The sequence below is a fragment of the Mustelus asterias genome, chromosome 13, assembly GCF_964213995.1.
Source record: "Mustelus asterias chromosome 13, sMusAst1.hap1.1, whole genome shotgun sequence".
Taxonomy (NCBI): domain Eukaryota; kingdom Metazoa; phylum Chordata; class Chondrichthyes; order Carcharhiniformes; family Triakidae; genus Mustelus; species Mustelus asterias.
In genome coordinates, this window is record NC_135813.1 from 94,522,479 (window position 1) to 94,753,515 (window position 231,037).

The 231,037-nt window shown below is 42.2% G+C and overlaps 5 protein-coding genes, 2 long non-coding RNA genes and 1 other non-coding gene across 25 annotated transcripts; 5 read left to right on the plus strand and 3 right to left on the minus strand.

Annotated features, from left to right (window-relative positions):
• Positions 1-11,734: 11,734 nt before the first annotated feature.
• tchp (trichoplein, keratin filament binding) lies at positions 11,735-39,625 on the plus strand. Of its 2 annotated transcripts, none has more exons than XM_078227289.1 (13): positions 11,735-12,070; positions 14,279-14,478; positions 15,530-15,740; positions 22,256-22,312; positions 24,328-24,396; positions 25,976-26,149; positions 28,229-28,341; positions 29,778-29,844; positions 31,234-31,406; positions 32,718-32,799; positions 36,166-36,351; positions 36,935-37,078; positions 37,219-39,625. In XM_078227289.1, exons 2-13 carry the CDS (start codon positions 14,288-14,290, stop codon positions 37,249-37,251), a joined length of 1,500 nt encoding a protein of 499 aa, XP_078083415.1. In that variant the 5' UTR covers positions 11,735-12,070; positions 14,279-14,287; the 3' UTR covers positions 37,252-39,625. The 2 variants fall into 2 exon arrangements, with proteins under 2 accessions (XP_078083415.1, XP_078083414.1); XM_078227288.1 differs by lacking the exon at positions 11,735-12,070 and adding an exon at positions 13,235-13,352.
• Positions 39,626-40,797: 1,172 nt separating this feature from the next.
• On the plus strand, positions 40,798-42,329 carry LOC144502894 (uncharacterized). Its single transcript, XR_013499397.1, has 2 exons — positions 40,798-41,410; positions 41,564-42,329. It is a non-coding gene; the product is annotated as an uncharacterized LOC144502894 (long non-coding RNA).
• A 16,047-nt stretch (positions 42,330-58,376) lies between these two features.
• Positions 58,377-130,847, minus strand: git2a (G protein-coupled receptor kinase interacting ArfGAP 2a). Of its 16 annotated transcripts, none has more exons than XM_078227296.1 (21): positions 130,575-130,837; positions 120,449-120,582; positions 118,389-118,498; positions 115,862-115,967; positions 111,530-111,616; positions 110,521-110,651; positions 104,882-104,976; positions 102,876-102,921; positions 96,980-97,031; positions 94,651-94,723; positions 91,597-91,694; positions 90,937-91,048; positions 87,208-87,347; positions 85,988-86,137; positions 79,776-80,024; positions 76,207-76,296; positions 72,683-72,765; positions 70,974-71,162; positions 68,051-68,211; positions 63,746-63,809; positions 58,380-61,217 (listed from the first exon to the last, which is right to left on the minus strand). In XM_078227296.1, the coding sequence occupies exons 1-20, from the start codon at positions 130,624-130,626 to the stop codon at positions 63,772-63,774; spliced, it is 2,196 nt and encodes a 731-aa protein (XP_078083422.1). In that variant the 5' UTR covers positions 130,627-130,837; the 3' UTR covers positions 58,380-61,217; positions 63,746-63,771. The 16 variants fall into 16 exon arrangements, with proteins under 16 accessions (XP_078083421.1, XP_078083431.1, XP_078083424.1 ...); XM_078227291.1 differs by having other exon boundaries at positions 58,381-61,217; positions 68,080-68,208; XM_078227297.1 differs by having other exon boundaries at positions 58,381-61,217; positions 68,051-68,208.
• Positions 128,834-129,435, plus strand: LOC144503168 (small ribosomal subunit protein uS5-like). The gene is given in 2 exon segments (XM_078227676.1): positions 128,834-129,249; positions 129,251-129,435. Coding segments are annotated over 2 exon segments (552 nt in total). The 3' UTR covers positions 129,387-129,435.
• ankrd13a (ankyrin repeat domain 13A) lies at positions 130,574-169,225 on the plus strand. 2 transcript variants are annotated; one of them, XM_078227307.1, is made up of 15 exons: positions 130,574-130,684; positions 138,411-138,546; positions 141,295-141,419; positions 142,996-143,041; positions 145,340-145,483; positions 146,646-146,835; positions 153,393-153,459; positions 154,521-154,602; positions 156,307-156,368; positions 158,455-158,585; positions 161,895-162,052; positions 162,966-163,079; positions 163,844-164,007; positions 166,031-166,098; positions 167,850-169,225. In XM_078227307.1, exons 2-15 carry the CDS (start codon positions 138,492-138,494, stop codon positions 168,037-168,039), a joined length of 1,596 nt encoding a protein of 531 aa, XP_078083433.1. In that variant the 5' UTR covers positions 130,574-130,684; positions 138,411-138,491; the 3' UTR covers positions 168,040-169,225. The 2 variants fall into 2 exon arrangements, with proteins under 2 accessions (XP_078083433.1, XP_078083432.1); XM_078227306.1 differs by lacking the exon at positions 130,574-130,684 and adding an exon at positions 131,028-131,604.
• A 5,600-nt stretch (positions 169,226-174,825) lies between these two features.
• LOC144502899 (uncharacterized) lies at positions 174,826-182,103 on the minus strand. Its single transcript, XR_013499398.1, has 2 exons — positions 181,942-182,103; positions 174,826-179,926 (listed from the first exon to the last, which is right to left on the minus strand). It is a non-coding gene; the product is annotated as an uncharacterized LOC144502899 (long non-coding RNA).
• Positions 182,104-182,457: 354 nt separating this feature from the next.
• LOC144503189 (U2 spliceosomal RNA) lies at positions 182,458-182,650 on the plus strand. The gene has a single exon (XR_013499425.1). It is a non-coding gene; the product is annotated as a U2 spliceosomal RNA (small nuclear RNA).
• A 5,763-nt stretch (positions 182,651-188,413) lies between these two features.
• slc6a4b (solute carrier family 6 member 4b) lies at positions 188,414-228,386 on the minus strand. The gene is made up of 13 exons (XM_078226112.1): positions 228,176-228,386; positions 222,132-222,266; positions 219,162-219,381; positions 217,093-217,231; positions 215,746-215,880; positions 209,619-209,722; positions 207,920-208,047; positions 206,926-207,038; positions 203,247-203,378; positions 198,318-198,417; positions 195,860-195,960; positions 190,239-190,406; positions 188,414-188,494 (listed from the first exon to the last, which is right to left on the minus strand). The coding sequence occupies exons 1-13, from the start codon at positions 228,384-228,386 to the stop codon at positions 188,414-188,416; spliced, it is 1,767 nt and encodes a 588-aa protein (XP_078082238.1).
• Positions 228,387-231,037: the final 2,651 nt, after the last annotated feature.

The window sequence follows — 231,037 nt, forward strand, 5'->3', positions numbered from 1 at the left end:
AACGATTGGTCTAGTTGGACCAAGGAGCGGCACAGGCTTGGAGGGCCGAAGGGCCTGTTTCCTGTGCTGTACTGTTCTTTGTTCTTTGTTCTAATCTGCACATCTTCGGACTATGGGAGGAAACCGGAGCATCTGGAGGAAACCCAAGGGTTCGGGCCATGGCCAGAACCTGTCTACAATGGATACGTTTGCTTGTCTCAGCAGCAAACTCTCTCAAGCTGTCTACATTGAAGAGGGGAAACATGCAAGGATTGCCAAAGCAAGTGTAGCATTCCACAGATTTCCAATATCAGTCTGGGAATGATGAAGAATAAGTCTGCCTACCAAATTGAAAATCTATAGAATATTCATCTTGCCCACTCTGCTGTGGGTATGTGAGACTTGGACAATCTCAGTATCAGCATCATGCCACGAAGCTCAACCACTCAGATCTAAGCTGGCTGGACAAAATACCAAAGCCCAAGGTGGTCACCCGAGCTGGCATACCAGACATCCATACCATTTTGAGATAGTCACAGCTGAGTTAGAACATAGAACATTACAGCGCAGTACAGGCCCTTCGGCCCTCGATGTTGCGCCGACCAGTGAAGCCCATCTAACCGACACTATTCCAATATCATCCATATGTTTATCCAATGACCATTTAAATGCCCTTAATGTTGGTGAGTCCACTACTGCTGCAGGCAGGGCATTCCACACCCTTACCACTCTCTGAGTGAAGAGCCTACCTCTGACATCTGTCCTATATCTATCACCCCTCAATTTAAAGATATGTCCCCTCGTGCTAGCTATCACCATCTGAGGAAAAAGGCTCTCACTATCCACCCTATTTAATCCGCTGATCATCTTGTATGCCTCTATTAAGTCACCTCTTAACCTCTTCTCTCTAACAAAAACAACCTCAAGTCCCTCAGCCTTTCCTCATAAGACCTTCCCACCATACCAGGCAACATCCTAGTAAATCTCCTCTGCACCCTTTCCAATGCATCCACATCCTTCCTATAATGCGGTGACCAGAACTGTATGCAATATTCCAAGTGCGGCCGCACCAGACCTTTGTACAGCTGTAACATGACCTCCTGGCTCCGAAACTCAATCCCTCAACCAATAAAAGCTAACACTCCGTGCGCCTTCTTGACAACCCTATCAACCTGGGTGCCAACTTTCAGGGATCTATGCACATGGACACCGAGATCTCTCTGTTCATCCACACTACCAAGTATCTTACCATTAGCCCAGTACTCTGTTAGGCTGGTTACGCAACTAGAATGCCTGACACTCACTTACCAAAGTGAGTTGTCTCTGGAGAGCTCGAGTCTGGGGTGCACTCACATGGCAGTCAAAGGAAGAACTACTAGGACACTTTGAAGGCTTCATTTAGAAGTTTTGATTTTGACTGAGTCCTCAGAAAAGCTGGCCTAGCATTGCTGCACCTGGTGCAACCAATTAAAATATGGTGCCACATCCTTTGAAAGCAAGAGCACATCAGAGGGAGAGAAAAAAAACACAAGGAGAGGAAATCCCAAACCAGCAACTCGTTTAAAACTCAATTACCTGCACTATCCTGTCCTGTTTCCAACAGAACCTTCAATTTGCAACCTTCTGACTTAGAAGTGATAATGATTTTTGAGGAGATAGCTAGCATGATGGCTATGAGAGTTTTGATGGGGCTTATTGGGCCTTGAGCATCCCTAATTTTAATTACTCCACCAGCAGCAGCTCTGCCTTTTATCATAGAATCATAGAAACCCTTCAGTGCAGAAAGAGGCCATCTGGCCCATCGAGTCTGCACCGACCACAATCCCACCCAGGCCCTACTCCCACATCCCTACACATCTACCCACCAATCCCTCTAACCTACGCATCCCAGGACTCTAAGGGCAATTTTAGCATAGCCAATCAACCTAACACACACATCTTTGGACTGTGGGAGGAAACCGGAGCACCCGGAGGAAACCCACACAGACACGAGGAGAATGTGCAAACTCCACACAGACAGTGACCCAAGCCGGGAATCGAACCCAGGTCCCTGGAGCTGTGAAGCAGCAGTGCTAACCACAGTGCTTCCGTGCCGCCCTTTAGCTAGCAAGATTCTTAGCCCTGGGATTCACTCCCTAAACCTCTCCACCTTTCTACCTCACTTTCCTTCTCTAAGATGCTCCTTAAAGTCTACCTTTAGACCAGATTGCTCTGTAGGGAGCCAGCATGGTCTCTAAAGGCTGAATGATCTCCTTCTGTGCCATGACTCTATGACTACATTGGAGCCTCAGAAAAGATATATGGCCACGGTGGAGCAATGGCATAGATTCGCCAGAATGGTACCAGAGTTTAAAGATTAAATTACAAGGACAGGTCACATAACCTTGGCTGGTATACGTGACAACTTAGCAGTGTTACACAACCCAAGTTTAACAGAACAATTAAATATTAAAGGACACAAATACACTATAATTGAAATCAGGACAAGCAATTATGTTTACTTATCCAGAGAGTCCGTCATTTGCTCAGGAGAGTGAATATAAGTATGATTTATCAAAGGTCTTCTTTACATACTGTATCCTGTAATTAGCACATATTATTTACTCCTGTTAAATATTTATGTCATTTGAATAATTTAAATAGGGCAAACACTGAAAATAAGTATGTACTGAAAAGTGCACTTTGTTTGTGGGTTTTACTAGTCTGAAAAAAATCTCCTGAAATTTATAAAAGCTCTGGCAAACATTGTGGAATATTACATTCAATTTCATGACTGATTATTATTTAACAAATAGAATAAAAGGGAACTCCACAAGATAAATGTCAAATAGAAAACATAAAATAGCCTAAAGGCTACAAAACACAAAACAACAAAGAAATACAACAGCAGACTGGAACATTTTCAGTGCAGTTTAAATAGAAGTTTTAATTCAGGTAGATTAATATTAGAAGTGCCATTCAGGATGTGCATAAGCCATACTTGTAGCCATCTTTATTTGTATTAAAGTGACACTCATCAAAATCATTCATTTTTTTGATCAAAACATATTATTGCTACTCCTAGCGACACTTGGCAAGTCTGCAGTTTATCTTTTCATGTATTTTAGCCAATTTGTCTTTTCTATGTAAAATCAAGTTGCTGGATTTTACATAGTATAAAAACAAAAAATGCTGGAAATACTCAGGTCAGCATCTGTGGAGGGCAAAAGAGAGTTAATGTTGCAGGTTTGTGACCTATCAGAGAGGAACATTGAACATGCAATATATTAAAGATTTTTGCCCAATTTTCCTTTCTGCTGCTGCTTGTAGCCACTCCTACCAGGAGTTCTGCTGCCATGATTTTCCACGCTCGCCTGCCTTGTGCCATTTTCACACGTCCACTGTAGTGCCTCTGCAACCATTCAGCAATGTCCATCATCCAACTCTGCCTGGATCTGCTGCTTTCTACTTTGCCCTTGAGAAGAGATTGCTGTAGTTTATCAGCTCTGATTTTCTGGATAGACTGATGTTTTCTGGATAGACTTTCCAGAGTTCCTGTCACTCTTGTTAATTCAAATACCTCATCATTTGTCTTATGATCTGTATTTGGAATTTTTAGCATATGTCTTAGCATCCCTTTTTCCAAGATCTCTATTTTCTTCCATAGATCTTTGAATATTGTCCAGGTTTCTACAGAATAGTGGAAAGTGGATCAAATATAGCATCCTATGAGTTTTTTCCTTGTTTCAAACTTGAATTTTCTTATTAATACATCGTTCATTTTCACAAAGTTACTTCTGGCTAGCTTTATCCTTCTAACTCTTGTGTCACATCTGCCATCTTCAGTTATCATTTGTCTTAAATATACAAATGTTGCAGTGTATTACGAACAGTTTCCAGACAAGGCCCTCCAACTTGTTGGATGAGACACCTCCAAATTGTTATGCTCCCAGGTGAGGAAGGATGAACTGACTCCCCTTATTTATTTAACCCCTTGGTCGATCATTACAAGGTTACTTAAAAAGGATACTTTTCACTGTAGATACCATTTCTCAGTCCAAATGTATTTATGTTTTAAAAGGAGCCAACTTAACCAGGCTTCCTTGAGTAAAAGGAAGAATGTGATTATTCATTACTAAAACATGAGAAGAAAATAATAAAATGCAACATATAAATTAGAAATGAGAAGTGAGTCCAACAATAACAGTTAAAATTGACTTGTCTTTGAGGAGTAGATGTTGAAACGTTATGGCTGTTAAGCTGGGTGATTCCAGTGGCACTAACTTTGGCAGTTGTGCCAAAGTTTAGAGATTCTTGGTTCTGCAGATCAGCTGAAAGGAGTCGTCCTGTTTCCTTTTCAGCTGTGGCTTTGCTGACTTGCGTCTTGCTTTCATCAATCAGGAAGAGAGACTTTGGTCGGAATTTTCCGGCACACCCGCCCCAATTCCAGGGGCAGGGGAGGCTCGAAGAACGGTTTTCTCCACTGGCCTTGGGTGGGATCGTACGAACCCCGGGCGGATGTGCCAGTAAAATTCCGTCCTTTATTTTACCTGCAAGCACAGGGATACCTGGTAGATATTCTTCAGCTCTGATCTTCGCAGCACACACACTAGCACAGTAGAAATAGAACACCAGATAAGCACACAGAGACCAGGGTTGCAGTTGGCTTTTAACTCCTTTTCTTGTGTATTCCCAGAAGGGAAAAACACAAACATATCTTTCACCCAGAAACTGCTTTATTTCAACTCAGAGCACATCCACAGTCTGGAATATGACTAACATGAGATGGTTTCTGCTGAGATAGTAATCAACATCCATTATCTCTACTGGAGCTCACAGTTCAGTTTTTGCATTGCATCTTCTCATTTTGCATTGCATCTCTTCCCTTGAAATCGTCTGAAAAAGGCGTGACAATTATCGTAGTGTGACAGATCGGGGCAGGAAATATAAACAAAAATATGCAACACAAAGCAAATTCAGAGTTGTAGACAATTGTAAAAAAATAATCAAAGCTAAATGTTCTTTATCTGAATGTACAAAGCATTTGCAACAAGATAGATGAGTTGATAACACAGATTGCAACATATAGAGTCATATATGAGTATGATGTATTAGCTATTACAGCAACATGGGTGCAGGGTGACTAGACTGGGTGCTCAACATTCCAGGGTATACAATATTCCAAAGAACTGGCAACAGGGGAAAGGAGGTGGGGTAGAATTGTTAATCAAGGAAGATTTCAGAGCAGTGCTGAATGATGATATAAATGATGTGGAGATGCCGGCGTTGGACTGGGGTAATTGTAAATTGAGTCTGTGTCTTTATAAGCTCTGTTTGTGAACAGAATTCCCACTCACCTGAAGAAGGGGCTTAGAGCTCCGAAAGTTTGTGTGGCTTTTGCTACCAAATAAACCTGTTGGACTTTAACCTGGTGTTGTTAAACTTCTTACTGATGATATAAAGGCAGTGGATAGTGATGTAGAATCGGTTTGGGTTGAAATCATCAATAGCAGGGGAAGGAAGACAAGAGTTGGAGTAGTCTACAGACCCCCTAAGTCAGAGCATAAGTGAGGAAATACCAACGGCATGTTTGCAGGGAACTGCAATTATCATGGGAGATCTTAATCTGCATATTGATTGGACAAAACAAACCAGCAAGGGTAGTGTAGAAGAAAAAATTGCGGAGTGCATCAGGGATTGCTTTTTAGAGCAGTACATTGTGGAACCTATCCGGAAATGGGTTTTGTGTAATAAAGAAGCATTAGTAAGGAATCTTGTGGTTAAATATTCCCAAGGGGATAGTGATCACAATAATAATAGAATTCTAGACACAGTTTGAGGGTGAATACTATAGGCATTTTAGAGCAATATGTTGTGGAACCTATCCAGAAATGGGCTACTTTAGATTTGGTCTTATGTAATAAAGAAGCATTAGTAAGGGATCCTGTGGTTAAATATCCGCTAGAGGATAGTGACCACAGTATAATAGAATTCCAGATAGAGTTTGAGGGTGAATACTATAGGTTCATAACCAATGTCTTCAACTTAAATAAGAGCAATTATAATAAGAGGGAGGAGTTGTCTAAGGTGAACTGGGCAAACAAGCTAAGATACAGTAGATGAGCAGTGGCAAATGTTCAAACAGCTGGCCCAAAATGCTCAGCAGAAATTTATCCCAATCAAAAAAAAGGGATTCCATGAGAAAGAGGCAAAGTCCATGGTTAACATAGGAGGTCAAAGATAATGTTAAGTTGAAAAGCAGGATAGACATACTGGTAGATTGGAGGATTGGGAAGTTTTTAGGATCCAGCAGCAAAAGATTAAAAGCTCATAAGAAGGGATTAAATGAATTTTGAGAGAAAACTTGCATGTAGCATAAAAACGAACTGGAAGAGTTTCTATGGATATATAAATAGGAAACGGGTGGCTAAGGCAAATGTGGGACCTCTACTGAACGAGGCGGGTGAATTGATAACAGCAAACAAAGAAATGGTGGATGTGCTAAATAATTTTTTGCACTAATCTTCACAGTGGAAGACATTGCAAATATCCCTAAGATATCAGATGGGCTGATTTCAAATAACATGGTAGAACTTACAAAAATCCCAATCACAAGGGATAATCAGAGAAACTCAAGGGTCTAAAAGTGGACAAGTCGCCAGGACCTGATGAACTGCATGCTAGCATTTAATGGAAGTGGCTGCAGAGATAGTGAACCCATTGGTTGAAATTTTTCATGACTTGCTAGATTCCGGGAGGATATCAGAAGATTGGAAAACAGCCAATGTGACACTCTTATTCAAAATGGGAGAAAGGCAGAAGGCAGGGAACTGTAGGCCAGACAGTTTAACATCTATTATTGGCAAGATGCCGGAGTCAATAATCAAAGAGGAAATAGCTAATCACTTAGGAAAGCTAAGTATAATAGAACCTAGTCAACATGGTTTTATGAAAGATCAATAATATTTGATAAATTTGCTCAAACTCTTTGGGGATGTAACAGGGAGAACAGATAGAGGGGAACCTGTAGATGTAGTACATTTAGATTTCCAAAAAGGCATTTGACAAGGTGCTGCATAAGAGGCAGGTGCATAAAGTAAAAGTCCATGGAAGTGGAGGAAGTGTGTTAGCATGGATTGAAAACTGGCTGTCACATAGAAAACAGAGTTGGAATAAATGGGTCCTTTTCAGAGTGGAAAATATAACTAGTGAAGTACCACAGGGTTTTGTTCTTGGCCTGCAATTGTTCACTATTTATGTTAATGACCTGGAGAAGGAACATAATGTAAGGTTTCCAAATTTGCTGATGATACGAAGATGGGTGGAAGGGCATGTTGTGATAAGGATATTGTGATTCTGCAACAGGATATAGATAGATCGGGTGACTGGGTGAAAACCTGGCAAACGGAGTTTAATGTGAGGAAGTGTGAGGTCATGCACTTTGGTAGGAGGAATCAAAAGAAAGGTGAGTGAAGTACAGAGGGATCTAGGTGTCCCAGTGGATGAGTCGCAAAAAACTAGCTCGCAGATCCAACAAGTAGTTAAGAAGGTAAATGACGTTTTGGTCTTCATTGCAAAGGGGTTGGAGTTTAAAAATAGGGAAGCTTTGTTGCAATTGTGCAGGGTATTGGTGAAGCCTCACCTGGAATACTGCGTACAGTTTTGGTCCTCTTACCGAAAAAAGAATATGGTAACATTGGAGGCAGTCCAAAGGGGATTCATCAGGCTAATTCTTGGGATGAGAGAATTATCCTATCAAGAGAGACTAAATAATATTTCTTGGCGTTTAAAGGCGTGAGGGGTGACCTTATTCAAACATATAGGATCCTGAGGGGGCTTGACTGGGTAGATGGTGAGATGCTTTCACTAGTGGAAGAGTCTCAAACAAGGGAACATATCTTCAAGGTAAAGGGCCGGTCATTTAAAACTGAGACGCATAGAAACTTCTTCTTGCAGAGGTTGGTGAATCTCTGGAACTCTCTACCCTAAAGGATGGTGGAGGCTGGATTATTAAAAATATTTAAAGTGGAGGTGGATGAATATTTGATAGATCAAGGAATAGAGGGGCTATGGGGAATTGGCACAGAAAAGGAGTTGAGGCCGACATAGATCAGCTATGATCATATTGAATGGTGGGGCAGGCTTGAAGGACGTGGTGGCCTACTCTTGCTTCTATTTCTTGTGTTCTTGTGTATTTTGTTCTCTCTGGACAAGTTGATCAAGTATAATCCATACAGGAACTTCAGCAAGTATTTACTTTACAGTATCAGAAAGATTTTGCTTGTGTGGGGGGCCCTTTTAAAAAAAACACGTCTTACAATATGTCTGTAAGTAATTTGGGGCTATTTTGGGGCTTCAATTTTCACCTCATTCTTCTAATGCATTCCTTCGAACTACCATTGCTTCTGAATTTTATTTGATCTACTATATTTTGAAGGGTTTCTATTGACACTGCAAGTATAGCACTGTATTGACAGCCTGTTTGTTATATTCTTGCCTCCATTTTTTAACATAAGAACATAAGAACATCAGAAATAGGAGCAGGAGTAGGCCATCTAGCCCCTTGAGCCTGCCCCGCCATTCAATAAGATCATGGCTGATCTGAAGTGGATCAGTTCCACTTACCCGCCTGATCACTATAACCCCTAATTCCCTTACCGATCAGGAATCCATCTATCTGTGATTTAAACATATTCAACGAGGTAGCCTCCACCACTTCAGTGGGCAGAGAATTCCAGAGATTCACCACCCTCTGAGAGAAGAAGTTCCTCCTCAACTCTGTCCTAAACTGACCCCCCTTTATTTTGAGGCTGTGCCCTCTAGTTCTAGTTTCCTTTCTAAGTGGAAAGAATCTCTCCACCTCTATCCTATCCAGCCCCTTCATTATCTTATAGGTCTCTGTAAGATCACCCCTCAGCCTTCTAAATTCCAACGAGTACAAACCCAATCTGCTCAGTCTCTCCTCATAATCAACACTCCTCATCTCTGGTATCAACCTGGTGAACCTTCTCTGCACTCCCTCCAAGGCCAATATATCCTTCCGCAAATAAGGGGACCAATACTGCACACACCTGGAAGTACATCTGAATATTTGTTCTGTTGTGGAGATGCCGGCGTTGGACTGGGGTAAACACAGTAAGAAGTTTAACAACACCAGGTTAAAGTCCAACAGGTTTATTTGGTAGCAAAAGCCACACCACATTTGTTCTGTGTACAGATTGAATAATTTTGGTGACTGTAACAGTCTCATGGTACTCCTCTCTTCACTTGAAACATATCTGATTTTCCCTCTTGTGGCCTGATGTTCCTAACTTAGCCCCAATATAGGTTCTGGGCAAATCTCACATTTTTGAGCTCTGATGAAAGATCATCCAAACTTGAAACATTGGCTCTATTCTCTCTCTACAGATGCGGTCAGACATGCTGAGATTTTCCAGCATTTTCTGTTTTTGTTTCAGATTCCAGCAACCACAGTATTGTGCTTTTATCACATTTTTCTCATTTATTTTTCTATTGCTAAATATATACTAAATATATGGGGGCAGCATGGTGGCACAGTGGTTAGCACTGCTGCCTCACAGCTCCAAGGACTTGGGATCAATTCCCGGCTTGGGTCACTGTCTGTGTGGAGTTTGCACATTCTCCCCGTGTTTGCGTGGGTTTCCTCCGGGTGCTTGAAGTTTCCACCCACAGTAAAAAAATCTGCAAGTTAGGTTGATTGGCCATACAAAAATGCCCCTTAGTGTCATGGAATATATAGTGGGGTAAATGTGTGGGGTTGTGGGGATAGGGTCTATGGTGGGATTATTGTCGGTGCAGACTCGATGGGACAAATGGCTTCCATTTGATTTATTATTGTCACATGTATTAGCATAAAGTGAAAAGTATTGTTTCTTGCGCACTCTGCAGACAAAGCATACCATTCATAGAGAAGGCAATGAGAGAGTGCAGAATGTAGTGTTACAGTCTTAGCTAGGATGTACAAAAAGATCAACTTAATGCAAGGTAGGTCCATTCAATAGTCTGATAGCAGCAGAGAAGAAGCTGTTCTTGAGTCAGTTGGTACGTGACCTCAGACTTTTGTATCTTTTTCCCGATGGAAGAAGATGGAAGAGAGAATGTCCGGGGTCCTTAATTATGCTGGTTGCCTTGCTGACGCAGTGGGAGGTGTAGACAGAGTCAATGGATGGAAGGCTGGATTGCGTGATGGATTGGGCTACATTCACGACCTTTTGTAGTTTCTTCCGGTCTTGGGCAGAGCAGGAGCCATACCAAACTGTGGTACAACCAGAAAGAATGCTTTCTATGGTGCATCTGTAAAAGTTGGTGAGAGTCGTAGCTGACATGCTAAATTTCGTTAGTCTTCTGAGAAAATAGAGGTGTTGGTGGGCTTTCTTAACTATAGTGTCGGCATGGGGGGGACCAGGACATGTTGTTGGTGATCTGGACACCTAAAAACTCGAAGCTCTCGACCCTTTCTGCTTCGTCCCCGTTGATGGAGACAGGGGCATGTTCTCCACTATGCTGCACTGCACTGCTCTTCTGCACTGTAGGGTTTCTATGATTCTATGATATAGTCATAGAGATGTACAGCATGGAAACAGGCCCTTCGGCCTGCTGACCAGCTTTCCTAAACTGAACCAATCCCATTTGCTTGCGTTTGCACTGCTGCCTCACAGCACCGGGGTCCCGGGTTCAATTCCTGGCTTGGGTTCACTGTCTGTGCAGACTCTGCACGTTCTCCCCGTGTCTGCGTGGGTTTCCTCCGGGTGCTCCGGTTTCATCCCACATTCTGAAAGACGTGCTGGTTAGGGTGCATTGTCCATGCTAAATTCTCCCTCAGTGTACCCGAACAGGCGTCGGAGTGTGGCGACTAGAGGAGTTTCACAGTAACTTCATTGCAGTGTTAATGTAAGCCTACTTGTGACAATAATAAATAAACGTAAAAACTTAAAAAACTGGTTAAAGGGACCCTAATAAATAAACTAAATTAAACTTTGCCTGGTGTTAGAAGGGGAGAGTTTGGGAGTTCTGAGCTGATGTTTCGAAAGCGCGTTTCTGGCGGGGGAGGTTGCGGTTTGAATCAATGAGAGCGGAAGCGGTTTTGTTAGTCTTCTGAGAAAATAGAGGTGTTGGTGGGCTTTCTTAACAATAGTGTCGGCATGGGGGGGACCAGGACATGTTGTTGGTGATCTGGACACCTAAAAACTCGAAGCTCTCGACCCTTTCTGCTTTGTCCCCGTTGATGGAGACAGGGGCATGTTCTCCACTATGCTGCACTGCACTGCTCTTCTGCACTGTAGGGTTTCTATGATATAGTCATAGATATGTACAGCATGGAAACAGGCCCTTCGGCCTGTTGACCAGGTTTCCTAAACTGAACCAATCCCATTTGCTTGCGTTTGCACTGCTGCCTCACAGCGCCAGGGACCCGGGTTCAATTCCTGGCTTGGGTTCACTGTCTGTGCAGAGTTTGCACGTTCTCCCCGTGTCTGCGTGGGTTTCCTCCGGGTACTCCGTTTTCCTCCCACATTCTGAAAGATGTGCTGGTTAGGTGCATTGTCCATGCTAAATTCTCCCTCAGTGTTACCCGAACAGGCGTCGGAGTGTGGCGACTCGGGGAGTTTCACAGTAACTTCATTGCAGTGTTAATGTCAGCCTACTTGTGACACTAATAAATAAACGTAAAAACTTAAAAAACTGGTTAAAGGGACACTAATAAATAAATAAATTAAACTTTGCCTGGTGTGAGAGGGGGAGAGTTTGGGAGTTCTGAGCTGATGTTTCGAAAGCGCGTTTCTGCGGGGGGAGGTTGCGGTTTGAATCAATGAGGGCGGAAGCGGTGCTGGTTACCAAGAGCGACGGGGACAGCGGGGGATAAACGGCTGGAGCTCCCCGGGAGCGGCGGCGGGCTGAGGGACAGAGGCGGCGGCTGCCCAGTCCATTCAGTCAGAGTGTTGGGCACCGAGTCCAGGCGCCGAGGGAGGGAGCAGTTTAATCCCCGCTGGCCCTCTGGGGAAGCTGACAAATCGAGAGCGGGGCAGCCGAGGCCTTGTCAGGCCGCAGCATCTTTGTACCTGAAATCAAACCTGTTTTAAAGGCAGTCGGAAAGGTAATAAGTGGGAAAGCAATGGGAGGGATACCAGTGAGGGCTGGTGTCTGTAACTCTCACATTGTGATGGGCTCCTGTGGCCTAACCGTCACTTGCAGTCTTACTGGATTATCTTGCTGCAAATTCATCACCTCAACTTGCTCCCCCTCAGTGACTTGTCAGAATCAGTATCATATTTAAATCAAAATGCTTTCCCCAGAGATGGGAAGGAGTTTTTAAATTATTGCCACAAGTAGGCTCATATTAACACCGCAATAAAATTGCTGTGAAAATCCCCTAGTCGCCACACTCCAGCACCTGTTCGGGTACACTGAGGGAGAATTTAGCATGGCCAATGTACCCAACCAGCGTGTCTTTCAGACTGTGGGAGGAAACCGGAGCACCCGGAGGAAACCCATGCAGACATGTGGAGAACGTGCAGACTCCACACACACAGTGACTCAAGCCAGGAATCAAACCCTGGTCCTTGGCGCTGGGAGGCAGCACTGCTTGCCACTATGCCATTGATCATTGATTGGACATTGATCAACATTGGATTCAACAACTTTAGACTGTGACCTTTCTCCTCCATCTTAACCCCCCTTTTTAAATATCCCATAACAGTTTAGTCTCAGTGCAAGAACCGCCCCTCCCGGCTCCCTTGCTCCACCCTTTCATCTATCTATTGTCCTGAAGTTTTCTACGCTTCTGTTGCAATCTCTTCCAGCTACAATAGTATAGGGCGGCACGGTAGCACAGTGGTTAGCACTGCTGCTTTACAGCTCCAGGGACCTGGGCTCGATTCCTGGCTTGGGTCACTGTCTGTGTGTCTGTCGTGTCTGTGTGGGTTTCCTCCAGGTGCTCCGGTTTCCTCCCACAGTCCAAAGATGTGCGGGTTAGGTTGATTGGCCATGCTAAAATTGCCCTTAGTGTTCTGGGATGTGTAGGTTAGAGGGATTAGTGGGTAAATATGTAGGGATATGGGGGTAGGGCCTGGGTGGGATTGTGGTCAGTGCAGACTCAATGGGCTGAATGGCCTCTTTCTGTGCTGTAGGGTTTCTAAGATTTCTAAGTATCTAACAGATTTTCCCTCTCAGTTTTGATAAAGAGCTGAATGGACTTAAAACTTTAACTCTGTTCTCTCTCCTCACGGATGCTGACAAACCTGCTGAGTTTTTCCAGCATTCTGTTTCTTTAGGAAGGATGGAGTCATTCAATTTTGTTTCTACCATTCACACAGCTGAATCCTTGTGTCATGCACAGACAATAAGCAATGGCTAACCATCTCAGCAATGCCCTTCTGGTATGAGCGACCAAAGGCCGTAAATAAATGGAATAGTTAAAAAAAAAAGAATTGAAGCAGAGTTTAGCCGCGTATCTAATTTTTGTGAAGATAGCAGACATTGAGATGGACAACTGATTTTGATTTGATTTATTATTGTCACGTGTATTAGTATACAGTAAAAAGTATTGTTTCTTGTGTGCTATACAGACAATGCATACTGTACATAGAGAAGGAAAGGAGAGGGTGCAGAATGTAGTGTTAAGAGTTAAAATAGAGTTTTAAAAGTATGGAATGAGAATTAAAGATAGAATTAGAGGATATGCTGGGCACAGCTTGCAAGAAGTCGCAATGAGATAGTCATCTGGGGCTGTGACCTCTGGAGGGTGCCTGACTGGAGGGGTATAGGAAGAGTTGCAGTGAAACGGGAAACTCAGTTGGCCAAGAAGGAGGCCCAGAAAAGACTTTAAACCCTTCCACCTTCGTGGGCCACTGTCATCAACTTCAGCAAATGCAGTAGCCCGTGCCATTGCGAGAGTGGGTTCCTCAGTCACACCAGGCAACATTTTACAGAGTTGACCACCAGGGTTCAAACGATTGTCTCCCCAGACAAATTGCTGCCAAAGAAAATTACCCAACAAATTGAAATAAGTAGATAACATGAGATGACAAAAATTTGAGATGTCAGATTGGATCTGGGCTCAGATATGATGATTTAAGTTGTATCGCTCACTTGCAATCACTATCACTTCTCAGCCATGAAGCTAGTATTTGAGCAAGTTAATAGAGGGTGCTTGTATACGTGAATTCCAAAGGTTAGTGCTTGTCAGACATGTTAAGGGAGAAAATGAGAGAAAACATAATCATGGTTCTCTTTTGAACATTCAGAATTCCAGAACAGTTATTTCTAATGTGCTGTGACTGCTAGCTTTGATTTGATTCCCTAGGTCCCGGAGATGGCCTTACCTACAATCCCATCCAGATGGAGTAGCCGGAATCGAGTGCTGGAACAGCACATTGTTCGTCAGCGGGATCAGGAGGAGCGCCTTCGCAGGCAGTGGGAGCTGCACCATCAATACTTCAAAAAACACGATGTCCGGAGCAGTAAACAGGCCCAGTGGAGTTCAAGACAGTCCTACCAGCAAAGGTAGAAAACAAAAGCCAGCGTTTTTATCAGGAGACCCCTTGCTAGTGAGAACATGGAGTTGGGCATCTCTTTGAGTGAAGGGTGGCAAAGATAGTAGCTAGTTTGCCTGTCTTCTGTATTTTCTCTCCTTTTCAGGAGGAGCCGGGATATGATTGCAGAGATCTAGATGACCTCTATTGTTCATATTTATGGTGAGAAGATGAATGGGCTATTTTAATTTAACAATGTCACAGCCAAGCTTGATTATTTCTTTACCCAATGTTCTTAAGTTTCCTTGAAGCAATAATGAGCAAGAATCCAGGATGATTAAGTGTCACCAGCAGGAACCAGGGTGACTCCTTTTCTCTCACTATAGTCCAGGGTTCTGGCATACTTGTAGAATCACTATTTCTGCTCAAGCAAGATCTGTAAAATCAGTGTGGAGCAAGGATCCAATCTCTTACTTCTCTAACTGTATGCCTTTGTGTCAGACTATTTAGTGTATTTATACCCAGAGCCAGGTGAATAGTTATTTTCTATATTTTATTGCAATCATAGAATAGAATCATAGTATCACACAATGCAGAAGGAGGTCATTCGGCCCATCGAGTCTGCACCGACCACAATCCCACCCAGGCCCTATCACCATAACCCATACATTTACTCTCGCTAGTCTGTCTGACAGTAAAGGGCAATTTAGCATGGCCAATCCACCTAACCCGCACATACTTTGGACTGTGGGAGGAAACCGGAGCACCCAGAGGAAACCCACGCAGACATGGGGAGAACGTGCAAACTACACACAGACAGTGACCCGAGGCCAGAATTGAACCCGGGCCCATGGTGCTGTGAGGGAAGGGGTATGGGAGGGGAGGCATAGTTGGTTCAAATTCTCTTTGGAACCTAAGGTTAAATCCAGCCATTACTGTTAAGTCTTCCAAACTGAGCATGTGCCAGTTGAGAATGGGTATTAAGTGGAAGGCTACCAGAGCTATTGGACCAGAACTTTGTGAAGTGAATCATTTGTTTCTAGCTGTGAGAAGAGGATATTTAGGCACTTTTTCTTTGGCAGCATGGCAGCGTATCACCAGAATCAGCAGCAGCAGGAAAAGTTGTGTAACCTGGAGCAACGACGGAAAAAGTTGCAGCGCTTACTGCAAGAGGAACAAGATCTCCTTGAAGAAGAACTGCGTGAACTGAAGGTAGATGCAGGTTCTTTCATCCAGGATGCAAAGGTGAAGACTGAGGAACTGAAATCTGCCCGCGAGGAGCGCAGGAGAAAGGTAGGAAAGTGTTTGGCTTGGAGCTTCCAAGTAGTCCAGAAGATAAGTCGCCAACTGGTGTGGAGTTGGGCCATATAGACCAGGAAGATCTCTGGTCTGTGTCGAGTTAGCTGATTGCAGTCAGGCAAGGGTTGGGGCACCATAGTTATAATTGGTATAAGTGGGTGGTTGTAAGGAAATCAGCCAGATTGCCATTACTGATCCAGTGGGATCAGCAGGAAAGTGGTGTGTCTGTGCATCAGGCTTGGTTGTTATACTTCCGTGATAGAATACCCTGATGACATTCACTGGTGTACAATTCAAGGGTTGCAAGTGGCGGAACTTTGCTGCTTGGATATCTGGGAATGAGTTACACATTGTAATCGAATCAGCAGGATATAGATAGGCTGGAAAATTGGGCGGAGAGGTGGCAGATGGAATTTAATCCGGATAAATGCGAAGTGATGCATTTTGGAAGAAATAATGTAGGGAGGAGTTATACAATAAATGGCAGAGTCATCAGGAGTATAGAAACACAGAGGGACCTAGGTGTGCAAGTCCACAAATCCTTGAAGGTGGCAACACAGGTGGAGAAGGTGGTGAAGAAGGCATATGGTATGCTTGCCTTTATAGGACGGGGTATAGAGTATAAAAGCTGGAGTCTGATGATGCAGCTGTATAGAACGCTGGTTAGGCCACATTTGGAGTACTGCGTCCAGTTCTGGTCGCCGCACTACCAGAAGGACGTGGAGGCATTGGAGAGAGTGCAGAGAAGGTTTACCAGGATGTTGCCTGGTATGGAGGGTCTTAGCTATGAGGAGAGATTGGGTTGACTGGGGTTGTTCTCCTTGGAAAGACGGAGAATGAGGGGAGATCTAATAGAGGTATACAAGATTATGAAGGGTATAGATAGGGTGAACAGTGGGAAGCTTTTTCCCAGGTCGGAGGTGACGATCACGAGGGGTCACGGGCTCAAGCTGAGAGGGGCGAAGTATAACTCAGACATCAGAGGGACGTTTTTTACACAGAGGGTGGTGGGGGCCTGGAATGCGCTGCCAAGTAGGGTGGTGGAGGCAGGCACGCTGACATCGTTTAAGACTTACCTGGATAGTCACATGAGCAGCCTGGGAAAGGAGGGATACAAACGATTGGTCTAGTTGGACCAAGGAGCGGCACAGGCTTGGAGGGCCGAAGGGCCTGTTTCCTGTGCTGTACTGTTCTTTGTTCTTGTTCAATGCATTCATAAAGAATAATGGATATCTGGGAGTAAGTTACAGCATGTAATCTAATCTGTGCGTTTAAGCACTTTATATATGGAATAATGGATGCCAAGGAGAGTGTTACTGGTTGAAATCTGATAGAAGAGTGTAACCTGTGATACTCTTAGAGCCCCTTCAACAACAACATTTTACATTTATATGGCACCTTTAATGTGGTTAAAACACACCAGAGAGGTTGATAGGAGTGCTATTAGACAAAATTTGACACATTGTAATATGTCATGTGCACGCTTCAACTACAGGAAAGCCCTCAGACTTGAAACAAAATGAAGAGATTTTGGTATTTGTGGGAGGATTCAGTAGCGGGTTGGATTATTGTGCTGATTTTTCTTTTCTATCATTTTCTTTCTTTCTCTTATGAAGATGGTGGGTGGAATTTTACGATCTCACCGTGCCCGTTTTGCAGCGGGAAAATGTTGTAAAATTGGGCCCAATGTGACCAGCAGGAATGGCACCCTCTTTTTTGATTTAAACACCCTAGTCATAGGGTGATTTGACACCCTAGTCATAGCTAGGGTGTAAAGAAAGATCAACTTAATGCGAGGTAAGTCCATTCAAAAGTCTGACAGCAGCAGGGAAGAAGCTGTTCTTGAGTCGGTTGGTATGTGACCTCAGACTTTTGTATCTTTTTCCTGACGGAAGAAGGTGGAAGAGAGAATGTCCGGGGTGAGTGTGGTCCTTAATTATGCTGGCTACTTTGCTGAGGCAGCGGGAAGTGTAGACAGAGACAATGGATGGGAGGCTGGTTTGCGTGAGGGATTGGGCTACATTCACGACCTTTTGTAGTTCCTTGCGGTCTTGGACAGAGCAGGAGCCATACCAAGCTGTGATATAACCAGAAAGAATGCTTCCTATGGTGCATCTGTAAAAGTTGGTGAGAGTCGTTGCTGACATGCTATATTTCCTTAGTCTTCTGAGAAAGTAGAGGCGTTGGTGGGGCTTTCTTAACTATAGTGTCAGCATGGGGGGGACCAGGACAGGTTGTTGGTGATCTGGACACCTAAAAACTTGATACTCTCAACCCTTTCTACTTCATCCCCGTTGATGTAGACAGGAGCATGTTCTCCTTTACGCTTCCTGAAGTCGATGACAATCTCCTTCGTTTTATTGACAGTGAGGGAGAGATTATTGTTGCCGCACCAGTTCACCAGATTCTCTATCTCATTCCTGTACTCTGTCTCGTCATTTTTGCACCCATTCCCATTTTACCAAAAAGAAAATCGGCACGATCGGGAGCCCACCCAGAACGGGCAAAACGTCAATTTGCATTTTTTGCATTCACCACAGTGTCATTAGCAAGCACAATTCTTTAACCTCTCCATCTGTCTCTTGCCTTCCCCAAATTCTGCCCACCCCTCTTCAGATAACTTTTGCAATGCAACCCATTGATCTTGCTGTTCTTTGGTTGCTGCTGGAGCTGAGGAGGAGGAGCAGGAGGATGAATTGCGAGCAGAGGAGGCCTAGGTCTTATCACTCGCTGGAGTAGAGGCAGACAGCCACCAGAGGCAGAACATGGCCGCCATTTGCCCTGAGGGGTTGGGGAGGGAGGTTGCAGGAGAAGGAGGGAACGGAGACCCTGCCAGTTCTGCAAACGAGTGTCCTTCGAGCAACTGTCGGACACCACGTGCCGCCAATGGCTCTGGCTCCGAAAGGAGACAGTGCGTCACCAGTGCCATTTGTTGCAGGACCTGGAACCTTAGAGCATGGTGGTGCACCCACTCCTGGTAGCTGTGAAGGTGATGGCCGCCTTAAACCTTTATGCCATCAGGTCCTTCCAGACTGCCAATGGAGACCATTGTGACATTTCCCAACCATCTGTCCACAAGTGTGGCCCGGGCTGGCCAGTATATTAATTTGACCAGGCCCAGCAGGAAGCCCGGACTACAGGATTCGCAACCATCGTGGGAATGCCAAATGTGCAGGGGGTTAAAGACTCAACCCATGTCGCCCTCAAGACCCTGGTGAAGAATCCTGCCAGTCCTGGAGAATCATCTCTGGTGGTCGAGCCCTCTGCAAAGGCTCTCTGAGTCAGGGGACACCTGTCAATGGCAGCAGCAAGTGCCCTCTGAGACTGGGCCCTTAGCCATGACCGCCTGTGACTGGGCAATGTTCTCAAAGGCTGCTGCCATTGCCTGCTGTGTCTCAGCACTGTCTCGCTGGGTCTCCTGCAAGCTCTCGAGCCTCTCAGTCACATAATTTCGGGAAGCCTGTTGAGGCCCTCAGCTGTGACCTGCTGTGACTCAGCTGTGGCCCTCTGGGACTCCGTGGCCTGCTGTGACTCGGCCATCGCTTGGTGAGGATCCCCTGCCCCAGGCTTTTCACTGCGTACCCTTGCAGTGGACCCGGAACCACACAGGACAGGCAATAGCTGGTCCGCCTGAAGGCTTTGGGACTCCTCCCAACAGCCTCCAGTTAGTCCAGTGTTGCTGTCAGCCCCTCCTGCATTCCCTGGCTCTGTTGCTGCATCACCAGCAGTTGAGGGAGAAATGACCCAGCATGTAGCCTGGGGCCAGCTGAGTCCTCGCCTCCAGCAGGTCCCTGCGTGCCAGAGGACTTGGATGTTCCCTCCTCCATCCGATGTACATTAGCAGATGTGTCGTGCACAGCAGAGAGCGACCATCAGATGCCTCGCCACTAACTTGACCTCCCGATGTGAGAGTCTCTGTCATGGTGAGTTGCGAGGTGGAAGCTGACGCAAAACTGGTACCGGTATCGGAGCTCCCTTCATCCGTTTCCTCCGAGGAGTCTTCCAAGCTGTCAGGGGCAGGATGGGTGGGAGCGGCAGTGCCAGATGGCCCAGGCACGTGGGGTCACTTCCTGCAACACAGGACACAAGGTTAAGCACAAGGGCGGGAGAGGAATCTGGGCTGCATGCAACTTACTTGAGATTTCTCCAACAAGTGGAGAGTTGGTAGGTGCTCACTTCTGTGCTCCAGCCCAACTATGCTGTCGCCTAATGGTCCGCATCCCCTCCTCTCCCGCAAGCTCCAGTGCCCCCGCTCCTCAAAGGAGGTGAGGACCCGGATCTCAGGCTCACCGCCCCCCCTGTCTTCGCCCTCTCCCAATGATTATGGGTATTCTTCTCCTGTGGGGACAGAAGGAGCCACGTCAAATCTAATGGCACAAGTCCTGCAGGGTTTCAGGGGGTGGCCCTCGGGGGCCAAGGGTTGTGATACTCTTGGGTGGGAGAAGGGAGGTGCTTGGAGGTCAGGGGCTGAAAGCATGCAGGGTGCTGGGGGTGGGGATCTGGGGGTCATTTAGGGGGAAGATGCTAGATGAGGTAAAACACTCCCCCTTGCTGTCCGGATAAAGTGATTCAGTTTCTTGTGGCACTGCTTCCTCGTTGCCCTGGCCAGTACCCTGGCACTAACGCATGCTATCACTGCCTCCCAGGCTGCGTTTCCATCCCTTCATCTGGGACGGCATCCTGCTGGGAGAAAGAGGGTGTCCCACCTTTCCTCCGCTGCCTCCAGCAACCTGGCAAGATCAGCATCAGAAAATCGGGGGAGGGCATCTTCCTGAACTGCCTGCCTGCCTGTCTGTCCATCCTTGGGGTTCTTATGGAGCTCTCCCTTGTGAGGGCAGATCAGCTGCAGACAGTCTGAGCTGCAGGCTGTCTGGCAAATTAGGCCCCGCCCACTGCCTCAAGCAGCTAGAAATGGTCTAGCCCATATTTTCAAAGATTGAGTGCATAAAATTGGACGTGAAAACTTGCCCGATCAGCAACCCTCCCATTTTCACACTTAGACACTTAGAAAATATCTCGCAAAATCCCGCCCAATGGGTGCAATTCTCCGGCTGTTTACACCAGCGGGATTCTCCCATTTCACTACAATGAACAGAAATGTGGCTGAGCACCAAATTCCCTGTTCTCTCTGGCATTGGTGGCAGGGCATGAACGGCCGGAGAATTCCGGGCCAATGACTCATGCAGAGGGGCCATGACAGTGAGAGGCAAAACTTCATATTGATCAAGAATAAAATGAAATGCCTGGTGTGGGAAAACACATTGTGAGGTTACAAACACACTTGATTTCTCTATCTATGCTATCTTTGTCTCTCTTTGCCAGTCCACTTCTCCATCAATCTATGTCCTTATCTCTCAGAATCTCTGCCTGTTGGTCCATCTCTCTCTGTCAGTCTATATCTCCATATCTCTCTGTTTCTGTTGGTGTCTCTCTCTGGCTCTTTCTTTCTCTCTCTCTCTCTCGTTCTCTTGCTTTCTCCCTTTGCAGCAGTGCAAATAAAGCAGTGTGTGGAATCACCTGTTCCCTCAGCATCATCAACATTGTTTTAGTTCAGTACTTTGGGAGCCGAAACATGGAACGTATGGTTTCTGGATAAGAAAAACAATTTTTATTACTCACTTTATAATGTTTTAGATAGATATTTATATCTAGGGTATTTTCCAGTTAACTTGTGGTTAGATATCCTAATGTCAATTAATAATCCAGAAAATTCTGAAATCCAGAAAAGACTTGATCCCAAGCAGTCCGTACTGGAGAGTTTATAGTGTACAGTGAAAATAGACATTCTGTTTTAATCAAATGCAATTTCAAATAGTGTCAGTAGGCTATTATCCACAAAGAGATCCTGTCAAAGACAAGCCAAAATCTGTCCTCGCCCGAGGTCCACATTAATTGCACTTTCCAGCAAAAATCCTACATGGCAATCTGGATAACAATCTTAGTTGACTTTTCTCCTTCCAAGTCCTGGGACACTGTGATAAATTGAAATGCTTTTATTGGCACCTGCTGAGGTCAGCTAACCTCCATATTAATTAGGTGATAGATTTACCTATGGAGCCATAAGGGGAACTTTAATATATATATCCTCCATGTTTATCGTGCAGCCTCTAACTAATCTGGCTGCTGAATATGGGCTAATGTTAATTGCTATAATTGTGGTACTTCTGAGACAGTAAGTGGAGCTTTTCACATAGACTCGTACCTTGATTTTCTTAGTGAAGTGTAAGAAAAAGAGTATAAGAAATAAGAGCAGTAGTAGACCATTTGGCCCTTTGAGCCTGCTCCGCCACTCAGTGAGATCATTGCTAAGCTTCTGTCTCAACTGCACCTCCCCCAATATCCCCATAGGAGAATCCCCTCATTCCAGGAATCAGGCCAGTGAATCTTCAATGCCTTTAATCTAGGCTTTCTTTCCCGGCAGTTTAGTTTTGCAGCTGTATTTGACCATGGAAAATTATATTGAGACGCGATGCATTTTGCACTAAACATCTCTGTGCCTCTGTCCTCAGGTGGCTGAACAGCTGTTGCATGAACACTGGAAGAAGAACAATAAAGAACTGCAACAAGTGAGTTGAGGCTGTCTCGCAGAGGAGGAGAAGCTGGCTTGTTTTGGTTCAGTTGTGAATTAATGTCTATACCTGGTGGTCTTGGTGGATAGCAGCTTCAACCTGATTAGAGTCCTTTGTGGACTCGAGGAAGGGCAATCGGCATTTTTTTCAATGCAACAAAGATCCCAGTACAGATATATCTGAAACATCCAAATAGTTCAAAGTGGCACTGCATGTAACAAAAGGACTCCAGCTCCTTGTGCAAGATCCAAGACCAAGCAGTAAGGTGCACCTTTGGCAGAAAAGGAAGCGGTTGTAAGGGGAAGGGCATCAGAACCTTCATTCAAATCTAGCGTGGAACCTAGTGTGGGCTGATGTAGACTATCTTCTGTGAAAGCTAATAAGCAACTGTGTAAAAGGAATTTTGAAAGAGCTCCATCCAACCCTTGCAGACATTGGTTTTATTTAAGAGCTTTCCCCCAGGTCTTCCCTGAAGTCACTCATGTCAGTGGCACAGTGGTTAGTACTGCTGCCTCACAGCGCCAGGGACCTGGGTTCAATTCCCAGCTTAGGTCACTGTCTGTGTGGAGTTTGCACATTCTCCCCATGTCTGCGTGGGTTTCCTCCGGGTGCTCCAGTTTCCCCCCACAATCCAAAGATGTGCAGACTAGGTGCATTGGCCATGTTAAATTCTCCCTCAGTCTACCCGAACAGATGCCGGAGTGTGGCGACTAGGGGATTTTCACAGTAACTTCATTGCAGTGTGAATGTAAGCCCACTTGTGACTAATAAATAAACTTTTAACTTTTCATGTCGCTTGCACTGGCCATGTTTCACCTAACTTACTATTCTTCACCTTTGAGCCAAGATAATGAGTCTTGGTAGGTTTATCAACTCTGGGATAGTGTAGCATAGTGAACCACTGATCTTTTCTTTATCTCATGTGTGTCTCTCCCCACCCCCTCCCCCCGTATATTTTCCAGCAAGGATTAATGGTTAGTGATCAGAGTGAGGGCTTCAGTCGCTATCTTTTGAAGCTGAAAGAATTGGTCAAAAACATTCTACACATCATTTTTAACAATCTTAGCTCAGCTTCACTGTCCTGTCTCTTCAGTCAGTCTCTTGCTCGTCACGATGAACTTCTTTTGTGTTTAAAATTAGGTCCCTGTGTTGCTTATAATGAAGGACAGCACTGAGAGCATGATACCGGACTTTCAGAGAGCAATACAGCTGACTTTTCTAACTCCGTGTGGAGTTTGTAATGGGAGAGTCAGTCGAGCTTTTGCAGTGAAGTTATGTCACTTGTAGCAGCCTGGGATAGCCGGACCTTTACATTTTTCAATGTTTGAAGAATGTTACTGAAGTGAGAATTCACTTGAACCTGAGAAAGCCCAGTATTTGTGCTGAGGTGCTCTGAAAACGACCTTGGAAAAACTGTCTGTACGTTTAGCACAACAGCAATGGGAACCATAGTTAGTGACCCAGGTTAGTTTGATACAGGAGCCTGTTGCACAAATAGCACTTTTTGGAGCCCTCTTTAAAATGGTAATCCCGTAGGAACATAAGAACAGCTCGGTGAGAAAGGACCAAGATCATCTTGGTTAGAGGTTTAGATAGGGTGGATAGTGATAGCCTTTTTCCTCTGATGGAGAAATCCAGCACGAGGGGGCATGGCTTTAAATTGAGGGGGGGTAGTTATAGAACCGATGTCAGGGGTAGGTTCTTTACCCAGAGGGTGGTGAGGGATTGGAATGCCCTGCCAGCATCAGTAGTAAATGCGCCTAGTTTGGGGGCGTTTAAGAGATCCGTAGATAGGTTCATGGACGAAAAGAAATTGGTTTAGGTTGGAGGGTCACAGTTTTTTTTTTTAACTGGTCGGTGCAACATCGTGGGCCGAAGGGCCTGTTCTGCGCTGTAATGTTCTATGTTCTATGTTCTATGTTTGTCTTCTATCATCCTGGTAGTCACATGATACAATAATATTGGAGCTGTTGACTATCAATCTATTTTTTGGCTATTTATTTTGGATACAGATCCAGTCAGAATTGCACAAGACGCACGTGACAGACAGCTGGTCTTCACAGGTCACAGAGAAGCGGCAGGTAAGGAAACAACATTTTGAACTTTCAGATCATCAAACCTCCTACAGTGATGTAGACACACAATTTTGGTTGTGGATCTGGTTATAAATTTAAGACCTTGCCGTAGATATTTTCTCAGGTACAGTGGTGCTAGTCACTCCCTTAAGTAGCCTAAGTGTCTTATGTTTGGGGGTGTACATGTATTATCCAATATCTACAATTTAATAATATAACCCAGTAACAATAGTATTCTTTCGTAATCTGCACTGGATATTTGTATCTTCTAGATTTCTGGAATCTTTCCAAATGCAGATGAAGCAAACGCTTGGTGAGATAAGGCTAGATGTGAATGGTTAAGCTGCTTTATGTCACAGCATGTGAGCACACAGCCCGCAATAGTTACAACTGTTTACTTGTCTCTATGTAACCTATCTTTGGGTAAAAATCCAAAATAATAAAAATGCTTCTCTTCCCTACGTTAGCAAGTAGGTTTGGTTGACTTAAACCAAATAGCAGCCTCTTGCATTTAAACTAAAGTCATAGAGGTTTACAGTATGGAAACAGGCCCTTCGGTCCAACTTATCCATGCCGCCCTTTTTCTTTTAAACCCTTAAGCTAGTCCCAATTGCTTGCATTTGGCCCATATCTTTCTATACTCATCTTACCCATGTAACTGTCTAAACGCTTTTTAAAAGACAAAATTGTACCCGCCTCTACTACTGCCTCTGGCAGCTTGTTCCAGACACTCGCCACCCCCTGTGTGAAAAAATTGCCCATCTGGACACTTTTGTATCTCTCTCCTCTCACCTTAAACCTATGCCCTCTAGTTTTAGACTCCCCTACCTTTGGGGAAAGATATTGACTTTCTAGTTGATCTATGCCCCTCATTATTTTATAGACCTCGATAAGATCACCCCTCAGCCTTCTATGCTCCAGAGTAAAAAGTCCCAGTCTATCCAGCCTCTCCTTATAACTCAAACCATCAAGTCCCAGTAGCATCCTAGTAAACTATTCCCAGCCTTTGTTGGGCCTGACTGCCTTTCAACTTTCTCCCTCAAAAAAAAATTAGTGTGGATCTTTATTCCCTTCCTTACTGTCCGGGCTTGGTTTCTGAATGCGTTTCCCAACCAAAGGTTGGCCAGTAAAGCTGAAAATCAAAGCCACTCCCTCTCTTTGGGACCAGCTTCATGTTGAGCTTTTGTACAAAGAGACATTCCAACCCCATACAGCATTTGCTGGAAGCTCCCGAGATGAGATCACAGTCTTATAGTTCTTGCTTGTCCTGGAGAACAATACGAATGTCAAGTTTCAATATATTCTCCAAATGCCTGCAGATTATGACCTTATTAAACCTGCGCAAATTCATTTTGTTTTCAAAGCCAAAGCGGGGAGATTCTCCCCACAACCCACCCTTACCTTGCAACAATGTAATCTTATTCACACCTCATCCATGGTGCCAGTAGAGGTTACTAAAAGCTTGGTCAAAGAGGTGGGTTTTAAGGACAGCCTTGAGGGAGGTGCTTCTCACTGAATTTTGCAAGGGCGGTGAGAAAACATGAATGGCAAACTTATTTGTCTCTCCCTTGCTTTGCAAATTTAGAAAGAAGAGGCAGACATGGAGGAGAAGAAAAGATTAGAAAATGAATATGAAGTTGCAAGAAAACAGGCCATGAAACGAATCAGGCAGGAAGAGGAGCGGAGAAGACAGGAAGACATCAAGCAGGCTGAAATTCTGCGACAGCAAATGGAGGAACTGCGTTTACGTGAGGTTGAGGTAAGAACCGATTTGTTGAGACCTGAATAAATAGGTTTAGTTTAAAAGGGAGGAATTGTGTAAGAGATCCATCTCTAGGATTTCTGCAAAGCGCAGATCCAATCAAATAGCGCATTGTGACTTTAACACTCAGGTGTATAAATTGAGGTGGATGCATGACAATGGATTGAGCACCATTTTGCCGTGCAATGGCTACAGGAACAATGTTGACCGTCTCTCCTAATTTGCTTTATTGCCGGAGAATCGTGCGAGAGGGACCAAAGGTGCTGGGGAGATTCTGCCCACAACCCACCCTTCTGGGTGCTGTCCATCAATTTAAAAATTGTGTTTTTGATTCCAAAATCTAAATTGTTTGTAAATTGAGAGCAACACCGGTCACATCACTGACATCCTGATCTTTCTGTCTTGCAGCCAACAGCTGTCTGTTCTGTTAGTTGTCCCCAGCTCTGCATGCTCCAACCATTTCCATGTTATGTGGTGCTTTATCATAGGCCTTTTGGAAGTCTAGGTAGATTACATCTACTGCATTGTCCTTGCCTATTATCTCTGTTAGCTCTTCAAAGAATTCAATGCCGTTGGCCAAGCAAAACGTTCCGTTTTAAAATTGATGTTGATCATTCATTACTTTCATAGAATCATCGAATCCCTACAGTGCAGAAGGAGGCCATTCGGCCCATCGAGTCTGCACTGACCACAATTCCAGCCAGACCCTATTCCCGTAACCCCACACATTTACCCTGCTAACCCCCCTGACACTAGGATCAATTTAGCATGGCCAATCCACTTAACCCGCACATCTTTGGACTGAGAGAGGAAACCGGAGCACCCAGTTTTTTTATTTTTGGTTTCTGGTTGTTTTTTCTGTTTCTCCTTTATTAAAGATTCCATTATTTCTTCTACAGCAATATTAAGCTGACTGGTCTATAGTTCCTGGACACGTTCGGTGTCTCTTCTTAAATATAGATCCTGAAGCTTGATGATTTCTGAGAAAGTTTACACTGGGGCCTAATTTTCATGATGGCAGACACTTGGCACATCTCTGCCGACTCTGACAGGCCTGGTAGCATTTCACACTCTGACTGTTGATTGGCAGCAGGCGGAATTTCCATCCTCATTCGGGAAGGAGATCCCACCTTGAAGAACTGTCAGCCGATCAGATTGGCCGACAACTCTCCAGCCCGTCCAGGCAAAGCACTACGGTGGCTGGAAGAGGTACTGCAATGCCATTCCTGAGATTAAGTGGCAAGGAAGTGGCTGGGGTCCCGGGAAGGGGAGGATAGGGGATGCGGAGGGTTTCGAGGGGGTGGTTTCGGTGTAGGAAAACGGGGCGGGGGGGGAAAGTCAGGAGGTCTCAGGACTGTGAGGTGAGAGCACCCCCAGTCAGAAGGGGCCTCTTCCATTGGAGTTTGGAGTTGCCGCCTCCTCCCCCCTCCTCTCCAACCCTTCACCTTCTCTCCTGAGATTGAGGATGAAAACTTTTCTCTATTTCCACCCTTCATCATTGGGCACCTGTCAGCCTGAGAAATGAGGCTATGTGGGAAAAAGTCCTTTAGTGGCCATAGTGGCATAATTAGGGACAAGAGAGGGCTTTCCATCCAAGGCCCTGCCTGCTTCAGCGTAAAATTGAATCCTTTCAGAGGCAGGCGGAATCCCAAGGGAATCCTGTCTATGCGATTTCACATTCTTTCCCCCCACCCCGAGTCTCAAAACCTGCCAGGGGAGTGTAAAATTCAGCACCTTTGAGAGAGATGAGGAGATTAATCAAAAGTAACATTTAATTTTGTTATCTCTTTTTGCCTGACCCGTCTTTGAGATGTTTTGCGTTTAGCAGAATTCCTGCTGCATTTTGGTAGCCCGTGGTAACGTCCTTGGCTGGAGGGTATAAGTTCCAGTCCTTTTGCAGGTGAACACGTCCTAACGTTAAGAGATGAATGGAGGTTTTGTGATTCACGCAATAATTCAAACCTTTGTATGATGAGAAGGTTGTTCCAAGAATTATTTTACTATCAGCAAAGAGCATTAGCATTGCTAGTGGGTGTTTGTGAAGATCTGACTGAATCCAAGTCTGCCGTCCTTCAGGCCAAGAATCTCAAAGCGGAACAGGAGAAATTGTTGAAGCAGCAATGGGAGCTGGAGGAGCTGGAAGAGGCAAGGAAGCAGTTGGAGCTGCGACGAAAGAAATCTGAGCTGGGGTGCGTACAGAAGCAGGATTGCAATCCATTAGTTGGCTTGTTATTTATCACAGATTTGTTTGGAGATTTCTCAGTATTTCTAAAAGGTGTGTTCCATTTTACGCTCTCCACCGCCACCCCCTTGGATGTGGGGCAGACCATTTGCTCCTAGACTTTTGAAGTGGCTATCAAGAGGTTACAACCATATTTGGGGTGGGCTGATGCTTTTTATTTACACATCATGACTTCCTTATGGTGAAAAAGTGGGGAGTTCCAGTGCAGCCTTGTACTGGAGTAACAGCATTCCGTGTGACTGCCCTACCCACGCTTAGTCCCAGTAATCTTTTATTCCATTCTGCCTCTCCATTCATATTAACCTGATAATGTCAATCCTTCTTCTATTTTTTTTTGAAATTTTTCTAAATGCACCATGTTTAAACAATATTCACTCTCTTTCTTCAGCCCACTTAAAAGTTTCTTCAGTATTGTTCTGCACAATTGTGTTTTCATTTTCTGCATTACCTAAATGGATGGGGTTCTTAATAAGTAACATAATCAATATCCCATAAAACAGATACAACAGTTATTGTGTAAAAACAACCCTGTCATTGGACGGTTGTAGTTTCATGGTAACTATGTGGCTTCATGTGTTTGAGTAAATTGTTGAAATTGTCATTGTGATTTACAAGGCGAAAGTGCACTTTAACACTTTAAAAGAAAGATCTGGTTTGTGCGGCTTTCTTTGACCATTTGTCAAACATTTTCTTGCTCATTTTAGGTGTCTGCTCCTCCCTCTCTCCATACCTCTGAGCTACTGGATTCAATTATGATTCTTTTGTATACACCACTCTGAAGCAGCCTTCGTGAATCTGCTCAAATTGTCATTTCCAATGTTTCCTCAGGTTAGAATTTGTAATGAGTAGTGAAAGGTACAGAAAAATCCAAGGAGGATTGTTGCTATCTTAGAGTTGGAAGAGACTTGCTTTCTACTAAGTTTATTTATTTATTAGTGTCACAAGCAAGCTTACATTAACACTGCAATGAAGTTACTGTGAAAGTCCCCTAGTCGCCACACTCCGGCATCTGTTCGGGTACACCGAGGGAGAATTTAGCATGGCCAATTCACCTATCCTGCACATTTTTGGACTGTGGGAGGAAACCCACGCAGACATGGAGAATGTGGAAACTCCACAGAGGCAGTGACCCAAGCCGGGAATCGAACCCAGGTCTCTGGCACTGTGAGGCAGCAGTGCTAACCCTTGTGCCACCGTGCCACCCCGGCATGATGGGCCACAATGCCGCCCCAGCTTGTCACGATGGGCTCTGGCATTGGCTTTTTCAACTGATAAGTTTACTGATTCTTTTTTTTTCCTTCAATAAATGAAATCTCAAACATTGGCATTTTTCCTTTAATAAAAATTACTTCACGTGCTGATGTCCTCTCTTCCTCTTTGCAGCCGGATACTGAATCGTCAGTACAAGACACAGATGAGAAGACGTGCACAGCAGGTTCAGGAAGAGTTGGTAAGGGTTCCTGATCATCCAAAAGTTCAAATGTTTCATTAATGGTCTTACACCAATAGGTGAGGGTAGGCTCAAGCTTGGGTGTAATGTGCACCTTTGTTAAATAACTTGAGACTCCTTGCTCAAAAGGAGAAGACAGGAGAAGAAAAAATGTTTTTGTAAGTTAGGGGAATTTCAATGAAAAGACCAGGTAAAGCACTCTAAAGAACAATCAACACTTGGTGGATTCAGCACTTTAAGGAGTTAAAGACTCTGAGTGATGTAAAACAGTGTGGTAAGAAGTTAAATACAAATGAATTGCTAAGGAGCAGCTTATCCTATCAATCCTCCAACAGTGCCTCAGTACAATCTAAGTGGGAGTAATTAGTGAAATGAGTGATTTGCTTTATCTTGTTTCTGTACTTTCAAAGTGTCATAGAATCAGAATAGCTACAGTGCAGCAGTCGGCCACTTGGCCCACCGAGCCTGCACCGATAACAATCCCACTCAGGTTCCATCCCCGCAACCCCAGCATCGGCCCCGCCAATCCCCCTGACTCTAAGGGACTTTTTTACCATGGCCAATCCCCCTAACATGCACATCTTTGGACTGTGGGAGGAAACCGGAGCACCCGGAGGAAACACATGCAGATACGCGGAGAATGTACCAACTCCACACACACACCCAAGGTCAGAACTGAACCTGCGTCTCTGGCGCTGTGAGGCAGCAGTGCTAACCACTGCACCACCGTGCTGCCCAAAGTATGATCCATTATCTTTCAATGTCCTTCATTGAGTAGGGCAGGGAGGTGAATGCATTGCTTGTCATTGTAACTAACCATTTAACGTGGCGGAGGGCAGTTAGAGTGACTATTTCTCCCAGTGGCAGAGTACGTTTATTAATATCACTGATGGCACAGAGGACATGGAGATCCTCAGCACAGGAATTTGTGAGTGTAGACCTGCCACCCGCCATTTCCTGTTGTAACATGTTGGAGCTCAAATGCACCATGCCAGTCTTCAAGCAGGGTTGCTCATACACCCTACTAATTCACCTGGAAACAGTTTCAAATCAACTAGAATGTTGTTGGCTGATCAAGAGGCAATTGTCATCTATCATGAGTTGACGGACATCGAAATCAAAAAGGCCAGGCAGCAGGTGAACAACCTTCAGGTTCCTGCAGTCTGGACCAGCGGTGAGAACACTGCTTTTGGAAAGTGGTGCAAAATGCTGCATATTTTAGTTCTGATTGCTGGACTACAGGTGGTGCGTATCATTGTACTGATGAGTGATTCTGTCGTCAATGACTTATTTAAGCATTCTTTATGGAAGAACCCTGTCCACCCTTTATTGGATTTTTGTAGAGTTTAAATTGCTCAGTTCTCTGTTTTGTATCTTTTCAATTTGCAGGAGATGGATCGCCAATTTCTTGCATCCCTGATTGAAACCGAAGAGGCGGACCAACACTTGCAGTCAGCAAGGCGTGAACGGGCCAGAGCAGATGCAGCCTGGATGAAGAAAGTCATTGAGGAGCAGCTGCAGTTGGAGAGAGAGCGGGAGGCTGAACTGGACACTATATTTAGGTCTGACATCGATCATTTGTGCTGATAATGCGCCATTTATTTGGTTGGCAAACAATTGTACTGTAAGGAAAGCGATAAAGAGATGATTCTTCCCTCCTTATCACAGGAGCATGAAATCATTTAATCTTGTATATGTAGATAAACATTCTTTCTGTTGAATACTTCCAACAGATTATTATTATAGAATCCCTACAGTGTAGAAGGAGGCCATTCGGCCCATCAAGTCTGCACCGACAACAATCCCACCCAGGCCCCATCCCCATAATCCCACATATTTACCCCCGCTAATCCCTCTAACCTACTCATCCCGGAATGCACCTAACCTGCACATCTTTGGACTGTGGGAGGAAACCAAAGCACCCGGAAGAAACCCACACAGACACGGGGAGAACGTGCAAACTCCACACACACACTGACCCAAGCCGGGAATCGAACTCAGGTCCCTGGAGCTGTGAGGCAGCAGTGCTACCACTGTGCTGCCCTTGTTAGTGGTTTCTTGTGGACAGTGCTCCAGGCTAAGACTGCCCAGTTGTAGTCTATTATTTCCGAACATAATACTCTTCTGTGCAAAATAGAACTACTTATAATGAAACTTTGAATTATAATTGGTGTCCCAATCAAGTGCACTCTGCTGCTTTCCCCAGTGAGCTATTGAAATATTGAGTTTTTACTTGACCTTGACTTGGACCATTTTTCCCACTTGGTCCACCCCATCACCTTTTAACCCATGGCATAAATTGCTTGGTGGTGAAAGCAAAATGTCTTTCGAGAGTTGGCATAGCAATGAAAGTTATTCAGGAGCAGAGCTCTCATAGTAAACCTGTGATTTTAAGCAAGAATTCCTGTTCTGATGTATTTAATAGACATTGAATAGCTTTATCCTCGAATAATCCTCTAAATCAATATCTACATTTTGTTTAAATTTCATGGAATCAGTATGGCTCTGGTCTCCTACTCAATGGAAGGAGACCCCATCTGAAAGAAGCAAAAACCATGCTTCTATTTCTAGGATGTGACACCTAGTTAAAAGAAAGGAACTTCCTTGGACTACAAATAACGTAATCTGTTTTTCTGCTGGGAGCCTAGAAGCTTTATAAATAGAATGTGACTTGCTGCATTTGAGTCCTGGGAATAAATTGGGGAGGTTATTACTTTAAAAGTGTTGCATCCTTTGAAGAGGCTATTTTCTCCATTTTCAATGCAACACTTTGCAGTGACAGTATGTAAGTGCAGCCAGGACTGTAATAGTGACTGAAATTGTTGGATGCACAAATGGGCTTTCAAGTTTGAAAAAAAATCCTCTGATTCCAGGGAGGAGGCCCAACGTATGTGGCAGAAACGAGAAGAGGAGTGGGAGAGAGAGAGACAAGCAAGAATGCGGTTAATGCAGGAGGTATGGAGGTCACATTCCTTGCTTGATTTTCCTGATTAATTATTTGAAAATGTCAGATTGTTGCCTTTATTTATTTTGTGTCTTAGTGTCGATTCAGGCAGCCTCACAAATGCAGTAATGGTGTTTATGTACATCCACCTCGCATCTGTGAATGCGAATTAAGCATTTTCTTTCCAAGCATTGAACTCCCCAGGATAAGTGGCCAGTGCTAGCTGGTTTAGAATCATAGAATCTTAGAAACCCTACAGTGTAGAAAGAGGCCATTCGGCCCATCGAGTCTACACCGACCACAATGCCACCCAGGCCCTACCCCCATATCCCTACATATTTACCCGCTAATCCCTCTAACCTACCCATCTCAAGACACTAAGGGGCAATTTTAGCACGGCCAATCAACCTAACTAGGTCTAACTAAGTCTCCTAACTAAGTCAACCTAACTAAGTCTCCTAACTCCTAACTAGGTCTAACTAAGTCTCCTAACTAAGTCAACCTAAGTAAGTCTCCTAACTAAGTCAACCTAACTAAGTCTCCTAGTTTTCTAGGAGACTTTCGATTGATGCTACCTTGCAATTGGTGAAACATGATGTGCATCTATAATTCCTCACTCTCTGTTATTATGCTTGGTTATACTGTCAATACAAAGTGGAGTAAATTTACCCTAGGGAACAAGGAAGCAAATAACTTATCCATCCCAGAACCTTGTTTAGGAGTGGCTCTGGCCAGACTTGGAGAAAGTCACCTGCCTTTACTTTCAGCCAGGGAATGATTCAAAACACACAGGCAACCAGAACAAGTGATGAAATGTTGCTTTGAAGTAAAGAACATAAAGTGCCACGAATAATTGACAGAGGGCAGAGGCCAATATATTTAAATACCAGCTCGCAATATTTATCATACAACACAGAAGTCCATTTCATCCCATTTGAATGGAACTTTGTTCCATTCTCTCAGTCTCCCCCAAATTTCCTCTCTCTGATATTTTTCAAAAATTAATCTAATTTCCTTTTGAAAGCTGTTGTGTATTCAGTCCCCTATTGTTTTTGGTGGGGCATTCCTCCTCCTAATCACCCCCTGTGGGAAAAATACTTTTCTGATTCTCTCTGGTGATGGTTTTAAATTTGTGCTGTCTAGTTATCGACCTACTCACTGTTCAATGGAAGTAGGTTTTCCTGATTTATCTTTCCATAACTGTTCAGAATTTTGGACATTTCTATAATGGAGCTCCTCTTGACTTTATTCCAATGAAAAAAGTTCCATTAATATCCCTGCTGTCAAAATGATGCCAGCATTGGTTTTGACAATGTAACAATGAGAATCTTAGCTGACTACTTTGGCTGCCTCAGCTTCAAGCTAGGGAGTTGACAAATCAGTGACTTCTGATTGCTATCTCGTCACCTTTTAGGGAGGCATTGAAGTGGGGACACTGTCTACTCTTATTGTTTGGATTTTGAAGAATGGTCACTTGTTCCAGGTACCTTGGGGTGCTGGGGCCTCCTGGAGCTGTAGGGAAGAATGACAGAATCAAAGTTCACAGACAACTTCTCCGCTTGCCCGACATTTATTCTTAACATATATCAAAGGAATAGCTCGACTGACATTTCTACATCATTTCTATATGGTTTTACTTAAGAATCTTCTGTCAAGTCTATTTAGGGAGAGACAGTGGTGTTGTAATCCAGAGACTCGAACTAATGCTCTGCGGACATGGGTTCAAATCCCACTTTGGCAACTGGTGGAATTCAAATTCAGGTAATAAATCTGGAATGCAAAGCTAGTCTCAGTACTGGTGACCATGACAATTGTCATCGATTGTTGTAAAAACCCATTTCCTTCAGTGAAGAAACTATGTCATCTTACCCAGTCTGGCCTACATGTGACTTCATAGAATCATAGAAAGTTTGTGTCACAGAAGGGGGCCACTTGGCCCATCGTGTCCAAGCTGGCTGATAAAATGAACCACCCAGCCTAATCCCACTTTCCAGCATTTGGCTCATAACCCTGCAGTTTATGTCACTTCAGGTGCACATCTAGGCATCTTTTAAATGAGATGAGATTTTCTGCCTCTACCATCCTTTCAAGTGTGAGTTCTAGACCCATACCATTCTCTGGGTGAAAAATATTTTTCCTCATCTCCCCTTAAAGCTTTTTATCAACCACTTTAAATCCATGCCCCCTGGTCACTGACCTCTCTGTTAAGGTACTGCTGAGGGGTTACAGGGATTGGGCCTGTTTGGGGATTCTTGCCGGTGCAGGCTCGATGGGCCAAATGGCCTCCTTCTGCACTGTGGGTATTCTAAGTAACTAGGTCCTTCCTATCCACTCTGGCCAGGCCTCTCATAATTTTGTACATCTCGATCAAATCTCCCCTCTGCCGCCTCTGTTCCAAGGAGAACAACTCCAGCCTACCCAATCTTTCCTCATCACTGCAATTTTCCAGTCCTGGCAACATCCTCCTAAATCTCCTCTGTACCCTCTCGAGAGCAATTATATCCTTTCTGTAATGAAGTGACCAGAACTGCACAGAGTTGTGGCCTAACTAATGTTTTAATTAGTTCCAGCATAACCTCTCTGTTCTTATATTCTATGCCTTGGCTAATAAAGAAAATATTTCATATGCCTTCTTAACCACCTTATTGACCTGTCCTGATAACTTTGTGGATTTGTGGACATTCACTCCGAGGTCCCTCACTTCCTCCACCCTCTGAGTATTCTCCCATTTGTTGTGTTTTCCTTTGCCTGTTTGACCTCCCCAGATGCATCACCTCGCCTTTCTCTGGGTTGAATTCGGTTTGCCACTTCTTTGCCCACCTTACCAGCCCATTGATATCTTCAGACCCACAGTAATGTGGTTGACGCTTAACTGCCCTCTGAAATGGCTTAGCAAGCCACCCTGTTCAAGGACAATAAGAAATAGTCAACAAATGCTGGCCCTGTACAGTTCCTTATTGGCATATTGTTCCGAGAATTCTTCCAGAGCGCTCCTGATTTTTCATGTTACTTTTTCAGGAGATGGATGGAATGCCTGAATACACAGCGTAGATGGCTGAAAATGATCAGACAAGATTCTCTTCTGCTGATGGTGCGAAATGAGGATAGGACAAAACTGCCCCAGAGTTTGTAGGGGACCAAATAGTATTAAATTGTAAAGTCACTCAGAGAGTTCATAGACTGACTGGTGTGAGAAATGGAAAAAAAATCACACTTGTGCAATTGGGATGCTCTTATCATGTTAGGCTTAAGGTTGGACTGGGTTAAAAGGGACATTACTTGACCTGAAAGCCTAAACTGGAAAGTATCACATGTCCCTCACCTGTTGAGTACAGTTTGCTTTAAGTGGAGTAATTAATGTGGTCATCTCTTGTTAGGTACTTGTAGGGCGACAGCGGCAAATCTTGGATAGGATTGAGGTGAATCGGCGAGCTCAGGAGGAATCTGTTCAGTGTCGTGAGGAGCTGATCCAGGAGCTGGAGGAAGTGAAGGAAACGGCGAAACGAGAGAAGGAGGAAGAGGAGGAGGTGAAAACAGCTCGCAAACTGGAGCTCGCAGCACAGGTTTGTTCCACAGTTCCATTGATAAACAGGCAGTAATCGCCTGACACTGGATGTCCTTTTATTGTTCGTATTTAAGAGGGTCGCTGTACATTGTGTAATGCATTGTCCCTCAGAGACATTGAGAATAGCCGTGTAACCAAAGATTATTCACCTGGTCAATGATGTTAGCTGATTTTAGTCACAGCACCAATTGGTGATAAATTTGCTTCAGTGAGTCTGCAGGAGAAAACCGCATGGTTCCACAAGTAAAATCTAGGTTTACTCCTGTGTTTCTTCACACAATTAATTGATGGAACAATGAGAAGTCGAAGACTTTTCTGCTGCTTTAGAGCAGAAAGAAAAGGAAGAAATCTGAGGCTAAATTTCCACGTCTGCCCACATTACTCTCCTTCCTCACTTTCCAGGCCAGCAGCTTCAGAAAGGAGTCCTGTAGGTCTACTTAAAATCCATTGAGAGCTTGCTACAATCCTCAACATTGCACAATGGCCTTTCATGCTATCAATAAATAATGAACAAATATACTGGACAACATAGGACTGGTAAATGCAGCTACTATTTACTTTTTTTCATTTTTCTGACACAGGTTGAAGAACGGCGGAGGCAGGAGTTGGAAGAGTTGCAACGCCAACAGGAAGAAGAAAATGAGGAAAGGCTTGCAGAGAGAGAACGGGAAGAGATGTTTCGACATGAGGCTAAGCTGATGAGGCAGCGAGGCTATGAGCCAAAGGTAACTATACACATTGAAAATAGATACCTGGAGCATTGCAGTGGCTCAGTTGGAAGTGTTATCTAGTACTAAAGCTCTAAGCTATCCAGTTGTTAAAGTGAAAACATGACTTTTATTGCTCCTGTTTTATATTTTATTAGATGTTCCACCGACCAAGAATAGCCTGGACATAGCTCAGAAGCTGAGAAATGTAAGACTGGTTTGTGAAATGTGAGTCTTGCCTTGGAATGGATTGAGTATCTGGATCAAATCCACATTACTTGACCTCTCAACACAGCCAGACAGAGCCAAGTCTTCACTCCCTTTATGTAATGGATGTTGTAGACAATTTGTACTTAATTGAAGGAGAAACTCAACTTGGAAATTTAGGCTGGAGTTCATCTAAAACTATAGAGCTGTTTAACTGTCTAAGGACCTCATTTGCTTCATAAGTTGCTGGCTTGTCATTAGTACGCAGTAAATATGCATCGTTGTCTGGGAGATTGTCCGGGTGGTACAGTGGCTAGCACTGCTGCCTCACAGCACCAGGGACCCAGGTTCAATTCCAGCTTTGGGTCACTGACTTTGGAGTTTGCACTTTCTCCAAAGATGTGTGGGTTAGGTTGATTGGCCATGCTAAATTGATCCAAGTGTCAGGGGGATTAGGGGGTAAAGGTGTGGGCATACCTGGGTGGTATTGTGGTCGGTACAGACTCAATGGGCCAAATGGCCTGCTGTACTGTAGAGATTCTATGAGATTGTTCTTTCTCTGGTAGGTGTTTGTGGGAAGTTGATGCGCTAAATCCATGCTATGCTGCTATCAATGCCCTGTGGGATCCAGATGTAATTCTCAATTCCTTTCATCCAGGTTCTGAGAGATTCAGATTCATTATAATACTCCCATTTTGCCGTAGGTAAATAATGTTGCTTCCCACATTACAAATTAGAAAGGCATCAGCTGTCAGATCATTTCAAGGACTTGTGAATGATAGTGGCAAAATTAGTTAGTGGACTCTCAACCAGGGAGACTTAAGTCCCCAGTCTTAACTAATATTTGCACCAGGCTTCTACGAAGTACAAGAAAGGGAAGCCTAAAACTGACAGGTTTTGGCCAGGACATCCAGCAGGGAAATGGAAAAAGCAGGAGAAGGGAAGAATGCAAAATTCCCTACTCACATTGTTCAAATGCACTTCATTCAAATTTGACCAAACAGCACTATTAACTGTACAGAACGGTGCGCAGCCCATGCTCTCTGTCTTCCTAACAACAAGAAGCAACATGCAAGGAAAGTAGGGCAGTGGGGAGTTTGGAAACTGACACCATGAGTTCAGACATGTTGGAAAACATTACCAGATATTACAATGTTAAATCCATAACACATTTTGATCTTTTTGTTTGTGTTACTGCATCTTCACCGTTTGTTTGCAAGACTAGCTGAATATAACTCATTGTTTTTTTGCTGTAATGGACCACTTAACCTGGCTATCAAATGGTCAGGTAGATATATAGGACAGAAAGATTTCATTATGGGGTCTTGTGTTTGAAGGTTTTTAATTCTTGTTGAAAGTATATGTGTAAGTATTACATTGGCAGTCTAGAAGCACAACAATGACCAATTTCACCATTCACTCATTCTCCTGATGGCCTTCAGTTTCTTGCTTTCTTCCTAGATTAGGAATTAACATTGCTATATAGCAGCATTTTCTTTTTTGGGCTGGGAAGTCACACTAGCTATTAGTTAATAACGGTTTTGCTTTGGTTTGTGTGACCCAGATCTTTACTCCCTCTGTTCTGACATTTTTAATCTGAAGGGAAGGTGGAAACAGATAGAAACTGAGGAAGGGGCCTGGGGTGGCACAGTGGTTAGCACTGCTGCCTCACAGCACCAGGGATCCGGGTTCGATTCCCAGCTTGGGTCACTATCTGTGTGGAGTTTGCACCTTCTCCCTGTGTCTGCGTGGGTTACCTCCGGGTGTTCCGGTTTCCTCCCACAGTCTGAAAGACGTGCAGGTTAGGTGTATTGACCCAAACAGGCGCCAGAGTGCAGCGACTAGAGGAATTTCACAATAACTTAATTGCAGTGTTAATGTAAGTCTTAATTATGACTAATAAATAAACTTTACTTAGAGACTGTGCAAGATGGAAGATTGACATTGGTGCTGTGGAATAAGAATGAGAATAAAGTTTGGAAACTATATTGGAAGGAAACAGCCTTGATTTAATGTGATTTAATTAAATTCAACAGAGTTTAAATGGGAGATTTCAAAACCAAAGTGGTAAGATTATTGGTGAATGTCTAAATATCAAAGCAAAATATTTTAAAACTTTTTAATTTAACGTTCTGGAGGACAACTAAATTTGGATAACATGTTTAAACATGAGGTTAGTGATAATTATGTTTTTGATGTGAATTTTATAAGTTATTTTTGCTTAGCTTAGGGCTGTAAATCTTTAAAAAGTCACCGTGCACATTTTCAATAAACATGCACAGAAATGACATCTTCACCTCAAATTTAACGCTGTGGTGTTTGAATTCTCAGAGCATTAAACTGGAAATGTTTAATTTTATTCACCCTGACCAGTGTCTATTTTATACATTGATGACCACATTGAAACAACCACTGAGTCCACTCTGATCCCACTGTGAATATTTTTAAAACAATTTCTTGCGTTCGGAAAGTAGTTTCTGTCCACATCAATGGATAAGAAGACAGAAGCGACACACTATTAATCCTTCAAACCAGCATGTGCCCACTCCATCCTACCACATTGTTGAATTATTTGCCAACTAAGATTGGGGAAGTAAAGCATATTACTGGATAAGTCACAGTAGTAAGGGTGGCACAGTGGTTAGCACTGCTGCCTCACAGCGTCAGGGACCCAGGTTTGATTCCCGGCTTGGGTGACTGTGTGGAGTTTGCACGTTCTCCCGTGTCTGCATGGGTTTCATCCTGGTGCTCTGGTTTCCTCCCACAGTCCAAAAGACGTGCTGGTTAGGTGCATTGGCCATGCTAAATTCTCCCTCAGTGTACCCAAACAGGCACTGGAGTGTGGCGACTAGGGGATTTTCGCAGTAACTTCATTGCAGTGTTAAAGTAAGCCTACTTGTGACAATAAATAAATTTTAAAAGTATGTTGCTCACGTCTGACATTAGAATGGGCCAGGGAGGGCAGAAGAGGAACAAAATCATAACAGGCAATTTTAGTTTTGATTTTCAATTTTAACGCTGTACATTTGAACACTAATTTAGATTAAATTTGAAACAAAAACTGAAAATGCTTAATAACTCAGCAAATCTAGCAGCATCTGTGGAGGCAGAAACACAGATACACTTTTGAGTCCACATGACCCATCTACAGAACTGAAAAGGGATAGAAATGTGATGAATTATATACTTGGAGAGGAGGGTGGGGCAGAATGGGCAGAATAACCTGGTGTTGTTAAAACTCTTACTGCAGAATGAAAAGACAGTGATAGGTCAGGGCTAAGGAGAAATTGGCAAAGATGTCATGGACATGAGACGAGATCGTTAATGGTGCCATTAGGAGCTGAAGAGTGTTAATAATGGCAAAGGTAGGACAGCAGAATGTGTGAATAGGAGAACAGCGGTCAGTGCTCAATGGGAGCAAACCCTAACAACAAGGAACAGTGGCCCTGTGGGGGAGGGGTGGGGTTGTGTTGGGACAAGCGGGGGAATTGAACAACAGAAAACAAAAAGGGGGGGGTGGGGAAGTTGAGATGGAGAGGAAAGGTCACAGTCCAGCGCCCACAGTATTTTCATAGAAGTCATAGAAATCCTACAGTGCAGAAGGAGGCCATTCGGCCCATCGAGTCTGCACCGACCACAATCCCACCCAGGCCCTACCCCACATATTTACCCACTAATCTACGCATCCCAGGATTCTAAGGGGCAATTTTTAACCTGGCCAATCAACCTAACCTGCACATCTTTGGATGTGGGAGGAAACCAGAGCACCCGGAGGAAACCCACGCAGACACGAGGAGAATGTGCAAACTCCACACAGACAGTGACCCAAGCTGGGAATCGAACCCGGGACCCTGGAGCTGTGAAGCAGCAGTGCTAACCACTGTGCTACCGTGCCGTGCTTTTATTGGATTAAATTTGGCTGCTTTACAGTTAAAAACAGACTAGATTTAATTTTTTATATTAATCCTTTCAAAGGGGCACAGTGGTTAGCACTGCTATCTCACAGCTCCAGGAACCTGGGTTCGATTCCTGGCTTGGGTCACTGTCTGTGTGGAGTCTGCACGTTCTCCCCGTGTCTGCTTGGATTTCCTCCGGTGCGTTGGCTATGCTAAATTCTCCCTCAGTGTACCCAAATAGTAAGAAGTCTCACAACACCAGGTTAAAGTCCAACAGGTTTATTTGGTAGCAAATTTGCTACCAATAAACCTGTTAGACTTTAACCTGGTGTTGTGAGACTTCTTACTGTGCTTACCCCAGTCCAACGCCGGCATCTCCACATCACCCAAATAGGCCCAGAGTGTGGTGACCAGGGCATTTTCACAGTAACTTAATTGCAGTGTTAATGTAAGCCTACATGTGACACTAATAAATAAACTTTAACAAGGTACGGTCACTTGGGCCACACCATTGGAATCACCTTTGTGTCTTTTCTTGTTTGAGCACACCCTTTGACTGGCAGGATGCAATGTTAAAACAGATTTCAAATCTTTTTGCCCAGCCAGAGTTTAGTTGTATGAAGATAAACTGGGAAGTGAATAAGTTGAAAGAAATCAAGCTAACATCTTTCATAAAATATTGAGCAACTTGGGCTTTGAAGTTGTAGCTCTCTGTAAACAGCAATGGAAGTCTTGAGTGTCATTTGGGTTTATCCAGAAGTATTCCCACTGCTCTGTCGTTCCACCTGGAGTTGATGTGTGTGTGTGTGAAATGTGTCCTTACTTACTTAGCAGCCGTAACTATTCACAGCTGCTGCTTGTGTTATTTTTTCACAGGATGTAGGTGTCACTGGCTAAGCCAGCATTCATCACCCATCCCTAAATGCCCCTGAGAAGGTGTATAACACTCGGGACTGTTTTATAACTATTTACATTTTAGGCGATTTAAACCTTTAAAAGCTCTTCTAGTGTAACCGTTCAACTGATTAATTGCCAATTTACTTGTATAGTTGATGGCTCTGAAACCCAGCCTGAGAAGCCAATGAGTGTCTCTTTACTGGCTTTCAGACTGAATTATTGATGTTTGTAATATAATGTTCAAGTTTATTAAAAGCCTCCCAGCTTTTTGTACTGTGTTTGTGACATTTCATTTTCAAAGCAATGATCATGAAAGAAGAATAACACTATAGAGTCTGAAAGTTTTTATTTATATTTTTAATCCATTATTATATTAATAAAATCTCATGTGCATTAAATGATGGACTTATTATTTTTGTCTCATGTTTCCCTGTCAGTTTTCTTCCACTTGCCCACTCCTTGCCTTCCCCACTTCCAAATCCTGAATGGATTTGACTCCTTTCCAGGCCTCACCTCCACAGTGAAATCATCAGTATTGCACCTATTTACTTCTGCTGATTCTTTGTGAGCCTCGGCAGGCTATTTGACCAGGTGGGGGGTTGGTATTGCTGCTGAACCTGTTTGACATTCACACATGGACTTCCAGCTGAGAGACATCAGGAATTCCACCCCTCCATGATCTTGCCCTTTGCAATCCGGAAGTTGACTGCAACACACCTACCCTGAGATCTACTGGAAACCCAACAGTGCACAAGAACACCCCGGGATGCTTCATGGATGCCCCATCAGACAAAAATGCATGCCAGGTCAAGATATTAGGAGGGGTGAGTAAGAGCTTTGTTAATGATGTCAGTTTTAAGGAGAGTCAAAGAAAATCCGGAAAGGTTATGGGAAGGAATTCTAGAGTGTTCAGTCTAAGTGGGGCAAATTGCATGGCCACTAAAGGATGATGTGGAGATGCTGGCGTTGGACTGGGGTAAGCACAGTGAGAAGTCTCACAGCACCAGGTTAAAGTCCAACAGGTTTATTTGGTAGCATAAGCCACAAGCTTTCGGAGCGCTGCCCCTTCATCAGGTAAGTGGGAGTTCTGTTCACAAACAGGGCATATAAAGAGACAAACTCAATTTACAAAATAATGGTTGGAATGCGAGTCTTTACAGGTAATCAAGCCTTAAAGGTACAGACAATGTGAGTGGAGAGAGGGTTAAGCACAGGTTAAAGAGATGTGTATTGTCTCCAGCCAGGTTAGTTAGTGAGATTTTGCAAGCCCAGGCAAGTCGTGGGGGTTTCAGATAGTGTGACACGAACCCAAGATCTTGGTTGAGGCCGTCCTCATGACTGGAGACAATACACATCTCTTTAACCTGTGCTTAACCCTCTCTCCACTCACATTGTCTGTACCTTTAAGACTTGATTATCTGTAAAGACTCGCATTCCAACCATTATTTTGTAAATTGAGTTTGTGTCTTTATATGCCTTGTTTGTGAACAGAACTCCCACTCACCTGATGAAGGGGCAGCGCTCCGGAAGCTTGTGGCTTGTGCTACCAAATAAACCTGTTGGACTTTAACCTGGTGTTGTGAGACTTCTTACTGCACTAAAGGATGCACAGGAAACCAGGATTGGAGGAATGCAGAATTCTGAGGCATTTGTAGAGCTCAAGAGGATTACAATTATTAAAAAAATAGGAATATAGGACTTGGGAACAGGAGTAGGTCAATCAGCCCTTCAAGCCTGCTATGCCATTCAATAAGATCATGATTGACCTGATAGCGATCTCCGCTCCAAAATTAGGGTCCTAAACCCAAACAATGGAAATTGCAAAGGTATGAGGGTGATAGATCAGCTGTGATAGATTGGATAGCTTCATTGACAGGAATGATGGTGGATTGGCAATGGCTAATATTTAAGGAACAAATATAATAATTCCAACAGTTATACATTCCTTTCTGGCGCAAAAACACAACAGGCAACGTGACCCAACCATCAATAACAAAATAAATTTAGAACCAAAAAGGAATTATAGAAAGTTGCTAGAAAAAGGAGCAAGCTTAAGGATTGGGAGCTGTTTAGAATTCAACAAGAGATTGATTAAGAGGAGAAAAATAGAGTATGAGTAAACTTGCAAGGAACATAAAAGCAGACTGTAAAGTATGTAAAAAGAAAAAGATTAGTGAAGACAAATGTACAGTCTGAAATGGGAGAAGGAGGAAATGGCAGAGCAATTAAACAACGACATTCATTCTGTTTTCACAGAGGAAGCCACAAATAACTTCCCAGAAATGTTAGGGAAGCAAGGAGCTAGTAAGGAGGAGGAATTGGAGGAAATTAATATTAATAAAATAGTGTTGGAGAAATTAATGGAACTGATAACTGATAAATTCCCAGGGCCTGATAATCTACAACCCAGGGTACATAAAGAAGTGGTTATGGAAATAGTGGATCTACTGGTGGCACCTTCCAAAATTCTGTAAATTCCAGAACAGTCGCAGCAGATTGAAGGCAAATGTAACCCCACTATTTAAAAAAGGAGGGAGGGAGCACTTAGGAAATTACAGACCGGTTAGCCTAACGTCAGTAGTTGGAAAAATGCTAGTCTCTCTTATAAAGATGTGATAACAGGACACTTAGGAAATAACAATGCGATCAGACAAGGTCAACATGGATTTATGAAGGGGAAATCATGTTTGACAAACCTACTGGAATTTTTTGAGCATATAACTAGTAGAATAGATAAGGGAGGACCAGTGAATGGGGTGTTTTTGTGATTTTCAGAGAGCTTTTAATAAAGTCACATTAAGAGGTTAGTGTGCAAAATTAAAGTACATGGGATTGAGAATTGGTCAGTCGACAAGAGTAGGAATAAACAGGTCTTTTTTGAGGTGGAAGGCGGTGACTAGTGGGGTACCACAGGGATCAGTGCTTGGTCCCCAGTTATTCACAATACATTTCAATGATTTGAATGAGGGAATCAAATGTAATATTTACAAATTTGCTGATGACATGAAGCTAAGTGGAATTGAGTGGTGAGGAGGAAATAAGGAGGCTTCAAGGCAATCTAGACAAGTTGAATGGGCAAGTACATGATAGATGCAGTATAACATGGATAAGTGTGATGTTATCCACTTCAGTAGAAAAAGTGGAATGGCAGAGTATTATTTAAATTGTGATGGATTGGGAAATGTTGGTGTACAAAGGGACCCTGGTGTTGTTGCGATCAATTATTGAAAGCAAGCAATTAGTAAGGCAAATTGTATGTGGGCCTTCATTGCAAGAGAATTTGAGTACAGGAGCAAGGATTTCTTACTGCATCTGTGCAGGGCCTTGATGAGATCACACCTTGAGTATTGTGTGCAGTTTTGGTCTCCTTACCTAAGAAAATATGTAATTGCAGAGGGAGTGCATTGAAGGTTCAGCAGACTAATTCTTGTGATGTCAGGATTGTTGTAAGAGAGATTGGATTGACCAGGCCTGTATTCACTGGAGTTTAGAAAAATGAGAGGGGACCTCATTGTAAGGTATAAAATTCTGACAGGGCTGGAAAGTCTGGATGCAGGATGGTGTTTCCCTTGTTTGTGGGGTAGGAGTCTAGAACAAGGAGTTACGGTCTTAGGATACAGAGTAAGCCAATTAGGTCAGAGATTAGGAGAAATTTCTATTCTCAGCGTGGTGAACCTGTGCAGTTCTTTACCTCTGGCCGTGGAGGCTAAATCACTGAACACATTTAAGGGAGAAATATATAGATTTACCATAGCTAGCTAATCCTACACGTCTTCGGACACTAAGGGACAATTCAGCCTAGCTAGTTCATCTAACCTGCACATCTTTGGACACTAAAGGTGTGAAGGAGTATGGGGAGAGAACAAGAGTATGGCGTTGAGCTAGAGGATCAGCCATGATCACATTGAATAGTGAAGCAGATTCAATGGGCTGAATGGCCTACTCCTGCTCTGAGTTTCTATGTTTCAATGTTTCTTGTAAACTCAACTAGATTTAGGAACAACCTGTTCAACCTTTCTTGATTAGATAAACCCCTCATCCCAGGAATGAATCATGTGAGCCTTCCCTGAACTGCTGCTAATGTGATTAAATATTTTTTTCAAATAAGATCAATATGCATTTCTTAGAATCCAGACTCAATGGAGTGCAGAATGAGGCCATTTGGCCCATTGAGTCTGCACCAACCACAATCCCATCCAGACCCTATTCCCGTAACCCCACATATTTACCCTGCTAATCCCCCTGACACTAAGGGTCAATTTATCATGGTCAATCAACTTAACCCACACATTTTTGGATTGTCGGAGGAAACTGGAGCACCCAGAGGAAATCCACGCAGACATGGGGAGAACGTGCAAACTCCACACAGACAGTGACTCGAGGCTGGAATTGAACCGGGTCCCTGGTGCTGAGAGGCAGCAATGCTAACCACTGTGTTGTCCAAAAGAAAAGGCTATTTCCTTGATTATGTAAGGGAGTTTAATAAATACCTCAGCCACTGATTGTGGGCAGGCATAATATTTTCACTCATTTTATCAGTCTGTTTGGCTGCAAAATATATCTCAAAAACTAATGGACATTTAACAACAAAACTTGGTACACAGATAGAATATGGCCCAAGAAAGAACTTTTGTTTTTGGCAAAGGTGCAGATCTGGATATAGATCCTGAAGTTTTTTTTTTAAAGAATGTCAAAATTGGGAGAAAGGGCAAATTGACTTTTTTAAAATGTTGTGGGGTTTTAAAAAATTTAGAACATTGTTGATTGCCTCAGCAACGGTGGTGGAATTGATCACAACCGTCAAAATATGAGCGGAGTTTTCAGAGCGAGTTTTTAGCCTGAAGACTCCTCAGTGAGTTGGAAGCTCTTAGTAAAAAAAATATTTCTTGAGCTTTGTAGTTAGAGATCATCAACCAAACAGGGAAGAGCTCAAGGAAAAGCTCTATAATTGTAATGTTAAGTTAACAGTGTGGTAGACGCATAAACTCCACTGAGAGATTGAATAGGTTGGGACTTTATTCCCTGGAGCGTAGAAGATTGAGGGGAGATTTGATAGAGGTGTATAAGATTTTGATGGGTATAGATAGAGTGAATGCAAGCAGGCTTTTTCCGCTGAGGCTAGGGGAGAAAAAAACCAGAGGGCATGGGTTAAGGGTGAAAGGAGAAAAGTTTAAAAGGAATATTAGGGGGGGCTTCTTCACGCAGAGAGTGGTGGGAGTGTGGAATGAGCTGCCGGATAAAGTGGTAAATGCGGGGTCACTTTTAACATTTAAGAAAAACTTGGACGGGTTCATGGATGAGAGGGGTGTGAAGGGATATGGTCCAAGTGCAGGTCAGTGGGACTAGGCATAAAATGGTTCGGCACAGACAAGAAGGGCCAAAAGGCCTGTTTCTGAGCTGTAATTTTCTATGGTTCTATGGTTCTATGTTCAATTCACTTGTTGAATTATGCTGTCATTCAATTAGTGATTGTACAAGTTCAACATTTTCACAGTACCTACATGCTTTCCACCGTCACTCATGAAGAATTTCAGGGATAAGGTTTACACTTGTATCGTGTATCTACTTCCCCAAGTTTGCTCCACTTCATATACAATAAATTATTTTCAAGTGTAAAACTGTGCAAACAAACCTGCATCGTGCAAATTTGAATGACAATGATCAGTTAGTAATATTTCAATAATTTGGGTTGAAGGAAGAAATGACAAGAACACGAGGAAATATCTTTTTGTTTTTAGATAACGCAGTAGGATTTTTAATATCCAATTGAAGAACCAGAATGGGCAGGTTTATCATATCCAAAGGTGAGATCCTCTGAAAATATAACGTGGAGATGCTGGTGTTGGACGGGGGTGGACAAGAGGAGAGGTCACACGACATCAGGTTATAGTCCAACAGGTTTATCTGAAATCTCAAGCTTTCGGAGCGCTGCTCCTTCACTTCACCTGACGATGGAGCAGCGGTCCGAAAGCTTGTGATTTCAAATAAACCTGTTGGACTATAACCCAGTGTTGTGTAACCTCTGAAAATATGGCACTTCAACAGCAGTGGAGGATTGGCCTAGATTATATGTAGACGTAGGAACATCAGTCTCTTAAGCTTATTCTGCCCTTCAATTTTATCATGGCTGGTCTGCATCTTAGCTCCAGTTACCCATCTTTGTTTCATTTCCCTTGATACCTTTACTCAACAATAATATGTTGATGGGATGTTGGTGTTACTGGCAAGGCCAGCATTTGTTGTCCATTCCTAATTGCCCTTTTTGAGAAGGTGGCAGTGAGCTACTTTCTTAAACCAATGCGGTTCACCCAGCTTTTGACTTTTCTGATGTGGTTTGGTAAACGTGGCTTACTAGGCCATTTCAGAGGGCAGTTAAGAGTCACCCACATTGTGGTGGGTTTGGAGACACAAGTAGGCCAGACCAGGTAAGGACGGTTGATTTCCTTTCCCAAAAGACATTAGTGAACCAGATGGATTTTACAACAATTGATGATGTTTCACAGACAACATTCCTGAGACTGGCTTTCAATTCAGGTTTTCACATTAATTGAATTTATTGAATTATTAATTGAATGTTATTTGAACCAGATGTCATGTTGAGATTTGAGTTTTTCAGTTGAGTGATTGAGTTTTGAAATTTTCCATTGACCTAATGTCTACAGTGAGTTCCATATTTCCAAACCTCTGTGTGGATAAGTGCATTCTGATTTCCCTCCCAAATGACCTAGCTCCAAAGGAAATAGTTAGTATCTAACTTCTGTATTTATATGCTGGGTAAGAAGTCTCACAACACCAGGTTAAAGTCCAACAGGTTTATTTGGTAGCAAATACCATAAGCTTTCGGAGCGCTGCACCTTCGTCAGATGGAGTGGTTATCTGTTCTCAAACAGTGCAAACAGACACAGAAATCAAATTACAGAATACTGATTAGAATGCAAATCTCTACAGCCAGCCAGGTCTTAAATGTACAGACAATGTGGGTGGAGGGAGCATTCAACACAGGTTAAAGAGATGTGTATTGTCTCCAGACAGAACAGCTTGTGAAATTCTGCAAGCCAAGGAGGCAAGCTGTGGGGGTTACTGATAATGTGACATAAATCCAACATCCCGGTTTAGGCCGTCCTCATGTGTGCGGAACTTGGCTATCAGTTTCTGCTCAGCGACTCTGCGCTGTCGTGTGTCGTGAAGGCCGCCTTGGAGAACGCTTACCTGAAGATCCAAGGCTGAATGCCCGTGACTGCTGAAGTGCTCCCCCACAGGAAGATAACAGTCTTGCCTGGTGATTGTCGAGCGGTGTTCATTCATCCGTTGTCGTAGCGTCTGCATGGTTTCCCCAATGTACCATTCCTCAGGACATCCTTTCTTGCAGCGTATCAGGTAGACAACGTTGGCCGAGTTGCAAGAGTAGGTACCGTGTACCTGGTAGATGGTGTTCTCACGTGAGATGATGGCATCCGTGTCGATGATCCGGCACGTCTTGCAGAGGTTGCTGTGGCAGGGTTGTGTGGTGTCGTGGTCACTGTTCTCCTGAAGGCTGGGTAGTTTGCTGCGGACAATGGTCTGTTTGAGGTTGCGTGGTTGTTTGAAGGCAAGAAGTGGGGGTGTGGGGATGGCCTTGGCGAGATGTTCGTCTTCATCAATGACATGTTGAAGGCTCCGGAGGAGATGCCGTAGCTTCTCTGCTCCGGGGAAGTACTGGACGATGAAGGGTACTCTGTCCACCGTGTCCCGTGTTTTTCTTCTGAGGAGGTTGGTGCGGTTTTTCGCTGTGGCGCGTCGGAACTGTTGATCGATGAGTCGAGCGCCATATCCTGTTCTTATGAGGGCATCTTTCAGCGTCTGGAGGTGTCTGTTGCGGTCCTCCTCATCCGAGCAGATGCTGGAGCAGGGCTGATTTAACCTGCGCCTGCACCCCTTTTCCTACCATAAAAAGACATTAGGATCAACTGCAGCAACCCTGGAATCTCAGCCAAGATCAACCAAATCTGTCAAGAACAGAAATCAAATCTAGGAACAAAACAAATTACTGTGGATGCTGGAAATCTGAAATAAAAACAGAAAGTGCTGGAACCACTCAGCAGGTCGGGCAGCATCTGTGAGGAGAGAAAAATACGATCCCTTATTTGCGGGACTAATTGATTCCTGAACTCATTTGTACCCTTCTCTATAAGAATTTTTAACAGAGGTTTGATGTATGGATGCGGATATGCACTCAGGGTCGGACTCACGGAATGATTATTTTAATGCAGTGTATATTTTTTAATACCTACTTACATTAAAGTTTTTATTTAAAGTTTATTTATTTGTCACAAATAAGGCTTACATTAACACTGCGATGAAGTTACTGTGAAATTCCCCTGGTTGCCACGCTCCGGCGCCTGTTCGGGTCACCAGCACATCTAACCAGCTAACCAGCACATCTTTCAGATTGTGGGAGGAAACCGGAGCAAACCCACGAAGACACGGGGAGAACGTGCAAACTCTGCACAGACAGTGATCCAAGTCAGGAATCGAACCCGGGTCTCTAGCGCTGTGAGGCGGCAGTGCTAACCATTGTGCCACCCTGCCGCCCCCTCATCATGATAGGGTTTTTATCTTATATTATTCATTTACATGTAATTGTTTAATGTATGAGTAAAGTGCCCAAAATGAATTTCCATGTGGTCGGTAAAGTGAAATTAAATGTAATAACCAGGTTTGGTGGTGAAACGCTGTCCAGGATGGCAGTTGAGCTCAATTACCAGCTGAGACTGAGCTTCCAATGTTGTGTGTTAGAAGCAGGAGTAGCAGTTTAGGTAGCTTTTACTTCATTATAAATTTACACAAAACTCTGCTTTGAGTATGTGACGTGACCACCTGGTCGTTTCAAATGTTAAAGCTAAGTTCAAAGAATCTCGAATGCAGTGACATATGACTGCACTGACCTTAAGGATTTGTAATGTCCACAACCTGAAACTAGGACAGCAGTGTCCACAATGTACGTTTCATCCCCTTGAAATGTGCTCCTATTACCAACGCTGGAGATACAAGTAGATACTCTGCAACAAATACCGCAGCTCCCAGTTGTTTTGCAGTAATTTGGTATATAATGGAAACATGCTGGGAAAGAGGGTACTCAGTTCATGAAACCTGATCATTTGTGCATGAGCTATGTGCTGCTTGTAAGTGGCAAGGCCCAAGATTGACTTAGAATCATAGAATCCTACAGTGCAGAAGGAGGCCATTCGGCCCATCAAATTTGCACAGACCACAATTCCACCAGGCCCTATCCCCATAACCCTGTGCATTTACCTAGCTAGTCCCCCGATACTGAGGGGCAATTTAGCATAGCCAATCCTGACCTTGCCTTCTGAATCTGAGAACACAAATTATTAATATTTTTGATATATATATTTATCAGAACTTGCTTTATACAGCTCTAGTACCTCAAATCCAACAACCTCAGGGCTGAGGTGGTGCTGGATTTTGGATCAGGCGGTTTAGGCTGTGGGTAGTTTAGGCTAAGCTGGGTCAGCTGGTGTCAAGGATCACTTGGAGTGTGGCATAGAGTGGTGCACAAAGCAGCGAAGCGGATAACGATCTGGAGCCACACTGCACCAATGCAGAGCTTAATCACATTGTCCAGGTAAGTGAGTTTTTAAAAATTTTACCCAATTAAGATTGATGCATGGGACATAATAAAAGTGTCCAGTTTTTGGATAACTCCGGTTTTTGGATAGCCAGATGAGACACTCTACCTGTATAGAGGATCAGAAAACACAAGTCATTTTCAGCAGCTTATTTTTCAGATGCTTTGAACAGAACAGTTCGTTATTTCTCCGCACATATTTCCACAGAGGCTTGGTGGCAGGGTGACAATAAATCTTGATGGGCATTTGACATTTCAAAAGTATAGGAATCTAGGAAAAGCTGGTGGGGTAGCTCTATTAATTAAGGATCCCAGTCCACTGGTGAGGGATGACTTTGGCTCAAAAGTGCAAGATGCAGAATCACTTTGGGTAGAGGTAAGAAATTGGACAGGTATGAGATCACTTGTGTTAGTTATACTGTAGGACAAAGTATACTTGACAAAATAAATGGGGCATGTAAGAAAGATACCACGATAATCATGGGTGACTTTAATTTACAGATAAATTGGGTGAATCAGATTGGCAAAGGTGGCCCAGAAAATAAGTTCCTGAAGTGTATTTCGGACAATATTTCAGAGCAGTGTGTTCTAGAGCCAATCAAGGAGCAGGCTATTCTGGTCTTGGTAATGAGCCATGAGACAGAATTAATTAATAACCTCATGGTAAAGGAGCCTTTAGGTGACAGCACTCAAAGCATGATAGCCCCCCAACTGAACATGAAATTCTAAGACTCGTGTTTTATACCTGAATATAGGTAATTATAAGGGTATGAAAGTAGAGCCAGCTAAAGTGAATTGGAAAATTAGATTAGAAAGTAGAGATGTAGTGACAGACTTTTAAGATAGTTAATAACTCTCAACAAGGATTTATCTCAGCGAGAAAGAAAGACTTTGTGAAAAGGAGGCATCATCCATGGCTGACGAAAATTAAGGATAGTATCCAAGTGGTAGCTCTGTACAAACCTACAACGATTAGTGCTAGGTCAGAAAATTAGTCAGATTTTAAGAACCAGCAAAGAATGACAAAAGAAAGAGGGAGAAAGTATGTAGTGATCATAGTGACAGCAGTGTTAGGAAACATGCACAGTGATCAACTTGCAACAACTCAGTCTATAGAGAATGACAACAGGCTTCTACATGGATGAGACTTACAGGACTCATAACTCATATTAGCCATAGAAGATAATTTCAAAACTATTTTCCTTCCCAAATGTAAACTTAGCCTTGCTTTCTGCTAATGTTGTGCAAATATAGTTGGGTGAGAGTGACAGGATAATTTATGCCCAATGATCAAACAGATTTTTTTTCCTTTATTCTTTCACGGGATGTGGGTATCACTGGTAAGGTCAGCTTTTGTTGCCCATCCCTAGTTGCCCAAGGGGTTTGTGATGAGCTGCCCTCTTGAACCGCTGTTGTCCATGTGGTGTATGCACACCCACAGTGCTGTTGGAGTTCCAGGATTTTGATCCAGCAACAGTGAAGGAACGGCAGGCGATTTCGTTCCAAGTCAGGATGGGGTGTGGCAGTGTTCCCATCTACTCTTGTCCTTCGATGTGGCAGAGGTCATAGGAGAGGGCAGAGGAGCCTTGATGAGTTACTGCATTGCATCTTGACAGACTGCTGCCACTGTATGCTAGTGATAGAGGGAATGAATGTTTAATGTGGGGGCAAGGGATCAAATTTGAGATGATGAGTAAATCAAAGGGTAGAGAAAAGGCAAGAGAGAAATTAATATGAGAAAAGATAAGCAGATAATGACAGGAAGGTACAGAGTACAAATCTAAGAGTAAATCAGCAGGTAAGGCTAGCAGTTATAAAAATAATAAAAGGACAAAACTAAAGGCTCTGTATCTGAATGCATGTAACATTTGAAACAAGACAGATGAACTGAGTGTGCAAATAGAAATAAGTATGTACGATCTGACACTATTAGACACATGGCTGCAGGATGATAGATTGGAATCTGAATATTGAAGGGAACATGTCATTTAGGAAGCTCTATTAATTAATGATGGTATTAGCACAATAGAGGGGAAATGACCTAAATTCAGGAAATCAGGTTTCCAGGTAGAAACAGTTGGGTGGAGATTAGAAATTATAAAGGCAGTAAGTCACTTGTGAGAATGGTGTACAGGTCCCCCAACAGCAGCTACATGGTATAACTACAGAACATAAAGGAAGAAATACTGGGAGATTGTCAGAAAGGTACGGTGATAATAATGGGGGATTTTAATCTACATATAGGAGGGAAATATCAGATGGACAGATAGCCAAGATGAGCAGTTCATAGAATGTTTTCAGAATAGTTTCTTAGAACAGCATTTTCTGACACTAGCAAGAGAGCACGCTATACTCAACCTGGTGTTATGCAACAACTTAGGATTAATTAATGACCTCAGTGAAGGCACTCCAGACTAGCAGCAATCATAATATAATTGAATGTTACATTCCGTTTGTGGGAGAGAAGAGCCTAATATAAGTATTTTAAACTTAAATAAGAGCAATAATGAGGGCATGAAAGCAGAGCTAGCTAAAGTGAACTGGCAAATTAGGTTAAGGGATAGGTCAATAGAGATGCAGTGGCATATCTCAGAGGGAATATCTCAGAGCACACAGAACAGAGCAGTCCAATGAGAAAGAAAAATTCCAGGAGGAGGAAGCATCATGTGTGGTTCACTAAAAAAAGTTCTTGGGGGGCAGGTCAGAAGACTGGATAGACTATGAAAAACAGCAAAGAATGTTTAAATAATTGAGGGGGGAAAATTTACGGTACAAGAGAAAGCTAGCCAGAAATATAAAGACAGTAAAGAGTTTCGAGAGATATTTAAAAAAAGTTAAAGTGAGCATTGGTCTTGTAGAAAATGAGTCTAGAGGATTAATAATGTAAAAGATGGAGATGAATTTAACAGGTATTTTGCATTATTCTACATTATAGAGGATACAAGTAACAAAATAGCTGCAACTCAGGAATTGGAAGGGAGGGACGAACTCAAGAAAATAAGTCACCAGGGAAGTGGTACTGAGCAAAATGTTGGATCTGCAGGCTGACAAGTTCCAGGGCCCTGATGGAATTCATCCTAGGGTCTTAAAACAAGTGGCTTGTGAGATAGTTGATGCATTGGTTTTTAATTTTTCAAAATTCCCTAGGTTCAGGGATGGTTCCTTCAAATTGGAAAATAACGAATGTGACTCCTTTATTCAGAAAGGGAGGGAGACAGGAAGCAGGAAACTACAGGCAGTTAGCTTAACATCTGTCATAAGAAAAATGTTAGAAACTATTAAAGGTGTTATAGCAGGACATTTAGAGATAAATTCAAGGTAATAAGGCAAAGTCAACATGGTTTTGTGAAAGGGAAATCATGTTTAACCAATTTATGGGAGTTCTTTAAAGTAACACATGCTGTAGATAAAGGGGAAATCCGTGTGTGTATTGTACTTAGATTTCCAGAAGGCATTTAATAAGATGCCACATCAAAGGTTATTGCGGAAAAAATATCATGGTGTACAGGGGAACATATTGACATGAATAGACGATTCGCTAGCTAACAGGAGGCAGTAGGCATAAATGGGTCATTTTCTGATGGCAAGATGCGTCGTGTGGTGGTGTGCCACAGGGATCAGCGCTGTGGCCTTAGCTTTTCACAATTTATATAAATGACTTAGATGAAGGGGCCAGAAGTTTGGTTGCTGCATTTGCTGATGACACAAAGATGGATAGGAAAGTGAGTTAATAAGAGGACATAATAAGGCTATAAAGTAGATAGGTTGTGATTGGGCAAAATTCTGGCAAATGAAGTATAATGTGGGAAAATGTGAAATTGTCCATTTTGGCAGGAAGAATAAAAAAGTCTCTCAAAGGCAAGAGATTGCAGAGCTTGGAGATGCAGAGGGATGTCCTAGTGCATGAATTGTAAAAGGCTAGTATGCAGGTTCAGCAAGTAATTAGCAAAGTTATCAGTTATTGAGACAGGAAATCGGTTATTGCAAGAGAAATCAAATACAAAAGTAGGGATGTTATGCTTCAGTTATACAGAACATTGGTGAGAGTACATCTGGAGTATTACTTACAATATTAGTCTATTTAAGGATGGATTTATTTAAACTGGAAGCAGTTCAGAGAAAAGGTTGACTGGACTAATACCTGGAATGGGCAGGCTGTCTCATGAGGAAGGGTTGGACAGGCTAGACTTGTATCCACTGGAATTTAGAAGAGTAAGAGGCAACCTGATTAAAACACACAAGATCCTGAGGGGTCTTGACCGGGTGGATATGGAAAGGATGTTTCCACTTCTGGGAGAATCTAGAACTGTTTTAAAACAAGTGGTCGGCCATTTAAGACAGAGATGAGGAGAAATATTTTTGTGGGTGGAGTCACATTGGAATTCTCTTCTCCAAAAGGCAGTGTGTAGGTGGAGAAATAACTACTGCAACAATGATTTAACAACAATAGCAGCAATATTGACTTTAAAATGGCTATTCTGGCTGAGAGCCAAGCATGCTGGGATGTTTGGTCAACTTATAATTAAACCCAGATGCAGGTCATAGAGTTCCGAGTCAGGGATCTTGGTCTGAGAACTGATCTGAAGCCTCTTATGTTGACCAAATATGGAAAGTTGTTTACTTTTGAGTAGACACGATGGCATCGATGGTATTGCCTACATGTGAAGGATGTGCCATTTGAACTAAGCACAATGGCGGAGTTTACAAGTAATTTCATTGACTGTTCGAGCCGTGATTGGTTTATGGTTACACAATTGGCTGGATGACAGAGAAATTTCTGGAAGCATTTGAAGGAATTTGTAGATAAAAGATATGTGCAGTCCTTTGTTTGCCAATGATAACGCTATAGAGATTCACCATTGTAAGCGTGCCCTGAAGGATTCTTCAGAGAAAGAACCACAATTCTACATTGGGAATATTCTTGGCCAAGGTTTTTCTTAAACTTAGTATCTATTTTCAGTTAAATATTTAAAGTTAGTGTTCAGTTAAGAGTTAAAGTTCAGTAGAAGAGTTGCAACTGTTTAAGTTTGATTTGGTACCTAAAGTGTTAAGGGAGATTGTTGAATGAATTAAAGAGTAGGCGGCTGTTCGTTTGTCTGTCTCATTAAACTGGACTGTTTGGAAGGTGTTTAAATTAATAGCTGAGTAATAAGTGGAAGCTGAGTCTTAGAATATTTTTCAGACAGAGGGGCTGAAAGGTTATCAGGGCAGGGGGGAAAGTGGAGTTGAGGTTACAATCAACTCAGCTGTAAGCTTATTGAATGGTGGAGCAAGTTTGAGGGGCTCAGTGGCCTACTCCTGCTGCCAGTTCGTATGGATAGATTGCCAATCAAGAGGGCTGCTTTGTTTTGGATGGTATCAAGCACCTTGAGTATTGTTGGAGTTGTATTCATTCAGGTAAGTGCAGTGTATTCCAACACATCCTGCCTTGTAGATTGCAGACAAGCTTTGGGACATCAGGAAGTGAGTTACGTTCACTACAGAATTCCTGGTTACTTACATTCACTCCAGGACAAGCAATAACGTCCTAACTTTTAAATGCTCACTCTTGTTTTTAACTCTTCCATTGCCTCCCCAAGATATGTGCTCATTTAATTTTGGCCCCTTGATCATCCCTTATTTCATTTGTTTCACTGATAGTCCCGCCTTCAGCTGCCTAGGCCTTAAGCTCTGGAAATCCCTCCCTGCAGCTCACCACCTGTGTCCTCCTTGAAGCCACTCAGTGAAATTTATATTTTTGACCAAGCTTTTGGTCATCTGACCAAGAAGTCTGGTGTCATACTTTGTTTTTTGTTCAGCACTTTGGGGCATTTTATTATATTAAAGAAGCAAAGTTATGTTATACTATCCAATGTAAGATATTTAAATACACACACATTAATATTAACAAAGAAAAGTAGAGCACAGGAACAGGCCCTTCGGCCCTCCAAGTCTGTGCCGATCGTGATGCCCTAACTAAACTAAAAAAAAGCCTTCTGCCCCGACTCAGTCCGTATCCCTCTATTTCTTCCCTATTCATGTACCTATCCAGATGCCTCTTAAATGTTGCTAATGTGGCTGCTTCTGCCATCTCCTCTGGCAGCACGTTCCAGGCACCCACCACTCTCTGCGTGAAAAACTTCCTCCACACATCTCCCTTAAACTTTCCCCTCTCACCTTAAAACTGTGCCCCCTTGTAATTGACACTTCCACTTTTGGAAAAAGCCTCAGACAATCCACCCTGTCTATGCCTCTCAATTTTGTAGATCTCTATCAAGTCTCCCCTCAGCCTCCGTCTTTCCAGTGAAAACAATCCTAGTTTATTCAACCTCTCCTCATCGCCAACAGCCTCGAGACCATCCTGGTGAACCTTCTTTGCACTCTCTCCGAAGCTTCCACATCCTTCTGGAATGTGGTGACCAGAACTGCACGCAATTCTCCAAATGCGGCCTAACCAAGGTTTTATATAGCTGCAACCTGATTTCCCAACTCTTGTACTCAATGCCCCAGCTGATGAAGGCAAGCATGCCATAACCTTCTTAATCACCTTGGCAACCCGTGTTCCCACTTGTGGACCTGCACACCTGATCCATCTGTATGTTAATGTTTCTACGGGTTCTGTCTTGATCCAGTTACAATAATCTAGTAATTGCAATAAATGAAAGTCTAAAGAATGAATGGAGTATAGAAAGAAAATAATCCAGAGGATACTGTACGTACATCATGTAATGTATTTAATAAATCAGAGTAAACACATCATTACAAACTGTACACAATTCCATGCTTAATTGGTTTCCATATAGCCATTAGCTGCTGAAAGTGACAAATATTATACAGGAAGAGCCATATGACAGGTACAGTGCAAAGATATGTAGGGGATTCACTCATTCTGGGGAGAGAAAAGTGAAAAAAATCTTAGTACACCCCCCTGCCCCCAAGGTTGCTAGTCCTTGGTACAGAGAAAGTAGACTAACACTGGAAAATTTGTCAAGTCCAACCCCAGAACTACATTGGCGCCTAGATTTCATGCTGTAGTTTGGTAGTGCCAATCCCAGTGTAGTCATTTATTAGGAACATTTAATTATCAATTAACAGTACCACAAAGCCCACCCTCGCCTGAAAATAATCTTTCCCCTTCATTTTTCATGTTCCAAATAAGAAGATCCTGAGTACAACCTGCATGAATATACGAATGTGCTTGCCTCAATCACAAATCAAATATCTACCCATCTTACTGACTTTTCCATTCTCCCACTTTGAACCTAACTAAAAGTTCATAAACTGACTGCCGTTACTACGCTCAGGACAAACATGTGCAATTGTGATTAACCCCTTTCTTCATTAAATGTTCTCATTACCTTCTCCCACCACAGTTTCTCCTTTACACACATGACTATAATGACTTGGGAAGTCTCCCATGCTGATCCCTGCCCCTCCCATCTCACAACTGCTAGCAATGACACTGAGTTGCTGGCAGGAAGTGCACTTCTGGACTGGTCCTGCCAGTTCAAATCCACACCATATTTTGCATTACATTAGTCTAGGTGCAGATTCAATCATCAATACAAAATCAACTGGGATGCCCAGTTTAACCGTTTCAAAATCACTTGCATAAAAATTTGGCAACTTCCCCATTCCTCTATCTGCTAATTCACTTACCATCAAGGAGAATTGGAAGCCACAGCTACACCGGTCTAAACGAGGTTGTGCTAGTCTCGTCTGTTTTGGGTTCTGCATCTAAAGGTTGAAATCCCCATGCCAGAAGGGTTTTAAACACTGCAGCTGATTGAGATGCACAGTTTTACAGCAATGGGAATTTAATGCAAAAAGTGTTATAAATTTCACTACAATTTACTGACCATTTCACAAATTTAGTCAACATTAAAGGTTTACCAACTAAAAGTAAACCATCATCCTTAGAATGAACTGACCAAAAATATTGTACAATGACAGGCAAAGGATGGACGATAAATAGCCTCTGCATTCATAATATGAACATGAAAATGCAAAATATCTTCCACAGAAAAAGCCTAATTAATCTAAAGGGTTGGTTATACATTGCATAAATACAATGCTGTCAGTCATGTCGGTCAAAAGCTATAATATTATGAGGTACAAATTGCACAAAGCAATGATGAGTATGGCTTTTAGTTAAATTATGCTTTGACCAATCTGATTTATACAGCCCCTGGGTTAAAATTTGTGCATGTTGCTGAACGAAGGAGCATGGTTAAAACTATTCACGTACGTGAGAATTCATTAGCAATTATTTATGATAGTGTAATGCTCCATTGAAACAGTAAACAAAAACTAAAAACAGTTATATTGTGAATCGTGATCAACAGAACTTCGATAATATCCTGCTGACAAAGTAGAAAACGTGATTTTAAAAAATTAGATTTAGCCCACTTACTAAAGCTAAATAAATATGGACCTGCTCTCTGTAAATATTTCATAACTTATTGAATAGCCTGCTTCTGTGCAGTACCATTCAGCCCATCGCATTTGTGCTGGCTCTTCGAAGGAGCTACCCAGTTAGTCCCACTCCCTTGCTCTTTCCCTATAGTCCTGCATTTTATTTCCACTTCAGGTAATACTCACTTCAAGTGCAGAGCAATAAGCTACAGTCTTTTGGTTTCAGCTAAAATCTCTGGTCACTTTCATAATCCCAGGAAGTTTGACCATTAAAACCTTTCAACATCAGCCTGGTGCCTGATCTTTATCCCCTTCCTTATACAATCTAAAGACTTTCTAAACCCAAGTTCGACATCACCTATCAAAAACATACTGACTTCCCTTGCCCTCTACCATACCCATTGCAACTTTCATTTGTTTCCCTCACTATGGGTCCTGTACCATTACCAAGCTTGCTCAATAATTCAAACCTTATTTATAGCTTTGGTGCATACAAATATCCTTTCTAGCCCCCCCCCCCAAATCCAATGCAGCAACTTTAAACAATGTTTCCCTGACTTTGCATAATTTAGAAAATACTGTTGAACTTTAGTTTCTACATATTTCTGCTGTTACCGATACATTTCAGTTATACGCACAATTCTAACCAACTGTTATCTGCCTGCTTTAACTCCCAGAAAGCAATATTTTGCCAGCAGGTATTCAGGTCAAATAATGAAAATAGCACCCAGAAAAAATAGCATAACTGCTGCAAACATATAGGGCAGAAGGAAGGTATTTTAATACCCAAAATTGTAAATAATATTAAAAAAGCATGCAAACATAATACTGACAGAAAGCCCAGACCAATTCTGGTACATATCCAGAACAGTTTACTTTTATATAAAAAAATCTGTAAATAAAAAAGGGGAAGAAAAACTAATCAGTTGTTGTTTTCTTTTGTTGTTATGGTAACGAGTTGTTTGGCTGCCTTGGCAATATCATATGCACACTGGATCACTTGCTGTGTTACCAGTTGGATGTCAGATGTGGGACCAGGTTCTGCCGGCAGTGCTTTCTTGCATTCTGACTGGAGTCTGTACGCGCTCGAAGTTAATAGCCTCAGTGAGACCCGAACCATCTCTGAACGAGGTTTCTACACAGTGACAGAAACAGTCTTGATTTGTTACTCTCCACACAACTTAACAACCCATGTAATCAACAGAAAAATATGCACTGTTTTCAAAGTCCCGATAATGTGACAAAAAATTAGAAAATCTAACAATACTGGGGTGGCACAGTGGTTAGCACTGCTGTCTCACAGCACCAGGGACCCGGCTTTGATTCCCAGCTTGGGTCACTGTCTGCGTGCGTTTCTTCCGGATGCTCCGCTTTCCTTTCACAGTCCAAAGATGTGCGGGTTAGGTGGATTGGCCATACTAAATTGTCCCGTAGTGTCATGGGGACGAGCTAGGGTAAATGCATGGGGTTATGGGGATAGGGCCTGGGTGGGATTGTGGTCGGTGCAAACACTATGGGCCAAATGGCCTCCTTCTGCACAGTAGGATTCTATGAGATATGTAGTAACTTTACTTTGATCAGTTGGGTTTCTGGTATGCACAGAATTAATGACCATATATAAAATTCCCACACCGAGCTATGGAGGGGTACACACAGGTAGCTGTGGTAGCGTGGTCCCTTTAAGGGAGGAGACCCTGAAGGCTACATGATCAGACCAGACTCCAATGGAGAGACAGTGCAGGAAGATGAGCCAATTGGGTGCAATGGCACGTGTCCTGGTCTGGAGACACCTCAGTTGGAGCCAGGGAGGAGCAGAGAATAGAGATGTGTTGCAGTTCTGTCAGACCCTTGTTTGTGTGTGTGTGTATATATAAATATCATTGGTAATAACTTGAAACCACAACTAGTTGCCTTTGAAGTTATTGCAGCAGTGATCATGTTAATGTTTCAGTTGATAACCTTTCTTTAGAATGGGGAAAAAAGTTAGAACAGTGGTTTGGGCGGGGGGGGGGGTGGGGGGGAGAAGAGTTGGACTTCATTCACATTAATGTACTGCATTTGGTGTTCATGATATAGACCACTCCACAGCAGAAAAACCAAACGCAGATAATTTAATCACTTTGCAGAACAGCTCCATTCAATCTGCAAGCGTGCTTCCAGTCATTTGCCATGATAATTCACAGCTTCATTCTCACTCTGACCTCTGCGCTCAGCCTTCAGTCCTAATGAAGCTGAATGCAAGTTCGATGAACAGCACCATATCTTGCAATTAAGCATTTCACAGACTTCTGAGCTCAACACTTGTTCAACAATTTCAGATTATAACTACTGCTGCCAACTCTTCAGACGGTAATTGCTGGCAATGATCCTACTTGTGTAGGATTTTCAGCTTCTCCAGACCCATCTTTCATTTATTTTCTTGTCTTATTACCGCTCTCTGGCTTGCACCATTATCACTTTCTTCATTTAATCTGCTCTGCCATCTACTCTATCACACACATTCCCTCTTCACCTTTCCTTGCCTCTGCACTTACTCAAAACTCTTTCATCCAAACTGGAAAAGGTTAGAGATGCAAGGTCATCAACCTTTCAAACCCACAACCACTTTCATCCAGAAGACCAAGGTTAGCAGACACATGGGAACGCCACCTGAAGGTTCCCCTCCAAGTCACACACTATCCTGACATGGAAATATATCAACGTCCCTTCACTGTTGCTGGGTCAAATTCCTGGAATTCCCTCCCTAATAGCACTGTACTTACACCTCAGGTACTGCAACTGCTGAAGAAGGCAGCGCAACTCCTCCTTCTCAAAGGCACCTAGGGATGGGCAATAAATGCTGGCCTAGCCAGCGATGCCCACATCCCAATAATGAATAGAAACTGAAATGCTAATTCTGTTTCTTCCTCTATATCTGCTACCTGACCTACCGAATATTTCCAGCATTCTTTTTATTTCAGATTTCTAGCATCTGCATATTTTCCTTTGATGTGAAGTTTGCACTGTCCTCTAAAGAAGACATCCCACTAATCTAAATACGAAGGGCAAGTTGGCAACATCAGTTCTGGAGTTTAGTCAGCTATACTAGAGCCACACAGCCAGTAAATTTCTTACTGCTTTACTGCCAGGACCACCTTATCAATCAAGGCACTGACTTGCAGGATTTACTTGGTGCCAAGTAGGGACAGTATCAACTCATTTGTAGATTTACCACTATGTTGGATTAGTAGTCTTGCCTGCAGGTCAATCACTAAATGTACTCTGGACTATTTGCAGAACTTCCTGGCTTGGTATCAGATCAGTGAGGCCACCAGAAGGTTGCCTTTGTTCAGTATTTCCATTGCCAGGTGTGACATTATGGAACCACTTATAAACAATAATTTGAGCTCTCACCAGGAGACAGTAGATAAAGTACGTACAGATTGTCCTAGAACATCCTAAAGCGATGGAATGAATGACCTTTCAGATCTCTTAACTTTCCACAGCCTTCACTAGACTCATGCTACCTTTCATCCTTTCCAATTCTCTTTTCCAACCTGAACTAGCAGCTTCTAGCTTGTCATTTGACCAATCATTTAACTTTACCTGAAGATTTTACTTATTGGAATTAACATCATTTTGTTTAGGGAAACTAAAATATATATATTTTTAAAAATGACTCACCTTTGGAAAAAGAGCTGCCATCTCAGCTACAGCAACATGTATCCTTTCCGAGCAGGGCATAAAGCTAATGGGTGAAATAGCAAAACAGCAGAGGACATAGGGGAAAAGGGAAAAAAAAGAAAAACCATTAATCACTCAATTAATATACTGCTGGGTGACTGGAATTAAAGCAATATTCAAGCAAGTCTACACTAATAGTATGGCCATTTAACAAATTAATCCAGGGATTGAGATGGGACATGCAATGCCAATGATTCTCTATGGCAGGGTGTCCAATCTGGCCCTCAAGTGCTGACAATCGGGCCCACAAAGCCCACCTAACACAGGTTTACTTGTGCTTAAATTTCTTAATAATTGGTTTGTATTGACTGAATTTTGTACTTTTGGTCTGGAAATAGCTGTTCTTAATGCCATTGCCTCACTGGTGGATAAACCTTAGGACAAGAACATTGTTGGTATCTCTTTTAGGTACCAACCAAATAAACAAACTCAAATTAACTTAGGGACATAGCTTAAATTAAGGGAACGTTAATTTAAACCTGTGGCTAAGACTCCATGATACATCAAAGACACAAAGTTTGGGCTTGATGCTGTTTCTAAATAGGATGAACATCCACATATTTTTAAACAATGGTATGGGATTCTCCAAAAGCTTGGTGACTTCCACTGTGTGGTCAGTTTGGTACTAATATACAAGACTTGGGTAGAGTTGGTTGATCTCAGTCAGGACAATAACAGAGGCTTTACAATAACTGAGGCATTACAACTAATCTCAGTGTTCCTTGGTGAGGGTTCTAGATTCGGTCCACTCACTGCTGCTGGATAGTTTGTATGCGGGTGAGGATTAGGCATGGTTGCGATGCCCTTCACTTGCCAATGTTTGTATCCCAAACTCACATTAAGAATAGCTAGTTACTCAAGCTACCAGGTCCCATCGAACCACATTCCAAAATAAAAATGCTTGATTACACCTCCTATCCTTCTCCCAGCTAAGACCCCTTATGGAATCAACTTTCTTATGGTTAACTTACACCTATGCAATGTTAAAATTTAACTTAGTTAAAAATCTCTCGAAAAAATGTTAAAAGTGCAAAATATGCATACTATCCCAGTGACAGGGCATAAAAATGCCTAAATCAGGATTAATGTGCGTGTGTGACATTAGTGTACCTTTAAGAGATTTTTTTTCCTAATCTTATTTTCTGCATTTGCAAGCAGGCCTTTTTGGCTTCAGTAGTTTTTTCATTATGTTGCTGGCTGGAGATGTCCTTTTACTGCTGCTTAAACGGGGAATTGTTTATTTTTACTGGGATATTTATGACTCTGCATTGTTAGGAGAAAAACTGGTTGGCAGATCAGGTGATAGGAGTGTTTTTCATTTTCAGTTTGCAGCTGTAGGTTTGGGTTAGTTTTAGAAGGGACAGCAAGCTGAAAAGAAGTCTCTCTCTCCCTGGTTTTGTAAATTCTGCGGGTTAGCTGAAAGCCTTCCTGGAGTAGAAAATCTGCCGTTGGTGGCTTGACCAGAGTCTACCTGGGGTTCTGGGAAACTGTTCTGACTTCAAACTGTTCTGGGTGTGTCAATAGGACTACTAGAATTTACAAGACTGAGAGTTTTCAATTCTCCAACAAAGGACTCAATTCCAGTATGGAATTCCAGTATGGAACAATTATATTGTTATAAAGGAGGCCTGGTTCAAAGAAGGGCAGGACTCGGCACTAAATATTCCTAGGTACAAGGTATTTACGAGAGACAGGAAAGGAAAAAAAAGTGGGCGGAGTGGCAATATTGATGAAAGATGGTATTACAGTACTGGAGGGAGAGAATTTTTAAAAATTCATTTACGAGATGCGGGCATCGCTGTTTTTCAGCTTGCTGTTGCCTATTTCAAGTTGCCCTCAAGAAGATGGTGGTGAGCTGCCTTCTTGAACTGGTGCAGTCCCCAAGGTATAGGTATACATGCAGAGCTGGCAGAAAAAACTATGACTGAACATTGGGCCACCTTCAAAATGTTAACATTGCAGGCAATGTCAAGGTATATTCCCTTGAACAGGAAAGGTAGGACAAATAAACCTAGGGCAACCTGGATTACAAGAGTGGTAGAGGTGAAGATGAAAAGGGAGAAGTGTGCGTGTGACAGATACCAGGTAGAAAATACAATGTAGAATCAGGCTGAATATAGAAAGGCCAGAGGGGAAATGAAAAACTGATAAGAAAAGCAAGACGGGAGCATGAAAAGAGACTGGCAGCTAAGAAGCCAAGGTCTGCTGTAAGCATACAAATAATAATAGGGTGATAAAAGAGGCTGATTAGGGATAAAAAAAGGAGTCATGCACCTGGAGGCTGGAGAAATAGCAGAGATATTAAACAAGTACTTTGCATCTGTCTTTATATAAGAGGATGCTATGCAGGCCAGGGAGAGAGGGGAGCTAACTGTTACACTTGTCTAAAACAACTGGTGCGGGGGAATACATAATCAGTAGCAAAGAAAATAAATGAAAAACCTATATTTCAACTTTACAAACGCTATACGTAATGCAAGTGTACTTGGTGAACAGACAGAGGACTAATAAAGTTTGTTTAACAAGAGGGTGTCAAAGGAAATGAAATGTACTGATTCTGACCTGCTGTGAACTGTTTTGTATTGATTTCTGAGATCATTACCCTGTTCACCCAAGCCCAATCTGTAGCCTCAACTCATGCGAGAGAGAGAGAGAACAGAGTGGGCAGCAGAAGACTTCCACACATGTACTATTCAGCAACAGGAATTTGACTCGGTAAAGGCCACATTGAGGTCAATCAGTTCTCACTCCATGCGTCAGGCTGTTAGATTCTATTTGGCATTTCTCTCAAGAGACAAAACTAATCACAATGATAGTTAGCAGGCTAAACAGTTGGCTGGCTTTTAAATTAAAAAAATGTTACTAGCACAGGATATATGTAAGCAGTGCATTAAATGGCCAATCCAAAAGCGTTCATGTTCTAAGTAGTGCTAGTAATTATTCGGCATGCCAATATTTGGAAAATGTTAGGAGGGACATTTATGATTGGCAAGAGTTACACGAACTGTAAAATTTATTGAAGTAGATCGAACTGTTGAAATATGTATTATTTTACATGGAGATTTTATTCCTTCCCCCACCCAAAACAAAACATGAAATCAAGTTGTGGGGTTCTATCAGCCCTGCAACACTTCACCCATATAGCTATTCTTCATGTGCAAGCATGGATAAATATAGGAAGCTATTTGACATAGGAGCACTGATCCTTTTCTTCTCTGACATCCACAAGTATCCAGCAGGAATACTGAAATTTGGGTTGACATTGCCTCCTTTCCCTAACTCAGTGGGCAAAAGATGAGTTGAGGCACTCCTCACATTGTAATGATTGAGATGAGATAACACAACACAACCTGGGATCTTCCAATTCTGCATGGTTCAATGCCACACTAGACAATCTATTTACCCGCTAAGGGAGATGCACACTTTCAAATTAAAACAAGTGGCAGGTCTAGTTTCTTGGAAGTCACAAGACTATAGTATGGTTTTCAGAGGCTACTCCCATAACAAAATAATCTGTGTCCATTTTGGTATCTCCTTTTTGATTTTGGAGAGTTGGCCACATGTGTCTCTGGTGTACAGGCAATACCAACTCATTGAAGGCACACTCCATGACAACATGTGATCAATGTTGGAAATAAATCCAAAGGTATTCAGGTAAAATAACACCTCTTCTGAAGAGGGTGTGGCTCCAAAATCTGTCACTTCACACAATAGTCCATTTTAACTTCAACAGTGGACATCAGTGCTCAAGGATATCACAGCTAAATCCTAATCTGTCCTCATCTGATATTCAAATATTGACACTTTCTAGCAGAAGCCACGAGATGCAATTAAAGGTCAAAATCATGGCTGATTTTGTTTTTTGCTTGCTCAGAGCCCTGGTAGCCAATTTAAGAGAGTCAATTTAACAAGTCAGCACAGACCTAGCTCTGGAATTTTCTTGTTGCATGGCTTGTTACATACTATGTTTTGCACTTATAAACTGAACCAGTGGAAAGCTAAAGCCAAAGAGGCTACCTTTTCATCCATTGTAATGCACATGACAATTACCATTTTAGTGTATAGTCATCTCAATATGCAAATGCAATACGAATCAATTATTTTGTCGTTTCTGGCCATTGTTAAGTTTGTGTGCATCATTTCTGTAGTGGCCACTGTATTTAATTTTCTTTCCACTAGGCTCATTACTTCTGTTAACAAACCGCAATGACAATCATGCAGGGAAGAAGAGAAAAGATGGAGTGCCTGGGAGGCAGAGACAGAGGTCAGAGTACCAGGTGGCAGGGTCAGGCTGCTGCTGCAGGGTCAGAGGCTGAAGGGAAGTTTTGTCGGCCCGCAGAACCAACGTACTGAAACAGCCGAGGCTGTGCCTGAATTTGCGCAGGCTCTCCCGTTCAATCTGTCTGCTGGAACGGAGGGAAAAATAAGGATCGGAAGCAGATAGGGAAGAGAAAGGGAGAGAAAAAGAAAGAAGTGATTGCACAAATGAAATCAAACTACAAGTGGAATGAAATTAAAATGAAAGACTTCAAATGGAAACAGTGTGGACTATAGCCAGTAGCAGAGTGCACACAACTCTGACAATTCCAATATATCCACATATATACTGCAAACTTAGTAGTAGATTCAGACCCACTTCCTTTTTACTTTTTCATTTTGTTGACATGTTTCTTAAACAGCATCAACAACAGATGAGAATGGTGAATGTAGGCTTCCGAAATAAATTAAAAAGACAGTGTGATGGATCAAAACACCTGTGCCTGCATGTGAATATATTAACTTGATCGATGACAAGAAAGTCTGTAAACTTTATGGGACAGAACAAAATCTACAGAGAAAGGGCAGACATCAAATACAGAGGGGCTACACTCTTTTTGTGCCAAAAATACCAATCATTTGTTCCAGTACCAATATTAATTTAGTTTCCTAAGGCTTTAGGATCAGCAAGTCCTCCCAAGTCAGTACTCTCTGGTATAACGAAGACTTGATATTTTATGATGGCATAAATAGCCTGCAAGGTGTGGAAATAAGCCACAGAGACCAGGACAATCCTGGTTTGAACCCTGGTGACATTGATCTTAGCTAGGGTGTGCTGTGGGAATACTTGTAGTTAATCTCCGCATTCCTGGAACAGAAAGAGAAAAAAAAAAATGCCAAATGGCTCAGCAGGATTATCTGGTGACCAGATGAACGAATGTTCATAAGGTCCCAGGTTCAACCCTTAGGGAAAGGAAATCCTCCTTTCTGATATGTCTCTAGTGATCTCTGCTGGAGTATGTGGGCCCATGGATAGCATCTGGCTTAGCTTTAGTGGCCAAGTTTCCCACCTTCGTGATTGATATATGAATAATGGTAAGTTGGGTGTGGCAATAGAAGAGGTCTGTGGAAGCACAACTCGGCATGGAGGCATCACTTTCAGGAAAGAAGCGAGAAGTAAACCCGTCTATGCTATATTTGCAAATGCAGATGCCGGCATCAGGCTCAGTTGTGGTGGCTTTCCACAAACAAATTGGTGTCTGGATTCATGTAAAGATTTTGCTAAAAATAATACTGAAAGACCCAAGTGAACATTTATGGCCTAAAGCCCAGGACACCACAAAGTTTGAAAAGAAAAACAATCCACAAAATAATGTTCATTTGGGCTAATCACTGGAGTACTGGTGTGCTCATTAACACTAATCAGCACCTCTAGCAAAGGAGGAGGAAGAAAATTAGGAAAAAACACAAAGGAAATAAATTCATAAAACACACATTGTGCACTGAACTGGATGATTAAAAGGAGATATGATGATGACGACGACAATACCACCTTAATAATATATAAGTTGCAAAAACAGCTTAATACCCCTTTGTACGGTTTAGAAAGCTGTCAAATCACAAACCACATAACAGTGGGATCACACAGCTGAAACTTAGATGCATTCACACATACATTTTTCACATTGATATATATAGAAGGCATATGGGAGATGCTTAGACTACAGCCACATCCTAAAGGGATAGGCAACATTAACTTGTGCCATTATATAAACACAATGATTTGGTTATAGACTTGTCATATTCGCAGGAAAAAAAAAAATCAAAGAACAGGATGGCACAGAGGAACAGATAAGTCTTTCACTCTGGGATCCAGATTCAAGGGGCGGCACGGTAGCACAGTAGGGGCGGCACGGTAGCACAGTGGTTAGCACTGCTGCTTCACAGCTCCAGGGACCTGGGTTCGATTCCCGGCTTGGGTCACTGTCTGTGTGGAGTTTGCACATTCTCCTCGTGTCTGCGTGGGTTTCCTCCGGGTGCTCCGGTTTCCTCCCACAGTCCAAAGATGTGCGGGTCAGGTTGATTGGCCATGCTAAAATTGCCCTTAGTGTCCTGAGATGGGTAGGTTAGAGGGATTAGGGGGTAAATATGTAGGGATATGGGAGTAGGGCCTGGGTGGGATTGTGGTCGGTGCAGACTCGATGGGCCGAAGGGCCTCTTTCTGTACTGTAGAGTTTCTATGATTTCTATGATTTCAAATCCAGTCCAGATTGATGAGATGAAAATCGCCTTTCTGTTGCTGTTGGCCATCACTGTCATCATCAACTCCTCCCACTCCACCTTCCCAAAAAACATGCACTTGACTCCTCTCGGCTTGTTGCCCCGGCTCCAACCTCTCTTTCCTCTCTAATGTCCTTGAATGCATTGTTGCTTCTGAAATCATTGCTCATCTTTTCTGCAGCTCCATTTGAATCTCTGCAATTAAATTTCCACTTGGTGTAGGACCCGAATGGACCCAAGTAAATTCAGATACCATCCTCTTTGACTCTGGTGCATTTTCCCTCCTTGACCTCTTAGCAGCCTTTGATATAGTTGACTACAGACATCATCCTCCAACATTTCTACAGTCCAGCACAGTGGACCTTCCCTCATTTGATTCCACAATTGGCAAGAGCTTACCTATTTGATTGCAGTCACAGTACCTCGAGTAAGGCTCTTCCCACTCTCGTACCATTACATCCAGTGTTCCTAAGTGCATCGTTGACTCCTCTCTGCTTTTTCATCAACATCATCTGTAGATATGGCATCGGCATCCACATGTACACTTGTGATATCCAGCTCTACATCTGGTTAATCTTGCATGCTACTTGTGCATTCAAAATCCATACTAAGACAAAATAAATCAGTTTACCTGTCATGCTTGTTTTCCTGTGCAGCTCGCAGCAGCTCCTGAATATTTTTGGTGATTTGTTCTGTTTTCCGAATTACATCCTCTGTGCTTGGGAGTGTGGAATCTGGTTCTGCATCTGGATTATCCAACTCCAGCATAGGGTTCTCTTCATGCCGTCCTACGCTTTTTAGCTTACCCTTTCGGCAAGAGCTTACATTAGGCAAGAAGAAACAAAACAAGTAATTTATTTTAATTGAGACTAACACTCTCCTTTAACAGGTAGGAACTCAAATATACCGATATTTCAACGTACAAATTATTTACAATACCCTCGACTTCACTAACTGCAGAATTGTTGGGCGAGAAGAGAACATTTCTTTGTTTCAAAAGAATAGTATTCCATTTATATTATGAATAGTATGATCCTGGTCTGATAGTGTCAAATATGTTAATGTTACAACTTTCCTTACTGGGCCTAAACTTCTCTTAGATGTCCACACTAGCCTCCCATATTAAATCGCTACCCTTGCCAGCAACGCTGCCTTGTCTCAACCAGAGGTTGCAAAAACACACATTCTGAGAGGGTGTTTCCTGTTCTAGAGACATATAGATTTGGTCATTTATATTCCAGGCTACCTCTGAAGATAATAGCTGCGCCGTATAGGGAGCGACAGCTTTTTGAAATGCATATCCAGGCTGAAGGTCATTGTTAGGTACTAACAATCTTTATCATCTTTTAAAAATGGACTTTACTTCTGTCTTCTATCAGCTGCATGAGCAACTTTCCCTTGGTATCTTTCCATAAAATTATTTTAAAAACATTCTAGCAGTGAAAGATCAAATCCATCCAGAGTAATGTTTAACCACCATAATTAAAAAAATAGCCTGTTTAAAAATATTGATTAGTCATTGCTGAGAGTAAATATATCCAGATGTGTATTCTCTCTGCATAAAAGTGAAGGATGGATTTTATACTTTGTTCTTTCCCAATCTGGAAGGCATGGTGACCCCTCGGATTTCAATCAATACCACTCTAATTTTTAAGAGGCATACACGAATAGTAATCATGGGATATTAGAGATTCTCTCCCATTTTCCAGTGGGATATAGCCGAGTCTCCAACTGTTGTGATCACAACCTAGAATTAACTGATAAATGCATGCAAACTGATGGCCCTTGGCACTGATACAACATACCACACTACAGTCACAAGGGTTAAAAATACACAAATGGAAAAAGAGCGAAACCTAGACAACACAAGATTAAAAACATGTATCCACTTCTAACAATTAGTAGCTTAAGTCACTACCTTTTTTCCCATTTTAACATTGTGTCACCTTTTGGATGATACATTCTGCATGTATTCAAATTCTGCATGTATTCAAATTTTAAAAATTATTAAATGGACACCAAGCCAAAAGACCTTGTGGCAAATGCTATTAGTGGTTCAATGGAATTTCCCACTAGACTAAAAGGAGAAATTTCATATCATTGCAGCGAGATTCATATGGGAACTATATAAATGCATGCATTACCCCCGCCTCAATCACATCCAAAGAAGTTATCCTTTAATTCAATTACCATTGCCAATAAACTAAAAATGTTATTCAGAGGTGAATTGCAAAGCAGTGACAGATGGGGTTTGGATATTATTTCTAAGCTATTTTGAACCCTACATAGGTAATCATGCGGACCTTCTCAATGCTTTATTGTGCTATACTTAATCCATACCCAGCCTCATCTGGCTCCAAGTCATTTGCTGCATTATCGTAGTCACTGTCCGGCATGCTGTTCTGTTTCTCAAGCTTTGATGCCTAAAGAAGTTAAAACAAATCCCAAGATACAAAAAGCATAGTAACTCCTCAAGTGTTCACACAGATTGACAACTATCAGGTGACGTACAATCTTGATTCAGACAGAAACTAAAAACAAAAAGAGCAAAATGCTTGAAGTCAGTAACAGAAAATGCAGTGGAGGGTTAATAACTAAGCAATATTAAAGCAATGCATTTATTCTTTAAAATAAGACTGATCTCCATTTCCCATTCCCAAATTTGAAACAAAATTATTTGCAAGTCTTCTGAATCAAGTTTTGCCGTGGCTGCAATTCAAACATATTTTAATGGGGGGATGTGGGGGGAAGAGAGAGAGGGAAGAAAAGAGAGGGGGGGGGGAAGAGAAAGAAGGAAAGCGGTGCAGTAAAAGGGAGTGTTTACTTCCTTCTGCCTACCATGATTTTGCTTATACTCCAAGGGTCTATTGTGTACACCATGTCAAGAAAATGTTTTATAAGCATTAGTATATTTCTCAACAGAAAAAAATCCTGATAAAGGTTATATATTACAGTTACAGAGCATAAACGATCCCAGTAAGAGCAGATTCTTATGAACCTGAGCCAATGAAGGTCAAAAATGCAGCCTTACATCAACTTGCATGTGTATATTAATTTTAACATAGTAAGACATCCCAAGGGGCTTTCAGAAGAGTGTTAACAAAACAAAATTTGACACTTAGCCCCATTAAGAGATATTAGGGCAGATGTTGATTTTAAGGAGCTTCTTAAAGGAAGAAAGGGAGGTAGAGAGGTATAGGGAGGGAACTCCAGAGGTTAGGGCCTTCATGCCTTTGAAGGCACAGCTGCCAATGGTAAAACAATTAAAATTTGGGGTGCTCAAGAGCCCAAACTAGAGGAGCATAGAAATCACATAGAACTGTAGGAGGTTCTAAAGATAAGGGGAGGGGAGTGGGTGGGTGAGGTTAAAAAAAATGTCCAGCTTGGACATTACATCATCCTGGTGAGAAGGTCAATTTTAAGAACCATGTCATGCCTCATATTTTAACCCTCATTTTATATTTGCATAATTAGTCAAGATTAAGACCCATTTAATTATGACAGATGTAATTTTAATCAGCTGTTTTATAAATATGAGTAATCTTCTCATTCTAGTTGAATTCAAATAACCTTTAAGCAAATTTTTTGAAGATATAGTTAAACTAAGATATTTATGTAGCTGACTGCCAGTTGCTTAGTGTATTCATGTTTCTCTTCACCTTGCATATTGCAAAATATTATTTGAAACTCAGTTAAGAAATTCCACAATATTAGCAATTCTTAAATAACACACTGTGCCAGAGCATGACAGAAAAACATTCAACATGAATCAGCTTTCCATTCAAGTAATTAATTCTTAAAAAATGGACAATCTGACTTTGGAAGAAGAAAGTTTATTTTAGTTTCAAAACCAGTAGACTTAAGAATGAATACATGCTACAATGTGAGATTAATCAGACCATGCTCAAGGCAGGATGCTAATGACACTGTGGCTGGTACCATCTTTACAGGAATAAGACGCCCAAGAACGATTGTCTAGATGGATTAAATTTTTTTAAAAATAGCTCATCCAGGCATCTGCTTGGAGATTATAGTAGATCCCAGTAGCCAATGGTAAATCAATTGCTACAAGACTTTTTCCATATTGGAATGAAGGATGGCACAAGCCCAGCACTGTAAGTGGTTACCCCCCTGGTTTAAGATGCCACAATCACCACTATTAGGCTACTGGGCTATGAAATCTTTGGTAGATAAATAATTGGCACTATTTTAAGGGCTCCTTCTGTTCAACCAGCAGCCAGTCACAGTTCATTCAAAGCATTACTAAAGTCCAAAAACTCCTTAGTTATGGAAGCATAATTAGAAAATGGAGCAAGCTTTGACGTCAACTGCGATCTTCTTCTGAAAGCTTTCACCTCATGGTACAGCAACCAAGTTGCATGAAGATCCCAATTCGCTTTTATGCATACACTACGTGGCATTGCAATAGAAAATGGAACTTTTTGTTCTAATTTTAACCAGTGAAAAAGCACATCAGATTTCCAAGTTAGTTTACGGGGTAGAAAAGGAATGTTGAACACTGAAAATCTGTACCCTGTATTAATTTAAGACAATATGTTTTAATTGTTAATTTCAGAATGTCACACATATGCCACCAAGAACATATCCTTTATTTTTTATAAACACACATTATCCTTCCAAACTCAGCCATCAATAGTTGAATTAGAATATTTTATATAAATGACTCAATGTTATTTTCCCCTTGGATTGCTCGTTGCAAGAGTAAACCATGACAGCTGAGCTCCTCTGATGGCTGTGTGTGTTAATCCAGTGCGTAGAGAGGCATATAAATTCAGATCATGCCCATTCTAACCCTGAACTATGATTTAGCTGATCTCAGCCAGCATGGAGTTTGGGTGCTATAAATGTCCTCAGTGTCTGGATTTGGTACCAGCTAAGGTTCTTGCTTCTGATCAATATCCAGCGATCCATGTTTGAAGTGTGGACTTTGGGTAATGACAGGATTGTTTTGGCTGCGATGCTTGCCAATGTTCAACTTCAAGGCTTACACATGTAAAATGGCCATATGAGATACTAAAAAGCGACCAGTGCTCATGGAATCATACGTCATCAAGGAATCAGTGCCTGCAGGAGCGAGGAGGGGAGAAAATTGGGAAGAAAAAATTATAGCCACTATAATTATACTGAAAGTTCCTTATTCAAGTTTCTCACATCCCTTCTTGAATGTGTTGGTGTATGGCTCCATGGGCACAAGTAGCGCTTCAGTACCTTGCCCAAGTGGCCATTCTTCACATATGAGCTCAGGCAGAGTGCTTGCAGGTGATTTGCCTGCATCACAGCTGAGCTTAAATCCAGTCATCACCCAACACGCTTGCCCCCATAAAAGTATATATTGCTAGTTAATAAACAGGATCTTAGGCCCTTTAGATCCATTTCCTACCCCAGTTGGAGGCCAGTTGTACCCTTGCTTAAATTAATTGAACAAGGAACCAGAGATTGAACCTATGACATGCCTGCTCTATATGCTCAATACAACACAGTGCAGTGAATTCACCCACTAATCATCAGGGTAGCATGATGGTATCTCTTGAATGGAGATCTAATACCTGTGCTGTAGCAAAGGGTCAAGCTTTGATGGCTGAAAGGCTGGTTAAGCTAGGTGTGCATTGCAACCTGTGGTTTGGGAGCAAGCAGGGTTAATAAAATGAAAAATAAAAACTGAAAGGCAGAGGAGAGTAATCAGGAATATGCAGTGGGTGAAGGAAACTCCAGTGAAAGTGACTATTCATGCAGACTTGAAAGAAAGGAAATAGGTTAAAAAATGGTGGGAAAGAGGCAGCAACAGGCACTGGAGATGGTCACCGCCTCCTCCTATGCACAGACCAATTGAGAAGGTACTTAACCCTTTGGGTGTTCTCATCCCGGGACCAGGAAAGCGTGGAAGGGAAGGAAGGTAAAGATGAAGAGGAGGTCACAAAGGCACTCCTCCCAATCTGAAAGGGGAAAGAAGAAACACTCGGGCAAAAATTAAACATAAGAAAAACACAACAAAAGAGCGACTCCACGAACTGTAAACCAATAGGTATGCCAAGTTTATATACGCGGTCTTTAACTGATTACGTTTTCACTGGGTGTTTGAAAAACTAAGTTGCAAACAGTTTTCAAAACACAGTGAACAAAACTCATCTCAACTGAATATGCTGGCTTACTTGGCATGGTTACCTTCAGAATATTGCAGAGAAGATATGAACAATTGCCAATTGAAACATTAAATACTGTATAAATATTAGTAGTTTGCCTCATCCATCCAAAGCTCTGCCCATCAAATGTACTCAAGTGAAGTATATTCCTCTGAATTAACTCAAAGCTCTTAAAATGCATGAAGCCCCACTTACTGGAATCTATTCATTTCTTCCCTGTTTTGTTTGGTGAGAAACAGGGTTAAAACACACTGCCCATGTGTAATCTTCTATTTGGCATCGCTATGTTTGGCTTTATTATATAATTGATGGGGAAAGTCATGCTGTAACCAAAGGCAGGAATTGATGCAAAATGCTTGTTCCTGACCAGTGATTCAAAAAGAAACGAAGACCAATGAAACAATTAGAAAATGTAGGATTTTTTATACAAACATCCTCTTTATAAAGATTAGCTACATACAATGTGAAGGTAGTAGACAAACTATTTTGGACTGCACTTAACTTGTACCTTTTGGAATTACAAAAACATAACAACTGGTTTACCTAAAGTGAGGTGAATAAAAACAAATGCTTGTTCACCTATTTTTATTTGTTTTTTAAAAACAGCAACTCAAAAAAGAAGTCACAGGAGCACTAACTATAACAAATCCAAGGAGAGCATACTTCCGTTATTGTGATAATACTTCTGATCTCAAAAAAGAGAACTATGACAAACTAATAAAGCAAGGAAATTCAAATTATGATGCGTTACAAAGTTAGATTAACATAAATTTGATGGGCAGATGATGAAAAAAACTAATGCTACTTTACAAAGGACAATTCTTTCAACATGTTCATTTTCAAGAATCATAGGACAATTTAGGTTTTATGACTTTCACTTGGCATACCTACAAACAAAACAATTCAACAAGTTGACATTTAAAAGCAACAAGACTTCACACAAACACAATTCTGCATGCTACTTTTAAAATTAAGTTAATGACCAAGAATGACACATTTTGGCAATTTATATAAATGCTTATTTAATAAATCCACTGGGATTTTTGAGAGATACAGAATATCAGGAGGATGTATTTTGTCAATGACCCATTTACCCCCAGTTCAGTCTAGTTCAATCGTAACATTAGGACCTCTGCTGTTTGGAACAAATTGCTCGTGTGGTCACCAAATTTTATCCTGGGTTACCAACGAAAAACCAACGGAGCAATTAAACGTAAAGCATAAATAGTGTGTATTTTTAAGGAAACAAAAATAATTTTATCCCAGCTACGTGCGAAAAAGAAAAATTGCAGGGGTTGGATTAAATAACAGGATTGCAACTGATCAGGCAGCTCTTTCAAAGAGCTGGTAGATAGGAAGGGCCAATGGCCTCCTTCTGTGCTGGAGGTTTTATGATTCTGCACTGAATTCCACCAAGTAAAAATTGCAATATTGCTAAATGCCAGGTTATTCTGTATTTAAACTCAAATAATTTTGTAGTTTATTGAAATTTAGTGCAACCCATATCATTCTTATATAAAACTTGTGGAAAAGAAATTTTCAAAGGTATAGGCTGAATATTCCAATCTCAGGATCAACCCAGATGGCATACAAATTGAACAAATTAGACATAGTCCAAATTTTAGTACAATTTTACATTTAGGTTACAAAAGAGAAATTGTTACCCTAACACAGATGTTCTCCCACATCAAAGGAATAGTGTAATTCAATATTCCCCAATGCAATGCCTGGATAGAAGCTATTTTCTCAATGCATTTTTATAAAGCTAACTGCAGCTTTAAAGTATGAATAGTGGAATGCTTTTATAAAACCTAATATTTAAAGATTCAAAAACAACAAATGCACTGTACAAAGAGTCAAAAGTACCACCAACTATACTGCTTTCCCAATTTGCACAATAATGCAATGAGTTTAACAGGTCCCAGAGGGGAGTTAACCTGCAACATTAGCAAAATGAACAGGAGTATCAATAAAAGTAACACCTACAGACTCTTAAACCTTTAAATATTATATTTTTCATAGTGGTTCAACTACCTGCTACAACTGCAAAATATATTTTTAGTATTTTTTATATATTTAGTAGTATTAAATGAGATTTTGCACTGATGGTTTATGTAAATTGGAAAAACTAAACAGTTCCAAAGATAAAATGTCATCAGGTTATTTAACAGGGTAATTAAAGTGTTTATTTTAGGAGGGTTTTTATTCTCAAAGATTTTAAATTGTTAAAAGCAAAGCTGTATAAATTTGATTTTATTTCCTTCACCAGCTTTCTCCCTTTCAATCCCTTCCCTTCTGAAGGCAAAGGTTCTAAACCCTTGCTCAAATGATCACAGTCCATGTACCAAGAATTCATAGAGGATCACTGCAGCCAAGCCCAATTCAGTTCTCATCTACCAAGCAGTGTACAATTCTGTCTCAACTTTAGTTAGGAGTAGCAAACCTCTCCAGCTGAGGTATACAGCTGAACTTCACCTGTCCAACTGAGATCAGATAATCTGACACAGACTCGGCACAGAATCTGAAATACGGCTGGTCTTATTGGTTCAATATTACTCTCATGGTACACAAACTGAACCATCAGGGAGAAGCTGAAACTTATATCTGCCAGATTAACCTGCTTGTTTCAAGAACGTAATTAATAGGATCTTCATGACTTTAACTCAATTCTTGCACAAAAGCAAAATATTGTAGATACTGGAAATATGAAATAAAAACAGAAAATGCTGGAAGCATTCAGCAGATCAGGCAGCGCTTGTGGAGAGAGACAGAGTTAACATTTCAGGGCATTGACCCTTCACCAGAATGATTCTAATGAAAGGACATCGACCCGCTATGTTAGCTTGGTTTCTCTCCATTGATGCTGCCTGACCTGTACAATACTTGCATGCCATCTAGTGCCACAAGCTGGCATTTTCTTTCACTATTAACATTTGGTCAAATAAAGTTTAGGTGAAGGTCTATTTGGATCTATTCCTTTCCAATTGAAATATGATGTTAGCACAACAGTCCTGGAAAAAACAACACTGAAAGGATCAAGGTTTAAAGGCAAAAAGGGGAACATGCAATGGGGTCAGTTATATTCAATTCGGCAATTTTCAATAATTAAATTTTTTTTTCGCTTTGCAACAATAAGGAATAAAACAAGAAATTGACAAAAAACCACAAGACAGCATTTTGCAAGCCAGAAAAGAAATTCAGAACTTGGGACAAAGAAGAGGAGAAAAAAAAAAGCACAACTTGCTTACCAGAGCTGACGGCGATTTACTTACGTGTTCAGGGAAGGGCTGGAGTCCTGCAATACTGTCCTCTGGGTATGTGACGTCCCCAATTGGGAGATAGGGTTTCTGACCAGAGCCTGTCTCATACATGGACATAGGCCGGCTGCCACGTGCAGACGGGCGCCGTTTTAAGGACGAAGGATTGGAGGGACCTGGGTATTCTGAACTGGAGGGAACTTGATAGATATTCGTAGTGACCTGCCGCCTGAGGGTGGTGTTTTCACTCTGCAGCGTTTGAAGCTGAAAGAAATTTTTTTTTAGCCAATAATCTTTTCTTGTATCAAGCAATGCTGGACAAGTTTCGGCGATTACTGCAATGTGGATCGTGCACGTCATAAATGAAATGTTGCTCTAACAAATAAAGCCAGAGAGACAGATAGAGGAAATAAACAAATGAACATTTCAGTAGGAGGAGCTGAAGCATGGACTAAATTGCACATGAACACCACAAGTTCCACCTGGAGGTTGAATGCTTCCATGGCTCTATCCCATGGATAGACCAGTTTCTCTGGTGCTATGAATGCTGCGTAAAGAACTTCCTGTTCTATGTTTTTAATATACAGTACATAAGACAGATTTGAAAACAAAGACATCTGCAAAAGGTCAGCTGGTGCCAGTCCCTAATTTATAGGTTTTCATTGTGCTAATTTTTGAGGTACTCTATCTTCAGTCTCTCGTAAATAAAAATGTATTTAAATAACACAAGAGCCCTTTGGTTACACGGAATAAATATGTATAATACGAAGCTGTAAGAGTTCTTTAACATTTATTACAACAGATAACAATAATATTTTTCAAGTAATCTTAATGACATTAACACCAATTTCTCCTGCTCCTTTGATCTTTGGCAGTCTTTCTGCTCCACATCTCTGGGGCTCGATTTATATCTCGCAAGGCCACAAGATTCTGTCCGAGTAGGTTTTCAATGCTGTCTCTCCCTATTCATCTAAATCTCAACCTCATATATTCTATTCTGCACTGACCCCTGCTCACCCCATCATTGTTGACCTCTATTAGCTCCTTGTCCACAAAAATCTTGTCGTCTTCAAAAACCTTGACTTGCGGCCTGCTTCAGCCTATACTCCTTGCCATAGGTCTTGGTCCTCTGACTCCCCCCTCCCTTCTTCCCAACATCAAGTCCACAGGTGCATTGGAATTTTCATCTTTAAAAGTGCTACATATTTTCCCTGATCTCCAGTAAAAAGGAGAGGAATCACAGTTTCTGCTAACTATGGCTACAAAAAATAGAATTACTTAATAGAACAGTTTTGCCCATGGCATGGTCCCACAGATATTGATTAGATAAATATCAGATATAACTAATCATCATCAGTTATGTATCTTTTGTTGGTGTAGGCTGTGGAATAAATGATGGGCCAGAGCAATGGGAACCAATTTTCTCTTAGAATCATAGAATCCCTACAGTGCAGGGGGCCGTTTGGCCCATCAAGCCTGCACCGACAATAATCCCACCCAGGCCCTATCCCCGTAATCAATTTACCCTGCTAATCCCCCTGACACTAAGGGGCAATTTAGCATAGCCAATTCACCTTACCCCACTCTGGGAGGAAACTGGAGCACCCGGAGGAAACCCATGGAGACACGGGGAGAATGTGCAAACTCCACATAACAGTCACCCGAGGCCGGAATTGAACCCGGGTCCCTGGTGCTGAGAGGCAGCAGTGCTAACCACTGTGTCACCATGCCACCCTCTTCAAAAAATAAAATGGGACCTTTTACATTAAGCTGAGAATAGCTCAGTGTTTCACAGAACAAAACAAAATGACTTAATATCTTTATATTCACCTGTCCCCATATTAACTCTGGTTCAAGTAAAAAATCAAGTGACTCCGATCACTGACTTGCCCATGCTAGCAGAATCAATAGTTTGAATTAAAACATAAAATACTGAAATCAGCAGGTCTGGCAGTTCTGTTGAAAGATCAGAGATTTGAAACAACTCTATTTTTCTATTCATAGATGCTGCCAGACCCGCTGAGTATTTCCTGCATTTCATGTTTTAATTTTAGATTTCTAGCAGCCACGGTAATTTGCTTTTGCAAGAGTTGAAATTACAATTCAAGCTCAGGACTGCTGGAAGGTCCAGGGGAATTGCAGTCTCTCGCTTTGGTTCCCATTGCTCTGGCCCATCATTTATTCCACAGCCTACACCAACAAAAGATACATAACTGATGATGATTAAATTTAAATACTTTCTCCTCCTTACTTTCCTGAAGTAGCATTTCACCCACATTGTCCATCTTCATCAGTGAAGAACTGCAATGAGGGCCAACTATCCTATTGTGGCACTGGGGGCTTTACTGATGAGCTTAATCCTGTATCACACCAAAAATTGAGTCATTGGGAAATAGTAAGCAGGAACGCTGAGTATCAGTTTTGCTCAGCTGGTAACACAGCTTATTCACTTCTTGTAGGTACAAAAGTTGAACACAGTTAAACGTAACACTTCAGTATAATACTGAAGGAATGCTGCAATGGCAGATGGTTCATTAAATCTAGGCCACATCTTCCTTGTCAGGTGATGGATAAGATCCTATAAACACTATTTAAAGGTGCTTTTCCAGTGCCCAGGCCAAGGTTCAACCTTCAACCAACATTTCAAAAGTAGGTAAACTGGCCATACATTACATTTGTTGTTTCTGGGATCTTGTTACACAAATTGGCTGTTGCATTTACCCAGATAATTGGTCATATACTTTGTGAAGTGTTGTGGGATATCTAAGGTGGATAAAATACACTATATAAATGAAAATTCTTTCTTTCACAAGTGATATTCTCTGTGGCCACCCAACTAACTCAGCAGAGACCAATCAAACCTGGAACTTTCCAGTTTTTAAAACAAGTTTTCATTCAAGGGCAACTATTTTAATTGTGATGATATACTTTAATTTATTAATGGTTACACTGAAAAAAAAACAGCTTTTATGTTGGATGGAGATTGTGTTTGGATATGAACTCTTGATCCAATTAAAACTTTTAAAATATCTTATGCCTTAAAAATGTTTAATGGGGGCTGTTCACTCTTATAGGAGACTGCACGTTTTAAAATATTTCACCAGGGTTAAACAATCTGTCAGTTCCAACCCATTAGTTGGTGAATGAGACAGAATAAGGCAGATTAAATTTCAGTTCAGAGAGAATTCTGGCTGCCTTTAATTTTGACTACCAATACAAATGAATATGAAATTACTCTAACCTCTTGTACAAGGGAAAATAAAGTGAAAAAGGAAGTTTAGTGTTGTCTGCAAATGCAATTTTAAAAAAAACACCGTTTTGGAAATGTCATTCTATTCCCTGTAAACTGCTCTGACATTTTCATGAATCACTGAGCTGAATTGCTCAGGTTTCCCCTCCCTCTCCTTCAGAGACTGTAAAAAGCTTCCGTTACATCTCTCAACCACACATGCTGTAATTTCAGATCCTGCTACTGTCTGACAGCTATTGTAAAATGGTTATTGTATTTCCTTCTCCACTGAGCTTCAAGTCCCTGAACAGATTATATCTGCGTCAGATCATGATTAATTTTTAATCATCACTCATTGAATTATCACTATTGTAATTTCACTTTCTGATCAGCCTGCTTGACATTATTAAAACAGCTGCCTTTTCTACATTAAACATGTCACAGAATGCTGCTTGCTTCTTTTGGAGAATTGAAGTGGGATTGTGAGGTGTTGCTAATTTGGGTCTTGAATTTTTAATTTTTTCAGCTACAGCAGTGCTACTTCACTCAAGTTTCACTTGACAACACTTTCCTAACCCATGACCTCTACCAACTAAAGGACAAGGCCAAGGATGGGAACACAATCATCTGCAAGTTGCACAATACCCTGACTGGAACTATATTTGCAGTTTTTCCAATCTCACCAGACACTCCCTTCCCAACAGAATTCTGGGTGCAGCTACACCAAATGGACTGCAGCAGTTCAGGAAGGCAGCTCACCACCACCTTCTCAACGACAGCTAGGAATGGGCAACAAATGCTGGCTTCCTCAATAGTGCTTATATCCCATGAATGAATAAAAAATGCAGTTTGAGGCTTAGAATTCAGGTCTATTCCTTTACTACTCAGTATGCAACAGCACAACCTAGAAATGAAGCAACAGGATAACTGAGTACATTAATTGAATGTTTGTGTCTTTTGCAACTTGCTCCTCTCCAATCTTTTTAAAAGTAGACAGAGAAAAGGAAGCCTCAAGTTGCTTTAAATTACTGCAAATGAATATAAGGAGCAATAGTTATGATTAAACTCACTTAATTCAATGAGCAAAACACTCCTTGCATAACTGTACAAATAATGAGCATACTACACCTCTCCACATTGGTGAGCAATCTTTCTCAGCTTAAACTTATCTACTTCCTTCATTCTAACCTTCAGTGTTGTTAAATGTATGCCGTCACAATTCTTTCTTAAAAAAACGGTCAGTTTTTGCCTATTTATCTTCCTGTGCTCACAAGCCAAAAAGAGGGACAGAGAGATAACTCCCACTGAACCAGGACGAGGGACCTTCCAACGCAAGATAAGACAGACTAACAAATTCCTTATCTTTTCACTTGCATGGAAGCACTTTGTTTGAAAAAGGAACATTTAAATCCCAAAACATTCTGCAAAAAAAAATGCGCAAAAATTTCACAGGGAGCTAATTATATTTTTGATTTCCTAAAAGTTTATTTAGACACAAGTAATGCTTACATTAACATTGCAAATGTGTTTCCTACTATTAGAGTAAAGCCAGGAATGAACCAGATAGAAATTCAAAATTATTTGGAATAATTCAGTCTGAAAGGAAGAAATAAGTATGCCATTTAAGCATCTCTCCCTCTGAGGAAGTGTTAAAACATAGGAAAGATTAAAAATTGACATTTACAAATTAAAAAATAGCTTCCATTCTATATTAATTTAGGGCAAGGTATGTAAATAAAGAACGATTTTAAAGGAGGTAGCTTCCCACAGGGGTCCAGTCACAACCCCAGGCTCAGTATTATGGTCTCTTCTGAACATGAATGTTCAGTACGACAGGGGAAGCCTTACAGCATAGTGATTGTTTAGATAACACCAAATTGTGTAACAGTCAATAACTTAGAAGAGTTTAAAGATTAGCAAAAAAAACAAAATGGATTGCTGCAAGTGGGTGAAATGGGTTGGGGAAGAGGACTCAAGATTGGCAGGTGGTTTTTAATACAGGCAAACATTTCATACTACACACGAATGAAAATAAAGGAAATACAGCACGGTTTGAATTTTAGACAAATGAAAGGAAAACTGCTAAGTAATTGGTGGCCACTCTCAAAGCACAAGCATGATATCAGGAAGCTGCAGTCAAGAAAATCATGGTTCGAGGATGTAATGCACTGCTTAGAGGGGTAGTGCAAGCAGATCGAATAGTAACCATAGGGAACTGCAATTGTACTTGAAAGGGAAAGTAATTGCAGAGCTATAAGGAAAGAGCAGAGTAGCAGGAATAATTGGATAGCTCATTCAAAGAGATGGCATAAGCAGGATGGATTCAATGACATGCTTCTGTGCTGTATAATATTGTCATTCACTATGATACTAGGGCCATAACAATCAAATTGTACAAGACTTTTCTAAGATATAATTTGTTGTAACATATTCAGCTTTGCACCCCACCCAACCCCCTCCAACTCAGAACAGATACTGTGACACTGGAAAAAGTACAGAGATGGAAAACAATGATGATCTTGATGAGAATGCTTTGCACTATGAAGTTAGCCAGCAAAAGCCATTGCAATTGTGTGCTATGGTTGAAATAGTCAATGATTTAAGACTCAAAATAATACCTTGGAACCTTAAATATGGCTAGAACTAACCTAATTGTCACCAAGTCAGCGTCCCCCTCAAGCCATGTATGGTACAGAAAATTATATTATGAAATGAGTGGTGGTGGAGGGGGGAGGAACAAAATGAAATTTGTAAGAGAAATTAGAGATCAGAAATGCATTACAGTACTGTTTTCTTGATCTTTGCTGTTGCATTTAGGTCAAAATCCTCAATCCCACCACCACACTGCTCCATATGAAGGAACAAAAGGAAAATCGAATACATACTTGAGTAATCCACAAAGCTACAAAATGAAAGTCTTTATCCCTCAAAATTTACCACTGACCCCAAGCTACAGAACACACTAAATGAACTCGGTGTCTGAAAAAGTTATTCTTACTTTTTTTTGCATCAAACGTAGCTCATCACTCAAGTTGCTGTTCACTTTCATCAGCTGCTGTATCTTTGCTTCAGAAGCACTGAGTGCGTTTTTCACCTCCATGTATTCCTGTAATGTAATTGGTCCGTCTGACAGATCAGAGTCCATGCTCTACAATAAGAAGTGCATCTGATGAACAAAATTCTATTTCTTTGCAGATACGATTAAAAGAATCACATTTTTTGGAACCTAAAGCTGCAGTGATTCTCCCTTTTTCCTAAAATCATTTTTACTCATATCACTATAACAATCCTTCATTACTGAACTCGACTGGTAGAATGGCTAGGAAGATGCAAAAAGCCACTGGGGCTATGACATTAAACGTTAAAACACAGAATGAACAGATTCAAATGAGAGATAGCATTTGGATTTTTAAGCTTTTAAAGAATAGTTGATTGATGATAGTAGTGAACACATTGAATAGATTTGAATCAAACTGTGACAAGAAAATGTGAGGTTTTACCACAATAACGTGAACCTGCTTGAAATTACTGCCTTATAATCACTCCCATTTAATTTCAAAGACAGTTGATTTCTCCAAGTCACTGTCCACAAACAAAATGGTTGGGTTTATAACAAAGGATGAAACAATATATTTTTTAAAAATCAAATAAAACTTGTTTGTTGACATGTGACACTGAAAATATATCCACGTTGTTCAAGCTTTGAGAGAGCCAAACACCGTGTTGTCAACATGTACAATCTCATTGACTAGCATGGAAAAGCAACACCAAGTGCAGCTTCTTGCTTTTGGAAGATTCTGAAATAGATTTCATGCATATCTGAAATCCCGCCCTTTGCTGCTCACAACAGAGCTGCAGTTGGGTATGATGGATCATACTTAGCAACCAATATCACGAGAGCTACCAAGCAGGGATAGAATCTCAACTTTAGAATGTCCCATGATGACAATTGTTTAAAAAAAAAGTACCCTGGAAAACTTGTTTGATTTGATGAAAAATGGGGAGTATTCTAAATTTAAGACACTCTACTAGCTTTCCTTCCTCTCATAAGTTCAAATATTTGTAAATAATACTGATATGCACAGAATTATACACTTCTTTAGAAATGAACCGAAACTTGATGTGCCTTGTTAATTTTGGACATGATTCATGAGTAGTACAATTAATATCAGGGCACCATCTATCATGAACTACATTAAAATGACAGAGTAGAGGTACCTTTGCTCTGATTGCTTTAGCTGTTGGTTCCTGATCCGTATCTTCATCTGAAGCAACACTGTCATAATCTGGCTGATCGTTATCATGGCTCTCACTGCCATGGCGATCATTAACACTCTTCAGTACAAGTTCCACATTATCTATTTTAATAAGAAAAAATACTGAAAAGTTTTCACAATGATTGGTCCAAGAGTGAAAAAAAATGATCAAGAGCACTTCAATGATTGGAGAGAACTTACTTGTTATACAGTCTTTACGCAACTACAGACAACAGCAACATCTAGCATGAAGATCAGAATGTACCAGAATGCCTGTGATTACATCATGGATTGGATAATGACCAATAATTGCGTCACTCCCTGGTAATGATGACCTTTGCAGTTGTTTTGCCCATGGTTAAATTGAAATGGAACCTCTGACAACCACTACTAATTTCTGACTTAGGAAGAAATATTATGACTTCTCCGCAAATAATGGGGGAAATGAATTGTGATCATTCTTATAATAGTCATGGATGAGCAATTCACCCAAGAAAGCCCATCTTCCAGCATCCAACTGCATCTTGAATGCTCAACACCCTCATCTTTAATTGTGAGAGTCCAAAGATGTGCAGGTTAGGTTGATTGGTCATGTTAAATTAACCCGAGTGTCAGGGGGATTGGCAGGGTAAATATGTGGGGTTACGTAATAGGGCCTGGGTGAGATTGTGGTCGGTACAGACTCAATGGGCTGAATGGCCTCCTTCTGTACTGTAGGGATTCTACGATTACTACCTTGTTCTGGTAAGTTATTAAAAACATTTATCAATTATGTATTTTTTGCTGAAATTATCATTTTTGGTTCTACTAATTAACTGAAATATTTACCCCATCAATACTGTTTAGTCTGATCTGATCCAACCTTAGCCTCGTTCTTCAGACTGTTCAGCTTGAGATTCTCTAATTTTTCCACTCACTTAAGACTTGGGATCATTCTTTAATGCACCTTTTGGACAAGTTGGGCCAAAGGGCCTGTTTCCATGCTGTAAACCTCTATGACCTTTTCCTTTACCTCCTCAATACAATAAGCATTAGCTCCATTAGAGTTAAGAACAAGACAATGGAGCTTGCAGTGATACAGCACACATCTTACACAATGCTAATAAGTATGATAAAATTGACCATACATTGTGAAATTTAATGCAATAAAGCAGTTCAATGAGATTAAATACAGAATAAGGGCCACGTCCTAGCAGCAATCACAGTCAGACAGCTGCATCAACATTTCAGCAAATTCAGGAGCCAGTGTGAAATTCAGCTATCAGACTAAGAAAGACCTGGTTTCAAATCACTTGCTTATTTCTTCCTTAGACCATTGTTTTGTTGAAAGCTGTCCATTGTTTTTTGACATACAGGGGCTGCTCCAGCAGCGCAGCGAGCCAGGAGACATCAGCGGGGGCCATTTTGTGGGATTACTGCTGGGCGTCATGGCCCCTGCGGGTCTCTGAGACTAAGATTTCCAGCATAATCAGCTCCACACCGGAAATTGGCCAGGAGGCGATTACAAAATGAAAAATCGCTATTTGCATTTCATTAGCTGGCCCGGGACTGAATTCTGAACCTTTCCTTATTGTTCTTAATGTAGCATCCTAGAAATGCTGTGCCCCCCCCCCCCCCAGCTTCTTCACTGTATTTAAATCAAGAATTAACACACATCTCTGCATTTCATTCTTTTTCCCTCAAAACTGTGCATCTCCTCACTTCAATTTTTTCTTCTCCTCCGAGTTTTTAAAATTCGAATTTGACAATCAAATCTCTATTTCTTGATTTGCTCTGTCCTCTTAGACTATCAGCTGTGGCTCAACTACCACATTCACACCTTTGAGTCAGATGTGGATTCAAGTCCTATTTCAGAGACTGGAGTATAAAATTGACACAAACACAGGCAGTATTGCGTTGTCTTTTGGATAAGATATTAAAACACAGTCAGCGGCGGAATCTTGTGCTCTCACTGGTGGCGAGCTTGGAGGTGGGAAGGATATGTAATTGTAGGATGGCAACATACCAGAACCCATCATTTTCTCATCTCAATCAGAATTAAATTCTGGGCGGGAAGGCCCATGGTTGACCTTCCTCTCCTGTCACCTCTACAAGGCCCTTACATCAGCTGCTGCTGGCATTAACCTAGCAGCAGGCAGGCTTGCCAACCTGCATTGTACACAACAGGTTGAACTGAGCAGCCACCTTGTCACCTCCGGGAGGGGGTCCTCAATCAAAGACATTCAGTGCCTGATTCAGAGACTCAACATCGACAATTGTGAGGGAAGTGTCTGGGTGCTAAGGGCTACACCACGCCTTTGCTACCGACTTCCTTACACTCCTGCCCCCTCCAATTCCCATCCTGTGAACCACCCCCTTACCATACTTGCCTATGGCTTGGGTCGCTTCACAATTCTGGACTGTTTTTCCTGCAGCAGCCAACACCTGGCCTGTGGCACTGCTGAGCACAAGAGGTGCGAGCCTCTGATTGATGAGTCTTACAGGTTCCAGGGGGAGGCTTGTCGCTAGCCTCATCGCTACCCGACTGTCTTGTGGTTCAGCAGCCATCCCGAAAAGAGGCAACTTTTGCAGCTCTCCAGGTCAAGGCCATTTCAACAATGTTTCAACAAGATTCCACCCTCCGCCTGCACTCTCGGACATGAAAGATCTCAGGGCACTTTTACAAAGAAGGGCAAGCTCTCTCCGGTGTCCTGGCCAATTCAAATCCCTCAACCAGCTACAATAAAAAAGGTTACCTGGCCATTACCACACTACTATTTCTGGGACATTGTGTTGTACAAATTGGCACTGTGTTTTCTGTATTACAACAGTTACTAAACTTAAAAAAAAGATGTGCTTCATTGCTGTAAAGGGCTTTTGGATCTCCTGAGGTTGTAATAGGTGCTAAAAAATGCACAACTTTCTATCTATCCTAATTTTTTCAGATTTAGTGCTGAATTGCACTATTAGTCTTGGAGTTTTATCCAGGATTTTCCAATTAAACAGGTAACGGACAATAAGTCAACTTGAATTGATTTGTGAGGGACACATGATTCTTTCAGAAAATATATATGATGCTCAGAGAGAGTATACGGCATTGCCATGTCAAATATACAGCATAATGCTAGATAAAACAAAGTACAGCATGGTATGGGAATAATTCAAACAGCAAACTGTTGAATAAAGTATAAGAAGCGGCTTAAAAAAAGGTTCAAAATGTCTCATCTGATTTTGTGATAACTATGAAAATGAAATAGGTTAAACTCTAAACAAATAATAGATAAAATAGATAATTGAAGGTGATCACAAAACAAATCTCACTGATACACGTGTTTCAACAGTCTTAAATTGAATAAATTACACCTTCTAAAACTCTTGCTTGTTCTTTTGACAGCACACATTTCACAACTTTTGGGGCATTCTATTCACTTATTTTGTTGTGATGGTTATTACAGAATGGTCAGCCAATACACAGACTGTCATTTGCAATGACCCACAATAGATGAAAGATGAATAATCCAAAAAAAAAAGCTCTGCTAATTTTTCTAACTGTTAAGCAACTGATCTTTAGAAAATGGTATTGCTGGTACAGATTCATAATACATGCATAATGAATGGAAATAGTTGATTACAATTTTGCATTTTAATGCAGACTCCAGTGCAATGCTTTTTAAAAAGTGGATATATCTTAAATTAGTGAAAGCACACATACCTTTGGGGCTAGTGATTGGATTCCCTAGTTGTCTCCGTTTGGCATCACTTAAAATATCAATGACTAGAGTGGCAAACTCATGAGCGTTAAACCGCGCCAGCTTCTGTCTTCCCTGCAATTTAAAAGTACAGGCATGAGTCTGAATGTGTACATCATCTTAGCAGCAATGTTGTAAATGGAGACAGTAATTCTCTGACAATCAAATCTCCAGAAGCGGATTTCCTGAATTTACATCATGAAAAAGTAAATGCTAGCTTCCTCTCGGCAACAAATTAAAAAGCTAGGGCTGAATTTTACCTCCGTAAAACAGGTGAGCTGCTCCCCTGCATAAACAAAACACAGACCATAATGACTCATGTCAGCAATACCACTTCGTCACTGAAAATTTTGAATGGAAAATGTTGGCAATGTACCACAGATCTAGTAATAAATATCTGGAAGTTTATAGTGTGTAGAAATTTGGTAGAACTGACAGAGTTGCTAAATGCTAATCTGTTCCTTCTCTTCCACAAGCTGATTTACTTGCACAGCATTAACACACTTGTAATACTAGTAAGCATACAGATATCAACTGGATTACATGACAATTCATTCGACTAGCTCCTCAATTTTATCAAGTTGACAGTGCTTGCAGCAACAAAGCATTTACTGAAAACTTGCCTGATTCCTAGTTGATGAATACTCTGGGTTCACAGGAAGAAAGGGAATGACTGTTGCCTCAGTTACCAGGGTGCTGTGGTTCTGAGTTGTCAGCCAAACTGTGCATAGAAAAATATATTAACTCAAACATTTTTAATCCAGTACTCTACACAAGCCAAACAGAAACTCAAGGCAACCATTCAAGTCATGATTTGTCATTGTGTCTTGGTGTTTCGAAACCAAATTCAGAAGCTGATCCAAATAGATTCTGTAATTGTAAAGAAGCTGATCTATAAACCCAGGTTTTCCTTTCTCACGCTCCATCACCAATGTAAAAAGACACAAACTGTGTTGGAAATTATTAATTTTCAATCCATCTCTTGTAAGATTTAATATGATCAAGCTCTGATCATGTTACAGAAATTAAAATGACTAATAAAACAGCTTACTTGTGACTTTACATGCTAATGTTGTGTCCATTATACCCAAATGAAGCAGCATGATGGTAATCTAGAACCTTACTTAAATAATATAAATAAAACACAAATTCCCAAATTTGCTTGTAACATCCAAGTCCTGTTGTCACAACTAGTAATGTTTTTGTAAGATTCATAAATAACTGTAACAAGATAAGTATTTAATCCTTTTTCCATCTAACCATCTGTGCCATCTGTCCTTTTTCCATCTAACCATCTGTGCTTAGATGGTTAGATGGAAAAAAACCAGAGGGCGTGGGTTAAGGGTGAAAGGAGAAAAGTATAAAGGGAATATTAGGGGGGGGCTTCTTCACGCAGAGAGTGGTGGGAGTGTGGAATGAGCTGCCGGATAAAGTGGTAAATGCGGGGTCACTTTTAACATTTAAGAAAAACTTGGACGGGTTCATGGATGAGAGGGGTGTGGAGGGATATGGTCCAAGTGCAGGTCAGTGGGACTAGGCATAAAATGGTTCGGCACAGACAAGAAGGGCCAAAAGGCCTGTTTCTGAGCTGTAATTTTCTATGGTTCTTTCAAAATGTTCTATCTATATCTCTTTCCCCCACACTCTCCCAGTCCCCCCAGCTTATGTTGAAAGTGACATTTTCAAGTATATGCAGTGACATTGGCCTGAAGCAGCCTGCAAATTTCAACGTTGCTTTGCTGTTGACCCCCAGCCCTTATCAAGCACCAAGCATCCCATTTTACTGTTTCTAGCTTCTTGCTGGAGAAAAATATGGTGGCACAGCGGTTAGCACTGCAATCTCACAGCTCCAGAGACCCAGGTTCAATTCCGGCCTTGGGTTACCGTGTAGAGTTTGCACATTCTCCGCATGTCTGCGTGGGTTTCCTCCAGGTGCCCCCACAGTCCAAAGATGTGCAGATTTGGTGGACTGGCTATGATAAATTGCTCCCTGGAGTCCCAAGATGTGTAGGTTAGATGGATTAGCCATGGTAAATGTGTGGGGTTACAGGGATAGGACAGGGGGCTTGAGTAAGATACTTTGTCAGAGAGTTGGTGCAAACTTGATGGGCCTAATGGCCTCTTCTGCAATGCTGGGATTTTATCATTCTTTGTAACTACTGTTGCTGACACCAACCTCCAATGATTCTACTACCTTCTTTCTTCATGACCTTACTTCTGGTTCACCATCTCACCTCCTTACTAAATTTGAAACAATGATTTGCTTTTGGCATTATAAACACTTTAAAAATAAATCACTGGTTACCAGCTTAAGTGAACGAGCATGCATACTTTCTATACTACAGTAAAGAATGTGGTAAGGGTGTGGGGGAAAACACAAAATCTTGGCAATAGTTAGAAGGTTGGGGTAAGATGATTAAGCACAAATGGGCAACAGAGCACAAGGATTATGCACAGTATGAATAGACTCCGGATCAGTGCACCTCAGAGCCTCGATCATCTTATAAATTTTAATTTCCCTACTTCAAAATGTAGGGATGAGTGGGATAGGGAGCTGGCCACTGGCGAAACAGGAAGGCCAGAAAGAGAGAAGTGAGTCTGTTTACACTAATTTGTGAGTAATCGAAGCAAAGATATTGGCTGGGATTCTCCCAAAACAAAACGAAGTGTCCAATGGGCAAGAAAATGGGAGAATCTCCTGCCCATTCTTTGGGCGTACTTACCAGCACAAATCTCCAATTCTGTGCAATGCAGAGTGCCTTAGAGTGATTCATGCTGGAAAGTGGGGGGCTCGGCCTCATCCAGCCCAAGAGGCTGGCAGCATAGTGCTAAGCGGGCCATTGCGCATGTGCTGATCTGTCAGTAGGGAGCCCCCCCACTCCTTCTCCCCCTTACCAGCCTCCCGATCGCAGACCTCTTGTTTATTCCTGAACCCCCACCCTGATTGCTGGCCTACCGGCATCTCCCAAATTGTCGGTCTTCTCGACCTCCCAGCCCTGATCTACCCCCTCAGTGGCCAGCCCCTCCCCCCCCGCCCCCCCTCCGTTCTTGCTAGCAGCAGCAGCAGGGCATGAAAGACCAGAGAATTATCTGCAAAATAGCTTAAATCATTCACCTTATTGTGGCTTATTACATAAATTGGTTGTTGCATTTGCTTAGATGGCCAAAAACGCCTCATCTCAAACTAATTCATATCATACAAAGTACTTCAGAAATTTCAAAGAGAAGTGATGTATACCATAAATAAGGCAAATAAAAATGATATTTTAGTTATTCTGAGTTTGAAATCATTAGTTAATAAATGATTAATTTAAAGGGACAAGATCGATCAGTACCCCTTAATCAAACCTAACTTCCTAACCCATCAAGCTCATTTAAAACTGGCAAACCCACCTGCTAGGAACAAAATCTCTGTTTGGAGTAAAGATTAATTAAACACTGAAGGCTCTAATTTGAGAGGCCTATGTTCTAGTACAATTGCTACTGGGCTATTTTCTTCACAACATTGATGTGCTATGAGAAAACAAGCAGGCCTTGTGAGGAAAACCTGCAAATGTTAAAAATGAATGAAGGGCAATTCCAAATAATTATTTTAAGCAGAATTCTCTTTTTGGAACAGGAAGCAAGATTGTTAGAATATCGCGATATTGACTTCCGCTTCACAGCTGAATCCTCACCTGCATCAGTCTCCCTTCGATCTACTTCATCATATACATCCATAGCTAGCTCCTCAAATAAGTGATTACTTAGCTAGAAATAGAAGCAGAAAGAGAATTTTAACCTACTTCAGGACTGAGGTGCAACTACTTAAACCATTCACTGTGCTTTGAGAATGCTTACAATGCTATTTACATGCATTCAACATTAAACTAGAGAGGCTATTTGAAAAAACATGTAAAAGAATTATGAACCAAATGAAATTTAACGCATGTCTTGCACTAAAAGGTCACTCGGGCTTTAACTCCCAAGTCCATTTTTCTCCTTAAGAAATAACAAAAAAGAAATCTATAAGATTAAGATCCTCCTGTTAGGTTCCCAAAAATATCTCCACATCTTTCTCTCCCTTTTGCTTGTTTCTTGAGTACAAAGTAAATGAAGCAAGGTGTGTTTGGGGGCGGCACGGTAGCACAGTGGTTAGCACTGCTGCTTCACAGCTCCAGGGACCTGGGTTCGATTCCCGGCTTGGGTCGCTGTCTGTGTGGAGTTTGCACATTCTCCTAGTGTCTGCGTGGGTTTTCTCCGGGTGCTCCGGTTTCCTCCCACAGTCCAAAGATGTGCGGGTCAGGTTGATTGGCCATGCTAAAATTGCCCTTAGTGTCCTGAGATGTGTAGGTTAGAGGGATTAGTGGGTAAATATGTAGGGATAGGGGGGTGGGGCTTGGGTGGGATTGTGGTCGGTGCAGACTCGATGGGCCGAAGGGCCTCTTTCTGTACTGTAGGGTTTCTATGATTTCTATAACTTCTAGCCTGAAGAGCAATACCAATGGTAGCCTTGCTGCCCTTGTTGCCAGATGTACTAGATGGTCAAATAGCAAAAATGGTTAAGGGCGACTGTGCTTAGATGGTTATGAATTGGATCATCCTTGATCAGGGCTCAAATTTAGTGCTGTGGAGATAGAGAGTCCTCAGACTCCAGCCACAACAGTGTATATTGCTACATCACAAGGTGAAGAAGGCTCAAGGATTTTGTTTTAAATCACAAACCTTGCATTTTAAGTTAGTTAACCTCTTTGTCTTGGCCATGCATATTGAGGGATGATGTGTAATAATGGCTAATTAATAGAAAATTAATTTCACTTATACCGTTTTTTTTGGAAGAGGAGGCAGAGCCCCTCCCAACTGTTGAAATGGTAAACTAACAGATGTGATAATCGTGAAACTATCCCTGCAGTCTTGAATACAATTGGCTGGTTGCCTGGGGAACATTCCAAATTACTCTTTGAGATTGCACTCATCACCCTACATTGGGAAGGTGCTAAAAGGCGAATTGAACAATTCCTACCTACAGTAAAGCCAAACACTTGAACCATAAATATAAGCCAGTTTTTACACTTTAGCAAGAGCTAGATAGTTTTGCGAAAAAACGAGGGAGAGTTGAATGGTGAAGTTATTCTTAAATACACTATTATACATTCCTAACTTGTTTGAAATTGGTCTGGAAGTTGAAATCCCTGCTTTTCATGTATTCACGTTATAGACAAGGTGAAAGAACAATTATACAATGTTCTAATTATAATAATAATTATATTAGGATAATAATAATTATGATCATTGTGGCATCAGCAGCAGGCAAACTAATCAGGCTGGATGGGAAATTAAGCAATAAAATTGCATGTATTACTAAGTTTGCAGTTAGAAGATATTTATATAATTCTTACTGTGCAATGTGTAAAGTGTCACAGACTTCGACTCTGGACTCACATGAAACAATAATTCTTTATTTTGTGGTCTTTGCCCTGTTAAATTTTCCTTTCTCTATCTCCCCCCATACTTTATTATATGAGTTGCTTCCCTCCTCCCATGCTTGAGTAGGTGCAAATAAACTAGCCCTCTGAGTTTACCTCATCTCGAGTTGCTGTCGGGTCATTAATAGAAATTAGATCACACCCAAACTGAGGCGTTGAGAAATACATCACTGTTTATAAAGGGGGAAATCAAAATTTCTTTCATTTTATGGACAGGTAGTGAGAGGAGAAATCAGGGCTGGTTAAATTAAACCCCATCCTGTTTGTACCAAAAGTAATGAAACAGTATACAAAGCTTCTCTAGGATCTATTTGTGCTTTCTGGGAACTTGATCTGCAGAATATTGAGTGCAATATGAGCGGGGATGCCTAATTCTGGATGAATAATGAGCAGAGGAAACCAGGATAATCAAAGCATGCATGTAATAGACATTTTACTATAACCTTTTTAAGTTTAGAATTCAAATTTAGGATCTTTGAATGACAGAATTATATTCTGTCACAGGACAATTAGGCTGCAAGCATCCAAGAAGAAAACTTACCGACTGCAATTTTTTCTTTGCTGCTTTTGCTAGTTCTGACAAATCTAAACTGCTAAAGAGAGAAGAGCACAATAATTAATGAAGTAACACAAACACTAAGAATATTTTATTTTCAACAGCTTTCTGTGATATTGATTTCAAAACTAGTATAGCCAGCAAGTTTCGGCAAATTTTTGGCTAAGTCAGGAAGCCATTTAAATGAACTGGGTATTGCACAAGACAAATCAGGTAGTACCAGATGTTTCTGTATACAAGTTCACAACATGGTCTTGTACTGAGTCACAAAGGCTTGAAACATCCCAGGTTAGATTAATCCTCTAATTAGCTCAATTCAGCTGGAGCAGCTGTTCAGTGCTTCCATTCTTTGAATTATACCCCTGTATGTTTCTGGTATATTTTTGAAAGGTTAGAAAGGTAGTCCTGTGGCATAGGTCCAATCAAATTCAACAATATCACAAAGATGCAATGTGTTCCTTTATTGCTCAGTTAGGGAACCCAACATTGACACAATAATTAATGGTTTTCAATGCTGAGATTCGCTGCCTTGATGGATATGAAGACCCACGATCCCATGAAGTCACACAAGGCAACGTCAGACAGGATTATACATGACACAGGCTGCTGGAAGGAGTACTTGTAACTTTACAACATTCCAATTTAAAGGAAAAAGGAACAAGCATCCAAACATGCATGACAGTAATTTTCAACTATCAGACCTAAAAGTAGCTATTTTGTTATGCATTACTTACAGGTGCCTTTTATCCCAAGAGATGCATTCAAGAAAGAAGTGTATAGATATTTATTGATTAGGCTGAGATTACAAACACTTAAGATGGCTGAAGCATCAACAGCGCGAAATCAAATTTACACATTGATCATCAATTAATTCTGAATAACTCCTCCAGATTTTATACATCCTTTTCAACAAACAAAATGTAATTTGGGCTCACTCAGCTGGTAATTACAACATGTAGCAGGAATTGAGTAATAGCAACTAAGGAATAATGATGAATAATGACTAATCTTTGATCATAATCTTGTGTAAAAACACTGGATCTCAACGAGGGTTGTATGTTGCAATTAGCATCAAAGCCTGATAAGCAAGAGTAGGCCAAAAACAGCGAGGACCCCACTCTCAGCTGTTATCAAAGATAGCTACTGGACAGTGAGCGAAGACAAGCTCAGGATTGTCTGTGGTGCTTTCAGCAGCCAAATTTGTAGAGATGCCGGCATTGGACTGGGGTGGGTACAGTAATAAGTATCACAACACCAGGTTAAAGTCCAACAGGTTTATTTGGAATAACGAGCTTCCGGAACGCTGCTCCTTCATCAGGTGACTCACTTCCTGTCAGCTTGTGGTGGGATGATTTCACAAATTGTCACAAGTGGTGCCATTTAAATGGGAGAGTTTATCCTCCCAAAACAGGAACATGACTGTTTCATCCAGAGGGTGAACAGTACAGCACAGGAAACAGGCCCTTCGGCCCTCCGGTGGTGGGAATCTGGAACTCTGCTGAAAAGGTGATGGAGGCAGGAACCCTCGCAATATTCAAGAAACATTTAGATGAGCACTTGAAACGCCATAGCATACAAGGCTACGGACCAGTGTCGGAAAATGAGATTAGAATAGATAGGTGTTTGATGTCCAAAACAAACACGACAGGCTGAAGAGCCTCTTTCTGGCTGTAAAACTAACTCTAAAACTTCAGAATGTGTCCAAAAAAAAAGGGATAGGTGTCCACAATTATAGATACTTCGTTGAGCCAACTTCTTTTGGTGTCTTTTCTGTAAAATTTCAATGTACATAAACCCCAAAACTCATACAACAGGCACCCTGGAGTATCTCAGCTGGCCTTTACTCAATATAGTATGGATTTTCCTTTTAATTAACCCAAAATAAATCTTTTAGCAAAGGCTCTGAAAATGGAAGTATAGTATTAACCCAGACAATCCAGGATGTCTCAATTTGCATACCTGGGCTGGGCTCGAGTTAGCTAATCTCAGTGAGGACAGCAATTAGCCGTAGCATCTCAAAGCTGAGGAGCAATGGAGCAATCCATAGGTTTATTATTTCTTGATTACTATCTTGTAATTTCTCCATTGGAAAATGCATCTGCATAGGTGTTGGGAGAGAGGTTTTGCTCTGGCATACCCGAAATCAAAGCTCACATATAAAGAATAACTACATTGAGTAGGTGGTGGACAGCTGCCGATGAACATTAATAATTTGAGGATTAAGTAGCAAAATATAGGCAAATGTCATGCTTCATATAGTCAGTTAGTGAAGGAAGAAACTAAGGCCAGCCTTTAGTAGGGATTTTTTATAGAGTGAAACATTACAGATATATAGCTCCAACTCCACTCAGCTATTGTGTCACTAAGTGTCCCTTTACGATTTCTTTTAACAAAAACTTTGGCCACTACAGAGATTGAACCTGTGACCTTGGCGTCATTAGCACCACATGCTACCTATCGGAGGTAACCAGCTGCGATAAGTATCTCTTAATGCCTTCTGCCCGTAAATACTTAACTTCAATTACTACAATTAATTGTAAAGACCTATTGAGAAATATTGTTAGCACAAGGCCGCCTGAGATTTTTGTTCAGGTCGTGATCCTCATACATGCTCAGCTGAGGTCAGCAAAGATGCAGTCAGTCCACTGATCCCAAAGTGCAAATCACTAACAAGCATAATATCAAGTAATACTAGCATCTGGGCTTTAAGATATAGCTACTGTAGTAACAGTGAGTGATTTATTTTATGCTTAAAAGATTATTTTTAACAGCTAATATGTGGTGGGGAAGTATTTCATCATAAATACTACATTCCTCTTTCCAGAAGCTGTGTCAAAAGCACACAAAATATAAAAGATCACTCATGATCACTATCCAACTACACGGACAGGAAGTGAACATTTGTGGATATAAAGTGGGGACAAAACTCCTGAACAAGTTCCTACCAATGTTTATATTTGTGCCCGACAAGTGGCAATTTATTCAGATACCAAGATGTGACTGACTTTCAGCATGGAATCATTGCTCTTGGGAGAGGAAGAAAGAAAATTGGAAGTAAAGAAAATAATGAAACATCTACAACTATTGTATTTGGCTGTTCCTTCCTCAGCTTTGCACTTGAGATGTATGAACTCAATAATCCAACAGGTGGCAGCCAGTGGTGAATAATTTAATTCAGAGAGAGAACAGAACTAACACCGCTTACAGGGGCGAGCACATCAAAATAAAAGCAATACTGTATGTTGGGAAACACCCTGAAGCAAAACTATATTGCATACTTTATGACAATGAAACAAAACCACAAATATTTAAACTCCCACAATATATAGTGCAAGTGTACTACAACCAGTTTTTAAAAATACAAGCATGTATCCCTTCAAAGCATGATCTTTGTGCAAAATCCAAAGTTTTATGCATATCGAAAATACCTTTGCCAGGTATTTACCCAGCAGTAAATTTACACATACTACTTTGTTCTTTTGAAGCATTGAATTCGAGTTCACAGTCCATGAGAGCAATCTTCATTTGGTTAGATTTACCATGCTTCCCCCTCACCTGCAATTTGTCTGTGGCCATTTAGATCTTCCATGGATCGATTTTAGTTTATATTCTTGGCTCATTATCGCCCATTCATTTTTGCCTTGTGTTATTCCCTTGTTGTCATTTAATCATTCCTACCCTCGATCTTATCATAGACCTTTCCTTCTTCACCTGCCTGCACCCCATTCATATCTCCCATATCACTGGCTCTGTATTTGCTTAAAAACAGTTAATCTCCAACATGCTCCAGTTTTGATGAAGGATTATCAAAATGAAAGGTGTGTTTCTCTATCCACAGATGTTATCTGGTCTGCTGCACTTTTTATTTCAAATTTTGAGCATCTGCGGTATTTTGATTCTGAATCAAATCCAAGGATAGTGTTTCAACAAGCAATGTGGATGCAAGAGGCCAGGGAATATTTGGATCGTTGTGCACACAATTCAGTCTCCATCTTGAAGGACGGCATTTAGTCTTTAACTTTATATTGCCATTATAAACTCCAATCACCACATTTATGATGGAAACTGAATTAATTTGTCAAAGAATGCCTTTTGCCAAGAAGTGGTGCTGTGGCACCTCTATTGGGAAAGGTGGAAAAACAAAACCAAAATACTACAGGCACTGGAAATCTCAAACAAAAACAAAGTGTAAAACACTCAGGCCAGGTAGCATCAGCGGAGAGAAAGAAGAGTCAATGTTTCAGGGTGATAACCTTTCATCAGAAGTTAGGAGAGTAGGAAAATAATTTACAAGTACAAGATAGGAGAAAAGTGGGGAGAGATGAGCAATAGCGAAGGGTTATGATTGGGCAAAACTCATTAACAGAAGAGCTGCAGCTCCAGGGACCTGGGTTCGATTCCTGGCTTGGGTCATTGTCTGTGTGGAGTTTGCACATTCTGCTCGTGTCTGCGTGGGTTTCCTCCGGGTGCTCCGGTTTCCTCCCACAGTCCAAAGATGTGCGGGTTAGGTTGATTGGCCATGCTAAAATTGCTCCTTAGAGTCCTGAGATGTGTAGGTTAGAGGGGTTAGTGGGTAAAATATGTAGGGATATGGGGATAGGGCCTGGGTGGGATTGTGGTTGGTGCAGACTCGATGGGCCGAAGGGCCTCTTTCTGCACTGTAGGGTATCTATCTATCTATCTAATACTGCAAGACAGAAGGGTGGGGGGGAGGGGACTAGTAAATAAGGGCTGGTAAATAATCAAAAGGTGGGCCGGAAGAGATGCAAATGGCAATATTAGCGTGTAATTATAGCCTGACAAGGTTAAATACGGATGTAGAAATTTATTATTGGAAAACTTATACGTGGCAGAGATGCCAGATATATAAAATTATATATTCTGATCTTATAACTTTACTACTTGTTACAAGGCTTTATCCTATGCACAACCAGCTGCAACCCTCACACTAATGGTTCCCAATCTTTTCAGTAACATGGCATACTTCAATGAGACAAATAATTCCATGGCACACCCTCTTAGAGGCTAATGAAATCGTGAAATGTTTTTTTCCCCCCCACACAAAGGGGGGGGGGGGGGTGGTAATCTGGAAATCACTTCTCTCAAAAGGCTGGGTGGGGGGGGCGCGGTTTCAAAACTGCGAATAATACATTTTAGTTAGATAAGAGTATCAAGATCAACTGGAGGTCTTGTGATGCAGTGTTAGTGTCCCTACCTCTGGTCCAGAATCTCTGGGTTTAAGTCTCCACTCAGGTGTCTGGAACCTTGTCAAAAGTTAAGCTTTTCCAAGACACCTGATGGTGGAAAGAGCAAGAGTGTTGTCCTGGTCAGCCGTACTGCAGAAGGTTGGGAACCATTGTACATTAGGAAATAAGTTTCAACTTAACCAAATGAAGCACTTTAATGCATATATCTGAATTTTTCAGCATTTCTGCAGCCTCTGTACTGTTTGACGCGAGGTTATTTTGCTTCTCACTTTTCATTTAATATGAAGCCCAGACTGAAGCAGGTATCAAACAGTCATATTTATCTTCAGAGGGTTCAATTTCAGACAACCTAGCATTCCCACAGTAGCCGACGTCACATTTGCACGGTTCCCATAGCACACCGGTTGAAAACCACTGCCTTAAGCTACAGTCACCATCAATTCTGGCGAGCTCACAAGTATTAAAGGTGCATTATGTTTTAGAGGCACCTAAACTATCCTTGCTAACTGAGAACCATCAGCAGTGAATCTAGTTCACGCGCACACACTTAAAATATTTATTCATGGGATGTGCGCAAAAACTCACAAGGCCAACCCATCTGCGATTGCCCTGGAGAAAACAGCCAAGTATCAATTTTTACTGTGCCATAATAAACTAAAATCTTTCTGCCTCACCTATCTGCCATCTGTGGAATTATGAAGTGCTGACCATTCTTGTGATCTGGAATGGAACAAGATAATTGAGCTGTGGTATAGTTTAAACAAAAGCACAAGCAGGCACAATAAATTCAAGCATAAATACAGAATCATGAAAAGCAATAAACAAATAACCCATTCAGTTGCTGTCAATCCCACCACAGGTTTTACACCTAGTCTGGGTTGGGGGACATGTGCGTTGGGTTTGAAACACATGGGCATCATGAACTGGAATTTCAAATGAGGAAGGCAAGTTATCCCATACAGCAAAATATAAGCACTTCAAAAGGAACTTAAAATTGAACCTTGAGAAGTACATTATTGGACAGTGACTAGTTTTAAGAGAAGGCATGCAATCAGTGTTGCACATTACACTATTTCAAGGATCACATGCTTTGAAGATGAATGTCAACTAATCAAGAGCAACAGGCAAGAGTACTGCATGTAATAAATTCTGGCTCTAATTTTGTGGCAGTATAAAAATACAAAATCTATTGGACGTCCTACCAATCTTGCATTGGTTTTTTACAATTAGGTGCATGTTCATTAAGGTCAGAACCAGAATCTGTAAAAACAAAGTAATGGGCACCTCTAGCTAGCAGACATCATTGAACATCGCATACAATGAGCACACAAAGAGGAACTTTAAAGTTACTACACTTGTAAGCACAAGTCAAGCCACTCTCGAAACCACAACTGGAATGGAAATTCCAATCCATTATGCATTTTTGTGCCAAGTTGGTTTAATAACAGTTACACACAACTTGCAGAGGACCCCTTAAGTTGTATATTTATTTAGCTTTATCTATGAAAGAGAGGGGCTGTATTGCACATATCGAACCAGCAAGGACTTCATATTCATATTTATTCCCTCACGTGTCTTTCACCAGAACAATTAAAACAAAAAAAAAACCATCCTTGATATAGGAATGAAGATAACTCATTTTGAACCTCAAAGTTGAGGTTCTCCCGCATGCTTCTAGATCAGCGGTAGTTGCAAGAAAGGAGGAAGAGAAAACAGGGAACTGCAGGTCAGTTAGCCTGACATGAGTCATCAGGAAAGTGTTGGAACTTATTAAGGAAGTCTAATGCACTTAGAAAAAGAATAGTATGATTTGAACAAATCAATATGACTTTGCAAAAGGGATATCCTGTTTGACAAATTTGTTAGAATATTTTGAGGAAGTAACTGGTAGGCTGGATAAAAGAGAACCTGTGCAGGTGTTATATTTGGATTTCCAAAAGAGATTTGATATGGTGCCACAATAAAAGGTTAATACACAAAATAAAGGTGCATGGCATTTGGGATGTTATCTTAGAATGGACAGAGGATTGGTTAACAGACAGGAAACTGAAAGTAGGGATAAATGGGGCATTTTAAAGTTGGCAGATCTACAGGCACTTCTGTGTCTACATCTATTTTGTGCTCAACTGAGGATGTTGACCAAGCAGGAATTAAGTACTGTTCCCCATTTCCTCTAGTCAAAGCCGACAAAGGAATGGTATTACAAAGCAGGTCGATCATAGCTTCAGTATACTAAAGTACAAGACCTGCAACTGCAGTATCCTTTCTCTTCCTGTCTTGAAACATACTATTCTTCAGCTCTTTCTCTTACCCGCCCAACCTCAGTCTTCCTCCTGCACGGTATTGATTCACTGCCACTGCCCTGCAAAGATCTTTCTATACTGGAGTAATACAATAGAAATGAGACATTGTTTAATATAATTGATCCTTTACTGCACTTCTTTCTTCCTTTGGAGAAAATACTTGGCCTCCATTTGGCAGCTGTCCACAGTATGTGATTGAAACAGGAGTTCAGCAAGTGGAATCAAGGTGGAGACTTGCACCTTACATTCCCTGTGCATCAAGCTACATTCCTGAGGGAAGCCTTAAGCAAAATATTGGTCAGAAACACACATCCCAATAAAACATTAGCAAGTAATATTGCCACCTAGATTCTCCAGCGTCCTTATTTCACACCCACCTGGTTTCCTTCCACAGAGAAAGAAGGCTAGTCTATCAGTGAGTTCATATTGGATCTCTACTAAACGGTCTGCAAGCTCATGATGCCCTGCTTGCCTACAAAACAAAGAGAACATTTTTATGTTAAGATGACTAATTCTCCTTTTCATAGCAGTTTGGAGTTTTTGGATCTCCACACATTACAAGACATGGAATGAAATAAAGTAAAAAGTGGTAGGTGTATTATGCATATTTAGCAACCAACTAGTCGGATTATAACAACAAAAAAGTGGCATTTATACACCCTGTTTATAGCTCCCATGCTTGTATATCATGCATTGTGAACAGAACCCACATTATTCAATGATTTAATAGAGGTGTCCAAAAGGGAGGGGTCTTTAGAGTAAATAGGGAGAATCTGTTTCCACTACGAGAAAGATCAGTAACCAGAGGATATTGGCTTAAATTAATTGATAAAATTAACAAAGGGGAAGATGAGACATTTTAAAGCAGCGAGTTATGATCTGGAAAGCACTTGTATATATTTGAAAGGGAAGAAACAGTATTCCCTTTTGCCAGAGGATCAGTCTCCCCTTTATTTAATGTGGTCAAAGAAACCCTCCCTTGAAATAGTCACAAAATACCAAAGCACTTTACAAATTCACCAGACTGGAGAACTTTACTACATTAAGGTTGAAAAACTGGAAAGAATACAACATAATGTAGCATATTTCGATTGCTTTGGTAGATTACTAAAGAACAGCTGATAGTCTTACAACACTTTAAACTTCTGATGACATGAACCATTTGCTTGTCATGGTATACAGTGAAAAAGAAAACTCATGGTAACAACATCCAGATACCCTGAAAGCTCTCTATCTTGCCACCTCTCATCTAAAAACACCTCAAAACCTACTCTTTGATCACCTTACCTGAAGCTTCTACCGCTGCTCAGTGTGTAGTGTCCATTTAGGCATAACACTTCAGGAAGGATGTGAAGGCATTAGAGATTATGCATAATTTCCACGAAAGATGAAGGGCTTCAGTTACAGAATCACAATTGTTACAGCGCAGAGAACCACCATTTAGTCCATTGTGTCTCCACTGACTCTCGGAACAAACTTAATGCCTTTTTTGTGGTCACGGTCAAGACGTGAAGGAAAATATGCATAAAGTTTTTTTTGTGCTTTTCAAAATGGACAATTGCTGAGTTGACAAGATAGAAGCCAGCATGTGACCAGCTGGAGCTAGCAGTTTCAAAGTTAACAAAGGTCAACATCTCAAATGCCTGGAATCTAACACTCCTTGCATTGCATAAACATTCCAGCCACGTCAAGACAATGGCCAAGCAGACGGTTGGTCTGCTCCAGCAACTTTGAACAAAGACAGCCCTTTGCATATCCTAATCTCCAACAATGGTGCTAATGATCTAAGCAGTAAATGCTCTAACACAATGGTTTCTACAAGGGGGCTTCATTTAGTCATGATGTGGAGATGCCGGCGTTGGACTGGGGTAAACACAGTAAGAAGTTTAACAACACCAGATTAAAGTCCAACAGGTTTATTTGGTAGCAAAAGCCACACAAGCTTTCGGAGCTCTAAGCCCCTTCTTCAGGTGAGTGGGAATTCTGTTCACAAACAGAGCTTATAAAGACACAGACTCAATTTACATGAATAATGGTTGGAATGCGAATACTTACAACTAATCAAGTCTTTAAGAAACAAAACAATGTGAATGGAGAGAGCACCAAGACAGGCTAAAAAGATGTGTATTGTCTCCAGACAAGACAGCCAGTGAAACTCTGCAGGTCCACGCAACTGTGGGAGTTACAAATAGTGTGACATGAACCCAATATGATGTAGCATATTTGTACATAATATTTATGAACGGCCTCAACCGGGATATTGGGTTCATGTCACACTATTTGTAACTCCCACAGTTGCGTGGACCTGCAGCGTTTCACTGGCTGTCTTGTCTGGAGACAATACACATCTTTTTAGCCTGTCTTGGTGCTCTCTCCATTCACATTGTTTTGTTTCTTAAAGACTTGATTAGTTGCAAGTATGCGCATTCCAACCATTATTCATGTAAATTGAGTCTGTGTCTTTATAAACTCTGTTTGTGAACAGAATTCCCACTCACCTGAAGAAGGGGCTTAGAGCTCCGAAAGCTTGTGTGGCTTTTGCTACCAAATAAACCTGTTGGACTTTAACCTGGTGTTGTTAAACTTCTTACTTCATTTAGTCAACCAGAGAGCCGAGAGCCACAACACACCACAGGTAGAATGGCTTTCTTCTGTGCTATAACAATTGTGCAAATCTATATTTTTCATTTCTATGACCTGCCTGGTGAATTTACGATGTGGAGATGCCGGCGTTGGACTGGGGTAAGCACAGTAAGAAGTTTCACAACACCAGGTTAAAGTCCATTAACCTGGTGTTGTGAGACTTCTTACTGGTGCATTTACTACATTATAAATGCATGCCATTGATTACTTTGTCTTCACAGGTTCTTCTTCAGCTCATCAGTGAGTATGATTGTCCACCTAAGAAACTCTGTGTTACTGGTCATGGGTTCTGTGGGTCCTTGCCAGATTGATGAGCCCGGTCCTAGAGCCGTATCTTCAACCACACACTTGGTAGTTATTTCTGGGAGGTGGGTTCAGTCCTTGGACTCCAGATTGCTGGTAATCCTTTCTCAGGCTCTTTTTCCAGGCCTCCTCCTGTTGTTGGGTGTCCGAAGAATTGTGTCCCCTCAATCAGGAGGTTTCTCCAATAGGTCTCTTAGGTGTCCCAGGCGTTGGCGTCTTTATTGCATTTCTGGAGGTAAGACTTGAGGGTGTCTTTGAAGTGCTTTTTTTGGCTTCCTCTTGGTAGTGGCACCTTCCTTGAGCTGGGCAAATAAGATTTGCTTTGGCAGCCAGGACTCTGACATCTTAATGAGAACTGCCTTCACTTTGTTTTGGCCAACCCAGTGGAGCTGGTTTCGGATGATCATGGCCTTGATGCTGGTGCTCTTGGCTCCTTCAAGGACACCGATGTGAGTAAGCCTGTCCTCTCAGCTAATAGAGAATCTGTCTCAGATAGTGTTGATGGTACCTGTCCAGGGCATTGAGTTGCCATCTGTAAGTAATCCAAGTTTTTGAGCCATATAAAAGAGTTGGGAGGACGACTGCCTTGTACATGAGGATCTTGGTGTCAGCATGAATGTCGCTGTCAAAGATTCTCATCCTTGGGGCTCACAGATTGGATACAATGTTGGATCTCCGTATCGATAACAGGCTTAGATGAGAAGTGGCTCCCCAAGCAGGGGAAATGTTCCACGTTTAGGAGGGCTTTTCCGTTGATCTTAACAAGGGAGAGCCTGGATCTTGTGCTAAAGGTTGTTAAAGGACTTGAGTCTTCAAGGTTGATGCAGAGACCGATTTGTTGGTATGCTTCGTGAAGGTGTCAAGCATTGCTTGGAGGCTTTCTTCTGAGAGAGCGGAGATGGCGATGTCATCCGCATACTGAAGCTCCACGAGCGATGTCAGTTTTGTTCTTGGATTTCAACCGGCTGAGGTTCAAACGTTTTCTGTCCATCCTGTAGACTACGTCCACTCCATTGGGAAGCTTGTTTTTGACAAGAAGAATAGTGGTGATGAAGATGGAGAAACAGGGTGGTGGTGATGACACATCCTTGCTTAACCTTAAAGGTGGTCTTATCTCCATTGGTGAGACCTGTCGCCAATTTCCTGTTGTGGAGGAGTCAGAGGATGTTGAAGAATTTCTCTGACCAGCCGGCCTTTGACAGGATTCTCCATTGCACTTCCCGACCAACTGAGTAAAAAGCCTTAGTCAGATTGATGAAGGCCATGTTGGGTGGTTGATGTTGCTCCTGGCATTTCTCTTGAAGTTGTCCAGCAGTGAAAATCATGTTTGCTGTTCCATGGTTTGGTCGGAAGCCACAATGGCTTTCCAGAAAGATTACCTCAGAGTGGGAGCAGGCAGCTCGCAAGGAGTTGGGCAATAATCTTCCCGGTGATGGAGAGTAGGGAGATTCCTCTGTAGTTCCCACAATCCTCCGTCTCCTTTCTGGAAGGTGGTGGTGATGACAGCATCCTTAAGATCAGCACAAATGTCTTCTCTGTCCCAGATTTTTCAGGGGTCAGCAACTATACTAACATACCTTAGTTACACTTCAATTAAAATGTTACGTTGCTCCTAAAAATTGGACCACAGTTAAAGTTTGGCTATGCAGTAGAACCTTTCTTAATGACTGCTACAATGTTCATTCTGGTGTAAACCTGTTCCCCGTTCCATGATAGTGTAGACTCATACGCTGGAATTGCAAAATGAAAATTGAAGCAAACATGGAAAGAAAAAATATTTTTCAGTGCTTAAAGATGTCACTTCTGCAGATCATGGACAATCTACATTTCACAAATAGTGTCCTAATCCTTGGATGCAAACTTCTGTTTACATATTCTCTGGTTTTCAGCTGTTTCAATAATATGTGGAAAAGATCACCACATTTTTCAGTTTTATTTTACACTGGATTTTGTTTTCAGTTTTGTGTCAAGAAGCACTCCCATGGGTGAGCTTTGCTCGCTACGCACCAGAGGGTAGTTTTGCCTAACTTGACATTTTGAAAAAATGACTAACAGGCCTAGTGATCCAACAGAGAACTCTCTTCACTTCGTTTTGGTTTACTGGTTTTAATCAAATCCCCTAATAGGATTTCCCTTGGAAGATGGTAGAGTAACATGCTGAAGAACATAAACAGAAGTAGGCTATATCTGCTCAAGTCTGCTCTGCCATTCAGTAAGATCACTGCTGAACTTCTACGTCAATTACATTTTCCCAACTTGGATCCATTACACTTAGCCCCCTCATCTAAGTCATTGATATTGACTGTAAATAAGCACCAATTCAAAGTTACACCCTGATTATCCTGAAAAAGACCCATTTATTTCCACACTGTTTTGCGTCTGTTAACCAATTCTCAATCCAGGTTAATATATCACCTGTCTCATTAGTTCTAACCTTGTGCGAAATCACATGCAGCACCTTATCTAATGCCTTCCAAAAATCCAAAGATACTACGTCTACTGATTCCCCTTTAGCTATCCTGCTACTTACTGGCCTCTTGATCTCAGTTTTCTCTTTCCCTCCTTAGCTGAACTGTGAGGCTACATTTTCTAATCTTTCATTCTAAGGGAGACTGTAACTTAGACCACTGTCATTCTGCAGAATGGCAGTGATAACATAGCTTTGGTACTTATTAAGCTTAAGTATCTTAAGTAGAAAGCAATGATCATGCCTATTTTACTAATCTAGAATTTATTCTTTCATGGGTTTATTAAACTCATTCGAAATATTTGTATTTGAACTGAATGGATTGGCCCCTCTTTTAGACGTTTGGTTTAGAAACATCTAAAATCTGTGACTTTTGTATTAAAATAATACACTGAATGCTGTTTTTTAACCTGTTTAATTTCTTAAAGTTCAAGAAGCCAAGACTGTATTACATCAGTGACAAAATGCTTCATTTACGTGCAATCATGTATTGTAAAGTGTGTTGTTTTGACATTGCAGTAAATAAGCCATTGTTGCATAACATTTATATTTTTCTCAGCAGCAAAAGCATCGTCACTTCTATGGCCTTTTCAGTTATCTAACCTTGCATTGTCACTTGGAGTCTTGCCATTAGCATCAGGGGCACCGGGATCAGCACCATATACTGCCAACAGCTCAGCCTGTAGAATTTGTCCTCCTTTGCTTGCTACATGAAGAGGAGTGTTCCCTTTTTCCTACAATATAAAATAAATTAAAATCATGCATTGAAGCTGCTTCAGTTTTACACTTAAGGATCCAGTTATTTGAAATAAAATATACATCCTCATCGGAAAGGCAAACTTTTACAATACATTTTTATTTTCCTTCGACTATAGGTGACACTAGAAAAGGTACATTTGTGGCACACTCATTATTGATACCAAGAGACATAGGCTTTCTTCTAGTGATTGGCTTTACAATTGGGTGGGTCGTTAGAATATGAAGATGCAACTACACAATGTGGTACTTGAATTACATAGTTCAAAGCAGAGGGAGTAGGAAGCTATTTCCCTTCAGACGTAGCGAAGCAGTTAGGTTTTAAATGGCAATCTGGCAATTTGCAGCCGTTTTCCTGCAAGTTCACAAATCATAATTATTGAATTTCATAATTTTAATAGTAGAATTTAAATTCAGAAACTCTGGGTTATCAGGCCCTCAAAATACATGACAGCTGACAAGAACACAATGGGTTATCTTTTTAAAAGAAAAATATTCTCTGCCATTTCACTTCCCAAGCCAACAGGGAGACCAATGGCCTATTCCAAGGCTTCTAATAAATCTAGCTGCGGAGTGCATGGGAAAGGTCATCGACATTCATTACATCATGACCATTAAAAGCCAAGCACTGGAGAGAAAACACAGTAATTTGTGAAAATTTACATTGAAAAAATAGCTTGAGCTTGTAGAAAAAGTATGAATAAAAAGGATTACTTTAAAACACATTGCAGAGTCATTTGCTTAGATTACATTTCTCAGCAATTTGTTCACTGTGTGATGCACAATCAATATACAGAGAAGTAGAGGCAAAATAAAGACTGCAGTGGTAACTTTGTACTAAAAACAAAAGACTTACAGGGTGGAAGAAATTAGCTTGGGCCCCTAATGATAGCAATCGCAAGCAGGTCTCCAAGTTCCCGGTCCGCACACTTGAGTGCAATTGCTGAAATAACAAAAGATACCTGAACACAAGGCAACATATCTGCGAGCACATGAACCACTTAATCTATAAAAGAGTCATACGTGAAAAGGAAACTTGAAAAGGAAAATGCATGATTTAGCCAACTATTTTTTGGTTACTTCAGTAATTCAATCCTTGGGAGCTAAATGACCAAACCAGTCTGCTTTATAATGAGCTGCCTAGTCAATGCAATTAAAAGATACTTTATACTGAATGACCATTTTGCACCAGACCATCTCAAATTCTCAACTGCACACTTTATTCTAGATTTTTTTAAGCCACTCCAGCTGGCTGCCAAAGTTATGGAACCTCCGCTTTACATGGGAACTTGCCAAGAGATGTGAGCATTTTTTCTGATTCTTTAATACAATCATTCACACAAGTTTGGACATATTGACAGCAATGCTGACAAACAGTTGACAGTTTTCAGGAACGCCCCATGAAACTGCTAATACCTTTTTTAAAAAAATCCTTTTGTACTGTAAGAGAATTGTCAAGAAGCAGAGATCGTTTTGAGCAATCCATTACAAATAACGTTTAGATTTGAGTTTAATTTAGTGTTTGTGTAAGAAAGGTTTAAAACTTGTTAGATTCATGTTAAATAAAGGTGTTTACATATATGGGCATTTTGGTTCAATTTCAAACTGTTTGAGAAAATTTTTGACATGAAAAGCAAACAGCTTAGAGAAGGATAGAGCTGTTGCTTAGCAACCAGGGAGCAGCTTGTAGTTAGGAAGATCTTTTGAGTCCAGTTTTAACCGGATCCAAGGCATTAAGAGCTTAGCAGCAAAACAAGAAACAGCTCTCAGCTCTGCCACAAGCAGAAGCAATACAATGGAGAAATGTGGAGAAAGCAAGTCGCAGAAACTAAAGAACAGATAGTTCTAGAAACCAGGGAATGAAAACAGAGGTCCCAGGAATGTTGAAATCAGAGGGACAAAAGGAATTGGAATTTGAACAAGGTGTTGTTTATTGGAATTCAAGTAAAAGGCCGGAAAATGCTAAGTTAAATAGGACCAGATTTAAAGCGGGGAAAGAGACATCAGAGGTAAATCAAAAGTTTGGTGACATCTTACTACAGCCTGTGAAGCAGTAGTGTTCTGTCAGCATGGCTGAGTACCTGAGAGATTGTGTGGTTGCTTGAATGCATGTCGCAATTGAAGGCAGAAGAACACTGAGAGTTGCTAATCCTGGAAGTGGATCTGCGCTGTAAACAGCTGAGGGAAAGCATTGTCGGGAATAAGATTTTAAGGCATGTCTTTTTAAGAGTGGAATTTGGGAACACTTACATGGAAGCCAAAGTCCAGCGAGGCCAGTTGACTCTCAGTGTACTATTCATCTAGGGGGGATTTGAAGAGAAGTCCACAGAAGTTCGACTGGGTGGCATCTGCCACTTGATTTCAGGGTGGGGCGTGTCTGATCACAGTTGGCCTATTGGTTTACAAGGGCTGTATTTACTGAGAACGTTATAGCATAAGATATATTTTGTAACCTGTGTTGTCATTAAGTGCATACATTTGTGAAGATAAGTGGGAGTGAAGGAGTATTGCATTATAGTTAAATTTTTCATTTTTAATAAACTTTTTTTCTGTCCCGTGGCTCTGCTCATCCTAAAAAAAAGTATAAGTTATGATCTTTTGAGTGGGGTTCCATTCTGGGACATTGCTGTCTAGTAGGAACATCGACTGGGATTGTAACAGAATTAATCTCCAGATCAATTGAGATACAATACTGGTGCACATTTCCTTTCATGACAACAGTTACCCTACTTCAACAGAAATTTGTGTGAAGCACAGAGACATTTTGGTACAAATTAAGCGGCTATTATTATTTATTGTACTGCATTTCATTTTTGAGAATTTGAGCAGTACACAAGGAGCCTCGATACACTCAACAATTTATTGCACAAAATTAAAGCTCAAATATTTACTTTTTCACCCCTTCAAGTCATTAATTAGCTATTGCAACAAAATAAAAATGTTAAAACATACATCCAGCTCTTCCACTGGCTCAGATGGTGAGCCAAACAGAACAAATGGCATAGCTTCAATTCCTTGTCTTTACTGAGTTGGCTCATTTCAACCAAGGCCACAATTAAGAAGGTTTCAAATATCCCCAGTCTGACAAGAAAATGTTTTTAAAAAATAAGTTAAAAAATTAACCAGTGCTTCTATTTGACAACTATCTTGTTAGAAAGTATACGTGTGCACACAGATATAAAGTTAAGACAGGGAGATACTCTGGTGCAATTTCCTTAGCAATTAAAAATCCTGGTGGCATTCAGTATTTAAGTTAATTCATGAAAGTGAATACTTGGTTGAGGTAGCAAGAGTGTGTGGCACTGGTGGAACGGTATCGTCACATGAAATGGTATGCTGAAGAGAAAAGTGGAGCAAATTAGAGGAGCTTTTAAAAAAATCTGTTTGTGGTGAGATGGTGACCTACAGTACTAAAATTACAATAAGCAAAATACTGCAGATGCTGCAACCTGAAATAAAGAATAGCGGATGCTGGAAAAACTCAGCAGGGCTGCCAGCATCTACCAGGAGAAGAGTCAACAGGCTCAAAAGCAAGTTTCCAGGATTGTCACAACTGAACAAAGTGTGTGTCACATGGAGGCAAAATTATTTTATTCTCTCTGACTCACACAGCCCCAACAGAGTTTAAATATGCTCAAACCTGGGGAGCAAGCAATCCAATCTCAAATCTTATCCAATGGAACTGGTAATGGTGATTATATTAGATTTTCCTCTTGTTCTGCTGAGAAGTATCAGTTTGGAGCACTGGCTATTGTTCAAGGAATATGTAGCTGCGAATAGAGTCCTCAGCATATTTACTTTTCCCAATCCCAGTTTGGAGCGGCAGCTGGGGGTGGGGGCGGGTTTATTGTACCATTTTGGCACAAATTTGCCCTTGCAATAAGCAAGTTAACTCCAAAACCATGCTATTCACAAATGAGAAAACATTTCCCATAAGACAGACAGACAAACAAAAACAGGATCTCCAAAAAGATAAAGATGATCTTTTTCTAATGCAGTCTTAGCGGGTGGTGTTGCTTTAGATTACAAAATAATTCACATCTCAATAGGAATTCTAATCTCACGTAACATCTGCCTACTTGCTTGTCAGGGCAGGTACGTGTGTAGGCACATTTGCTGATTTAATATATTCCCAACAGCATCAGATGGTTAAACTTCAAAGCAACACAACCAGCACATTTAAAATTGGTGCATAGAAGCACAACAAATAAAATCCAATTTCCCACTCAGTCTTTGTGTAGCAGCTCCTTCATCTCATCTTATAAAATGCTATCAATCCCAGTTATTCATAATGGAGAAAATCTCAAGGTCAAAACTTTTGTTCAAATTCTCATTAATCTTAGACTTAAAATAATTCCATATGAAATATCAAATTTACTGTCTCACCGCGACCCACATCATTGGGTTGTGGGTTGTTCATATCTTAAATCAATTCCATTGAATGGAACAAGGGTTGGCTCTTTGGATAAGTCTAGGAGCTGAACCACAACTAACTAGCTCCAGTACAAAAAAATACAATCAAGCAATACTGCTGCAAACCCATAAGTAAAAGGGTTCTCTGGGATGTACCGAAGTGCTAGTTCTTCATTAGCACTTCAGGAGATTTTCTGATTATAACAACATTGAACATTTCAATTTTAAACAATCTCTACAAAGCAATTTTAGACTCAGCCAAGGGGGGATTTTGTGCTCCCATTTTTATGAATTGTGACAGGTCCCCCATGACCTGCTCCTGGTGAGCAGAACCTGCTGGAGGTGCACAGCTGAGTGTGGCCCCTGGGGGAGAGGGTTATGTCCAGGCAGTACCCTGGCACTGTTGGAAGAGGGGCTGTTGCTTGGATGGATGTTCCATGTGTGTGCGGGGGTGATGGGTGGTTCTATTTTTATTTGTTTAAAATTGGACCACTCCAATCTTTTAACAACCTAAGTTGCTGGTGGAGCAGGCTTAACCACAGCCTGCCCTGCCAGCGTGATGCTGACTTTTCTTTTGACTCAGAACCTAAAATGAACACACCCTTGGGCAGGCAACTTCCATTCTATTTTTCACTCCCGGTGTGCCTCTCTGCAAAATATAATCAGAAAATTCCACCTATAGATTCTGGAGGAGCTTAAGATTCCTTGGAAGAAAGGTGGAAAAGGTGTGTTCTAATGTTTTCATTGAACCAATGCTTTCTGTTAAGATGCTTACTTTGCTCAGGTCTTTGGCTGCAACACTGTCATCTTCCCGACACGGCAAGCGATGGACGAATGCCAACATCGAATATTTGGCTCTGATAAATTCGGCTTTATTAGGGCTGAATGGTGAAAGAGATAACCAAGTTGTTTGACAAAACAAGCAGGTTTCAAAAACTCTACAGTGCATATACATTCAGAACAAACAAAATAACTTGTAGGGAGGGGAGAGAGTCTTATGAGAAATTGTGCTCATTACAATGAGGGATATCAGCATTGGGAAATGAAATACAGACAATTCAAGTCATAAATACTAGATGTTAAAGTTAGATGTTAAAATAATGCTATTGCTACCATGCCTTAATTGTCATGACTCCGTCCCCATAATATGCCTCAGGTAGAACTTTTGAACAGAACATATGACTGTATCAATGTGATGTTTACCAATTATCCCATACCAGCCATTATCTGGCAATAGAGTCAATATAACATTCATAAGTGTTTTGTTTTTTAAAAAATTCCTTTCTCAGAATTACTGAGTCAATGTACAGAGTGGACAGAGCCCTTAATCCATCTCCCTGCTTGCTCCAAAAACCAATTCAAATTGAATCCAATTCATGGTCCCCACAGAAGAGACATACTAGATCCAAGCGGACAAAAACAGGCATTACACCTGATCTCATGCTTGATCTTAGCCAAAATGCCGAGTGTGCTGAACTGGCGATAGCTTTGTCCTCTGACTACTGCCTTCCTGAAACAGGAGTGAGACAGTACAAACACTCTTGCTGATGAATAGCATAATGGGTGCAGGCAACTTTCTAATACCTCACTCAAATTATCACATTTTGCATGTGTATCTGGTCAATAAATGTGGCCAATCATGATGGGCAACATAAGTGATCCCAACCTCCCCATCTATTTTCGGCTCAATGTAAACATAAGCTTGCTGTGCGAGATACCAAAAGATGAATGGGACCCAAAGTACCACACCTGTAAGAACAAAACTTTCACATTTAAACAAATGGTTTGACTTCAGGTGGAGTGTTGTGTCCAGTACTGGGCATCACATTTTGTGAGGAACATGAAAGCTTTGGGGACAGGTCAGAGGAAATTTATTGGAATGTTTACAGGTATGAGGGATTGCAATACATGGTGAGAATGGAGGAGCAGGGGCTGTTTAATTGGAGCAGGGAGGACAGAGAGGAGAGTTGATGGGGCAGTTTAAAATCATGAAGGGTTTAGGGAGAGTAAGAGAAGAGAAACTGTTTCCCGTGGCTAATTGGATGCTAACCAGAAGGCAAAGATTTAACATGTTAGCAAAAGAACCAGAGTTAACAGGAGGAAAACGTTTTTATGTAATGAATGTTTAATATCTGGAAAGCTTTGCTTGATTGAGGGTCAGAGATAGATTCAATAGTAGCTTTTGAAGTGAAATTGGATAAATACTTAGAGACAAAATTGCATGGACATGGGGAAAGAGGCGAGACACAAATTGGATTACTCTCTGAAATAGTCAAATGGCCTCCTACTATGTGGTATTATTTTATGATTCTATGGAACACATTTTACTGTCTTCACGCAAGGGACATTTAACAATATGTCAACTTACTTTATAAATGTAAGTATTTATTTTATTCATATGAGACTTTTATAGCTAGCAGGCAGAGGAGGCTGGCAAACCACCAAACTGGGCTAGAATTGATGCTAGATCCCACAGCCAAAAGGCTTGCGTCTAACCTGTATTATCAATAAAGGGAAAAATCTGAGAAAATTCAAGTGGAGAAACTAATCAAGAGCTATTAATATGCTGATCCTGGGACCTAGCATACAGGGTTGCTCACTGTAAAATTGTTGCAGGACTAGAGTTCTGCAACCAGAGATTTGGAAATGTAAGTTTTCAGCTATTAACAGCTCTTTCCACTAAATGACTAATGCATCGCTACAGATTTCTTGCAAGTTTAGTTTTTGCAAGCCTGTATTTGGCTCCAGAATCATCCTCCTAATTCACAGGAAAGGCTGGCAATGAGGAAAACATAGACCCAACATATGTATATTTAAGGCAATGAACTGTTTAATCCCTGAAAAATGTTCCTATTCGGACAACAAATAGTTAACTTATTCATTTTATGGCTCAATTTAATTTCCCTGATGTAATGGAAATCATGTTGGTGATGGAGGCAGAACCAGTCTCGACCTTAAGTGATTCTATACCTCAGAAAATAAACAGTTGTAGCTCAGTTTCAATCAGGAGGTATTCTCTGGCAGAGACCGTAAGAATAATGATGGGGCATTGAAATGTTAGACCAGTATCAACGGGAAATAAGACGGATAATTTGGGGTGGTCTAAGTCAAGCTATTATCAGGCATGTGCAAATTGATAAATAGGCGGGAGGCGTCTTTCAATCAGGTTACAGGGCTCGAAGTTAAGACTGCAGAACCACAAGCCAATAAGAGTCCTGACAAAAAAAGTTGTACCTTGTGCCTTATACATGCAAAAATGTGTTGGAAAAGACTTTTAAAATTACCCGCTTCAATGTACTTACTGTACTTTGTCTTGAGGGCTGGCCTTGCGCTTTCCACTCATTGCAGTAGGATCCAGCAACGAATGTTCCCAGATTGAATTGGCACCATTGCTAACAAGAGTTTGCACCATCTGAAATTAAAAACATTTTTAAAAAGGCTGAAATGGAATACATTATTCACATTGTGTTATTAGCATTTTGACAAATGATGCAGCTTCTGCAAGGGTATTTTTTTCTCTTCTGGAGACTCAAAGCTTTACTCAGATTGAAGAAAATAGTGGTAAGTAGGGCCTAAAATATCTCAAGCTGGATTGATGTGTTGGAATATTGACTATCCACAATTATATTTATAGAATAGATTAACCCTTGCAATACACAATCAGGGTACAATAGTACAATGTAGATTACAAGTAATAACCTTAATCAAGAACCACAACAATTGTGTGGAAATAATGTGTCAGATTAAGGTTTCTTAGATTTTTACCAGCCTTGATTGAAATGACACCTGGGGCAAAAATGTTACTACTGGTCATCGTCAGAGTATGAAATGAAATAAAATGGCATCAGTAAGGAATGTTGATTTTTAGCATCCTGTGAAATGTCAAATGATTGGAACACACCAAAGGTTAGGAAAGCAGCATTAAAACATAAGAGATACTGCCACTCTCGAATTAGGATCTATTTATTTTCCATGAAGGTTCTTTCTTTTAAAATCTTCTCTTACTCACTTTCCTGCCTTACTTTTCACTTTGGACTATAAAGATACACACTGTGATTACTCAGAAGCCACATATAAAGTTCACATCATGTTCCCATTAATTTTCATTCCTCTCAAGTTACTGGCTAAGAATTGTCCACCAATGAGGCAACAACATTAAAAAAAAACTGGCTTTTGTACAAAATTCAACAGCTCATAAATGGAAATATAAACACAAATAGAACAGAGTAGTTTGGGCTTGCCAGTCCTTTGAAGCCAGTAGTCCGACCCGACCACTGCATATACCATTTTACTCCTCCTCCGTTCTGGGTGAACAATCTTTTCCCCGATTCCTGCTAGCAGTACTGCTATCAGCCACCAGGAATACACGAGGGATATCCCAAGTAACTCACCTTCCAATTTTCCCATTTTTGTTGGGACATAGCTGTCCCTTCCACAAAAATTATGAGATCAAATATTGAGCAAAACATAATTATGGCCAGCGAGACACACCTTATTATTCAAGTGGTTAGGCTCCTACGTACAGGGAGGCATTTCCCAGAACTAGCTTAGAGACTCTCCCCACGCCCCCCGCAACTGCGGCACTCAAGGTTACAGAGTTGCTAATGGGTGGAGAGCTTCGAGGGTCATGATGCTTAGATGTAACATGAATATATGGGTCAGGCTTCTTTGAGTAACCAGTCTTTTTCAGCGCATCCATTTTATATATTTGCACAGCTTGAAAATGCATATTTCTCAATCTCCAATCTTTCAAGATTTAATTTGCTGCTTCCTTCATGCATCTGGTTCTTTTGAAGCCAATTCGATCTTTTAGCTATCCAACTCCTGAGACACAAAAATTTTTTTTTAAATCCCCTAAGCCAATTTGTGGAATTAGGGCAGCACGGTCGCACAGTGGTTAACACTGCTGCCTCACAGCGCCAGGGAGCCGGGTTCATTCTGGCCTCGGGTGACTGTGTGGAGTTTGCATGTTCTCCCCGTGTCTGCGTGGGTTTCCTCCAGGTGCTCCAGTTTCCTCTCATACTCCAAAGATGTGCTGGTTACGTTGATTGACCGTGCTCAGTTTCCCCATAGCGTCAGGGAGATTTTCAGGGTAAACGTGTGGGGCTATGGGGATAGGGCTTGGGTGGGATTGTTGTCGGTGCAGACTCGATGGGCTGAATGGCCTCTTTCTGCACTGTAGGGATTCTATTCTATGAATTGGTAATTCTGTTCGAGGAGACCTCATCAACTACCAGTCCAATTTGATTTTGTATACAATGATATCAGACATAGTCAGGGACTCATCGAGCTCCCAACTGAACTTTTGCAGCAAACCTGTACTCTTTAAGAGAATGTGATTACACAACAAAATGTTCCTTACCTGTAGCAGGGTGGGAGGCCATGGTGTGTGTGTCAGGTGTCGTACCTGAGATATATGCCGGCCCAGACTGCGGTGTACACTGCAGCAGTCATCACAAATCAGAACACCCCTGTTTATTGATGCCCAGCGAGGATCTGGGATAGAAACAATGTATATATATTATTTAATTGCTACATCAATTTCCAGACACCTTGACAAGCTTCAAAACAGTAAAAAAAAGTCAACCTAAAAATAAGCAATATTTCCATGTAAAACAAAGAAAAACGAACTTGCAGATTTAAAGTCCTGATTCTGATAGAAACCAACAAAAAAAACTAACTGCAACTTTTATCAGAGATTTATTATTACTCATATCAGGAATATCTTGATATTGAGGAAAACATTAAATATTTTGTAAAAATCCAACACTTGGTTATCTTTTTCAGACAGGAAGGTGGTCATATAATTGCTCACATATCTCAATCCCAAAATAGCAGATCATCAAGTTTACTGTTCAATCAGCATATTCTTTCAAGGGATTTCACTACATTGTAAAAGGTGGTTTAAATGGCATCTAGTTTGTATTATACAGATAAGTATCACTGGCAATATGTCTTAATCCAGTCACGACAGGAAACAGTTCCACAGCACAAATGGATCTAGAATTTAGCACTCTTGATTCAGTTAGTACACAGAAAGTAGTATAAGCAACCATCGAAAAATGAATTAAAACAAGCTCTGCTTTTTGGATTTAGCTGATAAAAATATATTTTCTTACAGAATTGATTAAACTTATTAGTGGTGTACTAGGCAAAGGGCTTAAAATGTCCATTTGAGAGTCATAAACTTGCTTTGTTATATACAAGATAAAAATAGTTTGGCAACATTACTTCCCCATCCCAGGCAAAATTTTAATTTGATCCACAGAATCCATGCCAATATTGTGTAATAAGAATTGAGGGGGCAGAGAAATTTACCTAAATGTTTTCCACATTGCATTGATTTTCCTGTTATCTATGACACTTCTGATGTCAATACTATCCCCACAACATGTCATTACAAGAATATTTACAGTATAGCACAAACATTCAATCCCTCCGCCACCAACAAACATGGGCAGCTGTGTGTACCATCTACAAGATGCACTGCAGGAACTCACCAAGGTTCCTGAGGCAGCACTTTCCAAACACATCATCACTACCATCTAGAAGGACAAGGGCAGCAGCTACCTGGGAACACCACTACCTGGACGTTCCCCTCCAAGTCATTCACTATTTTCACTTGAAAATATCACCGTTCCTTCACTGTCACTGGGTCAAAATCCTGGCATTCCCTCCCTAACATCATTGTGAGTGTACTTACACCTCAAGCCTGAAATATGCCAAAAGCAGTATATGTTCAGCAATGTCTTAAAAGTTGGACATAAAATTATTTTTTTACTTTGCAAGCTTACCATTTCCACCCTACCAGGTAAGTCTCGATTTCCTTCTATGTTTATAGACAAACTTGTATTAGGACGAATGGATGGTTGGAGAGCAGGTAATTAAATAACTTGAAGCCCAACCTGTAAAAATCCTCAAATCTATGTTGCTCAAGGGATCAATTGACAAGTTAGCCAGGTACCTACATGAATGCATTTCTGCCAGGAATCCTGGCTGCGAGAGAACTCTACTTAAGCAACAAGAGCCTTGAAGACAATAAGTCATTATGATCATGAAGAAATATCTTAGTCACCTTCTTAAACTTTTCTCGGTAGAACATAGTGATTGATCAGACATGTTGCAAAGGATTACATCATCCTCTAACTTCTGTCAATGACTTCACTGTCTGACAGAAGTCAACAGGAGTTTTTTTGCTATACTTTTGGCACTGCACGAGTTCTGCAGAAACGAAATTCTAATAAAAAATGTCATCTAAAATCTCACCAAAAGCTGCAAGCTAATACATGCCACAAGTCTATAATCTTTTTGAAGTGAATGTGCTGATGTGAACTGTTTGTTTTTATTTCAGTTCAAAGTAGTGCAAGAACACCAGATGATATGTTTCGTGCACATCACAATGCTCAAAAACATTTGTATATATGAGGCCATGCACCAGAGAGTCTATTGTACCAATCAGAAAAACAATAGCGTTTTGCCATTACCTCGCAGGACATGGGAACAGCAACACCTGCAAGATTCCCTCCGATTCACTCATTATCCTGACTTGGAACTATATTACCATTTCTTGTCAGTGATGCACATATCTCATGAAGAAATTAAAAAAGTGCTTTGAAACAGTGGTATAGATACAGCATTAGGATTATTTAGTGTAGTGGTATATGGGTAGGCTGAGGAAATTGCATTTAAACCAATGCCTGCCAAAGTAGCACAGTGCCACTTTTTGTGGGATACTTGTACTGCATGACCTCAAATTACTCTCACCAGTGGCAGACCTGTTACCAACACCCTACTGTTGTGTAGGTCAGAATGCTTTTTCCATACCTAACCAACGTTTTAAACGACACGGTTAGTAATTATTGTTTAGGTTTTTCCACAATTCAGGAGGAAATGGTACAAAATGTTTACATGGCCATAACTATTTGTTGAAATCCAACTGAAACCAGGTTCAAGTCCCACTCCAGAGTCTGAGCACAAAAATTAAGGCAGATACTCCAGTGCAGTACTAAGGGCATGCTGCACTGTCAGAGGTATACTCTTTCGGTTGAGACATTAAACTAAGGCTCTATCTGCCTGCTTAATTGGATGTCAAAGATCCCATGGCACTATTTCAAAGAAGGGCAGGGGAGCTATCCCCAGTGTCTTGGCCACTCATAATCCCCTAATCTAAATCACAAACCGACAGTTATCATAATAAATTTCCACAAACAATAATGAGGGCAAAACGGGTACCACATATCCCATATTACATCAGTGACTACACTGTTCAATTTATGTAAAGCACTTTGAAACAGTTGGTGGTTGTGAAAATCACTATACAAATACAATTCTTTCAAGACTTTCTTCAATGCAAAACTTGGCAACTTGAGGACATCTAGGTTTCCTATACTGTAAAGGCAAATAAAAATATTGACATATCCAGTTTGCCATCTCAACTTGTATAACATTTGCTGGTAGCTAACTCCTAAGACAGCAGATACATTCAACCTTTAGATTGCAGACTTGGGAACAGAAATGGCAGATGGAGTGCAATCTAGACAAATGCAAGGTGATGCATTTTGGAAGATCAAATTCAGGTGCGGATGATATAGTAAATGTCAGAACCCTTAGGAGCATTGACATTGATGGATCTGGGTGTACAGGTTGACAGATCCCTAAAAGTGACAACAGTGGTGGTTAAGGTGGTCAAGGTGGCATTTGGCAACACTTGCCTTCATCGGCCGGGGCATCAAGTATAAAGGTTGGCAAGTTATGTTACAGCTGTATAAAATTTTAGTTCGGCCGCATTTCGAAAATTGCGTGCAGTTCTGGTCACCACACCATCAGAAGGATGTGGATGCTTTGGAGAGGGTGCAAAGAAGGTTTACCAAGATGTTGCCTGGTCTGGAGGGTTTTAGCTATGAGGAGAGGTGGGATAAACTCGGATTGTTTTCACTGGAAAGTCAGAGGTTGAGGGGCGACCTGATAGAGGTCTACAAAATGAGAGTCATGAATAGAATGGATAGTCAGAGGCTTTTTCCCAGGGTGAAAGGGTTGACTACAAGAGGGCACAGGTTCAAGGTGAGAGGTGGTAGGTTTAAGGGGGACGTGCGAGGATAGTTGTTCCACACAGAGGGTGGTGGGCACCTGAATGCACTGCCAGTGGAGGTGATGGAAGCAGGCACGCTAGCAACATTCTTGATAGGCGCATGAACAAGGGATGAACTGAGGGATAGAAACCACATATTGGCACAGGCTTGGTGGACTGAAGGGCCTGTTCCTGTGCTGTACTGTTCTATGTTCTCTCTTTAGCTGAGAAGTAGGCTGAACTCTAGTTCTTGTCCTTTCCTGACAGCAATACTGCAAACCTTTTAGGCTGTCCAAGAGCTGTTTTTTCTCCCAATCATATGACAGCTTACCCACATTCACCACTACCGAAAGCCTTAAAAATAATTTATTTTCAGATCAAAGGCTTCATCACTGAAGACAACCACATTCAAATATTAAACTACTTAAAATACACAGCGACCGGCCATGATGCATTAGAAAAATAGATTACAAGTTCAGAAATGTAAAATTGGTGTAGCCACATGAACAGTTTCTAATTAAACAAAAGTACCTAATTTAAAATACAGCAGTGATGAAGGATTTAAATCAATAACCATCCATTTTTCTCCTTTAGCTTTTTTAAGTTTTATATTTCCAGAATTTATAGAGTCTCTTTTAATCTTGAAATTTGAAATGATTATTATAGAACAACAACTAGTACTTACACAATACTTTTAACATAATGAAATGCCCCAAGGTACTACACAGGAGTATTATAAATATAAAATTTGACATCAAACCTCACAAGTAGATACTAGTTTGGTCAAAGAGGTAGGTTTTAAGGAGTGTCTTAAAGCAGGAAGGAGAGGTTTAGGGAAGGAATGGCCGCATTTGGAGTATTGCGTGCAGTTCTGGTCGCCACATTACCAGAAGGAGGTGGAAGCTTTGGAGAGATGCAAAGGAGGTTCACCAGGATGTTGCCCAGTCTCGAGGGTGTTGACTATGAGAAGAGGTTGAATAAAGTAGGATTGTTTTCACTACAAACATGGAGGCTGAGGAGAGACCTGATAGAGGTCTAATAAAGTACGAGAGGCATTGACAGGGTGGATAGTCAGAGGCTTATCCCAGTTGAAGTTTATTTATTAGTGTCACAAGTAGGTTTACATTAACAATGCAATGAAGTTACTGTGAAATCCCCTAGTCGCTACACTCCGGCACCTGTTCGGGTACACTGAGGGAGAGTTAGCATGCCTAATGCACCTAACCAGCACGTCGTTTAGACTGTGGGAGGAAACCGGAGCACCCGGAAGAAACACACGCAGACACGGAGGAGAACGTGCAGACTCCGCACAGGCAGTGACCCAAGCCGGGAATCGAACCCGGGTCCCTGGCGCTGAGAGGCAGCAGTGCTAACAACTGTGCCACCGTGTCGCCAGGGTGGAAGTGTCAATTACAAGGGGGCACAGTTCAAGGTGAGAGTTTAAGGTAGATGTGTTGAGGGACTTCACGCAGTGTGATGGGTGCCAGGAACGCACTGCCAGAGGGGGCGGTGGAAGCAGGCACGTTGGCAACATTTAAGAGGCATCTGGATGGGTACATGAAAAGGGAGGGATTAGAGAGTTATGGTCTGAGGAAGGGCAGAAGGTTTTTATAGTTTAATTAGGGCATCATGATCGGTACAGGCTAGGAGAGCCGAGGGGGCCTGTTCCTATGCTGTACTTTTCTTTGTTCTTTTAGTTCCAAAGCTTAGGTGCTGAGGCAGCTAGAGGCACAGGCATCAATGATGCAGCAATTCAAATTGGATTTTCTTAAGAGGCTAAAATTTAATGGATGCAAATACTCAAGAAGGTAGTGGGGCTGGGGGAGGTTACAGGGATACAGTAGGGCAAAGCTAAGAGAGAGCCTGAAAACAAGGATGAAAATTTTAAAATTGAATGTTGCTCGACTGGGAACCAGTGAAGGTCAGCAAGCACAGAAATGATGGATGAATATTAATATGATTGAAAACATACAAACAGCAGAGTTTTAGATTAACTCAAGTTTAGGAAGGATAGAATATAGGAGGCTGGCTGGCTGGGAGTTCACTGGGATAGCCAAGTCTTGAGGTAACAAAGGCACACACCAAGGTTTTCAGCAGCAGATGAGCAAAGGCGGGGCAGAATTGTGAGATGGTACGTAGGTGGAAATAGGCAGTCGCAGTGATGGTGCATCATGTGGTCAAAAGCTTAACTTGGGGTCAAATGTGACATTGAGATTATCAGGAAAAGGTGTAATTGGTAGCGAGAGAATGGAGTTTGTAACAGAGGCTGAAGACAATGCCTTCAATCTTTTCTATATTGGAGAAAATTTCATCACTGGATGTCACTCAAGCAGTCTGATAATTTAGCAACAGCAGAAGAGTGGGAATGGAGGAGGAGACACAAAATATAAAAAATTCCTTTAATGTAACTTCATAAATTGATATAACTGCCTCATTACTCAATACTAGAGGGGAATACTATCTGTTACTGTAGCTATAGGCTACTGGCTGACCAGTTATTGAAAAATGCACTCTGCAATTTACAATGTGCAATTTTAAATAAAAGCAAAAATACTGCAGATGCCAGAAATCTGAATTATAAACAGAAAATGTTGGAAAAACTCAGCAGGTTTGACAGCATGTGTTGGGAGAGCAGAGTTAATGTTTTGAGTCTGTACAGGCTCGCAACATTCGTTCTGTTTCTCTCAACACAGATGCTGCCAGACCTGAGTTTTCCCAGTAGTTTTCTGTTTTTATATCTGCAATTTTAAAGACCTGACGAAGATATTAATTAGTAATGAACATTGTCATTGCTTTGGAGGGAAAACACAAGTACATTTTCATCATAATTAAGTTCACAAGTGATTTAACCTACATTAGATTATATTTGTAATTGATATAAGTTTATTTATTCATCACAAGTAGGTTTACATTAACACTGCCATTAAGTTACTGTGAAAATCCCCTAGTTGCCACACTCCGGCACCTGTTTGGGTACATTGAGGGAGAATTTAGCATGACCAATGCACCTAACCAACACTTCTTTTGCACTGTGTGAGGAAACCCTTGCAGACATGGGGAGAACATGCAAACTCCACACAGACAGTGACCCAAACCGGGAATTGAACCCAGGTCCCTGGTGCTGTGAGGTGGCAGTGCTACTGTGCCACCCACTAACTTATTTGTATAATGCACAAAGGCAGTATACATATAAGCAGTTATTTTACATGGGATTCCTGTAAATCAGTAAATCACAATCAGTAAGGATAGGCAACAACACCTCCTCCACGATCATCCTCAACACCAGTGCCCCACAAGGCTACATTCTCAGCTCCCTACTATACTCCTTATACGCCTATGACTGTGTGGCCAAATTCCCCTCCAATTCGATTTTCAAGTTTGCTGACGTGGGTTGGATCTCAAACAATGATGAGTATAGGTCACCTCATTACAGGAAAGATGTTGAAGCCATTGAAAGGGTGCAGAGGAGATTTACAAGGATGTTGCCTGGATTGGGGGGCATGCCTTATGAGGATAGGTTGAGGGAGCTTGGTCTCTTCTCCCTGGAGAGACGAAGGATGAGAGGTGACCTGATAGAGGTTTACAAGATGTTGAGAGGTCTGGATAGGGTAGACTCTCAGAGGCTATTTCCAAGGGCTGAAATGGTTGCTACGAGAGGACACAGGTTTAAGGTGCTGGGGGGTAGGTACAGAGGAGATGTCAGGGGTAAGTTTTTCACTCAGAGGGTGGTGGGTGAGTGGAATCGGCTGACGTCGGTGGTGGTGGAGGCAAACTCGTTGGGGTCTTTTAAGAGACTTCTGGATGAGTACATGGGATTTAATGGGATTGAGGGCTATAGATAGGCCTAGAGGTGGGGATGTGATCGGCGCAACTTGTGGGCCGAAGGGCCTGTTTGTGCTGTGGCTTTCTATGTTCTATAGGAATAAGATAGAGAATCTGATTAACTGGTGCGGCAACAATCATCTCCCCCTCAATGTCAACAAAATGAAGGAGATTGTCATTGAATTCAGGAAGCGTAAAGGAGAACATGCCCCTGTCTACATCAATGGGGGCAAAGTAGAAAGGGTCGAGAGCTTCAAGTTTTTAGGTGTCCAGGTCACCAACAACCTGTCCTGGTCCCCCCATGCCAACACTATAGTTAAGAAAGCCCACAAATGCCTCTACTTTCTCAGAAGACTAAGGAAATTTGGCAAGTCAGCTACGACTCTCACCAACTTTTATAGATGCACCATAGAAAGCATCCTTTCTGGTTGTATCACAGCTTGGTATGGTTCCTGCTCTGCCCAAGACCGCAAGGAACTACAAAAGGTCATGAATGTAGCCCAATCCAGCACGCAAACCAGTCTCCCATCCATTGACTGTGTCTACATTTCCCGATGCCTCGGCAAAGCAGCCAGCACAATGAAGGACCCCACGCACCCCGGACATTCTCTCTTCCACCTTCTTCCATCGGGAAAAAGATACAAAAGTCTGAGGTCACGTACCAACCGACTCAAGAACAGCTTCTTCCATGTTGCTGTCAGACTTTTGAATGGACTTACTTTGCATTAAGTTGATCTTTCTCTAAACCCTAGCTATGACTGTAACACTACATTCTGCACTCTCTCATTTCCTTCTCTACGAACGGTATGCTTTGTCTGTATAGCACGCAAGAAACAATACTTTTCACTATGTTAATACATGCCTGTACAGAAGAAAACTCGTGCCAGTCAACGTACAAGGTTCAAGGCTTTTGTTGCTATTGGTGACTATAATGGACATGTTGGATTGGGTGTCAAATGTTCCAAGGAAGTGGCCACCGCCATTCGCGGAGTCATCATTCTGGCAAAGCTGTCGATCATCCCCGTAAGGAGAGGCTATTGGGGTAACAAAATCGGAAAGCCTCACACCGTACCATGCAAGGTGACTGGCCGTTGCAGTTCAGTCTTGGTGCGTCTAATCCTTGCACCCCGTGGTACTGGTATTGTCTCAGCTCCTGTACCCAAGAAACTGCTTCAGATGGCTAGTATCGATGATTGCTACACCTCAGCCCGAGGTTGCACAGCCACACTGGGCAACTTTGCTAAAGCTACTTTTGATGCCATCTCTAAGACCTATTTATCTGACCCCGGGTCTGTGGAAAGAGACCGTGTTTACCAAGGCCCCATACCAGGAATTCACTGATCATCTGGCCAAGACCCACACCCGCGTGTCTGTCCAAAGATCCCAGTCAGCTGTTGCTCCAGCCACATAAAGCATTTATGCAAAGAATAAAATAAAGATCTGTTGCCCATGAAAAAAAATACATGTGACAATAATACACTTGTAGGAATTGCTCAACTTCTCCAAAATCATCTGATACATAAAGGAAAGTGTGCTAGTCTTACACAGTATACATTGTATTAATGTACAAAGAGCGACGCAATACTGAATCAATACTACGGGGGGACGACAGAATTCACAAGTGGCTGTTCAGAGCGAACAGGATACACTTCTACAAGCAAACAGAAATATGGTGTCCCGGACATTCGATAACGTACAGAACCCAATCTGGCAAGTACTGCTGTCTCAACACCAGGGACCCTGTTCAATTCCTGGTTGGGAAAACTCAGGTCTGTGGGAGGAAATCAGGGCACCCAGAGGAAACCCACACAGTCAAGGGGAGAACGTGCAGACTCTCATAGAGAGTCACTCAAACCAGGAATCGAACCCAGGTCCCTGGTGCTGTGAGGCAGCAGAGCTAACCACTGTGCCACTGTCCCACCCACAGGCTTGGGTCACTGCATGTGTGGAGTCTGCACATTCTCCCCGTGTCTGCATGGGTTTCCTCCGGGTGCTCCAGCTTCCTCCCAGTCCGAAAGACGTGCTGGTTAGGGTGCATTGGCCATGCTAAATTCTCCCTCAGTGTACCCGAACAGGCGCCGGAGTGTGTGGCGACTAGGGGATTTTTCACAGCAACTTCATTGCAGTGTTAATGTAAGCCTACTTATGACACTAATAAATAAACTTTAAACTAGACAACCCACACCTTTGATATGAACAAAAAGCAAATAGTTAACAGCTGAAGCCTGAGTTGGATGGAGGCCACAAGTTTGAGGAAGTGGGTGCTACGAATGGTTGGTTCTTTGTAGTAAAAAATCATGCGTTTTTGTAACACGGTTCCAAAGAGAGAGAGAGAGGAAGAGTGGGACGAGAGGAAATGAAAGAACACAAACCGGTGCTGGATATTTCCTGACTGTATCCTGGACGGGTTGTAGTTTTTATGCATCTTTAGGTTCTCTCACTTCCTCTGTGTGTGTGTATTCGAGGACCGGGGTTTGTCTGCATTTCCTCCCTCACTCTCAGCACACTAAACCTCCGTTGTGTTTTTAAACTTTATTTTAAACAAGGGCCCATTCTCTGTTCCCCCCTCGCCCCCCCCCCCCCCAGTGGCTGGACTTACCGAGGACGCTGCAGTCGGCGCAGATGTCGTTACTCCTCAACCTTTTCGACATGGACAGAGACAGTTGGTCAACTCTACCTTCCAATCTGGATTTTTAATACGCCCCTGAAGTAAAAAAAAAATTTTTTTTTTAAAAAAGGCTGAACTTTAATCGGACTTCAGTTCTGACGGGCCGGCTGCCATCGGCACCAAGTTAGCGCTCGGCGGCAGTTCCTGTCAGACTCGCCTCTGGCTCGAGCGGCTGGCAAACGCCGAATGGCACCCTGGGATCTCGGAGGACCGCCCGGCGCCGCCCCCGCTGCCGCGCATGCGCCGGTGGACGAATCCAACACAGGAGTTGTAAGGAGGGGGGGCACTGAAATATTTAAATACAGTTTCAGGAGGAAAAGCCTTTTCTGTGGCATTTCTGCCCCCCAGAAAGTAATGCAAATTAGTTAAATTTGCAACGGGGTTGAATAAGGTCAGTCAAGACCTCATTTTGTCGGTTGTGGAGAGGGTCGTTATCAGCAGTGTTTACCCACTGGCAGCACATGCGACTTGAGTTTGGACCGAACCACAGTGGCAGCGGGGTGGAGGGGGTGATGCTGGTGGCCAAATGGTTAATGGCTACAGAAAATGAAACAAAGTTTCAGGATCGCTCAGGGAGCATTAATTGTAACTTCTCCGTCTGTAAGAGCGCAGCAGGGCGAAGTGACACTCAGATATTTAAAGAACTGGCAGTGTGTCTCCATCGCCCGCTCCTCTAGGTTGGGCGGGTTGCATTTCCTTTCTGTCTATCTCTTCCTGTGAAGTTTTTTTTTGGGGGAAGTTTTTAAGTTTTGTTTTGGTTTCTCTCCCCTCCCGCCGTCGCTGTTTCACTTCGGAGGGAGGGAGGGGGATTTGGGGGGGGAAACAGGTCGGGGGGTCCAGGGCAGGGTGAAGCTGAAAGGACTTTAGGATGTCTTCATTGGAAGACATCAGGAGCAAATACAAACTTCACCTGCTGGTCTGGCACAATCAGTGCAGAGAAGCTGAGAAAGAGCTCAAACAGGTAGGTCACTGATACTAATGGGTAAGGACTTCCTTCATCCAGTGTAGGATCACAATCGGAAAGGATTTCAACTTCGCAGCAACTGTTGGAAACCACCCCCCCAACAGCTTCCTGTGAGTGTGTTTCCAGATGAAATTATTCTTTGGAGGCTATAACTGTCTTGAAGATCGAATTTTCTGAGCTGAAAATATCCAAGGCTTCACCATCTCGTAAACAAACGGGTCCCCTCTCCGTTCAGTTATGTTACTGCAGTAGGGCGTGTTTAATATGCTCAGAGGGAGACGAGTAGTTAATTTAGAAAGCTGTTGGGCTGGAAGTTTTAGGGCCAACTTTTAAACACACCTTGAGGCAAGATTAGAGGAATTGCTCTTTCCTCAAGTTGAATAGTTGCATGGAAGATTGGGGATTGAATCGTAGAAATATGAGACCAACACGCATTCTCATCTTGATTTAAAATAAAAAATTCCCTATCATAAAATTTCCCTTATAAAAAAACAAGCAAAATACATTGCCTGAGAGAGGAATCTTGTCCCAAAGTTAAATCTTTATCTACTAGCTATTTACATTCCAAAGATGGGTGTGTTAGGTTGATTGACTATGCTAAGTTGATCCATAGTGTCAGGAGGACTAACGGTAAATAGGTGGGGCTACGAGGATAGGGGATGGGTGGGATTGTGGTCGGTGCAGACTCGGTGGGCTGAATGGCCTCCTTCGGCACTCTAGGGTTTCTATGTATTCTTGTCATGTTTATGCAGAATGAGGTGGGAAGACAGGACAGTTCCAAAAACCATAAATTCCCCTCCGCTATTTATTAGGTTTTATTTTGTTTATTATGTTCAAAATCATGATGGGTCTGGACAGATAGGGAGAAACTGTTCCCACTCGTAATAGGATCGAGGATGAGAGGGCACAGATTTAAAGTGATTTGTAAAGTAGCAGATGTGATGTGAGAAAAAACTTTTGCACACAAGGAGTTGTTTGGGTCTAGCATGCACTGCCTGGAAGTGGGGTGGAGTCAGGTTCAATCAAGGCACCAGGAGGGTATTGGATGTTTATGTGAATAGAAACGATGTGCAGGGGTACAGGGAAAAGGCACTAAGCCATAACGCTCACTTGGAGAGCCAGCGCAGACATGATGGGCCAAAGTCCTCGTTCTGTGTCGTAATAATTCTGTGATACTAAGAGGAATGGTACAAAATTATAATTAGTTCTACAATTATATAATGGGAAATCTGTTTATTATTGAAACAGAAGGCAGATTCTGCCAATGTCGTTCATGATTTTAATTAATTATGTGTGTAACTGGTACTTCCATGTATTTCCCTATTTCCCCACCATCAGAAGTTATTTTATTGTGATAAGGTCTGAATCATAACAACACATAAGTTAGCTTTTTCTCTGCCTAAATCAAGAAAAAGATGTAAGTGATATATTGTTCCTTTTAAAAAAAAAAGCCAACACTTGAGGGTAAAATATAAATCCATAGTTCTATCTGCATTTGCATGATTATTTTGTTTCCCATCCAATTTTCTCCATTCGTGCTAATATTTTCTTTTTTGTCCCTTTCGATAATTGGAGGAATGGGAAATCGATCCAAATTTGTGTTAATGAATATTCACAAAACACTGAATTAGAATACATATAGACACTGAGCTGTAGAGAGAGAGAGAGAAGTGGGACAAGTATTGTACCAGGGTCTTTAGGAAAGGTTTGAAAGTAGGAAGGAGGTAGCAAGATCGAGATACTGATTTGGGGAGCTGCAGAGTAGAAGAAGTCTATTTGGTGCTTCAAGAAGCAGTTGTCAAAGTTTCTAAAATATTAGAAGGGCAGAGGGTAAGCACAGAGGTATAAACCTGAAAGGATCATGGAGATTGGAAGAAGCAAGGATGTGGAGAATTTGGATTTTACCCAGGTGTTAGACAAGGAGATGACTGGAGACATATCCATGTGGCACAGTGGTTAGCACTGCTGCCTCACGGGGACCTAGATTTGATTCCCAGCTTGGGTCACTATGCGGAATCTGCACATTCTCCCCGTGTCTACATGGGTTTCCTCCAGGTGCTTTGGTTTCCTCCCACAGTCTGAAAGATTTGCTGGTTAGATGCATGGCCATGCTAAATTCTCCCTCAGTGTATCCAAACAGGCGCTGGAGTGTGGTGACTAGGGTTTTTTTTCACAGTAACTTCATTGCAGTGTTAATGTAAGCCTACTTGTGACACTAATAAGTAAACTTAAACTTTTTTTGATCTCACCCTGCTCACAATCTTTACCAGAAGGTGTTGACTACTTAGCCCCTTGGCATAACTGAAGAATCAAACAGCACAAGGAGAGGCCATTATGTGCTGCATGCTGGTGCTAGTTCCATGAAAGAGCCATCGATGTTCCACCACACTGCTCATTCCCTATATCCCTGTATCTTTTCCTTCAACTTTATATCCAATTCCCTTTTGAAAGCTACCATTAAATCTGCTTCCACATCCTTTCAAGAAATGCACCCTAGATCATAACTTGCTATTTTTAAAAACAAAATCTTCTCATCTCCCCTCTGGTTCATATTAAATAGTTATATTAAATGTGTGCCCTCTGGTTCCTAACCATCCTGGTGGTGGAAACAGTTTCTCTCTATTTGCTCATCAAAACTCCATATCATTTGGGCCATCTCCCTGTAGCACCCCTGCTCTAAGGAGAATAATCAGAACTTTTCCAGTCTCTCCACGTAACTGAAGTCCATCATCCCTGATACTATTCTAAGAACTTTCCTCTGAAATCCTTCCTGAAGTAGAGAGCCCAGAATTACACAGGAAAATCCCTTGCTTTTGTACCCTATGGCTCTCTTCATAAAGCTTTGGGTCTGATGTGCTTTATTTAACAGCCTGATCAACTAATCTTGCTACCCTCAAAGGGTTTCTTTAATGAAACTTTCAAGTCTGTCTGTTCCTGCACCCCATTTAAAATGATACAATTTAATTTATATTGCCTTCATTTTCCCTTCCAAAATATCTAATTTCATAAAAGCAAATTACTGCAGATGCTGGAATCTGAAACCAAAAGAGAAAATGCTGGAAAATCTCAGTAGGTCTGGCAGCATCAAAAGGAGAGAAAAGAGCTGATGTTTCGAGTACAGATGACCGTTTGTCAAAGTTGACAAAGCTTTGACAGATACTGCCAGACCTGCTGAGATTTTCCAGCATTTTGACATATAATTTCATATTTTGCTGCAGTAAATTTCTTCTGCATATGTCTGCCATTTCTCCATTCCTAATATGTCCTTGTGAAAACTGCTACTATCCTTCCTGAGTTTTTTTTGTTATCTGCACTTTTTGAAATTATGTAAGCCCTTCATATCCAAATTCAGGTTGTTAATATATATCTTTAAAAAACGGAGTGGTCTTCAATAATGATCCCTGGGGACACAACTTCAAACTTCCCTCCAGCCTCCTTCCTGTCTCTTGGCCAAAGTTGTATCCACACTGTCACTGCTCCCTTTGATCCATGGAATTCAATTTTGGTGACAAGTGTATTATGTGGTGCTCAAACCCCAATTAAAAGTCAATATTGTGACGTTACTGTGCCTTTAAGAAAAGTATTTTAATCATGTGTCTCTAGCAGTTCTTTTAAGAGGGCCTGGCCTTTTGTGATTGTTGCCATACTGTCTGTGCGGTTATATTTTATGGTTGCTGTAGCAGGATAATTGCAACAATGTTTATTTATAATCTGGGCCTAATGCAATGTCTTGGTCAGGTGGTTCCTTCCCAGAGAAATCTCAGCGTTACTTTCTGTTTGGAGCTGTTAGGACTCCAGACGGCAAGCAGTGTGTTTCTGCCTCTCTCCCTGTTATTGGAAATTTGGCTCTTGTTGCTGACTAGCTAATAGCTAGAGGCAAGGAATGCCTTTGCCTCTCAAAGTGTGAGAGGCAAGTCCCAGGGCCGGAAGGCCTCAGTGTTTTCAACTCAACATACAAAGGAGTAATCCACAGCAGGGTTTGGAAAGCTGCAAAGTCTAACATCACATGAGCATACTTACTTTCTGTGCTAAACCTAAGTATATTTGTATGTGGTCCCGTTGTTTAAGAAGGGTAGCAGGGATAACCCAGGAAATTATAGGCCGGTGAGCTTGATGTCCGTGGTAGGGAAGTTGTTGGAGAGGATTCTTAGAGACAGGATGTATGTGCATTTAGAACGGAACAATCTCATTAGTGACAGACAGCATGGTTTTGTAAGAGGGAGGTCGTGCCTTACAAATTTGGTGGAGTTTTTTGAGGAAGTGACAAAAACGGTTGATGAAGGAAGGGCCGTGGATGTCGTCTATATGGATTTCAGTAAGGCATTTGACAAAGTCCCACATGGCAGGTTGGTTAAGAAGGTTAAGGCTCATGGGATACAAGGAGAAGTGGCTAGATGGGTGGAGAACTGGCTTGGCCATAGGAGACAGAGGGTAGTGGTCGAAGGGTCTTTTTCCGGCTGGAGGTCTGTGACCAGTGGTGTTCCGCAGGGCTCTGTACTGGGACCTCTGCTATTTGTGATATATATAAATGATTTGGAAGAAGGTGTAACTGGTGTAATCAGCAAGTTTGCGGATGACACGAAGATGGCTGGACTTGCGGATAGCGAAGAGCATTGTCGGGCAATACAGCAGGATTGCTGGAAAATTGGGCGGAGAGGTGGCAGATGGAGTTTAATCCGGATAAATGCGAAGTGATGCATTTTGGAAGAAATAATGTAGGGAGGAGTTATACAATAAATGGCAGAGTCATCAGGAGTATAGAAACACAGAGGGACCTAGGTGTGCAAGTCCACAAATCCTTGAAGGTGGCAACACAGGTGGAGAAGGTGGTGAAGAAGGCATATGGTATGCTTGCCTTTATAGGACGGGGTATAGAGTATAAAAGCTGGAGTCTGATGATGCAGCTGTATAGAATGCTGGTTAGGCCACATTTGGAGTACTGCGTCCAGTTCTGGTCGCCGCACTACCAGAAGGATGTGGAGGCATTAGAGAGAGTGCAGAGAAGGTTTACCAGGATGTTGCCTGGTATGGAGGGTCTTAGCTATGAGGAGAGATTGGGTAGACTGGGGTTGTTCTCCTTGGAAAGACGGAGAATGAGGGGAGATCTAATAGAGGTGTACAAGGTATGAAGGGTATAGATAGGGTGAACAGTGGGAAGCTTTTTCCCAGGTCGGAGGTGACGATCACGAGGGGTCACGGGCTCAAGGTGAGAGGGGCGAAGTATAACTCAGATATCAGAGGGACGTTTTTTACACAGAGGGTGGTGGGGGCCTGGAATGCGCTGCCAAGTAGGGTGGTGGAGGCAGGCACGCTGACATCGTTTAAGACTTACCTGGATAGTCACATGAGCAGCCTGGGAATGGAGGGATACAAACGATTGGTCTAGTTGGACCAAGGAGCGGCACAGGCTTGGAGGGCCGAAGGGCCTGTTTCCTGTGCTGTACTGTTCTTTGTAGGGGTTTGTTTGATTGGAACAGTACATTTAGCTGTTAAGTATATACAATATCATTGTTGTTTCTTTTCTTGTTTGTAATTGGTAAAAGTTATTGCTAATTGTCTTATTATATGTTAACTTTATTCTTCAATAGACTTTGTTTGATAGAAGCTCTCTTGTGGGTCATTTGAATCATGCCCAGAGTGAAACATCTTGTGCTTGTCCATGCCAAAGTTCAAAGTACAAAATTTACGATCGAGGCTGACTTCATAAAATACTTGGGAGTTTCTGACCTGGATTATAACAATATACACATCAATCACACTAGCCTTATCTACCTTCTCTATTACATAATATAACTCAATGACATTTGACAGGGACAATTGCCTTTAATAAATCTGTGCTAGCTTTTATTTATTAACCAGTGTTTCTCCATGTGGCAATTGAGTGTGTCTCAGATTATTGTCCTTAAAAGTTTCCCCACCATTATACTTATTGGGTTCATCCCTTCCCCTTTTCAGCAGTGGTGTAATATTTGAAGCCATCCAGCCTTTAGGCACCATTCCCATATCCAAGGAGGATTTTAGCAATATGGCTATTTCCACCCTCAAAAACTTGCGATGTCTCCCATCTGGTAACATTTCTTCTTTGAACAACCTCTTATAAAGTTCTTGTTCCTTTGTCTCTTTATCCTTCAAGTGTCTTTGCCAAAGGGCTCTAAGTTAGACGTGAGCGTAAACTGTGAGTGTGAACACATTATGAGAGAGTGAAGGAACTTGCAACTGATCTTGAGCAAATCCTTAGCGAACCTCAGCACATGCACATATATTTTGAACAGGAGTCACTGAAAAGTGCTCTGAATATGACTTTTTAAATTCACCCAGCTTGAGACCAATAATTTCTTTTGATGCCTCCCATAGGTCAGGTTTCACTGCCTTATCTGATATCTGCTAACTCAAAACAGACCAGGGACTAAACCTGAACCTTTCCTAGTTCGTGGATCCGTGCCACATTTGTACACTGAGCCATTTTCAAAATCTTCATCATATCATGGGACGGCACGGTGGCACAGTGCACTGCTATCTCTCAGCACCAGGGACCTGGGTTTGATTCCCGGCTTGGGTCAGTGTCTGTGTGGAGTCTGCACATTCTCCCCGTGTCTGCGTGGGTTTCCTCTGGGTGCTCCAGTTTCCTCCCACAGTCCAAAAGACATGCAGGTTAGGTGCATTGACCCGAACAGGCACTGGAGTGTGGCAACTAGGGGATTTTCAGAGTAACTTCATTGCGGTGTTAATATAAGCCTGACTTGTGACAATAAATAAATAAACTTAAACTTTAAACATACCTAACTATCATTTTGTCCACACAGCATGATATTGAAGCAGTTGATCCACGGGGCCGGACTCCGTTGCATCTCGCTGTCTCACTGGGACACTTGGAATGTGTCAACATGCTGCTTCGGAACAATGCCTCTGTCGACAAGGAGAATGCCAAGGGATGGACAGGTCAGGAACGCTTAGTAGCAAAGCCAACATAAGGCACAGAACCAAATACAATGTCGGATATGTGGGGACTGGGGAGAGCCTCCTGAGGAGGAAATGGAGGAGGGAAGCACCATTTTCACAAGAAAGAAAAAGAGGCAAGACTGGCAAAGGCTGAGAAAGAGTCAAGGAAATTTTTTAAAAATTCAACTCATTGCTGCCATATGGTGCCCTGCTTTTCCCTCCCTTTTGTATATTTTTTTGCCTCGCAACCTGTGAGAAAGTGCTTAGCATCTGACATAACAGGAAAGGCTGAAACTTGTCATGTGAGGAACTGAGCATTTTACGCCACATCCTAACAGTCTGTGGTTGAGTAGTAGTACTGCAATAAAGCAAACGCCCCGAGAAGTGGAAGGTTTTCTTCTGTCCTTAGCAGGACGTACATTAATTCTAGCACAAGCGCAAAATACCACTGGAAAAGCAAAACAAAACTAACTCTGGCAGCCTAACTAAGCAGACCTGAATTTAGATGTTTCTGAAGACAATTGACTTGCTTCTTTGGGTTCATCAGCAGACCTATTGTTTTTGAATTGATGTCTTTTCGCCCTTCTTTAAGGCAGGAGACGAACTGTTTAGCTCAACATAAAATCCTTACAGTGCCGAGGGAGGCCATTCGGCCCATCTGGTCTGCACTGACCCTCTGACAGATATTTGACCCTGCACCCCCCCATCTCCCAAATCTGCCTAATCTACACATCTTTGGACACTAAGGGGCGATTTAGCATGGCCAATCCACCCAATCTGCGCATTTTGGACTGCGGGAGGAAACCGGAGAAAACCCACGCGGACACGGAGAATGTGCAAAGTCCACACAGACAATCACCCGAGGCTCAAATCGAACCTGGGTCCCTGCCGCTGTGAGGCAGCAGTGCTTGACACTGTGCCGCCCTCTCTCCAGGAGTGCCGATCACAACAGAACAATAGATTTTTTCACTTTATTACCTTTTTACAGAGAAGCTGTAACAAGCTATTTACTAAGAGTTGCATGAGCAGCAGTGCATTGTAAAATATCACTATGACAACTTACTTTTGGGTGGTATCTTCAATGAAAAAAAAATTATTTGGCAGCGAGGGCGAAAATAATTTAGATGAAAGGGTCATCAAATGGATACAGAACCATAGTGGAAGAGTTAGCAGAGGGGGTATGGTGGAAAAGCTGAGTTTTTAAGAGTTGCAAGAGTTCAGGGAGAGATTCGAGGAAGGGCTAAGATGGCACAAGGTTCTCCCAGCAGTAGGGGAACCAAAGGGAGGAGGATTCTCAAAAACTTGACATTGGAAGACCCCAGGGAGTAATTGAGCTGGAGACAGCTGCAGAGTTTGGTAGGCCAAGGACCTGGAGGGATTTGAACATGAGCATTTTAAATTGGTTGCTTTGGGAGACAGGGAGCCAGGGGATATCAGCAAGGATGGGTGAGGGGCATGTGGTTTGACACAGGATATGGTTAGGTGAGTTTAGGATAATTTGGAATTTGGGTGGCGGATGGGAGGCCAGCAAGGTGTACATTGGAGAAATCTAATCTAAAAGTGTCTTGCGGACTGAGGTAGAGATGGAGTGGGATGATATTGTGGAATTAAAATTAACCAATCTTCATGATGGAGAGATGTGGGGTTTGAACTTGGATAGAAGTTGGATAGCAGGTCGGGTGTTCAACTCAAGTGAGTTGTTAGGAGTTGGGTAGCAAGGAAGTGGTATTTAAGGCAGTGGCTGAAAAGTCAGGAAATTACCTAGAATCCATATTGATTGGATTAATTTCCAGTTTTCTTCCCCTTACATTTGTTTCCCTCTTCTGAAGATGCTGGGGTAGATTATTGACTTGACATCCAGACATAAAACTGGCATTGTGGATCAGCCACTCGACTTCTCATTTTGATTCAAAGTGGATGAACCCAGTCCTGTCCAGCAGCAATGAGTGGGGATTGCCCAAGGGGTAGTCCATTTAAGACAGAGATGAGAAGGACTTTTCTCAGAGGGTAGTGAATCTGTGGAATTCTTTACCATCGAGGCTGAGTCATTAAGTATGTTCAAGGCTAAGATAGACAGATTTTTAATCAGTAAGGGAATCATGGGTTATGAGGACAAGGTAGGAAAGTGTTGAGGATTATAATATCAGATCAGTCATGATATCATTGAATGGCGGAGAGACTCAATGGGCCAAATGGCCTACTTCTGCTCCTCTGTCTTATGGTCTTATTAGGGAATCCTAGTTGACTCTATTCCCTGACTCATGCGCCAGGGCCCGATTGTAATGTGCCAACTGCTGCCTCAGCAGCAATAAATATCTTGGTGCCGAGAAGATATGAGGACCAATTGTAAAGGATGCCACATTGGCATAAAACTCTTGAGCTCTCCTCTCGTTGCTTCAGGAAATTCCACCAGCCCTCAAATCCCGCAGATTTCTGTGCTTCTCTACTTGTGAAACCTTGCACATTTTTAATTGCTCCACCAGCCACGTCTATTTTTTCAGCTTTGACAAAGCTTTTAGTCATCTGTCCTAATGCTTCTTTGTGGTTCAGTGTCAAAGTTTGTTTGCCAGTGCTCCTGTGAAGCATCTTGGGATGCTTTACTGCATTAAAGATGTTATTTAAATCCAAATTTTTTTGACACCATGGACGGTAGAAGGTACAAATCTTGTCTCTCCTTTCTTGTGTTAGAGGATCTTGTAAGTACATTCTCAATCACTAATAATTGGTTTAACATTTCATTTTCTTCAGTTCTACAAGAGGCAGTCAGCACCGGAGATCCTGAGCTGTTGGAGAAAGTTCTTCAGTATCGAGATTACAATCGAATAAATTCACAGCTGAATGGAGTTCCAGAACTCCTCAGCAAGATACAAAAGGTAAAGACAGATCTTATTTATGATACTAAAGCTTGAATGAATAAAAGTTTTTAGACATGATAAAGGCCAGCCATTCAACTGAGATTTATCATTTAAATAGTGATTCTGTATTCTGAATTAAATTCGGAATACAAATCGGTTCAAAATTTAACCTCTTGTAGCACCCAACTGCTGAGAAAAATAGCCCTGCACATCCTGGGGACTTTCCTGATCTGTCTGGCTCAACTCCAGTTTATATCACGAGGGATTGCAGAATAAAATAATTGTAACTCTGTATTTAGCAACGGCATTGCTTAGCTTCCATCCATCTTTGTAATATTAAATGTCTGTATTTTGTTTCTTCATTGATCATTCCCAGTTTGGATAAATCGAGTCCCCTGAATTTGGCACAGTAACTCAAAGCACTGAGTACTGGGATTGCCCATATTACCTTTCTATACTCCGCTCAGAGAATGATCTGTCTGTTTAAGAGATATTGCTTTTGAAAGATGGATATCACTCGTCAAGACTTCTTCGACACTATCTCCCAAACTTCCAACCCCAATTGCCTAGAAGGGCAAAGAGAATCAGGTGCACAGCAACACCTCCACCTACAAGCCACACACCATCCTGATTTGGAAATGTATCACTATTCTTTCATCGTCGCTGGAACAGAATCCTGGAACTTTCTACCTAACAGTACTATGGATGTACCTACGCCACATGGACTGCAGTGGTCCATTTGATGGCTCACCACCACCTGCTAAAATGTAACCAGGGATGGGCAATAAATGCTGGCCTTGCGCTCAATGCCTGCGTCCCATGATTGAGTAAATAAGGTTTAAAAAGAGCAGTCATCTTTTTTAGTCAAGTTATTGCCAATCGCATTGTGGAGGGAACTAGGCTAAAATTCAGCCCAGGTTTTTAATGATGAATAAATGCCTTTGCACACAGTTGGCTAAATTTGGCAAATTGACCATGGGTGGATGTGTATAAAAAATGCATTGCTGAGATAACTAAGGTAAAATTATATTATGAAGGTGACTGGTATGGGAAAATGGTAATATTGCACAATATTGTGAAGTGCTTTTTATGAAATCATGCATTGTTGGGTTTGTATGGTGGAAGCTTGACTTATAACCTGCGCTCCCCTCTAACCGAGGAACATTTGATGCCACAATAGATGAATTTAGTCAATTTCCCGGCAGTAATATCCCTCACTTCCTGATTTATTATTTTGTCCCCTTACTAAAAAAATTCTTAATCTACAATGCTTAAAAATAATTAAGAATAGGAAAAAGGGACTGCACTGCTAAATTTACTTTGGCACTCTATTGGTTCAGCCATACGTCTTAGTTGGTTCCTTTAATGATCTCTCAGCAGTTACTACTTAAATAAAAAGATTGTCTTTTAATCTGCTGAATATTATAGTAAATTGTAATTATATTAACTTGTTTGGGTCTCTTAGATGTTGAATTTACCACATGAGGACTCAACCTTTTTTAAATTTTAATACTTTTAAAAATTTTAATACATTCTGTAATCCTTCATACTTGATGTGCCTAACCCCCATCCATTTAAAATATTTTCTTAACAGACTTCTGATTTTTACGTGGAGATGAAATGGGAGTTTACCAGTTGGAGTAAGTGATCTTCGTTTTTAAATGAATTAATTATCTGTCAAAATTGACAGTGAATATATTGCAGAAGGCATTAAATTCTTGCTTTAAGCTTTCAGCTAATGCTTCCCTAATAGCGAGCTACTAAGATGATGAACTACTTGAAGTGACTATCATCCATATGGCCTTTTTTGTATGTGATGATACCTGGACTCGTGCCATGACAGTGACATCGCTCAGATTATGAGGTTAATGTGAACATTGGGAGCATGGGCCCGTCTCCTACCATCAAGTACAAAACATTGTGCGTTTCTAGAAATGATCTGATCTTTTCCTCTCCTGCCACCATGTGCATTTCTTTCAGCCAAGAAAGTGGAGAGACAACCTACTCCTACGCTTCTACCTGTGCCGGGTGCAAGAGGGTGCAATGGAATGAATGTTCGCTTCTGCTTAGGCCTTGTCTCTGATAGGCAATTGATTTATTAAAAAATCATCATGGCAGCATGTGCTAGGTTGTGATGATGATGCAAGAAAGCATAATATCTATAACTATGTTATTAAACCATTCAAATAAAAAGATTGCACAAATATGAACATTCCAGCAATGTTGGACAGATAATGACAACATGTTGCAAAATGCAGGTCCTCTTAATTTACAGAATAAAAATGAAGGTCTATGGCACTCTGCACTTTATCTATATATTATATGTTGTCAGGTTGAATTAAGTGTTCTATCATTTACATACTATTTATGAGTGGTAGGCCTAATTCAGATTGGGTGCTATGATATTTGGAAACCTCCCAATGCTGTGATGCATTGGAACGACAGCCTGCACGTACACAGGACCTTTAATAGTAAAACATCTCACGATGCTGAACATAAGTCAACAATGAAGCCAAAAAAGGGAGAACAGCATCATTGGAAAAGGGAAACCTGAGGAAGGATTGACACTGAGATCATTTGATTGGATGCAGTAAGAATCTATTATTTGTCTGATGAAGCTTGGTTCAGCTGGTATCGCTCCCTCTACTGATCCTACATTAACTCAATGCACCGAGAACTAGGATCGCCCTTATTGCCTTTGGTTTTAGTTTCAATTTCACTTCTCGACTCCCAAGAACATCTGAATTCTTTCTGATTTGAAAGAATCAATGCAAGTACTCCTAAAACAATGGAGAAGTGTGAGGTAATTCACTTTGGTAGGAATAACAGTTGTGTTGAGTATAGGGCTAACGGGAGGACTTTGAATAGTGTGGAGGAGCAGAGGGATCTAGGTGTATGTGTGCATAGATCCCTGAAAGTTGGGAATCAAGTAGATAAGGTTGTTAAGAAGGCATATGGTGTCTTGGCGTTTATTGGTAGGGGGATTGAATTTAGGAGTCGTAGCGTTATGTTGCAACTGTACACAACTCTGGTGCGGCCGCACTTGGAGTACTGTGTGCAGTTCTGGTCCCCACATTACAGGAAGGATGTGGAGGCTTTGGAGAGGGTACAGAGGAGGTTTACCAGGATGTTGCCTGGTATGGAGGGGAGATCCTATGAGGAGAGGCTGAGGGATTTGGGATTGTTTTCGCTGGAAAGGCGGCGGCTAAGAGGGGATCTTATTGAAACATATAAGATGATTAGAGGTTTAGATAGGGTGGATAGTGATAGCCTTTTTCCTCTGATGGAGAAATCCAGCACGAGGGGGCATGGCTTTAAATTGAGGGGGGGTAGTTATAGAACCGATGTCAGGGGTAGGTTCTTTACCCAGAGGATGGTGAGGGATTGGAATGCCCTGCCAGCATCAGTAGTAAATGCGCCTAGTTTGGGGGCGTTTAAGAGATCCGTAGATAGGTTCATGGACGAAAAGAAATTGGTTTAGGTTGGAGGGTCACAGTTTTTTTTTTTTTAACTGGTCGGTGCAACATCGTGGGCCGAAGGGCCTGTTCTGCGCTGTAATGTTCTATGTTCTATGTTCTATGTTCTAATTGTCAGGAGCAAATGGATTTAAATAACAGATAACTCTATTGACTGTCATTGTCAATCGTGCGTATAACAAAAGCAATCATACAACATTGAATTATGGAGATTGCTTGCACTTTCAAGCTTCTAACCTCGAAGATGACTGACCAAGCTTTTCTTACCTTTTAAAGTTCTTGTGTATTGCGACTGTATGTAAAGAGACATTCCCCCCAAAATCAGAAATAATATCTTCACCACAAGCACACACTTCATGGTAGCTAAGATTTCTAAAAGTGCAAGAATAAAAATATTATTTTTTCTTTTTCTCTTTCTTCCTTTTGCCTCTACACATTTCTTCTTTTTCTCAAATTTCCTAGTTCCCCTGGTGTCAAAGATGTGCCCGAGTGATGTGCACCGTGTGTGGAAGAGTGGTGCCAACCTGCGAGTGGATACAACCTTACTGAACTTTGAGAATATGAAGTGGGAAAGGGGCCATCGCAGCTACATTTTTACTGGCAAGGGTGAATATCATAGCTTTGAGGTTAAGTAGCTAACTTTTGTTAGTTTTAAAAACATTACTTTCCCCCTCCATTTGTATTAATCCTGAGACATTGTAAACCAAGAAATTCATTACTCAGAATCCATATCACTGCATAGTGAGCAGGAAAGGCAATTATTCCTATTAAGACCATAGCACCATCACTTTTGATTAACCGTTCACCTCTGAGTCGTACAGGGCAAATGGGTCTCAGGTTCCATCCTTTGTCAGCGCTGATTATAGAATCCTACAGCGCAGAAGGAGGCCATTCGGCCTATCGAGTCTGCACCGAACACAATCCTACTCAGGCCCTATCCCCATAACTCCATGCATTTACCCCACTAATCTCCCTGACACTCCCTGATCTTGGCCAGGGTGGCATTAGTGTGTCATAGTTGGTTTCTATCCTCTGTGTACACAGGCTAGGAATTGGGGAAGGGGGAGAAATCAGGCAGAGCTTCCCCTCTGATTGCTTTACCGTAAACGCCTCCTGGAAAATGTGCACAGATGCACTTTGGACAAGGATGGTATCAAGTTAACCGGTGATGATTCTCATTGCGAAATAATCCACATGTACAAATTGCCTGGATTCACACATGAAGAATGATCATTTTTCATAGAATAGAATCCCTACAGTGCAGAAAGAAGCAATTTGGCTCATTGAGCCCGCACCAACAACAATCTAGGCCAGGCCCTATTCCTGCAACCCCAAGTATTTACTCCGATAATGTCCCTGACAGTAAAGGGGCAATCAACCTAGGCCGCACATCTTTGGACTGTGGAAGGAAACCGGAGCACCCGGAGGAAACCCACGCAGACATGGGGAGAATGTGCAACTCCACAGCTACCCGAGGCCGGAATTGAACCCAGGTCCCTGTTGCTGTGAGACAGCAGTGCTAACCACTGCCACCGTGCCACCCATGCAGACATGGGTGTACTCCCAGTGTGAACTAGCGACGTTAGGTGATGAGGGGAGAGAATCAACATAAGGAAAGTTTTTAAAGTCCAAATAAAATCAGAATGGAACCCAGGAGACTTTGCTAACTTAATGTTTTCCATCTAGTTATATAAATGTTTTTTAAAAATACAATGGTGTTAAGTTTCTCGTTACCATTAAATTTGGGTGATTTTCTTTCTTATGACAGCTGACTCAGCAGAGTTTATAGAGATAGACCATGATAACCAGGTCGTGGACAGAGAACACTTTACACTCTCGCAGGAACAACAAAGCCTCACACTATCCTCCATAAAACCAACAAAGGATCAGATCGCAAATCGTCTTACATCGCCAATTGTTTCGACAGTCCTTGACACAAAGAACATCTCCTTTGAGAGGTAATGTTAACCTTGTTAACCTGTGATGCTAGTCATCACTGAGGTTCGATGTACCGTGTGATGAGAGAATATTAAGTTAAAGTCATTAAGGGCCTGGTTTGGTGAATTGTTTTATTCCAAGACCCATGTCAATTACCAAGGATCGTGTAGTACAGGTGACTTGCCATTGGTGGGCAGCCTTTTCATTCCCATTGAGACTCCATGCAAAATGATGTGAATTGAGCTGAGATCAAGGATTTCAGTCTTATGTGGAATCATCCTGCGGGTCATGTCCTCGCTTGAACAAATATGGGAAAGGGTGAGATAAGTTGAAATGTTAATAGTGGGCCGTAATCTTGGATTTTGGATTTGAGGGGAAAGGAAAAGCTGAGTAAAGCAAGGAGTGGCCATAATTCTAAGTGTTTGGTCTTTATTGAGTGAGAATATGTCAGGAGTAACCAACCATTTGTGTTTGCTGAAATGTGTCATGCTTTATGCCCTTGCTCCTAAAACTCTGTTCTGATGGGAGAAGTACTGGATAATACCAAGGATGATTGGCTGTGACAAAATGAGCCTTCCTTACACTTTGAAATGTCTAACCAATTTAATTTGTGTCTGCTGTAATACTCCTGAGAGTTCAGCCTTTTTGTTTTGCACTAGAAAATTGAATCATCCAGCAATCTGTATCAAGCAGTGTAAATAACAGCAATAATTCTATTTTTTAAGCATATAGTTTGAATTGAGCAATTTCAAAATTAAATTAGAATGAACATTAGGTACCAGTGAATCTTCTCGTGATAAGTTTTGTGATGCACTTTTTCATGACAGGAGAGCAAGATCAACTTTTTGCTTCCCCTCCTCCAGAGTTATAAAACATTCCACCGCCCTATCCCCTGAAACACATCTGATTGTTTTTAAGAGAGGCTTCTTCTGTTGTGTGGTTAAAAACCTGCTGCAGGTTTGTGCTCAGCAAGTGCCCACAATTGAAAATAAGGTGGATCACCACGTATGGTGTACATCTAGGCTCCAGGCTTACTTCGCAGTCCAAAGATGTGAATTGACCACGCTAAATTGCCCCTTAGTGTCCTAAGATGTGAGGGTTAGGGGGAATTAGCGGGGTAAATACTTCACAATGCAAATAAGGTCAATATTCATGGCTGTTCACACTAGGAGTGTGTCATGCCCCAGAATTCGGGCCTGGAACTACAAACTGCTGTTGGGACAGCAGCAGTGGGAAGTTGGATCAGCAACCTGTATGTTGCTTGGCTGTAAACAAATGCAACAGACATGCAGTGGATTTAAAGATATCGGCTATATTTATCATATAATCATATACTCCCCACAGTGCAGAAGGAGGCCATTCGGCCCATCAAGTCTGCACTGACAACAATCCCACCCAGGCCCTATCCTTGTAACCCCACATAATCCCCCCTGACACTAAGGAGCAATCCCACCCAGACCTGTTCCCCATAACCCCAAGTATTTACCCCGCTAATTCCCCCTAACCTATACATCTTGGAACACTAAGGGGCAATTTAGCATGGTCAATCCACCTAACCTGCACATCTTTGGACTGTGGGAGGAAACCGGAGCACTCGGAGGAAACCCACACAGACACGGGGAGAATGTGCAAACTCCGCACAGTCACCCGAGGTCGGAATTGAACCCGGGTCCCTGGCATTGTGAGGCAGCAGTGCTAACCACTGTATCACCGGGCCACCCGGTTATATATGGTAATAAATAGAGCATCACTGACATCAGTGATGGTCAGTCTTGGCATCACTGCTTACAGGATGAGCTTTTCATAGAATCCCTACCGTGCAGAAAAAGGCCATTCAACCCATCGATTCTTCAATGACTCACTGACAGAGTATCTTACTCAGTCCCTCTCCACCGCCCTATCCCCATAACCCCACATATTTCCCATGGCTAATCCATCTAACCTAAGGGGCAATTCACCAATGGCCAATCCACTTAACTTGCACATCTTTGGAATGTGGGAGGAAACTGGAGCACCCGGAGGAAACCCATGCAGACACGGGGAGAATGTGCAAACTCCACACAGACAGTCACCTAAGGTCGGAATTGAACCTGGCGCTGTGAGGCAGTGGTGCTAACCACTGTGCCACCATGCCAGCCTGAGAGTCAACCACATTGCTGTGGCTCTCAAGTCACATGTAGGCCAGACCAGGTAAGGATGGCAGATTTCCTTCCCTAAAGGACATTAGTGAACCAGATGGGTTTTTCCAATAATCGACAATGGTTTCATAGTCATCAGTAGATTCTTAATTCCAGATTTTTCTAAAAATTTAAATTCCACCAGCTGCTGTGGCGGGATTCGAATCTGGGATCCCAGAACATTAGCTGAGCAGGATTAATAGTCCAACAGTAATACCACGACTGTATTGTCCCCCAAAAGACTTTCTAATTTGAATGATGTTGATTCAGTGAACTACTTGGAAACCTGTTGCATCTGAGAACTCAAGATATAATGGACAATCCATTTATTCTGCTATTAGGAATATGACCAATGGTTAAGGTAGCTTTTTACCTCCTGGATCAGAAAGCCTTAATTGCCCAGAGGGATAAATGCAGCATTCTGAGTGTCACCTAAATCCTGGCAGAGGGAATTCAGAGATTGGTCAAGAATTTTTTTTTTGGCTTGCAAACATGCAAACTTTTAGTTCTGCTTCAAATGAAAGCAGCATGAAAAGACTGCTCTTTGTTTGAAATGTTTTTGACACTTTTGAGGTGTGATGAACACACAGACTAAGTTGTCACATGTTTGATTAGTGTGTAATAATAAGTAGTGCCACCTTCTCCGATTTCACAGTATAGTTATGAAGACAGTTACTTAACACATGTTTCATTCCCCCCTCTGGCTTTTTATATATCTTTTTTTAAATAAATCTCCTTGAATGTCAATATTGGACTAAAAAGATTTACAAAACATTGAATGCATTCAAGAGCTGGCTGGATATAGCACTTGGAGCGGACGGGATCAAATGTTATGGGGAGAAAGCAGGATTAGGCTATTGAGTTGGATGATCAGCCATGATCGTAATGAATGGCAGAGCAGGCTCGAGGGGCCAAATGGCCTCCTCTTGCTCCTATCTTCTATGTTTCTACAACTAAAATTTCTCTTGTTGCTATCTTCCATGTTTCGATAAGATTGCATGAACTGTTTGTAGGAAGATAATCTTTTTGCTAAATAGTTCTTTTAAGTGGATACTTTATGGAGGAAGGATTAAAAAGGTCTCTTTAAATGATGTATCAAATCACAATTTTTGAACTTTTTTGTGTTCATTCACGAGGTTTGAATTGTATCTGCTTCTTGATCTTCTTGTGATCAAGAACAGCAAAGGTTCTACAGGCTGTGTCCATAGAGACCAACAGCTGTGTTTATTTAATGCTCTATCCGTCTGTATCTCCCTCGAGTCCTTGCCCTCGTGCTTGCCCTCCCACTCGCTTCTTCCTCTCTTTCTCTCTTCCTCTCTTTCTTCATTTTCTCATTCCCCTTAACACACATGCTTTCTCTCTCAAAGACCACGAGAGTTACAAATCTGTATGATGTTAAACAGGCATCTAATCATAGAATCCCTACAGTGCAGAAGGAGGCCATTCGGCCCATCGAGCCTGCGTTTACAACAATCCCACCCAGGCCCTATCCCCGTAACCCCATGTATTTACCCTGCTAATCCCCCTGACACCGAGGGGCAACTTAGCATGGCCAATCCACCTAGCTTGCACATCATTGGAATGTGGGAGGAAAACCACACAGACCTGGGGAGAACGTGCAAACTCCACACACAGGCTGGAACTGAACCCGGGTCTCTGGTGCTGTGAGGCAGCAGTGCTAACCATTGTGCCACCCTGATTTGTGTCAGACTGAAATGATAAATCTATTAAGAATGACTGTAGAAAATGGAGTACACAGAAGATTATAGTTTTAGAAATCATGTGCAGTCTTCATGTTGAGCAGCTTAACGATTTTTTAGTTGTTGAAATAATATCCTTATTCGAGAAATTGTGGGTATGATTTTCTGGCCCCTTTCAGCAGAGATGCAAATCCCATTATAGTCGGACACTCTTGCAAAAGGGCCATAACAGGATTTGAGCCAAGGACATCTCAGAATGAGATTCCCCCCACCACGTGATGTCATCATTTACATTTATTTACATATATTTAAATATTCAAAACTGGCTTAACACCATTTCTTCCAGGAACATCATATGTTGCCACCAGTAGGAATCACCATTGCTCTTGAAAAATGGAGATAACCACACTGGGGGCTTGAAGGCCAGTGAAGCCCCTGGGTGGTCAGAGGCAGGGCAGGGTGGTGCCCTAACACTGCCCCCTTTTTTGATTTGATTTATTATTGTCACATGTATTAGCATACAGTGAAAAGTATTGTTTCTTGTGCGCTATGCAGACAAAGCATACCGTTCAAAGAAAAACAAAGCATACCCTGGCACCCTTGACACAATAAGAGTTTTAACAACACCAGGTTAAAGTCCAACAGGTTTATTTCGTAGCAAATACCAACCCTGTGTTCATTCTCGTGACCAACAAAATCAGAATGAGATGGTGGTTTGATAAGTGGAATGGTATTTGCTACCAAATAAACCTGTTGGACTTTAACCTGGTGTTGTTAAAACTCTTACTGTGTTCACCCCAGTCCAATGCCGGCATCTCCACATCATGACCCTTGGCACTGACAGGATGGCACTGCCGGGGAGGAGGAGTTTAGCGGGGCCGGGGCTTGGAGGCAACCCCATAGCGGGGGTTTGGTTTGTTAATAGTGATGGTACTTTTTAAAAGTGTGAATCTATTTTTAAGTTAATAACTTCTATATTCCACTTTGTAATACTATGGTTTACCATTATGATGGGGAGGCTGAGTGTTCGATTTTGTTACCTTTGGACCAACAAGTGGTTTAAAAGGCTATTGAAGCATGTCTTTGAAATACTTCAAAACCAAAAGGGGGGGGGGGAGGCGGGAGAGAAGCGCTGATGCCTCGATTGTGGCATAGGGAGGGTGGGGAGGCAACGATGCCCTGAAGACCAGATGCCGGTGATTAGATGGGGTGGGAGAGGGTCTTCAATGTTGGTTTGAAAGAGGCCTGGCTTGCCGCCATCTTTAGGTTCCATCCCTCACAATAGCAGCACAAAACATGCCCCCCCCCTATAAAATGGCGAAGTGTGGGATGATCTGGGTGGAAAAGCTGCCTGTCTCTCTGGGGAGGAACAAGCTGGTTTTCAGACAGAACCTGGCACACTGCCATTTTTTGGGAAAATTCTGTCCAGTGTTTTTGTTTGGGTCAGGAAGAGAATTTGAATAGGGTTGGACAACATCAAGCTTAGGTAAAACATGTACCCGGTTTCTTTTTGAGAAATTGTTGTTGCTTTAAAACAAAGTGGGAGTTTCCAACCCTGTGTTCATTCTCGTGACCAACAAAACCAGAATGAGATGGTGGTTTGCTAAGTGGAATGGTCACATCAGTACATTTCACTTCCTTTGAAATTGAAAATTGTGGAATGTTCCATGCATAGTTTCAATAATACCTTATTTGAAAAGGGTGACACCTTTTACCTTGGAGAATATTTAATTCTTCACCTCTGATTCACACTCAACAATTGAAATGTTGCTTACCATAAACAACACTTATATATTTTACATAGGAATGAGTCCCAGATAGACTAATCTAGCCATGGTTATGTGTAGTTACTAATATCAGCAAGTCCACTTTAAAGTTTGTAGCATTTGATATTTGTGTTATTTATTTTTCCAGCTTTTGAGTTTTGTGAGGTTGGCTTAACTGAATTAGAATATTGGATGAAACTTATTTCCAGTACAATAAGGGTTCAAGGAGGAGGAAGAGTTGGTGGAGTTGTATCTCCACCAGCACGGTGGCACAGTGGTTAGTACCGCTGCCTCACTGCGCCAGGGATCCGGGTTCGATTCCCGGCTTGGGTCACTGTCTGTGCGGAGTCTGCATGTTCTCCCCATGTCTGCGTGGTTTTCCTCCGGGTGCTCCGGTTTTCTTCCACAGTCCGAAAGACGTGCTGGTTAGGGTTCATTGGCTGTGCTATATTCTTCCTCAGTGTACCCGAACAGGCACCGGAGTGTGGCAACTAGGGGATTTTCTCTAACTTCATTGCAGTGTTAATATAAGCCTACTTGTGACATTAATAAATAAACTTCTATTACCTTTGGAGCTTCGGATCAATGTGAGTGCTGTTTTGGGGTCAGGATTTATAATGCTGCCCTTTCAGCTTTCTGGAATAGGAAGAACCTGGGTAGATGGAACAAAGTCTCATGGAGTTTTAAAAGCAATTAAGAATTTTAAGCCAGATCCTAGTGATTTTTTTTGGATAATAATGGTGACATTCATGCTTTTAAGGATCTCGCAAATACCTTTTTTTAAAGAAGATGACTGGTGATCAAATTGCTCCAATAAGTTAAAGTCAGCTTTGTTTTCCTGATAGCTGTGCTTCTCAAAGATGAATGGAAGGCAGAGTCTTCCTATTATGAAGGTGAGAAGTATAAAGTACTTAACTCTCTACTTGTCCTACAGGAGTAAGTCTGGATTCTGGGGCTGGCGGACAGACAAGACTGATGTTATTCAAGCACATGAGGCCAAGGTACAGTAAAACAACATTTTGCCAATATTTATTTCACTGTTTTCTTTATTTTCTGTTTTCCTGTTCCTGTCCACGCAGATGAAAATTCTTGAGCGAAACGTCCTGAGACCATGAGACATTGGAGCAGACTTAGGCCACTCGGCCCATCGGTCTGCTCCGCTGTTCAATCATGGCTGATATTTTTCTCATCCTCATTCTCCTGCCTTTTCCCCATAACCCCTGATCCCCTTATTAATCAAGAACCTATCTATCTCTGTCTTAAAGACACTTAATGACCTGGCCTCCACAGCCTTCTGCGGCAAAGAGTTCCACAGATTCACCACTCTCTGGCTGAAGAAATTCCTCCTCGTCTCTGTTTTAAAGGATCGTCCCTTTACCCTGAGGTTGTGCCCTCTGGTTCTAGTTTTTCCTACTAGTGGAAACATCCTCTCCACGTCCACTCTATCCAGGCCTCGCAGTATCCTGTGAGTTTCAATAAGATCCCCCCTCATCCTTCTCCTGTTCAGCTCCTTTGCTCTCAGAGGTGATCACTTCATCATAGTTCCTGTCCCATCAATGTTGGGAGAAAACGACAAAGTGAAAATAGCTGATCAAAATCCAAACAAACATCCATATCTTCTAGCTACATAATTATTTTGGAGGGGGAGCAGTTTGCAGGAGGGGGAAAGAAGAAAGTTTAAGGGGACTGAGCGGTATTGGATAAGAATATTGGCAGTTCACCTACAGTGACGTGCCCGGCAAACAAATACTATAGACTGTTAGTGGTTTTGATGAAAGGTCACAGCCTGAAACGTTAACTCTGTGTTTCTCTCTCCGTAGGTGCTGCCTGACCTGTTGGGTATCTCCAGCAGTTTGTCTTTATTTCCAGTTTCATGCATGAACAGTATTTTGTTATAGACTTAGTCATCATAATTTAGTGTTTTATTTGCAGAATAAATGTTGCAATGAAGTACAAAAAAGGCATTCACATTGTGAATCTCCACCTCCAGGAGATTAAATGAGATAAGCAAGGGGTGAAACTTCTTCTTATCTCTCTGAGCTTAGTTGTTTTTTCCCTCCAGGTTTTCACTGTGAACAATGTTAATGTGGTGACCAGGAGCAGAACAGAACACCTGACTGAGGACGAGAAGGCCAAATATAAAGGTACAGAAGAGAAATCAGTGTAGAAACATAGGTCAGGAAGAAACATAGGCCGGGATTCTCCCAAAACATTCTAAATTCCCAACGTGCGGGAAAATGGGAATAAATCCCGTTGTTTTTTTTCTAGCGTGATTTCCAGACTCAATCTCTGACATTCTGTCCATCACAGAGTGCCCTAGCGGGATTCACTCTGAAAGTCAATGGGCGGGGCCTACTCCTGCACAGCGCTGAGTGGGCCGCTGTGCATGTGCCGTTCTGTCATTGCAGAGATTGGCGCATGCACAGTGCCCCCCCCCCACATTGCCGGACTCCGGATCGCTGGCCAGCCCGATTGCCGGACTTCAGATCGCTGGCCAGTCCGATTGATGGACAGGCCCGCAACCCATCGCTGGCCTAATGACCCCCCCGGAACCCCCTGATAGCTGGTCTCCTGGACCTCTCCGGGCCAGTCTCTATGTGGCCCCCCCACCAGCCCCGATCTCCCTTGTGGGCAGTGCCAGTTTGTCCCTTGGGCAGTCCTGGGCCCGCTCATCATATGGAAACGTCAATTATCATGACATTTCCATATGATGATCAGCTCAGTGCCGATTTCCGGCGTGGAGCTGATTACGTCAAAAATCGTAGGCTTGGAGACGCGAGGAGGCCATGAAGGGGCAGCACGGTGTCACAATGGTTAGCACCGCTGCCTCACAGCTCCAGGGACCCGGGTTCGATTCCCAGCTTGGGTCACTGTCTGTGTGGAGTTTGCATATTCTCCCCGTGTTTGCATGGGTTTCCTCTGGGTGCTCTGGTTTCCTCCCACATTCCAAAGATGTGCAGGTTAGGTTGATTGGACATGCTAAATTAACCCTTAGTGTCCCAGGATGTGATAGGTTAGAGGGATCGGCAGGGTAACTAAGAGGGGATAGGGCCTGGGTGGATTGGTGTTGGTGCAGACTCGATGGGCTGAATGGCCTCCTTCTGCAATGTAGGGATTCTATGACTCTATGATGCCCAGCAGGAAGCCTGCAAAATGGCCACCATTGATGTTTCCTAGCCTGCAGCGCAGTGGGCTTGAGAATTGTCCCCATTATCTGAAATTTAGGAAAGACCAGTTGGTCCATGCAGCCTGCTTCTTTTACTTCAGGTAAATTGCAGGCACATGTTTTTCTTTTCAGCTCCTCAACAAGATATTATTTAATCTCCTGAGGAAGGTCAGTGAATTTGCATAAAACTTGAGATATAATTTTTTTTTTCAATTTCTCTGTAATGGGAGTAGAAATCCCAGGATATGGCTCTAACATTACAATCAACACTGATCTGTTGTACACCAGAATGTTTGAGGTTCATAAAGACCAGAGCTATTACGTCTTGGAAAAAAGTGAAAGACCCAAATGTTGTCCAATAGAATTTCAATGCTCACCAAACTTGTGGCGATCAGCTCACCATATTCACAACATTGGTGCAAAATATATCCAGTGTTAATAAAAACAAATGCACGACCTTTTTGAAAGTAGATTTGAAGTTTTAAAATATCAGCAACCAGGTCTGAGACACACACTGCCAGGGCCAGGAGAACAGCTTCTAAAGGATTTTGTACAAGCCCGTGCGCGCTCTCAAAGGATAATGACAATCTGTTAACTGAGGTGTCCTGTTTCTGACTGTGTGCCCCAGTTTATCTTAAAACAATAAAACAATTTCTTCAAGAGTAAACTATCTATTTTGCAGATGATAAAAATCTACTTGAATCTCTACTGGGGACAGTGGAGGAGCACATCCCACAGAGCGGGGTAAGTTGCAGAGAAAACTTTCTTGCCAGGCTTTCATGTGTTTACATTTCATTTCTAGATGAGCAAAGTAAATTAAAAGTTTATTTATTAGTCACAAGTAGGCTTACATTCACATTGCATGAAGGTACTGTGAAAATCCCCTAGTCGCCACAGTCCGGCGCCAGTTCGGGTACACTGAGGGAGAATTTATCATGACCAATTCACCTAACCTGCACATCTTTGGACTGTGGGGGGGGAAACCGGATCACCCGGAGGAAACCCACGCAGACAAGGGGAGAATGTGCAAACTCCACCCAGACAGTGACCCAAGCCGGGAATCGAACCCGGGTCCTTGGCGCTGTGAGGCAGCAGTGCTAACCACTGTGCTACCCCACTAACATGACACCAAAGAAATAGAACATAGAACAGTACAGCACAGAACAGGCCCTTCGGCCCACGATGTTGTGCCGAGCTTTATCTGAAACCAAGATCAAGCTATCCCACTCCCTATCATCCTGGTGTGCTCCATGTGCCTATCCAATAACCGCTTAAATGTTTCTAAAGTGTCTGACTCCACTATCACTGCAGGCAGTCCATTCCACACCCCAACCACTCTCTGCGTAAAGAACCTACCTCTGATATCCTTCCTATATCTCCCACCACTAACCCTATAGTTATGCCCCCTTGTAATAGCTCCATCCACCCGAGGAAATAGTCTTTGAACGTTCACTCTATCTATCCCCTTCATCATTTTATAAACCTCTATTAAGTCTCCCCTCAGCCTCCTCCGCTCCAGAGAGAACAGCCCTAGCTCCCTCAACCTTTCCTCATAAGACCTACCCTCCAAACCAGGCAGCATCCTGGTAAATCTCCTCTGCACTCTTTCCAGCGCTTCCACATCCTTCTTATAGTGAGGTGACCAGAACTGCACACAATATTCCAAATGTGGTCTCACCAAGGTCCTGTACAGTTGCAGCATAACCCCACGGCTCTTAAACTCCAACCCCCTGTTAATGAAAGCTAACACACTATAGGCCTTCTTCACAGCTCTATCCACTTGTGGCAACCTTTAGAGATCTGTGGATATGGACCCCAAGATCTCTCTGTTCCTCCACAGTCTTCAGAACCCTACCTTTGACCCTGTAATCCACATTTAAATTAGTCCTACCAAAATGAATCACCTCAGCACCTGTTAATAATTTACTGATCCACCCTTCAGCCCCCTCCTCTAAGTCATTAATAAAAATCACAAAGAGCAGAGGACCAAGCACTGATCCCTGCGGCACTCCGCTAGCAACCTGCCTCCAATCCGAAAATTTTCCATCGACCACCACCCTCTGTCTTCGATCAGATAGCCAGTTACCTATCCAATGCTGTTTACTTTTTGCTCCCCATCTACACACCCCCTGCCCCCACAACATAGGGATGGGCAATAATTGCTGGCCTAGCCAGTGAAGCCTACACACCATGAATGAATGAAATCCACAGTAGGACAGCTACTAATTGGTCTTCAGACAATTGATGCACGTGGTTTTGAGACCTGGATGGGTGATAGTGTTCAGGAACAAGTCTCTGTAAAATCCTTTGAGTGCATTGTCTCCATTCTCTTGATGATGGTATGAACACATTACCCCAGTGAATGGAGGTTTCTCTAGTTTAATTGTATGGCCAATCGGAATTGCAGGGTAAAAGTGTTCCGATATAGTCATAACACCTGGTTTGCACATATGTACCTTATTGTAAAGTTTTAAAAGTTTATTTATTAGTCACAAGTAGGCTTCCATTCACACTGTAATGAAGTTACTGTGAAAATCCCCAAGTCGCCACACTCCAGCGTCTGTTCAGGTACATGAGGGAGAATTTAACATGGCCAATGCATCTAACCTGCATACCTTTGGATTGTGGGAGGAAACTGGAGGACCCGAGGAAACCCATGCAGACACAGGGAGAATGTGCAAACTCCACACAGACCCAAGCTGGGAATCGAACCCAGGTCCCTGGCGCTGTGAGGCAGCAGTGCTAACCACTGTGCCACCGTGCAGTAGCTGATGTGTTTGAATATTTTACTTGAGATATTGTCTTACAAACTATCTTTTGTTATTTGCAGCATCTTGTCACAGAAACCGCAACGATTAACAATCCCACATCCATCATACCGGAAGAATATTTCAACCCAGAGTTTGACCTTGGAGATCGAGATATTGGTCGACCCATGGAGCTCTCTACCAAATTACGCAAGTAGGATCCTTGACAAGAGCCAGGGACAGCCTTAGAGCAAATGTATTGAGCAGTTGCAGGATGTTAGAGTGGTAGAACACGCAGTTCATGCCTATGATGTTTTAGTCTGGCATTTGAGAGAGGCACTAACCTGATGGCTGGAGGTGAGGGTGAAAATTATAATGCAAAGCAGCCCCCATCGTCTAGTTAAATAGTCATGTTGACAGGGATCTGGGAGTTGGCTGGGAATTGGGGAATAGCACAGATCGGCAGGGGAGGTGTTGAAGAACATCCAAAGAACAACAACAAAGAACAAAGAACAATACAGCACAGGAACAGGCCCTTCGGCCCTCCAAGCCCGCGCCGCTCCCCGGTCCAGGATTGAATCCTGAATCCAGGATCCCCGTCCAATTTTCCAGCCTATCTACATACCAATATCCTATCCACCGAGCTGTCCCTCACAGCTACGATGCTTTGTTCATCACAACCTATTAACTCACCCCCACCCCCCCATTCCAGACCATGTGATCTCCAGGGAGAGGCAAAAACCCAGAGTGAAAACCCCAGGGCCAATATGGGGAAAAAAAAAATCTGGGAAATTCCTCTCCGACCCCCTGAGGCGATCGAAACGAGTCCAGGAGATCACACTGGCCCTGATCGGAAAATGCTTCCCAACCCTAGTCATTTCCACTTCCACGAACACCATATGAATTCCCTGCCCCCGAGACAGGTTCCCAACTATCCGCAGTCTCGCTCTGTACTGGCACCAGCAAGATGATCATAGAATGAAGCCTTGAAACGAGAAACAAGGAACAATTAGCCCGCGCCGCTCCCTGGTCCAAACTAGACCACTCTTTTGTATCCCTCCATTCCCACTCCGTTCATATAGCTGTCTAGATAAGTCTTAAACGTTCCCAGTGTGTCCGCCTCCACCACCTTGCCCGGCAACACATTCCAGGCCGCCACGACCCTCTGTGTAAAATATGTCCTTCTGATATCTGTGTTAAACCTCCCCCCCTTCACCTTGAACCTATGACCCCTCGTGAACGTCACCACCGACCCGGGGAAAAGCTTCCCACCGTTCACCCTATCTATGCCTTTCATAATTTTATACACCTCTATTAAGTCTCCCCTCATCCTCCGTCTTTCCAAGGAGAACAACCCCAGTTTCCCCAATCTCTCCTCATAACCAAGCCCCTCCATACCAGGCAACATCCTGGTAAACCTCCTCTGTACTCTCTCCAAAGCCTCCACGTCCTTCTGGTAGTGTGGCGACCAGAACTGGACGCAGTATTCCAAATGCGGCCGAACCAACGTTCTATACATCTGCAACATCAGACCCCAACTCTTATACTCTATGCCCCGTCCTATAAAGGCAAGCATGCCATATGCCTTCTTCACCACCTTCTCCACCTGTGACGTCACCTTCAAAGATCTGTGGACTTGCACACCCAGGTCCCTCTGCGTCTCTACACCCTTTATGGAAGTGCAGAAAATAAATTTGTCAATGGAGAAGGAATGGACAGGTACTTGAAAGGAGTGTAACTTGCAAACATAAGATATGACCAGAGAAATGATGTGGGAACAGGTCAACTTGTCGTCTTCAACTAACATTTGGACAAATTGGCTTATGGCCACTTCCTTACATTCCCTACAGCACTAACTTCTGCCAAACTCTTCCTAGTGAAGCCTCTTTAGGCGACTGTTTTGAACTGAAACCTGTCTATTCTGTGCATTTTTCGGAGTTTACTAGTCTAAGACCCAGATCAGGCACACAGTAATTACTGGCCCTGATTTGAAAGTCGCTGACCAGTTTCACTGTTATCACATGGTGTGTTCTTTTTCTCCACAGACTTTCCTTCATCCTCTCCACAGACTTTCCTTCTTCTTACTTTTCCTTTATTTTCTCTTAATTCAAGTCAACCCGTTTTCAGGAATGTCTGCGCTTGCAATTCCTGATCAGCCAAGACCGCTGTAGAAGATTTGTGCAGGTCTAGTTGCCCCTTAGGTCCCCATAAAGACGAGGTGAGTCCCAGATTTAATCCATAGCCTGAGCACACTGCAGATATGTTCAAAACGTGCCATAGCTTTGAACTATATTTGTGAATGTACATTGTTCAGAGATGCTGCTTCTGTTCTGCTTTTTCCCCAGTTCACAAAACCAATCTTTTCTCATTCACTGTTCAGTTCCTGTCCCAAGTCCCATCTGCTGCTGAACACTGTAGATTGAAGTTTTTTTTTGCTAAATGGGATTAGGAACACTTCTCTCCTTTTAGGGAACTACTTACCTCACGACCAATTTTATTCCTCTTCCTTGCCATTATTTCCAGTTGAATTGGTGAAGTCCTGTTTTGTGTTGTGTTGGGCTTCTCAAAGCTTTTTTTTTTATTTATTCAAGGGAGGTGGGCATTGCTGGCTAGGCCAGCATTCATTCCCCATCCCTGATTGCCTTTGAGAAGCTGGTGGTGAGCTGCCACACCACAGTCCCTGTGGTGCAGGTACGCCAAAGTGCTATTAGGGAGAGAGTTCCAGGATTTTGACCCAGCGACAGTGAAGGAACGGTGATATATTTCCAAGTCAGGATGGTGAGGTGAGTGGGTTGGAGGGAAAATTCTAGGTGGTGGCATTCCCATGTATCTGCTGCCCTTGTCCTTCTAAATGATCATGAGTGTGGAAGATGCTGTCCGAGGAACCATCATAAAAGCAACCTCAATAACATCATCCATCTTTGCTCCTGCTCAACCCACCCGCTGCTGAAACCCTCACTCACGTTTATGTTGGCTCCAGATTCAACCATTCTGATGCTCACCTGGCTGACTTCCCAACTTGCGTTTTACATAAACTTAAGCTCATCCAAACTTCTGCAGTGTCTTCGTCCATCACTTGCTCTGCCTTGTGACCAACATTGACTCTGATCTGCCAACACCTCAAATTCACAATTCTCAGCCACGTCTTCAAAGCCCACCATTGTCTTGCCACCCACCCTACCCCCATCTCTGTAATCTCCTTCATCTCTCCAAAACCTCTGCAATCCTTCAGCAACTCATGCATTTGGAATTCTTTCGCTCAATTTCTTTGCCTTTCTCTCTTCCCCACCCCCACCCCCCCTCCCCCTCTCCCTCTCCCCCCACATCTCTTCAGATATACTTTTTATTTAGTCTTCCCAATATCTTTCTTTGGCTTGGTTTTAACCTTTGTCCAGTTGCACTCTTGTGATTTCCACTCCTACCTCTTCCCATTTTAATGGCAATATGTGACTATTCATTTAGGTGAAATCCAGGGATTTTCACACTATTCAGTGTTTTTTTGTTTCTCTCTCTGTCTGAGCAGATTTAAAGCGACACTGTGGCTCTGTGAGGATTACCCACTGTCCTTTGTGGAGCAGGTGATTCCAATCATTGACCTCATGGCAAGGAGCAGCTTACATTTTGCAAAACTCAGGGATTTCATCACATTGCAATTGCCACCAGGATTTCCTGTCAAAATAGGTAAAGATTCAAATTACTACTCACTCTCCAGTAATCCCTATTGGAATGTACCTATCTGTTGACATCTGGTGAGTATCAGTCTTGCCTTCTGTGGCAAAATGTTCTTCAAGCACTTGCTGTATATGCTCAGACTTAAATCATTGCCCACCTGGATGACTAATGGAACTCCTGGCAACTGTGGAGCTGTATCTCACCCAAGGGTCAGCATCGTCAGTAAAGGAGAAGAAAGTATTGGGGGAGGGATGGGAGGGTTGTTGGGGGAAAAGAGAGGGGACAAGTAAACTGGCTGTCGGCCTTAACTTGCTGTAGCACACTCATCTCCGAGTCAGAAGGTCATGCACTCCAGCCCCATTCCAGCGCATATTCTGAATTGACATTTTAATGGAGAACGGAGGGAATGCTGCACTGTCAGAGGTTCCATTTTTCAGATGAGATGTTAAACGGTGGCCGTGTCTGCCCTCACAGCTGGACATAAAAGATCCCAATGCACTGTTCAATGAAGAACAGAGAATTCTCCTAGTGTCCTGCCAAACTTTAACCCAACAGCTAACCAAAAAAAGAACCCATTCACTTATTGTTATTTGTGGGATCCTGTGTGTACATTGGCTGCTGCAATTCCTACATTACAACACCGACTCCACTTCATTCATGTAACCAGTTGGCCATAAACATTTTGGGATGTCCTGTGTATGGAAGACACTGAAAGTTTGTTTTTTTTTTCTTTCTGGATATATGTCAGTCACTAAGTTTCTACAGTTGTTTGCGGGGCCATGTTTGAGTTAGTATTGGTGATATTGCATCTTATAAAAGGCAGTACAACAGTTTTACCTTGGCTGAGACATTTTAGTTATCCATTGCCAAGATAGTTTTGCTTGAACTGTTTATTCAGATTGTACTATTTTATCTGCCCCAGAAATACCACTCTTCTATGTACTGAACGCACGAATTACATTTGGAAATGTAAATGCCTGCAGCACTGTCAAGGCCCATCAGGGATCACAGAGCAACTTAGTAGAGCCTAATGAAGGTTTGTATACTGTGTACGTTGCCTTGCTAAACAATGCTGCTCAAAGTTCCTTCGTAATGTACATGTTATAAGTGATTTGGAAATTCTTTTTACTTTGAATTATAAAAAATATCCATCTTTTCCCCTAAAGATCATCACAAACATTAACCTGATATGGGAAACTAATTTCATGCAAAGCACATGTCCTGATGCAGTTACAGTCCTGTGATGTTCCATATTTATCTGAAAAAGAGCATTGAAACAGAATTACCTGCTTAATGGGAAGATTATACTCTCTGATTGTATATTGTCAATAATAACACTCAAGATTTCCGATGTGAAGCTTCCTCTGATTCCAAGATTTTAATTGTTTAAAAAATTGTTAGGGAGGAAACGTTCATCACTGGAATTCCAGACAAGGCAGAGTGGGAGCTGCCTTCTTGCACATGAACTGCTCCTTTGAATTTCCATTTGTTTTATTTCCTTCTTTCCTCCCCTTTCTCTCTCCCCCCTTTTTCTCTCTCTTTTCCCATTTCCCCTGCTCACCCACTCTCACTTCCTCTTTCCCCTGCTCACCCACTCTTACTTCCCCTTTCCTCTGTGCACCCCCTCTCACTTCCCCTTTCTGGACCCTTCTGCCTGCATTGGTCTGAAATTCTTAACCTGCTGTCATTGCTTGTGTATTTAGCTATGTGCAATGCTGTCTATACGAAGTTTACTCGAACACTCAAGGTGCCAATTTACAACTTGTGGAGTTAATCCGTACAATTTTCCACTCTTTCCAGACTCTACGTTTAAAGTCGATCCATCCATTTTTGCCATACCGGAAAATTACCACGTCCGTGGTAGTGGCAGGAACACGGTGCCTGGAGTTGAAGATGAGAATGACCAGCTGATCCAGTTTGCAATCCAGCAGAGCCTGCTGGATTCTCGGCCTGATGGTGGGGAAGTGAGTGTGAAATTGTGCCCAGACGTAATGGGACACTGCCTTTCTCTCGCCCCCCCACCTTTCATTTTTCCACCGCACCCTCCCTGCCCCCAAAACATTTTTTTCTGTTTCTGTTGCTCGAGTATGATTGATTTGGAATAGAATCCCGACAGAGCAGAAGGAGGCCATTCAGCCCATTGAGTCTGCACAGACTCCCCAACAGAGCATCTTACCCAGACCATACTTTTAATCTTAGAACCATCTTTCACAATGAAGGTTTTGCCCCAGAGATGATTCTTCTAGCTATCTTCCAGCTTCAGTCTAACTCCTTATGAATTCTGACTGCAGGGTCCTACCTGCATTCCTGAGTGGTGAATCAAAGCATCTTGCTGCCTATAACTGCTCTCCCTTTCCTGGATCCTGGCAAATTAATTTTCTGAGTTTTCAGGGATATCTTCAAAACTGTTCTTCTTTCAAAGTCTACCTCCATGCAACATAAATCACACGGGCCTTGTATCCAGATAGACATGCTGATTAGCTATCCTTGAAAGCCCAACTCTATTTCGTCTTGTAAGTAAATGAACAGGTTAAAGCATAACCGTTTACAACCCAACATTCTCAACACCTTTCTGGGACTTTGGAGACTCTAGGGGCGATTCTCCCAAAAAAATTCCAAGTGCCGAATTTGTATAAAAACTGGAGTAACTCCTGCCAATTTTGTAAGTGGGATTTTCAGAATGAATCTGACACTCTGAGCACTGCAGAATGCCGTAGCATGATTCACTCTGAAAATCGGGGGACATCGCCTAGGAGAGGCTGACAGCATAGCGCTGAGCGTGCCAATCTGTCAGAGTGGAGATTGCAGATGTGCACTGGCCCCACATTGCCAGCCTCCTGATCACCGGCCAGTCCCGTGACCCCACACCCCCACCCCCGCCAATCGCTGGCCTCTCGGACTTCTCTGGGCAAGCCCCAATGTGCCCCACCCCCTGCAGTTCCGTCTCCCTCTCCCAGCGATCCTCTGGCAGAGTGGCAGCGGGACCCCCCACTCACTCACCAATCGCTCCCCAATAGGCCCCACCCCCTTGGCATTGCCCAGTGGGCAGTGCCAAGGTGCCCCTCGGGGTGCCAGGGTCAGGCTGGCACTGCCAGCTTGTCACTACCCAAAAGCACCCCCCCCTTACCCACGACTTCCTGGGTGGGCCTCCTTGGCCTCTGTTCCCTGTTAGTGGGGAGCTGATGTGAATCCCCCTGGAGGGAACCACTCCTTGGTGGGGGGGTGGTTTCAGTCCCTGGCGGTGGGGGTCCAGTCCCTGGCACGCTAATGCTAATTGTGATTGAAATATGATTTCCGGCGTGGAGCTGATTACTCCAAAAACGTAGCCACGGAGACTTGTGGAGCCCGTAGTGCCCAGCGGGGAACCTTCTAAATGGCCTCCGCTGATGTCTCCCGACCCTGCTAGAGCAGCGCAGCGGCTGGGAGAATCACCCCTTCTGTGTCTGTCCACTGTTAAGTTTATTTATTTAGTCATAAGTAGGCTTACATTAACACTGCAATGAAATTACTGTGAAAATCCCCTAGTTGCCACACTCTGGCGCCTGTTTGGGTACACTGAGGGAAAATTTAGCATGGCCAATGCATCTTACCAGCACATCTTTCGGATTGTGGGAGGAAACCAGAGCACCCGGAGGAAACCCACGCAGACACAGGGAGAACATGCAGACTCCACACAGACAATGATCCAAGCCGGGAATCGAACCCAGGTCCCTGGCGCTGTGAGGCAGCAGTGCTAACCGCTGTGCCACCCAGGCTGCCGCCTTGTGTCCAGGTGTATACATACTGCACTTTCTTCCCAGACTGCAGAACAAGTCACATGATCTCAATTTTAAGTGCAGAAACATTACAATTATGAGGTTTTTAAAATTATGTGTCACAAGTCGTCCATTCTGCAATACTTGTAATTCTGACAAAATCTATGAAATAAACGTAAATAACTTTGTAATTGAGAGCGATTAAAAGTGAGACTTGGTGATCTTGTTTTAGGGTGTATGCGAGATGCCATCAAACAGGAATTTACAGCTGGAGCAGAACTCGGATCAAGATAGTGCAAGGTAAGGAATGTTACTTTTCAAAAAAAAATCCTCTCTTTTAGGGAGATAAGTATTTCTCACCTTCGCCATTCCTAGTTGGTACTGAAATCAGTAAAGAATAGAAAGTGAGCTGGGTGGTTTTCCTCTTTCCCGTGGTAAAAATTAGAAATTTGCAGAGAGAGGAAGGAAATGACTACCTCCATATTGAAGTCCCAGAATGTTATTTTGTTAAACCAGATATTTTAATCTTTGTTAGTACATCTATGTTTTATCTCTCAATCCTTGAGAGTAGGGAGTCAGGTTCACATTCTAATATCTACTTATGTGGTGCGGAGTTAAATTTTGTCTTGCAGTGCTCATGTGAAGCATTTTGTGGGGTTTTCAACATGTCAAAGGTGCTATAAAATGCAAGTTGTTTGAATTGGCCAGGAAGTGAGGGGACATTTACTTTTACAATGGTGTCTGATGAGTAATAACTTTTTCCATTTCTTTCTCCTCATTTCCCTCCCCCAACTCCAGAAATACTCTGCTAGTGTGAGGCTCTGCCTGTGACTGTAGCAACTGGATTTGGGTGACAGGCACATAAAGCTGACGTTGAATTGTATGGTAGTTGGGAGTATGCGAGCAACATTCATTAGGAGCAGGAGTAGGCCACTCAGCCCCTCTAGCCCGATCCACAATTCAATAAGATCGTGGCTGTTCTGATTGTAACCTTAATCCCACATTCACACCTATCCCCTGATAGCCTTACACCCTCTTGGTTATCAAGAATCTATCTGCCACTGCCTTAAAATATTCAAAGACTCTGCTTTGAGGAAGAGTTCCAAAGACTCGTGATGCTGTGAGAGAAAAACATTTCTCTGCATCTGTCTGAAGTGGGTGACCCCTTATTTTTAAACAGTGACCCTGATTTCTAGATTCTCCCACAAGAGGAAACATCCTCTCACATGCATCGTGTCAAGACCGCTCAGGATCTTGTATCTTTTAATCAAATTACTTCTTACTCTTTTTAAACTCCAGCACCTAACCTCTCCAACCTTTCCTCATAAAACAACCCATCCGTTCCTGGTATTCGTCTCGAAAACCTTCTCTGAACTACATTTACATCCTTAAAAAAGGAGACCAATACAGTGCACAGTACTCCAAATGTGATCTCATTCTAATTCCATGAGCCCCAATTTTGCTTGTGTCAGACCTTATTGAAAATACTCCACATCCTCTGGTTCTCCCTTATTCCTGGTAGTCACATCCTCAAAACAAAACTCCAAAATGCTTGCCAATCCTGATTTCCCCTTCATAAATCCATGTTAATTCTGCCCAGTCTCACCATTATTTTCTAAATGTCTAGTCACCACATTCTGTTGAACAGATTCTAGCATTTTTCCAACTACTGATGTCAGACTAACTTGTCTGTACTTCCATTTTCTCTCTCCCTCCTTTCTTAAATAGTGGGATCATTTTCATACCTACAAATCTGCAGGTACTGTTCCAGAATCTATAGAATTTTGGAAGATGATCATCAATGCACTACCTCAATAGCCCCCCCCCCCCCCCCTCCCCACTTCTCAGCACACAGAGATGTAAATCATCATCAGGTTCAGAAGATTATCAACTTTCACTGCTCAGTCAACAGAGATTGAGAATTGGAATTGGGAACTTTCTGATTAGTACATTAACCAAGAGAGTCAGGATAAATGCTGTTTTGATTGAATTGTTCCATTGAAGTGGTCCTGAAACGTTCCATCACCCAACTGTGGATTCAACTTTTCTAGGGCGATCAATGAAAGCATAATAACGGGTTCCCGTGACCATCACTCCACAGACGGATACTCCAACTACAACACTCAGTTGCAAATTGCCATGGAGCTCTCAGCCAAAGAGCTTGAGGAGCAAGAGGGAAAACGGAGAGAAGAAGAGGCCATGCTAAATCGAATATTGGAGCTTTCTCTGCAAGACAAATGAAGGTTCCTAATGGCCAACTGAAACGGGTGCACAGCACTTTATTAATCTGTTACAACCGTGAAATTAACCTGGCTTTTTCTTAAAAAGTATATATATTTTTTCCATTTGTTTGTCATCTGACTGAACAATCAACACCTGGCCAGCAGATTGTGTTGACAGTTCTTTTCTCCTCTGATCCAATTTGCTGATGGGAATATAACATTCAGCTCCCGTGGGAATTAGCTTCCCATTCAAACTCAATATTCAAAGTTTGTCTTGGAAGCCAAAATATCATCTATGTTTTGGTCCCCCAGTAGAAATGCATTGCATTGAGCCTTCTGGTACGATGGTCTTGACCTAACTGGAAAGTGCTGCACGAGACAGTGTGTGTTTGGAAACAGCCGGATTCTTCCTGCACTGACATAAGCTTCCCAATCAGCAAGCAGACAATACACACAACTCTCAACAAAATATATCCATTGATATTTGCAGATGTAAACATTTTCACTTGTATTGAATTTCATAGAGGCTGCATTAAACTTGGAAGCTACACCAGGGGTGATGCAGACAAAGTCACAATTATTGCCCATCAGTAGTTACCTGAGAAGATAGCGATTGCAGACTGTTTGATCATGGGGAAGGGAAGACTCCCATTGCTGTGTCTCATCCTATGCTTATGCAATCTTTGCACATGCACACTTTCCAACGGTGATTGCTGGAAAGTGATCAGGAGCAGGAACCCTGGCATTTTTCCATCCCTAGGCTCCAGCCGGGTGAAGCTAATAATACCTAACTCAGGATCAGTTCAAGGGTCTTTCGCACCCGTACCAGCACAATATTGTAACTGGCTCAGAAATACCCAACAGGGAAGATTATGTCAAGTAATCACTTGAGCTTTGTTTGCAGATTATAACCGATGAATGTAGCATTTGATCTTGCGGGTTCTAGTTTTTGCAGAAGCGAATGCCCCACACTCCTATCTTCCTACATAGCTCTGACTGTGGGGCTGTGTGAAATTATTTTTTTCTCCATTTTAAGAAAGGGGAAAATAAAACCTATCCTAATCATTTCATATATCACAGATTCAGGAAAGTGTTTAACTTATACTTTGAAATGAAACTGTACACTGTAGTTTTCAGAAATGTGCTTTTACCTTTTTCTCTGAATTATGTAATAATTATATTAGTAAAAAAAATTGCCATTGGTGAGTTTCTTTCCATGCATCTTTTTTAAGCTAAAAGCAAGGTTATTTTCCGAAACCTTACTTCTTATGACTACATAATCTGCCTGGTCAGAGACTCCATCCAACTCAAATTTCTATGATTATTCGAGGTAAAGTTCCACATAAATACGTTGATTCTCAAAGGCAATCAGTGGAAAACTCAGAACATCTACAAGACTTTATTTTTCATCTCCAGTTCCTTGGAGGTGGTGGGCATTCTCCTTGAATCACTGCAGTGCTTGTGGTGCTAGTATTTCAAAAATGGTGTTCATAGAATCCCTACAGTTCAGGAGGCCATTTGGCCCATCGAGTCTGTACCGACTGCAATCCCCCCTCAGGCCCATAACCCTCATTTACCCTGCTAATCCCCCTGACATTAGGGTCAATTTAGATGGGAAATTCCAGGATTCTGACCTAGTGACATTGAAGCATTGCTGATATGTGTTGAAGTAGGATGTCATGTGACTTGGAGACGCCCCCACGACATTGCTGCTCTTGATCCTATTTACAGTCAGGGTTGTGAGGATACTGGTAAAGTAACATTAGTGAGTTCCTGCTCTCCACCTCACTTTTAAGGTATTCTTGGTGCTGGCCCGAGCATGCCATTCTTGACTCTACATTGAACCAGAGTTAGAACATAGAACATTACAGCGCAGTACAGGCCCTTCGGCCCTCGATGTTGCGCCGACCTGTGAAACCAATCTAAAGCCCATCTAACCTACACTATTCCAATATCATCCATATGTTTATCCAATGACCATTTAAATGCCCTTAATGTTGGCGAGTCCACTACTGTTGCAGGCAGGGCATTCCACGCCCTTACTACTCTCTGAGTAAAGAACCTACCTCTGACACCTGTCCTATATCTATCACCCCTCAATTTAAGGCTATGCCCCCTTGTGCTAGCCATCACCATCCGAGGAAAAAGGCTCTCACTGTCCACCCTATCTAATCCTCTGATCATCTTGTATGCCTCTATTAAGTCACCTCTTAACCTTCTTCTCTCTAACGAAAACAGCCTCAAGTCCCTCAGCCTTTCCTCATAAGACCTCCCCACCATACCAGGCAACATCCTGGTAAATCTCCTCTGCACCCTTTCCAATGCTTCCACATCTTTCCTATAATACGGCGACCAGAACTGTACGCAATACTCCAAATGCGGCCGCACCAGAGTTTTGTACAGCTGCAACATGACCTCACGGCTCCAAAACTCAATCCCTCTACCAATAAAAGCTAACACACCGTACGCCTTCTTAACAACCCTATCAACCTGGGTGCCAAATTTCAGGGATCTATGCACATGGACCCCAAGATCTCTCTGCTCATCCACACTACCAAGTATCTTACCATTAGCCCAGTACTCTGTATTCCTGTTACTCCTTTCAAAGTGAATTACCCCACACTTTTCCGCATTAAACTCCATTTGCCACCTCTCAGCCCAGCTCTGCAGCTTATCTATGTCCCTCTGTAACCTGCAACATCCTTCCGCACTGTCCACAACTCCACCGACTTTAGTGTCATCCGCAAATTTACTAACCCATCCTTCTACGCCCTCATCCAGGTCATTTATAAAAATGACAAACAGCTGTGGCCCCAAAACACATCCTTGCGGTACACCACTAGTAACTGAACTCCAGGATGAACATTTCCCATCAACCAACACCCTCTGTCTTCTCACAGCTAGCCAATTTCTGATCCAAACCGCTAAATCACCCTCAATCCCATGCGTCCATATTTTCTGCAATAACTTACCGTGGGGAACCTTATCAAACGCTTTACTGAAATCCATATACACCACATCAACTGCTTTACCCTCATCCACCTCTTTGGTCTCCTTACTTTGATGGCCATCAGTGTGAGGGATCACCTAGACCACATCTTTAATGTGCTGGAAGACAATTCTGCCACTATAGATGAGAGATTACCAGTTGGAAGAAGACTAACTTCAATTAATGGCAGGTAATCAAAATAGGATAAAATGCAACCAAACATTTCACAAGAAAAACTGTAATGGAGCAATAGGTGATCTTTACAGAAGAGATGTTTCAGATACAGGCTAGATACATTTCCGCAAGAGGGAAAAGCAGAGGAACCAATGCTTGGACGACAGGGAAGATAGAGAATATGATCAGACAACAAAAAAGATGTATGATGCATGTCAGGAGAATTCTTCAAGTGAGAAATGGGCCATAACCTCCATGGACTGGCAATCATAATAGGATTGCCACTCTGCTCCTAGTTACTGATACTGAAATGCAGCCTCCCAACCTTCCAACTTGGGCCAGGTGAGAAGATTGCAGTGCAGCAGGTTCCCAAGTGCAAAAGAGTTGAGGGTAAGAAAGACTATCCACTTTTTTATTTAAACAGCACTAGCTGCTGTAAAACAAGTAAGCTTAAAGGTCCATACACTTTGAAAAGTCAGAGAGAAGTTAAGTGTATAAGGTAAGTGGGTGGGTGATCAGTGGGAGGGGTAGTTGGGGGAAGGTGGGCTATGGGGAGGGGTACTTTGTGTGGGCAGTACTAAAGTTACCAAGGTGTTAGAAGTGGTTTTAATTCTTCTGACTTTTCCTGGGTAACTATTCCTGTTGGACAATCGGAATCATCCAAAGACTGATTCAAATTGGAATATTGAACGGTTTTCAATGCAGGGCAATTGCCCAACAGACGTTTGAACTTTCTGAAAAGTTGGTATGCAATCCTGGCCCGGGGGGGGGGGGGGTCAGTGTCTGCTTTCATTTTTTAAAAAAGCTTAAAGAAAACAGCAATCTGTGGTAAATAAAAGCAAAATCTGTGGACGCTGGAATCTGAAACAAGAACAGAAAATGCTGGAAAATCACTGTGGAGAGAATAGAGCCAATGTTTCGAGTCTGGATGACCCTTCGTCAGACCTTATTTTACAACAACAACACCACCCTTGTCGGCGGGTTTGATGACAAAGTCAGGGTTGGACCTGAGAGAGCGAAGTGCAGCAAGATCAGAAGGAGATGGGTGAGAGGAGCAGAGAAATTGAGATGGCCGATGAGCACTGTCAATGTGACAATGAAAAGATCAGGAGCAGGTAAAAGGCCAGAGGGAGGTGTCCAGGTGGAGGGACAATGCTGGAGGTGGGTGAAAGGATCTGCTGAATGGGAGGAATTCTGCCAAAAGGTTAACCCTGGCTTGAAACATTGGCCCCATCTTGCTTTTCAGATTGGAGAATGGTAGACAGTGGTGTTCCTCAAGGGTCAGTGCTGAGACTTATAAATGGCTAGAATATTGGGATAGAGAATAAAGTATCAAAATTTGTAGATGATGCCAAGTTTGGTGTGGCAAACAGGATGATACCAATCGACTGAGAGGACATAGGCTAGCAGAATGGGCAGGTGGAATTTAATGGAGAAGCGAGAGGTGATGCACTTTGGCAGAAGGGTAAGGGAGAACAATTTTTGTCAGTTCTAGAGAGTGTGCAGGGATCTGGAAAATCATGTGCATAGATCTTTGAAGGTGGCAGGAGATATTGAGATGGTAGTTAGCAAATCACATGGGATCTCGGGCTTCACAGATTTAGGTATTCAGTAGAAAAGCAGGGAAGTTATGCTAAACCTTTATAAAACTCTGGTTAGGCCGTAACTGAAGTATTGTATCCAGTTGTGATCACTACACTTTAAGAAGGATGTAAAGGTCCTGGAGATGATTTATTAGAATAGTTCTACGGATGAGGGAATTCAGCTATAAGATTAGTTTAGAGAAGCCGGGGTGGGTCTCCTTGGAGCAAAGGAGGTTGAGGAGGAAGCTGATAGAGGTGTACAGAATTATGACAGGTTTAGAGAAAGTTGGCAAAGAAAATCTGTTCCCATTAATGGTACAAGAACTAGGAGAAGGGGTATGAATTTGGGCAAAAGATACAGGTGATTGTGAGGAAGAATGTTTGCTATGTAGTGAGTGATTATGATCTGGAACACCATACCTCCAAGCATGGTGGAAGCTGGGATGATGAATGATTGCAAAAGGAAATTGGATAGGGACTTGAGAGAAATAAACTTGCAGGGATTGAGCAGGGAATGGAACTGAGTGGATTCCTCTACAGATAGCCAACATGGGCTGGATTATGACTGACAGTTTTGGAGTGTAGATTATTGAACTAATTACAGTCGTGGTGCAACCCTGCATGAATGAGGCTATTTCCACAAGCACTATACAGCAGTCACCTCGGCCATTATTATTATGGAAAGGTATCAGAAATGAAGGAGAATGAGCTCAAGTTCCTCATGTTGGTACCCTCACAGCTGTATTCTTCAGGACTTCACTTGCTCAGTGATGCCATTCTTAGCAATTAACTTTGAAATGCCCCACCCAAAGTGCAGTCTATGCCTGGGCTTCCTTCGGAGATTACATAGAGAAATGTTAATTCTCAGGTCAATCAGCAAAATATTAATGTGCGAGTATGAGGAAGGCCAGTGAAGTTTATAATCATCATGATGGAGGAGTTTCTGAAAGCCAGAAATATCCAAGACAGGCACAATGATTCAATCCATCAAATCTGCTGAAACACCAGCAAGTTCACAAGTAACTACAGTGATCGGATTTTACTATGATCACACCGAGGACTGAACCATGTTTATTTTGGTCTGTTTCTGCTGATGCTAATAAACTCCAGCCCAATATAGGCCTTAATTGGCATGGTGACACAGTGGTTAGCACTGCAGCCTCACAGCACCAGAGACCTGGATTTGATTCCCGGCTTGGGTCACTGTTTGTGCAGAGTTTGCATGTTTTCCCCGTGTCTGCGTGGGTTTCCTCCGGGTGCTCCACTTTCCTTCCACAAGCCAAAAGACATGCTAGATAGGTGTATTGGCCGTGCTGAATTCTCTGTCCATGTACCCAAACAGGCTCTGGAGTGTGGCGATTAGGGAATTTTCACAGTAACTTCATTGCAGTGTTAATGTAAGCCTACTTGTGACACTAATAAATAAACTTTAAAGTGAGAAATGTTTCCAGGTTGACATATAACTCATTTGCAAATGATTTAGGAATGTGCATTTTGGAAGATGGTCACTTCAGAAGCTAAGCAAAGTGGAAGTGGGGCGGCATGGTGGCACAGTGGTTAGCACTGCTGCCTCAAAGCACCAGGGAACTGGAATTCTAGCCTTGGGCGAATGCCTATGTGGAATTTGCATGTCCTCCCTGTGTCTGCATGGGTTTCCTCCAGGTGCTTCAGTTTCCTCCCACAGTACAAAGGTGCGCAGGTTGGATGGATTAGCCATGCTAAATTGCCCCTTAGTGGCCCAAGGAGAATTAGGGGATTAAGTACATAGGGTTACGGGGATGGGGGGGGGGGAATACTTGTGCTCCAGGTGTGACTTGGGCCACATTTTACCTGAATGTATTTGGTGGTGACATGAGCCAGGGGAAAAAGAGGAACAAACCCAAATGAAATTTAACTTCAGTTTCTGTTCCCATTTTTTAAAAAAAGCACAATTGATAAATGCATTCAGCAGGAAGTTCTACAATTCGTTTGGGTGGGTAAAACACATTTGAGTTGTCAGGCGTTTTACTGTAATAAGCTAGTTTTCAAATATGGAAAACCACACAATATTTTACAAAGATTAGGAAACATTAAGTTTATTGATTCACAGAATTGACTTGATTTTTTTCCCCAAAATTCAGAAGTTAATAAAAAGGGAGGAGTCCCAAAGATGTTCCCCATTTTAAAATCTTCAGTAGTGATCGACAAAATACACCAAGGCATAAAAACAACAGTAATGTTAACATTGAAAGAAAAAAACAATTACAAAGTTATCAATGTTGTACATTTATAAAACAAAGTAATCACCAATTTCCACATACACAAATCAGTGCCAACACAATGACACACAGAATATTGCACCAGTAACTGTGCATCATAACTGTCCTTTCAATGGCACAGAAGATCCTACAAATTATTTTAATCCCTCCGAAAAGTCATAGGACTTTTGAAAAGCACCAACTGTTTAATCTAGGGAATACAATAGCTTGTTTAATTGCATAGCCTCCAGACCAGACTTTTAGAACTGATACGTTGACTAAAGCGTACGGAATAGACTTCCAACCGTTATTTTAAAAGTCACTATCCAAAGAGCAACTAAGCTAAAGTTTAATCCCCATTCTGTAGTGAATTAGTTGACCACACCAAAGGCAGCTTTAGAAGCATTAATATGGCTTGATCGCCCATAGGATAATGGAGGAGGAAAGGGGGAACATTCAGCAAATCCTACTGGAAAGTACGAGTGTGTGAATGTTAGGTGAAAACAGAAAGAAAAACTACCATTGAAACAGACAGCAATGAATAAAGAATGTGATCCTTCAGTCCCTTAGCAACATGCACAGTAATAGTTAGCCCGACATGAAACAAAACTATGGTCTGAACAAATATTGTTCTCTTTTCTGGAACTTGGGAATGCTTATCTGCCAAAAAACAGGAATTAAATTGCAAACTACTTATGCTCCATTTCAGCCCAACCAATTATCATCTCCCTCATTTAAATGGTTCTCCTTTTCTCTAACCTTCTCTCCTAATTTAGGCAGGTTCCTCCCTTTTTTGTTCATATCTAGATTGTGCCTCTCATCCCTTCTTCCTTATTCTGCAATATGTAAGTTTTCATGATTTTCAAGCCTAATCCAAGTAATGCACTTCCTCGATATCCAATCTTCCCCAATCTAAATTCCGTCAATTAACTCATCATCGTAACTCAAACTCAAGTCCTTCCCTTCTGTACAAAATCAGTCAGATTCATAATAACTGTTTATTCCACAGATTGCTCGAGTGTGACGTCTTTTCCTGGCTCCAAACTGGAACAAGATGGATTTATGTTTAAAATTACTGAGTAACAAAAAGGTAGCACCTTGGACAATGAGCCCCTGCAGCCTGACACTTGAACAGAATGTACTTTAACAGCAATTTACAGTCCCAACATACTGACCAACCTTACCAGTAGCAAAGATCCAATTTTTCATGGATATTGTAAACCTCCACTGAATGCACCTGCTCCACTTCTGCTCAGAAAGAAAGAACCAGGTGGAGAAGTTACCCAGCAGAGCCATGCAGGTGGTTAGTAAAGTGACACTCCGCTGGAATTGGAACAGCAATATTAAAAAGAAATTATAGTACCATGAGAAAACAACTCGCTCAACAATAGGGTAAAGAAAGGTAACAGACATAAAAAACACATACAACTGGTCTTTCAAAAAGACCATTGTGGGTGCCAGGACATTGCAGTTACACTAATGACAGAAATTTCAAAATTCATTAAAAAAATAAATAACTTGTCAAATGTGCAAAAATTATTCAAAAAATCCAGTTTGTGTTATGTTTACATTAACAATCAGTGCAAAATAAAATTAGATGCTTTGCTTTAGTACCACTAATGCTGCAGACATTACAGTACATCTCTATAAACTCAGGTGTGCCAACAGGTACTTAGCACATGGGGCAGTGCAAGTCCAGGTAGGGTGCACAATGCAAATAGCATTCAGGTCTGTAACTTAATTTGTTTCTTCTATACTTTTCTGTCGGATAGCTTTGAAGAAGTATAAACCAAACTCACGAGCTACAAATCACAACTTGAAAAGGTGCGTGCTGTACAAAAAATAGATCAGAGTTTCTCAAGCTTTAAAGACTTTGCAACAGGAAACAAGAAAGGTTCAATGAAAGGTCAAAAATAGGAGCAGCAGTAGGTCATTTGTCCCATCAAGCCTGCTCTGTTGTTCAATAGCATCATGGCTGATCTGATTGTGGCCTTTATTCCACTTTGCTGCCTGCCCCCAATAACTCTGGACTCCCTGGTAGATCAAAAATTTGTCCAGCTCAGCCCTGAATATGACCCAGCCTCTACTGCTCTTTGTGGAAGAGAACCCCATAGACCAATGACTCTCAGAGAAGGAACCCCTTATCTTCAACGTAAGTGGGAAACTATACCCCCTAATTTTAGAATCCCCCAATCCTCTCAGCATCTACCCTATCAAGCCTCTACAGAATCTTACATTTCCATAAGATCACCTCTCATTCTTCTAAACTCCAATGCATATGGGTATACCTGTTCAAACTTTTCTTGTAAGACAACCCTTTCATCCCAGGAATCAGCCTAGTGAACCTTCCCTGAGTTGCTTCCAAGGGTCCACGTTCTGAGGAATCATTATAATCAAACATATAATGACATGTAAAATACATCAGAAAACATGACTACTGACAAAAGAGCAGAAACAAATAAGCAATAAAAAGACTTAATTAAAAACAACCAAAAAAGTCAAAATACATTAATAGAAGTCTCAAATTGTACATTGTAGTTATGGGGAATTAATCCACTTATATCTGGCTCTGCAGAGACCCATTTCCAACCAGGATATTTCCTTGAACAAAAGTGTTATCAGTGAACAGGAGCAATGTCAAAAGAGTACAAGGTATCCTTCATATGGTGCAACATGTAAAACAGATCTGGAATTAAATCCCTGTGGCTGCAGTTACAAATTAATTATTCAAATATTTCAACACGGATTATTCAACACCAACAGGATAAAATATGTTGAGCATTATGGATAATGGTTGACAAGTTGTGAAAGATTAACATTTACAATTTTGTTGAAAGAAAAACATGCTGTGAAAGTTTTTCATCTTACACTCACCAGGACAGATTCATAAGAATGCCAATCTCAAAAGGATCAACGTTTAATACTGCATGAGAAGGTGGTGCTGATTGGTTGGCAAGTGGAATCTGGTTGAGGAAGATGTCATCATGGAGAATGCATCAGAGGACAGTTAACTGCTAAGCTCTCGTTTGGATTGATAGAACATGTCCATACGTTGCACCTTTTTCAACTAAACAAAAGTGTGGGAGACATCCTACTTCATTCCCCATGATCAGAGTCGACTTGCCTGGTTTGAATTTAAATAAAAGCTTGGCAGTCAACTGTTCACTGGTGCATTCTCCATGGCAATGCCTCTACCAAAGTCCACTTGCCAACCAATCAGCGCCTTCTTTTCATGCAGTACAAATTGTTGTTCCCTTTGAGATTTGGTATTCTTGTGATTCTGTCTTGATGAGTGCAAGACAAAAAGCTTTGGCAGCATGTTTCTTTTTTCAGCAAAACTCAAGTTCCATACTATCAAGTGACTATTTATAATTTTCTTTTAAAAATTAAAAGTTTTGATATTATTTAACTAACTGCCACATTGGTTTCCAGCACACCTTGAAAGATTAACCTGATCAAAAATGTATTTTTTTAAAAACGCTCAGCAGGTTGGGCAACATCTCTGAAGAAATAGAAGTATGTCAGTGACTAAAATATTATAAGTTTCAGGTCTAAAGACCATTCCTTAGGACTGATTTCATTCTGTTTCTCCACAGATGAGGTCCTGACCTGCTGAGTGTTCTAGCATTTTCTATATTTGTTTCCAGATTTCCAGCAGCTGCAGCTTTTTGCTTTTAGAATCTTGTGAATCCAATTGTTTAGTTTATTTACCTAGACAGTCAATCATAATGGAATTTAACAAGATTTATCAATATTTTATCAATCAATTTTTAAAAAGTCATCACTTTATCTTGAATTACAGAAGTCCAAACTTAAGATCAAAACAAAACTCTCAGCAATTGCCCTGCTGTGAAATCTCAAGCAAGGAATCCTTCAAAACGTAGTGTGTATTTATTTTACAGTAACAATGTTCAGTTTGTATCCCTTTCTTTATCTCTCAAAGAGTGTTTTTTGGAAGGCTGGAATGAGATTGGTGATTATCAGTGTAGTGGTACCAGTAGTAAATTATATAGTGCAGTAAGTCTAGACAATAATGTTATATATCACTCAGATTAGCCAAGGTAAATTACTTAATTGCAAACAAAGCTGCGTCCCAGGTCCATAAATGTATTCCCAAGTGGAAAGAAGATAAATAACTGAAGATGGTTCATTGCCCACATGGTAAGTGTGGGGTTCTTGACCTCTTTTAAGCACAGGATGACTCCCAGATCTTAGATGCAGTTTTCTGGAGAAGATGCAATGCAGAGGCTATGTGCTTTTTGCGATCCATCTCAAATCAATAACCCACCTCCGAGAGACCACTAGAAGTACTAGGAGTTGCTCACCTAACTATCCTTCTCAGCCAGAGATTACAGCATCAGGTACAGGGGTGGGTTAGAAGAGCACTCCACAGCCTATTTGCAATCACAAAGTATCCGACAGCTTATGGCAATAGTACAATATTCATTACATCTCAGTTCCCAGTGTGTATGACTATTTTGTAAACATTAAAAAGTAGTGTGTACGCATATCTCCTTCCCTCCCGCCCAAGTGTAGTTCTTTAAAAGTTTAATTTCACAGGTATTCCTGCAGATTGCTTGACCAGTGGCCGCATTCGTTTGTAACCAGATCAAATATTAACTCACAACCACATCTTGTGTGAGAGAGCAGCTGGCTCATTAAAAAATGTTCCAATTCTTCACAGTCAGCAAACAAAGGTGTCAGAATTCATACAGCACCAAAGTGATGTGCCGCACAAGTCGTTGATTCGCCAACAGGGATGCAAGTTTGATCCTTCTAGATATTAAAAACAAAATTCTCTATTCAGCGGCCATTCCACGATGAATCTGTGACTCCTTCACCGCCGACGGATGGGTTTGTACACGCAGATCATCATTAAAATCATGATAAGTAGCAGAATGCTCAGGACACTGACACTCAGAGCTGCATGGGGAAAAAAAACAGTAAATTAACCAGTAAAGTCATTTTTAAAACATTTGTTGAATTGTGTGTTTGCTATTTGATTTGATTTATTATTGTCACATGTATTTACAGTGAAAAGTATTGGTTCTTGTGCGCTATACAGACAAAGCATACTGTTCTTAGAGAAGGAAAGGAGAGAGTGCAGAATGTCGTGTTATAGTCACTGCTAGGGTGTAGAGAAAGATCAACTTAATGTGAGGTAGGTCCATTCAAAAGTCTGATGGCAGCAGGGAAGAAGCTGTTCTTGAGTCGGTTGATATGTGATCTCAGATTTTTGTATCTTTTCGTGGACGGAAGAAGGTGGAAGAGAGTATGTCCGGGGTGCGTGGGGTCCTTGATTATGCTGGCTGCTTTTCTGAGGGAGCAGGAAGTGTGGACAGTGTTAATGGATGGAAGGCTGGTTTGAGTGATGGTCTGGGCTTCATTCACAACTCTTTGTAGTTTCTTGTTAAGGTGAGGAATATTAAGTTCTCCAATCTGGTTGTTTGAAACCTGTCTAATGACAGTTAAGAGGTGCAGTTGTCATTCATTCTACCACATGCTCAAAAGGAAAGGACAGGGCAGCAGCAAAAGGTGCTTTGTATCAAATATTATTCAAACACTAGCCTCTCTTCATTCAGCAGGTAGCAACAAAATGATATTGCTTTTCTTCTCCTGAAGCTGTATTCTGCTGAGGTGCAGTTCCACATGTATAAGACATTATCAGGTACATCAAATCTGTGGTTGATCAACTCAGTCCACACATACTTTTGAAATATAAACAGAAAATGCTGGATAACTCAGCAGGTCCGACAGCATCGGTGGAGAGAGAGAAGCAGAGTTAATGGGCGGGATTTTACAGCTTCGCTGGTCCCGAAACCGGAAAATCCTGCCCAAGGTCAATGGACCCTCCCATGGTCTGCCCCTCACCCGCTCCAATTCCAGTAAAATTCCAGCCAATGTTTTTGAGTCCATATGACCCATAACTGTTCTGGACTCGAAACGTTAATTCTGTTTCTCCATCAATGTTGCCCAGACCTGCTGAGTTTATGCAACATTTTTTGTTTTTATTTCCAGCGTCCGCGGTACTTTACTTTTACTTTTGAAGTCTATCTACTGTTGGAATGCAGAAAATGCAGCCTCCAAGTTGCATATAACAAGGTGTCGCAAACTGCAATGTGGCAATAAATTACTTGGTTTTCTAATGATGTTGTTTGAGAGATAAATATTGGAAAGCACACTGGGCTGTTCTTCAGAAGAGTCATGATGTGGAGATGCCAGCGTTGGACTGGGGTAAACACAGTAAGAAAGACTGGGGTAAACACAGTAAAAGTAATCTGGTGTTGTTAAAACTCTTACTTCAGAAGAGTGCCATGGGAGCTCACCTGGGAGAACAGCTGGTGGCCTGGATTTTAAGATCTTAGAAGACAGCACCTCAACTGCAACACTATGGGTGGGATATTCCGGCCCCGCTCACCCCGAGACCAGGAAATCCCACCCGAGGTCAACAGACCTTTGCATGGTCTGTGTCCCCGCAACTATTCCCGTGGCGGGCAGGACTGGAAAATTCCACCCTATATTCTGCACCCTCTCCTTTTCCTTCTCCCCTGTGTATTTTATGAATGGTGTGTTTTGCCTGTATAGCGCGCAAGAAACAATATTTTTCACTGTATTCCAGTACATGTGACAATAATAAATCAATTCAAATCTCTGACAGTGCAGCACTGCTTCACTTCTGTGCTGGTATATATGGAGGGTCTCGAACCCACAACCTTCTTACTCAGAGGCGAGTGCGCTGCCCACTAAGCCACAGAGCACACCTGGCGCGGGCTTCCCTTTCCTTTAACCCCGCTCTTAAAGGGTCAGTGTTTCGCCGACACACTGGTCGACGGACCACCGGCGGGCGAGCGGGGAAAGCGGGCGCCATGGCCGCCGAGCTCCGTCTCGGCCCGAACCGGCAGCAGTCAGCCCCGGTTTTATCCGCCAGCGATCCTTACCGAGGTTTTGATGCCTCAGGATACTGAAGGGCCGATCCCGAGAGGGTGGCGACTGATTCTGGCTCAGGATGAGCGTGAATAGAGCGGCCATCAGGCCGAGAAAGAACGGACCCATCCTGCGCAGCAGCCGGGTCCTAGCGCCCGACCTGTCTGCGCGCGCACACCGATGGCAGCGCACGTGACCGAGCCACGCATCACGCGATGACATCATTGACACCTTGTCCTGGAAGGCAATGTCCCATTCATTGTATCAGAGAGGCTGTGGAGCAGCAGCCAGGTACAAAAGAAGGTTTTGTTGGTTTTTTTTGCTTTAAAACATTTAAAAGATTGTAAAATGAAAATTGTAATACCACCAATACTGTTGCAGGTCTGGGAAATAGTGAGTTGTTAGAGAAAGAAATGTTGCAATAAGTCTGTGAGGTGGGCAATGTCATTGTTCATCTGTTCTTCGTGGCAAAAGGCAATGAGAATTTCGACAGAAAATCATCCAGGTCCCGCAGAAAATCATTGCATCTGGTCGCTTCTCGGCCTTTTGGCTAAGGTCAAGTGTAGTATCGACGTGCTGTAACTTGGTTGAAGTCATTAGGTTACATTTTAGCTTCATTTGAAGCAATTTTTAAAAGCGTAATCTCGGCCTTTTGGCTAAGGTGCAAATGAGATCAAGCCTTGGAGGAGGTGCAATGCCTGCTCCAATCAGCTTGGATCATGTAGCTCAAGCCCAAGATAGGAGGTGAGAGCCATGTCTTGTCAGCTTGGATCGGGAATGTCTCAACTTGTTGAGACTCTGAATTGGACTTGATTTGATTGAATTGGAATTTAAAAAATCATTGCATGTGGTTCCACTCCATGTTAATTTTAAAATGTTACTTTCTAAACCATTTTTAAGTAAAGTTTAGTTTTGGTACTGAAAACCAAGGCATCTTGTCTTGTACTTTTGTATCACCAGGACAGTCTGAGGGCTCTCCTCTTCCTTGAGAACAATCCCCGTCAACCACCACCCTTCTCCGACAGGCTGAACTTGTTCTGTCACTAAATAATCTAACTTTGAACTTGTCTCACTTCTTGAAAATAAAAGGTGTGGCTATGGGTATTTGCATTGATGCCAGTTATGCCAGTCTTTTTGTGGGTTATATGGAACATTCCTGGTTCCAGTCTTACTCAGGCCAACTCCTGAAACTCTTTTTCCGATGACTGTATCAATGCTGCTTCATGCTCTCGTCTGGACCTGGATAAATCTATCGATTTTTGCTTCCAGTTTCCACCCCTCTCAGCTTCACATGGTCCATCTCCGCCACTTCACTTCCCTTCCTTGACCCCTCTGTCTCCATTTCCGGTGATATCTCCAGCAATATTCAATAATCCCCCACTCCCCCCGCCCCACCAAATCTCCTACCCACTTACCTTACACACTCACCTTTTCCCTGGCTTGTCAAAGTTGCTGGTCCTTTAAACCGACCTGGCTTACAGCAGCCAATGCTATAAAAAAGCGAGTGTGGCTTATTAACCTTCAACTCTCCAGGACTTGACTGCAGGCCACCGAAACATAGAAACTGGAAGCAGGAGTAGGCCATTCGGCCCTTCGAGGCTACTCCGCCATTCATTTTGATTATGGCTGATCATCTAATTCAATATCCTGATGCCCCCTTCCCCTCCTTTCCCTTGATCCCTGTAAGAACGTGCTGTCCTGGAGTGATTCCACCTGGCTTGAGTCAGAAGGTCTGGCGAGATCGGAGCTTCATTTGAATGTAAGAAACTAGGAGGAAAGTGGCAATCCGACTCAATTTCCACTGCACTGGGCGTGTTTTTCTTTCTTTTCATTATTTTTCTGAATTCCCCACTCCCTTCATTATTTGTCAATATTCTGGAATTCTCTCTTTGAAAATATTACCAAAGTGTCATCAGCACATGGTCTGCAGTGGTTTAAGAAGCCACATCAACCCCTTCTCAAAGCAACCTGTCATGGGCATTAAATTCATTGTCAGCATTGTCCAACCCCCAAGATCCAATGTAAAAAGATTGAATACTGCATTTAAAAAAACTCATTTGTATATAGTTTGGGATGGGTTTGGGATTGATGGATCAGATGGTCTTTTTACATTTTTTATTTATGTTTTTATGTTTTGCTTTCAACCAAACCATTGTTCACTGGGGAGGGTCTGCTCTTCCAATCTGAGTTGCCATGAAAACTTTTCTGCTTTGTTAACTGTTAAGTATTCACATTTTGCTTAGTGAAATACACTTTTTATGATTTGATTAGCAACACACCTGTCAAGTAATAAAGAGAATGAACTTGCATTTATACTGCATCTTTCACTGTAAAACTAAATAAAGCCACAGTCAGAGCTATTTATATTCAGTTACTCTGCGTAAGGGCTGTTAGTCATGCACATACATATATGATCCGGATGTAACAGTTAGATAAAACCGATTAACACCCATCTCACGTTTTATTAATTGCTTGAGAAAGTTTACAGCTTAAAAATTGCACACAGCGGGAATAAGTGGGTTGAACTAGGAGCACTCTTCAAAAGTACAAACATATTTATGTTATTTTTATAAAATCTGTTAAAAAATAATCATTACCTTCAACTGTTCTTTAAGAACATGTCCAAATAAATTAACAACATTTTACCTTGTATCACCTTATATATACATCCACTGAAAATGGCATTATGTGTTTCATTATTGATTTATTAAGGATTACAGTGAACAATCCAGCAGTTTTACATGGTGGAAAAAGGGATGATCAGATCAAACAGTAAGGTTTAATTTATTCCCCCATTTCACCATATTCCTGAAGGATTGCTCACTATTACTAAGAAAATATGAATAATTTGTGCCATAGGAGTTCTTGACTTTTAAAATGATTACATTCCTTTCACTCAAATTTCACCCCTTCTTGACTCATGCTGGGTTCACCTTTCAACACCTTTCCCGAGCACCTATTCATATGAGAGTCGAGACACTGACTGTTGGCAGAATACTTTATCTGGGAGAGATTTACAGAAAATCAATCCTGTAATGAGAATCATAGAATCTCAACAGTACAGAAGGAGGCCATTTGGCCCATTGAGTCTGTACCGACCATGATCCCACCCAGGGCCCGATTCCCATAACCCCACACATTTACCCTGCTAATCCCCCTAACACTAGGATCAATTTAGCATGGCCAATCAACCTAACCTGCACACCTTTGGACTGTGGGAGGAAACTGGCGCACCTGGAGGAAACGTGCAAACTCCACTCAGACAGTGACCCGAGGCCGGAATTGAACTCAGGTTCCTGTCGCTGTGGGGCAGCAGTGCTGACCACTGTGCCACCATGCCGCCCACTGCTGACAGGCTGATGTAGTATCACTGTTCTAACACTGGGTGACAGCACTGTACTTTGTCCCTTTCGAACCCAGTAGTTCATACACTGATGCAATTCTGACATTTGGGGTCCGAGGGGCTGCTGGGGTTCTGAATGTTGCTCATGGTACAAACTTCTAACTCAGTTTCTCAACAAGTGAGCTGTTGGGGAGAAAGGATAGAAAGGGAACAAGCTGCACGGTGGCACAGTGCTTAGCACTGCTGCCTCACAGCGCTTAGCACTGCTGCCTCACAGCGCCAGGGACCTGGGTTCGATTCCCAACTTGGGGTTCACTGTCTGTGCAGAGTCTGCACGTTCTCCCCGTGTCTATGTGTGTTTCCTCCAGGTGTTCCAGTTTCCTCCCAGAGTCCAAAAGACGTGCTGGTTAGGTGTATTGGCCATGCTAAATTCTCCCTCAGTGTATCTGAACAGGCGCCGGAGTGTGGCGACTAGGGGATTTTCACAGTAACTTCATTGCAGTGTTAATGTAAGCCTACTTGTGACTAATAAATAAATAGCTGCCAAAGCATTTAATCACAGCCCCATCACTTGAAATCTTCCAGACCAATCTTTAGATTATTTCCATTTAAAAGTTTTCATTATTAGCAGCTCATGTCTGGTTTAGCTGGTTTTACCCATATAGGTTTTTGCACAATACGGGTATTAGTCTGAGATGCTGACTCAACTAAAATAGAAGCAGAAACAGAAAGTATGAATGGAAAAAGAGGAAAAATATAAAAGAAGTGGGAAAGGGAGAAGGAGGGAGAAAGCAGAAAACAGTCAGAAAAAAATTAAATAGATCTACAGAGAAATTAAGGGAAATGAGTTATATTTGGGAAGGAGGCATTCTCTTTCCAATCTACTCTCTATAGTATTCACCTGATCTCTCTGAAAACTTATGATGGGCACATTTATCTAAAACGTCAGAAGGATGGTAGATCAGGGAGGGGTGGCAAAGATGAGTCCATGGTGGCACAGTGGTTAGCACTGCTGCCTCACAACACCAAGGACCCAGGTTCAATTCCAGCCTTGGGTCACTGTGTGGGGTTTGCACTTTCTCGCCATATCTGCATGGGTTTCCTCCGAGTGCTCTGGTTTGCTTTCACAGCCCAAAGATATGCGGATTAGGTTGATTGGCCATGCTAAATTGTCCCTAGTGTCAGGGGGATTAACAGGGTAAATGAGGGTTGTGGGAATAGGGCCTGGGTGGGATTGTGGTCGGTACAGACTTGATGGGCTGAATGGCCTCCTCCTGTACTGAAAGGGTTCTATGAAACCTGCCTTTACTCAAGTACCAGATACACAGGAGAAATGAAGAGTGGGGAAACCTGGTGGAATCCTTTCCCTCCTGAGCTTAGGAAAATGAGGCCAGTTGATGTGCCTCTACTGTCACCCTAACAGCTAATTCAGCACAGACTGGGAATTGAACCTGGGACTTCTCCTGGTTTGTACGGCTCACATTGTTTGACTGAACCTTTTGGGGGGAGTTATCACAACACAGTTGTTTCACTGCAGGCTCCTGACGATTAGGATCTGCCAGAGGTTGCACACAGTTGACACCACTAGTTCACTATCTCTTGTAAACCCCAGCACATACACGCCAAGTATAAGCTACAGTGTGGCTCATTATCAACTTTGAAACATGTGCAGTGACTCCAAGTTACAAAACATCTGTGAGCTTTGTGTTAATATTCAAAAGTGGAGGAGAAAAGAGACAACAAACCAACTGTCTGTTGAACCAGCCATTGAGATTAGCTGGGTGATTCCAGAATTAGTTAACTTAAGTTTATTTTATTCGTGTCACAAGTAGGCTTACATTAACACTGCAATGAAGTTACCGTGAAAATCCCCTAGTCGCCACACTCCAGTGCCTGTTCGGGTAACACTGAGCGAGAATTTAGCATGGCCAATGCACCAACACGTCTTTCAGACTGTGGAAGGAAACCGGAGCACCCGGAGGAAACCCACGCAGACACAAGGAGAATGTGCGGACTCTGCACAGACAGTGACCCGAGGCCAGAATTGAACCTGGGTCTGTGGCTCTGTGAGGCAGCAGTGCTAACCACTGATGTCTGGCCTCCACAGTGAGAACAGTAAGAAGTCTCACAACACCAGGTTAAAGTCCAACAGGTTTATTTGGTAGCAAATACCATAAGCTTTCAGAGCGCTGCTCCTTCGTCAGATGGAGTGGATATCTGCTCTCAAACAGTGCACAGACACAGAAATCAAGTTACAGAATACGGATTAGAATGCGAATCTCTACAGCCAGCCAGGTCAACCAGCCAGACCTGGCTGGCTTTAGAGATTCGCATTCTAATTAGTATTCTGTAACTTGATTTCTGTGTCTGTGCACTGTTTGAGAGCAGATATCCACTCCATCTGACGAAGGAGCAGCGCTCCGAAAGCTTATGGTATTTGCTACCAAATAAACCTGTTGGACTTTAACCTGGTGTTGTGAGACTTCTTACTGTGCTTACCCCAGTCCAACGCCGGCATCTCCACATCATCTCCACAGTGAGAGACATGGCTGCTCAATTTAAAACAAAGACTTTTCCCCTCTACATAGGAAAAGGAATTTTCAAATCTATTTATTATGGATGATCTGGCATAGGGTAAGTTCTGGTCACTGGAAGTACTCCTGCCCCAACAGCAACGACCACCTTTAAACTCTAGATATCAAATTATCCTTTTACATCTCTTTATAGAAGGGGTACTTTGAGTACAAGTTCCTATGACTGTAACTAACTTAAATCTCAAATACTTGGCTGACATAGTTGATAAATTAGAAATTTTCAGTGGTAATTCCTGGTGAGTTAGCAAAATATTATTTCATAACAGCATTTTTTTCTTGATTTTTTTCGCACCCACAAGAGTTACAAAGGAACAAAGTGTAAGGTCTCTCCATCTACGTAAGTTACTGATAATAAATTTGCAAATATCCAAAACTCGTTACTGAAGTTGCTGCAGAATTCCTTAATCAAGTTCATATTTGTGTCCTTGCTGAAGATGGCATGTCAAGTGTGGTAACAATTGCTTCTCCATTTCCCAGGTCATGCAGATTTAAAAAAATAATCCATGCCAATCCCAAAGTCAAGTTTCTACACAGAATATGTAGACAAGATTAAGGGATAGTATTCATGCAGAGTGAATCAGGCTTCTGGTCTCTGATTGTCTTCTCTGGACGAATGCAGACTGCCAGGCGCTGTGTGAGCAAAGAAAATATTTACAGTCATGGTAAAAATGACAAAGATTCCAACTACTTAAACATAGAACTTTGCGCAGACTGGGAAATGTGCAAAATCTCTAAAGGCATTTATAGTGCGAGCACTGGATGGCACGGTGTAAAATACTGATTGGTAACACAAATGGAGGTTCAGTGGGAAAAATCATTTTGGATACCATTGGGTGATATGATGAGTTAACCCCCTGTGAATCAGGTTAGACTCCCAACAGATTGATGAGTTGAAAATCTCTAGAATCTGAAAGATTCTGCATGGAACTCACTCAGTTCCTAATGAAGAAAGAAGTTACAGAATACTAATTAGAATGCTCGTAATGGCAAATAAACCTGTTGGACTTTAGCCTGGTGTTGTGAGACTTCTTACTGTGCTCACCCCAGTCCAATGCCAGCATCTCCATATCGAAGAAAGAAGTAGCACAGAACCAAATTGCCGAATCTCACTCAGACAGACCACGTGGATAGTTAATGGGGGACGCTGTAACAAGTTTGGGACTCTGATCACAGTTTGAAGTTAAAACACATTGTTGCCACAGAGCAGAGGGATTTTCCCCTCACAATTAACTCATGTTATGCTTCACCAAAAGTTTTCAGTGAGTACAGAAGGAACTTTATTTTGCACGTGGACCTAGGATTCATGGTGCCACTGTATTCCATTCCCCAGAACTGACATCCTTCACAGTCATGGGGGCAAAACTTCAATTCAAGGTGTCAATATTTTTATTCATCACTTCACGTGCATCTGAACAGATTAAAATAATTTCCAAATATGTTTCCATGAAGATGGTGACTTTGGTAAATTATTCGATGTACATGTTGAACTACAGGTAATGTGTGCGTAAATACTTGTTTGGAATTTGATGTTTAAAGTTATCGCTCGGGGTGGCACGGTATCATAGTGGTTAGCACTGCTGCTTCACAATGCCAGGGACCCGGGTTCGATTCCCAGTTTGGGTCACTGTCTGTGTGGAGTCTGCACGTTCTCCCCATGTCTGCGTGGATTTCCTCCGGGTGCTCCGGTTTCCTCCCACAGTCTGAAAGACATGCTGGTTAGGTGCATTGATCCAAACAGGCGCCAGACTGTGGCGACTAGAGGAATTTCACAGTAGCTTAATTGCAGTGTTAATGTAAACCTTACTTATAGACATAGCACAGTACAGCACAGTACAGGCCCTTCGGCCCTCGATGTTGTGCCGAGCTTTGTCCGAAACCAAGATCAAGCTATCCCACTCCCTATCATTCTGGTGTGCTCCATGTGCCTATCCAATAACCGCTTGAAAGTTCCACTTGTGACTAATAAATAAACTTTTACTTTTTATTTTATTTTCTCTCCCGGCTTTATGAATGCCTTGTGACTGTGTACCATTGCTCTGCTCAGACGTATGTGCGTAGTACAGGTCTCTATCTAGCACAGCTAAAGATTGATTTCCACGTTCCAGTTTCTCCTCCTTGGCTTCTGATCTGTTCAGCGTGTGAGTGCAAGAGAGGAAATGTGCCGTGTGAGGTTTTGTGGATGAGAAACAGTCCTGTTGTAAAATGTGGACTCTCAATGAACTTCGTTCTTACTCTTGCCAAATGGACAAACTCAAAACTCATTTCCTTTATCCACACACATTCTGCATTCATCTTCTGATAAATGCAAACCAAAAATAGTTACTTTGATATCAAGAGCAAGGCAGGGGAAGTGTTATTACTTCAAATTACTTACCTGTTTAAGAGATCCAGGGGTCCATACTAGTTTATACACCATGTATACTGGGATCCATATAAAGGATGAAGCTCCAATCAGATATCCTACTGTTATACTCCAGTCTGGATAATCGTACCCAAATAGGCTGAGTGGGGGCTTATACACAAGTGAGCTCACTGTAATGAACTGCAAAGCAGATAGAAAATGGACATCGTAAGTCGGAATCAAACAAATAATACTATTTTCTTCTTACATGATGGCGAATGCTTAAGAGTTTTTCAATTTTATCTAATTTTAACGTCTTTTAAGGCCACCTCTCTCGCACAAAGAGCAGAATTGGATGTGTGCCTAGACTGGCAACAATGACACTCTTAGGTTGACCACTTAGAGGAGTGGAGATTATAACCTCGTAACCATTGAAGAAATCATCATATATTCTCATGTGGGACTGTGGTGACCTCCAGGAACACAGAACAGGCTTTCTCATCCCTATTGTGGAACTTCCTACCTAACTGTTGCAGTAACTTGCGAGGGCTGCAGCAGAATTAGGCTCACCAGCACCTTAAGGACAACTAGCAATGGACCAGAAATGCTGATCTTTCTTGGTGATGCCCATATCCCAAGAAAGAGTTTTTAAATTTACCTTACGACATTGTCCCATAGAATCCTGCAGTGCAGAAGGAGACCATTCGGCCCACTGAGTCTGCACTGACCACAATCCCACCCAGGCCTTATCCCCATAACCCCATGCATTTACGCTCGCTAGTTCCCCTGACACTAAAGGGCAATTTAGCATGGCCAATCCATCTAACCTGCACATCTTTGGTTTGAGGGAGGAAACTGGAGCACCCAGAGGAAACCCACGCAGACACGGGGAGAATGTGCAAACTTCACACAGACAGTGACCCAAGCCAGGAATCGAACCCAGGTCCCTCATGCTGTGAGGCAGCAGTGCTAACCACTGTGCCACCGTGCCGCCCGTTTCATTTCCTCTTCAATTATGTGCAAGCTGAAGTTTGATCATTTTCAGATTGTGTTCCATTATTTGTTGTGACTGTGTAATCATAAGCAGCAGAACAATTCTGAATGACGAGCAAATTCATTAAGTGAATGTAATAAGAAGCCCAACAGTGGTTAAAGATTTTAAAATCCAGCTATGTAATGAAAGAGAAACTATCAGGAATTTGCTTCCAAAAAAATGCTTCTTCATTCACTCTGCCCCTTTCAAGTGGCTCCAAACCCAGCAACCTCACCCTGCGATCTTAATGGGTGAAGAGTCATGTGGACTCAAAGTTAATTCTGTTTCTCTCCCCACGGATGCTGCCAGACCTGCTGAGTTTATCCAGCATTTTCTGTTTTAATTTCAGATTTCCAGCATCCTGGTATTTTGCTCTCACTTTGCTGCCTTTATATTGAACAGCCCTTTTGGAAACTGCCTCAATTTTTACGCGCAGATTCTTTTCAACGCTGATATAAACTTTACTCTGCATTATACTGGAAATGGTGCTGTGCAAAATTACTGTACAAATGCTTAACATTCCCATCTAATTTCTTTGCCTGTTATTTTAACCTTTTTCAAACAGGTGTCATAACTCATTTGAAATAAACAAAGCATTCATAAAATAATAATTCACAGCAAGATTTCCACGTTATAATGTTTTATGGCGACACTGCCTTTTAGTGTGAAATTTAGAAAATGCTTCACTGCTGTGCCCAGTTCTGTTCACGAAGATACAAGGGAGCTACTTTAACCATTAAGACAGTGCGGTACAGGAGGAACTGCAATATTAATCCATGGTGTCAAGATACTGAGGAAAGATTGCGAAAATGGAATTTCATCCTTGAAATTAAGAAACTGAGGTGTGTGCCGGAATTTTACCTCCTCGCCTGCCCGAGGCCAATGGAGAATGCCGTACTGCGAGCCTCGCCCACCCCGGTTCTGGGGCGGGTGTGCCGGTAAAATTCCGGCCGTGATTTTGTGAAGTGTATCGGCCGGGATTTTACAACCTCGCTCGGCGAGGATTATGAAATGCCGTCCGAGGCCACCGGAGAATGCAGCTCTGCGAGCCTCGGGGCGGTAAAATTCTGGTCAAGTTGGTAGCGAAAAGCTCAATTGTCAACACAACTGCAAGTTAACCACTGTAGGTAAAGGACACACCAACAAAAGTTACATTTAGGACAGATATCTGGCTCATACAAAGTGATCAATGTGTAGAACGTGAGTAGGTTACTAAATTATACAAAAGACAGCTGTGATGGTACATTAACGATAGGGGTTTGTAATTTTACACAGTGTAAAACATAACTCGGATGTAAAATCTCGGCTATTGCTTTATGAGATACAGAATGATAGGCAGCCGCCAGTCAGGCTCCGAGAAAGGAAAAACTTATCGATCAGAAATCAATTAAGATAAAGATGTAAAATTGAACTGTAGTGTGCACGGGTCTTAACAAGCAGTCAAGCCCCAAGTAATAGCTGTTTAATTTCTTATTAGCATTTCATGTCATTGCATTTCTGGCAGTGTTCCATGAATTGCGACTGATTGATGGTCCTGTGTTCAAAGGTATAGAGGCCATATGTAAAGAGTCCATTTGTCAGCATTTCCAGAGGAGAGCCTTCAAGGTCTCTTGATTCATATAACTCATATTCTATCTCCTATTTTGAAAGACACACTTCAACTGCAGCCCATTCACCAACGCATGAGAAGATCCAGCATAATTGATCAAAGGAATTATTTCATGCCAAAAATTAACAAAGTGCTTACAAAGATGAATGTTTTAACCGCTTGTTGACTAATTCCAATTTTTAGAATATTTAATCTTGGGGTTTGGGCATTACTGGCAAGGGCAGCATTATCGCCCTACCCTAATTGCCCTTGAGAAGGTGATGGTGAGCTGCCTTCTTGATCTGCTGTTGTTCATGTGATGTAGGTACACTCAGTGCCGTTAGGGAGGGAGTTCCAGGATTTTGACCTAGCGATTGTGAAGGAACAGTGATGTAGTTCCAAGTCAGGAAGGTGAGTGGCTTGGAGAGGAACTTACAGATTGTGGTGTTCCCATGTGTCTGCTGCCCTTATCCTTCTGGATGGTGGTGGTTGTGGGTTTGGAAGGTGTTGCCTAAGCAGTCTTGCTGAGTTACTGCAGTCCATTTTGTGGATGATATACACACTGCTGCCACTGTTTGTCGGTGATGGAAGGAATGAATATTTGTGGATGGGCTGCCAATCACATGGGCTGCTTTGTCCTGGATGGTATTGAGGTTCATGAGTGTTGTTGGAGCTGCACCCATTCAGGCAAGTGGAGAGTATTCCATCCCACTCCTGACTTGTGCCTTGTTGTCAAGTTTTGGAAGTCAGAGGTGACTTACTTATTGCTGAATTCCCAACCACTAATCTGCTGTTGTAGCCATAGTATTCATATGGCTGGTTCAGTTCAATTTCTAGTTATTGGTCTGAACTTTGTTCTCTGGATAGTTAGTCTAGATCTTTTAATAATACAACAATTACATTAGCATACCGATGTGTATTCATGTCATTATAAGTTGGAACAGCAGCTCTTTCTGGGGGCTGATCATGTGAAGTCCTGATGATGCCATTGCCCACTTGCGCAGGCAAACAGGCAGTCTACCCTAACAGCCTGTGGAGTAAACACCTATCTAATAAAGCTCTTGTCTGTTTGTAGCTTTGTGGTCTGCAAGCCTATCCTTTAAAAATACCACAAAGATAACAGGTGACGAGATTGTTGATCCACACTGCAAACACCCGAAAAAGAATTGTAGAAATTTTGTTGAACAAGAGAAAAATTGTCAATCCATGCTGCAGATACCCAGAAAAACTTTGAAAGTATTTTCAAAATCGCTGCACCAAAGCTGGGAATGGGGGAGGTGGGGGAAAGAATAACGGTAGCAGTCCTTGAAGGAACTGAAATTTAAACAAAGGTTTCCAGGAAATAACGTCAAAAACTTGCCATATGCTCTGTCTGGAAAGATCTGGAATAGTAGAGGGAGCACAGTGAGTGGCGAGTACCTGCAACAATAAGTTTAGAGTTGGGGGTGTTGCAAAGCTTGGAAGGAAACAGGCTGACCTCCGGGATACCTTGTTTGAAAGAAGAGAGCAGTAGTGCTAAAATAAAAAATGGCACATTGTGTTGACACAAGCCCTTCCCATTGTAAAAATGTGGGGGTTTTGGGCCCCATGGGACTATATGATGAGAACACCTGAGCGGTGGAGTTCATACACTGAAAGATTGAAATACTTTGTCCAAGTGAACAAAATTGCAGCGGACCCCCAACTTTTCTGAGCAGCATGGGGGGGAAGGGGAGGGGGCGGGTGCAGTCAACCTCCTGCAAAAGTCTGGTACAGCCAGAAAAAAACCAGGCTCGAGAACTTATGATGAGATTGTGGAGATATTGCAAGGCCATTTCTCAACTAAACCTTTGGTCATCGTCAAGAGATTCATGTTCCATAAACATAGCCAACAATAACATGAATCAATCACACAGTTCACAGCTACTTTAAAGAAATTAGCTGAATACTGGGAATTTGGAGATGTCTTGAATGACACCATTAGAGACAGACTAATGTGTGGTTTAAGAAGTGAATATATCCAGAAAAGGCTGTTAACAGAAAGCAATCTAGACCTAAAGGAGGCTTTAGAAATTGCAATCTCTATGGAATTAGAAGCTAAGGAAGCCCAACAATAATCTTAAGCACTAAAGTCCATAAGCTGAAACCTTGAACACAGAAACAGGTTTGAAATTGCACCAATGTGCAAAAATCGGGCACATAACAACAGACTGCTGGTGCAAAGGTGCAAAGTGCAGAAATTGTGGCAGAAAAGGGGCATATCAAATGTGTGTTGGGGAAAGTAACAACAAGTTCCAAACAAGAATTATAAAAAGCAAGAACATGTCTTTCAAATGGAAAACCGAATAGAGAGAAAAGGATCCATGGGATACAAAAAGGGGGTGAAAAGGGGCCTGAGTCACAGTCAGATAACAAGCCATTGTTAAACATACAAAGTGCACCTCAATTCTTTCTGGATGGATGACTAGATGCCTGTTTCACCACCAGAACCACAGCCTTGACCCTAACGTCATTGAAATGTTCTTTCATATAAAGTACATGGTGGGCACCTGTACTATTTAAAATGCTCCCGGGAATCTGCCCCTCAGGGACCAGAGTTTCCTAAGTTTGTAATTGTTTTCCAAGCCATAAATCAATCGAGTACAGATTCCAATTGCGCCAAGATGGCATGCATGTGTGCCTGCAGGGTACAGATTCACTTTGCATTGGTGCTAAAGAAGGAGGAACTCTCTCTCTCCTGACAAGGAGAAATTCAAGAGGTGCACATACCTCTATCAGAATCTTTCATTTTGGGAAAAAGAACAGAACCAAGACCTGCCCCAAATTCTAGTCTCCTCATCCACAAATGACATTTGGAATGCCCTCAACAACCCAGAAATTTTGGGCCTATCTTTTGCACCCATTTTGTGAGACTATCCACATTGTGAATGTGGTCTGACCTGGAGGTGATCGATACGTCGGCAATACTGCGGGGGTAACTGTCTTTAGTAGGGAGCAGAAGGATGCCTCCCTGTGATATACAAACCAACAGGTTGCATGAGGCTTGTTACTCACGGCTAGGAAGGCAGGACTGATGGCCACCCAACAAACCCTCCAAAACAGCCCCGGCGAGAGACCCAACATTGTCTGGATATCATCGCAGAATTGTTGGACACCTGCAGGTAAATTGAGGACAGAAATTGGGAAATTGTCAGAACTGGTAAAAAATATTTGATGATATAACCTCATAGCATTCTCAGCTCAGTAATATTTCTTGGTGTATATTTGAAGCATAATGTCCTATGTATAAGCTTTAATCATATATGTATATATGTACATATATATATAATACATATGTATCTCAGCTATGGTACATATTATATATGAAAGTCATATCAAATCACTTTACATAAAACCCTTTACGCGTAATACACACGTTCATTTGCCTTCATCGAGATTTCTGTCCCGTTAGAATATTTATTTACATCTAAAACCCTTTAAATAAAACACCTAGTTTTCCATAGTGACAATGTCTTTATCAAAGTAAAGTAAAAGTAAAGTTTATTTTATTAGTCACAAGCCTTACATTAACCCTGCAATGAAGTTACTGTGAAAATCCCCTAATCACCACACTGTGGGTGTTCAGATGCACTGAGGGAGAATTTAACATGGCCAATGCACCTAGCCAGCACGTCTATGGGCGGAAACCGGAGCACCTGGAGGAAACCCACGCAGACACGGGGAGAATGTGCAAACTCCACACTGAAAGTGACCCAAGCCAGGGATTGAACCCAGGTCTCCGGCACTATGAGGCAGCACTAACCACTGTGCCACCATGCTGCATTACACTGTTAAGGTTTGTTAAGGTTAATGACATTGTTAAGGGACACAGTTGGTGGATATTTGAATACATAAATAGGGTTTGGCTGGGACACTGGGTAAATGTGAGGACACTGAACAAATTCAGTAAACTCCCTCAGCAAGGAAAGGCTCTGACTTCAACACCATGGATCCTGTTAATATACAGCATGGATACAAGAAGGAATCCACAGATACCAGCATCCTTTGTTACTGGGGTGGCCGTTCTTCTCATATGACCCAAGGAAAGAGTGTCTGTCGGCTTTTCAACTGTGCAAGGAATCACATTTACATGCACCCATGTGCATTTCCAACAATTGATAGAATGTGATTAGCAGTGGAAACCCCAGCCAATTTTTTCCACTCTTACATTCGAGGCCATTTTCAGCATCCTTATCGCCACCCAAGCTGAGACCAACTTAGAATGATGATCAAAGCACAGGCCTTCCCAATCAGCAGAGCCATACTTAAGTTTAGTCATCCATAATAATACTTTTACATCAGAATGTTGGTAGAAATGATTATATTGAAGCTGATGTTTAAGATCTTGTGAAAATAAACCACTTTAATTCAATTTAGTGATTTATGAGAAGAACGGCCACCCCGGTAACAAAGGATGCTGGTATCCGTGGATTCTTTCTTGTATCCATGCTGTATATTAACAGGATCCATGGTGCTGAAGTCAGAGCCTTTCCTTGCTGAGCGAGTTTACTGAATTTGTTCAGTGTCCTCACATTTACCCAGTGTCCCAGCCAAACCCTATTTATGTATTCAAATATCCACATTCTCTTTGTCTCTCTCCCATTGGTTTCGTCTCTTTCTCAATTACAAGTGTAATTGGGATTGTATCCATTGTCTGGACACAAAACTGTCACAACGCTGACCAATTTAGTAATTGAATGACCTGCATCCAGTCTGCACTGATGTCTGGCTTACTGCAGCATTCCAGGTGGCCACCTAAACAGGTGTTAAGCCCCATGACATTAGTGGCTGGGAACCTATTGAAGCACCGATGTGCCAGATGACACAGTCCTGAATGGGGCCCGTTTCCCTCAGTTTCCAAGTGCCCATGCAGTTACCGCCAACAAGATAAGTATATTTTTAGTGTGGACCAGGAATATTCTTCCCAGTTCCAGTACCCTTCTCCCTGCTGCTCTCCTCCTCATCTCAGGACGAGAGCTGTAATTCATTCTCCCATTCGGGTGGCACAGTGGTTAGCACTGCTGTCACACAGCGCCAGGGACCCAGGTTCAATTCGGGCCTTGGGTGACTGTGTGGAGTTTTTGCACATTCTCCCTGTGTCTGCACGGGTTTCCTCCGGGTGCTCCGATTTCCTCCCACGGACAAAAGATATGCAGGTTAGGTGGATTGGCCATACTAAATTTCTCCTTAGTGTCCCAAGATGTGTAGGTTAGATGGATTAGCTATGGTAAATGTGTGGGGTTACGGAGATAGGATGGGGGAAAGCACCTAGGTAAGGTACTCTGTCAGAGTCAGTGCAGACTCCCTGGGTTGAATGGCCTCCTTCTGCAAGGAAGGGATTCTATGATTGCTCAGCTTGAATATTTAGATGAGTTCTGGCCACCTCAGAATCAATTGCGAGTGACCTTTTTTGCTTCATTTCCTACTTTTAGTTAGCCAAACAGAGGAATCGATACGATGGTGAATCTCTTACCATAAAACCAAGACACTGCAATGGATTCTAGTAAAACCACAGCAATAAGACAGGAACCTGATCCAAAATCTTCCATCAGTTTGACAACGAATGCCCCTCCCTAAAAAATTCAATTGTATTTCAAATCAGACCAGAATTATAATTAAGTAAATGTAACATTGGAGCGGGGGATGCAATACATTAATACACTAAATCTGAAACAAAACTTCGAAAACAGCATAAACTGATGGGAAAGATGTCTTTTCCCTGCTGGCTTTAAATGGTCCATGTAGAAAAATTTCAATCTATAGCAGCCCAGTTAGTAATTGGCATGGTTATAGCTGTGTATAATTCTGCAGTCTAAAAGTTTGCAAGGGCGAGTGGTATGGGAAACTAAAAATGCCACATTGAGATATAAAGAGTTGGAGTTAAGGCACTTGGTTACGGAGAGTTGTGGCAGCTTTGCTTTGTACCAGTGCTGTACCTGATTTTAGAGAGTGGTGATACCGTGGGGTTGATGGCAGAATATAACTTCCAGTTGCTTGAAAATCCTGGCTGGAGTTGGTCCATTTTCAGGGATCAGCCTCATTAGCATGAGGACATTACATGGAGACCAGAAAGATTGTGGTACCTGGAGCACTGAAGCCAGATCTACAGGTTTTGAGGTGACTGGAGGAACAAGGGTGCTCCTTCTCATTCATAAGAAAAATATCCATGGGCTCCCTTTATGGCTGTATCCCTGGCTGATATTGGACAGGAGATAGCACACATTCCACACAGTGAGAATCACAGAATAAGACCATAAGACATAGGAGCAGAATTAGGCCACTCGGCCCATCGAGTCTGCTCCGCCATTCAATCATGGCTGATATTTTTCTCATCCCCATTCTCCTGCCTTTTCCCCATAACCCCTGATCCCCTTATTAATCAAGAACCTATCTATCTCTGTCTTAAAGACACTCAATGACCTGGCCTCCACAGCCTTCTGCGGCAAAGAGTTCCACAGATTCACCATTCTCTGGCTGAAGAGATTCCTCCTCATCTCTGTTTTAAAGGATCGTCCCTTTAGCCTGAGGTTGTGCCCTGTGGTTCTAGTTTTCCTATTAGTGGAAACATCCTCTTCATGTCCACTCTATCCAGGCCTTGCAGTATCATTTAAGTTTCAATAAGATTCCCCCTCATCCTTCTTAACTCCAACGAGTACATACCCAGAGTCCTCAACCATTCCTCATACGACAAGCTCTTCATTCCAGGGATCATTCTTGTGAACCTCCTCTGGACCCTTTTCAAGGCCAGAATGATACTGCACAGAAAGGGCCCATTGTGCCTGTACCAGCTCTTACCATTTTTCCCCATAGGTCACACATTACTTTTTTTCCTTCAGGTACTTATCAAATTCCCTTCTGAAATTTACTGTTGAATCTAATTTCACCACCCTTTCTGGCAGATTTCCAGATCACAACATGCTGTGTAAAGAAATATTTCCTCATGTAGTCTTTGGTCCTTTTGCAATCACCTTAATTCTGTGTCCCCTAGTAACTGCCCAGATGTACATCATAGGACTCTGATTTTCATATTATTTGGCCCTACTGCCCGACTCAGGCAGGCCAATTGCTTCATGGTAGGTGTTGGGGAACGTGGTGACTGGAGTGATGATGGGGAAAAAATGAGCTTTTGGGCATTTTCCCTCAGCAATGGGTGAAAAAAACTCCTTCCATATTTCCCATTTGGGCCATTCTCAATAAGGATCCATCACTATGATGATCAAAAAGTGTGACATTTCTTTGCTTCTCAGTCCTAAATGATCGGCCCCTTACCCTGACACTGTGCCCCCATGCTCTAGATTTCCCAACCAGGGGAAACATCTTCTTGTTGTCTATCCTATCAAGCCCTTTCAGAATCTTGTTCGTTTCAATGAGATTACATGTCAATCTTCCAAACTCCAGGGAGCAATTACTCCGCCTCTCATCACTCCCTCATCTCAGGATGACTCTCTAATCCCAGGAATCAATCTAATGAACCTTTGTCATACAACCTTCAATGCAAGGATATCCTTCCTTAAATGTGTTGCCCAAAACTGTGCACTGTTAAGCAGATGTGGCCTCACCAAAGCCCAAAAGAATTGTAGTAATATTTCCTTAATTCAATTTTGAATTTAATTTTTAAAAAATCCAGAATTAAGAATCTACTGATGACCATGAAACCATTGTTGATTGTCAGAAAAACCCTTAATCCCCCTGCAATAAAGGCCAATAACATGCCTTAAAATGGCATAATGGTGGAGAGTGTAACATGTTTGACCATTCAATGAACCATTTGAACTAACTGGATAGCAGTTTCTAAACTGAGTTCAATGTCTTTACTTGGCGCCTTAGTCATTCTATAATACTAACTCATTACTCTAGCAGACTCTTGCTGCATCCTTTTAATGTACAAAGATGTGACCATAATTAATTATCTAGATTGTTACTAGTTGCTTATCATTAACATTCTTCCATGTAATTCCGCAATTACAACTGCAATTCCCTGCAAAGTGAGTTCACAGTTTTATTCACACTATCTCGGGCTGAAACTAAACAGAGAGATGTGAGTGAAATCTGAGACAGAGTCGCTGGCAACTGCTTGTTGCACAGCTACTAAACTAGACATGCCTTGATGCTGAGAAGTGGTCACCTTTGCATGCTCTAAAACAGTATTGGCAGGGTGAAAAGCAGAAAATAATCTCCCAGTTCTCTTGTAAAGGCACTAACGCATACTGAGTTACTTTTCCAACATTGCCAACCGCCCTTTTCCAATTAGTCGTTCTTCATATGAGAGCCTTGATGTCTGACACTAGAGAAAGGAATCATTGCCTGTCCTTGTCCAATATGGAGAGGTGATGGCCTAGTGGTATTATTGCTAGACTATTAAACCAGAAACTCAGCTAATGTTCTGGGAACCCTGGTTTGAATCCCACCACAGTAGATAGTGGAGTTTGAATTCAATTTTTTAAAAATCCAGAATTAAGAATCTACCGATGACCATGAAACCATTGTTGATTGTCAGAAAAACCCAGCTAGTTCACTAATGTCCTTTAAGGAAGGAAATCTGCTGTCCTTACCTGGTCTGGCCTACATGGGACTCCAGAACTACAGCAATGTGATTTACTCTCAACTGTCCTCTGAAATGGCCTAGCAAGCCATTCAGTTGTATCAATCCAAGGACAACTAGGGATGGGCAAAAAGTGCTGGCCAGCTAGCGATGCCCATGTCCCATGAATGAATATATATAGACTTGCCAGTGGAGACACATTGATGAGAAGTGGGAAAACCTGGTTCAATTCCCTCTCATGGATTTCAATGGTGATTTATGGCCTACCCAGACATACCAGTTTGAGTCAGAAGTAGAACTTGACCAGAAGGTTATAAATTCAGACCAACTGCAAGAATTTATCACGTATTACAAATGACACTTCAGTAGTTGGTGTGGTGGAGGTGGTGAATTTTGGAGGATGTGTCAAACTGAGGTCCTGCCTGCCTTTTCAGGTAGAGTTAAATGATCCCACAGCACTATTTGAAGCAAAGCAGAGGAATTCTCCCCGCCAACATTTCTCTATCATCCTGCATCACCTCAATAGATTAATTGCCATTTACTACATTGCCATTTGTGGAGGTTGGGTGTCCATAAATTGGCTACCATGTTTACATACGTAACAGTGACAACACTGAAAAGGTAATGTCTTGGATGTGAAGGGCTTTGGGACATTATAAGGATGTGGTGAGGCATCATGACAACTGCCTTGTGAGTTTGTTGTCTTGTCACCCCTCTCAAAGGCACTCTATCTTTCCATGTGCCCAGTGTGATGATCGTGTGCTATTGTTATAGATAAATATATATATATATATTTATTTTTAAGGGGACTGTTTTAAAGTTCAGCTGTTTTCTTCAGGCAGTTGGTATGTCTGGGGGGAATGCAGCTCAGATGCTGGGAGAGCAAGGTAATTACTCATTTTAGCCATGTAGTATTTAGGAGGCAGTTCATGGATTTTGTTTATAAATGAAAATTTCCCCTGGGGTTTTTGATTTATTGATTGACATGGTCATGTGATAATGTGGTTAATAGGAGGAGCTATGTATATAGCAGAGAAAAACAACTTTCTGTTCTGGCTGGGGTTTGTTTAAAGACAGAGGTCTGCAAGCTGCTCTGAAATTCAATCTCTCACACAGGATTGGAATCTTTCCCGCCTGGCTCTAACCGATTACCCTGTGTTTGCAAAATGTGAACAGATGGCTGATACTGAAGTCTATGGTGGCTGAATGCTGCAGTGCATTGTGTTTGTGTGTGTTGCATTATCTGGGGCTTAAGCCTGAGACTGACTCATTGTTCGGATGCCATGAACATTGGTGGAGTTGCTGATAGTGCCGGGGATTGTTAGAGGGTACAACAGGATATAAATAGATTAGAGACTTGGGCACAGAAATGGCAGATGGAGTTTAATCCTTGTGACAAGTATATTTATAGTTGCTAACTGTATTTGAAGTGGAATTTTAAATCTGCAAGGGAATGTTGCTCATTTGGAACTGAAACAGTGATAAGTTAGATATTAACGCTGTTTCCTTTTATTTCCTTTCATTTTTAGCTATTGTTCAACTGTTAATAGTCAAACTGCTTCATTCTCTTAGAGTTATACTTACTATTATTTAGTAAAGTTTGTTTTTATTATAAAAGATCCCTAATTTGTCAGCGGAATCACTCCTGGAGTGAAGCATCCTATCCTCGCATTTATGCCAAAATGGAAACGTTTTTGGTGTCCAGTCTGGCTTCCTAAAGTAATTTGGGATTCTGAGCCACGACCCTAACACCGGTATGTTCTTCAGTTCAATGGCTAACGTTGGGTGTTTTAAAAATTTTTTTTTGATAACCTCACATTAAATAAAGTAGAAAATGACACTATTGAGGATTGTACTTACATTAGTAAGTGTGCTGAGAGAGCCCGTAAAGCACACGATGACCAGTCCCAAGACAAATAGTTCCCTCCTTTTTGCAAACAGATGCGGATACTCATCTATCACTGCTGTGATGATAGATTCCAGACCTCCGTACTGTTAACAAGAATACCACAATGAATCACACTGGCTCTGCTTCCAAAAAATTCACATGTATGCTCAATCTGCGCCCCCCCCACCACCACCCCCCACCCCCCCCCCCCCCCCCCCCCCACCCCACCCCCCACCGCTCCATGTGGAAGAAGAGCACAAAACAAAATTAAAGCAACCCTCAGGTATCTAAATGATTTCCAGAGTTTACCGGAATATTATTTTCAACTTGGACAGAAACAAGGAAATGGGCTAACCACTGAATCAATAGGATTGGAATCTTTCCCACTTGGCTCTAACCGATTACCCTGTGTTTGCAAAATGTGAAGTGATGGCTGATACTGAAGTCTGTGGTGGCTGAATGCTGCAGTGCATTGTGTTTGTGTGTGTTTCATTATCTGGGGCTTAAGCCTGAGACTGACTCATTGTTCGGGTGCCACGAACATTGATGGAGTTGCTGATAGTGCCGGGGATTGTTAGAGGGTACAACAGGATATAAATAGATTAGAGGCTTGGGCACAGAAATGGCAGATGGAGCTTAATCCGGACAAATACGAGGTGATGCATTTTGGGGGATTAACTTCAGGTGTGAATTATACTGTAAAGGGCAGAACCCTTAGGAACATTAACATACAGAGGAATCTGGGCATACAGGTCCACAGTTCCTTATGTCCAGTGCCCCATCAAGCAGTTCCCAGTCAATCACAACTCAGGGCCTACGCAGTGGAGGTGTGGTTTTCTCAATTGGAGATCTGTAGCTCGTGGTGGTCCACAGGGATCAGTGCTAGGACGTCTGTTGTTCATAGTAAATATAAATATATAAATGATCTGGATGAAAATGTAAATGGTCTGATTAGTAGGTTTGCGGATGCCACGAACATTGGGGGAGTTGCTGATAGTGCCGGGGATTGTCAGCGGGTACAACAGGATATAGATAGGTTGGAGACTTGGGCACAGAAATGACAGATGGAGTTTAATCCGGACAAATGCGAGGTGATGCATTTTGGAGGATTAACTTTAGGTGTGAATTATACTGTAAAGGGCAGAACCTTGAGGAACATTAACATACAGAGGGATCTGGGCGTGCAGGTCCACAGTTCCCTAAAAGTGGCAACACAGGTGGCCAAGGTGATTAAGAAGGCATCTGGCATGCTTGTCTTCATCAGCCGGGGCATTGGGTACAAGAGTCGGGAAATCATGTAATCAATTAAATCATATAAAACCTTGGTTAGGCCACATTTGGACTGCATGCAGTTCTGGTCACCACACTACCAGAAGGGCATGTAAGCTTTGGAGAGAGTGCAAAGAAGGTTCACCAGGATGATGCCTGGTCTCGAGGGTGTTGGCTATGAGGAGATGTTGAATAAACGAGGATTGTTTTCACTGGAAAGACGGAGACTGAGGGGAGACCTGATAGAGGTCTACAAAATTATGAGAGGCATATACAGGGTGGATAGTCAGAGAGTTTTTCCAAGGGTGGAAGTGTCAATTACAAGGGGGCGCAGGTTCAAGGTGGAAGGGGGAAAATTGAAAGGAGATGTGTGGGGGAAGTTTTTCACACAGAGAGTGGTGGGTGCCTGGAACGCGCTGCCAGAGGGAGCGGTGGAAGCAGGCACATTAGCAACATTTAAGAGGCATCTGGATGGGTACATGGATAGGAAGAGAATAGAGGGATACGGTCCGAATAAGGGCAGACGATTTTTTTTAGTTTAGTTTGGGCATCATGAGCAGCACAGGCTTGGAGGGCCAAAGGGCCTGTTCCTGCACTGTACTTTTCTTTGTTCTTTGTATATTGTATGCTAGGCTTATTATTCAAATTCAGGGCAAGTCCCATAACATAACCAAAGTGATTCATTTCTGATGCAATCTTTGGAAAATGATTGATTCTGTGATTATACTGAGTTTATCCAAAATAATCTAAGTTCTAGACTTTGCCCAAGTGGTTACATTATTCAAATTAGATAGCTTGTAGAGGACTAGAGAGCATAGTATAAATTGAAAAAGCACAGATCAAGATTAGATGCTGGGAGGCCCTTTTTGCAGAAAACTGTTGATCTCTGGAATGAATTGTTGGTATGGGCAGCAAGTGTGGATTCATTGTGAGTATTAAAAAGATGAAGGAGTTCCAGGAGTCATTAGCACATGGAAACTAGAGTGAGCCTTCGTGGGTATGCTACTCCATAACTGTTGTGCTCTGGAACTTGCTTGATTGCCTTTGGGATTTGGATACAAACTTCCCAATTTCTGTTGCCTAAATTGGCCTATGATTTTTTTTGTGTATTGTCTCTCATAGGAGATTGTGTGACTCCAAAGGGAATGGGTGTAGGAGTTGGTAGGGGAATGTGATGGTTTGCAGAGCTTTCTTCATGTAAAGGATTTGACAAGCTTATGGAACATCTTTTCTTGTATGTATTCCTTACTGGGTGGATCTCTTCTTCAGGTAGGGATCCTCAATGAGAGAACATCTATCTAATGATCTCCTATAGCTTATCATCTCTTGGGCATTTCCTGCGGAGGCCATTATGTGACCCACAAAAAATTGAGACAGAACATGCTTTTGTTCAAAATAACTCAGATATATTATGCTGTTAGTTACACTATGATCAGTCGCTATCTAACAATTCACAACTGAAAATTCCTGTGTCAGATATGGTAATTTAGTGGATACTGGACGAGGCAATGTTAAATTGGTGACATTGAATTCAATAATAAATTGGCATCAGAGAAATGGCCATGAATGCTGTTGGATTACTCTAAAATCCCAACTTGTTCCTTCACCCTTATTAGGGAGGTGTCCTGCCGTCCTTATTTGATCTGACCCTACATGTAACTCCAATCCAGCACTATGTCATTATTTCTTCATGTCCTCAGGACAACTGGAGACAGACAAAAGACTGTCCTATCAGTATTTCCCCAAATAAAGATAATTTTAAAAAAGTCACTTAGTAGATTTAATTGATTATAGCACATGAAGTGGACCGATCTTCACTTCTACCTTCACCTTGCCTTCTTGCTCGTCCCTGTACACTGGCTAAACTCTAGTACCTCTCCTGAGTGGCCATTCTTCAATGCCTCGTATGCTAATAGACTATTTGTTTACAGATAACACCATATCTGAGCTTAACCGTGACCTGACTAGACTTTTACACATGTACCAGGCAAGGGACTGGGAGAATGTCAGTCAATGGTATGGGTTATTGGGCATGAGTAAGCATTAGAATCCTTCCAGTGTCACTAAAGATGTGTGAATTGTTGATCCCACAATAACTTCCATAAGAAATGCTTTTTATGCTAATTTCATGCATTTCCAGGAAAATACTCTTGATCACAAGCACTTTACTTGATCTGGCTGTGTCAAATGTTGACAATGAGTGACAAGAAAACATTCGTGAACACAGATATTCCTTATACCTAACCTTTGTTGTAACAAGCACAGATTCCACAGCATACTGCATCTGAAATATTATGTCTTCAATTGGAATGTATTTTCTTCTAATTGAGACCCTCTGACAGTAGCAGTTTCAAATTGGTTTGACTAAAGACTTATACTTACTGTACTGTCCAGGCCGAGGGTTATCACCATGAGAAAGAACAGGATTGCCCAGAAGGGGGAGCCATCCATGTTAGCAATGGCCTCGGGATAGGTTATAAACAGAAGGCCAGAACCTAAATACCCAAAAAGAAGGCATATTAACTTTTCTTTAGAGGTTGTGACAAATACAGAGTTTATGAGTTACTCACAACGTAAACAGTAGTCAAAGCAGTTGCGCTGATATCGACTACATGGATTTTCATGTTATAGGAAGGTGGTGGAACTCGGGGAATATCCCTCTTGGCATGCCTACCTCAGGCAAAAATGCCTCGAAAGGGTGTGATCTTTGTTCAAGGGAGGGGGTGGTGTGTATGTGGTGGAGTTGGTTCTTTGTCCCAGTTGTTTTGTTCAGTATTAGACCCTATAGCCCTCACCCACTCCCCATGACCCATTTGTTAACTCATGCAACATGTGCCCCCCTCCGTCCCCAATGGCCCCTCACACCCTCTATGCCAACTCACAGTCTTTCCATGCCCATTCACCAGTTATAGACTCTGGGAACCCTATAATAATGATGGCATATGTGGAAAAGCTTTAAAAAGTAATTCAAAACTTTATTTTAAAACAATTTTGTTATTATTGCTCTTTAAAAGTTCAATCAGACATTTGAAGTATTAATAACAGAAACTATAAGCACTTGACGGCTCTATCTTGTGTAAATAAACACTGAGGCATTAGCTAAATAGATCTAAGAGAAAAAAGCTGTCAATCAAGCAATGTTTACCCATGTGTCCACTTATTTCAACAGACATAATGGAAGTCTGGGTTCTCAGCCAAACCTCATTATGTTTCCTGTGCTAACAGCTCACAGTTTCTATAACAATCAGACTCTTCAGAGAAACAGAGTTTTGTTTATTTCAGGACAGTTACAATTTTACAACCCAAGTTTCTTTCTTGTGCTGATCTACATTTAACAGAGATGACCTTTGTTACAGAGTCACTTAAATTCACACACCTTTGTCTTTTGCCACCTCCTGCACATCAACATTGCGCATCTCAGCCATGTACCCCAGAACTGTGAAAATTACGAAGCCGGACAGGAAACTAGTCAGACAGTTCACTAAACTGGTGACAATTGCGTCTCTGCAAGGAAAATAAAAAGTCAGACTGACACACCAACAGTAAAACGCTGTGCACCCAACGGGTTCATTTTCTAAGTTAAGGACCTTCATCACCGGTTGTATATATCAGGAAATTGCAGGAGCAATGCCCTTGGTTTGCATCCTTTGAGTTTAATGTGCACCTGATAGTCCCTGATATGTTCGACTGGCAGAACGGATTCCTAACAACCTGACAGCATGTTTACAGAGCGTTTCACCTCATTATTTCATATATTATCAATTAACATTCTGATTGGTGAAAAACTGAGGACCTGTGGTTCCACCCCACTGTCACAACAATGAGAGAAGCAGGACATCCCTTGTCCTAACTATTCACATGCCTTGCCTGTGGCCCAGTGGTTAGCACTGCTGCTTCACAGCACCAGGAACCCGGGTTCGATTCTCAGCTTGGGTGACTGTCTGTGTGGAGTCTGCACGTTCCCCCCGTGTCTGTGTGGGTTTCCTCTGGGTGCTCCGGTTTCCTCTCATAGTCCGATAGACGTGCTTAGGTGCATTGGCCGTGCTAAATTCTCCCTCAGTGTACCCTAACAGGAACCGGAGCGTGGCGACTAGGGGATTTTCACAGTAACTTCATTGCAGTGTTAATGTAAGCCTGCTTGTGACACTAATAAATAAACTTTAAACCTAATTGGAATTCTATGAATCAGGTGATTTTAAATAAAATGGCAGGTGCCTGCATCAGGATCAACACAGTTGATGGAGGGCAAACAGGGTGGAGGACAAAAATTATGGTGTTCAGTATCCGCTGTGATCAAGTGTAAAAGAATATTTGTAAAATTGGCTCTTTTCCATGAAGGCCAATTTGCTTATCGCAGGGGTTCCCATACTATGGTTTAGGAAGGAACGTAAGAGCGGGTTTAGGCCAGGTGGCCCCTTAAGTCTGCTCCACCATTTAACTAGATCATGGCTGATCTTCTACCTCAATGTCAACTTCTGCACTGTCCCCGTATCTATTAATGTCAATGGTGTCATTTTAAGTGTTAAAATGGGATCACATTGGCACTGACTTATATCAACTTACAGCTTCCCACCTTTCTGAATCTGCTGGACCCCACCTCCGCTGTGTTGAAGTAACTGCATTGTTGCTTTATGTTGTGGACAGTAGCAGCAGTGCCTGGTTCCTGTCATCATCAATCCCTCTTCTTTCCATATCATTGGTTTCGAAGCAGGTGGAAGCATGAACCAGCTATCTCCACCCCCAGTTATATTGCCCTTGGCTTTCCGCACCCTCTCCCACCTGACTTGAGTTGATCTCCGTGGACAGGGAGGAGATGTCCACCAGCCCTGGGGATGCTTTTTGGATCCCGGGCATATTTCAGTTCTTGGAAATAACAGGAAAAAAACTATACTCCGCACCCCCCTCCTCCCCGCCAAGTGCATGTTGTGGAGATTAACTAGTTCAGTATAGATGAAGGTGTGAACCAGAAACCTTCCTGGTCTGTTTAGAACAGAATTATTTACATATCCACTAAGCAACCTGGAAAGTATGTAGTACGATTTTTAAAACTTTGGGCACTATTCATTTTGTCCTACCGGTAACAGTTATTATTGAATTGGTTGTAACTCGCTAAAGCCATGATGACTCCAAATCCAGGACCCATGGAGAAAAAGATCTGCGTAGCTGCATCCACCCACACCTAAAGGAAAGAGCAAAAGATCAGAAATGACCTGTGCAGATCAAATGATACCCAACATAGCTAAACATTGAAGGGGCATTTTAATAAAAGCATGGCATTAGCATCCTAATAGCTAACCAGCTGAATGGCTTGTTAAAGTCTTACCTTGTGGATGGACAATATAGGTTCTTTTGGAAATTTCTACTTACAGAACTCCAGGTAACTATTCAGCACTCGATTCCAGACAAAAGTTGAATTTCTTGTTACAACTGGTTTATCTTACCTGGGTTCAAGCTAAGCTGCTGGATGGAATGGCACGGTGGCACAGTGGTTAGCCCTGGTTAGCTGCCTCACAACGCCAGGGCCCCAGGTTCGATTCTGGCCTTGGGTCACTGTCTGTGTGGAGTTTTCACATTCTCCCCGTGTCTGCGTGAGTTTCCTCCGGGTGCTCTGGTTTCCTCCCGCACTCCAAAGGTGTGTGTGTTAGGTTGATTGGCCATGCTAAATTGCCCAAGACGTGTAGGTTAGGGGGATTAGCAGGGTAAATATACAGGGATAGGGGCTGGGTGGGATTGTTGTTGGTGCAGGCTCGATGATCCAATTTTAAATACAGTAAAAAGATGGAAAGGTAGAAAGGAAGCTCAGCATCATCCAGAGCACGGGGTTTAAATCCTCCTCTTCCCTGGCCGGGGGAAGGGATCACATTTAGTTTCGTAACAAAAACAGAAAATGCTGGAAAAACCCAGCGGGTCTGACAGCCTCTGTGAAGAGAGAATAGAGCCAACGTTGTGAATCAGGATGATCCTTCGTCAGAGCATTTGGCTTCGACCTGAGCGCTGCTGAGTGTGAGGATGAAAACCTGTGTACCCCGACCTCCCCTCCAAACTGGAAAAGGAGATCCGTGTGATCTTCCTCGCCTACAGTGTGAAATTGGAAATGCTGGTAGATATCAGTCTTGTCCACTTATCACTTGGGGAAAGAGTTCTATATACATACAAAGGAGCCACCCCTTAACTTTCTCCCTGGACATTGCTGCTCTATTAGAGGAAACTTTGGAAGGGGGGATCTAAGTGACATTTTTCATAAAATCATAGAATCCTACAGTGCAGAAGGAGGCCATTTGGCCCATCAAGTCTACACTGACCACAATCCCACCCAGCCCTATCCCCATAACTCCATGCATTTACCCTAGTCCCCCTGACAGTCAGGGACAATTTGGCATGGCCAATCCACCTAACCCGCGCATCTTTGGAGTGTGGGAGGAAACTGGAGCACCCAGAGGAAACCCACAGGGAGAATGTGCAGACTCCACACAGATGGTGACCCAAGCCGGGAATCGAACCCGGGTCCCTGGCGCTGTGAGGCAGCAGTGCTAACCACTGTGCCACCGCTCCCCTCAAATTTTAATTCATAATCTCAGCAAAATCCTTTGAAGTTCTACTGTCGGTTCATTGCAGTTCCTGGATTAAGCTGTGCGTTTGCAACAAAGCGCGTGTCTGTGAGGAAAATATAATTGTGCTGCTTATATCAACGTGGTATCAACATGACAAAAATACAGTGTTACTTGTCTTTCCCTCTCTCCAGGTGCAGACACAAAAGGGAAGATTTCCTCTGATTATTGTTTCCAGCAGAGTCATAAATGTGTGCCGAAATGCTTTGTAACTCTATTAAAGCAGCACAAAGTGCAGTCTGACCAATGTACATAGTTTCAAAAAGAACTTTGGACTTGTACTGAAATATATGTAACGTTCTTAGGCTGGACACAACATACATTTTGATCTCAGGGAAATGTAAATATGATTGCTTTTTACTGTTGTATTGGTCAGAAATGTTTCTGTAATGTTTTTCAGATTATATATGAATAAAGTATATTTTTGAAATAAGAAAATCTGTGGGAAATGCTTTTGACTGTTTCACGGGAAATTGCAAAGGAGGGAAACCCACTCGTGGTGGCACAGTGGTCAGCACTGCTGCCTCACAGCGCCAGGGACCTGGATTCGATTCCCAGCTTGGGTCACTGTCTGTGTGGAGTCTGCACGTTCTCCTCGTGTCTGCATGGGTTTCCTTCGGGTGCTCCGGTTTCCTCCCACAGTCTAAAAGATGTGCTGGTTAGGTGAATTGGCCATGCTAAATTCTCCCTCAGTGTAACCCAAACAGACGCCGGAGTGTGTGGCGACTAGGGGATTTTCACAGTAGCTTCATTGCAGTGTTAATGTAAACTAACTTGTGACACTAATAAATAAACTTTAAAACTATATTCACAAATGATGCTAACAAATAGCACCCAGATGCTCCCCCGCCCCCCCCCCCCCCCCCCCACCCTCCGCGCGTCCTGAAAGTGCTGCAATATGATTCCATAAGCACTACCATGGCCATTCTTCAGACGTCACCCTGGATTGCTGGCAAGCTACTCAATCGTGGAAGGCGTCACAGCTGAGTCTAATCCGGCTCACAGCCAAACCAGACTTGACAGCATTGGCTGGCGATCAGGAGCAGCAGCTCTGCTTGATTTTGCTAACTGAACACATACTGAGATTCCAACATCAGGCACTCTGTTGCTTATTATGTTAGTGGATTCACTCCAGGAGACAGTCAGTGAGATTGTTGCAACTCACTCGCAATTGTGTCGCTGGTCAGCTACTGTGCCAGTCACAGGAGTAGGAATTTAATAATATTCCAACAGGGACAGGGCTGGACCTGATCCAGGTGGACAATGATTGAGTTCAATTCATAAAACAAAAGTGTTTTTATTGACGAATCTAGGTGTAAGACCAAAGCTTATAGGTGCTGGACATTTAAAATCTTTGTGAAAAGTGTTGCCAAAAAAGACGCAGAGAAAAGATGGTGAGGGGAGACTCTGCCTCATTTGTTGTACCAGAGAGAGAGGAAAGACTGGAAAAGGTAGTTTAGTTCTGGAGTTGCAGAGTTTAATTACAGAAAGCAAATCTGTTATTAAAACAGCCATCGCTTTGCAAGACCGGCACGAACAAAGGCTGTGTATAAAGCAGATGTGTGTTTCAATTTATGATTTGCATTTGCAAGGGTTTCTCTCTCTTGTTCCGATGGAATAATAAACTCATTTACCTTTTAGAGCCCCCATCCACCCAGGGATGAGTAGCTGTCTGTAACTAAGGTTGTGGCTAATGAATGAAAGAACGCAGCTGTCTGCAAGGATGAGGCACATAAATGAATGTGAGAAGAGTTCTATGAAACAACAATTCATGTAAACCCACGCTGCAATCCAAGCCAGATTGGGCAATTAGACTTCACTTAATTTTATCCAAAAAAAACAATATATTTGTGAAAAATATATCAACATTGAAGAACGCATTATTATTGAAAAAGCATGGTTCATTTTGCAATGTGTGATGATATCCTGAAGATTTTGCCACTCAGTATTTCATATATTATCTTTCTTGCTAGAAATGTTCGCCAAAAGTTCTTTTGTTTTCAGTTGCAATGAGACCCGCTCTCATGCTTGCTGTTGCAATGTTGGGAACCATTTTAGCACCATGCAGTAAGTTAAATCGATTTGTGACATGCTAAAGTACATTCCCTGCAAGGTGCTGGAGTGGCTCAGTGGGTCGCTCTCCTCCCTCTGAGCTGAAAGGGCCGGCTTGGGTTGGAGTCCCACTCCAAGACTTGTCTTCTTTGAAAGAACCAAGCCAATGATGCAAGTGCGCCAGTGTGTATCAGTGCTGGTCTCCCCAGCCTGGATAACTGGCCAGGGCGAGTAGCCTCCGGCTAAAGTAACAAATCCACAAAAAATGATGGTTGATATGAAAGAGTGAGCGTTGTGATGACCCCATATAATGTGAGAAAAGCTGGGAGGGAAGGACATTATTTATCTTCATTGAAAAAGTTTTTTGTCCTGTGAGAAAGTACAACTGGAAGAGGCATTGATTTTTTTTAAATGTTAGCATTAAGAGCAATTAAATTATGATCTATTTTGATTTGATTCCTACCTATATAAACCAGGTATGTAATTTTTATGAGACAGGGGTGGCACGGTGGCACAGTGGTTAGCACTGCTGCCTCACAGCGCCAGTGACCCGGGTTCGATTCCTGGCTTGGGTCACTGTCTGTGTGGAGTTTGCACGTTCTCCCGTGTCTGCGTGGGTTTCCTCCGGGTGCTCCGGTTTCCTCCCACAGTCTGAAAGACGTGATGGTTAGGTACATTGACCCGAACAGGCACCGGAGTGTGGCGACTGGGGGAATTTCACAGTAACTTCATTGCAATGTTAATGTAAGCCTTAATTGTGACTAATAAATAAACTTTACTTTACACTCTTAATGGAAGGCAAGGCAAGAGCATGAATGTTGCAATATATCGCAGTACAGTATCAGAGACTAGATCATTTGGGTACAAGGAAAGTTAATTCTCTCAATTCAGGTTTCCTGCCTTTCTTTTCATTGCTATGTTTCTTGATCTTTCCCTAATTTATTTATTTATTAGTCACAAGTAAGGCTTACATTAACACTGCAATGAAGTTACTGTGAAATTCCCCTAGTCGCCACTAGTCCGGCGCCTGTTCGGGTCAATGCACCTAACCAGCACGTCTTTCAGAATGTGGGGGGAAACCGCAGCACCCAGAAGAAACCCACGCAGACACGGGGAGAACGTGCAGACTCTGCACAGACAGTGACCCAAGCCAGAATCGAACCCGGGTCCCTGGCACTGTGAGGCAGCAGTGCTAACCACTGTGCTACCGTGCCACACAATATCAATATCTCCATGGTTATTATTTCTATTTCTCGTTCCATGAATACGGTGACCTACACACTCTCTCTCCTGCAGTGAAATCTCACTGCATTGGAATCAAGATTTCATTGCTTCATCTCCCACTCAAATTCTTGCCTAGTCCACCCAACAAGAGGAGGCAGCTCAGAAACTACAGAATAACCTGAAAAAAAATGTGTGAGTAAAGCAATGGCAGATAAAACTGAATGCAGACAGGTGTAAAGAAAACAAAGGGTGATGTGCATATTCCATGAATACGTAGATTTAACGAAGGATGATGTTGAAAGACACATAAGGACCTGGGTAGACTGAATGTATGCAACAAATAAAGAGCAAGAAACTACAACGCCAATATAATTTTCAACTTCATAGCCAAAAACAGTAGAATGTAAGTGAAAGGGAGTCATGGTTGAATTGCCGTGGTGGTTTTGAATGTTGTGTTTAATTTGGCACCGCGGCATGGTGGCACAGTGGTTAGCGCTGCTGCCTCACAGCACCAGGGACCCGGGTTCAATTCCTGGCTTGGGATCACTGTCTGCGTAGAGTTTGCAAGTTCTCCTTGTGTCTGTGTGGGTTTCCTCCGGTTTCCTCCCACAGTCCGAAAGACGTGCTGGTTAGGGTGCATTGGCCATGCTAAATTCTCCCTCAGTGTACCCGAACAGGTGTCGGAGTGTGGCGACTGGGGGATTTTCACAGTAACTTCAGTACAGTGTGAATGTCAGCTGACTTGTGACTAATAAATAAACTTTTTTTTCTTTTTTTTAATGCTGATGGCTAAGACAGAAGAAGGACGTTTATTCACTGGAACAAAGAAATGCCAGGAGACTGATTATTAGTGTTAGAGATTTGAGTTATGAGGAAATATGAGATACACTTGCATTTTTCAATCTGGAAAGGAGACACATTAGATTGCAAGCAGTTAGGTTATTAGAGCAGGGCATGGAATATAATCCCACCCAGACTCTATTCCCATATTTACCCTGCTAATCCCCCTAACACTAAGGAGCAATTTAGCATGGCTGATCAACCTAACCTAACACATCTTTGGACTGTGGGAGGAAACCGGAGCACACCGAGGAAACCCACGCAGACACAGGGAGAACATGCAGACTCCACACAGGCAGTGACCCGAGTCCAGAATTGAACCCAGGTCCCTGGCGCTGTGAGGCAGCAGTGCTAACCACTGTGCCACCCACGGTGCCTTGCTCACAGTATCAGCCAAGTTGTCACAATAATCCTCGACCTCAAAATAATTCTTTCAATAATTCAGAACTTTTCTGTCTCGTCCTTTATGTATACTCACATCCGTGTCCAACAACTTCTTCCAGTTTGGTTTGAGGTAAAAGATCACACCTCGCCAGGCTCCAGGTAAGGTGGCTCCTCTTACCAAAAGAATGAAAAGCACCAAGTATGGCAGTGTGGCAGTCACCCAGACTATCTGCAACAGAAGAAAATGATGTTTGATTGTCTTTAAATGGGAACTTTTCTGGAATGCATCCTTCTAATGAAATGGGCAGGATTTTCACAGCCAGTGTGGATGGGACAGGGATGCCACTGGCTGGCATGCTAGGTTTCCAGCACCAGCCGCACTCCCCGCTACTCCCTGAGCTATTTTCAAGAAGGCCGGGTCAGGGCAGAACTGCAAGTGTTGGGTAGGTAGCCAATTGACAAAGTTAAGGGGCCTATTCTCCATTCGGCAGATGGGCCCCATACTTTGCCTGAAACACAGCCAGTTGAGAGGAAGTGGCCTCCAGACAGGTGGGAGACAGTGCTTCATCCCACAGGGGATCCCCTCTTCCCCACCCAGTACCCATAATGGCCATCCGGCGGCCACAGCTGGGGCTGCGGGCTGTCCGGAGAAGAGGTTCCATTCTGAGGTGCCCTCTCCCTCTCTTTCTCTCTCTGGAGGAAATAGCAGCTTTCACCTCAGACAATGGAGCTGCTGATGTGCCGTTGCTGGAGAAGCTCCAAATGGCCCACCAGGCTTGGGGCCTTGCCCACCAGAGGGCACACTCACTGGATGGTGAGTGTGCCTCTGGCCAAAAATCATGTTGGGTGACCATGCCCAACATGGTGTGGGGCCAGGACCTGCATTTGATCTCAATGTCAACAACTCAACCCCAAATGGCAAATCCAGCCCTCTCTAAAGCACACTTTTCTCTAATAAGCCCCCTCTGGAACACAGCCCTTTCTGCAATAGGTTCCTCTGTAACTCTATAAAACACTCCTTTGTATGACAAGCCTCTCTCTCTTTGACCACTTTCTATAGCATTCCCCTTCTGATTAATATTGCAATCCTGTTACAATGCAGTGCCTGCTCTAGTTGTAAGTGAGACCAGCTATTAAAAACCAGGGAAAAGTTAGAACATTATTCCTATGTATAGACGGGAACCAGATTCCATCTATGTGGGGGAAAGGAAAGGGGACCGTGTACCTGTGCCCGTGTCCTCTGGGTTTTGTGAATAACTGATGTTAAGGGAAGACTGTCTCCAGATTCCTCCTTTACTCAGTGAATGAGCAGTGAATTGTAACATCCCTGACACACTTTTTGTGGCTGCCCCAAACACACTGCCAAAGAGATCGGCTCATTGCAGTTTCATTGTGTTTGTGTAAAATCTCATTGCCGCAATAGCCATCTCATCAAACAAACCTTTCCAGATGTTTTAACTCCCTTCCAGAGGCTGAAGTAAACAATGGTAAATATGACGATGAGGCATAAGAGGAGCTGCCAGCGGATCACTCCCACATTATGCAGCCCTTTGGATTTATGGATTTCCAGAACATTCCGCCTAAAAGCAAGAGGAAAACATGAAGAACACCTACCACCTATTTCCAGAAAACAATAGTAATCACATTTCACAACTAATTCATTTGTCGTTGCCAGTTTGACAGCACTCAGTTTCTGACTCAAACAGTTGTGATGTCAAATTCCACTGCTGAAGGGACCACATGTCTGGGTTGGAACCTCAATGCATTACTGAGGATTGGTGCTTCCTCAGCAATGCTGTCTCCTATGTGAGCTGGTTAACCATCCAGCAGCTCAGCGGGCTATGAAAGATCCCATGATGAGATTTGAGGGAGAGCAGGGAGGTATCCGAGCCAACAATTTTCTCCCAGCCAACATAATGGGTGGCACAGTGGTTGGCATTGCTATCTCCCAGCGCCAGGGACCCGGGTTCAATTTCGGCCTTGAGTGACTGTCTGTGTGGAGTTTGCACGTTCTCCCCGTTTCTGCATGAGTTTCCTCTGGGTACCCCAGTTTCCTCCCACAGTCCAAAGATGTGCGGGTTAGGTTGATTGACCGTGCTAAATTGCCCCTTAGTGTCAGGGAGACTAGCAGGGTGACGGGGATAGAGCCTGGGTGGGATTGTTGTCAGTGCAGGCTCGATGAGCTGAATGGCCTCTTTCTGTACTGTAGAGATTCTGTGATAACCAAAAACTGATTTCCTAACTATTCAATTGCCATTTGTGGACCACGTCTTGTTACAGCTGGCTCCCGTGTTTGCCTATGTGATAGCAGTGAACACAATTCAAGAAATAATTAATTGGTTGTAAAGTGCTTTGGGATCTCCTGAGGACATCTAACCACAAGTTATCATGGCAGCCTGTTAATCTGCCATGTTCTGAATATAGAAATGTAAGATCTTTTTTCTTGGAAGTGAAGCAGTTGGGATATCCCGAGGACATTATGAAACGCAATATAAATGTAAGTAGTTCCTGAGTTGGACTTCTCGGGAGTGCCAAAAACATTAGCTTTTACAGGAAGGGCGGCACGGTGGCACAGTAGTTAGCACTGCTGCTTCAAAGCACCAGGGACCTGGGTTTGATTCCCGGTTTGGCTCGCTGTCTGTGCGGAGACTGCACGTTCTCTGCATCAGTTTCCTCTGGGTGCTCCCGTTTACTCCTACAGTCCGAAAGACGTGCTGGTTAGATGCATTTTTCTTATGTTCAGTTGCTCGAAAACAAAGCAATTGCAGCATACATGGTGATGCATTGGCCATGCTAAATTCTCCCTCAGTGTACCCAAACAGGCACGGAGTGTGGCGACTAAGGGATTTTCATAGTAACTTTGTTGCAGTGTTAATGAAAGGCTACCTGTGACACTAACAAATAAATTTAAACTTATGTGTGCATTTTATGTACCTAATTTGCAACTTTGATTTACTTTATTGGTATCACTTCAAAGGTCTAGTTCAATTATATGGATCGCTACCGAATTTCACCCAGAATTTGGTTAATGCTGCCATTACAGTTTAGGAATTATATGCAATACCCGATGCGTTTTTCAACATTACAGATATGTTGGTGTCATTCCTGGTATGATTCCTTGATTTAATTGTTCACAGCCCAAACGGCAGTTGGAGTGTGACAGCTGGATTCAGTACACTTTGACTAAAGACCAATAAAATCAGTGAGGATCCCATTTCTGATCGAAAAGAGAGACGGTGGCATGCTGATTAAATACATCCATCTATCTGTTCAACTGTGAGGACCTGTATAATGAATAGCTTGACTACTCACTCTATGATTTGCAGACAGGGAATGACCATTTGAGTGAGTGCAAGTAATGTATTAGGTTTCATTCCCCAGAACTTACATGCCACACAACATGCTTCCCCATTCTTATCCATCCACCACACCATCCACTGTCCAAACAATTCATTTAGTTCTTTGAAACCAGTACAACTGTGTACACACGGGCCACTTACATGCACTTACATAAAAAACTCTTCGGCTGGAGATCTGGAGAAGTTAGTCCAGGTGACATTACTCTTGCCGAAGTAATTGGTGCAGTTGGGTGTGTTCCAAGGATTGTCACAGTTAGTCCAGGGCAAGGTGTCCGTGAATGAACAGTAGAAATAGTAGAGAGCCCAGGAGATGATGGTATTGTAATAAAAGGAGACGTACAGAGATATGATACAGATTGCGTATCCAATCCCTAAAGCAAAAACATATTGGTAATTTGGAGAGGCTGAATGTAGCAAAAGAGAGAACCATACGTCTCATAATGTGGTTTGGGAGCCACGTATAACCTGTTTTTCCTCTGCCTTTGGCCCTCAAGTGCCTTATTGCTCTATTTTCCAGAACACAAAGTCTGATATTGACCACATTTAAATTCAATGTTATTCCTTCTCTCTTTCTACACTTTCTTCAGGAAACAGTCCTCAACAGCACTAGAGGTGTACCTACACCTCAGGCACTGTAGCGGTTCAAGAAGGCAGTTCACCATCACCTTCTCAAAGTCAACTAGGGATGGGCAATAAATGCTGGCCTAGCCAGCAAGGCCCACATTCTGTAAATTTTTTTTAAAATTAGGATTTGGAAAAAGAATCACATTTGACTTAAAGCGTTAACTCTGCTTATCGCTCCACAGTAGCACGGTGGCACAGTGGTTAGCACTGCTGTCTCACAGCACCAAGGACCCAGGTTTGATTCTCGACTTGGGTCACTGTCTGTGTGAAGTCTGCATTATCTCCCTGTGTCTGTGTAGGTTTCCTCCAGATGCGCTGGTTTCCTCCCACAGTCCGAAAGACATGCTGGTTAGATGCATCGACCATGCTAAAATTCTCCCTCAGTGTACCCGAACAGGTGCCGGAGTGTGGCAACTAGGGGATTTTCACAGTAACTTCATTGCAGTGTTAATGTAAGCTTACTTATGACAATAATTTTAAAAACTAAATACAGATGCTGCCAGACTTGTTGAATTTTTCCAGCTCTTTTTTCAAACATTATTTGGAGGCAGGCTTCTCCTTGATATTCCATTCTCTGTAAAGAAAGTGAAAAAGTCCAGTTCCCCCTTGTGCTGTGCCCCTTGTGATGTCCATATTAATAGTGACACTGGAGAAAGTGCAAAAAACATTCTACAAAGATGATACCAAAACTTTATCTGAACATTTACTTCATCCACCACCAGCACGCTGTGTCTGCACCTACAAAATGTACTGCAGCAACAAGCCAGGGATTCTGCAAAAACACATTTCCCATTAGGGGGGAAAATAGAAAAGGAGAAACGAGTAGAAGAATATACTGATGGGGTTAGATGAAGAGAGATGGCACCATAGACTAGGCCAAATAGCCTATGTGTAGGATCTATACCATGCAATTCATTCTGTCTAATATGTTTATAGTTCCAATTTTCTCCTGATAGTCTTCACGTGGGAAAAACCCCAGAATGATGTGACTGAAATCAGGGGTCCACCATACTGAAAATCCCATGTATGCACTCATTACTCATCCTGTACAGTGAAAAATGATTCTTGACTATAGCTATATTCATGTTGTGGCCCTTCCTGAATAAATAGTGGGTTAGTACTAATTGATTTATTGGCAGCATAATATCGTAAAAAAGATCTCTCCAATAGAACACCGGGGGGGTCAGAAATTGTTCCTTTCAGTTCTTGCGGCTGGGGCTTTAACTTCTAGTTATGTAGTTCAGAAATGATTTGATTGGCAGCCCTGCAGCCAAGTCATCAAATTATGAGTGTCCACCCCCACTATCTGATCTGTAGCTTGGAGATGTTGAAGACAATCTGATGCCACCACTGCAATCCTAGTCTCTCTGGCTAACTTTATTTTTATTCAATGCTGGCCAGCATTTATTGACCATCCCTAATTGAGAGTCAACCACATTGTTGTGGGTCTGGAATCACATGAAGGCCAGACCAGGTAAGGATGGCAGATTTCGTTCCCTAAAGGACATTAGTGAACCAGATGGGTTTTTCCAACAATTGACAATGGTTTCACGGTCATCAGTAGATTCTTAGTTCCAGATATTTTTTGTTAAATTCAAATTCAACCATCTGATTTGAACCTGGGTCCCCAGCACATTAGCTGAGTTTCTGGATTAATACTCTGGCGATAATAGCACTAGGCCATCACCTCCCCAGTACAGTACAGTTTGCAGGTTCAGCAATGCGACCTCCTGATAGGTGTCACTCATCTTGAATCTGTGTGTTGCAGTTAACCACAAAACCACTTGAGTGTTGCTGAGAGAGCATTTTTTTAAAAACTAAAATACAGTACTCAACTGAATTAAAGTCAGTGGACAGAAAGAGAGTAATTTACTCAAAAATTGCTCTCTTTTACTCAGTAACAATGCTCTTGCATATATCTGAAGGTCTGATCATAGCTAGAATTTAGACTCCCCCTCAAAGTAAAGGAACTTGTTTGAATTGTTCATTTCTGAAAAAAAACTTGCACTTCTTAAAATCCAGAGTATAAATTGTTTGGATTTTCAACGTCTGTAAACATTATCACAATGTCCCACTTGACATGTTTTTCGGTGTATTTTTTCAGTTTACTTTTCCATGTGACTTGTTTGTATACAGGAATTATCTGGAATTAAGAATTTACTGATGACATGAAACCATTGTAGATTGTCGGAAAAACCCATCTGGTTCACTAATGTCCTTTAGGGAAAGAAATCTGCCGTCCTTACCTGGTCTGGCCTACACGTGAATCCAGAGCCACAGTGGTTGACTCTCAAATGCCCTCTGTAATGGCCTAGCGAGCCATTCAAGTTGTTCAAGAACACAGCTCACCACCACCTTCTCAAGCACAACTAGGGATGGGCAATAAATGGACCAGCCAGCGTTGCCCAAATCCCACGAATGAATTTTTTAAAAATACAGCATGTTTTGATTTTATAACTCTGTATGCTGTAATGTTGTCTACTTTTGATGCACTCACCTTTAAATATTGGGCATATCCTCTTCCAAACTGGAATGGCACCTGTCCTCTGGTACTGTCCCAAGGCTAGCTCCATGTAGAATAGGGGAATTCCCCCAAACATTGCCATTAAGGCGTAGGGGATGAGAAAAGCACCTGAAATTAACAACAAAAATCAGATCTCTGAAAACAATATGAGAAATTACTAGAGTATTAATCTATAAAACTCAAGGTTCAATATTCCCAATATTCCTCTAGCCCAATGTACAATGGTAATTGCCCATTTTCTAATATATTCCTATTCAATGCTCTGATAGCTATCTCAGTATGAGACTGATAGCTCGCCAAGTGTACGATGGCATCTACTCAAACATGCAGTGGTTAATATACCAATGTGTAATTACTAGTCCACTGTGTTGTGACGACTACCCAGTATACAATGACAGGCACTCCAATGTAAAATGACTAGTGTTCCAATATACAAAGACAAACATCCCAATGCACAATGACAACTAGCCCAATGCACAGTTACAATCATCTTGGATCCAATCATCCATTCTCCAAGAACCATTGCTAATTGTAAATAGCAAGTGCCCAGTGTGCAAACATTATCCTATATATCAGATGTTTCAATATGTTGTTCAAATTAATGTTATGATGAGAAAATAAATTGCCAGAAGAATGATTGAGCTTGATAGTGTAAGAAAGCTCGATTGATAGAATCCTGTTTCTGGTACTTGTGTTTATCCTCCTTTCTCACAAACACATACACACCACAATTTAGTTTAGTTTGATCAATGTTTGATTAGGGAACAAATATATCATAATTTGTTGCTGCCATATCTTGTGACTATTTCCTCCGCAAAGTTTCTAATCAATCATTAAAATTCCCGGCTCGGGTCACTGTCTGTGTGGAGTTTGCACATTCTCCTCGTGTCTGCGTGGGTTTCCTCCAGGTGCTCCGGTTTCCTCCCACAGTCCAAAGATGTGCGGGTTAGGTTGATTGGCCAGGTTAAAAATTGCCCCTTAGTGTCCTGGGATGTGTAGGTTAGAGGGATTAGCGGGTAAATATGTGGGGGTAGGGCCTGGGTGGGATTGTGGTCGGTGCAGACTCGATGGGCCGAATGGCCTCCTTCTGCACTGTAGGGTTTCTATGACTTTCTATGACTTTCTAAGCTGGTTAACCTTTGGAGCAAGTTCCAAAGGATAATGGTCAAAGGCATTTAGATTTGGGAGATGTTTTAAAACAGATGCTTAAAATTTTATGGATTTTTTAAAATCTTAAAAATAATTGTAAATGAAAGAATCCTGATACTGAAATGCCCCCTTTCAAATTGTGTGAAATGCAAACTAGCTATATAAGACCCTCGTCAGACCCCACTTGGAGTACTGTGCTTAGTTCTGGTCGCCTCATTACAGGAAGGATGTGGAAAAGATTGAAAGGGTGCAGAGGAGATTTACAAGGATGTTGCCTAGATTGAGTGGCATGCCTTATGAGGATAGGCTGAGAGAGCTCGGTCTTTTCTCCTTGGAGAGACGTAGGATGAGAGGAGACCTAATAGAGGTATATAAGATGTTGAGAGGCATAGATCGGGTGGACTCTCAGAGGCTTTTTCCCAGGGTGGAAATGACTACACGAGAGGACACAGGTTTAAGGTGCTGGGGGGTAGGTACGGGGGAAATGTTAGGGGGAAGTTTTTCACACAGAGGGTGGTGGGCAAGTGGAATCGACTGCCATCAGTGGTGGTGGAGGCAAACTCAATAGGGTCTTTTAAGAGACTCCTGGATGAGTACATGGGACTTAATAGGATGGAGGGTTATAGGCAGGCCTAAAAGGTAGGGATATGTTCGGCACAACTTGTGGGGCCGAAGGGCCTGTTTTGTGCTGTAGTTTTCTATGTTTCTATGTAAACTGTTCTGTCTGGGATTTCCAGACTTATAATGAAGTTTGAGAAATGATTGAGCCCAGAGTTTGAAGTCCGTGATGAAAAGACAATGCTCACTGCTGGCCTCAGGAAAGGTTTCCCACAAAGACTCAAAGGGTATGGAGCGTCAATTTCTTTGCACATGACATTCATTCTTGGGGAATCTGTGAGATCCAGCAAGACAAAATAATCAAGCAGATAAAAGCAAAATACTGCAGATGCTGGAATCTAAAACAAAAACAGAAAACGCTGGAAAACCTCAGCCAGTCTGACAGCATCTGTGGAGAGAGAATAGGGTTAACATTTCGAGTCTGGATGACCTTTCATCAGAATTATCAAGCAAACTGTGCACCGATCAGATTGAAGAATTCTCACAGACTATAAACCAAGAAGTAAAATGCGTAGATTTTAATTCAATTTTTAATCATTTTGCAAAGAGTGAAATAGAGATTGGGATAAATACTTGAGGTTAGGTAGAAACTGAAATATCATAAACAAACCTTAAAATTTGAAATATGAGTTAACATTTATTATTTAAAAGAATTCTGTAATTGTTATTATGGCATAAAGGGAAGAGCATTCCATATTTACAAAATCAGTTTTTTAATACTTTTTAAAGGTTGTAAGGTTCCCAGCATCTGGCAGTGCATTCCAGATTCCCACCACCCTCTGAGTGAAAACATTTTTTTCTGAAATCTTCTCTGAATCTCCTGCCCCTTACCCTCAAACTGTGCCCCCTCGTGGTTGACCTCTCAAACAAGGGGAACAGCTGCTTCCTATTCACCTTGGTTGTTGAGCCATAATCATTACTATTAAAAACTCAGGTATGCTTCATTCAACAAAGCTTAACCATTTCAATGGATTTTACAGGAATGTGTACCCAGTAGAATTTCACATTAATCACTGATTCTCTGTCGATTGCATCTGCAAAGATCGGCACAGCAGTCAGAAGCAGGGTATCGCTGTCAACAACATCCAGGAGTTTTACACTGTAATGACCAAGAGTGCTGACCACCATGAATCCTGGATCAATGATAAGCATCATTGTCGGAATATTTATAAGGGATATGGGTTCATGAAGAAGATGGACAGATGGTGCACAAATAAGAGATTAGTGTCCATTTTTAGTAACATATTTATTTACATTTAATAGTAATGGTGGAGAGAGGGAAATTATCAATTACTATACCGCAGGACATGTTCTCTGAAAGCAAGTTACATTTATAAGTTACCACCAAAAAAAGTACTCAAAACACCATATTCAGATTTTGGCATAAAAATAGAACGAATAGTCTTTTTTTGTTATTTGGACATTTTTCTTGCAGACCTTTTCTTTCCATGTGACCAACAGTTAAAATGATTATAAATGCTGTTCCAATCACTTCCAACATTCAACCCTTGCTCCTTTGAACTCACATATAAAACCAGCTTGGTCCCTGGTGCTCTCTTTACGTAGGCAGTCCCTTAGGATCGAGGATGACTTTTTTCTATTTTGGTTCGATGAGTTCTGAGATGGCTGATAAGTTCAATATGCCAACCTGCAGCATTGGCCACATGTGGGGCAGGAGGTATTTGAAGGGTTGTTTGGATGGGTTGTTGGAGGTTTATAGGGCAACAGTGATTTCCAGACTCCTATATACTTTGGAGACTTGGATACCCTACAACAAGCCTCTCAAAGCACTGAAGAAGTATCACCAGTGCTGTCTTCTCAAGATCCTCAAAATATGGTGGCAAGAAAAATGGTTCAACAGCAACACCCTCTCCCAAGCCCAGCACTGAGATGCCAATCAATCAAAGCCATTTTTCACACTTACTTTGTTGCAGTGTTAATGTAAGCCTAGTTGTGACACTAATAAGTAAACTTCAAACTTTTCCCCTGGGTGGGATAGATCTTTCCTATGCCTCACACCAAACTCCGGAAGAAACTGCTCTATCAGAGCTCAGTGGCAGTGGGAGACTCCCAGGAGGGCAGTGGAAACGCCTTAGGAATGTCCTCAAAGCATCCCTAAAGAAGTCAAACACACTCGCCACTCATTGGGAGATTTTGGTTTTGACTGACTAAAATAGAGAATGTCACCAAACATATCTGGAGACTTCATAGGGAGTGTGCAGAGGTGAAGTCAAGGTGCCCAAAAGAGGGCAGAGGTTAATGGGGGATATTACCTAGAAAACATGGGAAGCAGTTCCAGCTGGTAGGTCCCACATGGGAAGGTAGAATTCAAACAGGGAGGGATTAAATACCCAGTGATGCCATGCACCACATCACATTGGCGAATCCATTGGGGTTGGCTTATATTTAGTAATGTCGACATGGTGGCATCAGATTGTTGGTGACTGATGCGTGTGCATATAGTGGAAGATGCGAGATCTGTTGTAATTGTCAACTCCATCACTCAAAGCATGCCGCAAAGCCCAAAACCAGAGGTGCCACAAAGCCCAAAATCAGAGGTGGGCATTGACAACCCAAAAATGACCCTTTTCAATGAAATCTTCTCTCAGAACTGATTCTTGCCCAGATAAAGTTCATGGAGACGAGGTGGAGCATTTCCGAATGTGATGCTGCTACAATTTAAACAGAGATTGATAACCTGGGTCACCCCATCTCCTAGGTTTAACTATCCTGATTGTACCAGATGTGTTTTAATGCCATTTAACTAACGCAAACATGTTATTTTAGCTGTAATGAATCAAACAGCCACAGAATTGGTGATTCCCATTTCCTGTCAGTGGGGTCAGGAATAGGCACTTGGTAATCTATAACAATGCATTGAGTCTAGCATTGCATTTACTTCCAACTATCCATTTATCAATCCGTGTGGTCCATTGTCTATCTTCCCAGCCACCCGTGTGTGTCCATCTGAATGATGTGTCCCATCCCTTAGGCGCCTTTTGCTCCATGAAATGCTGAATTTCTGGTATTCTCTACTTCCCAACACAACTTTATTTATTTTTTCATTTTTATTCCATGTTTTAAGTTACAAAGTTTCAAAGCCAATGCGCAGAATGGACTGGGCAGACCCGAATCCAAAAACACATTCAAATTGAATCCAATTTATGGTCTCCATCCACAAGAGAGGCAAACAAGGTCCAAGCTGACAAGAAAAGGCATTGCCCCCATCTTGGGGCTTGATCTGATTCTTGACTGAGCCAAGAGGCGGAATGGTGCACCTCTGCCAGGTGAGCATGGTTTCATGCTCACCTGCCAGGTTAACTAATGGGAGTCAATACTACTGCCCTTACCTTGCACCAGCTGGGCATGTGTTGATAGAAGAGTTGAGAATCGAGGTAACATCGCTCCCTGATATTGTGGAGTCCACACATATGCATGGATGGGATTCTCCGGCCGCGCTCGTCCCAAAACCGGAGAATCCTCTCCGAGGTCAATGGACATTTGCGTCGTCCCCGCGGCTCCCGCCCGCTACAATTCCCGTGGCAGGCGAGACGGGAGAATTCCCCATGGCCTCAATCGGATTGGAAGAACAGCTCGCTTATCTTGTAACTCTTTCTACCTCACTCTGCAGCAGGCAGCATTAAACCGACAACACCACACAAACCTTACCAAAGTCTAACGACATCCAATCCTAAAGTAAACGAACCCCGAACTGCACAGATAGAGGAATGAGTGGTGGGAAATGGAAAGTGACCAGTGAAGAGGCTCGTGTTTGAGTTAAACATTACAACACCAAGACCAATCTCAATTCCATTGAAAGTACTTTAAGGGCTTTGTGATAACTCACCTTCACCCTTGTGAACAGAAGGTTAATTCATACAAATCTAAACCAAAGGATTTATTTTATAAATAGTGATTGGTAACATTTTAAAATATTGGGGACATTATGAGCATAGTTCATTTCAACATGTTTTAATAATAATTTGTAAATATTAAAACGGGTGTAAGTAAAATAGAAAGATTAGTTACAACAAGAATCAACAAGAAAAATGATTTTTTTCTCGAGATTTCTCAAAATTTACAAAAAAAGGTGATTTTAAATGGTTTAAAAATGCATTTCATTCTAATAAATCTAATCAATTAATGAATTACTTTGTCGGTTTAGGAATTTGTTTGGATATATTAACGCGGATATCCCTGCAATATGTTTGTAGAGAACTTCGGGCGCAATATATTAAGCATAAGCTTACCGCCACCGTTCTGGTAACAGACATAAGGGAACCGCCAGACATTGCCCAAGTCCACAGCGAACCCAATGACTGACAGCAGGAAATCCATTTTCTTGCCCCACTTGTCCCTCTGGTCCGGGCTCCGAAACGGCGTGACTTGGGCTTGGTAGTCGGGACAGGGGCAATCCTTATCACCGACAGCCACGCAGTCCCTGACCTTCTTGGCTGGCATGAGGAGTCCGTTCTTTCCCGGGCAAGTCTCGGGTGACTGGGAGCGACCGTTGGCTGAAGGCGCCCCCAGCAGAGTGCAGTTTCTTGGCTTGGTGCAATCCAATGTGCTGCTTTCCATATGAACCTCTGGAGTCTCTGTCCACTGAGGTGCCGAGTGTAAAACGCTGTGTTCAAATCTGGACCACGTACACTGTCCCCTCCTTTGGGGTGGAGTGGGGGTGGAGGCTATTCCAGAGACACTCCAAACGCATCAATTTCCAACTCCAACTCCCTGGGGGGAAATGCAAGATCCACCCCGGCTCTTGCCGCCGTCCCCTTCATCAGTAATTAAAACTGCAACAAAAGAGACAAGTAAAAATACAGCTTGTTGCAAAACATATTTAACAGGTTTCCATGACGATGTGACGTCAATCATTTAAAGCTTCCAACATCACAGGAACACCTGGAAGAACTCTAAACAGAATGATGTATGGACAAGCTACCCACCTAAACAAATATACAAACAAAAAGTTGTAATTTATAAAAAGAAAATCGCTTTCGGACGGGATCACTTCTAAACATTCACATGAGCGGGTCATTGCAGGAGATGAAGGTCACCCTGATTGTAGCATGAGGCTTAATTAGATTCTGATAGAGGGGAGACAGGTAATAAGAACAAGTGGTCCAGTCTTTATCTGGGAGCGAAACCATAGCAACTTGAGGCTGATACTGCAGTAAAGATTAGATAACCTTGCTTCACTTTGCAAAAAGCTTGCGCACCATTTAGTGAGAATTTTTACACTCACTTTATAGGTACTTTTTGTCGAGATGTCATCCTGTTTTTTTTTTCATGTTTTCCCCCACAAACTTAGCATGCAATTTTATAAAAGCGCACAGAACTGCAACATGTGTTGCGGTTATAAATAATAAAATCGTGCATTACAAACAACTGCACTCCAAAAGTACTTCACTGGCTGTACAGCTTCGAGACGTCCCATTGTCGTGAAAGGCGCTATATAAATGCTATTCTTTTCCCTATAGAAGTTGTGCACAATGATCACTCGCAGATTAATAGAAATATTTCTTTATTATATTTGTGACACTAAATATCTTTCTCGTCAACCTATATAAGAACCGCTTTAAATATACAGAGCCAATGTTAAATGTTTATATTACTATATATTGTAACTTCAAGGGTAGAATACATAATAAACGTAAATGTAAAATTAATTACCTTTGATGGCGTGAATGTATCGAACATTGGGCCTATCTCCCTTCAACTTATTATGGCGGGTTAGGAAATCTGAATATATCTGGGGGACTGACTGGTGCCTAATGATCTCCTTTCAAACTACATGCCCTATATTCGATTTTTTTTTAGTTTAAACGTTCATTCTTACAGAGATGAAATTATAAAATCAGTGATGTTAACAATTAGAGACCAAATCAAAGGCTTAAAGAAGCCGGTAGAAAACAGAGACCAGTAGATATTGGAAACAGAAAGGCTGACGGAAAGAACATGGACAGGAACATAGACTGAAGGAGATTCAATAAATTAATAGGTGAATTTACCAATATTTAAACTCTGTTCCTGACATGGAAAGTATATTGTAAATATCAAAAGTGTAGCAATTGCACCTCAGAATGGAATATGACAAATTGAATTCTATTGCATTTTCTGTAATATTCAGTTTGAAATGTTTCCTAATGTGTTCCTACAAACCTTATGGATAAAGGATGTTTTTGAGAAAAATGTATTCTAAGAATAGTAGAAAACGAAATTTTGCTTTGGATGTTGTGGGAGTAAGTGGGACACATATGAAACATAGAATCATGGAATGGTTACAGCAGAGAAAGTGGCCATTCGGCCCGTCAGTTCTCTGCAGGACCAACTCAGCTCGTCTCAATCCCCCGCCCTGTCCCAGTAGCCCTGCAATATTTGCCCATTTTCAATATTCTCAACACTAAAGCACACACACCGAGGAATCTGTTCAATAAACCATTCCAGGCGAAAACCCCACCGTTTAAAATAAACGCAATCTCCAAATCCTTGTCACAATCCGCACCAGATCAAACACATAAGGTACCCCTCAATACAATGTACAAATTGAAACGGCGGATGAAAGTTAAGCTCATATTAGTTGAAGGAATAACGAGACACATTTCTGGAATATCCCATTATATTGAAAACAGAAACGCCAATATAACCGGAATGAAGAGGCCTGTGGCAAATGGAATACACTGAACCAATATATGCCATTAAATAATTATTTGGGCACTGCAATGGTCTCATTCTGCCACCCCCCTCCCCCACCCCTATCACCAAGGAATGTCCCACACCATCTCAGCGCCAGTCATACTTTGTTGAGTGATTTGGTGACTGCCCCCCACACCTCCCTTCACAAGGTAAACCGGGATGGGTGAGATCATTGGACCCGCTCTCTCATTCATTCCTCCCGAACACCTCCCAGTGTTGCTGCGGGATTCCCGCCGGGAGCAGTGGCGAGGTCAGCTGCCTGTTTGCAGCAAGTGGGCAGAGGTTTCGATCTCTTGTTCCCGTTTGGTTCATGGTAACGAATTCGAGACGGAGTGGTTTCCAGCCAGCTCTTTGAAGAGAATGTGAACCCGGGAAAATGTGCGGAATCAGAATCCAATCACTTAGTGGCTTTAGCA

Bases quoted from the DNA above. Each gene is read 5' to 3' on its own strand.
- tchp (XM_078227288.1), top strand. From the start codon at position 13,323: ATGGCTAACCATCTCAGCAATGCCCTTCTG. The intron at 24,397-25,975 runs GTAAGGAAACAA...TTGCAAATTTAG, and splicing joins AGGTCACAGAGAAGCGGCAG to AAAGAAGAGGCAGACATGGA. The intron at 32,800-36,165 runs GTATGGAGGTCA...ATCTCTTGTTAG, and splicing joins GAATGCGGTTAATGCAGGAG to GTACTTGTAGGGCGACAGCG.
- git2a (XM_078227290.1), bottom strand. From the start codon at position 130,626: ATGTCGAAAAGGTTGAGGAGTAACGACATCTGCGCCGACTGCAGCGTC. The intron at 87,348-90,936 runs GTATGTGTGCTT...TTATTAAAATAG, and splicing joins TCCAATCACTAGCCCCAAAG to ATAATGTGGAACTTGTACTG. The intron at 86,138-87,207 runs GTACCTCTACTC...TTCTTATTGTAG, and splicing joins CTAAAGCAATCAGAGCAAAG to AGCATGGACTCTGATCTGTC.
- ankrd13a (XM_078227306.1), top strand. From the start codon at position 131,512: ATGTCTTCATTGGAAGACATCAGGAGCAAATACAAACTTCACCTGCTG. The intron at 154,603-156,306 runs GTACAGAAGAGA...TCTATTTTGCAG, and splicing joins CGAGAAGGCCAAATATAAAG to ATGATAAAAATCTACTTGAA. The intron at 163,080-163,843 runs GTTTGTATACTG...CACTCTTTCCAG, and splicing joins CTTAGTAGAGCCTAATGAAG to ACTCTACGTTTAAAGTCGAT.
- slc6a4b (XM_078226112.1), bottom strand. From the start codon at position 228,386: ATGCCAGCCAAGAAGGTCAGGGACTGCGTGGCTGTCGGTGATAAGGAT. The intron at 217,232-219,161 runs GTAAGTGCATGT...TCTTGCTTTTAG, and splicing joins CCAGCCGAAGAGTTTTTTAT to GCGGAATGTTCTGGAAATCC. The intron at 188,495-190,238 runs GTAAGTAATTTG...TTGCTCACACAG, and splicing joins CCCCTGGATCTCTTAAACAG to CGCCTGGCAGTCTGCATTCG.